The sequence below is a fragment of the Microchirus variegatus genome, assembly GCF_963457635.1.
Source record: "Microchirus variegatus genome assembly, chromosome: 5".
Taxonomy (NCBI): Eukaryota; Metazoa; Chordata; class Actinopteri; order Pleuronectiformes; family Soleidae; genus Microchirus; species Microchirus variegatus.
The window spans coordinates 9,756,396-10,011,806 of record NC_139806.1 but is presented as its reverse complement, the minus strand read 5'-3'; the positions used below and the strand labels follow the sequence as shown (position 1 = coordinate 10,011,806).

General features: G+C 40.9%; 22 protein-coding genes across 23 annotated transcripts in view; 7 read left to right on the top strand and 15 right to left on the bottom strand.

Moving 5' to 3' along the window:
• Window positions 1-36,472: 36,472 nt before the first annotated feature.
• LOC310927838 (uncharacterized protein CXorf38) lies at window positions 36,473-39,598 on the top strand. Its single transcript, XM_083890242.1, has 6 exons — window positions 36,473-36,687; window positions 37,577-37,711; window positions 37,917-38,039; window positions 38,871-39,020; window positions 39,110-39,307; window positions 39,397-39,598. Exons 1-6 carry the CDS (start codon window positions 36,481-36,483, stop codon window positions 39,505-39,507), a joined length of 924 nt encoding a protein of 307 aa, XP_083746368.1. The 5' UTR covers window positions 36,473-36,480; the 3' UTR covers window positions 39,508-39,598.
• Window positions 39,599-45,211: 5,613 nt separating this feature from the next.
• Window positions 45,212-49,118, bottom strand: LOC310926769 (interleukin-5 receptor subunit alpha-like; the record flags this gene model as incomplete). Its single annotated transcript, XM_083888957.1, has 7 exons — window positions 45,212-45,436; window positions 45,558-45,639; window positions 46,743-46,845; window positions 47,647-47,791; window positions 47,902-48,029; window positions 48,737-48,918; window positions 49,006-49,118. The coding sequence occupies 7 exons, from the start codon at window positions 49,116-49,118 to the stop codon at window positions 45,356-45,358; spliced, it is 834 nt and encodes a 277-aa protein (XP_083745083.1). The 3' UTR covers window positions 45,212-45,355.
• Window positions 49,119-52,414: 3,296 nt separating this feature from the next.
• Window positions 52,415-54,450, top strand: LOC310926768 (caspase-8-like; the record flags this gene model as incomplete). Its single annotated transcript, XM_083888956.1, has 5 exons — window positions 52,415-52,745; window positions 52,845-52,879; window positions 53,437-53,542; window positions 53,638-54,181; window positions 54,306-54,450. The coding sequence occupies 5 exons, from the start codon at window positions 52,415-52,417 to the stop codon at window positions 54,448-54,450; spliced, it is 1,161 nt and encodes a 386-aa protein (XP_083745082.1).
• Window positions 54,451-55,770: 1,320 nt separating this feature from the next.
• On the top strand, window positions 55,771-59,093 carry catip (ciliogenesis associated TTC17 interacting protein; the record flags this gene model as incomplete). The annotated part of the gene is made up of 9 exons (XM_083888955.1): window positions 55,771-55,897; window positions 56,743-56,928; window positions 57,035-57,090; window positions 57,212-57,298; window positions 57,440-57,607; window positions 57,699-57,823; window positions 58,021-58,097; window positions 58,171-58,238; window positions 58,319-59,093. The coding sequence occupies 9 exons, from the start codon at window positions 55,771-55,773 to the stop codon at window positions 58,508-58,510; spliced, it is 1,086 nt and encodes a 361-aa protein (XP_083745081.1). The 3' UTR covers window positions 58,511-59,093.
• A 695-nt stretch (window positions 59,094-59,788) lies between these two features.
• casp8 (caspase 8, apoptosis-related cysteine peptidase) lies at window positions 59,789-67,534 on the top strand. Its single transcript, XM_083890305.1, has 12 exons — window positions 59,789-59,920; window positions 61,188-61,369; window positions 62,031-62,206; window positions 62,294-62,399; window positions 63,010-63,139; window positions 63,255-63,310; window positions 63,416-63,479; window positions 64,898-64,998; window positions 65,093-65,216; window positions 65,330-65,457; window positions 66,265-66,656; window positions 66,984-67,534. The coding sequence occupies exons 2-12, from the start codon at window positions 61,262-61,264 to the stop codon at window positions 67,120-67,122; spliced, it is 1,524 nt and encodes a 507-aa protein (XP_083746431.1). The 5' UTR covers window positions 59,789-59,920; window positions 61,188-61,261; the 3' UTR covers window positions 67,123-67,534.
• Window positions 67,535-93,079: 25,545 nt separating this feature from the next.
• LOC310926988 (protein lifeguard 3-like) lies at window positions 93,080-104,556 on the top strand. The gene is made up of 12 exons (XM_083889221.1): window positions 93,080-93,362; window positions 97,545-97,928; window positions 99,670-99,743; window positions 100,726-100,790; window positions 100,893-100,946; window positions 101,046-101,096; window positions 101,215-101,254; window positions 101,653-101,690; window positions 101,790-101,877; window positions 102,257-102,352; window positions 102,432-102,485; window positions 102,760-104,556. Exons 2-12 carry the CDS (start codon window positions 97,550-97,552, stop codon window positions 102,907-102,909), a joined length of 1,089 nt encoding a protein of 362 aa, XP_083745347.1. The 5' UTR covers window positions 93,080-93,362; window positions 97,545-97,549; the 3' UTR covers window positions 102,910-104,556.
• Window positions 104,557-104,590: 34 nt separating this feature from the next.
• Window positions 104,591-106,161, bottom strand: LOC310926989 (uncharacterized protein). Its single transcript, XM_083889222.1, has 3 exons — window positions 106,108-106,161; window positions 105,725-105,935; window positions 104,591-105,244 (listed from the first exon to the last, which is right to left on the bottom strand). Exons 1-3 carry the CDS (start codon window positions 106,148-106,150, stop codon window positions 105,073-105,075), a joined length of 426 nt encoding a protein of 141 aa, XP_083745348.1. The 5' UTR covers window positions 106,151-106,161; the 3' UTR covers window positions 104,591-105,072.
• A 999-nt stretch (window positions 106,162-107,160) lies between these two features.
• On the bottom strand, window positions 107,161-115,632 carry mcm6 (minichromosome maintenance complex component 6; the record flags this gene model as incomplete). Its single annotated transcript, XM_083888800.1, has 18 exons — window positions 107,161-107,297; window positions 107,397-107,536; window positions 107,632-107,838; window positions 108,580-108,703; window positions 108,793-108,957; window positions 109,087-109,215; window positions 109,480-109,635; window positions 110,044-110,151; window positions 110,994-111,135; window positions 111,227-111,368; window positions 111,472-111,622; window positions 112,314-112,462; window positions 112,712-112,877; window positions 113,330-113,491; window positions 113,620-113,707; window positions 114,271-114,381; window positions 115,243-115,389; window positions 115,535-115,632. The coding sequence occupies 18 exons, from the start codon at window positions 115,630-115,632 to the stop codon at window positions 107,187-107,189; spliced, it is 2,496 nt and encodes an 831-aa protein (XP_083744926.1). The 3' UTR covers window positions 107,161-107,186.
• A 6,087-nt stretch (window positions 115,633-121,719) lies between these two features.
• On the bottom strand, window positions 121,720-123,638 carry LOC310927831 (C-X-C chemokine receptor type 4-like; the record flags this gene model as incomplete). The annotated part of the gene is made up of 4 exons (XM_083890234.1): window positions 121,720-122,315; window positions 122,551-122,834; window positions 123,288-123,502; window positions 123,624-123,638. The coding sequence occupies 4 exons, from the start codon at window positions 123,636-123,638 to the stop codon at window positions 121,720-121,722; spliced, it is 1,110 nt and encodes a 369-aa protein (XP_083746360.1).
• A 3,334-nt stretch (window positions 123,639-126,972) lies between these two features.
• LOC310926766 (uncharacterized protein) lies at window positions 126,973-129,133 on the bottom strand (the record flags this gene model as incomplete). Its single annotated transcript, XM_083888954.1, has 4 exons — window positions 126,973-127,342; window positions 127,435-127,557; window positions 128,125-128,200; window positions 128,686-129,133. 4 exons carry the CDS (start codon window positions 129,131-129,133, stop codon window positions 126,973-126,975), a joined length of 1,017 nt encoding a protein of 338 aa, XP_083745080.1.
• Window positions 129,134-131,908: 2,775 nt separating this feature from the next.
• On the top strand, window positions 131,909-138,338 carry LOC310926765 (UDP-glucuronosyltransferase 1A6-like; the record flags this gene model as incomplete). Its single annotated transcript, XM_083888953.1, has 9 exons — window positions 131,909-132,433; window positions 135,068-135,131; window positions 135,212-135,360; window positions 136,926-137,053; window positions 137,159-137,252; window positions 137,333-137,458; window positions 137,552-137,639; window positions 137,724-137,943; window positions 138,068-138,338. The coding sequence occupies 9 exons, from the start codon at window positions 131,909-131,911 to the stop codon at window positions 138,336-138,338; spliced, it is 1,665 nt and encodes a 554-aa protein (XP_083745079.1).
• A 68-nt stretch (window positions 138,339-138,406) lies between these two features.
• On the bottom strand, window positions 138,407-140,093 carry ndufb3 (NADH:ubiquinone oxidoreductase subunit B3). Its single transcript, XM_083889299.1, has 3 exons — window positions 140,035-140,093; window positions 138,746-138,874; window positions 138,407-138,640 (listed from the first exon to the last, which is right to left on the bottom strand). Exons 2-3 carry the CDS (start codon window positions 138,871-138,873, stop codon window positions 138,490-138,492), a joined length of 279 nt encoding a protein of 92 aa, XP_083745425.1. The 5' UTR covers window position 138,874; window positions 140,035-140,093; the 3' UTR covers window positions 138,407-138,489.
• Window positions 140,094-140,731: 638 nt separating this feature from the next.
• pecr (peroxisomal trans-2-enoyl-CoA reductase) lies at window positions 140,732-144,314 on the bottom strand (the record flags this gene model as incomplete). Its single annotated transcript, XM_083889290.1, has 8 exons — window positions 140,732-141,163; window positions 141,498-141,609; window positions 141,948-142,058; window positions 142,144-142,240; window positions 142,340-142,421; window positions 142,598-142,763; window positions 142,851-142,984; window positions 144,203-144,314. 8 exons carry the CDS (start codon window positions 144,312-144,314, stop codon window positions 141,081-141,083), a joined length of 897 nt encoding a protein of 298 aa, XP_083745416.1. The 3' UTR covers window positions 140,732-141,080.
• Window positions 144,315-145,236: 922 nt separating this feature from the next.
• Window positions 145,237-147,789, bottom strand: rpl37a (ribosomal protein L37a). Its single transcript, XM_083889774.1, has 4 exons — window positions 147,759-147,789; window positions 146,541-146,669; window positions 146,376-146,458; window positions 145,237-145,401 (listed from the first exon to the last, which is right to left on the bottom strand). The coding sequence occupies exons 1-4, from the start codon at window positions 147,759-147,761 to the stop codon at window positions 145,338-145,340; spliced, it is 279 nt and encodes a 92-aa protein (XP_083745900.1). The 5' UTR covers window positions 147,762-147,789; the 3' UTR covers window positions 145,237-145,337.
• Window positions 147,790-148,099: 310 nt separating this feature from the next.
• cfap410 (cilia and flagella associated protein 410) lies at window positions 148,100-152,070 on the top strand. Its single transcript, XM_083889866.1, has 7 exons — window positions 148,100-148,274; window positions 148,393-148,411; window positions 149,739-149,785; window positions 149,876-150,105; window positions 150,236-150,386; window positions 151,476-151,575; window positions 151,655-152,070. Exons 1-7 carry the CDS (start codon window positions 148,198-148,200, stop codon window positions 151,811-151,813), a joined length of 783 nt encoding a protein of 260 aa, XP_083745992.1. The 5' UTR covers window positions 148,100-148,197; the 3' UTR covers window positions 151,814-152,070.
• Window positions 152,071-152,459: 389 nt separating this feature from the next.
• Window positions 152,460-158,883, bottom strand: orc2 (origin recognition complex, subunit 2; the record flags this gene model as incomplete). Its single annotated transcript, XM_083888952.1, has 16 exons — window positions 152,460-152,543; window positions 152,624-152,742; window positions 152,823-152,884; window positions 152,960-153,131; window positions 153,241-153,387; window positions 153,792-153,888; window positions 153,994-154,126; window positions 154,217-154,326; window positions 154,423-154,736; window positions 154,828-154,885; window positions 155,079-155,110; window positions 155,205-155,294; window positions 155,412-155,498; window positions 157,031-157,061; window positions 157,164-157,198; window positions 158,814-158,883. The coding sequence occupies 16 exons, from the start codon at window positions 158,881-158,883 to the stop codon at window positions 152,460-152,462; spliced, it is 1,641 nt and encodes a 546-aa protein (XP_083745078.1).
• Window positions 158,884-160,411: 1,528 nt separating this feature from the next.
• Window positions 160,412-161,164, bottom strand: LOC310926762 (4-galactosyl-N-acetylglucosaminide 3-alpha-L-fucosyltransferase 9-like; the record flags this gene model as incomplete). The annotated part of the gene is made up of 1 exon (XM_083888950.1): window positions 160,412-161,164. One exon carries the CDS (start codon window positions 161,162-161,164, stop codon window positions 160,412-160,414), a length of 753 nt encoding a protein of 250 aa, XP_083745076.1.
• A 6,160-nt stretch (window positions 161,165-167,324) lies between these two features.
• On the bottom strand, window positions 167,325-173,664 carry LOC310926825 (D-serine dehydratase). Its single transcript, XM_083889021.1, has 10 exons — window positions 173,460-173,664; window positions 172,336-172,495; window positions 172,106-172,235; window positions 171,286-171,436; window positions 171,020-171,200; window positions 170,495-170,613; window positions 170,168-170,294; window positions 169,113-169,175; window positions 168,932-169,037; window positions 167,325-168,846 (listed from the first exon to the last, which is right to left on the bottom strand). The coding sequence occupies exons 2-10, from the start codon at window positions 172,479-172,481 to the stop codon at window positions 168,757-168,759; spliced, it is 1,113 nt and encodes a 370-aa protein (XP_083745147.1). The 5' UTR covers window positions 172,482-172,495; window positions 173,460-173,664; the 3' UTR covers window positions 167,325-168,756.
• A 757-nt stretch (window positions 173,665-174,421) lies between these two features.
• Window positions 174,422-194,923, bottom strand: col6a2 (collagen, type VI, alpha 2). 2 transcript variants are annotated; one of them, XM_083889434.1, is made up of 32 exons: window positions 194,734-194,923; window positions 192,705-192,817; window positions 192,511-192,611; window positions 192,256-192,399; window positions 190,240-190,602; window positions 190,127-190,147; window positions 189,976-190,041; window positions 185,797-185,895; window positions 185,679-185,705; window positions 185,556-185,582; window positions 185,397-185,441; window positions 185,205-185,258; window positions 185,040-185,102; window positions 184,885-184,947; window positions 184,698-184,751; window positions 184,563-184,598; window positions 184,409-184,471; window positions 184,226-184,288; window positions 184,060-184,122; window positions 183,095-183,157; window positions 182,957-183,007; window positions 182,769-182,867; window positions 182,623-182,685; window positions 182,105-182,140; window positions 181,969-182,014; window positions 181,720-181,872; window positions 180,684-180,778; window positions 180,141-180,322; window positions 179,864-180,042; window positions 179,730-179,768; window positions 176,276-176,610; window positions 174,422-175,297 (listed from the first exon to the last, which is right to left on the bottom strand). In XM_083889434.1, the coding sequence occupies exons 2-32, from the start codon at window positions 192,775-192,777 to the stop codon at window positions 175,028-175,030; spliced, it is 3,036 nt and encodes a 1,011-aa protein (XP_083745560.1). In that variant the 5' UTR covers window positions 192,778-192,817; window positions 194,734-194,923; the 3' UTR covers window positions 174,422-175,027. The 2 variants fall into 2 exon arrangements, with proteins under 2 accessions (XP_083745560.1, XP_083745561.1); XM_083889435.1 differs by lacking the exons at window positions 174,422-175,297; window positions 176,276-176,610 and adding an exon at window positions 176,899-178,492.
• Window positions 194,924-199,579: 4,656 nt separating this feature from the next.
• col6a1 (collagen, type VI, alpha 1) lies at window positions 199,580-225,290 on the bottom strand. The gene is made up of 35 exons (XM_083890093.1): window positions 225,017-225,290; window positions 223,814-223,943; window positions 222,396-222,596; window positions 221,631-221,790; window positions 219,639-219,752; window positions 219,524-219,544; window positions 219,309-219,329; window positions 219,170-219,214; window positions 219,003-219,056; window positions 218,863-218,907; window positions 218,373-218,399; window positions 218,237-218,263; window positions 218,087-218,131; window positions 217,923-217,976; window positions 216,842-216,904; window positions 216,677-216,739; window positions 216,527-216,580; window positions 216,411-216,446; window positions 216,262-216,324; window positions 215,696-215,758; window positions 213,498-213,560; window positions 212,681-212,743; window positions 212,489-212,539; window positions 212,367-212,402; window positions 212,159-212,221; window positions 206,574-206,639; window positions 204,952-204,987; window positions 204,561-204,597; window positions 204,375-204,383; window positions 204,146-204,279; window positions 203,740-203,846; window positions 202,629-202,815; window positions 202,368-202,539; window positions 201,764-201,793; window positions 199,580-201,612 (listed from the first exon to the last, which is right to left on the bottom strand). The coding sequence occupies exons 1-35, from the start codon at window positions 225,099-225,101 to the stop codon at window positions 201,008-201,010; spliced, it is 3,030 nt and encodes a 1,009-aa protein (XP_083746219.1). The 5' UTR covers window positions 225,102-225,290; the 3' UTR covers window positions 199,580-201,007.
• A 2,243-nt stretch (window positions 225,291-227,533) lies between these two features.
• Window positions 227,534-232,201, bottom strand: LOC310927694 (uncharacterized protein). The gene is made up of 7 exons (XM_083890065.1): window positions 232,081-232,201; window positions 230,738-230,940; window positions 230,563-230,655; window positions 230,276-230,371; window positions 230,038-230,148; window positions 229,818-229,950; window positions 227,534-229,711 (listed from the first exon to the last, which is right to left on the bottom strand). Exons 1-7 carry the CDS (start codon window positions 232,091-232,093, stop codon window positions 227,835-227,837), a joined length of 2,526 nt encoding a protein of 841 aa, XP_083746191.1. The 5' UTR covers window positions 232,094-232,201; the 3' UTR covers window positions 227,534-227,834.
• A 7,418-nt stretch (window positions 232,202-239,619) lies between these two features.
• The window catches only part of LOC310926761 (sodium channel protein type 5 subunit alpha-like), a gene marked incomplete at both ends in the record, with an annotated part of 23,823 nt that continues 8,031 nt past the window's right edge, over window positions 239,620-255,411 (bottom strand). The window contains 19 exons of the mRNA XM_083888949.1: window positions 239,620-240,851; window positions 240,990-241,260; window positions 241,369-241,469; window positions 241,592-241,733; window positions 241,817-241,870; window positions 242,056-242,328; window positions 242,823-242,945; window positions 243,199-243,372; window positions 243,493-243,647; window positions 243,720-243,837; window positions 245,595-246,005; window positions 247,922-248,278; window positions 248,402-248,575; window positions 249,382-249,620; window positions 250,329-250,437; window positions 250,517-250,888; window positions 250,965-251,150; window positions 251,243-251,440; window positions 252,564-252,705. Of these exons, the coding sequence (XP_083745075.1) occupies window positions 239,620-240,851; window positions 240,990-241,260; window positions 241,369-241,469; window positions 241,592-241,733; window positions 241,817-241,870; window positions 242,056-242,328; window positions 242,823-242,945; window positions 243,199-243,372; window positions 243,493-243,647; window positions 243,720-243,837; window positions 245,595-246,005; window positions 247,922-248,278; window positions 248,402-248,575; window positions 249,382-249,620; window positions 250,329-250,437; window positions 250,517-250,888; window positions 250,965-251,150; window positions 251,243-251,440; window positions 252,564-252,705 (4,831 nt within the window). The remainder of the gene's footprint in view (window positions 240,852-240,989; window positions 241,261-241,368; window positions 241,470-241,591; window positions 241,734-241,816; window positions 241,871-242,055; window positions 242,329-242,822; window positions 242,946-243,198; window positions 243,373-243,492; window positions 243,648-243,719; window positions 243,838-245,594; window positions 246,006-247,921; window positions 248,279-248,401; window positions 248,576-249,381; window positions 249,621-250,328; window positions 250,438-250,516; window positions 250,889-250,964; window positions 251,151-251,242; window positions 251,441-252,563; window positions 252,706-255,411) is intronic.

The following is a 255,411-nucleotide window of genomic DNA, read 5'->3' as shown; positions in this document are numbered from 1 at the left end:
TGCGTCGTGATTTGCGCCAATAATAACAGTTTAACGACAGCAGAGCTGCGGTGAATGGAGCATCAGGCAGGGACTGGCACCAGGCTGATAACGTCGCCCAGTAACATTAAACACATTCATTCTTTCATTCAGCGTCTCTCTTAGTTAACTTCTGCTCCGATCCATCACCTTCCAGCCCATCTGTCGCTGATTGCTGCAACACTTTGAATAAATTCCTCCCGACGAACAAAACGGTTAACATCTCATGAATACAGCTTTTTTTACACCCTCATACAGATTGTGGGGAAACTTTAGGGCCAGTGGAGTAACAAGTGTAAAGAAATCTGTCCGCGGTCACTCCCTCCGCGCTTCCACTTCATTACCGGTATTGTGCTCGGGAGCGCGCAATCTGTGCGGCCGTCTCCGCCCGGCCCCGCCAGCTTTCTAATGAGTTTCCAATGATGATTTAAAGTGTCGCACGGTCCTTTTCGCCCCCCCCCCCTCCTCCTCCTCCTCCAGCAGAACACAACTCCTCCCTCCTCCCCGTCCCCATTCTCCCTTTCACTGCTTTTGAGTCTCAACAGCTTTTGTCTCGCGCTGTGTCCATCACTGCTTTCTCTGGAGCGCGTTCCAGAGGAGGTCAGCGGGAGGAGCGCACATAAATATTCTCACATCAGGCCCGGATAAAGGAGTAATGTATGGGGGGGGAGTGACATGGGAGCAGGAGGATGCGGAGGGGAGAAATAAAAGATTGTGTTGAGTGTGAACAGGTTTTCTCCAAGTGCCTCATTTCCTCTCAAGACAAACTTTTTTTATAACCCTTTAAGGTACGCACCAAGAAAAAAACAAAATTATTTTTAATTATTTTATTCACTTATGATAACAATAACGTGAAATTAGACCCTACAGTATTTCAGATACAGGCCTCTACCAAACGGTTGAGACGTCTGTTCATAATAAACCTGGTTTGCATAATTCATAAAGTACAACATTCAGAACAAGTAACGTGAAGTGTTAGTGAGTTCAGCTTGATGCATTTTTCAATGGAATATAGTGACTTAAAGTGTGGTCGACCAAATGGTTGAGTAGTACCTTAAAGGGTTAATTCAGGGTCTCTGCAGGTTTCGACTTTTCAAGACTTTTTTTAAAACCATAATGAATACAATTTAAGACCCATTTCAAATCCATACTGGCAAAAAAGTACAAAAGACATGAAGGAAAATTGGAGCCACAAATTGTTGAACTTGCAATTCGGCTTAGCTGTGGGCTTTCATTAAGTTTTCTCGGCTGCTATGCTAAGCTGTAACACACTGTGGCCGTGTTGTAGTTATGTTATCGCAATAAAAACTAAAGACTATTAACCAGCAAAAAATAAAAGCAAAATAATCATTGTTTTAAATGGGCACGACAAAGAGACATAAAGATGTACAAAGATATGAAGAGAAATTGTCTGCATGACAACTTTTGCGTAGAAGTCACACAAAAAGTGACTTCTAAAAATAATCATAAAAAAGGTAAATAGTTCCAGTATCACCACAAAATACACAATTCTTAAGCTCAAAACCAAATCTCTATTTAATAAAGTTAACACATGTTCATTTAATAGGTTTAGGTGCTGTGTGTGTGTGTGTGTGTGTGTGTGTGTGTGTGTGTGTGTGTGCGTGCATACCTGATGGTTGCACTGTGCCAGAATGTGTGTCCTATGGATGAACAGATGGGGTGGATGAGTTTAGAGAAGCATGGAGGGAGGGAGTAAAGCGGCAGACGTGTGGATATCACTCATGTGAAGTTATGTCTCCCCTTTTTCCCCCCCTCCTCCTCCTCCTCCTCCATGTGCATTTAGAAGTAGCTGCACGTGATGTGTTGGTGTCGATGTATCCAGAAGTACGTCGGTAGCCATAAGTGTCTGTGGGTAATCCATCAATCAATGGAGACATTGTCTGAGGCTTATAGGGATCTATAGGGAGGACTTTTTCAGGGCCAAAATGGCTCAGTTAACATCCTCGTGATGAGGAAATTAGGATGGAGAAATAGCAGATGCACAACACAGCATTACTGCACCCAAAAAAAAAAAACAGAAGAAGAAGAGGAATACACAGCTAATCTGTGAGCACTGGGACAGTGTTTATGTAAGAGAATTAAAAGTAACACTCTGTAACTTCTGAACAGCTGCTCCGGAAACTGATCAGCTCCACTGAACACAGTTATTTGGAGCTGACAAGTGTGAGACGGGGCAAGAATCAACACTGAATAAGTTGTGTTCACACGTTTTCTTTAATAGCTGCGTGACTTCTATAGGGCGGCGTCTTCTGTGCTGTAGCGAGAGAAACAAACGACAACAACAACAAAAAACAACAACGTTCTCTCCGTCTCGTAATTATTTCATTTGCAATTCAAACAAAGTCAGGTTTTTACAGTCACTAGTTTGCACGTCAACATCTTAGTCTGACTGAAGTTGTGCTACATTACACAGATATTGTGATTAATTATGTTAAGGGTTATGTGAGTCAGACGTTCGCTGGCTACTCTGTGCATGCAAAATGCCGCCCTGCCGCCTTGCTACTTTGGGAAATCGATGATGTCATATTCATCTCTTGCACTGGCATTCACTGTCGCTGTCTCTTTTTTGTTGACGTCATCATCATCATACTCATTATTCTCATGTTCTTTCAATGAAAAGTGAGCCCGAAAAGACATTCGATATCATTCGAATACGCCGTGTCCTCAACGAGTTCCGACAACACCGTTGTTTTGGTTTGCTTATAGGCCTATCATAGCCGTTTTGTGGGGTTTCGTGTGGACATTTCGTCAAAACAGTGCCGTTTCACAACAAATAATTAAAAAAAAAGATAGTATATGACCTGATACTACCAAGCTGAAAAGGGCCGCGTAGTGTAGCAAGTAGTGAAGTGGAGGCAGACACATTTCTGTAAATAAATAGATTCCTCACTATTGCTTGTGTACTGGGACAGAAGTCCAACTGAATGGTTGTGAACTTAACTGTGCATAAAAAAAACCTAAAAAAAAACTTAGTGTGGGCTCATAACATTTGGGTCTAATGATGCATTTCATTATCGCAGATAAAGATTGCAGTAAATGTCTTTAGTTTGCAATGCTTTCCATCATGAATAAAAACATTTCTCGAGGCTTATTAGCTCTTTAACTTTAAGCAATAACCCACTAACCTACTTTTGTCGACTCTGTGAGTCACACAAGACGATCGCCGAGTGCAGCAGCCAAGGTGGAAACGCTCCTAAAGTTGCCTGTTTGTTAGGCAACAGAACTCCCTCTCTCTCTCTCTCTCTCTTTCTTTCTATCTTACTTTGTAATTCTTCCCTCATCCATTCACCCACTTTTCTTCTCCCCCCCCCCCACACCTCTCTCCATTCCTCTACTTCTACTTCTTGCTGCTTCAAGTCCCTGCAGCGCTATTTGGAGCAGGCGCAGACCTATATTAATGTGACTAAAGAGGATTGTACAGGTAACACAGGTCCAGCTGGCTGTAAGTGCAGCAATGCAGCTCCTCTATCACACCGCATTAAGGCTCCCTGTTTATGGAGTCATTCCCTATAAACAATACTATATAATTCTCTTTGAACATTACAGCACATGCCTCACATAAAACAAGAGCAAAGGGAAAACACACACACACACACTCTCTCAACCACAGCATTATGTGATCAGTGTGTCTTCTCTGCACGTGCCGGCACGACTTTAAAGGGAAGGCTTTGTTTTCCCTTGTGAGTAAACACACCACCGAGGACACATAAACATATTCATCTAAAAAAAAACAAAAACAAAAAGATATATCTCTCCGCTCACTACAGAGCTAATCAATATTTAAGTAACCCAGCCTTGATTGTTCATGCGGGCCAGGAGAAGGCTAATGAGGCAAAGCTGCAAAACAATAATGTGCTCACCAAAGTAGGCAAAGTTCAACAACAAAATGATATTTTCTCATCTCCTGCAGGTTTGGGGATTAGGTAAATTAGACACTCAAAAGTGTGTGAGTGGGTGGTTGTTTGTCTATGTATGCGTCCCTGTGATGGACTGACAAACTGTCCAGGGTGTAACTCGCCCATCGCCCTATGTCAGCTAAGATTGGCACAGCTTCGCGGCCCTCGTGTGGAGGATAAATCGGTACAAAATGGATGAATGGATCTCCTGGATCAGTCCACTCAGCCTACGATGAGATGAGACTTACAGGCATGTGTGATGGCGGTGTGGTTCCCTCTGGTCTGTGCTCACATGCCGTTTGTTGTCATCGCTCTGTAGTTGTAGAACGTAATGTGGGAAAAGTTAAATGGGACATATTATGCAAAATAAACTTTTTAATCATTTTAATACTTACATTTGGGACTCTGGAGGCCCTATGAGTAGGCAAGGTGTGAAAAAAGATGACTCACTCATGTTTTTGTGGTCCTCCTCAGTCTAAGTACAGGAGATAAGACACGTGTTGTTGACTTCTGCACTCATTGCTACGTCACAATGAGACATTCCTGGAAATGTTGTCTCGCGGAGCTCTGCTTTGTCTCTAAAAAACGTGAGAGTGCAGGCGAGGGCAATAGTATCCGGAAGAGTGGAAGTCGGCGAAGTGTTCTATTCTTGTCTGCACAGTGCAGCACAGAGTTCTACACAAACCTCCAGCCTCAGAGGATTTACGTGTCCAGTGGATACATTTTATATATGACGGCAATGTGCCGGCTAGAGTCGGCAAATGACGGCTTTTCCAAATGCTAACTGTTAGCTGCCCGAGCCTCCGTGACGTTGATGTAGTTTCCTGCGTCTCATTTGCATTTAAAGAGACAGACACTCAAAAGCGAGCGTTCTGAAGAGGACTGTTTTGGCAGAGTGATTGAACTGCTGTGGTGCTTCATCCTTAACCAAAGCATGTCTGAGACATGTTCATTAGGACACCAGGAAACTAGGTTAACTTGGAGAAATGGAGTACAATATGAGTCCTTATAGTCATTAAATAATTGACTTAATAAGTGTTTGTGTAGCCGTTTGAGTTTCAATCATGGCTATCACGAGTAAGGAATGTTACTAACAGGACCAGGCCGGAGTGTCCAAGATCTATAAGCTATGTTTTCACCAAGTGGCACAGTTCAGGTCAGATCACATGGTACGCTTTGGACGAGCAAACCCTGATCTGGCTTGTATCGCCACCGCTGAGTGTGTACGCCAGATGGTGAGAGCTACATTGGCTGCGTTAATAGGGTGACATCCTGCCAGTGTGCGACACGGTGCAGGCCGGCCAATGTCACCGATTCAACGTAGAAGTAGAACACAAATGCTGCACGCTGGTGTTGTTCCGTCTCTCGTCGTAAAATATGTAAAGACAGCACATTTTGTGTTTTCTGTAAAACAGTCGACAGACAGAAGTGTGTTCACAGTAACTCCACCGTTTAGGGGAAGGACCGCGGAGCTGGTAGAGCACCAAAGACATAAAGAGTGAACATTCATAGTCTTCTGGTTTGCTGGATAAGGCTTGAAGTAGGCTCATATTCCCATTGACTACTTCTCACTACACGCTCTATTATGTCGGTAAACATTTTTCTGTGGAGTTAATGGTCTGAATCACTGCTTCTTTATTTGCACATGAGGTCATTTTGTAAATGATACAGCACATAATGAGTGGACACTGTTGGGACTGACAGCTGGTGCCGTCCAATAGGAGCCTGGTTGCAGGTGACACATGACGTCACTCAAACCGCAAATGTCTTTCAGTCTGGAGCTACAGGCACGCTTCCACTACAGTTCTATCATGACTCGGCTTGACTCTACTCGTTTTCCGACACAAGAAGCAAACCGAAATTCTGAACTGTAGAGCAGATGACTTAAAGACGACAATAAAATGTCTAAAATCGCAAAAAAAAATGCAGATTCCCTGCTGATTCACAACTCGTTCAGCCATATTTTAGTTCAGTGACTGTCCTGAAGTCCTGATCTAATCTCCTAAACACCTAAAACAACTTTGTTTTTGCCCGTTTGTGTGTTTCTGTCGCGCATAAAACGACGTCACGGCAGTTTTGTGCAGCCATATTATGACAACTCCGCCCACGTTGAGGAGTTGCTAGTTCTAGCATGCTAGAACTGTAAAGTAGAAAAAGTGCCATATGTCTGCACCAATCTCTGATCTTATTGGCCATTATCGAATCCTCAATTCCCCTTTGGTGGGCAGCAGCCAATATTTTGGTGCTGGATGAAGGTTTGAGTGTTGTGTGCACTGTGCACGCTGTCAGACAAAAACACTGGCAGCCTGGAGAAGAGCCATTGTCTGAGTGTGAAGTTTGAGCTTGAAAAAAACGAAATCCGATCGGCCGGTGCCTGTGTTGTAACAGCGGAATGACATGATTTGATTGTGATTTTCATTGATTTGTCGATAAATTCTTGTGCAAGCAAAGCAAAGCTACGCAGTAAGTCCACAGCACAGTTCAGCGACACGTGACGCCCCCCCCCCCCCCCCCCCCCCCCCATTCAAAATGAATGAGCAGCAATTTATTTAAAGCCTCCGTCGTGCACGTGTCAGTGCAGCGTAGCAGTTTTGCTAAGGGACTGCACAAAAGTTAATAATGGATGATAAGCGTATTAAATAGTAACAAATCCATTTTCATGCAAGGTTTATTTTACCATATGCGGAGACGGTCCTTCAGTTTAAAACGTCAACGTGTGTGTATATGTGTAGCATGTGTTGTATTTTTCTTTCATTGGCGGCTTACATTATTTGTTCAGTTTAAAAATACATAGTGGTTTGCACTTTTGCCTTTGCAACAAAAAGAACAACAAGCATTTCTGCATGGTGTTTGCATGTTCTCTCCTTGTGCGCGTGGGTTTTCTCTAGATTCTCCGGTTTCCTCCCACAGTCCAGAAACATGCGATATGGGGATTAGGTAAATTGGACATAGGTGTGATTGTGAGAGCGAACGGTTGTTTGTCTCTATGTGGCCCTGTGATGGTGTCCTGTCCAGGATGTACCTGGCCTTTTGCCCTATAGTGTATGTCAGTATACTGGGCTTGGCACCAGCAAAGTGGAGGATTAAGCAGTAGAAGATGAGCTATGTCGGCTGTACCAACAGAGTATTGTATTGTGACGGTGTTGCTCTCATGAACAAAATGACTTTTGCGCGGTCCCTTAATATGATGTCAAATCTTTGTTCCCAGAACTGTGATCGGCGCAGACACGCCAGACTTTTTTTACTCCACACCAGTGTCATAAAATGCTAAAATAAAAGGTGTTATGCATGTTGGTATGACTGTGGATTCAAGTTATGAAAGGCAGTTAGCGTGATGTGGTTCTCCAGTGCCATCAAAAGTGGTGGTGGGGGCGAGGGGGGGAGACACAAGCGTTGTAAACACAAAGATCCTTGCGAGCAGACAAACACACAGCAGGCAACATCCAATTATCTTCGCCTACAATAAATGAGGAATAGTCAAATTAGTGTTGGCTCCAGAAAACCCTCCACAAAGACAGGAGTATGAAAAGCAGAGGGGAAACATCTTCTCTCGTCATGTCTCGCTAGACCCCAGACGCGGAATCAAATGTAGGCTATTTCATAAAACTACAACCCCGTGTCATCAAAGCTCTCCCCGTGGAGGCGTTATTCTTGATCGCTCCTCCTTTCTAAGCGTCCTATTTCTCAACGCTCGTCTCGCGTCACCAAGAGGAAAAAAAAAAAAAAAAAACCCTGCGCTTGATTCATCTTAACAGTTTGTGTGTCACTGGGAAACAAGAAGGAAAAAAAAAATTGGGTGAAACTTGAAAAAAAAAAAAAAAAAAAATTTGCAGGCTTTGTTGCCAGAGAACAGAAGGCTGACAAAGTTTTATAGAGGCAGCCATGAAGTTCTGCCTCATTAGATAGAATAGCTGTTCTATATTCAGGGTCTCTGTGGGCTAACAAATGCAAAGAGTGGGCCAAACTCGGTTTGTTCCGCCAGAGCCGCGGCCTTTTTGTCTGCGTTTGGTGGGTGGGGTTGGCAGAGCTCTGAGTGGGACCTTCAAAACCTGTATTTCACTGCAGCTGCCCAGGAAGAGACATATGTGATAGACCCCAGCGAGGAACCTTGTGGGATTTCATGTTGCACATCTTATCCTTTAATATTTAATCCTCTCAGTTACATCAGATTGACGTGAAGTGCAGGTGCACATGTCACATTGTTTTCCCACAGAGTAGCACACCAGGAGAAACCAGAATACATCAGCCATCGAAAACAATGACTGAGCCGCTATTTTGTATTTTGTATTTCGCAACACTAGTTGTCATCTTGTTTGTTTGGGGATACTTTGCTTAGGTTGTTTCTACATGTGCTCAAATTACTGCAAGACAAATCCAATTCATGACTTTTTGAAACATTGACATCGGATATTTCCTTCAGGAACTGGTGGAGACCAAAAGCAGAGACGATATTGATTTCTGTACCTCTGTGCATACATGGACGAGGCAAAAACGACACCAAATGAATATTAATGGTGCGTTGTAGTTGCTATAGATGTGGAAATGGTGACCACATCAGCTTTATGAGTTCATAATAGATTGTGTCATTGCTTGAGCACAAAAATGGCAAGAAGAGTTGGTATAGGTTTTTAAAAAAACATGTAAATAAACCAATTTGCAGACAGATTTTAACTTAAAACAGACTGTATTATCTTTGTCATTTACATGCCGGAATTAATTGATTTGCACTTTAATTTTGCCGATTTAGAAAGTGTCGAGCAATTTCCTATACGACGTTGATGATTCCCGTCTTGGTTTTTGTTTGTGTTTGCTCCAAATCTAGAGGACAGCGACTCTTAAGTGTGTCTTTTAAATCTGTCGGCTGACTCTGAGGACACATCACTGAGTTGTCTCTGAAAAAAGAAAAGAAAAAAAGAAAAGAAAAAGAAAAAAAGATTTGAGGATTATAAGAAAACCATCTCGGAGTTGCTGTTGCATGTCTGTGTCCTAGATTTTCAGCTTGATTCTTCTTTGATTACATCCAGAAAGCTCACACACACACACACACACACACACACACACACACACACTGTGGTGCTGTGAGCCAGGATAATGGATGGATGGGGGGGGGGGGGGTTACATTTGCACCATGTCATTATTTTCATCTTATTCTGCAATCATTTATTATCGACAGCATTTCATTGGTTACTTAATAGGCTTACTCTGTATTCACGTTGGCACTCATTAGGGGCTAATAATGCAAATGTTACACAGGCTATTAAGGGTGTTTAGCAGGCGTGTGTGCGTGCGTGCGTGCATGTGTGTAGACGTGCAGGGTATTTGTTGGGCAGATGGACTCAGCAGCTCCGGGGCTGCCCTCACCCCTGACCCGCCCACAGCTGTCCCCCAAAAAAACGCAGCCTGAGCCTCAGCGAGGAGCGGCCGGAAAATCGGTAACACGCCGGAACCGACTTGTCAATGCGCAGGACAATTAGGCGCGTTTTGAGCGCCACTTCTGGCTGCGCAGCGGCGCTCGTTGCTGCGTGAAACGCGCAGCGATTACAGCGCAGATGAAAGAGGAAAGGGGGCCATGCGGTGCCTTTCTGTGAAGCCACGGTTTGACCGATGGTTCTCGCCTGAATGGGGCTCTGGTGGTCATACATAAATTTCGAGGTTAAGTGAGCCATCAGGAACAAATGTTTGCATTTATTAACTAAGGATAATAGCTCCCAGCAGTGAAGCACAGCCTGTGTTTTCTCTTTGGCCCGAATTCTTAAGCGCATTTAGAATTACCTTCACTTTCTGTGTATTAGCTGAAGTCTAAACCGACCTAAATCAAGTCTAAAGAATCCACACACTCACTCTGAATATTCATTTTTAACACACGTTATAAGCAGAGTTTCGCAGCCAAGTGGGCCTGTTAAATACAAATGACAGTGCGCTATTAAAACACACAGATTGCACCAAAATGAATAAAAAAAAAAAAACAATAATAAGCAGAGACTTCATTAAAGACACCAGAGAGTGAAACGTTCTCGAGGCTCGTTAAACTGAACAAACATTCCCATTCACATGTGAGGAGGAGAAGGAGGAGGAGGAGGAGGAGGAGGAGGCTTCCCGCAGGAATGCATGAGGCAGGTGTAAATTTAAACTGTTAATGAGGCGCATCAAAAGCATCAAAGTCGCGCCGTGCTGAGCCATTCTACCATTTAGTCCACATACGAGACAAAAGTCACCAGAGAGTGTTTTCCTCGCTAAACGGTGGAGAATGAGTCCGAGCAGCAGGGGTTTACATTGAGGCCTTTAAAAAAACCCCGTGGACTGCACCAGGTTTGACCGGCCAGAGCTGCAGAGTTCACAGCCTAACGAGACAGATGAGACGGCCTCTGTTGGCTGGAGAGCAGCGTATATGAACTGCACAAACACGTCTGTGAGGGCATTCATTCATTCATTGATTCATTCAGAAGAGAGATAAAATGGTGAAGAAATTCACATCTGATGACTATGCCCTTATATCTCAAAAAAGACTTCTCATACATCACATTTATGGCAATCTGTGCTCTATGAGTAAGAAAAATGTTAGTAATAATGAAATCAGGGGACATTAAAGGTGAGGATGTGTTTAATCAGCATTCATTCCTGGATTAAATTAATCTGTTCGACTGTTTTTATCAGATTCAGCTCTGATTAGAATTGATTGGACCCAGGTGGGTCACACCATTGTTGTTAAGCCCAATTTATACTCCTGCGTAAAGTGCTCTACGCAGGTTACGTAGAGCCCTCTGCGTCGTCTCCGACTGCACAAAATATTTTTTAAGTCTCCGTCACTCCGTCAAGGCACAACGGGGAAAAGCCAAGAGCTGCGATTGGTCCTCAGGACAGGCCGAGCTAAGCTGCTCTGTGCCGGCTCACAGTGTGCACAGAGCGTCCACAGAGACGGAGCTGATCACCGCTGACAACGTCGCTGCCAAACTATAAATACGTCATATCTTAATACACACAGCACATGTTTAGACTCTAAATGGCCAATTTCTCGCCTCAAATTATCATAAAACTGCTTTCCTTGACACAGAAAAGTGAGAAACGGCCACTGTTTCAACAACAACAACAAGTCTTTCTCTCTCGGACACCATTGCTCACTGTAGCCAAAAGCACAACAACCTTGCGTAGCGACCCCGACTAATCGGGCGGGAAATTGCAGTGAGTATCCGTCACCACGACGGAGAAGTATGACGGCTCGAGGCGTCTCCGAGGTTACGCAGTCTGAGAAGTATAATGTGGCCTTTAGTGGTTAGCATTTGCAGCAAGAAAACCCGGAGAAGACCTGGAGTTTGCATGTTCTCCCTATGTGTGCGGGTGTTTTTTTTCTGTGTTCTTCGCTTTCCTACAGTCCAAAAACATGCACATTTTGGGATTATAGGCAAATTGGACATAAAAGTGGATGGTTGTTTGTCTCTATGTGGCCCTGTGATGGACTGGTGATCTGTCTCTTTTCCACTCTCATATAGAAGCTACTACTAAGTTTTCAATAAAAAAAAAAAAAAAAAGTATTTTCAGATTAAACACAGCATGCTAATCACGCACACACGTGCCACATTACTAACGTGCTGATGCGCTAATTATGTGCTCCTCATGTGTCGCGGCCCAAACTTCCAACCAAGAGATAAGGCAAACTGCCTAACTGAATATTTGCTCTTCAGTATTTAACAAACCAAAGATACTAAAGGTTAATTGCTGAACTTTAAAGGTGCTGCAGTGAGAATTTTTTTTTTTTTTTATGCTTGGTTAGAGGTAGACCATCTGTTTCCCTGTTTTCACTCGGTGCGTTTTTCATGCATGTTAAACGTCAGATTTTAGTCAGGCTAAGACAATAATTTGGCTTTCTTAATGTCATGTAAGCATGTTAGTCCAACTAAAATCAAGCGAGTCTTAGTCAGACTAACATACCTGGAAAATGCGATTCATAGTCTATACTACTACTACTACTCTAGTTTACTCCTGCATTTACGTATATGCTTAAGGCCACAGTATACTTCTCCGACGGCGCAATGCGATATCCCGAGACCCCTCAAGACTTCATAATTCTCTGTTGTGGTGCCGTATACGCACTGCAATTTCCCGCCCGATCAGTAGGGGTCGCTACGCAGGGTTGTTGTGCTTTTGGCTACAGTGAGCGAGAGAGAAAGACTTGTTGTTGTTGCAGCGGAATAACATTGAATCAGAGGCCGTTTCTCACCTGAAATAAATATTTTTCAGTTTTAAGATAATTTGATGGGAGAAATTAGCCATTTAGAGTCTAAACATGTGCTGTTTGTATTAAGATATGACGTATTTATAGTTTGGCAGCGACGTTGTCGGCGGTGATCAGCTTCGCCTCTGTGGACGCTGGGTGCGCACAGTGGCCGGCACAGAGCAGCGATATCTCGGCCTAATCGCAGCCCTTGCCTTCTCCGTTGTCCCTTGACGGAGTGACGGACACTTAAAAAATATTTTGTGCAGCCAGAGACGATGCAGAGGCTCTCCGACAGGCTCTGCGTCGACGCAGAGGGCTCTGCGTAACCTACGTAGAGCACTTTACGCAGGAGTATAAATTGGGCTTTAGTCAGACTAACATATCCGGATAATGTGATTCATAGTCTGTTTACTCCTGCATGCTTAGTCGGACTTATAGTTTACTCCCCAGTCTTTGACCCAGCAATTAGAGACAACGTATAAATTGCAGTATTGTTGGCAGAAATCATACATTTCTTCGGACCACACGGCAACAAGTGCTCTAAAAATGATCACGGAAAACAACGGCTACATTTTTTTACCTTAGTTCCAAATTTACATTGACTTTCAATATCAATCAGTATTGAATTTAAACAGCTCTCTCTCTCGTGTCTGTTTTATGATAATAAACTGGTTTAACGCCCGAAGCCTCTGCTTTGATAGAGTGCAAGAGAAACGAACCTTCTGGAATAATTGATTATCTTTCCATCTGAATACAAATTTACATCATCTATCACCTCTGGAGCAGAGAAAATATATGTTGTTATCTTTTCCGATTACTAGAGTGACCTTTTCCCTCTGTTTTCTCGACGTCGGCGATGTGAACTCGCATGAGCAAAAGAACTTCTCTGTCTCTGTTGCTGGCGTTGAATGTTCACTATTTCACTGCACGTTGTCCTAAGGCACAAGAGAAAAAATATGTGAATGATGAAATCCACAACGACTCCCTTTGGCAGACAAATTCCTATAAATCCTTGCACCTCAGCGGGCATGTAGGGGTGGGCTCTGGGAAATTAGATGTTCATGTCTCTGTGCTTGTGTGTGCATATATATATATATCCCCAAGGACTAATGAGAGGCTTTGCATGTGCGTTTGCGTGCCTGCTGTAGGTGGCCACACGTGTGCGTGTCTGTTAAATAAAAGACACGTTATGCAAATGAGCACATGCGACCAACTTGAAAGATAACGGCGCCTCATGCAGTTTTACTGTTCAGTGAGACTAACAAGGCACAGTGCGCCATCGGGGCTGAGCAACAGTGATCGCAGCCCTTAGTCAAGTCAAGTCAAGTCAAGGGGCCCTTATGAGGAAACACAGGGGGCGCTGCTGTGCCTGAAGTGGGTACAGGACTAGCATTGGTCAGTTGTTTAATGTTACATTATGTTTAAAATCACAGAAATCTCTATTTATAAGGGGCCATTTTATTCATTTCTGTCACGTTCTTGCAGCTGCTACTTATTGCGTACAAAAGAGCTTCTAAATGTGCCTACATATACACAACAAAATGTCAGGTCTCTTCAGTATTCGTCTTTTGGTTCAGCGGCTATTTAGCAATAAAAGCCTTGCTGGATAAAAATGAACACAGCGGGAGGAAATGCGGAGGAGTGCTTGTATTTTGAAGTGAAGTGTAAATCACACTCGCTGGTCATCAGCAGAAAGAGAGTTAGCGTTTTGTGGTATTTGCAACTTTGAGAAATGGTCAGGAAGTGAACCAAAGCTCTCCCATTGTGATGTTCCCCATCTTCATCTTTCATTGTTTCGGTCGAGATAAAGACACCAAGCGGCAGAAATTACATACTGTGCCTTTAAGTTGCACATAGATTGCACTGTTCTTGTTCTCATATACAAGCACTAGTCTAACGGGGAATTGGATCTTTGAATTAATTGTCTCTACCTCCAATCCACTAGGTGGCGATATAACTCCTGTGTTGGACATTTTCACTGTGTTGACCCATTAAATCACAGACCAAAACAACTTTTATCTGATAGCTTGTTGTTAGCATTTCATGTCCCTTTCTACCATTTGTTGACTTTGAAATTGATTATTTACAATGCAGTGGTCTGGATTCTACCATGTTTTTCTCATTGTTGTTTTCTTCTTCGTAGTTAGTTAGTTAGTTAGTGGGGGACAATGAAGGACATGAAAAAGAAACAAATCAAAATGTATAACGTACATATAGGGCCAATTCCAATTCCTATCTTAGCCCTCCATCTTAACCCTCAAGCTCAACCCTTAATCTTAACTGGCAATCAAAACCAAGTGTTGAGGGTTATTTTGTCACTTAGAAATGGGACACCCCTTAAATGCAAATGATCGCTTGTCCGCACCGGCCAGCTATTGACAAAAGATCGTAAAATAAAAATAAATGTTACGCAACAATGACGTCAGTAATCCATAATATGAGCCTAAACTAAGATAATACAATGGTTTTCATAATTTTTATATCTCTATTAACAAAGAAAATACTTAATTTGTATCGCTCTCGTTTCGCTGCTTTCGGTGCCATCTTTGTTATGTGAAAACACCCAATGCATTCTGGGTAGCCCTTGCTCCCACGGGTGGTCTCGGAAAATCTCAATATTGAGGGCGATACAGCCCTTAAACTTGCTCCTCAACTTAATTTTTCGGAGAATCGGGACAGCACTTTTTTGAGATTGAGGGTTAAGATTGAGGGTTAAGCAAGGAATTGGAATTCACCCTTGCTTTGTTTTGTTTAAAGTAGAGATAGCTGAAGGTATAAGGCTTCTCCTGAAGTGGGCTTTCGTGCTTTTGAATCTCCTCTCCGTGATGGTAGGATACGACCACAATGCACTGAGTGATCGCAACCGTTAGAGGAATCTGTGTGGGTTTTACGAGGCGACACAGAGGGCGCTGCTGTGCCTCAGGTGGGGGAGTGTTTGAGGATTGGCATCAGTCAAGTCTGTGGCCCATTTCTGGCCTTCAGTGACTTGACAGGTGATTAGATATGTGTGTGTGTGTGTGACACACTGGCATGCATGGCAGCCCGCTGTTCACGTGGATACGGTGAGGAGGAGGCGGATTACAAAACAAGGAGGGGCCGTCCGTCTCAGTCTCCCGTCCTCTCCTCATCTGGCTTGTCACTCATTCCTCATCCACGGGACTGTGAAGGTTGCGCCTCCAAAGTGTGGCCTACTTTTCCCCTGGCGTTCACGCTGAATGGAGATGAGCTCGACTTATTTCTTCGTGAACATCTGTCTGATTTTAATTAACATCACAGTCATTGTGATGCGCTCTCTTCTTATATCTTACAACAGCAAGTTCTCACATTTGCCTTCTCTCTCTCTGTGTGTGTATGTGTGTGTGGTGAGTGTGTGAGTGTGTAGTGAGAGAAGAGACAAAGGGATGGAGTGACAGAGACAGTGAACTGAAATCCATAATTTAACCACATGCCCAAGAGCAGCACAGCAGCACTGATTTCAACACGCTTTCTCTCAGGTCTCACATGAGCAAGCGTTGCTGTGGGTGTAAACACACACACACACACACGCACATTCACACTCTCACAAAGTCACTGTATTTTTAATTGTTGTTCCTGCTGTCTCCACCTCCCAACATATAGCATCATGGCGAGTTGAGTGTTTGTGCGGCGCAGCAGCACTACTCTCCCGTTCTTTCAGCCTGTGTGTTTGTCATACACTGCACACAGATTATATTTATAGCATATACTCTGTCAGACAGTGTAGTGCATTTGTGTGTGTGTGTGTGTGTGTGTGTGTGTGTGTTCATTTGGAAATAATAACATTGACAACTGCTTGAGAGATAGAGGGGCTGAGAGAGGGAGAGGGACTCATTTTAAGCATGTATCCACTAACGAGCTGTATTGTGCTCCAGGCAATGTGTATGATAGCTTGAAGCCGCTCTGTGTGTGTGTGTGTGTGTGTGTGTGTGTGTGTGTGTGTGTGTGTGTGTGTGTGTGTGTGTGTGTGTGTGTGTGTGTGTGTGTGTGTGTGTGTGTGTGTGTGTGTGTGTGTGTGTGTGTGTGTGTGTGTGTGTGTGTGTGTGTGTGTGTGTGTGTGCGCGCGCCTACTTATTGACAGGTGAGAGATATTAACAGTCTCTCTCTTTTTAATTGTTTTATACTCTCTTCTCCCTTCTCTGCTATCAGTTCCTCCACCCTCCCCTCCATCCACTCTTCTCTCCTCCAACATTTTTCACACTTACAGGCTGGGTTTTGTTCTATTACGGCCTAAACTCTCCTCCGCGTCGTTGTTTAGAGTGTAATGCATTATCCATCTCCATTCCACTTTGTTCACTCTCCACTTCACTCGGAGTAGCTCTGCAGCTTGTGAGCAACGCGCCCCTCGCACTAACACACGCCTGCACACACAAACAGACGCGCACACGTGCGACGGGGCACACACACAGCTCCGCCGTTCCCATTAGCTTTAATATTTCAGCAGCATCATAGCATTCGCCAGCGGTCTTGTCACCGGGCTGCTCCCCCAGGGACACAGATCTTAGATCTCAGCACCAGTTGTCTTCACCCTCCAACAACACCACCAGGACGTGGAAAGCACTCAGCTGACCTAAGAGCCGAGGCCTGAACCGTGCCCAACGTTTCCTAGGAGTCCTCCTCCTCACCGCCCCACTCCTCCCTCCTCACCCACTTGTCTTACCCGCCATCTCCTCCGCTGCTGTCATCTCAAGGGAGGAGTAGGAAGGCGGGGTGGATGGAGGGAGGGAGGGATGTGGGGGGGGGGATGAGTGTGGAAGAATGCAGAGGCAAGTCCATGGAGGGAGAGGGAATGAAAATAAGACGAGCAGATGAGGGAGAGACGCAGCGAGAGGTTGTGTGGGTGGGCTATGGGGTGCTGATTAGGCCTTTGGTTTGAAGTGCTCAGCGTCTTATCCTACACACACACACACAGGTTTGTGTAGCTATGCTTTTAAGGACTGCATTGACTTCCATTCATTTGAACAGCCTGAACAAAAGCAGCATCCCTAACTATAACCATAATGACCAAATACTAACCTTAACCTAACCACAATTCAAATTAACCTGAAACTTAAAGGTGCCATATGTAAGAATGTGGCCAAAAACAGTTACTACATTAAAATTCAAAATACCGAGGTCTTTTTTGGTTTCGTTTTCTGACGTAACTGGCAACCCGTGGTTGCTCGGCCGCAGAGACTCTACTGACTGCAATGATTGGTAGACGGCGGTAGGTGACGCCACATTACCAAAACATGATTTCAAAACATAAACATGATTTGCAGTCTGCAAAATATATTTTTTTAATGCAAATATTTTGGCTGTACTGTTGTTGTTGGTGAGTTCAGTTTGTTATATGAACATTATTCCTGAGTCTCTGTGACATATTAGGAGGATTTTATGGCCAGTTGATTTAGATTTATTACATAATGCACATTTAAACGAGGCCCTGCCTCATTAGCAGAGGTGGTACTAAAATATTGTACTCAAGAAAAATACCAATTCTTTGATGAAATATTACTCAAGTAGAAGTAAAAGTAGTCATCTGAAAATGTACTCAAGTAGAAAAAAGTTCATGTACTTTAAGTAGAAGTTACTTAGTTACTTTGGGTGAGGGTTTGTGATGGTAGTAGAACAAGGACTCAGAAATCCAATATTGTGGAGCTCACGCGCCTGGCGCGACACAGGATATTACGTCACTTTTGGCGTGGCCCTCTATGTTGCCCTCTATATCACATCATCATTCGTCTGCTTCTGGGGTATATTTTCCCCCTGTGGGTCTTCATTGTGCTGAATTTTTATTTTTTACTCAGTAACGGATAGGAGTAAACTAAGTACAATACTTGAGTCAATACGTACTCAAGTAAAATACAAAATCCTGATTTTAAATTGTACTTAAAAAATACAAAATACACAAAAAAAAGTAGTCAATACAGTAACTTGAGTAAATGTGTTTCGTTACTTTCCACCTCTGCTCATTAGCACCAGGTTTTGATCTCCGTGAGGACGACAAGGTCAGTTTTTGTGCCGGAAAAGGTCCTTATAAAAGTAGTCCTTGTAACTCATTCACAGTTACAAAGACATTAAAAGTCATCTCGTTTAGGCATTCTGTTAGAAATTGTCTGAGCTTTGAAGGTGGAATATTTCCCGTTTGTTCTGAAATTCATGCCTGTGATAAATTGGATGGAGATAGTATGATGAGTGTGTGTGTGTCGTGTGCCTGTAGCAGTGTTTTATCTGCCTCGCTCTGTCTGTCCATCTGTGTGTGACGAATAAAGGTTGAATGCCAAGAATCAGACACACCTCTCTTATTACCAGGCAGAAATTTGTCTCTCTTCTCACCTGAGGCATTAAAAAAAAAAACTCCTCATCACAGCACATGGGTCTCTATTGTACTTGCCCTACACACAATGGTCCATCTCTGAGCCGTTCATTTCACCAGGGGCCTCACCACTCATAGAGGCTGTGAAAGCGCGAGGACACAAATCCAGACGCGCGAAACACAGACCCAAACAGCATAAGCTACGTCCTGGGAGTTATAACTCATGCATGATCACTAAATGGAAACATTTGTTATCTCCACAACAATACAGCCAGGGGAGCTGAATCTTTTATGGCTCCCTTGGCCCTCCCACCAATGCCCACACACAAAAATGGTTGCCACACGTTTGGAGCTCACAGGTCATCCTCTTGTGAATAAACCGACGCATCGAGGCATAAACAACCACGCCAAGAGCTTCAAATCGCAAAACCTTCATCAAACACTGAAACGGCGGCGGGTTGGTGAGTGCACGACTACATTGCCCACACACACAAATGCATCCCTGTATTGCCTCACTATGAAACATTGAGTTTCTTGCTCAGACTGAGACATGTTCTCCGTGCTCGTCGTCCATTCACACGGACTAAATCCACTTTGTCGCCACCACCTCGACAAATATCTTCCTCGTTTCCCGAGCATAAACTTCTGACCTAGTTAACAGAGCCTGACAAACATGTCCTCTGCCAATACACCAATCCAAACAAAACACTATATCAGTGCGTTTGCATTTTTTTATTGAGTTGTCTCAGACATTAGAAACCTTTTATTACTGCTGACTTAATGTTGCGAGTTATCAGACAAACATTTCAGGCAGCTGCTAAATAACCCACTCATTCCCCTTCAGTGTGAAAATCCACTATACAACTCTAGCACGGCTCGACTCTACTCTACTTTTTTTACTTTTAAATTTGCGATAGTACCTGACACCTGGTGGGGTTTTTTTTAGTATTTGCTCTGGTGAGGTTCCAAGCAAGCCGAACTGATACTAAAACGTGACACCGACAGATTGCCGGTCACTGGAAGCGTCAAACAGAACAATGCCCAACTGTAGCTCTTGAAAATATTGAAAACTTGCGCTACCCTCCAACATTTAGCGAGGAAACGTCTTAAATCTTAATATTTAACAGAGTAGTCTGGTGTAGTTAGCGACAGCAACTGCTGAAAACCAGCAATCGTGAACCCGTTCAGCACCGTATTTCAGTTCAGTGACTGCGTCAGCGGTCGTGCTAGAACTGTATTGTGGAAAAGCGCCATTATACCCCATAGCGTGTTAAACTAGTTGTTATCGGTCATTATCAGTGCTAATGTAAGATCCAGGTGAACACGTTCATTTCTTCTGCTGTGGCAAGCAGATCAGGAGCAGGATCCGATTTATTTCATCAATTGTAACATGTAATTTCAAGAGAGATTAAGGTAAAAAATAAAAAAAAAGAACCAAAAGCTAAATAGTAACTACTGTAAGATTATCACTTGTTTTTGTCTCCAGTACGGCCGTGATGTTACAATTCACGTACAGGTGGAAAAAATAAAACACCACGGGGCAAAATAACCAGTGTGAAAATGGAAATGGTGTTAATCGCCTATTTTAAGTGGACTTTATACCCTTAATCCTAATTTGAAAGAGGCTTTAGGGAGACAGAGCCATTACAATTAACATGTTTCTCCACATTAATTAATAAAGTCATTTATTAAGACGAGGAGCGGAGCCGCCACAAACAAGGCGGGTGATTTCCTAGTTTAGTCCTACATATGATTTAATATGTAAGAGAAAAACTTTCCATCACCAATGTCAATATGCTGGACCTCAGCTGGTGTATGTTGAATTGTAGTTTATTGTATAAATTAATTTAAGTCTAATACTCCTTTAGCACTACAAGTCCTACAACTGATGATGTGATACAACTCGCTGTAGCATTTCTCAGCATGTAGAATATCCCATAGTGATAAAAAATCATGACAAATTGTGTATAAAATCCCCCCAATGAAATGAACGGGGTGTGGTCATAGCATTGATTAAACCTCAGCCCTCTTCAGGGCCACAGGGAGTCGTCATACTTGGTAATGGACCCAGACACCGAGAAGCAAGTGCATTCAAAATGTGCCCACATTTTTAATTTGGAATTATATTTAAAAAGTGAAACACACCGAAGAAAAGAATCACAGAGCAACACTGTGAACAATAACAGGGTGGAGAGTTGGAGGGAGGTTGAATGACCGAGTGTGTACGCACACACACACACACACACACAACTTAAATCATCATTGGAAAATCATTAGAAATCTGGCGAAGTAGAGGGGCACAGATTGAGGGACAAACCCCCCATTCAGGCACACACAAAGACGCTCCTGCACACCCACACCAACACACTCACAGAGAGGCAGCCGGGTGGAAGGGAAGTGGGGCGGTTCCAGCGAATACACTGCTGCACACACACACACACACACACACGCACACACACACAAACAACCTTCCATACTTCCCACCCCGCCTCCCTGCCCACATCCATCTACATTTATTGCTCCTTCTGTGTGAATGTCTTTGAGTTTCATTCACATGTCAGCCGCTGTGTCTCTGTGTGTGTGTGTATGTGTGTGTGTGTGTGTGTGTAGACAGGAGTGTCTATGGGGTTTGTCGCTGTGAATGAGCGCTCCATTAGTGATTCATTTGTGTGTAGTTAACCATTGTGGAGGGAAGGCAACATTTTATTTGTCTGAACCCAACCCTGACCATATGGCAACACCTCCATCGCCTGTTTGTCGCTCGCTCGATCGTCTTCTTCCTCCACTCTCCTCCACTCCCCTCCACTCTCCACTCCACCTTCTCCGATTCTCCCTCTGGACTTAACACCTCCTCTTCTCTGCCTCCTTTCCTTCATACTTTCCCTTTTCACACACAGGCCATTCGTTCATCCCCCCCCCCCTTTCTTCTGCATCTTCCTGGACAAAGTTGCCTGCTTTCTTCGTGCAGCTGACTTTTTAGAACTCTATCATGCCTGTGTGCACATCTTCCTGTCTGTGTGTGTGTGTGTGTGTGTGTGTTCTCTAGGTCGATGAGGACAGACCTCTTTGGCTGTCAGCTGCAATCAGCCCTCACGTGTGCCAGTAATGTTGTGTATTGTCTGAACACATCACTGTGGGGGGGGAAGCATTTGCCATGTCCATTAAAGTTCAAAGCAATTTATCACAATCTCCACCACTTCCTCTCCCATCATCCCTTAACTCCTTCCACCTTCTACTAATTCTGTCACTATTTAACGCGTCTGCTGTCCACTCTAAATCCATGCCTCTCCTGCTTGACTTAAAATTTAATTTTTACCTTAATTGGTACGGCTTTAATTTGTTGCTCAAGATACAAAAAACATACAAAACTATGATAAAAAAAAACTTAATTTTTTTCGGCAGCTGTGTGTGAGTGTGTTTCTGTGATTATGTTTTGTATGCTCCTGTCTCTCTGCCTCTGTCTGTCACACTTGCTAATGCACGATGCCCTTGACATCTTGAGTGTGATTTGTGACAAGCTGAAGCTCCTGAAGGCTTTGAGCACACGCGTCCAAGTGTGTGTGTGTGCCAGTGTCACTGTGTGTCTCTCTGTGTGTCTCTCTGTGTGTGTGTGTGTGTGTGTGACAGGAGCCACCCTGGGGCATGATAACTTTTAGATGGCGAGTTTAAATATTAAACTGTCCTTAACAACTGACAGGTCTCTAGCACCCGTTCAACATGCGTGCGGTGAGCTCTGTTCCGCAAACACTCGCCCACACATGTTCCTGCCTTGACAGTAAGTAGCTTTTCCTCAGCGTGCATGGCTGTGATGTACGCGAGTGCAGATTGTGAACGTGCCTCGGTGTGTCTGATTGTGTAGATTTGTGCGTGTGTGTGTGTGTGTGTGTGTGTGTGTGTGTGTACATATGCAACACAAGGTTGGATTTGGACTTGTTTTTAATCAGTGGGATTTTGCAAATGGCCTCGGGCTTCTCCCTGGGACTAATTAGTGATGTGACTTCAGCATAATAAATAAACATGCGGATGTACACACACACACACACACTCATATGCACTCTAATGCAGCATCAAGACACACACACACAAAAAGAACACAGAGCAGAGAGTTGGAGGAGAGTCTGGATTCACAGATCAGATGAAGAAAGCCGAATTTACACGGCAAGTAAACAAATGTGCTGATGCTGCCTCCACACTGCTTTCTGACTCCAGCCTCATTTTTTCCCCCCCATTTTCTCTTTACGGTGTATTATTGTTGAGTTTTCACTTTCTTTTTCCTCTCCTCCTGTCACACACACACACACACACACACACACAGATAGAGAGAGCGAGAGAGAGAGAGAGAGATTCCACAATTTAATGTGTTGACAGCCTGTGCCCAAGTGAGAGCAGAAGGTTGACGGCCTAAGAGAATTCCTCAGGCTTTTCCAGACTGCACCTTAATGCGCACACACAAACACACACACTCTCTCTCTCTCTCTCTCTCACACACACACACACACTCACACAGACACACACAAGCATTCTGGCTGTGTAAACCAGAGAGATTAGCAGCTCATTACCATACCACAGGGGGCTTACACACAAGGGACTGTGGCATGTGTGTGTGTGTGTGTATGTTTGTGTGAAGGTGTGTGCCTCCGCCTCTGAGCATTGTCTCCTGGTCATAACAACAACTGTTCCATTATGTGCGTGCCATGTGCCATAATGAAAGTACCTTTAATCAGGAGAAAAGATATTTAAAAAAAAAAAAAAAAAAAACTAGACAGAATCACCGAATATGTTTTCGTTGCAGCGACAATTATCAGATTAAACAAATTCTCCTGGTTAAGCAGCTAATCCGTCTATCCAGTGAGCAGCAGGACAGAGGCGCCGACACCTGCTCCCCAGCGGCGACCTCAGACAGATGTGGGGATGATCCACTTTCGGATTCGGAGGCAGGGTTGTTTCAGCCTTTTGAAGTCCTGTGCTTTGGCATGAGATGAGGAACACAACCCAGTTTACAAAATTCCTCTTTAGTTTTGGAAAGTTGATGGAGCTCTTGGCACATTCCAAGCAAATGTTTGATACGCCGTGAAATCAATCTTTGACGCTGTTATGTTGAGCAGGAAAAGTGTTGCTGATCAGATTGATGAAGGCAAACAGTCTGTATTTAGAAATCGCTCTTCTAGTCTTGATCCTTGATCTAATCCCATGCAATTTGGGGTTAAAGGTGCATTATGTAATACATCTAAAACTGGCCTTAAAATCCTCCTAATATGTCACAGAGACTCATATAACAAACTGAACTCACCACCACCAACAACAGTACAGCCAAAATAATTGCATTAAAAAAAATATTTTGCAGACTGCAAATCATGTTTTGGCATGTGGCGCCACCTTCTGCCGTCTACCAATCATTGCAGTCAGTAGCGTCTCAGCTGCCGAGCGACCACGGGTTGCCAGTTACATTAGAAAAACGAAACCTAAAAGACCTTGGTATTTTGAATTTGAATCTAGTAACCGTTTTTGGCCAACTTCTTACATATGGCACCTTTAAGTGTCGGCATGTAGACTTGTGGAGCCGGGAATCAAACCCACAATCTTCAAAGTGAAAAACAAGACTCACTCTACCACTGAGCTACTGTTGCCCTGACTGTATCAGACTGAGCAGGACAGTGGGGTAGAGTAAATCAGCAGATGATTGGATCTCAGCCATCATTATTTGATTATTTCCACCTATTGTGACCTGTCTGCTGGTTTGGTCTAATGAATCAATATTTCCCTTCCACAATGACAGCAAATGATGGAGCAGATGCCACACACGTTTGTGAAGTAATTATCTGGTACAACAGTGTAGTTATGGAGGAGCAGGTCTGCCTTGAAGGCTTACAATTAAAAACAAATATTGCCCTTTTCACTCAGGGACAGTTTATGTTAATGTTAATGTTGAACCTGGCCTGATTAAGAGCTCCTCCACTGCAAGTTCACTTGCAATCGCACAGTGTCAATGCCCTGAAACTAACTAATGATCTTGCTGCAGTGAAGAAGACCCTGAAACTTGGAAGGGTAATTTTCTCATAGACTTGCAAACAGTCTTTCAGTTCTGCAACTATAGTGAAGTCTCCGTCTGGTGGCAAGAATATAAGAGAACACAAGTTTCAGGAACTTCCATGTTGGCTTCCATTTTCAGACTTAGAGACAATCAGTGCATTTGAATGCATGTCAAAAGTCCAATTTTAGTCAGACTAAGACAATCATTTGGTTTTCTTAATGTCATATAAACACCTTAGTCTGACTAAAATTGAGCTAGTTTTATGTAATGTAAAGGTCGACAAGAAACTGCTTTAATACACACTAGCTTATAGGGAGATGCAGCGCCACCTATGGAGGCGGAGTCAGAGACATGACAAAATAAACCGATTTTCTCCTCTGCATGTGGACTCTGCAAGTTGCCTGTTTTAGTCGGACTATGGCCATAGCATGCATTAAATTGTGCATGTAAACTTACTGAGAGTTTATTTCTATACACATTATGTAGAGTAAATTGACTGAAGTTGATCCCCAGCCACGGGGGAACAACATCCAGTGTACTCGTAGTGCCGGTCCCAAGCCCAGATAAATGAGAGGGTTGCATCAGGAAGCAAATCTCTGCCAAATCAAATATGCAGATCATCTGCTGTGGCGAACCCTAGAGAGGGAGAAGTCGGGGGGGAACAAAAACAGAACAAGAACAAAACTGGAGGAAAAATTCTCAGTATCTGACACAAAGCAGCTACATGTTACAGGATGAACAAAAAGTTCACAGTGAAAGTCTTGAAATGACTCTGCTGCATCAACTGTTGCCACAGAAAACATCATCAGCAGAGGAGCTCCTCACCGGTGGCTGTTAGTGATTCAGGGTGAGTTACTTGTTAAAAGCTAATTAAAAGATGGTGACAGCGACATAAACATTCATAATGTAACCGCTCAGTCATAAATAACAGAGGCTTCTGAGCTAATAACCTTGTGCGATGTGCCTGGACTAGCAACAGACCCAATGTGCCACTGACGTGCAGAAGACGGTGAGCCACGAAACACGTTCACTTACACTTAAAGTGCACATGAACTGTGATGAAGGAAAAACAACTGCATGTGAACAAACTACCTTCACTGTGATGGTAAATCCTTGAATAATGAGTTCAGTATCTTTGTGTTCGTGCAGTGAGTCATGTAGTGATTGGTTAAGTAAATCCTAGGTTTTCTGGTGGTTAACACGAGGTTCAGGAACAAGCCGTACTATCTACTGAGGGAGTTCACAGCGACTATTGTTTTTTGCGTTTTTACAGTATGCAGTTCCATCGCTGCAATGTCGTGGTTTAGTACGGTTTTCCGTGACTATAGTACCTCCTCCACGTGGGCGGAGCCATCATAGCACGGCTGCATGAAACTGCCGTGACGTGGTTTTGTACGCGACGCACACAAACTAGTGGCGAGTGACTTGTAAAGCATGTTGTTTTCGGCGTAACTGAATCATGAGAATCAGTTTGTTGTTCACAGAATCATTCAGTGCTCTGCTCGCGAACGCCGCTTTTGGCAGAGGTGTCGCTAAATACACCACACCCCTCTGTTAAATGTTGAGATTTTATAGACATTTCCTTGCTTTAATGTTGGAGATCAACGCGTGTCTTCAGTCTATTTAACTATACTACAGTTCAGTTAAATAGACTGAACTGTCGGACGTCGCTGAACTACTACAGCGACGTCCGCATCGCGCTCATGACTCTACCAGTGACGACACTCTGTGGCTGGCAGTCTGAAGACGTCACGTATAGTATCGGCTCCAAAAAATGTGCCGATCCGTTACATTTTTACACTTTACATTACGCTTTTCGCATCAGCGAAGAGAATTTTCCGCTGTCTTCAAATGTTCTCCCGACAACTGCGAAGTGGTTGCCCGACAACTCAGCGGGTGTCCCCGACAACTTCAAAGTGCGTATAAAGAGTACGCATCGGGCTCGCGAGAGCGTGAGGTCAGGGTTTAGCCGATTAGCATATAGCGCGCGCTAATTAGCATATTCCGTGAGGACTTCTGTTCCAAAAAAAAAATGGCGGGGGTAAAGGAGGGCGCTGGACACTGTATGTGGAGCACCTCAGAAACCAAGTTCCTGATCAGTATCTGGTCGGAGGACGAGATCCAGAAGAAGCTGGAGTCATCCAGGAACAAGATGGCCTACGTAAAAATGCAACAGCGGATGCGGGAGGCCGGTTACGATCGCACAATCCTAATTTACAAAGTAATGAGGAAAGTTGTAAGCGCCGCGGGTGTCTTGCCAGATTTCCGGGCGGTGTGTCTAAAGACGTCGCGACAGCGGGAAATTTAGCCGATGTCACGAAAAGCGTAATGTAAAGTGGGCCTAAGGTTGCCACTGCCACACATTATTTGGTACTATTCCTAATGGAAACGTAACCAAGACAGACCTTACACAACCTTGACTTCAACCAACACAAACTCTCCCTTTACAGCTTATACTCTGCATCGCTATACCTTTTAAGAAAGAGGAAGTGAAATGCGAAGCCTGATCAGGACAAAGCTTAAGCTATTTAGACTTACGAAATGATCACAGTGAGTGAGTAAATGTGTGTCTGAGTGGGTAATGCACACACACGCAAGCACGCACACACACACACACACACACTCACGCACACACCTCTTGACAATCAGAAATCAGTGCCTGGCTACAGAGAGAAAAGAGAATTCATTAAACTCAGCCACCCACGCTGGTCCATGGAACGGGGCGGGGATGGAGCGATGGAGAGGGGGTGAGAACGATGAGAGAGACAAGGAGAGAGCGAAGATGGTGAGAAAAGGAGGAGGATGAAGGAGAGAGAGAGAGAGCGAGGGGTTTGAGTCGTCTTTGCAGGGGCCCGTGAAGTGAAGTGAATAGGAGGTCAGTTGCATGGAAAAAAAGAAGCTCTTGGAGGGATGAGAGTGAAGAAACAACAGAAGTCTGGAGTAGAGAGGGAGAGGGAGAGGCAGTTAGTCGAATTATTGAGATATTCGATTGTAATATACATGTAAACATGTATTGGATGTATATTCACCTGGAGCCCAAGTGTGTGCTCCTCACATGGAGGGAGAAAGAAAAACATGTAGACGGAGAATAGAAAAGAGTCTGAGACACTTAACACTTTAACGGTGTAGCTGTGCATGGCAACGAAGCGAGTGAGCGAGGTGCTGCATACAATGGGCTCTGATGAGCTATTTAAGTAAGAAAAGCAATAAAAGCGTCGCCTCGCACACTCATTTTCTATCACCGCGTGAAATCAAAACCCGTCTTGTCTCCAAAGTGACATCGCTGCTCGCCGTTTCCTGCTCACTCACCAATAGACCGTCGATTAACTTGTCGGCCAAAAACCTGAACCCTTCAACCTCTCTAACCTTCACTGCTCTGTCCTCATCCTGAGCCTGTTCTGCTAATCTGGTTAACTCGAGCTGTCTCTCTCTCTCTCACTCTCTCTGAAATGAACAAAAGCCTCACAATAATCTACTCTTCCCCCACTTAGCACTAATTAAGAGATTATTGACCTCGCGTGCTAATATCATAATCACGGCGAATTATCAAGTGGAAACAACAAAAAAAACATGAGGATGGAAACAGTGGAAAGGATCAGACGAGGGAGAACACTGAGCTCACTCAGGTTAGATGTACAGATACACCACAGGAAGAATCGTGAGGTCTTTCTCTCTCTCTCCTCCACACACACACACACACACACACACACACATGCACTCCACCTAAAGCCTTTTACTGTCCAGAATGTCAGCAGGCATCTCCAACGCCGTGGCCTGTCACACAAAGTGAGAGAGAGAAAGCACAAGTGTGTGTGTGTGTGTGTACATTAGAAGTGGTGTGTGTGTGTGTCTGTCTGTGTGAGAGGCGAGAGAGAGAGAGGGAGGGAGACAGAGGGAAAGAAGCTGAGGGATGGAGACGTGCAGGAGGGAGGGGTGTCCTTGAAAGAGGACAGAGGTGTTCAGCTGAATCTAATGTGACAGAGGAAACAACTGGATCACACACACACACACACACACACTTACAGACAAACACACTCTATACAGTCGCATCGATAACATTCCTCTCTATAGGAAAATAACATTTGTAGAGATGAATTCACATGAATCCACAATCCGGCCGGCTAAATCCGTTTGTCCCGTGGAGCTCTTCACACACACACACACACAGCAGCCTTTTATATCTCCAGTAAAGGAATAAGGGAGTGAAAGCAGGACCAGAGTCCCAGCCCGGGTCTCTGTTCTGGGCCTCAGCATCATTATCATCAACCCTCTCGCATGCACCAGCACACGATCAAAGGAAAGCCTCTCAATCTTCTCCCCTCAGTGAGGCAGCACAGAAGCTGCTCTATAACTGGCATCTTGGTCCTGCGATAATCCTCCCATTGATCTACTTGGTACAGTTCAGTCAGCGCCAAAGCTTCTGGGTCGGGGGGGGGTTAAAGATGCCGAGGAATGTCTGTCAGAGTTTGCAGCACTGGGTGCCAGATTTTATTAAGCCATAATAAGCCGCGAAAGCTGCACTTTACAGTGTCCTTTTTTTTTTATTGGAGCGACTTGTTTTCAAGGTGCTCTGCGCGTGAGGTAATGTTAATGTTTTATGAGGGCTTCTAGCATTTGCATAGATTCCACCCAGATCATCATTTAGGCTTTTATTATGAATACAAAAATAGGCTGTGTGTTTAGCACAAGCAATTAAAAGGCATATCCGCTGCAACATGGAGGCACTGGATCGAGGGGTAAATTAATTCACCTTATTCTCTCGTTCCTTCCTTTGCTTTGAAGTCCGTGAGGGGGAGTTTACACTGGAAGGCATAAGCAGAGGGTGGAGGGTGAGGATGAATACAGGGAACAATAGACCAGAGAGCCATTACCTCAGCTCTGCCAGTGTGGCTCTCCCGCTACTCAACGTCTCCATCTACTGGAGACTTGACCAACGGCAGGTCCGTCCTGCACTTCTGGCTCTGCTGAGCTGACAACACGGGGGAGCAGGGGCGTTTCTTGGGACTTATAGGGCCCCAGGCAAAAGGAACCTGGGGGCCCTTCACTTGAAGTGGGACAGTTGGACACCTGGTTGCAAAAGTAACTCTTTTGTTTTTGCCAGTTGCAGGTCTTGTTCAGTTGAATATTATGTCAAGTTTGTGAATTACAGCATAAAAGATGATGAAGCACAGCATTAACATGTGTAAGTGGACACCAGATTGAGGTTCTGGTTTGTTTTGTAACTGGGAGATTGGATCCATTTTCATATACAGTCGCCGTTGTCGTCTTATCCGGGTCTCAGGGGGTAGAAGCCTTTGCAAGGAAGCCCAGACCACCCCCCTCTCCTCAGCCAGTTCCACCAGCTCCTCTGGGGGGGATGCTAAGGCGTTCCCAGGCTAGTCAAGACATACAGTGCCTCCAGTCTGCATATCTGGGTCTCCTCCAGGAAGTTCATGCCCGAACCACCTCAGATGGGTCAGCGGTTCTAATATGAGCCCCTCCCAGATGTCTGAGTTCACACAGTATGACATTATTCCAACCAAGTTGGCCTAGCAGTTTCATTTAAATACTGTATCTGACAAAATTTAAGGGGGTTCTCACAAAATCAGCCAATCTTGAAAGGAGACGTTCCCAGCTTCAGTTCCCCAAGTAGGTCCTGCCTGTGCGGCTGCCGTGCATCATAATCTGGTGATTATAATCTCTAAATAGTGCTTTAGCAAACACAGTCGGCTCTGGAGTTGCAGAAAAGTGCTATTGTTCTGCCGAAAGAAGGTTGTTGAGATCAACTCACCAGCTGTTGGGCTGAGGCTTCAAATTGTTCTTATACTTGCGTCGTCATTTGTCTTTTCACATGACCCTTTGAAAGGCACACAGTTTCCAAAAAAATGTCAAAGACACAAAGAGTCTCTTAACTTTGGGGACAACCTACCTGAGGAGATAAGGCTATGATAGTTTAAATCCCTTCTTAAAAATCCAGGTAATGGGTTTTAAAATGAGTTAATTTATACTGATGGTTGGTTGCTGATGGTGTTTTGTGGCAGTTGGTGTCTGTAAAGTTGTATAACTTAGTTCCTCTGGATCTTTATTGCTTTTATTAGACCAGGGGTCTCAAACTCAAATGACCTGGGGGCCAATGCGCATCTATTGTGGTCAAGAGGGGGTCAGCTTAGAGAACAAAAAGTGTGGAAAAAAAACACTGTTCACAATATTGCATCATGATATCACACGTATACTTAATAATACTATTTATGATGCAAAATTAATGTATAAATATCAAAAACAGACATTTATTTTGAATTATGACCAAATGTCTTATTATTACTGTTATAAACATTAATATTGCTAGCAAACGTGTGTTTAAAAGAGGGTGGGGTCATGATATTATGTGGGGGGGCCGCATTTGGCCCCCGGGCCGTCAGTTTGAGACCCCTGTATTCAACCACCTTTATTCTTTTACAGACATCGTCTATTTTCTACCAAAGAATCTTGCGAGTTTGTGGTTTTAACACCATTATTGGTTTTTATTTTCTAGAGAAGCTTTCTTTGTGGAGGCGTGTGCTTTGGTCAGCGTTAATGTATTTATGTTATAACTGTGTGGACGTGTAGGACAAGGCCTATTGTGTGTGTGTGTTTTTTTTACTTTGTGGGTTCTATAAACACACACACACACACACACACACATACACACACACAAGCCTCTGCCTTCAGTACACTGTTTTTTTTTCCAAGCTTGGCAAAAAGCATTGATAAGCAAACACACCCGTGCATTCACACACACACACACACACACACACACACACACACACTGCAGTGTGAAATTGGGTCAGCAGTGGCGAGTGGGCTTTAATGCTGCACACATACGCTCTCTAAAGCTGATCTGCATATTCATGTGGGTGGCTATCAAAATTACACACACACACACACACACACAAGTGGTCATGCACTGTTACGTGTGCACACATAAGTAATAGTATGTACACAATTGCCTAAACTTATCGTCCCACACAGACACACAGACACACACACATGCCCACGTGCAGACACGCGGAGCTGCAAGAAAACCCTGGATATTGTTGATATTCTGCGACAGGAGGCTTGATGTTACACATAATAACATCACAATAATGATTGTAATTGTGAGGCTAAAAATGAGCTTCACTGTGTCAGTCATTTTTCTCCCCATCCTTTCACTTCTCTTCCTCCTCTAGCTGCCTCTCTCTCTCTCTCTCTCTCTCCCAGTGACCATCTTTGAGAGCAAAGTGGATGTCGGCCCTCCTCGCAGACCAACCCTCATTACCTCCAAACCTAAGGAGTGATTCCTGACATTGTCAAAATCTTTGCGCGAGTGCTCTCTCGACACACACACACCTCTCCACCGCTCACACGTCTGAAAAATTAGGAGCTCGGAAGAGAGTTAGACAGGCAGACAGACAGACAGGTGGAGTGAAAGACAGATGTTAAAGAGGTAAGGGGGGGAGCAGAGGAAGAAAAGATGGAGAGAGGCTGAGGAAAATGAGTGGTCTCTCCCTGAGGATATACTTGTCAAAAACTCCTACTTTGCGTTTCTGACTTTCTCGGCGCTGAACAACAGTTTCCTCTGACAAAGCATTTTCCTGCTTATTTGCAGACGGAGGAAGGAGACGGGGCTCAAGTTGGAATGTGAGGAAACTGAAAGGATGCAACAAAGGATTCAGAGCCAGTAAGCAGATAGCTGTGAAGCCCGCTAGGGGCCGAGGAGAGGAGAGAGGAGGAGAGGAGAGGAGGGGAAAGGTAGAGGGAAAGGGGTGGAGGAGGAGGAGGAGGAGCAGGAGGAGGAGGATGTGGATGTGTCTTTTGAAGAGAGGGATGGTAGGGGGAAAGAGAAAGGAGGAAACGGAGAGAATGAGACTGGTGTGTGTGTGTGTGTGTGCGTGTGTGTGTGTGTGTGTGTGTGCGTGCGTGTGTGCGTGTGTGCGTGTGTGTGTGTGTGTGTGGGGGGGGGGGTGTGTGTGTGTGTGTGTGTGTGTGTGTGTGTGTGTGTGTGTGTGTGTGTGTGTGTGTGTGTGTGTGTGTGTGTGTGTGTGTGTGTGTGTGTTTGGGGACCCGCACACTGAGGCCTGAGCATATGATTTATTTCAGAATACTAATGTCTCTTTGATCTCCTTTGCTTAAAAAAAAAACACCCTGCTGCGATTGTGGGCACACACACACACACACACACACACACACACACACACACACACACACACACACAAATGCATATTTGTATTTATCTGCATACCTATGAGCACACACATGCGCACACTCACATTAATATGGTTGTTTCCCCGCGACACAACACAGTCATTGGTGAACAAGGCTAATTTTACACACACACACACACACACACACACACACGTTTGTGCTTCATTCACAGTAAGAACACTCATAGACAACCAGCCCCCCCCCCCCCCCCCCCCAAAAAAAACACTTTAAACATATGAGGATCAGCCAAAATGTCCTCACTTCATATGGCTTATATGATTTTTGGTCCTCACAACTAAAAACTAAAAGAACACACACACACACACACACTGCATTGACTTCCATTCATTTGTAAAAGTCTAAACAAAGTGTGACCTCTAACCTTAACCATGACCTCTAATCTTAACCGAACCACAATTCGAGCTTAACATAATCAGTTCCTTGCCTCATTAGAACCAGGTTTTGGTCTCCATGAGGACTACACCGGTCCCGACAAGGTCAGCGTTTACCCCAGAAAAAAGGTCCCAAAGAGGCGACAAATACAGGAACACGCACACTTGCTCACTCACTCCAGGGTGTCTAATCTACTTTAACTATCGTCCTCAGAGATCCAATTACAAAGATAGAGGGATATTTGTTTTTCTCTGTGCATCCTAAAAGACTAATTAAATTTTCATGTGAAGATGGAATTATTTGATACAACATAAATGTCTTTTCATTTTCATAATCTTTTCATTTCACATGTAATGTAATACGTATTTAATGGGAATCCTTTTTTTCTTCGTCTTCTTCGTCTTCTTTTGCATATTTCAGCTGCATTTCTCGTCTTGAACAGCAGATCTTTCGGTCTTATTAAGGAAAAAAAGAGAATGATGACTTAACTCTGCTCACTTTTCAGCAGCAGAATCCTGCACTGGACAGAAGAGAATCAATGAAAGAGGTTAAACACACACAGGCTATTAAATACAGTGACTCTTTTCATTTACATTTTCCTTTTTGTTTGTCTCGCACTTCTTGGACTTAAACAAAAAGACTTAAGTAAAACTATATAAAATACCACGTCATCATCGTTTAAAAGTATGCAGTAAAGGCTTTTAATGAGGAACTGATACATAGTTGGAGTGGATTGCACAGAGGTGAACAGTAAAGGAGTACATTTACTCACATTACTGTAATCGAGGAGGTTTTTTGTTTACTTGTAATTTTGAAAAATGTAATACTTTTACTTATGTATGTTTTTGTTTGTTTGTTTTAATTCTGTTTGGCAGTGAATGATGAGGACAGGTGAATGATGAGGACAGGTGAATGATGAGGACAGGTGAATGATGAGGACAGGTGAAACAATGAGGACAAGTGAATGATGAGGACAGGTGAACAATGAGGACAGGTGAACGATGAGGACAGGTGAACGATGAGGACAGGTGAACGATGAGGACAAGTGAACGATGAGGACATGTGAACGATGATGACATGTGAATGATTAGGACATGTGAATGATGAAGAGAGGTGAACGATGGGGACAGTTGATTGATGAGGACAAGTGAATGATGAGGACATGTGAATGATGAGGACGTGAATGATGAAGAGAGGTGAACGATGGGGACAGTTAAACGATGAGGACAAGTGAATGATGAGGACATATGAATGATGAAGAGAGGTGAACGATGGGGACAGTTGAATGATGAGGACAAGTGAATGATGAGGACAGGTGAAGGATGAGGACGTGTGAATGAGGTTAATGATGAGGACGTGAATGATGAGGACATGTGAACGATGAGGACATGTGAACGATGAGGACATGTGAACGATGAGGACAAGTGAATGATGGGGACAGTTGAATGATGAGGACAAGTGAATGATGAGGACATGTGAATGATGAGGACATGTGAATGATGAAGAGAGGTGAACGATGGGGACAGTTGATTGATGAGGACAAGTGAATGATGAGGACATGTGAATGATGAGGACATGTGAATGATGAAGAGAGGTGAACGATGGGGACGGTTAAACGATGAGGACAAGTGAATGATGAGGAAATATGAATGATGAAGAGAGGTGAACGATGGGGACAAACGAATGATGAGGACAGGTGAATGATGAGGACAGGTGAATTGGCGCTAATTAAGGTCCCTGAGTGAGTGAGGAAGTTAAAGCATTTGTGACCTTTGACCCATGTTTTATTTTGTCAACACATCATTTGTAAAGGTTTGCCTAAAAATAATTCATGTGAGATTTGTGTCCCTTGTCCTTTTTGCAAGTAAGAACCTCAACCTTGTTAAAAAAGTAACTAAGTAACTTTTAGTCGTGGAGTGATTTGAAAATGTTTTATTTATAACGATTATTAATGAGATCTATTATGTTAGAGTGAGCTGCACAAAAAGAAGAACAAGTGGGGAGAGTCTCTGTGGAGGAGGGATTTTTTTATCTCATGCAAGGCTGAAGACTGAGATCTCCCCACTTCAACAGGAGGATCACAAAGAGGATTTCTGCTTTCCTTCTGCAGCACTCTCCACCACAAAGACCCATGCCAGTCTAAAGGCAATACTGATTATAAAAAAGCAGAACATTTAGAACAAGCAGAGAAGATGTGTGTGTGCATGTGTGTGTGTGTGTGCATGTGTGTGTGTGTGTGCATGTGTGTGTGAAGGGAGTTTCTTTCTCACTAAGCAGTGGAAAAAGTTGGCTCTAGATGAGGAATCCCACTCTCCTCCGGCTGTATCCTCCACCACAGAAGACCCTCGTCTGTCTAAAGATAAAACTGATGAGCTGCAAAAACAAGGAGAACAAGCGGAGAGAGAGAGAGAGAGAGAGTAAGAGAGTGCATGGAGGATGTGTTTTTGTTTTTTTTGTGCAAGTTAGACGAACAAGATTCATCAGATCGAGAAAAGGGAATCAAACTCACCTCCAGCACCTTTCACATCCACGACACACATCAGCATTAATGTTGTTGTTTTTTCATCCAGAAACAAATGTTACTTCCAGTTGACTTCTATTTGACCTTGCCACGACCAATACAATATGGCAGAGATGTTGACAGCTGTGTCTGTGTACTGTAGTATATTTATTTATTTATTTGAATTAGGACAATGCATATTCATCATCAACATGTCAGCATAGAGCAACAATGTAAGTATGCCGGAGTTAGCACAATAGCTCCTTTTCATCCATTGTTACATAAATCACCAGACATTACAAAAAAAGTGAATAATCTAACTGTGAGTGCATGTCTGGTTAGTATTCAACCATTGTTTCAGTGCAATTTTAAATGTTGAATAGGTGTCACAGTTTCTGACATGGTCTGGTAGCCTATTCCATGACTGTGTGCCCCTGATGGACCATGTTGGCCAAATATGAGGCCCACGTTCAGTGCTAACCCCAAACCAAACCCATAATCCATAAACCATTAGAGGTTTTGATGCATGAGGGCGAGAGGAGTGAGCAAGAGCACTTGTGGTATTTTTAATTTTTTTTTTAATTCATCACACATCTTCTTAATGTATTCCATTATATCCTGGTCTTTCTTCTTAAAAAAAAAAAATTACTTTAAAGGCATTATTTGTTTGGAATATGTGTCTAAGGTGTTTTTGAAGCGTTATCTCATTGGCAAAATTTCATAAGTGTTAAAAAAAAGAAGTCATTTTATTATAAGCCGACAGCGCCATCATGTGGCCTTTGTTAGTTGCGCTGAGTGGGTGGAGCTGCGTAACAGGATCACGTTGGGACATGCGCGCGCATGCGGCTTAGTAGTTCTCATTGTTATTGTTAACAGGAAGTCAGAGCAGCAGAGATGCCGAGTGAGGAGCTGGTGGCTCGTCTGAACGACAGCGGCTATAAGAACTGGCTGAAAGCTGGACGATGTCTGCTCATCCTGAAGGGAGCTCTGCATCCTGTCACCAGCAAACACATGAGAACTTTCCACAGAGATCTGCTCCTCCACAACCCTGTGCTGCAGAGACAGTGTCACACTGCTGCGTGTAGACCCAGAGGGAATAGGGTGAGAGTCTGGGTTCAACTTTGAAAAATCTGATTTGGATCATTTATACAACCAATATTCGGGTTAATCGTCAACTAAATTGATTTCTGAAGTTTTCTGATTTTTCAGCTTCTTAAATGCGAATGGTTTCTCTGCTCCACGTGACAAAGAAATCATTAAAACTGAGTCATAGAGAGGTAGAGGTGGGAAGAGTACTGTAATACTCAAGTGAAAGTACCACTATTTTGATAACGTATAAGTACTGGTATAAAATGTACTCAAGTTAAAGGGGAAAAAAAGTAGCAAAAGTTACTTTGTTACTTTTTTTTAAACAAGAATTGTTTTTAATTAAAGGTAAACCTTTACAAATTAAAGTGCTGACCAAAGAAAACACGTAAATACAGTTAAAATAGGTCAAAGTACACCTAAAAAAAACCTACTCAATTACAGCAACGCGAGTAAATGTCATTCATGACTTTCCAACCTCTGCATTTTGGTTTGTGGACAAAACAAGAACATTAGAGAACATCATCATTTCCAGGTTTGGTAAACTGTGGTAAATTAAAGGTTAATATTTAAATTGTGGCTAAGGTTTGGGATAGAATAGAACTTTATTGTCCACAAAGGTGAACATTTGCACAGGAAATGACAGAGACGGGGTTAAATTACATTTAAAAACAGCTCTTTACTTCAGCTGTGGATTAAAAACTTAAAGAACACATATTGCTTATTATTTTTTTTGTATACACTTTTGGTTGCCAGGGTAACGCTGTAGCACCTTCCCGAGCTCAAAGGCTCAAACTGACTTTCTGACAGAATACTCCTCACTTTTGTGTGTGTGTGTGTGTGTGTGTGTGTGCGTGCCTGCCTGTGCGTGTGCGTGCGTGTGCGTGCGTGTGTGTGTGTGTAGTTGTCCATGGCATGCAGAGTGTGCACTGAGTGGCAGACGGTCATCCTGAGACATCACAGACAACCAGGGGCGTCTGTCTACTGGGACAACTGTGTCCCTCCACAGTGGACGACAGACTACTGGGAAGTGGCCAAGGTAACTACACACACACACACACACACACACACACACACACGCACACCTTGTGGGAAATCACATGAGGTGTGTGTGAGTGTCACAGTAAGTCAATGATTAACCTAAATCTCACCATAGTTCATAATCGGAGCAATGACACATGCTGTGTTTTGTAGTTTTTGTGTTAATGATTGTAATCATGTCATGATAAAGTGTCTCTCTGTAGGCCTACATGCCTCGAGGTCAGGGGAAAGTGAAGGGAGCGCATCAGTGCGATGCTTCCGCTCTGCTCAACCTCATCAACTTCTGTGACTGTTTCCAGTCTGTGGATACGAAATGTGTGAGAGAGGTAAAAACAATCAAACAAACAAAAACACATTGGTTAAAATGAGAATTCAAATACATATGAGGTGAAGGTTGACACATGTATTAGTTTATGTTTCAGACTATTCTTAGGCTCAGGAGATTAAAATATCACTTGTGTTCCTTTAAGGTGCATTATGTAATAAATCTAAAGCAACTGGCCATAAAATCCTCCTAATATGTCACAGAGACTCATGATTAATGTTCATATAACAAACTGAACTCACCAACAACAACAGTGCAGACAAAATATTTGCATTAAAAAAAATATTTTGCAGACTGCAAATAATTTTTATGTTTTGAAATCATGTTTTGGCATGTGGCGCCACCTACCACTGTCTACCAATCATTGCAGTCAGTAGAGTCTCAGCTGACGAGCAACCACGGGCTGTCAGTTACGTCAGAAAACGAGAACCTAAAAGACCTCTGTATTTTGAATTTGAATGTAGTAACTGTTTTTGGCCACATTCTTACATATGGCACCTTTAATATTTAACTCAACCTGAGATTTTTGAATTCAGGTTTTTCTTTCAAACAATCTCTAATACGGCTGCAACTCATGATTATTGTATTATTGTCATAATCGATTCATCTTTTGATTATGTCATCGGTTAAACGAGTACTTGTTCGCTCCATAAACCAAAAATTATAATAATTTTGAAGGATTTCTTTGTCATGTGGAGCAAAGAAACCAGAAAATATTCACAATTTAAGACGCTGAAAAATCAGAAAAGCCCATTTTAATTATTGAAAACAACAACAACACTCAAACTAATGGAACTGGTGTGCGTGTGTGCATGCGTGCGTGTGTTACCAGGTGATCCGGCACAGGAACGAGTTGATGCATTCATGTGAGCTGCATGTGGAGGATGAATGGATGAAACATTACCAGACGTCTCTGAAACGCTTCATACAGCAGTTCAGTCACATGCCACAGATGGACAGAGTTGGCCGAGACATAGACGAGGTGAGCGGTTCGTTTGTGTGTGTGTGTGTGTGTGATTGTGTGATTGTGTTGGTGTTGTTATGCATCCAATGTGCATATTGTGCGTACAGATGCTGACAGTTGATTTGTCGGTGTGCGTCTCCGGCTTGGACAAAGTGGACTCTGTTAATGCGGACAAAGACGTGGTTCATATCGTCAACGAAATGGCGAGCAGCGGTGATTTAATCGGCCAATGGGAAGCTGAGCTGCTACAAGAAAAGCTGCAGGAGTTGCTGCAAGATGACGATGATGATGATGAGAATATGAAGGTAAAGGTGTGTGTCGAGCAAACAACAGTCCATATACACATATCTGTGTCACTGGATTCAAACTGACTCTCTCTGTGTGTCTCTGTCAGGACTCTGAGCCGCTGAAGAGGCTGAGTGGTTTCTTGCAGGCCAACAGAGATTTGGGTGAAAGGTTTTCTGCAGAGCTTCAGACCATCAACTCCCTGCAGGACAGAGAATAACAAAGACAAGACGAGGTGAAACGAGGAGAACAAGGAGCTTATTGAACACTATCTCAACGTCAACTTTTTTGATAATCGTATTAAAACAGTATTTCAGAGTTTTCCGCGTCGTAAACGTGAATATCTTCCGGTTTACAAACTGAATCTTTTTGGTTTTGTGGATAAAACAAGACTTTTTTCAACATTGTCTGACCAAGTACTCCATTAATCGAGAAAATTATAGCTATATAAATAATTATTAGCTGTGTGTGTGTGTGTGTGGCACATGAAGCCTCACGGCAGCTCCTTCAGATTTTAATTACACCTTTTTCACATTCATGCAGGACTGAGTTTTGATGAAATATTATCGTTTTTTCCTATTTTTCCAATACCAATTCTTGTGAAAAATTCCTCCTTCCTTTCATGTTATGTTGGCATTTACACCAGGCCTGTCTAACCCAATGGTTTCAAATATCCACTGTGATCTGTCAGTTGTTATGCACCTGTGTAAATGGTTAACTTTTACATAATGTTGTTGAAAATTGCACTCATTTTTCTCAAGAAATTTCAAGTTGTTTGTAATACGTTTTGTAAAAAAAAAAAAAAAAGATTCTTAATTAAATGTAAAACAAAAGGGAAACATTTGGAGATATTGCTGTTTATAGGTTCTTATTATATTATTTTACTGGTCCGGCTCAATGGAGATCAAATTAAAAATGTATGCTCCTGATTTACATCCTCCATAAATCCCATGTACCACATTATTACTCAGCTCAGAGCTGGAAAAAATGTGGTATCCTTCCACCAACAGAGGGCAGCAAAACCTCTAGTTTTGTGACTTCCTCAACCAGTGTGAGTTTTGAACCTCATGGCTGGTTTATCCAGGTTAACGTAGTTTTTTTCACTCCAATTTTTCAAATGATCTGTCTTTTCTGGCCAGAACGAGTCCTGTGTCCTTCAGATGATGGTGGACAGCTGGCTCTGCTGTGCTGTGCTGTGCCTCTATTATACCTAAGTCCAAAGACGTTGAAATAATAACATTTATGATGGATGTGTCACAGGATTTCAAAATAAAACTGATTGTTTTGATAGGGACTGATACGTAGTTGTAGTCTTTTTATGTTTTACTGCGTGCGTGTGTGTTCTTGTACTTGTGGCATACTAAGGACCAGTGAGGGTTTTTAACCAACAAAGTGAGGTCATTTTCACGAAGTGAGGCCATTTTTGGCCGGTCCTCACTTTGTTTTCATTGAAATCACTTCCTTAGGTTGTAAACATGCTATACTTTGTTTTTAACAGAGGTCCTCAATTTGGTACAAAAACCCGTTTTCCAACCCTGGTGTTTGACACACTTTTTTTCTCTGGGGCTCCACCTGCAGACATTTTATGGTACTGCAGCCAGTAGTTCTTTATAGATGTCATTCATGAAGTAGATATTTGTCAGCAAAATGATACCTTCACAAGTATGCAGCAAGTACAAGAATGTGTGTGTGTGTGTGTGTGTGTGTGTGTGTGTGTGTGTGTGTGTGTGTGTGTGTGTGTGTGTGTGTGTGTGTGTGTGTGTGTGTGTGTGTGTGTGTGTGTACTAATGTAAGAAAGGACAACAACACAGAACAAATACTATAACTTTTCACCAATCATCATTTAGGTTGCACAGAGTGAGCTGCAGCGGCCTGACAGAAAAGTGTGAAAACCCCAAGAAAGAAAAAACCTTTTCCTGCCACACTGAGCCCTGTTCATGGCCTCGTCTGCTGCTTCAGCCTGCGACATCATCACCTGACTGCACTCACACGGGCAGCTGCCTCAGAGGTGAACATGGAGCGAGAGGGGATGCAGGTCCAGTCTATTTACTACGGGAGAATCGGACATGAGGTCACGGAGAGGCTGCTGGCCAGGTTTGGACATGACGGCAGCTTTTTGCTGAGAGACAGCGAGACCATGCCGGGAGGTTATTGTCTGTGTGTGAGGTGAGCTGGAGAATGTATGTGAAATATGGTTATATAGACACCATTTCTTACTTCTCTGATTATATATTTTGTCATTTTGTTAATTTTTAAGGGCACTGGTGTTGTTTTCTTGTTCTGTGGTTTACTCCTGACACTTTTATTCTTTGTTGACATGACAGAACATATTTATAGAATGAAGTTTAAAACATATCACCATGATAAATATTTTCAAATAATTTACTATCACAATAAATGTCCAATGATAAAATAGTGATTTCAATTAAGGGGAAACCATTTTAAATTATTATTATTATTATTATTAAAAATTATATGACATGATGTCAGCAAATATTGATTTGAACATTTGTCATATTGCTATTGGATTAAAAATACTTAGAGCTGAAACAATTTATCGATTATTAATTGATTACTTAATTAATTGTCAACTTTTTTGATAATCCATAATCGGTTTGAAGATTTTTTCATTATTAAAACGAGATTTCTGATTGTTTTAGCAAAGGAAAAATAATTTATTAGCATTTTTTTTTCTTCTTTTTTTTCTTATGATAACAATAACGACTATATATATATATATATATATATATATATATATATATATATATATATATATATATATATATATATATATATAATTTTTTTAAATAAATAAACCTTGTTTGCATAATTTATAAAGTACAACATTCAGAACAAGTGACATCTATTCAGTGTTAGTGAATTCAGCTTGATGCATTTTTCAATGAGATGTAGTGACTTAAAGTGTGGTCGACCAAATGGTTGAGTAGAACCTTAAAGGGTTAAATGTGAATATTTTCTTCATTTCTTTGCTCCACATAACTAAGAAATCATTAAAAACTGAATCATTTTTGGTTTTGTGGACAAAACAAGACATTCGAGAACATGGTCATTTCCATTTTTGACAAACACTGATCAACGTTTTCCGACATTTTATGGGCCAAACAGTTCATCGATTAATTGAGAACATTTTACGTAATTTTTACGAAAACAGTTGTGCGTTTTTTTTTAAGCTGTGTTATTCTTACAAGATTGTTGCCGGGGGGGAAAAAACAACATAAACATATACAAACAAGTGTCTTCTCTTACACATTAGAGGAACTTCAGACCAACTGAATCAGAATTCTGCATAAAGACGTGTTGTAACTTCATTCACCTCGAGTACGTTGAAAGACAAACTGTAATCACTTAGTCATCCTCTGCTCCAGGCTCACACACTGTCTTCTCCAGATTGAATCACTGGATTGGAACATGTACACACACACACACACACACACACAGTGCAAATCATCACTCTGTTTATTTGCAGGAAAGCACCGTTTGTACTCACCTACAGGCTCATACACGCTGCAGACGGCTGGTTTCTCCAGGTGGGCAAACAACTGCGTTGCATGCTGCAAAAATACGTGCAGTACAAGTAAGGACTTCATGGGGTTTTTTTCTGTGTGTGTGTGTGTATGTGGTTTTAGAACGCAGAGGGGCTGCAGAGGTTCACGACTCTGGAAACACTGATCGAGAGCTACAGAGCGGGTTCTGACGCCAGAATCGTGCCCCTCACAGATCCACTGATCAGAGCACCACAGCTACAGTCCATCAGCTCTGGACGAGGTATCACACACACACACACACACACACACACACACACTGGTCCCATACTTGTGCTAGTAAACCCTCCAAAATGTCACACACTGGTCCTTTAATTACTCTTTTTAAGAGGGCAGTATGCAGTCATTTCACGATGATAAGCAATTTCTTGTTCTTTTAATATGTGTCCTCTTGTTTTTCAAACGTTTTTTTGTGTGTGTGTTATGTGACCTATGACTTGGTGCACAAAGTGGCGCAGGCACACGTCATTGTGTGTCTGTGCACACAGTCATTGTGTGTCTGTACACACAGTGCGGTAGGAAATGTCTGCTTTGGTGACACACGAGCTACTTAGTGAACTCTAACGCAGTCTCGACTGTTTCCTCCAGACTTTGCCTACATGGAAATGAACAGCAGCAGCAGCAGCAACACCTGACCTGTGTGTTCATCAGGTGGACAAACTGAAGACTGACTGAAACATGGAGAACATCACACAAGGATCTGGATAACGTCTGCTGTATTATTATTATTATTATTATTATTATTATTATTATTATTATTATTATTATTAATAATAAAATCAATCAATAGCGTAGTCATCTCATGCATCGGCCTACTTTGAGCTGTTCACCCTGTCGTATCCGCTCCGATTGTTCCCTTTCATCATCATCTTTTTCCTTTCGCACACTCTTTGAACGCACCTTTGAGGGCCTTGTCACCCACAAACACTTGTTTCCAATTTAATTTCACTTTAGGTTGTTGAGGTTTCTTTGTGTGAATCACCCTGCCAGACTCAGGAAACACAGAGTTTCTCAGAGATCCTTCCTCTCAGTTGCGGAATCCCCCCCGAACAACAGTTACCTCACGTCGCATTGGCGGGCACATTTAAATCCCAAGATGTCGTTGTGATTTCAGCTGAATCTGCAGAGAGATTTCATCTCATCTCAATCTCATCACACGCACTCTGAGCAATAATGCTGTTGCTGGACAAATTCAAGTGGTCGCAGCACTTTGTCCATGACTCACATCTGACGCATGTTATGTTAAAGGTGCCATATGTAAGAATGTGGCCAAAAACGGTTACTACATTCAAATTCTTCAAAGTTTAGGTTTCATTTTCTGACATAACTGGTTGCTCGGCAGCTGAGACTCTACTGACTGCAATGATTGGTAGACACATGCCAAAACATGATTCGCAGTCTGCAAAATATTTTCTTTAATGCAAATATTTTGTCTGTACTGTTGTTGCTGGTGAGTTCAGTTTGTTATATGAACATTATTCCTGAGTCTCTGTGACATATTAGGAGGTTTTTATGGCCAGTTGCTTTAGATTTATTACATAATGCACCTTTAACCACAGCTAACTGTGTGCCACAGCTTCACAACACAGGAGAGTTTTTCTTCTCATTAAACTCATGATTTCATCCCATTATATTGTGATCGACTTGTCTGATACTCATGTTTATATATGCAGTTTATGAGTATGCTGTTTGTCTATAAATGCTCTTTTATGTTATCTTGTGTACATTGAGCGGCTCTAACAGAGACTGTAAACTGTGGCCACTCTGACACACTGTACAAATAAAGGATGAATTAATGACTTGTGTTTATTTAAAGGTGAAGTAAGTAGTTTATAGTGCCATCTAGAGGAGAGGCTGAAATTTACAACAAAGAACTGCTGCTCTGCTCACCCCCTCCCTTCCCTGAGCGCTACGGTGTCCTCAGCCAGTCAAATGTCGTCCTCGTCGTCTTTCTCCGTGTCAGCAGATGAGGTTCGTGAGGCGAGAGAGAGGGCGAGCTACCGCGGCCGTAGCAGACGAAGCGGAGAGAGAGGAGGCGGGACTTCCGCTACAAGTAAAGAGACGCTTGATTTGTTCTCTCGCGTTTGTCCTTACAGGCTCCGGTAGAAACATGGCGTCTCGCTGCTAACAGTGGCTATGCAACCACGGCCCACGACCATGTTATTTTACATGACTTTTTGAAACACTACGAAAATGAAACAAAGAATATTATACAGCGACTAGACAACGCAGGAGCACATTATATGTATAAAAAGTGTATTTTGGGTTATATAAACCCATAAATACTACACAGTGTCCCTTTAAAGAGTAAATAACAATATATCACTCCACTTTATTTCACATGCAAGAAACACTCGGTTCACAGTTCAGGCCAAGAGAAGTGCTATTTTTTCTTCTTTTTTTTTTTTTCAATGTTTGAACATTGAAAAAAACATTTCCGACGCACACACACAGAGTCAGAAGTGCTCTCTGCAGAGGTTTTACAGATTTGTCCTCGTCATGCTTTTAAAAGTCTGGGTTCTCCTCTGTGACTTCCACATGTGTGATCTCCTCCTCTATCTTGGATGGCAGGGCCGGGTAAGGGAACTGGAACCACAAGAAAACACACACAGAAGCAAAAACGCTGGCACCTTTTGTTTTTGAGGATTTGATGGCCTTTGTGTGTGCATGTGTGTGTGCGTGTGTGACAGAATGGGTGTGTACTTACACTGAATATGTCATTTTTTTCCAGGAAATACGTGTACTTGGGCGGAGGGCGTGGAATCGGAGGAAACAGAACAGCGGAGAGCCTGAAACAGACACGCAGACGCTTCGTCTTAAGGAAGTCGATGTAGATGTGTCAAATTGCAGGAAGTCTGTGACGAGCTCTGTTTATGAACCGCTGTGAGTGAGTATTATGTGCCACTGTGAACTGGTGATCTAACAATGCAGTTGGAACCTTGCTCCCTGTCTGATTTGACTTCTGTTTCCACTGCAGTGTGTGTGTGAACAAGATTATCTAAATGTTATACAGTATATATGTATATATTTACGCCCCTGCATCACTCAACTTAACATCCTTAGGGCCAAACTGAAAACATTTATACATATATATATATATATATGTATATATATAATGAGAATAAAGTCATAATTATAATGATGATCGGCTGCAACCTGTGTCAAGATGAGGAATGTGGAGAAGTTGCATTTTTGATTTAGAATCTTATAGTTTTTACTCATAATCATGACTTTTTAATATAAAAAAATGTTCTCATAATATTACAACTTTTATCTCATGATATTATGACCTTGCCTTTTACCTCGTAATATTATGACTTTTTAATATTATGACTTTTTCTTATAATATTACGACTTTTATGTCATCATATTATGACTTTTTAATGTGACTTATTTTTCTCATAATATTAAGATTTATTTCTGATATTATGACCTTTTTCTTGTAATATTGCGACTTTTACCTCATAATATGACTTTTTAATATTATGACTTTTTTCTACAAAATTATGACTTTTTACTCTTAATATTATGACTTTTTAAATCACTACTTTTTTCTTATAATATTACAATTTCTTTCTTATAATATTCCAACTTTTTTTCTCACAATATTATGACCTTTTTCTTGTAATATTACAACTTTTTCTCGTAATATTATGACTTCTTAATATTACGACTTTATTCTTGAAAGATTACTTTTGTGGGTTTTTTTTCAGTTTGGCCCCAGTACTCTGTCGAAGTAAACAAAGGGCATTCTGGGTTGTTGTTGATTCTCTGGGCCAGTGGTCATTTTGGTACGTTTCTAAACATTCGACCAATGTAAAACATGAATAATTGTGCGAGTCAAACTGTTCTGTTTGTTGTTTGTTGGTTTGTGGCTAAAACGAAGCCTCACCTCTGATGTCGCGCCAACAACAGCACGGCCAGGAGGATCATGGGTATACCAAACGACAATGTGACCATCAACAGAGTGTTGAGTCTGAGTGGCTGCTCCACCGCTGCAGACACATCGAGTTGGAGAATGAGACTCCGACATTCATCGAATAAGATCAACTTGTGAATATGACAACTTTTTATACTTTCTAAAACTACAGTAACGACTAATATTGTTATTTCACTTGAACATTTATTTAAATAAAGTATATATCATTCAAGTTTGGGGTCACCTAACCAATTTTTTTGTTTTTTCCATTAAAAGTCACACTTTCATTCATCAAAAGAGTTGCAAAATGAATAGAAAATATAGTCAAGACATTGACATGATTGGAAATAATGATTTGCTTTCTTCAAAGAACCAGCAAAACTGTTTTCAGCTGTGCTAACATCATTGCACAAGTGTTTTCTAATCATCCAATAGCCTTCTAACGCGATTAGCAAACACAATGTACCATTAGAACAGTGGAAATGGGCCTCTATACACCTATGTACATATTCCATTAAAAACCAGGCGTTTGCAGCCAGAATAGTCGTTTACCACATTAACAATGTATAGAGTGTATTTCTCATTCATTTAATGTTATATTCATTGAAAAAAAGGACATTTCTAAGTGACCCCAAACTTTTGAACGGTAGTGTAATACTGCCTGAGGGCTCCTTGATCATGCACATTCAGCAGCAGTTTCTGTTTTTGGCTTTTAACCAACAATTTAAAATATTAATAACTTAAGACCTTATTTCTTGCAAACTTGATTCTCTAACTCTTGGAAATAATGTTCAAGTCATTAAACCAGTTACAGATTTTAGAAACTAACTCTAAATCTTCAGGAAAGGGGGTTTTGTACGTTATGATCTGGACTCACTGACAGTGCGACTCCATTCTCCCCACCGAGCCGATCCAATGCATGCATCGCTTTTCCTCGCCCTTATCCTCACTCTGTAGGTGCGAGCGGGATCTGCGCTCAGCTCTGTGTAAGAGAGCTGGTCTCGCAAATGTCGAAGTGCTTCCTGTCATGAAACAATTAAACAGTTCTGCTGCTCACAGACAAACAATTGCAACCATGAAATACTGCATATCCTCCTTCGCGGAAGTAATACAAATCTGGATCGTTGCATACCTGATCACCTAGGTCCAGCTGGTATTCAAAGCACTTGGGGGGTGACTGGCTGCGGGGCAGAGCCCACTTCACCACCAGACTTCCATCTGTGACTGTTGCAGAGACGTTTGTGGGTGGAGGCAGGAACTCTGCAGCAAACACAACATAATTCATTTAACCTGAGAATAATCCGGCAGAATATCACATAGAAGCAAAGTCAAGTGTCGGTCGACACAGAATGGTGTGATTTTTCAGGATGATTTTGGACTTTTAAAAACAAAAATCAAGAGATTCCTTAGTAATACGCAGATACACAAGTTTCTTTGGAGTATTACATTATCTATTCTCCTCCTGTTCATCTGAGACCACGGGGATGAATATGATCACATTTGGGGATCTTATTCGGGGGCACAACAAGCCCTGTAATTTGATATTCAGTCGCTGAATCCCTTATTTTTAACTATCGCTGTCAAACCGCTGCCACACTCGTGACTGAAATATCTCTACAACTGCTAGGTGCACTAGCGTGACCGTGACTTTCTGCAGACACTAATGGTCCCCATGGGATCGGCTCTAATAAAGACTTCGGTAACCCCCTAGCTTTTCTCCTCGTCACCACTGCGAGGGCTCAAATGTGTGGTTTTGGACAAATGTATGTCAAAAACAACTGTCACGACCACAGCTGCAAACAAGTGCACAACCAATTCTGCAGTGTCACATGCTGATTTGTGCAGACAGAGAGGAACTATTTTTGAATATATTTTTTTGCAGAACTAACAGTGAGTGTGTTGCCCTTTTGTGCACTTTATTGCAATGTTATCATTTTGAGTGAAAAATCCTCAAACTGGATTCTTACCCAACATTTGGTTGTTGTATGTGTAGCTGTAGACTTTCCACTGGTCATGCAGGGACATGTTAAACTGAAGCACCACATGCAGATTGTCGAGCTGCTGCAGAGTTAAAGTCCTCCATCCGACTCTCTCCACGGACGAATGAATCGGAGCCTGAACTGTTGCGTCGTCGTCGTCGCCACAAACGCTGCGTGAATTAGACGGAGACGAAGCAGCTTGAAAACTCACTCTTTACTGATTCTTTGTGTTTATGTGTGATGTAATTAAAGTTGACCTGATGGTGACAGAAAGCTGAGCGTCCTCCTCTTCACTGAGGAAGGACCAGGAGCAGTTGAGTAGATTTGTCGGGTAAAGGAGGCAGGTGAAGGTTTCATTTATCGCTGTCATCTCTAAATAGTCGTCCAGGCCTGTAGACGTCTTCACCCAGAGCTACATTTTGTTTCAAGGACAGAATAGGGAAACAGCAAACTTCTGTTATACTTCTGTAATAAACTGTATTTAAAGAGCACTTTTTATTACAAGGCGTTGATGGTTAATGGTACACATTCTTAATGGTTTGGAGCCATCTTACCTCTCTGAACTTCTTCGCACTCCATCCTGAGCTCTGAGGTCTATTAACAAGCTACCTTTAGTTGTGCCAAAATCCAAAGGCTTTTTGTGTAGCTGCCCCTAAACGTTTTACGTGCCACCATTGGCCCCCGGGCCGCACTTTGAGAACCAATGCTTTAGCTTGTGCATGATTACACAGTGAGGCCTTGAGGGTCTGGGCAGCTTTGGAAGAAGTTAGAAAATTGTGATCCTCACCTCATCAAGGTACAGTTCCCCCTGGCAGACATCCTGATTGTTCTCCTCTGTCACTGTGAAAAGAAAACATTCACTATCAGTCATGTATGAAGTACCTAGAAGTATCTTACTTAATTACCAATTACATTGGTAGAATTTGAAGTCACTTTTTATAAGATTGATATACAGTAGTTAGAAGGAATGTAGTGGAGTAAAAGTACAAGTTGCTTGCAATATAAATAACAAAGTACAGATATGGGAATTCTGTATTTAAGTACAGTATTTGTACAACACTGTCCACACTATTTAGCCACAGACCTACAGCAGAACACATGGTTCAGTGTTTAACCCTAGAACACCATTGTCGGGTTTTCACCCAAGAAAAAAAATGTGTGTGATTTTCATGAAAAACAAAGTTTTCATCGTCATTATTATTATTTTTTTTTAGAATTTTTTTGTTCCCAAATTCCTTATTTTCCAGTAATTTTGGAGCATTTTTATATGGTCCCCTCATGATGCTTTTCTTTCATTTTGTTAGGCATGACAGTTTAAAATAAAAGAACACTACTCAAATTTGTCATGTATTGTCATGTTTTGATATATTTTGATGACAAGTACTTTTTATTGGGTGTATTTATTATCTCGGGTAAAAAATCACCTGGCGTTAGTGATAATTTGAGCGATAGTGTTCTAGGTTTAATGTAGAAACAACAAAGAGTAAACATCTGGGTTAGGTGGGAAAAGGAATCCATTACACTGAGATTATGTCGAATTAGTGGTTATCTGTTTTTTTTTTTGTTTTTTTTTTTTAATAAAAATAAAAATAAAATTACCCACCTCCATGTGAAGGCCACAAAACCAGGAAGATGATCCAACATATTGGACTGACCAGACACAGCATAGTAGCCAACCTGAGGTTTACACACACACAGAAAGAGGGAAGAGGAGTGTCAGGTATGAAAAATCCCTCATTCTCTGCCGCGTTTGGCCAGTGAACGCAGACAAGTTGACTTCTTACTAACTAAATAATTTCCTGCCTTTTTATACTTCCCCTTTTCAAACGCTTACATGTAGAAGTGGACAGTCGGAAAGGCATCAAATACACACACAGAGGGTTTCTTCTCCTCTCATTGTGACTTTTAACAACATACAAATTTCTTACAAAACCCTGTTTAAACACAGGGGGGAAAAATAATAATCTAATATCTCATATTTTCTGAATAATTTGTTGGCACACAAATGTTACTCAAAAAAAGTATGGTTATATAACTGTAACAATAATAATATAATTAATAATGATGATAATAATGTGCTGTTACCTTCTGCTGTCCCTCCCTCTGTAGACACCGACTATGGTTCAGTGAGTCCTTTCACTCAGTTTAAAGACAAAGACATTTGTGAAAAAAGAAGAAGAAGCATGATGATGTCACTAGAGTAAAGGACATCAGGAAACTAAGGCTTTCTTACTCATAAATGTAGAGCGTTAACATTTGTCAAACCCTCATTTCAAAACTGTGTCTACCTCCTGGAACAGAAAAACAGCATTGGCTATGTGCTTCTAACAAATTCTTGTTACTTTTTATTCCCTTAGTTTTATTTAAATGTGTTATATATTTTTCTTGTTGTTGTTATTTTTCGGCATATTTCAGTTATGTATATTTAATTTAATTTAAAATGTTCACAAACAACATACGTTGTATGTAAAGAAAAAGCTGTTCCCTGACCGGGAATCGAACCCGGGCCGCGGCGGTGAGAGCGCCGAATCCTAACCACTAGACCACCAGGGAAGTTGCTACATCCATTAAATGGTACTCCTCTCGTATGTACACAGGTGTGAACTCCTGACAGAAAAACAGATATATTTGTACGAGGTTTTGCAGTGTGGTTTATTCAACACAGCGCGGACCTACGTTTTATCTGTGTGTCTGTCAGTAACAGGCCTGCGCTCTTCACAGTGGCTTTTTCTGATTTGTTCACTTTCTTCTTCTCTTTGCCCTTGTGTGTTGCTGCGGTTGAGAGTCGCCACTGCCCCCGTGCGGCTAGTGGTAGGAAAAACAACGCCACAACAGTGTCTTTGGTGGTGGCTTCTTACGTTACCACCAATAGCCACTAGGTGGTGTACACACTGCACGAGGACAATGTGGCGGGAAGACTACTTCCTGATAGTAAGTAAACAAAGCCTCTGTGTTACAGCCGTTGCTACAACTTGTTTCGTAAAGCAGTCATTTTATGTGTTTTTGTCGTAGAAACGTGTTCACATTATCTCTATAGGAGTGTGTTGCCTCTGTCTGTAGAACGTGATGTTACAGTATGTTGTTTACTGTACAGAAACAAGTATCTGCAGTCTTGAATCCCTGCTTATTTTTGCACTGAACGCCTTTATAATGTTAAACTGCACATTTAATGAGCATATTAAAATGTATTTGAAATGAATATCCCTTTCCCTTATGGTTCAAATACGTGGTAATTAACATGTAGTAGCTCTAGTGTCATACAGAATAAATGTAACCAAATATAATGTAAAATAAAGGTAAGTAGTCCGTAACATATTGATAAATAACTTCCTGTAATTATTACTTATTTCACTTGTCGCATGATGCATATACAATGATACGCGATCTAGTGGCGGTGCTGTCACTTTGCTGGTAACACAATCGCCATGCATTGTGGAAAATGTAGTTTATGGTCAACGCACGCCTTAAAGCAGCATAGACCTAATTTAACTCAGATATTTAATCACTCGCGGGCCACATAAAATGACATGACGGGCCACATCTGGCCCCTGGGCCTTGAGTTTGACACATGTGATATAAATAAAGTATCACTGTGGTGTATACTAATAAGGTTTGTCCCGATGTTCTTTCAAGTAATGTTGTTGTTGTTTTCAAATCAGATTCAAAATGTCAGCAAGAGACACTCTGAGGCGAAACAAAACAGCCATCCAGATGACTCTGTGTGGAGACTTCAGACTAATCCTCAACAAGGTCCATGAGAAAAACCTGATAACTGGGCGAGAGTACAACAACCTTAAGAGCATCAACAAAGAAGACACAGAGGGCCACGTCGTCGAGCTCGTGGACAAGATCATGAACAAAGGAGAGACTGTCTGCCAGGATTTCCTTCACCTCCTGCAAACCGACAAAGAAGTTGAGACAACTTACCCAGAGCTGAAGAACATGCGGCTGAAAGACACCTGTCTTCTACCCACGTCTGTCCAAGCGTGTTCACTCGGTATGTCATCGCACAGCACAGAGTTTGGCACAGGCATGACAGATATAACATATTGAGAGTTTTAGGAGATGTAATTCTGTTTCACTCTGATCTGCTCAGATGTTCTGACACCGGAACTCAAGAGGCTAAAGAGGGTGAGGACTATACTTCATATTCAGAGTGGGCCAGGTGACTTTTAGGTTGCAGAGGTCTCAAACCCGCCACTTAATATTGATTTATCAAAAGTTGTTTTCTGTATGGTTTTTGCATCATAAATACATTTATATTGTGGACTATTTATCGTTCCATATCAAAATGAACACTATTATTTTTAAATTATGTGAACTGTCATCATAAATATGATTATTTCAATGTCACAGTAAAAAACAATACTTTTCTAGGGCTGTTATTTGCCCCGAAAAAATTATATGATTAGATGAATAATTAGTCACTTCATCCTGGTGCACTGGGAGTGAGTCACAGAATGCACAATAATGTATGAGTCAGCATATCACAGCTTCATAAATGTAATCTTTATTTAATTATTTTCCTCAAATAATCACAAACAATGTTTTGTTCTCTGCAAACATGATATAATTAAAAAAAAAACTTTTGCTCTGGTAATATTTGTAGAATGATTGTAATTATTCATATTTAAACAAGAAGAGACTTTACTAATGTTCTTTTTAAATATTGTTTCCATCATTTTTAGGAGGAATGTTACCAGCTGAAGAGCCGTCCTGTCGGCCTCTGTGTGATCATAAACAATGAGAATTTCATGGGTGGCAGAGTGAGAAGTGGAACCAACAAAGATGCTGGTATGTCCCCAAACAGACTGCTCTACACCACCATTTACAACACTGTTTTGTTGATTAAAATGTTTGCTTTGTGTTTTTAAATCACTGTCCTGCAGAGTGTTTGGCAGAGGTGTTCAGCTGGCTGCGCTTCAGAGTGCTGATGTGCAAAAACCAAAGCCAGGACCAGATGGAGCGAGCACTGAGGTGCTTTGCTTCTCTGGATGATCTCGCTCAGCTGCAGGAGTTTGATGTGAAGGAGTGGCTCGGCACTGGATTTGCAGAGCCTCAGCAGGCTCCCAAGCACGGAGATGCCTTCATCTGCTGTATTCTTAGCCACGGAGAAAAGGAAGTTGTCTTTGGTGTTGACTGGAAGCCTCTCTCCATTAAGCAAATCACTAGAACCTTCAAGGCGACTGATCAATCAGCCCTCTCTGGCAAGCCTAAAGTGTTCCTGGTCCAAGCCTGCCAGGGAGGTCAGCTACAGCGAGGAGTGTTACTGGGAGATCTGGAGGCTGATGCTGCTTCACCGTTCATCCCACAAGAAGCAGATTTTTTGGTCGCCATTGCAACTGTTGAGGATCATGCATCATTTAGACACAAAGTAGATGGGAGCTGGTTCATCCAGTCTGTGTGTCAACAATTAAAGGAGGGCTGTCTGAGGTGAGTGTTATTTTTTATAATTTTTTTTTTTATATGTAATTTGGTTATATATTTATATATATATATATATATTATAATAATAATAATAATAATAATAATAAAATGCATAATGTGTTTGATTTAGGGGTGAAGATCTCACCACCATCCTCCACCATGTGAACAATGAAGTAAGCCAGAAAGAGGGTTCCAGGGCACCTGGTGCAGCAAAGCAGATGCCTGAGGTTCGGTTCACTCTGAGGAAGACACTTGTGTTCTCACCTGAAGCTTAGTCTCCAAAGATCCCACACAAACTCACTGAATGTGCAGTTAAATCAGGGACAATATTTTTTTAATGTATTTTTATCTTTCTGAATCATTTATTTCATTCATATATCAACAGAAATATTTTTTAGGGATTAACATTTTTTATGAAAATGTTTCTAATCCACAGAGCATTTAAAATACATATTCAGAAAATATGTAACATTCGCTGATACAAACACTGAAAACTTTTTTTTTATTTTTCACACAAGTAGTGAAAAAAAAGAAACCGACAGAAAGAACAGACAAAGTAAAAGACAATGTGTCCATTCAAAATAACTTAAAGCGGACCTAAACCGGAAGTTCCAATTAACGCTGTTTTTTGGTGTGTTTCTGCGACATTACCTCGATTATGAAGCCCTGAAGGTTCGAGACAAACAGTTCAGCCACTGCTGAGAACGCTGTGTTGTATTGTAATCTCGGGCTCAAAGAAATCTCTGAAAAAAAAACCTTCTGGTTACGTAAACAGCATTTCTCCTAAACAGCGGATCCTCCTGGTCCGGGCACTAGTCCTGGCACATCCGGTTGCGTACATTGTACCGCAGAAGAAGAATAACGTGCGTTGTGGAGGTGTTTCACGAGCGACAATGTCTTCTGACTCTGGGTCAGAGTCATAAAAGGGACTGCGGCGGGGAGTCGTGACAAAACTATTTTTAAACATTGTTAAAACAATGTTTTGATAATGGAGAGATTTCTATCGGCTTGTTTCCAGCAACTAGGAGGTTTTGGGCTTTAAATGGAAAATCTGAGCCTTTGTAAACATTCAGTACATATAACTTTTGGTTTTAGTCTTTGTGTATCCAAATAAAGTCTTGTTTGATTTTTAAACATGTGGATGTTTATGCATTGCATTCTAGTGATCATTATATCAGCAGATTTGACAGCATCTCTTTGTTATGGCAATATATTGTAATTATGACTTAGTATATCATAATTATGACTTAATTATATTTCGTAGTATATCATAATTATGACAATATCTCAATACCTCATAATTATGACTTGGGTGTGCGTTCTTTTTTTCCAAACTGACAGAAAACGGGAGTCCGCAATATACGTATATGTTTTTTTTTTTAAAAGATCCGGCTGCGCACACACGACCGTATTTACGGTACTTAACTGTGGCGTCGTTGTCATGACAACTATCACTCGTCCGTCTTCTCTGTATCCGAGGACCCTGTGGTAAGAAAAGTAAGTCCCCGCTGACAAAACTGTCGTGATGACAATAAAATATATATGTATAACATATAACTAATTTTACTTCCGCCAGCACAAAAGCAGCGCGAACAATGGCGAGAGCCCCGCCGATAGGTGAGTTTGGTGCCGGGGCTTCAGTGGAGAGTGAAGGACGCGGCCACGGAGGACAGCTGCTGCTGAAAGCTTCTGATGAAGCCGTCACATTCATGTCCAGTGTCGGTGAGTGAGTTGTCAGTTAATGAGGTGAAGTCTGGAGTTAGTCAACACGTGTGCTTGATCACAATTTTTTTTAGTTTTCTAATTCCTAGTTTTATCCATAATATTGGATTTGTAGTCACGTGACGCTGCATTTAAATGCCCTCCTTACAGCGGACTTTACGGTACGCAAGAAACAAAGAATCAGCATACGGTTTTCAAAATAAAAAAAAAGTGAGCCAACTCTATCTGTACGACGGAGTATTAAGGTCACATTGAGGAAAAATAACACCGACTTTGAGAATAAAGTCGTACTGTGTTGTACTTTTTTACTGTAGTGTACTGCTGGCGTGTGTAACAATGGGAAGTGTTGTCATTGTTTATGTTGTACACGGACGTCTGAGAGTGACGGACAGGAAGTGAAACGTGGAGAGTCCGAGAGTTGATCGTCGTAAATTTACGGCTTTATTCTCGTAAATTTACCAGTTTAATCTCGCAAATTAAGACTTTATTCTCGAAGTCTGTGAAAAATGTTTCTCTCAATGTGGCCCTAATACTGTTCAGGACATCTATGACTACTCGCATACTTAAAATAAGACATTTTTACTGTATAGTGTTTGAGAAATTTCAAATTAAATGTCCTGCATTGACTTTTTTTTTGACAATGTTTTTTTATATATAGCTTTTCAGTTATAGGAGGTAGATATCGATGTATAATAAAGGTCTGCTTCCTTATTGGAAGCACAAAATGAGGGTTTAAATTACTATTCATGTAGCCAAACAATACTTCATCGTTCAAGCAAAACACAAAATCAACAAAGGTGTGAGCCAATGCAAGTTAGCAGACACTAATTTCCCTCTTCCCTCAGAGCCTGCAGAGCTGCTGAAGTGTGTGTTTGCTGACTCTTTGGTGACCGTGTCTGAGAGTGACAGAAGGCTGGGCAGGTTCAGTGTGACGGTAGAGTTTGCCTATAGATTCCAGCAGACCTGTGTGCTGCTGCACGCTCAGAGCCAAGGAGCCATCGACAACTCCCCCTGTGGGACAACAGTGACAGGTGAGAGGGAAGGGCGAGAGGGACTGTCTTGATCGGTTAATCTGCACTGTTTTATCTGCGACTTTGTGCCTACCTTTCATATCCTTCGCCTTGTCTGTAATTAAAGCCTATCTGACCACAAACCTGGAGTTGCTGGAGGAAGATTACTATGAGTATGTCAAGGTGAGTCACTGTCAGCTTTCCACATACACTGACACCAGATCTTACATTAAGTAAAAACTAAGGTTCCACTTCTGTTTTGCATGGTCTTGCACCACTTTCTGATTCAAATGCATTTCTTCAGCTTGAAGGTCGCAGTTTGGAGAAGAGGTGTCACATGGTGCAGTGTGATGGGCAGATGGTGCTCGATAAAGTTGTTACCGTTGGAGAGGTGAGAGAAGGAACACGAATGTATTATTATTACAGTATCATGTGGACTACAGACACTTGATTCCCCCACACGATTGTATCTATTGGTGGCTATGTGAAGATAATTTAAACAAATAAGATAAATGTGAATATGTGCTCACAGGAGGTGACGAAGGAGAGGGTTTCCTATCCCATGTCTGCCCTCGAAGGCCTTGTCACTGAGGGTTCCCTCCTGGTGCTCATGCGCCTCATTGCTCTGAGGAAGAAGGTGCCAGGAAACATGACCTTCATCTCCTTCGACCAGGGATTAGACATGTTCCACTCCACCTTTGTAAGTATGCACTGTAAGTAAGTAAGACGTCTTGGTTTGTCTGTGACTTTTTTGAAGAGTAAATCTGGATGATATTTCTATCTGTGTTCAGAGTGAGCTGGGTCTGAGACAGATGGACGTGGGGGGTGAGACTGTCGAGGTGTATGGGATAGAGAGGGCTGTTCCCTCTGTGGAGGACAGATCCACTGTCTGGCACTTCTACTTCCTAGATGATGGGTACGCTCTTACGGTTCTTGTCGACCCACTATCTCACTGTACACCATTATGGTCATGGGGCTGCATGACATATAATTGACAATTTAGTTACCTACATTTATTTATCATAAGTGTGAAGGACAAATTAAGATCCTTGCACTTAAAACAAAATGCTCTAAAATCATTTTTGCAAGAATATTATTAATATTTATGTTCAGGCACTTGGCCAGCCGACAACAAGTGGCATCACCAGTTACCATGAGGCTACTGCAGCTGCCTACACAGCAAGAAAAGGGTAATCGTGCACACGCTCATACACAAATTTGGACATTATGTTATGAAACAGATTCTGTAATTCTGTACATTAGGTTTTGAGAAGATCCCCCTGGATTGGGAAACAGACATGCAGATGCGTTCCAAGTTCCTGGACAGAAAGGTGAAATAAATGTTTTTCCATTAATTAATTCAGACTGTTTGTACCACAACAATCATATGTCTACTCACACACTGTGACAGGAGGAGCTGAAGGCTGACAACGCCTCGTACCTGAGACAGCATCCAGAGGTCCGTGCCCTCATATCCGACTTCCTGCAGTTCTTGTTGCTAAGAAAACCAGATGATGTCTTCCAGTTTGCCCGAGATTACTTCCTCCCGTTCACCTCGCGCCGTCCTCCAGAATCAAACCTGAAAGCATCATCATCACTCTGAAGAACCACGTAGTTGCACGTCTCCCAAGCGCAATACAGTCCGTCACAACCGGTTGATGATTCATCACTTTAACTCACGCTGAAGTTTAGAAACTGCTCTTTTACTCTGAATAAAACATGGCTAATGGTATTAAAGAAAATTTGGTGGCAATGAAGAACAACATGAGACCTGACCTGAGCTGTAGGATCTTGTAATGAAACTTAAAGGTCCAGTGTGTAAAAGTGACATCTAGTGGTAACACTGCAGACTGTGATCTTGTCCCTCTCTTAGCAAAAGGAACTACAGTGGTCTCATCATACCAGAATGGATGTTATTCTTCTTCCATTGTGTAGTAAGCTTCCATTTGGGCAGTCAACATGGCAGCTCAAGATGGTGGTGTCTGTAAAACAAGTCCCCTGCATAAAATGCTTAAAAACAAATATACTAAGGTTACAAAAAACATACAAGCTTTATTTTTAATCCATCATGCTAAACCAGACTTTTCAAACTCACGTTCCATTTCCACACAAATGCTTTTATCTTGAAATACTGTGAAATATCATCACAAATACTGCTATATCATAATGGAAAAAAACCCACTCATTTTGCCAATCCCTACTGAACAGGAGATTCTACAAAAAAAATCAGACTTTTTTTTTTTCAGCTGACCACACAAGATGCTCAGTGTCCCCCAGGAAGTTTGACTTTGAGGCCCCTGCAGTGAACTAACAGCTTCCTGAATGTTACACACTAGACATTTATAGTGAGTTCGGAATTTTGGACATAAGACTCAGCCGGTGTGATGGAGACGTCTGGAGACGTTTTCAAGAAATTTCAGAACTGAATGAAAATTCTTATGTCCACAATTTCCGAACTATCCCTTTAAGGTAAATATGATGAAGGTGAAGGATAGACCTTACCTGTAAAATGTAAATCTGAAAAAAGTGGTTTGTTTGGAACAGTGTCTGTTGTTTGGTTTTGGTTTAGTACTTGTCTGGGCAAGTTATATCTGGATTTATTAGGTCAAATTGTCTTTAAAAAATAAAAGTCTACAATGTAGCAAAAATAATAGCAAAAACGCTTGTTGTATCATGAAAGCTGTAGGAGCCTTCTCCAAAAAGGTAAGACTTGAGCTTCAGATCAGTCTCCGAGACTGGTCCACTCATAATAAAAACTAATGTAAGTATTTATTGTCCATACACGAAATGTTTCCATTTTATTTTGAAGGAAAGCGGAAAACCACGCCTCTCCATGATAAAAACACCATCTTTCCGCTGAAAATGAAAGTAAAGTTACAATTGACTGGGAGACGCACGGAAGACTACCTTCAAGAAAAACACCGCTCCAAAACAGTGTAAAAGTTTGCTCGTTTTTCAGAATAAAAAAAGAAGAGTCGCTCTCTGGACGTGAACTAACGGACGAGTCCATTTTGTAAGTGTAAAGTTTACTCTGTCAGCTCATAACTTTGTGTTGTGTGACGTTCAGTCGCTGCAGTGTTACGTACTTGAGTAAACTTTGTTTGTTTTATTTAAGAAACTAAGTGAGTTTTTGTCTTTTTGAAAACATTTGAAGTTCTTCCTGTTAAACACGGCTGACTCAGTCAGTGCCAAGCGTGTGTTTTCCCGTGTAAGTGTAAAGGAATGTGTACGTGATGACGTCACTTAAATGAACATGACTACGTTGAACGTGAACTGTTTTGATACAAAAACATTAAAAAAAATTGTATTTGTCGTTTGGAAATGTTATTTGTTCGCTGTTAAGCGGTCAAGAGAATATATATGGATTGCGGAAAAGAAGTTGATGACGTAAGCTGGGAAAACACCGACCTAATCACTTTTTTTACAACTGGGTCTAAGTCATCAGAAGAATGTGATGATAAAAATCACATCGGATAGAAAAACAACCAGGAACTTCAAACATTAAATAAAATTAAAAACAAACAAAAACATACACTGCTTCAAACATTTTTTAGACCATATACCTGTATAAGGCTTAAGCCACATCTGTCCTAAATTAACAGCAATTATTAATGGTCAAAATGTGTTGTTTTATGTTTGTGTAATGGTTAATACACAAGTATGTAGAAGCTCTTCAACCAAAATGATATTTTAATATTCCCAAACTTTGACATGACGATGTTCTTAAATGTCTTGTTTTGTCCACAAACCAAAATTATTCAGTTTTAATGATTTATTTGTTATTTGGAGCAAAGTGATCAGACCATTTTTACATTTAAGAAGCTGAAAAACTTGTTTTAATAATAAATTAAACGACCTTCAAACTGAATATTTGATTATCAAAATAGTTGACAATTAATTGATTAATATTGTTTTTAATTTGTTTGTTTTTTACTTATACACTTGTAAGATTGTTCCACAATAAGATATTTTAACTCAAGCATTTAATGCAATTGAGTGTTTTGTAATGCTAATAAATATGGTATGTTGCTATGTAAATAATCTAATTTATATAAAATAGTAAAACAACAAACTAAGATATAACTTTCTTTTTTTAGAATAAATGTAGTATTTTTAAGTATATTGTCTTGTTTCTTTTTTTTTTTTTTTACCAAAGCTATTTCATTATTTTCCTTTACTCCATTTGTTGCCTTTATGTGAGGAGTGGATTTTTAAAATCTTTTATTTTGCCGTTTCCAGAACATTCTCTCAGATGTATTTTTGATATCCGTTTCCCTCAGTTCTCTGAAAACATCAGCCTGTAGGACACCCCGACCACAGCATCAGAGCTGTGCCGGTGGAGGCGGGGTCAGCGATGGACAGACGCACGCTGTCCCGTATTGACAATGAGCTGGGATCCTCGGACGTGGCGGCGCTTTGCTTCTTGTGTCACGATTTTGTCAACAAAAAACGTCTGGAGGGGGTGAGCTCCATGTATTGCATATGATATACTGTATACTGTCTGTATGCCATCCCAAAGTGTGGGCCATGGCCCCCTGGTGGACACATAAATATTGAAATTGGTTCATAACATTAAGTTACCGTCCTTACATTTGTGTGTAGTCGTTAATGTGGATGGTATCTTATGGGCTAACGCCCCATCTTGTTTTAAATATACAACATATTAAAGGTGCCCTATGTAAGAATGTGGCCAAAAACAGTTACTACATTCATATTCAAAATACCAAGGTCTTTTAGGTTTCGTTTTCTGACGCAACTGGCCACCCGTGGTTGCTCGGCAGCTGAGACTCTACTGAGTGCAATGATTGGTAGATCATTTCAAAACATAGACATGATTTGCAGTCTGCAAAATATTTTTTTAATGCAAATATTTTAGCCGTACTGTTGTTGTTGAGTTCAGTTTGTTATATGAACATTATTACTGAGTCTCTGTGACATACTAGGAGGATTTTATGGCCAGTTGCTTTAGATTTATTATTTATAGATTGACTTAAATGCCTATATCACCCAAATCAATCAGCCCTATTCAGTCCTACTCTCCAGTGTGTTGTTTTCCATTCTTTCTTTTTTTTTACGTCTCACACAAGTTTGTAAACCGCTGTTTCTTGTCTGTTCTGTTCCAGGTCAGAGATGCCAAAGACCTGTTCTTAATACTAGAGGAAAAGTGTCTGCTGGAAAATAGTTTCTTCCTTCATCAGCTGCTCAACACGATCCATCGAGTGGATCTCCTCAACCTCCTAGAGACCGACAGCAGGCAACCAGAAGAAACAGATTCAAGTCCTACACTGTCACCATACAGGTAGGAGCAGTACGAAATGTAATGAAAGGGTGTGGCACTGGTTACACTACACTCATTTGTTGTCTTGTCCTCTGTTCTTTCTTTCAGGGTGATGCTGTACAACTTATATGAGGAATTTAGTCGGAATAATCTGAAAGACTTTAAGTTTTTGTTGAGCGACAAGCTGAACAAGAGAGAAACGGAGGACAGCGATGTGAGAACACACACCCACACTGACCTCATGCTTCTGAATGAAAAAAGCTTCCACGCAAGATTCTAAACTAAACGTAGAGTTCAGTCATCTTCACTGGAATCAGCATTAAGTACAGTTTTAGTGACAACAATTTGACACAAGGTTAAGGTCCAGTATGTAAAATTTATTTTCATTTGGCAGAAACGTAAGACAAGATATTTTTTCATATTATTTTTTATATATATTTGCATCAGGAGCTGGGTTCTCCAACACACTTGAGGTCAGGGATATTCAATGTTACACACTGTACCCTCAATATTATTTAAAAAAACGAAATGCATGCTACAACAATGCATCACTTAACTTGTCATTCTTGCTAATATTTGGCTGATGTCATGTGGTAATGCGTCACCATGTTTGAAAAAAAATAAAATATATATATCACACAGCGAATGTTAACACAATTTTAAAAATAAAATCAAGTCGCACTATCTTTCGGAAAAGTCCCAATTTGTTCAGTTGTTCAGCTCTAATCTTACTAATAAAGTGCATGCTGTATTTTTAGTCGTGAGTTGCCAAGGAGTGATCTTGAAGTGATTACTAGATCTAAGTGTTCTCTCTGAATTTGCAGACAGCGCTGGATGTATTTGTTAACTTGGAAAAGGCTGGTTTCCTGGCCAACAATAATCTTTATCATCTGCTGGAAGCACTACAACAGGTGGATCAAAACCTGGTGATGATTGTCCGGCGCCACATAGATGGTAAGAGACCAACACACACACACACACACATACATTTAAATGTATTATTTATTACATTATTATTATTATTATTATTATTATTATGAATTCCGTCTTGCATCTGTACTTTTTGCAGAAATAAATCGACAGGGTCAGATGAGATCACCTCCTCATGTCAGCATGGATTACCAGGTGAGGCTGTATTTATTTTTAAATTTCTTTATTTTTTCTTCTACAGTTGAACCTCCGTGATTTGCTTTATTGTGACTCTGTATGTTTGTCTTTTTGTTTTCAAAGAGCGCCGACAACAACTCTCGGGCCATGCAGCCTGTTTTGCCCATATCTGAGACTCAGATCAGTGGTAAGTATTTGTAATTAAACTTTCACCATTCGTTCACACTCACACACAGCCATTAACTAGGTTTTCATTAAAATGTATTGCAACTTTTTGAACACATTTTTAAAGACCCAGATTCGCAGTATCCACCATTTACGCTTTTCAGCACAGCAGGAAGCGAGAGGGACGTTTTAGTCACATGATTTTTTATTTTTTTTGTCCTCTATACTCTCAAAATCTGTTTCCACTGCACTCAATCGGAACTACTTTTTATCGATACTACTTTTTTGTGTGCACGCGTCGAAAATGCACATAAAAACTGGTTGATCAAAAACAGCGCAAAACGAGTTAAACACGAAAAAAAAAATCAAAAATGAGGGATTTTCATTTTTTTCAAAATTATGCAAGTTGAAGTTTCAAAGAAGCCACTGCATGCTTCAAAACACAGTATTGTGGGTCTTAAGACCATAAACTTTGTATTTTAATTAAGGTTGTTTGATCCCTGTGAATCGATTTCTAGTTAGGGTGTGGTGATCTCGGATTCCAGAGCTTTTGTTGTTTTTTCGGCCAATCGGCTGCTCCACACGGAGAAAGCACATGGCTAATTAATATGCACGTGAGGCTGCTGCTGCAGTGTGTGTCTTTTCACCGTTGAATGAAGATGGACAAGGAAAAACCGCAGAAGAACTAAACTTTGGCTGTACTTCTTAAAGCGGACCTAGAACGGAAGTTCCAATTAACGCTGTGTTTTGGTGTGTATCTGCGCCATTACCTTGTTTATGAAGCTCTGAAGGTTCGAAACAAACAGTTCAGCCACTGCTGAGAATGCTGTGATGTATTGTAATCTCGGGCTCAGCGAGATTTCTGAATAAACCTGGTCCGGTTACAGCAGCATTTCTCCTGAACCAAGGATCCTCCTGGTCTGGGCAATAGTCCGGGCACATCCGGTTGCGTACATTGTACCACAGAAGAAGAAGAATGTCTTGTGTATGAAGTATTGACTGTGATGCGAATGATTTAGCAACTACCTGAGAGTTAGCACATCATCAGCTCATTCAGGAACAGACTGATCCATTCACACTACACCACAAAGCCACACTATTTCTTTAGTGCCTCTGGCAGCGAGGCAAGTTTGATTTGATATTAGAAATATGTGTCTATGTTTGATCCTTCTCTCTTAAGTATATATAGTAAATTACTGTGGAAATTTGACTACTCGAGTGTAAGGACAAGAAATGATAGCAGAATAGACATTCTTGGAAAGCTTAGAAATCACACTTTCAGAATCTGTAAATAACTCAAAATGTCCCTCAGCAGAGTTGTTCCCAGTTTTGCCATGGCTGGCCACAAAAGTATCAGAACCCTACGCGTCTTTGTCTCTACTATATAGATACTGGCGTATCCATATAAGAGGTTTAATTCCCCACTGTTTTTAATGTAAGCTGTAGGGTTTGGAGACAACATTTCCTCGGATGCAGAACCAACTCGGGAGCCATCGCCGGTTGCAGAACCAACTTGCGAGGCCAGTTCTCTTCCTGACGAGGTAACCGCTCAACACAAGGCCAAGCAAGGCCTCATACGTTTGTTCACTCATTTAGCAAAATACAACGGTGTTTGATTTGTCTGTGTGATTGTAGACGGAGTATTATCGTCTGGATCATAACCCTCGTGGTCTGTGTGTTGTCATCAACAATGAGATATTCAATCATCCAGATCCAAAAAAACAGCTAAAAAAACGAGACGGAACTCAGGAGGATGCAAGTACGTGAAGATTTAATTTGAACGTCCATGTCAGCAGCAGTCCACCACCACTTGTTGATGGTTTACATGTATAATATATAAAAATAACCTGGTTTCCCTTTCATGTGATACAGAGGCTCTGCACTCTGTGTTCAAGCGCCTTGGCTTCAACGTGGTGATTCATGACAACCTGACTGCTGACGCCATACGACATCGACTAAGAGAGCTGGGCGAAACTAATTTTTTGGATCAAGATGCCTTGGTGAGTGATAGCACACACTGTCAGAGGATTGCGATCAGTTATTCCTTGCATATAAGATGTTTCATATGGTCGTTCGTGGGCAAATGAGATGAAGCCTTAACTATTTTTGAACAAATTATCTTGTATTTTGTTTGGTTTAGAAGAGCTTATTTTGTGATCTTCAGTAACAATGTTTGTCACATATAAAATAAAAATAAATGGTCAATTCATGACATGGTGGAAACCAAAATTATCCATCCATCCATTCATCTATTATCTACTGCTTTATCCTCCACATGAGGGTCGCGGGTCACCGGAGACACTCTGGACAGGTCACCAGTCCATCACAGAACCAGCACACAGAGACAAACCAACCATTCACTCTCACATTCACACCTGAGAGAAAACCCTTGCAGACACAGGGATATGTCAAATGAAAATTAAAAATACTGCCTCATTCATACCGTCGAACCTTATGTCGCATATAATTTGAACACAACACAATAATCCCTGTGTGCCCAGTTTTGTTCAGTAGCTCCACCACTGACTGGCAGGTTTAATATTTCTGTTTGATGTGTGAGCTCAGAGTTATTTTTTTATATTGATTTCTAGATTTTGCACTGATTTCTTTATGATGGATGATCATGGAAAAACTTGTGTGGAGTTGTGTTCCTTGAAAAGAAACTTTGCTTTACTACATTTTGTATGCTAAGCCTGGGAGAGAAGTCCGAATATTTAAATCGACCATGACCGTGAAAAAAATATCTTACTTTTTTAAAGTTAAATGGAGCTGTGCTGCAAACTTAAAATCCATGTTTGATCTTGTAGGTGGTGTGCGCGCTGTCCCATGGAGAACAGGGATGCATCTTTGGGACTGATCAGAAGCAAGTTTACCTGCGTGAACTGACGGAGCCTTTTACCAGCAGGAACGCTTCCACCCTGGCAGGGAAACCCAAGCTGTTCTTTATCCAGGCGTGTCAGGGAAGTGACTACCAGCTAGGAGCCCTGCCGTGCCCCCCAAAGCCAAGAGAGGAGGAGCCGGTGGTCAAACAGAGCCTGGAGGAAGACGCAGGGTGTGTGGAGTGTGAGACAGTCCCCTGGGATGCTGATTTCCTGCTGGGCATGGCCACTGTATCCGAGTGCAGATCATTCAGACACCCCACCACAGGCTCCATCTACATCCAGGAGCTATGTAGCCAACTGCGGCGTTCAGCAGAAAGGTGAGACACGTACCCACACAGAGTTAAAAACCAAGGGTTTAGACTGCATTAGGTTCATTTGTTCTCAGCTATGAGAATATGGACGTCATACACCACATTTTTATACCGTAAATTATTATACTGTAAAATGTGCAACAACTATGATATTTTCACAGCTGTTTTGCCTTGTTGTGCTGGAAACAAATTAGTAATCATTCTAAAATGTCACCTTTAATAATAAAATATAAGAAGAGGCTTGATGAGTCGGAGGATATGGTGTGTTTTAATATACCTGCCGCTCTTGAAAGGTGTGTATACATATTTATAATGTGTTTCTGATCTTTGTAGCAAGGAGATGGACGACATCCTCACTGTTTTGACTCGTGTGAACAGGAACGTCAGCAAAAGACAGTATAATTTCAACTACAAACAAATGCCGGAGCCCAAATACACTCTGACCAAGAAGCTTGTGCTGAAATTTGTGTGAGCTGACTGCGATCTGGTGGAAACACTGCAAATGTGCCAGATTCCCTAAGGCATGTGTGGGTTATACGTGTGCTATATGTTATATGTATGATGGTTGTATTTAAAACGTTATGAGTGTCATTGTCTTCAAAAAAAAGCTGACTTTTGTTGACTATGAGAACAAATCATTGTGGCAAATAAGAAACATTTTTACCCCAGTATCAGTTCACAAAATGCCCTTTGTCAAGTATTAGGATGTAACTAAATGATTTTACTGTGCACATGTTTAATTGCTGTGAAGTCAGAAGTGGAAAAATTATCCCCCCATGTTACATGTGCAACACATTTGTAGAAAAATACCTATGGACTGATTGTATGGCTTTAGTTTTAGAAACTTCACAGGTCCATGTCATAGCTTACAGCCCTAAAGAAAAGCAATACCACACAGAGTATGAGTCTAAAGATATTGGTTCTCAGGAGTGTCCATATGCTGTGTATAGATCAGGAGTCTCAAACTCAAATGTCTTGGTGCAATTGTGCATCTTAATAATAATTGACATTAATAATGTGATAATTGTAAACACATATTATTATTATAATAAAAGTATGTTGTACTCTGTCTTGATGTGATCAAAATGTCATATGTCCAAAATGTGAAAAAAAGTAATACTTTAGTACAGGTGCATGGATTTATGTTTTTCCTGACGGGTGCTCATCATCGTGCTTGTCACATGCACATTCGTGTCATAGTAAAACACATTAGATCAATTAACGCCACGGTTGCAATGAACACGCACGCACACGCCACGCTCTCTTTCACAAACAGTCTACACACTGGTGATGCATACAAGGATTTTAATGTCAATTATGCAACCCTAACGCAAAAGGCTCCGATGAAGAAAAAAGGAAAAACTAAATCCACAAACCAACACCGCAGCCTGGATTGAACAGCATACCGTAACCGCCTATAAGTTTATAGGTTAACAATAACATAGCCTACCAACGCAACAGCAACTTCACTTGTAAATTAATCAAAACCTGAAAGTAATTATACTGTAAATGATCACAACTGGCTTTAATGAGACAAATGTAGTTTAAATCAAAAGTGTTACTAACAACACACACCAGGAAAGAAATAATCCTAACCACCAAAACATTGTACCACAGGAGGCTATAACACATATTTAATTTGTTGTTTTGTCACTCACCATTCTTTTAATTCTTGGTGAGGAATGTGTTGCCTCTGGTAGCAGTGTGTTTCATACAAAAAACTTTGTTAATGGACGGTATGACTGTTTTGTAAAGTTTTGGACAATTTGGACAATTTGGACAAATGGTTAAAAATGGTCAAAAACGTCATAGAATAGTATGTTGTACAAAAATGGTCCAAAACGTCACAGTATAGTATGTCGTCCAAAATTGGTCAAAAACGTCATAGGTATGTCGTCCAAAATGCTAAAAATTGGTCAAAAACGTCATAGTATAGTATGACGTTTTTGTCAAATTTTGGACCAATTTTTTTTTCAAAAAATTGTCACATTATGGACGACATAGTATAGTAGGACGTACTACATAGTATAGTATGACGTTTTTGTCACGTTTTGGACCAAAAAAACGTTTTTCTAAAATATGGTCAGATTTTGGACGACATAGTATAGTATGTCGTTTTTGTCAAATTTTGGACCAATTTTTTTTTCAAAAAATGGTCACATTATGGACGACATAGTCTAGTAGGACGTACTACATAGTATATAGTGTGACGTTTTTGTCAAGTTTTGGACCAAAAAACGTTTTTCTAAAATATGGTCACATGTTGGACGACATAGTATATAGTATGTCGTTTTTGTCAAATTTTGGACCACTTTTTTTCGCAAAAGATTTTCACATTATGGACGACATAGTATAGTTGGACGTACTACATAGTATAGTATGACGTTTTTGTCAAGTTTTGGACCAAAAAAACGTTTTGCTAAAATATGGTCACATGTTGGACGACATAGTATATAGTATGTCGTTTTTGTCAAATTTTGGACCACTTTTTTTCGCAAAAAATTTTCACATTATGGACGACATAGTATAGTAGGACGTACTACATAGTATAGTATGACGTTTTTGTCAAGTTTTGGACCAAAAAAACGTTTTCCTAAAATATGGTCACATTTTGGACGACATAGTATAGTAGGACGTACTACATAGTATGGTATGTCGTTTTCGTCAAATTTTGGACCAATTCTTTTTTTTCAAAAAATGGCCACATTATGGACGACATAGTATAGTAGGACGTACTACATAGTATGGTATGACGTTTTTGTCAAGTTTTGGACCATAAAACGTTTTTCAAAAATATGGTCACATGTTGGACGACATAGTAAAGTAGGACGTACTACATAGTATAGTATGACGTTTTTGTCAAGTTTTGGACCAAAAAAACGTTTTCCTAAAATATGGTCACATTTTGGACGACATAGTATAGTATGTCGTTTTCGTCAAATTTTGGACCAATTCTTTTTTTTCAAAAAATGGCCACATTATGGACGACATAGTATAGTAGGACGTACTACATAGTATGGTATGACGTTTTTGTCAAGTTTTGGACCATAAAACGTTTTTCAAAAATATGGTCAGATTTTGGACGACATAGTATAGTAGGACGTACTACATAGTATAGTATGACGTTTTTGTCAAGTTTTGAACCAAAAAAACGTTTTTCTAAAATATGGTCAGATTTTGAACGACATAGTATAGTATGTCGTTTTTGTCAAATTTTGGACCAATTTTTTTTTCAAAAAATGGTCACACTATGGACAACATAGTCTAGTAGGACGTACTACATAGTATAGTATGACGTTTATGTCAAGTTTTGGACCATAAAACGTTTTTCAAAAATATGGTCAGATTTTGGACGACATAGTATGATATGTTGTTTTTGTCAAATTTTGGACCAATTTTTTTTTTAAAAATGGTCACATTATGGACGACATAGTATAGTAGGACGTACTACATAGTATAGTATGACGTTTTTGTCAAGTTTTGGACCAAAAAAACGTTTTTCTAAAATATGGTCAGATTTTGGACGACATAGTATAGTATGTCGTTTTTGTCAAATTTTGGACCAATCTTTTTTTTTCAAAAAATGGTCACATTATGGACGACATAGTCTAGTAGGACGTACTACATAGTATAGTATGACGTTTTTGTCAAGTTTTGGACCATAAAACGTTTTTCAAAAATATGGTCAGATTTTGGACGACATAGTATAGTATGTCGTTTTTGTCAAATTTTGGACCAATTTTTTTTTTCAAAAAATGGTCACATTATGGACGACATAGTCTAGTAGGACGTACTACATAGTAAAGTATGACGTTTTTGTCAAGTTTTGGACCATAAAACGTTTTTCAAAAATATGGTCAGATTTTGGACGACATAGTATGATATGTTGTTTTTGTCAAATTTTGGACCAACTTTTTTTTTTAAAAATGGTCACATTATGGACGACATAGTATAGTAGGACGTACTACATAGTATAGTATAACGTTTTTGTCAAGTTTTGAACCAAAAAAACGTTTTTCTAAAATATGGTCGAATTTTGGACGACATAGTATAGTATGTCGTTTTTGTCAAACTTTGGACCTTTTTTTTTTTTTTTTTTTTTAAATGGTCACATTATGGGCGACATAGTATAGTAGGACGTACTACATAGTATAGTATGACGTTTTTGTCAAGTTTTGGACCAACAAAACGTTTTTCTAAAATATGGTCGCATTTTGGACGACATAGTATAGTATGTCGTTTTTGTAAAATTTTGGACCAATTCTTTTTTTTCAAAAAATGGCCACATTATGGACGACATAGTATAGTAGGACGTACTACATAGTATGGTATGACGTTTTTGTCAAGTTTTGGACCATAAAACGTTTTTCAAAAATATGGTCAGATTTTGGACGACATAGTATAGTAGGACGTACTACATAGTATAGTATGACGTTTTTGTCAAGTTTTGGACCAAAAAAACGTTTTTCTAAAATATGGTCAGATTTTGGACGACATAGTATAGTATGTCGTTTTTGTCAAATTTTGGACCAATTGTTTTTTTTCAAAAAATTGTCACATTATGGACGACATAGTCTAGAAAGGACGTACTACATAGTATAGTATGACGTTTTTGTCAAGTTTTGGACCATAAAACGTTTTTCAAAAATATGGTCAGATTTTGGACGACATAGTATAGTATGTCGTTTTTGTCAAATTTTGGACCAATTTTTTTTTTCAAAAAATGGTCACATTATGGACGACATAGTATAGTAGGACGTACTACATAGTATAGTATGACGTTTTTGTCAAGTTTTGGACCATAAAACGTTTTTCAAAAATATGGTCAGATTTTGGACGACATAGTATGATATGTTGTTTTTGTCAAATTTTGGACCAACTTTTTTTTTTAAAAATGGTCACATTATGGACGACATAGTATAGTAGGACGTACTACATAGTATAGTATAACGTTTTTGTCAAGTTTTGAACCAAAAAAACGTTTTTCTAAAATATGGTCGAATTTTGGACGACATAGTATAGTATGTCGTTTTTGTCAAACTTTGGACCTTTTTTTTTTTTTTTTTTTTAAATGGTCACATTATGGGCGACATAGTATAGTAGGACGTACTACATAGTATAGTATGACGTTTTTGTCAAGTTTTGGACCAACAAAACGTTTTTCTAAAATATGGTCGCATTTTGGACGACATAGTATAGTATGTCGTTTTTGTCAAATTTTGGGCCAATTTTTTTATTCAAAAAATTGTCACATTATGGACGACATAGTATAGTAGGACGTACTACATAGTATAGTATGACGTTTTTATCACGTTTTGAACCAAAAAAACGTTTTTCTAAAATATGGTCACATGTTGGACGACATAGTATAGTATGTCGTTTTTGTCAAACTTTGGACCAATTTTTTTTTTTTTAAATGGTCACATTATGGACGACATAGTATAGTAGGACGTACTACATAGTATAGTATGACGTTTTTGTCAAGTTTTGGACCATAAAACGTTTTTCTAAAATATGGTCAGATTTTGGACGACAGTATAGTATGTCGTTTTTGTCAAACTTTGGACCAATTTTTTATTTTTTAAAAATGGTCACATTATAGACGACATAGTATAGTAGGACGTACTACATAGTATAGTATGACGTTTTTGTCAAGTTTTGGACCAAAAAACGTTTTTCTAAAATAGGGTCACATGTTGGACGACATAGTATAGTATGTCGTTTTTGTCAAATTTTGGACCATTTTTTTTCTCAAAAAATGGTCACATTATGGACAACATAGTATAGTAGGACGTACTACATAGTATAGTATGACGTTTTTGTCAAGTTTTGGACCATAAAACGTTTTTCAAAAATATGGTCAGATTTTGGACGACATAGTATAGTATGTCGTTTTTGTAAAATTTTGGACCAATTCTTTCTTTTTTTTTAAATGGTCACATAATGGACGACATAGTATAGTAGGACGTACTACATAGTATAGTATGACGTTTTTGTCAAGTTTTGGACCAAAAAAACGTTTTTCAAAAATATGGTCAGATTTTGGACGACATAGTATAGTAGGACGTACTACATAGTATAGTATGACGTTTTTGTCAAACTTTGGACCAATTTTTTATTTTTTAAAAATGGTCACATTATGGACGACATAGTATAGTAGGACGTACTACATAGTATAGTATGACGTTTTTGTCAAGTTTTGGACCAAAAAACGTTTTTCTAAAACAGGGTCACATGTTGGACGACATAGTATAGTATGTCGTTTTTGTCAAATTTTGGACCAATTTTTTTCTCAAAAAATGGTCACATTATGGACAACATAGTATAGTAGGACGTACTACATAGTATAGTATGAGTTTTTGTCAAGTTTTGGACCAAAATTAAGTTTCTCGAAAATATGGTCAGATTTTGGACGACATAGTATAGTATGTCGTTTTTGTCAAATTTTGGACCACTTTTTTCTCAAAAAATGGTCACATTATGGACAACATAGTATAGTTGGACGTACTACATAGTATAGTATGACGTTTTTGTCAAGTTTTGGACCAAAAAACCGTTTCTCGAAAATATGGTCAGATTTTGGACGACATAGTATAGTATGACGTTTTTGTCAAGTTTTGGACCAAAAAAACGTTTTTCTAAAATATGGTCACATGTTGGACGACATAGTATAGTATGTCGTTTTTGTCAAATATTGGACCAATTTTTTTCTCAAAAAATGGTCACATAATGGACGAAATAGTATAGTAGGACGTACTACATAGTATAGTATGACGTTTTTTTCACGTTTTGAACCAAAAAAACGTTTTTCTAAAATATGGTCGCATTTTGGACGACATAGTATAGTATGTCCTTTTCGTCAAATTTTGGACCAATTCTTTTTTTTCAAAAAATGGCCACATTATGGACGACATAGTATAGTAGGACGTACTACATAGTATGGTATGACGTTTTTGTCAAGTTTTGGACCATAAAACGTTTTTCTAAAATATGGTCAGATTTTGGACGACATAGTATAGTATGTCGTTTTTGTCAAATTTTGGACCAATTTTTTTTTCAAAAAATGGTCACATTATGGACGACATAGTCTAGTAGGACGTACTACATAGTATAGTATGACGTTTTTGTCAAGTTTTGGACCAAAAAACGTTTTTCTAAAATATGGTCACATGTTGGACGACATAGTATATAGTATGTCGTTTTTGTCAAATTTTGGACCACTTTTTTTCGCAAAAAATTTTCACATTATGGACGACATAGTATAGTTGGACGTACTACATAGTATAGTATGACGTTTTTGTCAAGTTTTGGACCAAAAAAACGTTTTCCTAAAATATGGTCACATGTTGGATGACATAGTATAGTATGTCGTTTTTGTCAAATTTTGGGCCAATTCTTTTTTTTCAAAAAATGGTCACATTATGGACGACATAGTATAGTAGGACGTACTACATAGTATGGTATGACGTTTTTGTCAAGTTTTGGACCAAAAAAACGTTTTTCTAAAATATGGTCAGATTTTGGACGACATAGTATAGTATGTCGTTTTTGTCAAATTTTGGACCAATTTCTTTTTTTCAAAAAATGGTCACATTATGGACGACATAGTATAGTAGGACGTACTACATAGTATAGTATGACGTTTTTGTCAAGTTTTGGACCAAAAAAACGTTTTTCTAAAATATGGTCACATGTTGGATTACATAGTATAGTATGTCGTTTTTGTCAAATTTTGGGCCAATTTTTTTATTCAAAAAATGGTCACATTATGGACGACATAGTCTAGTAGGACGTACTACATAGTATAGTATGACATTTTTGTCAAGTTTTGGACCAAAAATACGTTTTTCTAAAATATGGTCACATGTTGGATGACATAGTATAGTATGTCGTTTTTGTAAAATTTTGGGCCAATTTTTTTTTTCAAAAAATGGTCACATTATGGACGACATAGTATAGTAGGACGTACTACATAGTATGGTATGACGTTTTTGTCAAGTTTTGGACCAAAAAAACGTTTTTCTAAAATATGGTCAGATTTTGGACGACATAGTATAGTATGTCGTTTTTGTCAAATTTTGGACCAATTTCTTTTTTTCAAAAAATGGTCACATTATGGACGACATAGTATAGTAGGACGTACTACATAGTATAGTATGACGTTTTTGTCACGTTTTGAACCAAAAAAACGTTTTTCTAAAATATGGTCACATTTTGGACGACATAGTATAGTATGTCGTTTTTGTCAAATTTTGGACAAATTTCTTTCTTTTTTTAAATGGTCACATAATGGACAACATAGTATAGTAGGACGTACTACATAGTATAGTATGACGTTTTTGTCAAGTTTTGGACCAAAAAAACGTTTTTCTAAAATATGGTCGCATTTTGGACGACATAGTATAGTATGTTGTTTTTGTCAAATTTTGGGCCAATTTTTTTATTCAAAAAATGGTCACATTATGGACGACATAGTATAGTAGGACATACTACATAGTATAGTATGACATTTTTGTCAAGTTTTGGACCAAAAATACGTTTTTCTAAAATATGGTCACATGTTGGATGACATAGTATAGTATGTCGTTTTTGTCAAATTTTGGGCCAATTTTTTTTTTCAAAAAATGGTCACATTATGGACGACATAGTATAGTAGGACGTACTACATAGTATGGTATGACGTTTTTGTCAAGTTTTGGACCAAAAAAACGTTTTTCTAAAATATGGTCAGATTTTGGACGACATAGTATAGTATGTCGTTTTTGTCAAATTTTGGATCAATTTCTTTTTTTTTTAAATGGTCACATAATGGACGACATAGTATAGTAGGATGTACTACATAGTATAGTATGACGTTTTTGTCAAGTTTTGGACCAAAAAAACGTTTTTCTAAAATATGGTCGCATTTTGGACGACACAGTATAGTATGTCGTTTTTGTCAAATTTTGGGCCAATTTTTTTATTCAAAAAATGGTCACATTATGGACGACATAGTATAGTAGGACGTTCCACATAGTATAGTATGACGTTTTTGTCACGTTTTGAACCAAAAAAACGTTTTTCTAAAATATGGTCGCATTTTGGACGACATAGTATAGTATGTCGTTTTTTTCAAACTTTGGACCAATTTTTTTTTTTTTAAATGGTCACATTATGGCCGACTTAGTATAGTAGGACGTACTACATAGTATAGTATGACGTTTTTGTCAAGTTTTGGAACAAAAAAACGTTTTTCTAAAATATGGTCACATGTTGGACGACATAGTATAGTATGTTGTTTTTGTCAAATTTTGGACCAATTTCTTTTTTTTTTTAAATGGTCACATTATGGACGACATAGTATAGTATGTCGTTTTTGTCAAATTTTGGGCCAATTTTTTTTTTTCAAAAAATGGTCACATTATGGACGACATAGTATAGTAGGACGTACTACATAGTATGGTATGACGTTTTTGTCAAGTTTTGGACCAAAAAAACGTTTTTCTAAAATATGGTCAGATTTTGGACGACATAGTATAGTATGTCGTTTTTGTCAAATTTTGGACCAATTTCTTTTTTTCAAAAAATGGTCACATTATGGACGACATAGTATAGTAGGACGTACTACATAGTATAGTATGACGTTTTTGTCAAGTTTTGGACCAAAAAAACGTTTTTCTAAAATATGGTCACATGTTGGATTACATAGTATAGTATGTCGTTTTTGTCAAATTTTGGGCCAATTTTTTTATTCAAAAAATGGTCACATTATGGACGACATAGTCTAGTAGGACGTACTACATAGTATAGTATGACATTTTTGTCAAGTTTTGGACCAAAAATACGTTTTTCTAAAATATGGTCACATGTTGGATGACATAGTATAGTATGTCGTTTTTGTAAAATTTTGGGCCAATTTTTTTTTTCAAAAAATGGTCACATTATGGACGACATAGTATAGTAGGACGTACTACATAGTATGGTATGACGTTTTTGTCAAGTTTTGGACCAAAAAAACGTTTTTCTAAAATATGGTCAGATTTTGGACGACATAGTATAGTATGTCGTTTTTGTCAAATTTTGGACCAATTTCTTTTTTTCAAAAAATGGTCACATTATGGACGACATAGTATAGTAGGACGTACTACATAGTATAGTATGACGTTTTTGTCACGTTTTGAACCAAAAAAACGTTTTTCTAAAATATGGTCACATTTTGGACGACATAGTATAGTATGTCGTTTTTGTCAAATTTTGGACAAATTTCTTTCTTTTTTTAAATGGTCACATAATGGACAACATAGTATAGTAGGACGTACTACATAGTATAGTATGACGTTTTTGTCAAGTTTTGGACCAAAAAAACGTTTTTCTAAAATATGGTCGCATTTTGGACGACATAGTATAGTATGTTGTTTTTGTCAAATTTTGGGCCAATTTTTTTATTCAAAAAATGGTCACATTATGGACGACATAGTATAGTAGGACATACTACATAGTATAGTATGACATTTTTGTCAAGTTTTGGACCAAAAATACGTTTTTCTAAAATATGGTCACATGTTGGATGACATAGTATAGTATGTCGTTTTTGTCAAATTTTGGGCCAATTTTTTTTTTCAAAAAATGGTCACATTATGGACGACATAGTATAGTAGGACGTACTACATAGTATGGTATGACGTTTTTGTCAAGTTTTGGACCAAAAAAACGTTTTTCTAAAATATGGTCAGATTTTGGACGACATAGTATAGTATGTCGTTTTTGTCAAATTTTGGATCAATTTCTTTTTTTTTTAAATGGTCACATAATGGACGACATAGTATAGTAGGATGTACTACATAGTATAGTATGACGTTTTTGTCAAGTTTTGGACCAAAAAAACGTTTTTCTAAAATATGGTCGCATTTTGGACGACACAGTATAGTATGTCGTTTTTGTCAAATTTTGGGCCAATTTTTTTATTCAAAAAATGGTCACATTATGGACGACATAGTATAGTAGGACGTTCCACATAGTATAGTATGACGTTTTTGTCACGTTTTGAACCAAAAAAACGTTTTTCTAAAATATGGTCGCATTTTGGACGACATAGTATAGTATGTCGTTTTTTTCAAACTTTGGACCAATTTTTTTTTTTTTAAATGGTCACATTATGGCCGACTTAGTATAGTAGGACGTACTACATAGTATAGTATGACGTTTTTGTCAAGTTTTGGAACAAAAAAACGTTTTTCTAAAATATGGTCACATGTTGGACGACATAGTATAGTATGTTGTTTTTGTCAAATTTTGGACCAATTTCTTTTTTTTTTTAAATGGTCACATTATGGACGACATAGTATAGTAGGACGTTTTTGTCAAGTTTTGGACCAAAAAAACGTTTTTCTAAAATATGGTCGCATTTTGGACGACATAGTATAGTATGTTGTTTTTGTCAAATTTTGGGCCAATTTTTTTATTCAAAAAATGGTCACATTATGGACGACATAGTATAGTAGGACATACTACATAGTATAGTATGACATTTTTGTCAAGTTTTGGACCAAAAATACGTTTTTCTAAAATATGGTCACATGTTGGATGACATAGTATAGTATGTCGTTTTTGTCAAATTTTGGACCAATTTTTTTTTTCAAAAAATGGTCACATTATGGACGACATAGTATAGTAGGACGTACTACATAGTATGGTATGACGTTTTTGTCAAGTTTTGGACCAAAAAAACGTTTTTCTAAAATATGGTCAGATTTTGGACGACATAGTATAGTATGTCGTTTTTGTCAAATTTTGGATCAATTTCTTTTTTTTTTAAATGGTCACATAATGGACGACATAGTATAGTAGGATGTACTACATAGTATAGTATGACGTTTTTGTCAAGTTTTGGACCAAAAAAACGTTTTTCTAAAATATGGTCGCATTTTGGACGACACAGTATAGTATGTCGTTTTTGTCAAATTTTGGGCCAATTTTTTTATTCAAAAAATGGTCACATTATGGACGACATAGTATAGTAGGACGTTCCACATAGTATAGTATGACGTTTTTGTCACGTTTTGAACCAAAAAAACGTTTTTCTAAAATATGGTCGCATTTTGGACGACATAGTATAGTATGTCGTTTTTTTCAAACTTTGGACCAATTTTTTTTTTTTTAAATGGTCACATTATGGCCGACATAGTATAGTAGGACGTACTACATAGTATAGTATGACGTTTTTGTCAAGTTTTGGAACAAAAAAACGTTTTTCTAAAATATGGTCACATGTTGGACGACATAGTATAGTATGTTGTTTTTGTCAAATTTTGGACCAATTTCTTTTTTTTTTTAAATGGTCACATTATGGACGACATAGTATAGTAGGACGTTTTTGTCAAGTTTTGGACCAAAAAAACGTTTTTCTAAAATATGGTCACATGTTGGATTACATTGTATAGTATGTCGTTTTTGTCAAATTTTGGGCCAATTTTTTTTTTCAAAAAATGGTCACATTATGGACGACATAGTATAGTAGGACGTACTACATAGTATGGTATGACGTTTTTGTCAAGTTTTGGAACAAAAAAACGTTTTTCTAAAATATGGTCACATGTTGGACGACATAGTATAGTATGTCGTTTCTGTCAAATTTTGGACCAATTCTTTTTTTTTAAAAATGGTCACATTATGGATGACATAGTATAGTAGGACGTACTACATAGTATAGTATGACGTTTTTGTCACGTTTTGAACCAAAAAAACGTTTTTCTAAAATATGGTCACATTTTGGACCACATAGTATAGTATGTCGTTTTTGTCAAACTTTGGACCAACTTTTTTTATTTTTAAATGGTCACATTATGGACGACATAGTATAGTAGGACGTACTACATAGTATAGTATGACGTTTTTGTCAAGTTTTGAACCAAAAAAACGTTTTTCTAAAATATGGTCGCATTTTGGACGACATAGTATAGTATGTCGTTTTTGTCAAATTTTGGACCAATTTCTTTTATTCAAAAAATGGTCACATTATGGACGACATAGTATAGTAGGACGTTCCACATAGTATAGTATGACGTTTTTGTCACGTTTTGAACCAAAAAAACGTTTTTCTAAAATATGGTCGCATTTTGGACGACATAGTATAGTATGTCGTTTTTTTCAAACTTTGGACCAATTTTTTTTTTTTTAAATGGTCACATTATGGCCGACATAGTATAGTAGGACGTACTACATAGTATAGTATGACGTTTTTGTCAAGTTTTGGAACAAAAAAACGTTTTTCTAAAATATGGTCACATGTCGGACGACATAGTATAGTATTGTTGTTTTTGTCAAATTTTGGACCAATTTCTTTTTTTTTTTAAATGGTCACATTATGGACGACATAGTATAGTAGGACGTTTTTGTCAAGTTTTGGACCAAAAAAACGATTTTCTAAAATATGGTCACATGTTGGATTACATTGTATAGTATGTCGTTTTTGTCAAATTTTGGGCCAATTTTTTTTTTCAAAAAATGGTCACATTATGGACGACATAGTATAGTAGGACGTACTACATAGTATGGTATGACGTTTTTGTCAAGTTTTGGAACAAAAAAACGTTTTTCTAAAATATGGTCACATGTTGGACGACATAGTATAGTATGTCGTTTCTGTCAAATTTTGGACCAATTCTTTTTTTTAAAAAATGGTCACATTATGGATGACATAGTATAGTAGGACGTACTACATAGTATAGTATGACGTTTTTGTCACGTTTTGAACCAAAAAAACGTTTTTCTAAAATATGGTCACATTTTGGACCACATAGTATAGTATGTCGTTTTTGTCAAACTTTGGACCAACTTTTTTTATTTTTAAATGGTCACATTATGGACGACATAGTATAGTAGGACGTACTACATAGTATAGTATGACGTTTTTGTCAAGTTTTGAACCAAAAAAACGTTTTTCTAAAATATGGTCGCATTTTGGACGACATAGTATAGTATGTCGTTTTTGTCAAATTTTGGACCAATTTCTTTTTTCAAAAAATGGTCACATTATGGACGACATAGTATAGTAGGACGTACTACATAGTATAGTATGACGTTTTTGTCAAGTTTTGGAACAAAAAAACGTTTTTCTAAAATATGGTCACATGTTGGACGACATAGTATAGTATGTCGTTTCTGTCAAATTTTGGACCAATTCTTTTTTTTTAAAAATGGTCACATTATGGATGACATAGTATAGTAGGACGTACTACATAGTATAGTATGACGTTTTTGTCACGTTTTGAACCAAAAAAACGTTTTTCTAAAATATGGTCACATTTTGGACCACATAGTATAGTATGTCGTTTTTGTCAAACTTTGGACCAACTTTTTTTATTTTTAAATGGTCACATTATGGACGACATAGTATAGTAGGACGTACTACATAGTATAGTATGACGTTTTTGTCAAGTTTTGAACCAAAAAAACGTTTTTCTAAAATATGGTCGCATTTTGGACGACATAGTATAGTATGTTGTTTTTGTCAAATTTTGGACCAATTTTTTTTTTTTTTAAATGGTCACATTATGGACGACATAGTATAGTAGGACGTTTTTGTCAAGTTTTGGACCAAAAAAACGATTTTCTAAAATATGGTGACATGTTGGATTACATTGTATAGTATGTCGTTTTTGTCAAATTTTGGGCCAATTTTTTTTTTCAAAAAATGGTCACATTATGGACGACATAGTATAGTAGGACGTACTACATAGTATGGTATGACGTTTTTGTCAAGTTTTGGAACAAAAAAACGTTTTTCTAAAATATGGTCACATGTTGGACGACATAGTATAGTATGTCGTTTCTGTCAAATTTTGGACCAATTCTTTTTTTTTAAAAATGGTCACATTATGGATGACATAGTATAGTAGGACGTACTACATAGTATAGTATGACGTTTTTGTCACGTTTTGAACCAAAAAAACGTTTTTCTAAAATATGGTCACATTTTGGACGACATAGTATAGTATGTCGTTTTTGTCAAACTTTGGACCAACTTTTTTTTTTTTTAAATGGTCACATTATGGACGACATAGTATAGTAGGACGTACTACATAGTATAGTATGACGTTTTTGTCAAGTTTTGAACCAAAAAAACGTTTTTCTAAAATATGGTCGCATTTTGGACGACATAGTATCGTATGTCGTTTTTGTCAAATTTTGGACCAATTTCTTTTTTTCAAAAAATGGTCACATTATGGACGACATAGTATAGTAGGACGTACTACATAGTATAGTATGACGTTTTTGTCAAGTTTTGGAACAAAAAAACGTTTTTCTAAAATATGGTCACATGTTGGACGACATAGTATAGTAGGACGTACTACATAGTATAGTATGACGTTTTTGTCAAGTTTTTGAACAAAAAAACGTTTTTCTAAAATATGGTCACATGTTGGACGACATAGTATAGTATGTTGTTTTTGTCAAATTTTGGACCAATTTCTTTTTTTTTTTAAATGGTCACATTATGGACGACATAGTATAGTAGGACGTTTTTGTCAAGTTTTGGACCAAAAAAACGTTTTTCTAAAATATGGTCACATTTTGGACGACATAGTATAGTATGTCGTTTTTGTCAAATTTTGGGCCAATTTTTTTATTCAAAAAATGGTCACATTATGGACGACATAGTATAGTAGGACGTACTACATAGTATAGTATGACGTTTTTGTCACGTTTTGAACCAAAAAAAGTTTTTCTAAAATATGGTCACATGTTGGACGACATAGTATAGTATGTCGTTTTTGTCAAACTTTGGACCAATTTTTTTTTTTTTAAATGGTCACATTATGGACGACATAGTATAGTAGGACGTTTTTGTCAAGTTTTGGACCAAAAAAAAAGATTTTCTAAAATATGGTCACATGTTGGATTACATTGTATAGTATGTCGTTTTTGTCAAATTTTGGGCCAATTGTTTTTTTTCAAAAGATGGTCACATTATGGACGACATAGTATAGTAGGACGTACTACATAGTATGGTATGACGTTTTTGTCAAGTTTTGGACCATAAAACCTTTTTTCAAAAATATGGTCAGATTTTGGACGACATAGTATAGTATGTCGTTTCTGTCAAATTTTGGACCAATTCTTTTTTTTAAAAATGGTCACATTATGGATGACATAGTATAGTTGGACGTACTACACAGTATAGTATGACGTTTTTGTCACGTTTTGAACCAAAAAAACGTTTTTCTAAAATATGGTCACATTTTGGACGACATAGTATAGTATGTCGTTTTTGTCAAACTTTGGACCAACTTTTTTTTTTTAAAAATGGTCACATTATGGACGACATAGTATAGTAGGACGAAATACATAGTATAGTATGACGTTTTTGTCAAGTTTTGGACCAAAAAAACGTTTTTCTAAAATATGGTCAGATTTTGGACGACATAGTATAGTATGTCGTTTTTGTCAAATTTTGGACCAATTTCTTTTTTTCAAAAAATGGTCACATTATGGACGACATAGTATAGTAGGACGTACTACATAGTATAGTATGACGTTTTTGTCAAGTTTTGGAACAAAAAAACGTTTTTCTAAAATATGGTCACATGTTGGACGACATAGTATAGTAGGACGTACTACATAGTATAGTATGACGTTTTTGTCAAGTTTTGGAACAAAAAAACGTTTTTCTAAAATATGGTCACATGTTGGACGACATAGTATAGTATGTTGTTTTTGTCAAATTTTGGACCAACTTTTTTTTTTTTTTAAATGGTCACATTATGGACGACATAGTATAGTAGGACGTTTTTGTCAAGTTTTGGACCAAAAAAACGATTTTCTAAAATATGGTCACATGTTGGATTACATTGTATAGTATGTCGTTTTTGTCAAATTTTGGGCCAATTTTTTTTTTCAAAAAATGGTCACATTATGGACGACATAGTATAGTAGGACGTACTACATAGTATGGTATGACGTTTTTGTCAAGTTTTGGACCATAAAACGTTTTTCAAAAATATGGTCAGATTTTGGACGACATAGTATAGTATGTCGTTTCTGTCAAATTTTGGACCAATTCTTTTTTTTTTTAAATGGTCACATTATGGATGACATAGTATAGTAGGACGTACTACATAGTATAGTATGACGTTTTTGTCACGTTTTGAACCAAAAAAACGTTTTTCTAAAATATGGTCACATTTTGGACGACATAGTATAGTATGTCGTTTTTGTCAAATTTTGGATCAATTTCTTTTTTTTTTAAATGGTCACATAATGGACGACATAGTATAGTAGGATGTACTACATAGTATAGTATGACGTTTTTGTCAAGTTTTGGACCAAAAATACGTTTTTCTAAAATATGGTCACATGTTGGATGACATAGTATAGTATGTCGTTTTTGTCAAATTTTGGGCCAATTTTTTTTTTCAAAAAATGGTCACATTATGGACGACATAGTATAGTAGGACGTACTACATAGTATGGTATGACGTTTTTGTCAAGTTTTGGACCAAAAAAACGTTTTTCTAAAATATGGTCAGATTTTGGACGACATAGTATAGTATGTCGTTTTTGTCAAATTTTGGATCAATTTCTTTTTTTTTTAAATGGTCACATAATGGACGACATAGTATAGTAGGATGTACTACATAGTATAGTATGACGTTTTTGTCAAGTTTTGGACCAAAAAAACGTTTTTCTAAAATATGGTCGCATTTTGGACGACACAGTATAGTATGTCGTTTTTGTCAAATTTTGGGCCAATTTTTTTATTCAAAAAATGGTCACATTATGGATGACATAGTATAGTAGGACGTACTACATAGTATAGTATGACGTTTTTGTCACGTTTTGAACCAAAAAAACGTTTTTCTAAAATATGGTCACATTTTGGACGACATAGTATAGTATGTCCTTTTTGTCAAACTTTGGACCAACTTTTTTTATTTAAAAATGGTCACATTATGGACGACATAGTATAGTAGGACGTACTACATAGTATAGTATGACGTTTTTGTCAAGTTTTGAACCAAAAAAACGTTTTTCTAAAATATGGTCGCATTTTGGACGACATAGTATAGTATGTCGTTTTTGTCAAATTTTGGACCAATTTCTTTTATTCAAAAAATGGTCACATTATGGACGACATAGTATAGTAGGACGTTCCACATAGTATAGTATGACGTTTTTGTCACGTTTTGAACCAAAAAAACGTTTTTCTAAAATATGGTCGCATTTTGGACGACATAGTATAGTATGTCGTTTTTTTCAAACTTTGGACCAATTTTTTTTTTTTTAAATGGTCACATTATGGCCGACATAGTATAGTAGGACGTACTACATAGTATAGTATGACGTTTTTGTCAAGTTTTGGAACAAAAAAACGTTTTTCTAAAATATGGTCACATGTTGGACGACATAGTATAGTATGTTGTTTTTGTCAAATTTTGGACCAATTTCTTTTTTTTTTTAAATGGTCACATTATGGACGACATAGTATAGTAGGACGTTTTTGTCAAGTTTTGGACCAAAAAAACGATTTTCTAAAATATGGTCACATGTTGGATTACATTGTATAGTATGTCGTTTTTGTCAAATTTTGGGCCAATTTTTTTTTTCAAAAAATGGTCACATTATGGACGACATAGTATAGTAGGACGTACTACATAGTATGGTATGACGTTTTTGTCAAGTTTTGGAACAAAAAAACGTTTTTCTAAAATATGGTCACATGTTGGACGACATAGTATAGTATGTCGTTTCTGTCAAATTTTGGACCAATTCTTTTTTTTTAAAAATGGTCACATTATGGATGACATAGTATAGTAGGACGTACTACATAGTATAGTATGACGTTTTTGTCACGTTTTGAACCAAAAAAACGTTTTTCTAAAATATGGTCACATTTTGGACCACATAGTATAGTATGTCGTTTTTGTCAAACTTTGGACCAACTTTTTTTATTTTTAAATGGTCACATTATGGACGACATAGTATAGTAGGACGTACTACATAGTATAGTATGACGTTTTTGTCAAGTTTTGAACCAAAAAAACGTTTTTCTAAAATATGGTCGCATTTTGGACGACATAGTATAGTATGTCGTTTTTGTCAAATTTTGGACCAATTTCTTTTTTTCAAAAAATGGTCACATTATGGACGACATAGTATAGTAGGACGTACTACATAGTATAGTATGACGTTTTTGTCAAGTTTTGGAACAAAAAAACGTTTTTCTAAAATATGGTCACATGTTGGACGACATAGTATAGTATGTTGTTTTTGTCAAATTTTGGACCAATTTTTTTTTTTTTTAAATGGTCACATTATGGACGACATAGTATAGTAGGACGTTTTTGTCAAGTTTTGGACCAAAAAACGATTTTCTAAAATATGGTCACATGTTGGATTACATTGTATAGTATGTCGTTTTTGTCAAATTTTGGGCCAATTTTTTTTTTCAAAAAATGGTCACATTATGGACGACATAGTATAGTAGGACGTACTACATAGTATGGTATGACGTTTTTGTCAAGTTTTGGAACAAAAAAACGTTTTTCTAAAATATGGTCACATGTTGGACGACATAGTATAGTATGTCGTTTCTGTCAAATTTTGGACCAATTCTTTTTTTTTAAAAATGGTCACATTATGGATGACATAGTATAGTAGGACGTACTACATAGTATAGTATGACGTTTTTGTCACGTTTTGAACCAAAAAAACGTTTTTCTAAAATATGGTCACATTTTGGACGACATAGTATAGTATGTCGTTTTTGTCAAACTTTGGACCAACTTTTTTTTTTTTTAAATGGTCACATTATGGACGACATAGTATAGTAGGACGTACTACATAGTATAGTATGACGTTTTTGTCAAGTTTTGAACCAAAAAAACCTTTTTCTAAAATATGGTCGCATTTTGGACGACATAGTATAGTATGTCGTTTTTGTCAAATTTTGGACCAATTTCTTTTTTCAAAAAATGGTCACATTATGGACGACATAGTATAGTAGGACGTACTACATAGTATAGTATGACGTTTTTGTCAAGTTTTTGAACAAAAAAACGTTTTTCTAAAATATGGTCACATGTTGGACGACATAGTATAGTATGTTGTTTTTGTCAAATTTTGGACCAATTTCTTTTTTTTTTAAATGGTCACATTAAGGACGACATAGTATAGTAGGACGTTTTTGTCAAGTTTTGGACCAAAAAAACGATTTTCTAAAATATGGTCACATGTTGGATTACATTGTATAGTATGTCGTTTTTGTCAAATTTTGGGCCAATTTTTTTTTTTTAAAAATGGTCACATTATGGACGACATAGTATAGTAGGACGTACTACATAGTATGGTATGACGTTTTTGTCAAGTTTTGGACCATAAAACGTTTTTCAAAAATATGGTCAGATTTTGGACGACATAGTATAGTATGTCGTTTCTGTCAAATTTTGGACCAATTCTTTTTTTTTTTAAATGGTCACATTATGGATGACATAGTATAGTAGGACGTACTACATAGTATAGTATGACGTTTTTGTCACGTTTTGAACCAAAAAAACGTTTTTCTAAAATATGGTCACATTTTGGACGACATAGTATAGTATGTCGTTTTTGTCAAATTTTGGGCCAATTTTTTTATTCAAAAAATGGTCACATTATGGACGACATAGTATAGTAGGACGTACTACATAGTATAGTATGACGTTTTTGTCACGTTTTGAACCAAAAAAAGTTTTTCTAAAATATGGTCACATGTTGGACGACATAGTATAGTATGTCGTTTTTGTCAAACTTTGGACCAATTTTTTTTTTTTTAAATGGTCACATTATGGACGACATAGTATAGTAGGACGTTTTTGTCAAGTTTTGGACCAAAAAAAAAGATTTTCTAAAATATGGTCACATGTTGGATTACATTGTATAGTATGTCGTTTTTGTCAAATTTTGGGCCAATTGTTTTTTTTCAAAAAATGGTCACATTATGGACGACATAGTATAGTAGGACGTACTACATAGTATGGTATGACGTTTTTGTCAAGTTTTGGACCATAAAACCTTTTTTCAAAAATATGGTCAGATTTTGGACGACATAGTATAGTATGTCGTTTTTGTCAAACTTTGGACCAACTTTTTTTTTTTAAAAATGGTCACATTATGGACGACATAGTATAGTAGGACGTACTACATAGTATAGTATGACGTTTTTGTCAAGTTTTGGACCAAAAAAACGTTTTTCTAAAATATGGTCGCATTTTGGACGACATAGTATAGTATGTCGTTTTTGTCAAATTTTGGACCAATTTCTTTTTTTCAAAAAATGGTCACATTATGGACGACATAGTATAGTAGGACGTACTACATAGTATAGTATGACGTTTTTGTCAAGTTTTGGAACAAAAAAACGTTTTTCTAAAATATGGTCACATGTTGGACGACATAGTATAGTAGGACGTACTACATAGTATAGTATGACGTTTTTGTCAAGTTTTGGACCAAAAAAACGTTTTTCTAAAATATGGTCACATGTTGGACGACATAGTATAGTATGTCGTTTTTGTAAAATTTTGGACCAATTTTTTTCTCAAAAAATGGTCACATTATGGAAGACATAGTATAGTAGGATGTACTACATAGTATAGTATGACGTTTTGTCAAGTTTTGGACCAAAAAAACGTTTTTCAAAAAAATGGTCAGATTATTGACGACATAGTATAGTATGTCGTTTTTGTCAAATTTTGCAGGTATAGGTCGTGGGTTCAAATCCTTGCTTGGTCAAAGCTTTTCATGTTGTTTAAAAAAGCATAGTATGACTTTTTTTTTAACATCACACAAAGATTTGACAAAGCTGGGAATTGAACCCACAGCCTCAGGCTTTGAACACCAATGTTTTGCCAAATGAGCCACTCGTCACCTTAACTGTAGAGGTGTTGTCTATTTGTGACAATGTGGACAGCGTGGTATAGTATGACGTTTTTGTCAAATTTTGGACCAAAATATTTTTTCTTTAAAAATGGTCAGATTTTTGACGAAATAGTGTAGTATGACATTTTGGTCGATGACATGGTATAGTATGACGTTTTTGTCAAGTTTTGGACCAAAAAAACGTTTTTCTAAAATATGGTCACATTTTGGACAACATAGTAAAGTATGTCGTTTTTGTCAAATTTTGGACCAATTTTTTTTCAAAAAATGGTCACATTATAAAAACGTCATACTGTACTGTGTACTTTTGGGCCAAAATTCTACAATTGTTTTTACAATTTTTTTGGGGGGCAAAATTTGACAAAAAAAACATACTTTAGAATATCATCCAAAATTTGACCAAAACATAGTATGTCGTCAAAATTGGTCAAAAACGTCATGGTATAGTATGTTGACCAAAATGGTCAAAAACGTCATAGTATAGTATGTCATCCAAAATTGGTCAAAAACGTCATAGTATAGCATGTCGTCCAAAAATTGTCAAAATTGGTCAAAAATGTCATAGTATAGTATGTCGTCCAAAAATTGGTCAAAAACGTCAGTGTATCGTCCAAAAATAGTCCAAAACGTCATAGTATAGTATGCCGTCCAAAAATGGTCAAAATTTGTCAAAAACGTCATATTATAGTATGTCGTCCAAAACGTCATAGTATAGTACGTCGTCCAAAAATGGTAAAAAAAATTGTCAAAAACGTCATAGTATAGTATGTTGTGAAAAATTGTAAAAACGTCATAGTATATGTCGTCCAAAACGTCATAGTGTAGTATGTCGTCCAGAAATGGTCAAAATTCGTCAAAAACGTCATAGTGTAGTATGTCGTCCAAAATTGGTCAAAATTGGTCAAAAACGTCATAGTATAGTATATTGTGAAAAATGGTTAAAACGTCATAGTATATGTCGTCCAAAACGTCATAGTGTAGTATGTCATCCAAAAATGGTCAAAATTGGTCAAAAACGTCATAGTATAGTATGTCGTCCAAAAATGGTCCAAAACATGACAGTTAAGTATGTTGTCCAAAAATGGTCAAAAATGGTCACGAACGTCATAGTATAGCATATCGTCCAAAATTTGACAAAAACGTCATACTGTACTGTGTCGTCCAAAATGTGACAATTTTTTGACATTTTTTTGGGCCAAAATTTGACAATCGTTTTTACAAAAAAGTTTTGGGCCAAAATTTGACAAAAAAGTCATACTTAAGTATATCAGCCAAAAAAGTTCAAAAAAATTGTCCAAAACTTTTACCAAAAAGTCATACGTTAGTTTGTCGTCCACAATTTGACAAAAACTGTCACGTCATACTTACCTAGAAAATGGTCCGGGTACTAAAGTATAATCCGTTTCTTTCACAATACCAACAAACGAGAGAACGGAAATTTCCTTGTTTCGTATTGAACCAAAATACGAAAAAACGGAAACAGCGCCCCTATTTCCTTGTTTCGTATTCAACCCAAATATGAACAAACGGAAACAGTGCTCCTTTTTCCTTTTTTCGTATTTAACCAAAATACGGAAAAACGAAAGAAACAAAACAAAATAACGGCCCAAATTTGTTTTTTGCAAATTCCTTCTTTTGATTTTTGTTCCTTAATTCTCGAGACGGCGGCTGACAGACCGGAAGCGGAAGTGAAGTTTAAAAACTTCAAAATAAAAGCGTGCTAATTTATTTTCATACAGATTATATACCATTCTCTTTATACACTGTAATGTAGTACATGTATTTTCGTGAAAAGTGAAACTATAACAGCTGGTTGTTTGGGAGAAGGACATGTAGGCTATAATTATTATTTTAGCTGAGTGTGTGAATGGATATTGTAGAAAACGTTTACCCTGCCGTGATAAGCTAGCATCTAATGTCACCAGCAGAGGTCGCCATCACCCGCAGCAAGACAGACATGGCCAACAATAGTGTTAATAATTATTTTAAAATCAAAACTTGTGATTAAGTTATGATGACTTCAGCGTCGATGTTTAGCCACAAGGTGGCGCCCGCATCCACCCAGGGATTTATTATGTTTTGTTTTATAGCCTATAACCCTGTATGATTTGGAATACAAATATGCTGAGATGGAGCTATAGTATGTAAACTGGTTCATGACAGGTCATCTGGAATACAAAGCAAACATACCTGTCTCAAATGGATCAACATCTATGGAAGTGTTGTATTGTCGTCCCAGGGCAAAATACAGTAATGTAATAATATATATATTTAAATGCATAGTAATTATTGAATGTTTTTATTATTTAATTAAGGGTTTTCTTATTCACGCTCAAGTTCAGTTTTGTTCCCTCTGTTATAAACTCTTCCAATTGGTAATATTGTGTTGTGATCAGTTCAGTAATTAAGTAAGTAAGTCAGTTGCATTTGACAAATGCACTTTTAGACAGAAGTCCAGTGGAAAAGGTCCCGTGCTCCTCACTGTTGGGTCCATGTCTGGATCGCTGGAGATTACAGTAAAATACACCTGACATACAGTTAAGGGTGAACATAACATGTTTTCATGACAGGACAATAACAGGGATTGAGGAGACCATAGGAATCCTGTAAGACACTATTTGTGAAAATTCACTGAAAATATTAATTTGATTTTTTTATAATTGTTTGTTTATTTACTTGTAGTTTTTGTTAGTTATAGTTCAAAACAGGAAAGTTCATGTATGTGCTATATACAGTAGTTCAGTTGAGATTATGGATTAGATTAATGACAATTTGTTTGTAGTCTTTTGTTGACTGAGTACTTATTTGTTTCCTGGGTTGTGCGTTGGGGTTCAAGTGCTAGTTCTATTAGTTAATCACATAACACACAGATATGAATAGCCTAAAATTGCTTTGTTTTCACACATTCAAACCATTGAAATTATACTCCACTTTGTCAGTACACCTGCAACCTTTAAGCTGTTTTCAAATGAGCAAAATGTACGGTCACATTACAGGCTCTGACATGTTCACTCTTAACTGTATATCAGGTGTATTTTACTGTAACAGGCTCTCAATACCATCATGTGTTGAGAGCCCCTTGGCATTCTGTATCACAGTACGGTATTGGACCTGAGACCAACAGGAAGGAGGCTTCAGGGTGTAATCAAAGCAACACTGAAGATTGTTGGGTTCCCTCTCACCTTGTGTCACACTCCAGTGACACAAGGTGACCTTTTCCACTTGACTTCTGTCTAAAAGCCCATTTGTCAAATGAAAATGACTTACTTAATTACTGAACTGATCACAACACAATATTACCAATTGGAAGAGTTTATAACAGAGGGAACAAAACTGAACTTGAGCGTGAATAAGAAAACCCTTAATTAAATAATAAAAACATTCAATAATTACTATGCATTTAAATATATATATTATTACATTACTGTATTTTGCCCTGGGACGACAATACACGACTTCCATAGATGTTGATCCATTTGAGACAGGTACGTTTGATTTGTATTCCAGATGACCTGTCATGAGCCAGTTTACATACTATAGCTCCATCTCAGCATATTTGTATTCCAAATCATACAGGGTTATAGGCTATAAGACCAAACATAATAAATCCCTGGGTGGATGCGGGCGCCACCTTGTGGCTAAACATCGACGCTGAAGTCATCATAACTTAATCACAAGTTTTGATTTTCAAATAATTATTAACACTATTATTGGCCATGTCTGTCTTGACTGCGGCTGATGGCGACCTCTGCTGGTGACATTAGATGCTAGCTTATTTCGGCAGGGTAAACGTTTTCTACAATATCCATTCACACACTCAGCTAAAATAATAATTATAGCCTACATGTCCTTCTCCCAAACAACCAGCTGTTATAGTTTCACTTTTCACGAAAATACATGTACTACATTACAGTGTATAAAGAGAATGGTATATAATCTGTATGACAATAAATTAGCACGCTTTTATTTTGAAGTTTTTACACTTCACTTCCGCTTCCGGTCTGTCAGCCGCCGTCTCGAGAATTAAGAAACGAAAAACAAAAGAAGGAATTTGCAAAAAACAAATTTGGGCCGTTATTTTGTTTTGTGTCTTTCGTTTTTCCGTATTTTGGTTAAATACGGAAAAAGGAAAAAGGAGCGCTGTTTCCGTTTGTTCATATTTGGGTTGAATACGAAACAAGGAAATAGGGGCGCTGTTTCCGTTTTTTCGTATTTTGGTTCAATACGAAACAAGGAAATTTCCGTGCTCTCGTTTGTTGGTATTGTGAAAAAAACGGATTATACTTTAGTACCCGGACCGAAAGTCCCATATCCAACGACTTCTAATTACTTCGACCAACCGAGTGGGAGTGAAGTATTGTTTTTGGTGTTTTGGTATGTTTGTCCGTTTTTCTCTCTGGCACTTGCCACTATGACCAGCAGGCGGCGCCGTAGGCTTGTTGCGTGAATGGGGTGAAGTCTGCCAGTGGAATGGGGCGTGTCTGTTGACAACGAGTCACACACACACACACACACACACACACGTGTGACGAATGGACTCCACCCTGGTTTCCAGTTTTTCCAGGAAATGTCCTGTTCGGCTGCTGCTGTTCATCACATACCAGGAGTGCAGTAAGACAACAGGTCCGTGTGGAAACACCAAGAAACTCTTCTGTTTTGCTTGTTTTTGGCTCGTTTTTGTGCAGCAGCAGAAAGGGCGTGGCTGAAGTCTGAAGGATACCTACATTATCTTCTGTGTTTTTTTGTCGCTGGGAATCGTGAGGAGAGGGTGGGAATAAACACGGAATTTCCTCTCGCGTCCAAACGTCTTATTTGGTAAGTGGAGACGTCACTTTTAGGATTTTACAGCCATGTTCTTGAATGTTCTACGAGTGTTCCTGAATGAGGCTCATTTATTTATAGACGTGTGTGTTGCCTACGTGTGACTTCGGTTGGGGGAACCTGAAAAGGCTTTTTGTGAGTGACTGAGTGGGCTCAGTGTCCACGGTGTGTGGGGGGGGGGGGGTATACTCACAGCGCGGCCCTGTCAGTCTGCTTGCCATCTCTGTGACGTGAACGTGGAACGTCTGTGAACGGTGGGTTTGATTTAACCTTACATTTGAACCCAAATATGACTCTAGCAACTGCAAATGTTCTATAAAAGTATAGAAAAATTAAGGTTAAAGGGACACTGTGTAGTATTTATGGGTTAATATGACCCAAAATCCACTCTTTTATACATATTATGTGCTCCTGCATTGTCTAGTCGCTGTATAATAGTTTTTGGTTCATTTTCGTAGTGTTTCAAAAAGTCATAAAAGAACATGGTCGCGGGCCGCGGTTGCATAGCCACTGTTAGCAGCGAGACGCCATGTTTCTACCGGAGCCTGTAAGGACAAACGCGAGAGAACAAATCAAGCGTCTCTTTACTTGTAGCGGAAGTCCCGCCTCCTCTCTCTCCGCTTCGTCTGCTACGGCCGCGGTAGCTCGCCCTCTCCCTCGCCTCACGAACCTCATCTGCTGACACGGAGAAAGACGATGAGGTCGACATTTGACCGGCTGAGGGGATACCGTAGCGCTCAGGGAAGGGAGGGGGTGAGCAGAGGAGCAGTTCCTTGTTGTAAATTTCAGCCTCTCCTCTAGATGGCACTATTAACTACTTACTTCACCTTTAAAATCCAAACATACAAAGTTGTAATTGTAAAAAAAAAAAATACATATATATCACAGGAGAACGTTTCAGTTTCTAGGTTGACTCAACTTTTTAGGGAACGTTAGGCTCCTCCTACCTAACCCTGAGGGAACGTTCTGGAAACGTTCTCACTTGGTTTAGTTGTAACTAACCTTAGGTACAGGGGTGTCAAACTTTTCTGTCATTTTCACTGAGGGCCACATTAGCATAATGGTTCCCCTCAAAGGGCCAGATGTAACTGTCAAACAGAATAAATGTAACTAAATGTAACCAAATATAATGTAAAATAAAGGTAACTACTGTAACATAATGCTAAATAACTTTCTCTATTTATTACTTATTCAATTTCACTCGTCATATGATGCATATACTATGATACACTGCGATCTAGTGGCAGGATACCGTCACTTTGCGGGTAACGCAATCACCATGCATTGTGGGAAATGTAGTTTATGGTCAACACACGCCTTAAAGCAGCATAGACCTATTTTAACGCAGATTTTTAAGACCAATTAATCAATCGCGGGCCACATAAAATGATGTGGCGGGCCACATCTGGCCACCAGGCCCTGAGTTTGACACATGTGCCTTAGGAGAACCATAGGGTTAGTCCTTGCATTTCGCGATTATTACCAAATGATCACGACATTTAAGCCACAATAAGATATAGATGAGTTTATTTCAAGAAAAATATTCAACATTTACAATGACAACATTTCCACCTCGTCACATATCTGAAAAGAAGTAGGCTGAAGTATGAATGTTGAAGTTCCTACCCCTATTATACACACTAATATTTACACAATACTTTATACAATGTTCTTAATCTCCAACACAACAATATGTCTGGCTTTAAACCCCACCAATGCCATTACTGTTTGTCCCTATATTTATTTAAATATATTATCACGATGTTGATTGGTGCTATCATTTGAGTAATCGATTAATAATCAGCACTTGGCACCATCTATTGGACTGAAACGCCAATTAAGTTTTTTTTTATGCTAATCCACACAATATTTTTATTTGTAAAAACAAAAATATATATATATTCAAAAAAATGGATACTTGGTGTCTCAAAAGTAATATATTGCGATATTTGACTGTATCAACCCAACAACACATTTATACAAAAAGTATACAGTATTTGTTTTTTTGAAGTGTGGCTATAGGAGTTACTGACATTTAATGTGTGAACAGCATTGGTGGGAACATAAAACCCTGGTGAAAACACTCATTAATTTTTACAATTCGTTTTTACAAAAAAGTCTATCAGCAACATTTTCAAATCACATGATCGAACAAAACCTAGGGCAAAAGACACATCTGAGGCAACCCATTTCAAATGATGCTGTTGAAGACGTTATGCCACGTAATCACTATATTGTTGTAATATTGCACAGCCCTTATTTTGTTTTTGTTTAAAAAATGTACGTAATTATGCTCCGGAAATGCTGCTCCATCTTCATGGGAAGCTGAGACCTTTGGAAAATTATGAAGCATTTGCCAGCATTAAAAATTTATAATAAAATCATAATAATAAGAGTCAGCTTATCTCTCACTCCATCTTAATCTAATTTCACCATACCAGTGTCTGAAGTATAGGTGAGGAAGAGGAGGATGATGAGTGAGTGAGAGAGACATGTTGAGAACCACTGGTTTGTACAACAACCTTTACTGTCTGTAAACCGCAACTAATTGATTATTTACATTCTCCATCAACCTGCTTCGTCTACATCAGGGGTGTCAAACTCATTTTCACTGAGGGCCACATCAGCATAATGGTTGCCCTCAAAGGGCCAGATGTACCTGTCATACAGAATTAATGTAACTAAATATAACCAAATGTAATGCTTTTGTGAACACATTCTGCTGCGATCGCAGTCTCAATCTCAATTTCACTCGTCGCGTGATGCATATACAATGATACACTGCAATCTAGTGGCAGGATGCCGTCACTTTGCAGGTAACACAATCGCCGTGCATTGTGGGAAATGTAGTTCATGGTCAACGCACGCCTTAAAGCAGCATAGACCTACTTTAAAACAGAATTTTAAGACTAATTAATCACTCGCGGGCCACATAAAATGACGTGGCGGCCCACATCTGGCCCCCAGGCCTTGAGTTTGACACGTGGTCTACACAGAGATGTCTTCATTCAAAACCCACACGTATTCACGGTATAGTTAGTTTCAAAACTCAGAAACTGTCGGAGACCTTTGAGAACAGCAAATGAAGAAGTCAACAGAGGAACCCCGTAAAAACAGCACAGGCGTTTCAGAGTTACACGACATGCAGAAAAAAGGTCACGATGACTCAGGATCGACACAGGGAGACTGTGGTCGGAGCTGAGCTCAGGTTATCCACTGTCATCAAAACATAACAATTGTATTGTTTGACAAACCGGTTCCTAACATTGTCTGACGAGGTGTTTGTGTTGCATTATAATTATTATTCAACTTTGTACAACTCTGCAAATATTAAGTTGCTTAGAGCAGAGTTACACCCTTCCAAAGAAAAAAAGCACTTTTATTTTTCACTGCAGATCCTCTGAAACACTTTTTCCACTTTAGTGTTGTCTATTCCCGTTGCTTGGTGCTCGGGATGTGACGCAATTGCAGCGTGAGGTGGAGTCAGCTTTTGGATTCCTTTACTGTGTGCAGTCCCTGAACGCCTCATGGAACTGGAGCTTGGACAACGTTTGTTTTTTGGGGGCGTTGTCCCAAAGTTACCAAACAAATAAGAACACGGTTCAGTGTCTCATGAGTAGTGTATAGTTGTGTACAGTGAAGAGCAATCTGACGCAGTGAAAAGCATTCTGTCAAAGTGCCACACATTTGTATTTATCCCCGTTGCTGCTGTTACGTAAACAACACCCATTGTATGACTAAGCGTGTAGTTTATTATTAGGCATTTCCTGAGCATGTGGTCGATTTGTGAACTGCAATGTAAAACAGAACCATTATGCTTAGAAACCCACATTTTTTAAGATTAGCATAAAAATGGTGGTTAAGTAACATATTTTCCTGTGGGGTGATGGAGCAGAAGAGATGTGATCTTCACAAAATGTTATTATCTATTTCACGTGTCTTCCTCATATCTTGGAGCCCTAAATTAGCATTATATTAGCGTTCCTTTTTGTTCTCCATCATCTTCAGAACTTGGGAGACTCTGTTCTGTATCTGAAAAATCACCTGTGTCGCTACTACTCATGTCAAATTCCCAACTAAACTGACTGATTATTATATAAGAATAAAAGGTCCTCATTTATATTGATATTTGTTCAAGTTTAATCAGTGTATTTTGTCCTGTGTCTTTCTTCATAGGAATCATGTCCAGGTCAGACTACCCTCCAGGGTATGATGACTGTCATGGCCCGTTGTACACACCACAGGGTGGAGGATATGCACCACAGGGTGGGGGATATGCACCACAGGGTGGGGGATATGCACCACAGGGTGGGGGTTACCCACCACCCCCTGCCTATGGATTTCCCGGGTATGGTGGACCTCAGCCAGGCCAGCCCTCAGCTCCCTACCCCACTGGTCCGAACACTCCTTTGTTCCCAGGTCAACCTGGAGGGGGCTACCCTTCTGGTGCGTACTCAGGACAACCCCACCCTGGTGGTCCCCCAGGTTCAGGCTTCCCCGGTCATCTTCCTATGCCTCCTGTTATTCCACCTACGATTCCATCAGATATCCTGACCTCTGGTAAGTCAAAGACCGCGCATATTTTTACGTAGCTGTTTTCAGTCATGTACTGAACTTGCCGAGTTTGTCCTGCGGGGCTGTATGAGGGAATGTTCACAGATGTTTCTCTGGGCATTGTTCAGAGATTCTCCCGCCAGCTACTTGAGTAGATTCTACCGGATCTTGTCCAAGAAAACTGAGACTCTGAATGAAGCATGTGCAGCATGTGTCCCCCTCGCCTGAATCCTCCAGAGATTCTCCTGCGTTCTTCATGTGTTAGGTCTGTCACTTTAAAAAAAAAAAAAGAAAGGAAATCAAATTCAAAATAATGACCCATAATTTGAACAAATTCAAAACACTCATGTCGCTGTCACCATTCCCACAATACTCTTCAAACGTCACAGTTTCCATTGTTATTAACAATTGTAATAATTGTTACTTTATAAACTGTGCCGCTCGCGTTAAAAGTGCATTATGTAATAAATCCATAGCAACTGGCCATAAAATCCTCCTAATATGTCACAGAGACTCAGGAATAATGTTCATATAACAAACTGAACTCACCAACAACAACAGTACAGCCAAAATATTTGCATTAAAAAATATATTTTGCAGACTGCAAATCATGTTTATGTTTTGAAATCATGTTTTGGCATGTGGCGCCACCTACTGCCGTCTACCAATCATTGCGGTCAGTAGAGTCTCAGCTGCCAAGCAACCACGGGTTGCCAGTTACGTCAGAAAACGAACCCTAAAAGACCTTGGTATTTTGAATTTGAATGTAGTAACTGTTTTTGGCCACATTCTTACATATGGCACCTTTAAGAGTATTTATAACATACTGTGCTCAGTACAAAGGATGGAATAAACACATGGTCTATGAAAGAGCAGCACGAATATGGAACAAGTCACTCCAGCACGAACATAAACATTGTAAAGATCAAATGTACAGGGCTAACTAAGGAGAATGTCCAGACCCAAATCTCCAGACATTACCCAAAGTACATGTCTGGACACTTTTTCATTCAATGTGTTTAGCGTCTGTCAAACAATAGAACAAGTATGAAATAGTGGCTGAAACACACAGATCAGTAAATGTTAACTAGTGTGGTCATCTTTTCCAACCTGCTCCTTTTCACAGCTTAAATCCTGTTTTTACAACACTACGGCTGTGCTGTGATTTAGGCTAAAATGTAACATGAAAGTTAACCAGTTCAGGTCCCTGAGACATAGAAAACCTGACCCAGTCTTGTCGTGGAAACACAGGTGACTCTGGTTTAGTTATTCTGGTTTGGTTTTTACAAACAGTTATTATCTTCACACCCACTTAGACTCTGAGCTCAACACATATACTGTAAGTAGCACTTATGGCTGTGGAGGCTTGTGATGCTTTAAAGGTAATAATTCCTTAATAACCTGTTACTATAATGTAAAGCTGCAACTAACGATTATTTTCACGATTAATCGTTTGGTCCATAAAATGTCAGAAAATACTAACAAAAAATGTTGATCAGTGTTTGTCAAACCTGGAAATGATGATGTTCTCGATTGTCTTGTTTTGTCCACAAACGGTCGCCACAGCAGATCATCTGTCTCTATCTTGTCTCTTCGTTTGTGTCTCATGTCCAGTCTCTGTGGTGGACACATCATAATTAATAATACATTGAACATTATGAGTTTGATTTCAGTATGGTGTTTCTTCTCTGGTGGTGGGGGCAGGAGCTCATAGTTATCCGTCATGTCTGTTCTGCTGATGTCACAGGTGACGAGGACGGGTTTGCAGCGAGCGGCAGCGGTTGGGACAGTCTGAGTATTCGACACGCCTTCATCAGAAAGGTAAAGCATACGTACACAAACACCGTACTGGATCAGGCACATAATTTTTTTGGGTGGTTGTCTTTGGAAAAACCTCAAAGTTGTCACACACTTAAGCAGCTTAGCAGGTGTTTTCAAAAGCATCGTCTCATATTACCACCTGGATAAGTCTCGTCTTGGTAAACATGTTAAAAATAGTTTATTTGTTTTAAATATTACAGCCAAGTTACAACTGCTTAAGCAATTTGAAAGATAGACAGTGGTCTGAAGTAATAAATGACAGTAGATATTTAAGGCTGCAGTGCGTAACTTTTGGTGATTTTTGTTATTATTTTGCCTCCCATTTCTTTGGAGGCTTCTTAGTCTGATTACATACACGTTAAAAGTCTGATTTTAGTCAGACTAAGACAATTATCTTTCTTAGTGTCATGTAAACACATCAGTCCGACTAAAATTGAGCTAGTCTTAGTTGGACTAACATACCTGCAAAATGTGATTCATAGTCCAATTACTCCTACATGTACTGTATATGCTTAGTCGGACTGGAGTCGGACTTGGTGTTCTGTGCATCCATACCAGTATTCGCTATTTGTTTTTCTGTGTCGTAAAGGTCAACAGGAAACTGATTCAATACGCTCTAGCTTATAGAGTGGTACAGCGCCACCTATGGAGGCGGAGTCAGACGTTCACTGCCAAATAAATCGATGTAGTCGGACTCTGCAAGTTGTCCAATTGCTCCGACTCAGTCGGACTATGGCATTAGCTTGATTAAACTGTGCATGTAAATGTACTGAGTGTGTTGCAGTTACCTCTGTCTGTCTTGATGTAAGACACCTCACTTCCCGTGTGTAGAGTGGTAACATCTCCTGGATCTTAACACCTCTGTACAGAGAAACAGAAAGAGTTGCATTCGTGAAAAGTTGCGTGCTACAGTTTTACGACAAACCGATGCCCCCGCTCCGCTCAGCGTTGCGCTGTAACGTTCTTTTCTTGTGTTTTTCAGGTGTATTTGATTTTGGCCTGTCAGCTCCTCATCACCACAGCCATTGTGGGTGTATTCACATTCGTGTGAGTATATTGAATGTATACGTCTTGTGTTGTTGTTGTTTTTATACGCATCTGTGTGCGTGTGTGTGTCACGGCACCTAACAGCACCTCTGTTTCTCACAGTGAACCCGTCAAATATTTCATTCAGAGAAACCAAGCTTTATACTGGGCATCCTAGTAAGTCACTGTAGTAGCACGTGCACCATTTGAAGTGATGTCGTGTCAAAAAGCTTGTGAAAATTCATATTATTGTCTATGTGTTTTTGTTTTATTTAGTGCTGTGTACATTGTCACCCACATGGTGCTGGTCTGCTGTAAAGGCCCACGGTGAGTGTGATTGCTCAGAGTTACAAAAGTTTAGAAGGAACATTTTTTTTTACAGTATATTAATAAAAAAACAAAAAAAGAAACTGCTGTGGATTTTCTAATACCCTTCTCTTTGTAGGAGGAAGTTTCCTTGGAACATCATTCTGCTGCTCATATTTGTAGGTTCAATGAGGAAATGAAGACACATAACAGATAGTTTCCTGGACGTGGATCAAATCTATTCTTAGGTTTTATTACACTTTCCTCCCGAGGAAAATGTCTCTGTATGCGTAATGCTTCCGATATCAGCTCTGAGAGCAATATTGCTCAGTGTGTTACTTAATTTGATAGTTTAATGAGTGGAGGTATAGGTTACTCATACTACTTTTTCATGTGTTGAATGTTCTATTTTCTAGTAGCACTTTTAGTAGCAAGAGCAGGTTTTCTTTTAAATAATAAGTGCATTACATTATATTCTTATTTCAATCTAAGTTGCATGACATTAATGTATTTTTGCACATATTCTCTTTTTAAAAGGTACATGAAGTGTAACTGTTTTTGTGCTTCTTTTCTATAGACTCTGGCTTTTTCCTACATGACTGGAACCATATCCAGGTAAGATCAATTATTCTGTACAGCTCATATGAAAACTTTGGGCTGTTTCTATCCGTCACAAATATGTGTCGCTCTTTTTTTTTTTTTTTTTTTTTTTAGCAACTACGACACAAAATCAGTGTTCCTGGCTGTGGGTATTACTGCTGTCGTCTGCATCGCCGTGACCGTCTTCTGCTTCCAGACAAAGGTAGGACGTTTGTGTGCGTCGCAGTGGAATGCAAGGGGAACCCACTTTTGGTAATGTGGGCATATTTGGGCTGCTCCGTACAACTTTAAAGCACCTTTTCAGGGTTAAAGACCTGATTTTCAGGTTTTTAAATGATGTTTATGTTCGGGTTAGGGAATGTCTATTAGTGTCCTCTCTAAGATTGTCGTACAAGATGATGTGTTTGTTGCCTTTTCAGGACCAGTGGAGACCAAAACGTGGCAGAACCTCATTTCGGGGGAAACTGTTTAAGTTTAGGGCTAATTTAATTGTGGTTAGGGTGAAGTGTGGGAACTATAATAGGATGCAGTGTGAAGGGACGTGTATTAACTTTGCTGCCGATGTTTCACTTTCTAAAAAGGTTGACTTTACAAAGTGTCAGGGATTATTCTGTGTCCTGGGGATCGTCGTGTTTGTGACCGGCATCATTACAACCATCGTGCTCTCCTTCAAATACGTGAGTACAAGCCGACACGGGCAACGCGACACTGTACGCTTTTGACACGCCTTCATTGTTGTCATGTCTCTCGACGCAGATGCCGTGGCTTCACATGCTTTACGCCGCCGTTGGAGCCATAGCCTTCACTTTGGTGAGTGTTTAACAAGGGTCAGATTGTCTGATTCAAATGCATCTACACTCTCTGATCATATGAGAAAGAGAAAATAGTGAGACTGAAAACATGGCAAGCTTTAAGGCAAACTGCAAAGTCTATCAGAATTGGTACCGTAACTGAAATATCCTGAAATTAATCTATCAAATCAAAAGGAGACTTTGTGAATCGGAGTCAAGTTAATCCAGCAAATGAGTGGCATATTATTCTTATAAACCATGCATTACCGAGTTTTGTGTCCCTCTGTTTGCAGTTCCTGGCGTACCACACGCAGCTGCTGATCGGGAACAGAAAACATTCCATCGGTCCAGAAGACTACGTGTTCGCCGCGCTCTCCATCTACGTCGACATCATCCAGATTTTCCTTTTCCTCCTGCAAATTATCGGCGTTGCCCGCAGATAAATGCACAAATGTACGTCTGTGAAAAGACAGTTTGCAGACAAGAGCCGGGCTGCAGAACCGCTCAGTGCTTTATAAAAGCTTTGCTTGTTCATCGTCGGAATCGTATTACATTTATATAAAATAATCATGATGCACTCCAGGGAACAGGATAAAGGGCTGAAATTGACATTTTGTGGGTTAATCGTTTGCACAATAACGCACTTTTATGCCAACAAATCCAATCTGGTATCGATTCATTCATTTTATTGATAGCTACTACTTTAAGTGGCTAATCTCAGGACAGAATTGAGTTGAGTTATAAAATGAATGGATTAATATTTAGTTAAAAAAAAGTCTTTGAATCTCAAGAGATCAACATAATGGGAGGATTGATACTACTCTTACGCCTGTACCTTAAAATAATAAAAGACAGCAAGTGTAGCTACGTGGCTATGTCCAGAAATAAGAAAGAAATCCTGCCCTTACTGTATGTACATATCACAATTAGCAAACCACAAAGGCATTGATTGTTCAATGTTCTAAGCCAATTTAAACCGTTCATATCTTTAAGTCGTCATCCTTGCATTGGAGAACAGAAGATTCACAATGCTGTATATGTTGAAAATAGATATTTTCCCCCAAATCTTTCATCCCCAAGTGTCTATACTGGACCATGAACATTATTTTTACCTCACTAATTTTTAAAAATCAGAAACATCAGTTGAGTGTATCTCATGAGACTCATTATTCTTACACTTTGTTATTATATAATTGCCTTCATTACCTTCGCCAAGGAGGTAATGTTTTCGCCGGAGTTTGTCTGTCTGTCCGTTAGCAACATCATTCAAAAAGTTACGGATTTGGATTAAATTTTCAGGAAATCAACACTCACTTTCTGACCGTAACGATATCACTGATTACAACACTCACTGTCTGACCCAGGCTCGCCGACAGGGTGTATTTTGTAGGCACTGAGTTGCCTTGGCGGAGGTCTCCGCTCTCCGAGTGCTTTTCTATTTAAACATGTTGAAAGAAAAAAAGGGGCTTGATGGTACATAAATGCCAAGCATGAAGTATTTGAACACACACACAGCAGCTGAAAGAGCCGTCAGTGCTACATAAAAGTACTGCTTAATGTAACCACAACCAAAAACACTTCCTGTTTATGCTATCAACATTTTTTTCAAAAATGACATCCTCCGATCTGCAGTCACGTCTCTGTCCGCCATCTGTTCTGAAATCGCATCAAGTGTTGCTCCATTGTAATTATTTAAAAACATTAGTGTTGTGCCTTCACAATATTCACTTTTATAAATGCAGTGTATACTCTATAAGCTTTTTATAGTATTGTTACAGACTGTGTTTATATATTATAGTGTTACAGTCAGATTTGGATTTCTTACTGAGAGGTAGCAGCTGGGAGAAGTCAATCAGTGTTGGAAAGATGGTGCTTCCAAGATAATTTGGCACATTGTCCAAAATCTCCTGACATGATCAGGCTTGTCCAGCTCGTTCTCCTCACACCTCTGTTTATAGACACAAAGCTCAAGTTCAAATATAACCTCTTATTCCAAACAAATGTGGCACAGGCTGTGTGTGTTACTGTAAATAAACATTAGGGCTCAAGACGATCTGCTTTTTATATCAAATAAAATATGTTTATTTGGATTACAATGTGGTTTATTTTCAGTTGTGCCCATTACAACTGATGTTTCATACGGTTTTTTTTTTTTCAATAAATACACATTTTCATGTCTTTGAGCTACACTGCTCCAAATAAGGGAACGCGACATCATAATCCTCATCAGTGTCTGATCTTCTGTGTAATGTTGAATCCAGTCCGATTTCTACTGATGGATGTCAGATTATATTGTTCTTAAAGACATCTAAAAAGTATATTACTTCAGATTTTAAGCTGAAATCTAATCAAAATTAACAACACGGTCAGACTGAAAAAGGAAAAACAAATGTTTCCAGATTTAAGGCTTCATTACAGACTTGAACAAATGTCCTGCATCAGTGTATGAAGAAGAAACAGCCAGTTCTCAGAGTCTTGTGTTGAGCTTCTGGGTGATTTATAGTTGCTCTCAAACAGCCGGCATCTCTTGTGTGGTCAGAGCAGTGCAGAATCATATTCCCAGTAGTGACTTTCAGGAAGCAGTACACATCAACCCACCATGATTGTTATGGGTCAAGGCCTGCGTTCTCTCTGTGGTGGAGGTACCGACTGCCTTGATAGTCTCCATCGTTTGAATTTTTCATCCTTTGTCGAACCTTCAGCTGCTTTAGTCGGTTTTTATCCACTTGTCTCCTGGCGAGGAAGAAGCTGAGGATTCCTGTGGGGAGGCCGATAATCCTGGACAGAAGCAGGAGGCGTGTAAATGTTTCACTCAATGATGAACTCAAAACCACAAGTGTGAACTGTCAACATCATGTGGTGGGAATACAAATTAGTGTTTAGGCAACAGGGATTAAACTTTAACGATTTGCAGTGCGTCTACAACAAGTTGTCTTAGAGCAGCAGAACTCAAAATGTAAAGGACAGGTTTTAATGATATTTTCTGGGCGATGTATTTCATAGCAAAAGGAGAAAATTATTAGATTTTGGCGGTGATCTGGATTTTAGTTCTAAAACATCAGTTAACTTTGCAGGATGGAAGAGTTATTGGGAGTTTGGCATCAGCACAGAAGATTTGGCACGTTTTTCATGGGCTTAACTAAACAGGCTTTCCAACTGAGAAATAATCAACCAAACATAAATGACATTACTTTTTGTACTAAGATTATACATCCCCATCAGTACAAAAAGTAATGTCGTTGGACAGCTGAGACTCACCAGGCATAGCCAACTATTGTCATGGGGTTCTTCGCCTTCCTCGGGATGTACTCCGGCCCTTCGTCCTCTTCCTCCCCTCCGCCTGACCGGCTCCGCTGCTCCGTCCTGGAGCTGCACATGGAGGCGGCAGGAGAGACGTGCACTAGCCGGGAACAGTGGCATGATGCCGGGGTCTGTCTGAGGAGCCACCGGCCGGGAACAAGCTCTGCACCTTGGGAGAGGGAAACACTTGACGTCTCAGTGATATGACATTGGAGCTTCACGAGAGTCGCGTGCGCTCCAGCATTACAACGAAATGACATTATCTGCGTTAACTATTCTGTGAAAGGCAACGTAACCGTATTACAACTAAACTGAGATAATGGTTAAATGCGACTGTTTACCTTTGAACGCCGTCCTCACTGCTCTCACGTAAGCCGCCGCCATGTTTGGTGAACTTCCTGGACACACGCGCAGTCACACTCTTTAAGGACGAGACTACCGCCATCTAGTGGACGTTATTAACTCATCATACACAAAAGCACAAACACACAACTTTTACTCAACCAAGGAGCTTTACAGCGTCTCCCAGACTTTTTATACGGGGACCCACCAAACTGTTTAACTTATATTATAATTTACAATGTACATTTCGACATTTGTGCACAATAATAAAAAAAAATCTGAGGAAATGTTGCTGCAGTATTTGGCAACAACACAAAACATCCCATGGCTCCTGATAATCTGTGCTGTAATCGCTCTAAACGATGAAAAATATTCCCCTTTTTACATTTCCCTTTCAGTAATTTCAATTTCAAATTACAAAATTAATTCTACATTGAGGAAAAAAAAAAAAAAAAAATTTTAAAAAAGAGGAAAAATTAATCTATCAGGGCCGCTCAGTCCTCCAGTGTCAACACGATCAGGATTTTTTCCAAAACTCGCAGTAACAGACCGACTGTACTGGTTCCATGAGCTGTCCAAAAAAAACAAAGAAACATGATTACTCCCATTTGGTGACCCCGCCAAACCCTCAATTTAAGAACCACTGTATACAAACTCAAGAGCAGATTTGTGTGAACTCAACATTCTATTTATTTAAACATTTTTTTATTCAACCCATTTCACAATTTAATAAAAAAAAGAAAAAAAAAAAGACATGAAACCACAGAGTTGCATTTTGACTGTTATATACAGTTATGACAAACAATAACAATTCCGAGCAGGTCCCTCCACTCAAAGTCAAACAGAAGCCAGCGTACAAACTGGAAGAGCAGCATATTTACAACAGTCTGTTTGACAAAGAAAGACAGATTAACAGAGCCCCAGAATAACATTTTACGTCAGAGACGATCAACTCCAAAAACAAGTCTAATGGCATCTCCAGTGCTTCTTTTATGTATGTATTACATAAGAGCATCCTTATTCAACAGCTGGGGCATCAGTTTAATTGCCGAGGCTTAAGCAATGGCAGCAGAGTTTTTTAATCTTCCAGGATGTAGTTGGGGTTGACGACCAGAACGGCCTCTTCTTCCGAGCTCTCAGACTCCGAGCCCTTCAGTCCCGCCTGCGACAGCTCGATCAGGATGTGATCCTACGGGAGAAAAAAACCAACACAAACGCCATCAATTTAAGGCAACACGTGGCTTTAAACTCCAACTTCACGACCGTCTTTTGGAGAAGGCGGACTCACGTAGTGCACCAGCCTGTGGATGACCTTCTCGATCAGCCCCTTCTTGTTGACCAGGTCCTCCTCGGAGTCGATCTCCGTCTCGATCTCTTTCAGATACCAGTTCACCACCGCGCTTTTCTTCAGCTCCTCCTCGTCCTCAGCTGCAGAGAACAGCAAAATTGTGACATTTAAAAAATAATAATTGCAGATATACTATATAAAAAATGTATGAGTAAGGAGGGAGAACACTTCTTACCCTCCTCTGCTCTGCGCAGATGTAGGACGAGCAGGTTGGAGAGGCGCCTGTACTCGGTGAAAGACAGGCGGAGAGACGGTTTGGCCTGGCTGCTGGGTTCAGCGTGGCCGTTCGCGCCGTCGGCGTGGCCATTGATTCCGTTGACGTGCCCGTTCATACCGTCCACGTGGCCGTTTGCGTCATTCACACCATTCGGGACGTTGTTTCCTGTAAAGACAAGTTTGCATTAGCTCAAAGTCTCCAATACATCTACTCCCCCTTTCATGTGAGACCTATCCTGGTTAGTCTGCAAAAGTTGAACGCCCAAAACAGGAAGTAGAACGTAACTTCGCCGTACATTGCCCGATCTCCACAAAATATGATATGCGAGTCAAGGGAACTTCCCTGAACATGGTAATGGACACGCCTTTGACCCAACAGGAAGTCAGCCATTTTAAACAGGAAGTTCCCTCTAACTTTACCGTACATTGATCGATCTGCACGGAACTTGATATGTGAGACCAGGAACCTATCCTGGAAATGTCTGCAAAAGCTAAACTCCAAACAGGAAGTAGAATGTAACTTTGCCGTACATTGCCCGATCTCCACGCAACATGATATGCGAGTCAAGGGAACTTCCCTGAACACATTAATGGACACACCTTTGACCCAACAGGAAGTCAGCCATTTTAAACAACAGGAAGTGCCCTCTAACTTCACCGTACATCGTCTCCTGCAAAGACGAGTTTGCATTGGCTCAAGGTCTCCAATACATCTACTCCCCCTTTTATCCGTTAGTGCCATTATTTTAGACATCATGGCTTTTACAATGCTTTTTACAGCTGAAAGGTACCTCTGGGTAGTTAACTTCTAATTTAAAAAGGTTCAGATCCACAGCATTTGATTACAGACAAAAAAAACTACTGGTCAGACACAGAGATATTCACATCAGTGTGTGTGTGACTGCACCTTCTTCACGCTGCTCCTCTTCCTCCAGCTCCTCCTCCTGCTCCAGGTTGATGTCAGGCGTCTCCACTCTAATGATGGACTTGTTCAGGAGACGGAAGGCCTCCTTCACGTGTTTGGGTTGCACCTGTGGTGAAGTGAAAAACCGTGAAGATTATAAGTCTGCGATCCTTCACGCGGTCGTACGCGTCTGCGTTGCTTGAATCTCGCACGCACCTCGTCACAGCAGTGCATACGCGCCATGGACTCGGAGAGGCGGATCATGCTCTCCAGCTGCCGCACCGTTATCCTCCACGCAGACTTGGACACGCCGCCGGAAGTGTCGCGCTGTCGGAGGCGCTTGTACTGCTCGACGATGAACTCCTCCGACTCGCTTGAGATCTGCAGACGTGAAAACATGGACTTAAATTGACTGAAATGAAGCACAACTGAGCCTCATCTCTACAAGGTACCTTCACCAACAGATTTTGCTAAATCCTGAACACACACCAAAAAAAAAAAATTACACACCTTAGGTTTGAACTGCCTGGCAAAGAGAAGATATCTGCGGATCTCGTCCAGAGAATACAGCCGGTCTACCGACTCCTCCACGCGAGAGTGCAAGTCCACAATACGTCGGGCAATAGCATAGTCCGTCACCTGGGATACACAGAGATATAGAGACGAGTTTAGACAGGGTTGACATTACAAAACTGGACAAAAGCATAAATAAAATGACTGAACAGAAGGAAAATAAGCACATAAATGATTAACTCTTAAATCCAAACGATATGCACTTGTTCTGTCATAATCTGCCTGTTAATTTAATCCGTTTTCTTCTTCCATTTGTCTTTCGTCGTGTTTCAACTAAACGTGTAACTGTGTCGAGTCTTAATCTGAATGAATAAATGCTATTGCCCACACCTCGTTACAGTCATCCACCAGGATGAAGAAGAGGTCGAAGCGGCTCATGATGGGAGCCGACAGGTTGACGTTCTGTTTCAGACTCTTGCTGCGTTCGTATCGTCCGCCCACAGGGTTGGCAGCGGCCAGGATGGACGTGCGAGCGTTCAGCGTGGCCTGAGGGAGACGAGGAGGAGGAGGAGGAGGTTAGGTCACTGTACGTCTGATTTATACAAGGCCCCCAAAAAAAATGCAAAAATGAGTTCCCTCCACAGTAATGACTCACCAGGATTTTGTATTTATGATACATATTAGAGATTGTAAATAGGATAACGATCTGCGGTGGCTAATCCAGGTGATGCTCTCTGAAATGCTGTCATCGGAATACATCCAAAAATCATGGACCTTCAGCTACATTTAGGTCGATCCCAGATCGTAACACTGCCCCGCAGACTTTTACGGTCAACACCAATTGAAAGATATGTCACTTTTTTTTTAAATCAAATGCTTCAAAGACACAACCAGTGGTTTTCATATTCGTAGCAGCAGTGAAAAAATTCAGGACCATGTTCCGTTGACCCTTACCTTGACTCCAGCTTTTGTGATGCTGATGGTCTGCTGCTCCATGGCTTCATGGATGGCAACCTGGTCCTTGAGGTCCATCTTGTCAAACTCATCGATGCAACACACACCCTAAAAAAAAAAAAAAAAAAGACATGAAAACATGGCTTTTATCGTCCACATGAGGGTTGCAAATTGCTGTGCCAATCTCAACTGACAAACTGAATAAGAAAAAACCTGCCTGGCATAAGGACATAGATCTAAAAATGGACAGGACTCCAAACGTGTACTTCTTCACGCACACATTACTTTAATTTACGTTCATTTTAGTGCTGGGCACGGCAACGTTAATGCACATCAACGCATGAAGCGTTTGCATGACGACTGACCGGAAAAAGACTCGTGTGACATCATGTTCACGTGCCGCGGCACCAGGCACCATTTACCAGTTAGCTCCGTTAGTAGTGTGTTAGCTCCTTTAGCTACGGTCTAACTAGAGCGGTTTGTTTATTAAACTAAAAGAGCAGCGCTACAAATAACCAGCATACCTGTGTACTGCGTATGTGTGCCTCTGTTTTTAAAGTTTAGCGTTTAAATTTAATTTAGAGACTAATTTTAACAATCGGGAGTCACGTAAACATGACGTCACACGCATCTTTTCCCGGTCAATCGTCATGGAAACGCGTCATGCTTTAACGTTGATGTGCCCAGCACTAATTAATTTGTTTAAGACGTGAAGCACAAAGTTTTCTTTTATTTACGCCTTCATATCTACAAAAAAAGTTCGAAAAACGTGGAAAAATTAACGCACTGTTGATTCTTCAAAGCTACAAGGAGCCACTGCAGAGGGGCCAAAGAGCCACAGGTTGCAGAACCCTGGTCTAGGAGTTACGGTAACGAGACGCGTGCATAATAACAGGTGTTGGTAACAGAAATGTTAAACTTCCCAACATCCATTTCCTGCCCACACTCACATTGTCAGCCAGCATCAGAGCTCCAGCCTCGATGACGAACTCGTTGGACTCCTCATCTCGAACTACGGCGGCCGTCAGACCCGCTGCACTGCTGGCTTTGCCGCTGGTGTACACGGCTCTGGGACTGAACTCCTCCACGTGCCTGAAAAACACAAGTTTATTTATTTATTTATTTATTTTTTACAATGCTACTACACCGAAGTAACTAAATACACGACCAGAGCGTCACATACTTGAGGAACTGGCTCTTGGCTGTACTTGGGTCTCCGACGATGCAGACGTTGATGTCTCCTCTCAGCGAGGTTCCCTCCATGGTCGTCTTGGGGACGCCTCCAAACAGCATGAGCAGGATGCCGCGTTTGACTTCGTCGTTGCCTGTCACAATCGAGACATCGCCATTTTAAAATGAGAATCTATGCTTTTTTTTTTTTTTTTAAAACACATTTTCTTTGGCGGTAGATCTGCTCGCAGCACTGACCGTGGATGGTGGGGAAAAGGCTGGTGCACAGGTTGTGGTAGAGGTTTTTATCCTGGCTCATCTCAAACACTTTCTCCCACTCTCTCTCCGTCATCTGGCTCTTGATGCTCTCTGCAGTCTGTTCCTCCTCGCGCAGCTCCTTCCCGCCAAACTACAGCCGAGAAATCAGCGTTAAATCAAATACGTTTTCGAGGATAACTTGACCTGCACACTGCAAACGCCTCCATTTAGAGGATTTGGAGCAAAACCGGCTCACGTTTGTCAGAATATTGATTCATACACTCGACATCTTTGGGTAACCGCAATCCAAAACACCAATAATGACAATTTTATATTTTTCTTGATATATTTCATGGATATCAATTTTGAATAAATATCTAATCTGCGACTATTTTGACTGAGATTACAATACGATTCCAGATATTAGAGGGAATGGTAATTTCTACATTTTCACAGAAACACACGTTTAAAATAATTATTCTGTGTGCAGATCAGTGCAAAACAAAGTGTGTAGAATATGATGTATAGTTCAAGGAAATATGTTGTCTAAAAAGGTATTCCAAGAGACTTTTTGGCTTTAATTCTATACATTTTCTTCATATATTGACATTATTGGTAATTGTTATGATGCATCATGAGTTGATCAACATTGATTGTGGGTAATTAAGACTACAGTCCTGTAGGTATCCATATGAATATAAAGAGAACGTTGTGCTCGAAAAATCCTTCAAAATAAAAGCCTGTGAATCTTCACTCTCTTCACATTTCCGATTGACTCTTTCTCAATGTTTTCATGTTTCTCAATGTGTATTTATATCTATTTTTCTGTGTGTGTCTCTTACTCGTGGGTTAGTTGGGGCCACGTTACAGGCCAGGAAGGCGAGTCTGTACGACAGCTCTCTGACTCCCAGAGCCTTGAGTCCTCTCAAACCCTCAGACTCAAAGCCCTGTGGTCCACCTGCGACTCGGGTGCTGGTCTCCGCTCGCACACCTGGAGGCAAACAAGGATACGGTCAGAAATTTAAAAAAGGGGACGAAAACTAACCAGGTGTTAGTGTTTAACCCTTTTTTTTTTGTCTTGTGGAGTAGGGTGCTTGACCTTTCCCCAAATAAAAAGTGCCTACTTTCTTGTTAAGATCACACCTATTGTTGTGTTTAGTAGATTCACACAAACGTGTTTCACCAAGAGCTGGTTAAGACATCCATACGCTTTTTTTAAGACCTGTGGTCAGAGTCGTACCGGGAGTGGTGAGCTGCGACACGTCCGGCACGACGATGAGGGTGCCGGTGAAGTCGCAGCGGTCTCCGGCCTGAGCCATTTCCACAGCCTCGGCCCGCAGGACGATCTCCAGGGAGCGTGGGATGGAACCGCGAGGCAGCTCCGCCTGCGTCTCCTGGATACGCACCTGAGCGAAGAGTCACAACCGTCACAGTTTGTTATTTCCCCATCTACTGCCATTGATTTAGTTGAGGGGCAAGTTTAAGGGCTGTATCGCCCCCTCAATATTGAGATTTTCCGAGACCACCCTTGGGAGCAAGGGCTTCCCAGAATGCATTGCATGTTTTGCCATAACAAAGATGGCGCCGAAAGCAGCGAAACAAGTATGCTACAAATTAAGTATTTTCTTTGTTAATAGAGAATGGACACAGCTTTCACGTTATTCTGCCCCCCACAGTCTGAAGACATATCTGCATTTAAGGGATGTCCCATTTCTAAGTGACAAAATAACCCTCAGCACTTGGTTTTGAGGGCCAGTTAAGATTAAGGGTTGAGATTGAGCTTGAGGGTTAAGATAGTAATTGGCCCTTTGTGTCCCAATAAATCCATTAACCGCCACCGTCGTTGCGTCACAGATACCTTCTGGAAGTCGATGAACTTGGATTTGTGCGTGTCCAGGTGGAAGCGGGCGCGGTTGTTGCACACAGGGTTTCTGCAGATGGTCGGCGGGGAGTATTTGAACTGCTGAGGGACATCTTTGATCACCGCCTGACAGTCCATGCACAGGAAGGTGCCGCTCACCTGAAAACCACAAGCAGAAGTCAGCACAAACACCAATTTTCCGTCCGTCACAGCTCTTTTTGGACATTTGCCGCGGGGCCTCGCGTCGTCTCGGCTTCATCTACGCCTGCACCTGCAGAGAATCTTACCAGCTCGGGGTGCACTGGGTGCGTCCTCACCACCTGACCGCTGATCCTCACCAGGGAGCCGATACGCATGGACGACAACTCACGGATCCTAGGTTTGACAAGATTGAGAAAACGGTCATTAGATATTTCACCACATGTGAAAAAACCCACCCATATACCAACTTTATTGTCCTGTCATGTCTACTGGAGCTACTATGAAGTGTAAATTCAGGTTTGAATAATATAGAATTTTTTTAAAGACCTTTTAAGATCGGTTTCCTGGCAGTTCATTAAAAGGTGCCATATGTAAGAATGTGGCCAAAAACGGTTACTACATTCAAATTCAAAATACAGAGCTCTTTTAGGTTTCGTTTTCTGACGTAACTGGCAACCCGTGGTCACTCGGCAGCTAAGACTCTACCGACTGCAATGATTGGTCTATGTCGGTAGGTGGCGCCACATGCCAAAACGCGATTTCAAAACATAAACATGATTTGCAGTCTGCTAAATATTTTTAAGCAAATGTTTTGTCTGTACTGTTGTTGTTGGTGAGTTCAGTTTGTTATATGAACATTATTCCTGAGTCTCTGTGACATATTAGGAGGATTTTACGGCCAGTTGCTTTAGATTTATTACATAATGCACCTTTAAGTCCGAGTGTGTTCATCTTACTTGTGTCTGGTGGGAAGATCCTCGATGGCAACGTAGAACTCTTTGTTCGGAGGAACATTCCCATGATCCCGAGCGAAGTTGCGCACCGCCCGACAGAGGAAGGGATACACTCTGAAAACAGATACATCCGCGTTAATCCACAGCACCTGACATAAGATGATTATATTTTGGTGGGGTTGTGGCTACTTTTACAGGTCTAAGTCTCAGAGGACACAGCTTTTTAATTAAAAAAGGTCAAGACCGTGAACTAATATTGTGATAGGATTAAAAAAAAAAAAAAAAAAACTTCAATTGCAACCAAAATCATGAGCAGATACAATATGCTGTACATACACACAACAGTCAAAACTTACTGCAACTCCTACACACGTAACACCATCTGGTGTGATCCTCGTAGACTCAAGACATTATAAATCGGGACAGCAGCTTTATTTTTTGAGGCTGTGTACTGTTAGTAATCTGTAAGTATGATGCATACGTCATATTATAATTTAGCTAAAAGCCTTGCACCTTATTCTAATGCATTTAATGATTACATTATTATTTTTTGTCTAATTCCGTTTTCCTATCTTATACATCCTGTATTAAGAGTTGCAAAGTGCTGCTTTAATAGAACTATTTCCCAGCTTTGGGATCAATAAAGCACATCTATGCAACTCATCATTCGGGGTGAATTGTGATTATTTTCCCGCTCCAAAATAGTCCATATCTAGAAAAAAAACTCTCTCATAGTCAAAGTAACAATGTCACAGGAATAAACATGTCGTGTTTGTAGTCTAGTAAGAGAAGTGGAAGAAGGAAAATGGAGGAAAATGTGCTGTTGACCAGCAGTAACAAAACATTTCCTGTACATGCATCAACACAGTATTTCAAAGACTATACAGTACTGTATACCCTGTTGGGATGAGGAGGGGGGGCTGGGCCTATTTATTATTGGGACCAAATGACACAAACTTTGACTTGTGGACTGACCTGTAGTACTCCTCCTGGATGGTGGTGGCCAGCTCCTGGTTGAATCCCTCCACGTCAGTGAAGGTGACGAGCAGAGTGTTTCTCTCGGGCCTGATCAGCTCCTCGGCCTCACGGACATACTTCACCTCACCATCCCCGCTCTGGAACCTGCACACACACAAACACAAACACTGAGCTGTGGATCCTCACAGTTAGCGGGAAATAAATCAGATTTCACGCCATCGCCTCGTGAGCAGCTCGTCTCTGTTTGTTAGAAGACAATGAGAGCTGCAGCAGAGTCTGACTCGCTTACTCTTCTAAGAAAGCCTGGAATAACTTCTGACATTTCTCAGCCAACTCGTCTTTCACCATCTCTCCGGCATTTTCCGCGGTCGCTGTGGCAACGTCCATGTTTGAAACCCCGTCAAAGTGCGATGTAAGGTCCGAAAAAAAGCGTGGAGATGAAGACAAGAGACGCTCGAGACCTCGCAGCAGAGCAGACGGACTGTTTCGCGCGAAAAGGGAGACCACGTGACGTTTGGCGCGCCGCTGCCGTCCAACCGGCGCTGAGATGTAAATATTGCGTGACTCGCGTCCAATCACAGCCTGGCAGTGCGAAATGACGCAGAGTCTCCCCCCTCTTTTCCCGCGAAACGCTTCCTGTTTAAAAAAAAACAAAAAAAAACACACTCAATAAAGGTATTAAAAAAAAACTCTAAGATATATTTTTTTTAAAAACTCAGTAAATGTATATAAAAACCTTACATAAAGATTAAACAACTTTAAAAAAAAATTTTTTAAATTATTATTATTTTTTTTTTATTTTTTTTTAATATCTTTTTATTTCTCAAAAGAAAATAATTCGGATAACATATGAAGATACTAATCCTCGATCTTACAGTTTACAATTTTCTTTTGGGTATTATTCCCACCCCCCACCCTTAGAGATATAAACCATCAAAAAAAGAAGAAAGAAATAATAATAATAATAATAATAATTATTATTATTATTATTATTATTATTATTATTATTATAATATTAATAAAAATAATAAGAATAAAAATTAAATAAGAATAAATAAAAAAAATAAAAAAAGGGAGGAAATAAATAGTAAAAAGAAAAATATATAAGAAAAAAAAATAGATAAAAAATAATTAAAGAAAAAAAAAGTGCATAAAGATTTTTTAATAGAACCTCAATAAACTAAAATTTAAAAACTTCAATATAGATATACAAATAAACACAAAGATTTAAGCACACAAAGTTGATCACACTGTGGGACTTCACATGTGGTGTAATGACTTTGAATGACCACTGGGGGGCGACTGTAGTCAGGGGAAGAAACAGCTGCACTTCTAGTGGTTTTATTTAATTAATTAATTTAATTAAGAAGACAACAATTCCCATGATTCCACACTGCTTTTCCCAGCGTCATCACACATGGACTTTTGTTATTGTGTTGATCGAAGGTAGAAATGACTTAATGTGCTTTTAGTTGTTTGACCAGTTGGGCACAGACATGGTGCAGACTGGGGAGGGGACGATACCACTTTTTTATCATTATATCACAAACTCGAGTATCTACCGATACCAGTTACATCTTTACAGCCTGTGCATAGAGAAGCATGCACCATATAGGATGTTTGGATTCAATCTGGATTTTAAATTTTTTATCTGTCCCATATCCGATCCAGTGATTTTGACCAGTATCGGACCGATACTGACCCGGGTGCAGACCACACAGATGTCGCTGCCTTGCTGGAGGGCAACAGCAGGGACAGAAAAAGAAGTGCCAGAACCATCCGCAGGGCTGAACTCCCACAACCCATTATCCCATTAAAAAGCTTGTTTGCGTTTCCCCACATCATTGTCACGTCTCCACCTGCTGATGTAAACACAAACATGCTCAGCAGGCGATTGGTTTCACCTGTCACACTGTATGAATCCACCAGGAACACGGCAGGAAGTCATCTCGGGCCATTTGGACACAGACCAGCCTTTTTCTCCCTTTTTGTTTCTCCTTTTGTCTTGACCTCTGCTTTTCCCACGATTGTTCACTCTGCAGGAAGCAGAGCCTGTCTGAGTGTGACGGGGAGCCTGAGCAGCTGTTGGTAAACACACACACACACTTATTACGTATGTATTTATATGAATAATTTGGAGGGATTTTGCCTTAAAGGTGCATTATGTAATAAATCTAAATCAACTGGCCATAAAACCCTCCTAATATGTCACAGAGACTCAGGAATAATGTTCATATAACAAACTGAACTCACCAACAACAACAGTACAGCCAAAATATTTCCATTAAAAAATATATTTTGCAGACTGCAAATCATGTTTATGTTTTGAAATCATGTTTTGGCATGTGGCGCCACCTCCCGCCGACTACCAGTCACTGCGGTCAGTAGAGTCTCAGCTGCCAAACAACCACGGGTTGCCAGTTACGTCAGAAAAAGAAACCTAAAAGACCTCGATATTTTGAATTTGAATGTAGTAACTGTTTTTGGCCACATTCTTACATATGGCATCTTTAATGGTAACAACATGCAAGGCTTGTTTAGTTTAAATATAGTCATGTGTTTTAGTTTAATCCGTCTTAGTATGAAGTACCTTAATAAAGAGATACTTGAGTACAAGTATCTTAGCAGACAATGACTTTGGTAGTCACTTTTTTAAAATATCACTTAAGTAAAAGTCTATGTTTATGTAAGTATATGACATACTTAAAGTATACTTAGTATACTGTACTTAATTATCAAAATTAATTATATGATACAAAATGTACTTAAGTTTTAGAAGTAAAAGTATTTTAAAAGTGAGGAGTAAGGATAGCGCCATGGTGGCTCAGTGGTCGGACGAGTTGTCTTTCAACTGGAAGGTTCCATTCCTGGCTCTACTCGTCTATGTGTCTTTGAGCAAGACACTTAACCCCATGTTGCAGCATGTGAATGGGTGAAAACTATAGTGTAAATCTCTTTTTCTTCTTCTGATTTCATTTGGTAGTGACGAGTAACAAAGATAGTTAGAGGAAATGCAGTGGACTATTTGACATAACAACACTGACTTTAATGATGTTGCCTTCACTGCTGCTACGTGAAGTCATAAAAACAGCTATAACCTGCAGTTCCACCTCTGACTGTGCTGTTGCAGACGTTCTCAGAGAGTTTGACGGTGGCAGGTTTGTGAGAAACAACACACAGTGGAACCGAACAGCTGTAAGAGCAACAGGATACGAAAGAGAGGAGGACGAGAAACGACGTTTCCTGGTGTATTTGTGTTCGGACGTGTGACGTGTCGGTACGTTCATTGTTTCTGTCGTTCACTTCCACACTGTGGGACTGAAATGAAAGGTCATAAAGAGGGAATGGTCATTTTTACATCATTAATTTAATTTTCATTTGACATAACATATGTTAAGCTCTCTCATCATCCTCACATTATACTTCACACACTGGTGTAGTGAAATCAGATTCAGATGGAGCGACAGATACGGTTACTATAATACGGAAGCACATTGCATTCACTTTATTTTTTGGTTTGTTTTTCAGAGTAATTTTTTTTCATGGCTGGTTTTTCGGTGTAATTTCTTTCTGAGTTTAGAGAGCATTTGAAACAATAAAGGAATTCATTCCTTTATTGCAGGGGTCACATCAGCACAGGGGTTACCCTCAAAGGGCCAGATGTAACTGTCATACACAATAAATGTAACTAAATGTAACCAAATATAATGTAAAATAAAGCTAACATATTGCTAAATAACTTTCTGTATTTATGACTTATTCAAGTTACAAATATGTTGCATTATAGATGTAACCCAGTGTGCACTGCTTCAAAAACGGACAAAAAAGACTTTGAAGCACGGGTGATTTCTTCAGCCACAATAAAGTTAGCTTTCACTGCCTCGTTGTTTTTTGTTGTTGTGGCTTTTGTGAACACATTCTGCTGCGATCACAGTCTCAATCTGAATTTTTGTCTTCACATGATGCATATACAATGATACACTTCGATCTAGTGGTGGGATGCCGTCACTTTGCGGGTAACGCAATCGCCATGCATTGTGGGAAATATAGTTTGTGGTCAACGCACGCCTTATAGCAGCATAGACCTATTTTAACACAGATTTTTAAGACCAATGAATCATTCGCGGGCCACATGTGGCCCCCGGGCCTCGAGTTTGACACATGCTTTATTGAGAGCTCGTTTAAAGGTGCATTATGTAATAAATCTAAAGCAACTGGCCATAAAATCCTCCTAATATGTCACAGAGACTCAGGAATAATGTTCATATAACAAACTGAACTTACCAACAACAACAGTACAGACAAAATATTTGCATCAAAAAATATATTTTGCAGACCGCAAATCATGTTTTGGCATGTGGCGCCACCTACTGCCGTCTACCAATCGTTGCAGTCACTAGAGTCTCAGCCTCCGAGTAACCACGGGTTGCCAGTTACGTCAGAAAACGAAACCTAAAATACCTCGGTATTTTGAATTTGAATGTAGTAACAGTTTTTGGCCACATTCTTACATATGGCACCTTTAATGGTAACAACATGCAAGGCTTGTTTAGTTTAATCAGGTTTTACCACAACAAACAGAAACACGTACCACAGGTTGAGAACCACGGGTTTAGCCTATTGCACAAACATGCTAATGGAAATTGTCTACCGGTGCTTTATCCTCCACAGGAGAGCAGAGCGGGGAGCTGCAGGTGCTCTGGACAGGTGCTAATGGGATTTAAAAAACAAAACATAAAAACCCATAAATATTTGCAACTTGAAAAAACTAGAAAACAAAATTCAATGAAATGATTTTTGATCATTCTGATAAAAGAACAGCAGTGACACATTAACTCAGTTTATGATTGCTGAAAATCAAGCCTTCTTGCACTCGTGTCCTGAACGAATTAAAGTTGAAGGAGGAGGAAATACTTAATGTGACACATCACCATTGTACCTCCATCGTGATGGAGGAGGATAAGAGTGTTGATAGTGGCCTTCAATGTCGTCCTCACCGTGTTGCTGAAGTGATTTAGCTCACGGCAGCTCGCTGTTGGTGAGTGAGTGCTGAGCTGCTCGCGGCTGTTTGATTGTTTCACTGCTTGTTTTTCCTAAAATGAGCTGCAGCAGGAAGTCTTTCCTGTTTTGAATATACTATGAATAGAAGAGAATTGTGTATGTGAGTGTGTGTGTGTGTGTGTGTGTGTGTGTGTGTGTGTGTGTGTGTGTGTGTGTGTGTGTGTGTGTGTGTGTGTGTGTGTGTGTGTGTGTGTGTGTGTATGTATGGAGAGAGAGAGAGCTTAAAAGCCTCAGGTAAGTTTTTTTTTTTTCCCATACATATTCTCCTCTAAATGTATAAAGCCACGTCATGGTGATGCACACAACAGAGTCCACTATCACTGTGACTCTGAATCACTTCTTCCTTTTCGTCTCTCTCACAACTCTCCTCTTCATCATCATCCTCCTCCTCCTCCTACTCCTTTCTGCCTCAGGAAATGCGACACAGTAAACTTCCGACTTCTGTTTCTCCCACTTCCATGTGGAAGTAGGTATGTGGGAAGCACTTTGTGTGTGTGTTTGTGGAAAAAATGGACCTGTTGACCCTCTTATGCTCCCTTCTTTCCCACGTAGAGGCAAACTGTTAATATCATTAAACCTGCAAACACTAACACACGTGCACCCTCACACACACACATGAATGTGTGTGATTCAGACGCACCTGGTTGCCAAGTTTCACGTCTCGGACAAACTCCAGCTCGCTCGTGCTCCGGATCAGTGGATCCAGACGTGGACGGCTGAGGAATTACAAATGGGAGACGATTGTCAAGACAACGTTTTTCCCTCCACACACACACAAACACACACACACACACACCTTAAACTGTCAACTTTCCAACCGTTGACTGATAACAATAACGTGCGAGACTCAAAGATTCCTTATTCGAGGGGGACAATAGTGTTTTGAAGATATTGCATTAATCTAGTTTGGCAATCTTGGTGTGAGGCTGTAAATATGTACTCAGTGGTGGGCGCTCCAATATGAATTTATTTGTATTTGTATGTCATATTTTTTTCCTTTTATTTCATCTGTCTTCACCCAAACCTGGAAAGATAAATACTTTTTACTGTTCCCCATGGGATAAATTAGGGACCTATATAGGTTGATTGACAATTTGCTTTTTATTGTTGTTTTGCTCCTTGTTTACGATAGAGAACGTACTTTCTTTTTTAAAATGTTGATATTATTCATATCTGATGCATCTGGCGATAAGAGCAACAAAAGGCACGTGGGTGTTTCTGAGCGGTCAGACCAGAAATGAAGTGTCACGAAGGAAGAGAAAGGCAGATTTGTTTGTTTTTTCATTTTATTATAAACATGAGAACCTTTCAAAAAAACATTATGTACAATGAAGAAGACAAGTCATGAGCCAGCAGACTGCTCCTTACTTTCTCACACACACACAAATACACACATACTCTAATAAGTCAACACTAACTGGAATGTAAACTGGAAGACTCGGACTCTGTGGTCGTGGAAGCTCCAGCTCGCCTCCGCGGTAAAATCTTCAAACTGGACGCCCGACTCAGAGTGAGCGCTCTGCGGGCTGAACTCTTGAACCCAGCTCCCAGGAAGGCGTACAGCAGCGGGTTCAGGCAGCAGTGTGCGAACGCCATGGGCTCGGCCACCGCCAGCCACACGCCCAGAACCGCCTCCAGTCTGCAGGTGCGGGGCAGGACCTCCAAGCGCAGCAGCGTGTCCACGGAGATGCCCGCTCCGTAGGGCAGCCAGCACACGAAGAAGCAGAGCACCAGCGCGATGGTGGTCCTGACCGCTCGCCGCTTCTGCCTCTGGCCGCCCAGCGGGCCCCGGGTCAGCCGGGTGACAATGACACAGTAGCACACCAGCAGCACCAAGCCGGGGATCACCAGGCCCACGAGGACCAGCTGGAGGTGAAAGACAGCGACCCAGAGAGGAGCGTTGGCCGCCGGGTAGAAACGCTGGCACAGAGTGGCCCCCTCTCCTCCTTCCTGAGTCCTGGCAAATATCAAGTCCGGCACTGCCAGCAGCGCTGCAGGAAGCCATGCTCCTGAGAGAGGAAGACAATACACAAAATAAAACATAAAGGAACTGTGGGAGGAGAGGAGAGCTTTGACCTTTGACCGTTCCTTTAAACACAGGAAAAACTAGAGCTAAACGGGAGAAGAGACATTTGACCTTTAACTATTCCTTAAATTAGGGATACTGGACTGCCACTTAAACTCTCCACTAAGATTGACAGGACAGTCATTATTGTGATTTTGATCAGACAGTCCAACACTCACCTACATACACCAGTCTGTGTGCCAGCAGCTGCCTCAGCCCACCAGTGTTGGTATCCGTGGCTCGGACCACTGCCAGGTAGCGGTCCAGGCTGATGAAGGCCAGGATGAGGACGCTGCCGTACAGGTTGACCGTGTAAATAACATGGACGCCGATGCAGGTGGCCTCACCGAAGCGCCAGTCAGCCAGGGCCGCGTCCACGGCCCAGAACGGGAGCGCCACAACAAAGAGGAGGTCGGCAGCAGAGAGATGGAGGCGATAGCGGTCTGTGAGGCTGCACTTTGACCTGTGTGTGTAATAAAAAACACATGAGCACAGATCCATTAATGCAGCACTATATAACACATTTGACTGTACTTTCCGAGCTTCACAGAAAGAAGTGAACAACATTTTTGGTTTATTGTCCAGCTGATCATAAATACAGACTTAATACAGACTAATAAATATTGCTGTGTTTGTGTCCATGTGTCTTTTAAGTCCATAATAATGGCATAATAAAAATAAAATCAATCATGGTTTCCATTTTATAGAAAAACTGTGTACTGTATCTTCAATTATATACAAAAATTGCTGTGATTGAGTGGTGTTTCCCTCTATAAATGTTATATTTATGTAAAAATAACCATTTTAAAAATCACTCAAATGGCAACACCTGTACAACTTTCACAATAAAACACAAAAATGCAGTATTATATTATGACTTACTTGAATAAAGCAAGTGAAAATCTAAAGCTCTCACCTGCGCTGGCAGCCCAGCACGACGACAACCAGGCCGTTTCCCGTGATGCCCAGGATGAAAATGAGAGAGTAGACCACCGGCAAGAAGACCCGCTGAAGCTCGGTGGTCATGACATGCTCCACCTCGCAGGGCTCATCCAGGTCCACTCCAAACTCTCCAGAACCAGAACCAGAACCTGAACCCGTGTCATTTAGGTCATAGTCGAAGACGATGTGCTGGCGACAGAATGGTGGACAACGATGATTAAAGTGAGGAACATGCAAACAAATTCCATCCTTTAAACATAGATTTGTGAATTTACATGACAGTTTCCACACTTGGCATCGCTGACATTACCTCATAGTATGACATGGCGGGGACCGTGGCTCTCCTTTCTCCGCAGAGTTAAGTGGAGGCAGATTTTTGTCCAGGGGGTTTTTATAGCTGCGTTCACGCTCCTCCCTAAACACTGCAGTACATCTGTGCCCCTGCTGAAATGTTTTTCCTGTTTTCGAGGTGTCAGGTGCTGATAGTGCTTCTATCACAGGATACTCTGGTGTGTGTGTGTGTGTGTGTGTGTTGCTTGAATTGTTTTGGCCCTGGGACCTTTGGTTGGTGATAAGCAGGGTCTATTGGCAAAAGAAAAGAAGGATGAACAATGTGTCACTGTATGTGTGTGTGTGTGTGTTCACGGTCCGATTAAAGAGGACAAGCAGCATTAGTTGCAGCTCACAGAGGAGTTTGAGCAGAACTCGTTCCGTTAACCGTCACCGTCTTACACGTTTCACGCGAACAAGCAGTGTCTGAACCTGCAGGGGAGAATGGAGTGTGATGACGATGGTGATGATGATTATCAGCCTTCCTCTGCACAGTCACTGAACCATTAGTGTGTGTTTGTGAGTGTTTCTCTGTTGCGTCACTGGTCTTTAAAGTTTTAGTTTGTGGTCACCGACTGCTGCATGGTGCACCGGCTGTGAAAGTCAGGGGTGCGGTGTGTCAGTAAATGGTAAATTGTTTTGTATTCATATAGTGCTTTTCCAGTCTTGATGACCACTTAAAAATGCTGTACACTAGTTTCCATTCATACCCATTCACTCATTTTATCTATCTATCTATCTCATCTTTCCTTCCATCACACATCTTTCATACCCACTCAAACACCATCAAAAGCAATTTAAGTGTCTTGCCCAAGGACACATCGGCTTGTAGACTAGCGGAGCCGGAAATCGAACCCACAACCTTCAAGTTGAAAGACAACTCTCACTGAGCCACCGTCGCCCATGTCTTAAACAAATATCACTTGTAACCAAGTTGGGACGAAAGACACGGAAGTATGAAAGCAGTTAAATTAGGTCATAAATTGCATTTAATTACAAAAACTACAAGTGGAACACAGCTTCTGGAAGGTTATAACATGGAGGAAAGACGCAAAGATTTTGGGTTTGTTTGCCTGGAATCCAGGGGGTTTACGCCTAAGGGTTTGGGCAACAGGCAAATAAAGGAACGATGTAATCTACAGAGATTTGAACAATTAAATTTGGATGAGATGATCATGAACGATATTGGTGCCTAGAAATAAGGGATTATTTTGAGAAGGAGATAAAAAACTAATACAACTTCTTGCCACTTGCTCCAGGATTTGGAGAGGATTCAACTGGAAAAATGTGACCATACCTCCAAAGACTAGGAAGGAATTAGTATCATATTACATACTACAAAAAGAGGACACGTATCTTCTTAAAAATACGACTAACAGCAAGCAAAAATCAATCGAGAGATCAATACGGCATAGAACAGAACCTCCGACCGAAGGTCTGTCAACACCATCCATGCCCGAACTAATTCATTGGATCTTGATCATCAATCATCAATCGACTGAATGTCTCATCTGCTGATACATAGACAACAAGGTGCATATCAGCTGAAGTTCCATGAGAAAACTTTAAAGTTTCCACCTCACATTAAAGCAACTAATAATTTAACTGTGAGACAAATGCGAGACAATGTATTCATTCATTCCAAATGATCTCCATATCATATGTCGTCCTCAGTGCCGAGTCAGAGACGCATTTCCTCGTTTGACCTAAGCATTTGTGACTGTAAACCCCCCCCATCATCCTCTCCCGATGCACTAATCCCATAAGTAAACAGCAGGACCACAGTGCCTTATCTCCTCCTCGTTTTCCACACTCTTCCTCCTCATTCACTGCCATCACCACACAAATCTCTAAAATAGCATTGCCGGTAAAAAACTACTCCAATTCCAAACACCACTGAGAATAATAGATAGAAATAATTATTTGACATATTTTACATTTAAGTTCCAGATGCAGAGACAACAAAGGATAATAATGTTACCGAAGGGTTTGCATATATTATGGTAAATGTTTGTATTTATATACATATATTTATATATTTATATATATATATATATATATATATATATATATATATATATAAAAGAAAATGTTTTATATGCCGTTAACGTCTTTCTGCATTAAATACATTATTTTCATTCTTTCCAACAGCATGCTTTTATTCAAAAACAATATCCCTTACAAATTGGAATGTTGAATAAACTAATCTTTATAAAAGCAAACAAAAACAAATGTGAATTAAATGTGAATATCACATATTTATATCTTCTCGTTTGCAGATAGGTAAGATTTAAGTGAAGTAAACACTTGTTGCAGGTCCAGTTGTTTGTTTTTTTTAGATATCACATCTCTTGTGATGCAGAGTTATTACTAATGACAAGTCTGCAGGTCAAAAACACAGGTCGATTCATGTACTCTCTCCTTCTACGCTTTAATACACTACTGAGTATGAAGACAGGTGGTGCCACCTTGTGAGCAGTAAAGTCATCAGAAGTCTATTCTCAATAGCTAAAATGCTTTTGCTGATTTTTATTTACATTTTTACAGTCTGCACATGTGTGATATATATGGGATTTTTTGGGGGCTGTAATGGGTTTTTAAATTTTCATCTGTCTGATATCTGATCCAGTGATTTCGCCCAGTATCGGACCGATACTGACTGATACCGACTTCCATCCCTACAAACTGGTGCTTCTTTATATTATTTTCATTTACTGCAGAATGTACAAGAATAATCCCAACCTGGCAGCATTTTAACATCTATTAATTTAGGAAAAAAAGATGTCCCTTAACAATACGATAAAGAATTTAAATAATTACAAAAAATAATAATCTGAACATTTGTTTGCTTTTTAAATAAAAATACGATCTCTCAGGCTTTTTCAAATTTGAAATCCTTGGCTCCTCTTTGACGGTAAACTATATTTTTGGTAAAAGGACAGAACTAAACATTTGAAAACGTCATCATTTTGAGGTTTGGGGGACACCATTTAACATTTTAATAATTTTCTTTATTCAACCAAATTATTTATTTATTTAAACTATCGGGGAAATAATCGATAGATTAATGAAAACAATTAAAAAACAACCATTGGTAGCAGAAAATTGTTCTAGTAGGAAGACAGTCTAACCCTAAACCTGCTCAGTATCAGTCAGCTGTGATGTCAATGGATCTTGTTCTGTGTTCTCATATCTGGGTACTAAACTGCAGGTATTTGACTTATTGATGTATTTTGACAAATGTTTTTAGGAGAGTTAAGCCAGTGAAAATCAAATAAAAGTAAAAAGCTCCATCAGTGGATTAATATTGGTGGGTAAAAGTCACCTCGTCAACGTGTCTCTCTGACAATTATGCTGCTGCTTCCACGCAGCTGGGCCAGCAAGTCTCTGAATCCACTCGTCTTCTTCTCTGGTGTTTTCCGTCTTTCATTGGTGGTTTCCAGAGCGACTGTGCAGGGATTCATCTCGACAGTCAGACCTGTGTCTGTTTGATAGTTCGCTTCTTCATGGCTACTGCGACTGCAGCTCGTATTAAGGCTGCTGTCACCTGTAGAGCTGTTAGTGAGGGACCCGCGTCGACCTTTGTTGCCATGCAGACGCGGCTGCTTAGCAACACGAGAACCCTGAGAGCCATCTCTCTGTCTCTTCCTCCTCTTCCTCCCCTTCTTCACTGGCTCTCTGATACAACGCCGGAGGTTCCTGACACAGTGGAACCACATGAAGGTCATTTACGGTGTTAAGTGTGTTTGCGAGTGTTTGCGAGACACGTGTCATTTTTACAGGAGCGTTACCTTTGGAGGAAAGTGTGCGACCTCAAGCACACTGATGACTTCTCCTCCTGCTGCTCACTTTGTTTCACACCTTTCTTGAGCCCAAGTCTTTCCTTCACCAGCTGTACGTGGGTCAAAGGTGTCCTGAAAAATGGAGAAGCATTAGGAGAATAAACTTGTCCAGAGGTTGTCAAAGCCATTTTTTTGGCTGCGGCGCAGATTATGAACTCCCCGAGACAGAACTCTCTTCTCTCTCTCTCTTTGAGCAGTTAACTGAAGAGATCAGCTCATCTGATGCATCTGTTATTCTCTTAATTACAGCCGTAAAGCCGTTTTCTATACAAAAGGGATCCAGATGATGAGGTGGCAGCCAGTTTGAGCATGCAGGCAGCAGCACAGACATATGAGCTGTGTCTCTGGTTTCCCTCCCACAGTTCACATGTAGATTTGGGGATAAGGCAAATTGGACACTCTAATTTGACCGTATGTGTGAGTGGATGGTTGGAACCAGGGTCTTATGTGAACCTCGTGTGGAGGATAAAGCAGTAGAAGATGGATGGATGGATGGACAGACATAGATGTTTGTTGTTAGTGTTTGTTTGGCTAGCTTTTGCAGGGAGATCAGTGATGTTGAACATGAGCCACTGACTTTAACATGCGGTGTAAAGTTTTCTGCCCTCATGCATCACTCATACACACAGAAAGTCTCACCCTCTTGTTCTAGACATTCTTCTGGGTCTCCACTTTTTGATCAGCACCCACTGGTCACATGTCAGGGACATGGGATCTGAGGAACAAAAGAGCATGTTAGGATCCATGTGTGCACTGAATACAGAAACACTGATGTTATTGCTTTCAATGAAAGACCTGAGTGGATACAATATTTGTCCATTTTCTGTCCAAATAGAAAAAGTTTGAAACCCACAATGAAATGGTTTCTTTAGGTTGGACTCAAGAACAAATATCAATATTTAATTTTATTAAGCATTTTTCACAATAACAATCGCTATTGACTGATTTATAACATTTTATCATGACTACATTTTTTGACCCTATTTGACCACCGCATACACCACCATGACCAAATACTTTTAAAAAGAAGCAATTATATAATTTATATAGAACAGATATAGATAAGATATTGCGAGGACATTTGCAAAGTATCTGCAGCACAGACAGTAAACAAGAAAGGTAATAAATAGTAAGCATGCACTATTAACACCAGGATGTGTAGAAATTATAGAGACATTAGTGAGAAATGAGTGCACTCACCATTGTCTAAGAGTTTGTCTTTCATTGGGGCCTTCATCTTCTCTGCTTTGTGGTAGAGCTTCAGACAGGATGAGCACATGTGCAGTGACGTCTCCCTCTTCTTGGGAGTGGCGTCGTATAAGTAAGACGGACCAGAAACTATGCTGCTGTTGACAGAGCCACAGTCTTCATCCGACTGGATTCCATAATCAGCCACCACTACGACTGATCCCTCATCTTCCTCAGCTTCGCGCGTTCCACTACCCGCGTCGTCGATGATGTCAATGATGTCTCGGTGGCTCCACTCATCTACAGTGACTGCACCATCACCAACTTTGTTCCTTCTCCGCCCCCTCTTTGGTCTCTTACCCCTCAACTTGTGCTGGGTAACGTCTTCATCAAGTCTAGGACTTCTCCGAGGGCTCTTCTGAACGGGCCTCTTCAGTCTGGTGGAGCGTTGGGGAGTCATGAGCCGTTTCCAATTCACACTATATTCAAAAGTCCTAAAAGAGAGAAACAGAGACAACCTGTGATACAGCACCTGCAAGATCCAATACATTATAATAGGGATGGGCATTTCAAGCAATTATTTACAGATTTATTGGGATTAAACCTTAAATACTGGATTATTATTTACTTGAAAAGTCAAGTAAGCTTTAGCGCACCGGCCAAACCTTTGAGACTGACTTAAAATCATGTTTCTACATGAGAGCTAGAGAAACTAATGCAGGGTTCAACTGCATATTGAGGTAAGATACATTCAAAGAAACCTTGTGAATGTTATCACTCCTGCAAACACAACAGCGGTCCACTACCTAGCTACTGCTGCCACCTGGAGGTGATAGATGTACCAGGAATTAGGTAGTTAGTGGAGTAGAAAGATTTTTGTATTATTTCATTATTGCAGTAATTGTTTGTTTTTTTCAGTTTGGTAGCCATTCAATAAAATCATACAAGCTTGCACTAAATGATGTTATTGTTTTGATAGAATTGAATATTCATGCCCATCCCTACAACATGGATATGTAAAACTTTCAGGCTGGATTTTTATTTTATACAGCCTACCTGAATACTATAGACAGTGAATAAGTGACTGAATCCAAGCCATCGGCCTCAGCTGCAAGCTCCACCATCTTTAATGACAGAATAAACAAATACATTGGTTGAGAAATATCTAGTTTGTGCTTCAGTCTGGTGTCACTTGTATCGGATTTTAAATTTTTATCTGATCCAGCGATTATGACCAGTATTGGACCAATACCAATACTGAACGATACTAGGTCTGAAACAATTACTTAATGAATCGATTATTAATTGATTACTAAATGAATCGTCAATTATTTGGTTCGATTATTCAGATTGAGTATGTTCTATTATTGTGAATATTGTCTGGTATCTTTGCTCCATATAACTAAGAAATCCTTAAAACTGAATCATCTCAGTTTATGTGGACAAAGTTAGACATTTTAGAGAACATCGTCATTTCCTGGTTTGACAAATCAACGATCAATATGTTTCAGATTACGGATTATGAAAATAATCGTTGCAGCCCTAACCGAAACGGATTCCCTATGCCTAGTTTTTACTCATGACCTTTGCTATTTGTGTGTATGGGGTACAATGTTCGAAATAATTCAAGATATCTAAAAAGGGCAATTTAGACATCTTTAATTGAGTTTAACTAAATATATCTTGCACTTTAATGCATAATAATGACGTTGTAGATATCTGAAATTGCAGATCTCTATAACGACAAAGCCCAAACACATCAATGACAAATGTGACGCCATTTTGACAAAAGAAAAGAAAACAAAATAGAAGATATCTGTCATTTATGACGTCACAGATATCAGATATTACCATAGCAGCTCCAAACAATCCAACACTGTTTACTGGTTATAATGATTCGTATTCTAATAAACTAAGTATTGTGTGTTAGCAGAACTCACGACCACCATTGTTGTTTAGCACAAGTTAGCATCCAGGCTAAAGTTATATAAATACATACAAAGGGACGCTGTGTTCGTCACGCCGCGAGAGAAACTTCAACACTGACTGCGTCTCGGGTGGTTCACAGTGATTCATGTGACGCGGCGCGCGCAGTTATTATTACTCAAAACTGAACAAGAGGTACAAACTTTACAAAAAACAACGTGCTTACTTGTTGACTTTCTGTCTCGCGCCGTGGTGTTGACGAGGCGGTGGAGGTGCAGTGCACGCGCGCAGATTCAAGATTCTTCTTCCTCTCGCATAGCAACAGAAAACGGCGCGTTACCGCCATCTACTGGTCGTACGACTGAATAGCACACTGCCTGCTTTGGCCTGTTTGAAAACAGAATTCCTATTGTCATATTAGATATAGCCTTATCAGGACCTTTATCTGATGAATTCACATTTTGAGTGTTTTTATCTTAATGCTGAAACAGTTCCTATTGTCTTGTTTTGTTGCAGACTCCTAGTCTAATCTAGATTACTATCAATTACATCTGTAATGACAATAGGAGGAGGTCATGCACATTGTTTACATTTCTGTGGAAATCTCACTTTTTGATGCTGTTCTGACTGAGCTCCTGCAGGAGCTTTGTCTGAGCCATAGTCTCAGTCATAGTTTACAGTTTCATAGTCATTTTCTGGTCTATTTTACCAGAAAATGACAATGGTAGAAGTTGAAGTCAATTTTTAATAAAAATCTGATGAAGTTAAAGTCTGTGTAGGTGTATGACATTTACTACTTTACTAATATACATGTACTTTTTTTTTTTTTTTAAGTAAGGAATTAGGATTAAGCCATGATAGATCAGTAGTAGGGCAAGTTGTCTTTCAACAGGAAGGTTGTGTGTTCAGTTCCCTGGCTCTGCTTGTCTATGAAAGATGTGAGAAAGGCAGCACTGTTGTTATATATATATTAACACATTATATATTTTGCACTACTGTTTATAATATAGTATAGTGCATGACGACATGAATGTATAATAATACATAGAAACATTGCAGCACCTGCAATGTCAATAAGATTCAAAATATTTGCTCAGCCCTATTGTTTCCTCCTTTGAAAAACACAGGTCATCCACTCAGAACCTGGAGAGGAGGAGGAGGAGGAGGAGGAGGAGGAGGAGGAGGAGCCTGGGGGTGGGTAATGATTCCTAATGATTTACAAAGTGCATTCTCTTCTCACCCATGTGCCCACACACATTTCTCTGTGCTGATACAGTGAGGTTTGCACCAGCAGGAGGAAAAGAGAACAATGTGGAAAGCAGCAGTGTTTGTGTTGTTGCTGTTGAACCCGGCCGACACCAGGCAGGAGAACGGTGCTGCAGGTGAGACGAAGGACTCTGTGAAAGAAAAGCCCAAACCTCAGCCGCAGGTGAAGACAAGCGAGGAATTTCATGCAAGACAAGATGCCTCTCCAGCATTCCTGGGTAACTTGCTTGTGATACCCATGGATGGGAGTCACTGGATGACCACGAAGGCCGTTGCCCAACAAATGGGTCGCCGTGGACACCGGGTCACCGTTGTGATACCAGAGGTCAGCATGCGCATGGGCCCGGGGAAGCACTACGACACCGTGAGCCACCCGGTTCCCTATGACATGGCTTTTATAGAGTCTGTGCTGGCCTCGCAGAAGGCGAGCATGCAAAACTCTGGACTCTCTTTCGTGGAGAAGACTAAGAAAAAAATTGCACATTTCCAGAAAATTATAGGATTACTGCACACAACTGCAGAGAGTCTACTGTTCAACGACAGCCTCATCTCACACCTGGCGCAGCAGGTGAGTGAAAGAAACGAAGAAGCAAGAGTGAAATGGAACACGGTTGAACTTTATACACAAACCTGTGTGTCATTGAAGCCTTATCAACTACTCTTGGCTCAAGGTTATATTTATTTATTAGTTGATTAGACTTTAGAGCAAGTTTTATTAGTTTTAGAGTTTTTTTTTGTAATGTGGAGTATTTGCCAAGTGCAAGATTCAAAAAGGTGATAATAAGAATTGTGACCCAGCATTTACCAGATGACATCCCTGAATCAAATATAACGAAAGTAACCTGTAGTGCAAAAGTTAATAAACATAACAACATGAATAAGACCTAAATATTCAGGATTCAGGAGTCTCAGGAGCTCAATCTGAAGAAAAACATGAGCAAAAATCAGAAGAAGAAAAAAACAATTCATTTATTAATTAAACCAAAATGAAGAAAAATGATGCCGGCTAACACTCTCAAAAAATACAGTAACTACAAGATTGTTACACTAATTGTTTTTGCATGTGGGATGTTTTGTTGTTTTTTCTTGCCGTTTTAGTTGTATAGAAGACTTTCAGTGTTCAACAGTCAATAAATCAATCAAACTTTATTTTAGATTGAAGATTCAAGAATTTTTTATTGTCATTATGGGGACATAACGAAATTTTGCAGTGACTCCCGGCTTAAAAGCACACGATAAAATAACAAGATTGACGAAAGACTTAACACTTAAAGGACACAACAAAATGTAAACGCAACAGAAGACTTAAACACTTGAATCAGACACAACAATGTAAACACAACAAAATATATGACTAACAACAACATATAACAAAATATAAGATATAAGACTGGAGTATGTGCAAAGAGGTATAAATATAGATAAAACTACAAAACTACAAAGTGCAGCTTAGTGCAAGTCCAGTCATTTGTGTAGATGGTGTGTGTGTGTGTGTGTGTGTGTGTGTGTGTGTGTGTGTGTGTGTGTGTGTGTGTGTGTCCTGCATGTGGGGGGCTTAGTTTGGGTGGGGGGTTGGTCAGCATGGGTCTGTGAGAAGGTGTGAGAATGAGCGAGAGGGTGCGTGTGGGTGTAGGGTGGAGTCGTTTTCACTGCAGGAGGGTGATTGCTTTCACAGCTCTGGGGAAGAAGCTGTCCCGGAGTCTATTGTTTTTGGCTTTCATATTTCTGTACCGCTTCCCTGATGGGAGCGGAACAAACAGTGCGTAGCAAAACAAAAACCAACCAAAAACAGTTACTACATTCACATAATAAAAATGTTCTGACAGAACTGGCAACCCGTGGTTGCTCGGCAGCTGAGACTCTACTGACTGCAATGATTGGTAGACAGCGGTAGGTGGCGCCACATGCCAAAATATGATTTCAAAACACAAATTTGCAGTCTGCAAAATATTTTTTTTGAATGCAAATATTTTGTCTGTGCTGTTGTTGTTGGTGAGTTCAGTTTGTTATATGAACATTATTCCTGAGTCTCTGTGACATATTAGGAGGATTTTATGGCCAGTTGCTTTAGATTTATTACATAATGCACCTTTAAATAGTACTTTACCCACAAAGCAATGCAACTCAAAGTGCTTCACAAGATAAAAACATTTAAAAAAAAAAGCTTTTACATATTAAAAACAGCAATGGAGAAGTGAGGAAGTTATCACGAAATACTCATGTGTGATCTAAACAGGAAATAAAAGAAGATAACAGAGGAAACGTAATGACATAGATAAGTGAAACAGTACTTGCGAGTAAACAAAAGAAGCAAAGGAAGACGAGATAAACTGGAACGTGATCAAAGATTAATAGGTGCGGTAACATTACCATTCCCAGGTCTTTGTGGAGGCTTCTCCAAAGACGAGGACCATAATAACAGAACAGAGGCCTCACCCAACGTTTTTTGGCTCTAACGTCAGGAATCAAAATACGTGCAGCTGAGAGAGAGAAACAATCTTACTTTGACAATGTTCGGTTAGATGATAAAAAGGAGTTTTGGTGAAAAAAAAAAAACATTATCTGAATCTAAAACTGCAAGAACTCGATATTTACACACATTCCGCAGTGGTTTCTTTCTATCCTTTGTCTCGATTTCACCCCCCTGACTCGCTGAACCTTTTCACAGAATTGTGTCATGCAGATGGTCAGTGACCTAAATCCGTTGCAATGTTGAAACAGTATCTTTGAACCGACACATAATTCTCTGGCAAAGCGGCATGAGCCGTTGTTTGTTTGCAAAGGATTAAACCTTTGGTACGATACTAATACCGTCACCTCACCTTACCTGTTAAACGGCTGTACTTGTCAAAACTTGTGTGACCTTTTCAGCGCTTCATGATCAGATTTGGAAAAAATGTACACATCACAGCAGCAATGAAATGTAGTAAAGTAGAGATCTTGACTAAATGGACTTAAACGCATCCCTTCTGTATTGGATAATAAAACAAGGATGACAGAAATCTCTGACAGAGCCAGACTCAAAGATGTGCAGCCATCTGCCTCGACCGGTTGTGGTGAAAGGGAAAATGGGGGACAGAGGAGAGGTAGGAGACAGAAAGGACAAGAGGGAGATGAGGCAGAGATTGTTGATGAAAATTATACTGATATCAACTTTAATTATAGCATAATATTCATCTATGTGCACCCTTTCACTCTGCAGGGCTTTGATGCAGTGCTGACGGACCCCGCCGTACCCACAGGTGTGCTGATTGCTCGGAAATTAGGTGAGTTTCTGACACACTGGGATCGTCTCTGTGTACTTTTTGTGCACTTTCCTCGTCAGTCATTACTCACTGGATTTCAGGCATCCCCGTGGTTAATCTACTGAGAGGAATCCCGTGCTCCCTGGAAATGAAGGCCGCAGGCTGCCCTTCTCCACCTTCATACGTGCCTCGCTTTTTCACGCGGTACACCGACAGAATGAGCTTCAAGGAGAGAACCGTCAACACCTTGGTGAGTGATTGACCACGTGACCATGAAATGAAAAAGGGAAAATCTGTGTTGCTCAAACTGGGGCCTCGCACGAATCTTCATCCTCGTAGACTAGGGCAGTGTTTCCCAACCCTGGTCCTTAGAGAACGCTGTCCTGCCATGTTTTATATGTTGCCCTACTCCAAAAACACCTGATTCAGATGAAATATTACATTTTTGATTTTTTTTAATGTTTCAACTTCAGTGGATTTTTTATGTTTTTTTCATGTTTCATCTGAATCATGTGTTTTTTGGAGCAGGGCAACATGTAAAACATGGCAGGGCAGTGTTCCCTGAGGACCAGAGTTGGGAAACACTGGACTAGGGGACGGCAAACTGTGGCTGTTCAGCCCCTCTGCAGTGGCTCCTTGTACCTGCTAATGAAAAGAATATGCCATTACTTTCAAAGTGCACACCTTAGTTAGAGATTGAGGCAAGAAATTAAAAGTGTTTTTATATTTCATCAACTAAAAATAGAGAGATATGAACAGGTAACGAGTTAAAAAAAGTTTTTTTCTTCCAATTTCATAAATGCAACAAATTCTAGTTCTTTTACATGAAACATATTATTTTAATTTCTCCTGCAGTCAGACCCCTGTCCTATAGCAGACACTCTTACCATTTGTCTCTCTTCTTCTTTTGTTTTATTCATGTTCCCTCGTTACCACCTTAGGTTTGATCGCTTGTGTATGAGATCTGTGGAAAGAGAACTCTTCCCAGGACAGGACGCGATTTGATCAACTGGTCCTTACTTGCAATTAAATACAGTAACCACTGCCAGTACATACAAAGGGAGGCAGCACAACATCAGAGGTGTTTGGATAAGATTGATGACGTTTTTTTCGGCCCCTCAAATAAACCTAGGCTCTTGTTTGTCTCGATAAATAGTGGTTTTATTGTCCTTAATCAATCAATGAATCATTTTTCTAACACGTCATATTCTGTCAGTAATTTTGTGTACCATACATACAGCTCACATTCTCATTAATGACATTTAAAAATCCGATTATTAGAAGTCGTGTTACAGTGATTATAAATGATCACGGAAGTTGTACAAACAGGTTAAAATGTCTTAAACGCCCAAAAGACTCTAACTTAAGATGCCAAGAAAAATAATCCCATTACAAGTGTTGCACTTCGGTCTCAACTTTGACTCTCTACAAGTACTTGAAAATAATCAGTGCCGGCTCCAAAGTTCATAGGGGGAAACCAGCAGTTATACATGACAGCACACAGGATGTGTTGATGCAGTGCTGCTGCTGCCATTGTTAAGCCCATTTGTGACTTCAGTGTTTGCTCCTTTGTTCAGATTAACCTACCTGACACAAACTTAACAAATGAGGCCGTAGTAAACCAGCAGCTCCTCACAGATTGTTGAGGAGATTAACCTAACTCACAAACAGACTTCCATACATACTGTATGTTAAGAGAATATAACAAGAAAATATAAAACAGAAAGACTATTATCTTCATCTGCATTACCACCATTATTTAAATGCAACAAAAAATGTTTTTAAAGACCTTCTCCTTATGCCTCTGACGTGCAGATATCTTTACTGGAGCCACTGCTTTGCAAAGTGATTTTCTGGCATTTTGACAATGTCGCCCAACAATTCCTGGGAGAGCAGGTGGGCGTAGCGGAGGTGCTGTCAAACTCGGATATCTGGCTGCTCAGGTAATGTGTATTAAGGCTACAACAAAACACAAACAACAAATGACTGAAATGTTTTAAAGTCTGTCTCATATTCAGAATAATAATTGTGATACTGTGATAAAATAGGATTGATTTCACACTGGAGTTCCCACGTCCTCTCATGCCAAACGTAGTACTCGTTGGCGGCATCAACTGCAACGTGAGAGCTCCTCTACCCGAGGTACGACTGCTGAGCATTTCTCATTTGGACAAATGTGTCACCATGCAGGGTTTTATTTCGATGGTTTTTACGTTCTGCAGGATTTGGAGAGCTGGGTGTCAGGAGAGCACGGGTTCATAGTGTTCACTTTGGGCACCATGGTGTCAGATCTGCCAGAAGAAACCACCTCCATCTTCCTGGAGGCCTTCAGACAGATTCCACAGAAAGTAAAAGATTAAATGTTGCAAACATATACAGGTCTGGGATAAAAAAAAAATGTATAAAGACACCATAACTACAAAATCCACCTTGTTTGACAGGTGATATGGAGATACACTGGTCACATTCCTGACAATGTCCCTGAAAACGTGAAGATCATGAAATGGGTCCCTCAGAATGACCTCCTAGGTCAGTGAACACATCATACACTGTATAGTTATATTTGCTTAATTCTTCCCAGTTTCAATAACGTAGCGCTTGTTTACACGTTAGCGCATTCTGGAGCCCGAGCTTTCATCACTCACGCTGGCTCCAATGGACTTTTCGAGGGACTCTGCCATGGCGTTCCCATGGTGATGCTGCCATTATTTGGGGACCAGCCGGATAACGCGGAGAAGCTGGCGAAAAGGGGAGCAGGAGTTGTGTTGGATATTACTTGTATCACTACAGAAAGCCTTCTTCAAGGATTGAATGAGGTCATAAATGATGTCAGGTAAAACGCTCACTCACAATATGGCTGTCAGATGAGTTTTGGAATCCTTTCTTTTTTTTTTTAATACTGATTTTTAATTTCCGTGTTGCATTATTAAACTCTGCTGGTTCGTTTGTGTGTGCAGGTATAAAGAAAACATGCAGAAGCTGTCGGCTCTGCATAAAGACCAGCCAATTCAGCCACTGGACCTTGCAGTGTACTGGACAGAATATGTGATGCGGCACAAAGGGGCTAAACATCTCAAGCCGGCTGTCCATGACCTTAACTGGATCCAGTATTTCTGCCTGGATGTGATAGCGATACTCGCAACCATAGTTTTAGTTTTTGGAATACTTACAGCAAAATGCATGAAAATGTGTTTCTGGACACTAAGCAGGAAAAGCAAACAGGATTAGCAGGGTTCTACAAGTTTGTTGTTGAATGTCTGATGAGACTTAAGAAGAATAACTGAACAACATTCAGTGGCCAAAAAGACATTTAATAAAGAAATATACATAATATTAGCACACTACATTACGGCCTGGCTTTGTGGGAGAACTGTAAGAATTAATGGCCACCCTTCTTTGGTGGGAACAGGGTGTATTCTACAGCCAGAGCGACAGCAAAGGCAGCAAATCCCCACTTGAATCCTCTGAGCAGCACATCTGAAAAAGTCACAGCACGAGCAAACCCGCCCGCGTATCTCCATGCCTCATTACTGCAGAGAGAGGGAGAGGAGACAGAAGGACAGGGAGCAGCGTCAAGAGCCAGACTGGAGACACAACAATCACGACTGCACCTCATGGGGGTAAAAAATACTCACCGTAACCACGGGTCCTTGATGCCCCTGTTTGCAAGTCTCTGCTTGGTGAATTCCAGCGGTGTTCCCTCCACTTTCCACTGACGCCAGTCTGGCAACGGCACCTTGTTGTGGCCGTGGTCACCTCCCATACTGTAAAAAAGATACATATCCAACTGGTTAATAGCTTTTAGTGTAAGCAGTCAATCTGAAAATCAGTCAATAAAAACAGATCTGATTTATAAAATGTCTTGGAATTTTCTTTAGCCCTTTATCAAAACATTTTCAGAGATCAAAATATGAAAAATACTGTTATGTTAAACTGTCAAAAATGACCCCTGATTATACAGGTCTGATCTCCAGCTACACTGTGTGTGCTATTAGCTTGCATGCGTTGAAAGTCTAAAGTCTATAATTATGGAGATCACAACACATCTCGACCATTAATCAAATCATAAAAGCCGGTCAGTCAAACAACCATCTTATCATTGTGTCTGACCTTAATTCACTATATTTTTTCCCAATTAATTCACTATATTTTTTTTTCAGCCTAAAAATCAAAAACATACAATAATATAATATGGAAATGTTATATCATGAAGTGACACTGAATGGTCTCCATCTGGATGTGAAGAAAACCTTTAGTGGATGCTAAAAGCCTCAATGTTTATGTGATGATTTAGGTTTAGTTTGCATGTGCCTCAAGTTTTACCTCAATTTCACTTATGTTTCTACATAGAACAGGTAAGTAATATTTCAGAATTACAAAACACAAATTATCACCAAGTCTTGAGAATATTTCGGTTTTTACATTGCTCTGTAGCCATTACTGTAAAGGTCTGTAAATCTGTAGGTCTGTAATCCAGACACGGATTAAGACATTTGAATGACAGTGTTGTTGATACTAATTGACGATAAATCAGTCTATAATGATCAATTATTAATAACATGATATAAACGTTGCAGGCAAAGTTCACTCATAACGTCACCACAGCATCATAACACGCTCTGCTATTGAGTTTAAATACTTGACACACTTTCAAACCCAAAATAGAAGATCCCTCAAATGATCCTAAAAATCAAATAAGATAATTTAAATCAAAATGCAGACACACAACTGTTTGTAGAGACAGAAGTCGCTTCTTCTGTTAGCATCGCGCTAGCTAGCTACGTGTTTCGATCAACAAATACAACGAAGGCGATAGTTTTGTGACATATCACTCACTGATTTAATCACAACGTGTCATTAGGTCTTGCGAACTGACGAATATGCATCCAAAAACACAAGCATTTTTCAAAGAAACACACTTTACCTGAGTGTTCTGTTGTGACAGTGACCTCTGCTGCCGGACTTAAAGTTGCGACAGATATCGACGTAATACGGCAAAAGTACGGCAACTCACGCGGACCAAATCTCGAAGCGTTGGTTATGGTTTATGACGGTTTGTGGAAACGACAGAGCAGAGGCAAATAGATGTAAATGTCATATTCAAAGTCATTAAATATAATGGATAAAGACAATAAGATATGACAGAAAGACTGAAAACATTTCTGTCACGTTCTCTGCTCATAGAATACTAGCCTTGCTCCTGTTGACTTTAATTTGTTTCATGTTCATGGGATGACCATCTTCATCCCCACTGCAGTTGTTTTACATGTACCTATTTATTGATTTCCCTGTCTTGCCTGTATTTTCAATATATATTTTTTTTAAATGAAGAGAGACCATATTAGTGTTACAAAATAAAACACAATACAACCTTCAATAATGTAAACAACACTATCTACTACCTACCTTGTGGTAGAGTATTTTATGATCGAAGACAGTGAATGCGCAAAAACATTGTATTTATTATGCAAATTATGTTTTTATTAAACAAAGAGAATTTAATGTTTGTGAAACCCCACTACCATTAAATATAAAGACAGTTGTCCCCCCACATTTCACAATATACTAGACACACAGTGGAATAGTGGCTAGCACCAAAATTGAGAGAGAGAGAAAGAGAATATTGCATTGGGGAAAAAAAAGTTCTTAATAATTAAAATTTCTTATTTTCTGTCTATTCTTCTGTATCCTTTGTACAGAACTTTGTGGTTATCATGTTTGAAGACCTCCACGAAGCATGAAGCAGCATGTTTACTTACCAAAGACTCTTAAGTTAAGTTACATTTCAGTATTTCATGGTACATCGCACTATCCAGGAAAGTGATCATCACTCTGCTGCTGTTATCAACAACAAACAATCATGTATATGATTTAATATGTCAGTTATAAGTGTCTAAAAATCAGCAGTCCACCACCATGTTTCAGTAATGTGACTTCTGGGTTTTGAACAAATGTTAATATTGGGCTGTGTTACAGTTTGCTTTTAGGATGAAGCAGCTCCTTCAGAGACTCCAGGTTCTCGCCCTCTGGAGCTTCAGGCCATGCACTGTGGTCTGGAAAAACAAGGAAATACAAGAGGAAATGTTCAAACACAGAATCTGGAAATTATATTTTAGGTCCAGTTGTCCAGGCCCATAAAAATAATGATTTGAGTGTAAAATTAGTTATTTATGTATGTGTGGTCTGATACATGTATGCTCAGTAGATGCATATCTCACACACATTCTGTACATGCATTTATTTTAAATGACTTGACCACCAACAAATGAAGTGGCACAATATGAGCTCACTGTTAAGTCATCTGCATAGAAATCCAGACGATAAATAGGAAGGCGTGAATGAGCGAAAACATGTATTCATGTATTATTATAATAGGACTGCACTTACCAGGTATCTCCCACAGAGAGTGGTACAGGCTCTGTCCTGCATCAACCTTCAACGTGGCTCCAGAGACGAAGGAGGCAGCAGGAGAGAGCAGGAAACACACTGCTGAGGAAACCTGACAAAAGAAAGTATTAAAAAAAAAGAGAGCTACACACATACAACACTGTACATCCTCGACTGAATGTATCTGTGGCTCAGATCTATTGTCACACTGAACAACCATTACTCCTTTGCTGAATACATGACTAAAAGACATTTAAGACAGATGTGGCGTGTCGTGAACAGGCATCATGAAAGCCCCTTGTTTTTATGGTGTAGTGATGTCATAGTGAACGATACTCAAGGTTGAATCTGGTGATATGTCACGGCTTCTCTGCAGAAAGTCTGGAGTCATGGATTTAACAGACCAAGCATTACACATAGCAAAGCTGCAGTTCACATTTTAGGCATTACCTCTTCTGGTAATCCCAGCCTCTTTGCAGGAATGGACGGAATAGACATCTTGAAAAGTGTTGGTCCAAGATCCTTGTAGTTCGTCATTGCAGTTTTGGAAAATATTGTTCCCTGTATCCAGACAAACACACAAGCTTTAAAATGCCACGTGTTAAGAAGAAGTCCAAAACTGATTCTGCTTTGAGTCTGAACGCACAGGTGCCACAGCGTTAACCCTGACTCCGGTGTGTGCCCACTCGATGGCCAGGCTCTTGGTTAAGTTGTCCACCGCTGCCCTCGCTGCCCCAGTGTGCCTGTCAGGATGGACACACAGTGTTTCAGCGGACAGGAAAAGTGTGTATGAGAGAGTATATTATGGTTAGTGTGTGGAATTGGAGGGAGACGTTGCTTACGCCATGCCTGGGAAACCCTTCCACATGTCAGCAATGATGTTGACGATTGCACCGCCATGCTGTTTCATCCATGCAGTGTAGACTGTGAGGCAGGGACAGTAAAACAGTCATGCATCATATGAAATACAGAATCAAGCATTTTCAGGCATAGCCTTGTATTTATTTTTACAGTCAGAAAATAACACTTCAGCCCACCAGGGGGCCTCAGCACTTTGGGAATCACAGCTCTGGGCCTGGTATTATCTGCCTGCAGCTTACCTTCTCTGCAGCAGTGAAATGTTCCAGTCAGGTTGGTGTCAATCACAGCCTTCCAGCCTTTGTAGGACATGTGCTCTGTTGGGCTGCTGAACTGTCCTCCTCCATTGTTCACCAAGAAGTCTATTCGGCCAAACTCCTTGAGCACCGAGGACACAAGAGCTTTCACCTGCAACAAAGACATAAAATGACCAGGACATAATATATGTCGTGTGATAAACAAATATAAATGTCTTATTTTTTTGTGGGGGATCACCTCATCTTCATTGCGGATGTTGCAGGTTAGAGGAGTGACACGAGCAGGGCTGGAGGGAGGGATTTTTTGTCTCATCTCCTGAGCTGCTTCCTCCAGCCTCTCTGCCTTTCTACTGGAGATCACCACACTGCAGCCTGGAGACAAGAGACACAGTCATGGCCAGTTCAGTTCACTCACATCAAGTCACAATATGGATATGTGTATTAGTGACTATTGAAATTCCAGTGATAGGAATAATGAACACATTATCTTATTATTATCCGGATCTTCAGGAGAGAAATACATTAGAGGTCGACGGTATGTTTTTCTCTGGCTGATGCTGATATTTATAAATCAGTGCAACCTAGTGGCAGATGTATGATACAAATGTATTTGGGCTAGTCTATATATATATATATATATATATATATATATATATATATATATATATATATATTTTAGTGCTGTCAAACGATTAAAATATTTAATCACGATTAATCCCAATGAATCGCACATTTTTATCTATTCTAAATGTCCCTTGATTTCTGTAGCATAATTTTTCCTGTTTTTTATACTCTTATCCACATAGAAAAGTGGATCAGCGTGCTTTATGTAAATGTAATTTGCATCTTTTGGCATATACTGCAGTGTAGGGCTGAACAATTAATCTAAATGTATCTAAATCGCAATACAGCTTACTGCAATTTCAAGACGCAATATTTGTTCAAACCAAATTATAGTTTTAGATGAATTATTATTACACATTCTACAGACTGAACCATCCTGGCAGACACAAACTAATCTATGTTACAGGCTAAACCTGGTGTGTGCGTGAGGAGCTATGTATGTGTGTGTGCTGTGGGAGTTATGAGACGTTTGTGTACAGAGTATTGCGTGTGACGTCAGAGAGATACACATATTCATATATATATATATATATATATATTATTAAATAAACAATAGAAAAACCTTAACTTTCCCGAAGTGACTCGGGGATGGAAAAAAGTCTTAGTGAGTATTTTGAGTATTAATGGGTTTTTGAAAGAACACAAAAAAAGGAGTATTGTAGTGTGGTCTACTGTGGGTATCACGTAGAACACACCACTGTGTATGGAATACAAGTGGTCTCTGTCCCCTAAAGTAGTCTCTTTTTCTCCGTACACTCTCGTCTCTGCTTGGTGTTGGTCCCTAAAACCACTCAACTTATTGAAATAGTTCACAATTTCTTCAGTTTGTGTCTTGAAAAAGTATTTTTATCTTTCGCCTGTCTTTTTGTCCGTGTCAAAGTTCACCTGACTGGCAGCGGCTGTCAGTCACATCGAAGCCTCTGCTCCGTGAGAAGAAATAACACAAACACGGACAGAATCACTCACCGAGCTCCAGCAGCTCTTTAGAAATAGCTTTCCCGATGCCGGTGCCTCCTCCCGTCACCACTGCGACTCTGTGGTTGAACAAGCCCGGTCTGAAAACACTGGACGTCGCCATACTTGGTTTCGACTGCTTCAGTGTGGTAGAACAATAAGGCATTTTGAGACACTACGCCCCCTAACGGGCGTTTTAGAACAATTCATGCCTGTGGTGCAACTACACTGCTTCAAATTTCTTGTATAAAAGGTACCCAGTGGTAGAAGTTACTTTTTTTTATAATATTACTCATGTCTTATGACATATACTGAACTCAAGTATCAAAAGTCATTTTCTGATATAAAACATTGCCTGCAAATAAACGTTTTCCAGTAAAACCCACTGCTGTTAAATACAGATATTAAATATTAAGACATGTAAAGTAGATTGTCAAGTGTGCCAGAGTGTCACTTTAAGAAATAGGCAAGTATATCATGAAGCTTTCCAACCTACACATTTGGTTTTTCTTAATTTCTCAACCATTTCACTGTAGTCTTTATTTGTGGGAGGTTTTTGGATTAAAATAAATAGAAAATGAGCAGAGACAAGTCCAAAGTATGAAGATTTGGAGCTGTCCCAGATTAATGAAATAATCAGAGCAATTTCTTCGTTTGTGGCTGTCAAATGGGGGCTTCAAGTTGTACTGATAGAGGCAATTGTCACCATGAAACCAAAGTTTGCTGTACACTTACAAAGCATCAGGAATTGTACATGAACTTATGATTGATTCCTGTCGCACATTAAGTTTTTTTATTTTATTTTCAGTACCAAATGCAGAAGCCCAATCTGTAGTTATTGATCTCATTGGCTATGAGAAAGCAGTGCTGCATTCAAAAAACCAGGGAAAACTCTTATGTAAATGTACTGGGCAGTAGCCCTGATGTGACAATTTCACTGGCAGCCTGAGCTTCCATCATGTGGGGAGCAATGAGAGTGAGAATGTAGTGTTTAACTTCTGATACAACTGCATAGGAGATGTATAAAAGAGACAAACAAAAAGGAATCCACTCCAGATCGCTTTATTCTTTTTAGACGTTGGTCATGTCCAGCTCAGTTGTTAATTATACAAAACTAAGTCCCAAAACCGCCGATCATAGCAGCGGTTTACTGGTCCTTCAACTCCTTCAGTCTCCTGATCGCAGACTTTACTGTGACAGCGGAAGTCGTGCTGGGGGGAAAACAAAGAGAAAAAATTACTTACAACGTCAATTTTGATTAAAACCAGAATAGGACACACCCCAATTCCACAACTAGAACACACATTTCTTTTTCTTGGAAAAGAGCGATGCTTTATTTACAAGTATGCAAACATTAATTCATGCACATAGTTTTGTAATTTGGGGGCCTGTTACAAACACGATTTATACCAAACTTGTAGTGTTAACGTTTTCAGGGGCATGCAAAGCTTAAGAAACGATAAGCACTACAACGCCAACTGTAGCAGTCACTGTAAAAATGAAATACAATAGCCAACTGCAGAGGACAGCAAGCAGCCATGCCTGATCAACATCAACAGTGTTGGCCTAGAGTAGCTACAACTTCAGCCCATGTGCTCCTTGACCATTCAGGTGTAAACAATTCATGCTGGAGCTGACGGACAGTTAAATATCAGTGAGTACAATTACATTTTACGTTTATACAATGAGATTTTGAGTTAAAAACAAAACATGAATTAAATCGAGTTGGACCAACACCAATATAATATGATTGGGAGTACAACTCGTCTAGAATCTCCGAGAATGCTCTGCATTTACCAGCATTGGCTTCGACCCAGAAAGATAAAGTGCCATTGGACAAAAGACAGTGAGAACACAGTGCCATTTTGGACCGACAAGGACAGTAATTTTATGCTTCACCAGCTTAAAGAATGGAGGATATTCAACTTAATTAACGAAGACACAATGGCACATAACTAGCCACCACGTAAACCAGAATACGCCCAATACAAGCAAGGTGAATGGCTAACGTAGGAAAGGACGCAAATCATTGTATTCATGAAATACATTTGAATCTCTGGCATTTGAAATGGAACAAAAACAGTAAACCAGATTAGCAGCATAACATGTGAAGCCAAACACAACTGAATGTAGCTAATGTCATCTTCAAATCTAATCATCTTTGAACAAATCAAAAGAAACCTACTTGTATGTCCAGGCACCTCCAGCTACAGTCTTCCTGCAGGACCCACAATGCCAGATACCAACAGCCCTCCTCTTCATCTTGGTCTGTCATTAATCGAAAAATATTTTGTTATCAGTGTACAATATACAAACGTGAGTGCATCTTGAACCATAAAATTGTGCTTACCTTGCCACAGAAAGAGCAGGTGTATTTTGAATGCTGGGAGATTTCAATTTTCTTCACCATCTTCCTCAGCGACGCGCCATAACGCGTACCATATTTACCAACGATCCCCACCTTCTTGGTGCGCTTGGCCTGTGGAGAACATCATAAAGAAGTCAATGACGACATGTTACAATAGGGATGGAAATGGCAGGGTACCTCATGATACATGCGGCCAATAATAGTATGACACAACGATGCTGTGATTATCAATGAGCGATACGTCACACGATATCAGTCTAACTAAAACAAAAACAAAAAACATGTTCCTGTATGACTTCTCCACTTATTCACAATATGGAGAACAATGTGCATGAAGTCCATGTAGTGAATGTGGATGGGGCATCTCTTAATGCAAGGAAACATGAAGTAACAACTCCCAGTGACAGAAACAGGCATGAACTGTTTACTTAAGGGTGCCTTAATTTGGTAATTAAAATATCGATATTTGACCTGGCGTAACGATTATCGGACAAGCATGGGGGAGGACGACACTACATCACCAAATATATTTTTATTACTCACTCTTATGTTAAAGTTATTCCAGTAAACGGACAGTGACAAGCACTGGGATATAGTGGGGTGTACACTTCAGTCACACACATATATCTGAACCAGATGAGAACATAAGCCTTTACATGACGCAAGTGTGGTTTTGAAGATAAGTTTGACAGTACTGGAGTATTAAGTCCGTCACATCACTACGGAGTTTAGCACATTTTGAGCCTGACAGCAGCAAACACAGCAGAACCACTTAGCGTTAGCTTCTGTCACATATAGCTAGCTACCGAGCTAGCCTAATTTTTACCAATTCATTACCCTGCAGTAATAAAGATACGCCCAGGTACATTCAACATTAACAATCATAATATTACTTCTTTTATAACGGAGCTGGTTCTCCAACAATAGCGAAATTCGGGCTTTTGCTGCCGACATCATGCTAACCTGACTAGCTTGCCCGGCATCTATAACCGTTTGAGTGGCGCAATGGCGGCACTCATTTCTGTGTTAGCAGGACATGAAAACATCGTTTAATCTGTCGTTACAATCACTAAAGCAACACAAAAATCAGTCGGGTTTGACCAGAGGTAGTGTCGCTACGTTTCTGAATGTGGTATAATGTCACTTATAGCACAAACACATTAGATTGATGCGGATTATGTAGAGACATTCTTCGCTCACCATCGTTTCAGTGGAGACGGAGGTCCAAAGAGAGAGAGTTTACGGCGCAGGCGCGATTTACTTACTCGGTTACGGTGCATTATGGGACATTGAGTTTTCAGATAAAGTAGACAAAGGGACATCAAAATGAAACTTTCATTTAAAAAATAGTTTGGCTAATGTTTTTATGCTTCATGTTTAACACGCTCTATAGTCATAATTATCAAAAATTATGTATTCATGAAAATGTAAAGAAAATTAATAAAACCGTAACTAGGGACGCGTTGGTAGATACGCGCATGCGTGTTCATGCGTTGGATGACAACATCCTTGTTGCTGCTGCTGCGGAGTTGGTTCAGTTGTTTGCCCGCATGTCATAATGCGTCTTTATTTTGTTTGTTTGTGAATTTACAATGGATTAAATACAACGTCTTCTTACCAGTTGACGGGGCTCGGTGCTATGAAGCTAACACGGAAACTGGTTCTCGCTAAGGCTAAGGCCTCGGACCTGGAGAGCGTGAAGAAGCTCAACTGCTGGTGAGTATTTATCATCGTCCACTACCAGTCAACTCTCTGTTTACATGCTGATGATAGTTTCTACAAATAGTTTTCTATGTACATACAGTAATGTTACATTTCATTCTTTTTTCCCTAGGGGATGCAGCCTAACAGATGTGAGTAATATAAAAATAATATTTGTTATTTTAGACAGACAGATGGATGGACTAAGGCTGAATCCCAATACCACCCCTTAGCCCTCCCCCTTCCCCCTACCCCTTTGTCAGAGTTCCCCTTGGCCCTCAAAACAGAGTTGAGGGAGCGAGGGGTACGAACGTTCCCCTAAGAAATGAGACACACCTCCATTACGTCATCACGTCGTCCGGACTTGACGCTCGCAGACTGCTACATCAACAAGCCGATGCGATGCTTGTTGATGTAACAATCCAAAAATGCCGTCCTCACAAGTAATGTCTGTTGCCTGGGCTATTTTTCTGTTTTTACGACTGTCAGCTGCTAACAAAGACATCGGCGGCGACGCTGTGAGGAGTGTTCACACACACAGTTACAGCGACTGCAGACCCGCTGCATTACCATAGCCACACACACACACACACACACGGTACAGAGGGAGAAAGCTGCTCGCAGACAGAGTGGAGTAGAGCGGGGACAGAATCTCCTGTTCTGTCCTGAAGACGTAACTGTGCACTCCGGCACAATTTGTTAATGTTAAAAAAAAATAGCGATAGCAGCTAGCTAACCACTTACGAAAGGAACGCCGGGATAGCATCGGCTACGACTAGCTAGTAATTCAAAACAAACTTGACGAGTGATTCAGAAACACCGTTGACAATTGAAGAAGACCACAATACAATCATTACACATGACTGTCGTGATTAAAATACATTGTGCGAGTCTTTAACGGCCAGCTTTCAAACTTCGCTGACAGGTGACGCGGCGGAAGCTGCGAAATTCCTCGAAGCCCTCCGTTTCAAGTGTGGTCCTGAGGAAGCTTCGTTTCGAGGGCTACGTAGCCCTACGGCTTGGCCCTACCCCTTAACCCTTATGAGAAATGAGACAGCACTACCCCTCACATGAACGCGCAAAAACAAGGGGTAGGGGGAAGGGGGAGGGCTAAGGGGTGGTATTGGGATTCAGCCTTACTGTGATACAATAAAATTATATAATATCAGTATAAAAGAATACACATGTAAGAATGCAATACTCAAGCTATAATTAAAAGGATTCAAATATCAGTATGTAGGTGAAGACGCAATGTAATCAGATTATTAATTCATATATACAAAGAGCATGTGTGCAGTGACATGTTATTTCTATACTGCCAAATACTGTACCTACCTGAAAATGCAATAAACGTGCAAGTATTTGTTATATTCAGTTATTCAACTGAGATCCCAGAATGCTCTTGGTTAGACGAGTGGTGTTTTGTAAATCTTACTGCTTGTGGTGTGAAATCTATTCCCTTACACTCTGTTTCCCCAGATTTCAATCTTATCTCAAATGCCTAACATTAAGGTGCTGACACTGAGGTTGGTTTTCTCACACCTGCTTGAATACTGTAATATATTGTCATTTTTGGATGGAGCCCAGACAGTGATCTCCTTTCTTCTGCTGCACAGCGTCAACAGCATCTCGTCCCTCGCTCCTCTGTCTGGCTGCACGTCTCTGTGTGAGCTCTACCTGAGGAGGAACATGATCCCTTCGCTCGCTGAGCTCTCACATCTGCGGCTGCTGACGCATCTCAGAGTTCTCTGGTTGGCTGAGAATCCCTGTTGTGGAACGGAGTCCGCCAAGTATCGGCTGACTGTGCTGCGCTGCCTGCCTCGTCTGCAGAGGCTGGACAATCAGGGTGAGTGCTGGGCATCAGTTATGTGGGAGCCAATGGCCGCTGAGAGGCGGGTTGAGCTCCTATGATGTTGACTTTGAAAACAGCAGCTGACAAAACACACTCTCACCTGTACAATGTTTTGCGTGTGCAGTGGTGACAGAGGACGAGATTGCTCTGGCTATGACGGAGGGTGAAGTGGTCACCACGCCCCCGGGCAGTGTCCAGACCACGTTGTCCACCAACGGACTTCCAGAAGCAGAGACGGAGAATGACCCGCTCAACTACAACATGGAGGAGACAAAGTAAACCTTAGTGATTAACACAAACTCACAGAAACGTAGACAGAGACTGCAGAAAGTGACATATTAAGGTCTCACCCCTCCCTTCCCTTAGCGCAAGGCTATTCAACTTAAGGCCCGGGGGCCAGATCAGGCCCTTCAAGCAATCTGGACTGGCCCGCTGCCCATTAACTCATAAATAATGAATGTATTATTAAAAAGCCAATAAAACCATAGCTTCGCTTATTTCTGGCACTTTGTGTCACTTTTTGGCAAATGCTAGTACAGCTGTAATTGTAGGCACACGTGTCTTGTTGGTACTGTAACTTTTATGTTTTGCACTAAGGGCCAATTGTAGCAGTTGTACCGGAATATTATTGGTACTGTTGCTTATATTTCTGCAAAAATAGCCTTTTGTGGCCATTTCACCTTAATGTTGTTTATATTTTTACCTCTAATTATGTAAGAGCCTTATCCAAATGTAGGTGGTACTGTAACTGTAGCCTTTTAGCACTATACGCAAATTGCATTGTACCTGAATGTTGGTGGTTTTGTTCCTTACATTTTTAGCACAAAACTGGCAGCTATTTCAATAAATAAGTGCTAAATAATTTACTGTACCGTTTACTGTACATGCAACACAAAATAGTAGTATAGGGGTTGACCGGCCCACTGGCTAGACAGCCTTCCGAAATGCTGGCCCCCTGGAAATTTTAGTTGAATAGCCCTGCCTTAGCACATCAGCAAACTCTGGTGGCCTTACCAAAAAATAACGTAATTCTATGCAACTAAATAGATAACTTAAGCACACATTCAAGGCTTATTTTAATACTGCATTGTACAACTTTTCTTGTTGATATTATTATTCTGCCTCTGTTTGAGCTTTGTGAACACAAATACTGTACTGTGTCGCTCATCCGGAAACAGGATCTGTCGTGCGTGTGTGCGTGCGTGCATGCGTGCGTGCGTACAGTAGCACACAGGGGCATGTGTTCGTCTTATGAAAATGCTGAACTGGGTGTTTTAACCAGTAGAATTTACCTCTGAAACTTGTTGCATCTTTTTGTCTTCATCTATACCATGGTCCCCTTTTTCTTGATTGCTTATTTTTAGTAAAATCAGGGAAGAGTTGGGGATGAAGCCCCTGTCCAGAGACAAGTTCCCCTCCCTTTCCTCTCCGTCGACCAGAGAAACCAGATCACTGATGAAAAAGGTAAGCCTCCCGCCATCTCAAGAAAATCTGAATCTCGTTTGTGTCGGCCACTCACCGATCGCTTGGGTTGAATTTTCAGACGCACACTCTGGACGCCGTTCTGCTGCTGCTGAACGATTTGAACGAAGAGGAGCTCCGCGTCGTGCATACGGCCGCGCAGAACAGACTCCAGACTTACACACCGGAGACTCTCACAGAGTCACTGCAGATACAGAAAACTGTAGACATCCAGCACTGATGTCCCGGCACATGCTCTCTCTTCTGTGACCTACTGAACTCAATACGCATGTGTTGATGTGTTTTCAATCACTACGGTTACATGGACAACAATATTCCAGCCTTGCCACAAATAAGAAAATAGTCTGAGTAACGCACGGCCATGTAATCAGAACAAGGTCCTATGCAAATAAAAGCAATAATCAGATTGACATGTGACATATTCCAGTTTTAGTGTAGTAGTATATTCCATAACCAACTCATCCACATCTGGATAATTGGTGTCCATGTAATGATTCTCTTGTGGAGAAATCGCGTCGTTTCCTTGGCGTTGTTTTTTCAGAGCAGCATGCCCCACTTGCCTTGTAAGAACAAATGAATGTACGTGTTGTTCAATGTAAATCTATTTCTGTAACTAGTGAGAATAAATTGCAATACATTAACTTTCCACGTGGAATTTAATTGCTCTAATAGCGTTGAAAGAAACACAGCGTGACGAGCACAGCTACAAAAGAAGCACTGGGGACACAAATTGTAGCATTTCAACCCTTTATTTAAAGAGTTCTCTGGGTACATGTCTCGCAGCAAATGTGCACATCAGTGACTGATTCAGCCAAACATTTTCCTCGCAGGGAAAGCCAGTTCATGAATTATATTTATCCTCTTTTTTAGTTGCCCTCCTCTTTCTCCAAGAAATCCATCAAGGTGCTGGAGTCCACAGCAACGATCAGGTACTCCACTCCGTCTGCGCCCTGGAAAAATTGAGGTCATGGTGAGATTTACGGCACAGAGTTTATGAGCCGTGACCTCTGAAATTAGACCAGAGCTCCACCTTGCGCGTTCGTATCAACTTGTGGTCTCTGAACTCCGTCAGCTGAGTCCTCAGCGTGAGGTCAGAGTTGACCAAGAACGCCTCTCGACAACGCTGGTAGAAATCTTGGAATGACAATCCTGCAAAGAAAACATTACGACAATATATCAATAAAGCCACCTTGTGCTAAAAACAACAACACACTTTAAAAAAAATGCACCTGTGTATGAAGGATTGTCTTTGTTTTCCAACTGAAACTTCACCAGCAGCTCGAAGATTCCTCTGCGAAAGGAAGACACGCAGTCAAGCCAACCATCAGCCGATTAACAGCTCTCTATATTGACCGGCATGCATCACCTTGCGTTGGGCGTCAAGCTGCGGAGCACGTGCGTGAGGGAGGACAGCGCGAGCGCGCCAGTCTGCTGCACCAGGAGCGAGTTCTCGTACGACGTCTCTTCTGCGTAGTGCTGGAACGTCACGCACTCCCACCACAACCAGTTAAACTGACTCTGCTGAAACTGGTCCCACACTGGGGAGAACACAGGAGAGACTCAGCTGCAAAGGTACATCTTAAAATAATTAACTCAGCTTTACACACACACACACACACACACACACACACACTTATGACCACCTACCCAGTGGAGCATTGATGTGGTCTAGAGAAGCCACCAAGTGCAGGTTGGGGAGGGATGCCAGCTGCCCCAGTGCACTCTGGGTCTTCTCTCCTCGCAACATGGGTCCATCGATGTTATGGATGAGCAAGTACACGTGTAGATCTGGGCCTGTGAGGAACACGTTAGGTTGTAAAATAGAATACGCAGGGGCAAATATCGTAATATTTCAATAAGGAAATTAAGGTAAAAAAAACCCAGTTCCTGCCAGTTTCCCTCACCAGGTGTCACTACTTCATGTCTTCTCAAGGTGGCACTGCTCAAATTAATCAGGGAAACTTGGGTGGTGTTTACATTGGGATAATGGCGGAGAAAGCTACGTTAAAAGATGCCCCTCCCACGTTCAATACGTAGACTTTATGCACTTCTTTCTCTACTTTAAAAGAGAAATGCTGCACTTTAACTTTCCACAGACCGATATCACGACATATTGCTACACCGTCGCTGTGTGGCGAGGTACGCTGTGATTCCCAGCCCTGACTTCAACACAATTAATCCAACAGGGATGGACTCACTGTCTTTAAGAGTCTGAGCGATGAACATGATCTGGTCCGAGGGTGTTCGGAAACTCCCTTGATGGTCAAGGATCTCGCCTGTCAGAGCATTCAAGATCTGCAATCAAAATAAATTATGCATGATACATGATTTAGACAGGACTAATGATATTTTGGGGATCTCAAACTCATGCTCCTACATCTGGTTCGTTAGGATACTGACCGATTTCAGAGTAATGGATGGGAAGAAACCATTGACCACAAGGTGGATTTCTTGAGCCAAGTTAGACACACGGAAGTCCTCCAGCAGTGCTTTTTTGCTTCCCAGACCGTAGACCAGAACACTGAAGCCCAACCTACAGGTAAACACATAACCCTCCTGTAGCCAATTTTAACAAGCAAAAGCAACACAGAAAGCTGAGAGAAAGTTCAAAAAACACACTCACTGTAACTGTAACATCCATTTACTAAAGTGCTTTTTGTGTTTGCTGTGAAGCTGCTGAATGTCTTTTGTATAGCAGGACTGTTTTCCCTCTAAAAGCCTCACCAACGTCTCCTGCAGACACAAAATAAAGACAAATATTCCACCTCAAAAACCCATGAAACGAGCAGATGCAGCACATTGAGGCTTGCGGGGGGTTTATGCACCGACCCTGCCGAGTTTGGGGGTGTGTAGGCGCTCGAGGGTGCGGTCTGACGTCAAAACTTTTGATGTGCCATGGGCCTCAAAATATTCTTCAACCATAGTGGGCTGGTTGGGGGCTTCAGAAGTGTTGCTCTTGCTCTTCTTGGCAGGAGTCTTGTAGAGAGCTGCAGATGAACCTTTACTCGGTGTTCTCAGAGTCTTCGCGTTCTCCTTATCCTGTTTTTTTGTTTTCTGCTCTTCCTCTATCCCGTCTTCATCCTCCTCCTCTCCAGAGTCTGAGGGCGACAGCTCACTGTCACTGTCTGACCGAAGGCTCGGAGCTGGAATCATAAAAAACAGCTTTAGATGAATACCGACGTCTCAATTAAGTAGAGAAACTTTATTATCATCATTATAGCACATCAAACTCACTTGTAATTCTCTTCCTGAGCCTGTGGGGTGTTGTGGACACAAACTGGACCTTCTTGTTCTGTTTGGAAATGAAGCAAAGATTAGAGCTTGAAAACATCCTCTGCTCACAGGGTTATTTCTGCTGGGGTTTCTCAATCTAAATAATAACAAAAGACCTAATTTGATGGCATTGTGAAACAGCATGAGAACAATATATAACACTGGTCTTGCCCTTTTTAGAAATTTCAAAGCAGTAAAGTTTCCCGTCTCACCCTCTGTGGTGTCCGACTTTCCCCTTTGGGGTCTGGTTAGCGAGGAGGAGAGAGACATTATATTAATAAGATATATATACGTAAAACAGGAAAGACACGTATTGTATGAAAATTCACTGGACTCACTATGGCCTTTTCGAGTCGGAGTGGAGGGTTCAATATTCGGGGTCTTGCTGAACGTCACGCTTTTCCCAGGAGTCCGTGCCAACTCACTTGCTAAGAGCGCAAAACACAACATGCAAGAAGACGGATTATAATCTCTAGAATTTGCCAATGATGAGCGTAACTCAAAAAGTGAAGGACAGATGTGGATTAAACTTCATGGACTCTCACCAGTCTGGGCCATGCTGTGGCCTCGTTTAGCCTTCTGAAAGGTGAAAATGGAGGATCCAGCCACTCTGGACACGCCATCCTCATCTTCTGTGAAACCAAGAAAAGGCACCACGTGCACGTCACGCTGAAATCTTTTCGTCCCCATTCACACGTCTACAAAACAATCTCAAACAACATCATCAAAAATAAGAATCTCTCGCGATGAATTAACCCATTGACGCCGGGAGAGCGGCTGCGCATTTTATTCTACCATAGCCGCCAATAAAGCAGATACGTCAATTTTCAGGGGGGGGATTAGGGTTCCTCGCGACATTGTTTTGAAATTACTTTGCGCAAACATGGAGGAGTTTGACAGCGGAGAGATTTCTGAAGGCAGTGATTTTGAGGAGTTCCGTCTTCGATGACGTCAACGCTGATAACTTCGAACGCGCATACTTATAATTAATTAATTATCATTATTATATTATATTATTATTATAATTATGTTTGAAGACGACGAGGTCGGCGTTAATGACAATAAATACCACCGCCATCGACGGAGTGTTCATCAACCGCGCACCAGGGGCGACGGTGGATTTACCTGCAGATGCCACAGCGCTGTAACAGGGTCTCTGCAGGTTTCAACAAGTCAAATTTAAGACTTTTAAAGACTTTTTAAGACCATATTGAATACAATTTAAGACCCATTTCAAATCCATACTTGTAAAAAATTACAAAAGACATGAAGGAAAATTGGAGCCACAAATTATTGAACTTGCAATTCAGCTTAGCTGTGGGCTTTCATTAAGTTTTCTCCGCTGCTATGCTAAGCTGTAACACACCGCGGCGCGCGTACAGCACACTAGCTAGTGGTGCTCGATAAATTCTCACCTGGCAGCAACTTTAGTTCCGTTCTGTAGTTATGTTATCGCATCATCAAAATTAGAAACATTTCAAAGCGAGACTGAAGTTTATGCATGTTTTAAATAAAAGTAAAGTTAATAGATTTTTTTCAAAACTGTATTTAAGACCTTTTATGAGATTTTAGGAGAATTTAAGATATTTTAAGGCCTTAAATCCAAATTATTGTATTTAAGACTTTTTAAGACCCCGCGGATACCCTGTGTAAACACTATCACCGTCACATGTGAATCAGACTGTTACAGTCATTACATGCTGTTCTTGTTCTTCACGCTCCATCAGGACTAAATCAAGGTACTGACACAAGTTGATATTACTTTATTTTCTCACTGTTTTTTAATTGAAAATAGTTATTCTCTTTAATTTTACATTTTTGTATCTAAATAGACTAAATTTCACAGCAAAGCCACAGGTGTAAGCTCTCAAATGCTTTTTGAATTGTGTTCCTATATCTGCTACAGAGGCTGAGAAATCAGTCATTTAGTAGCCATTGAAGCTCAGGTTTTAGAGACATTTTTTCCAGGCGCTTCAGGCCTTAATGGGTTAAACACCTCTACTGATAGCAGTATCTGCAGATACTGCAGTTTGAGATGTCGGATGTCAAGATAGACGTCAACATAAGACACGTCAGTATAAAGAGTTTGTTTAGGCTGATAATAAGCACAAATTGTGGCACCACAAAAAAACGGCAGTGAGTCCTCTTCAGTTATCTCACTCACCTTCTGTTCCTAAAGCTTGGACATAATTCTTCTCATCGTAGGAACAATGTGTATCATCACCACCACCATCATCATCATCATCTGCTGCTGCAGCTTCTCTGCGCCGCCGTCTGGCCGGACTCTTCAATGTCACCAACTTGTGGACAGACGCACCGCTGCTCTGCACACCTACACACACACACACACACACATAAACTTGCGTTTATATCTTAGTCAGGACACATTATAGACGTAATGTATTCCTTAGCCCAAGGGTCTGCAACCTTTAGGATGAAAAGAGCCATTTTGTCCCCTCTCCACTTGAAAAAAAATTAATCCCGAGGTGCAAAACCTATTTGACCCATTAAAATGTATACTTTTGATGTTTTGCATGCCTTCATTTTGTCACAACAAAACACTTATTAATGTAATGTAAACATATTCCCATACGGATATTATAAGCCCTTTGAAATTGAAATTTGGAACAGAGACAGAGAGCGACAGAGAGAGACAGAGAGAGACATATAGAGACAGGCAGAGACATATGGAGACAGGCAGAGACATATAGAGACAGGCAGAGACATATGGAGACAGGCAGAGACATATAGAGACAGGCAGAGACGTATGGAGACAGGCAGAGAGAGACACATAGAGACAAGGCAGAGACAGGCAGAGAGAGAGAGAGAGACCGACAGACAGACAGACACAGAGACAGACAGAGAGAGAGACAGACAGACAGACAGACAGACAGACAGACAGACAGACAGACAGACAGACAGGCAAACAGGCAGAGAGAGAGACAGACAGACAGACACATAGAGACAGGCAGAGAGAGAGACAGACAGACAGAGACATATGGAGACAGGCAGAGAGAGAGACAGACAGAGACATGTAGAGACAGGCAGAGACATATGGAGACAGGTAGAGAGAGAGACAGAGACATGTAGAGAGAGAGACAGGCAGAGACATATAGAGACAGACACACATAGAGACAGGCGGAGAGAGAGACAGGCAGACAGAAACATATAGAGACAGGCAGAGAGAGAGACAGACAGACAGAGACATATAGAGACAGGCAGAGAGAGAGACAGACAGACAGAGACATATAGAGACAGGCAGAGAGAGAGACAGAGACATGTAGAGAGAGAGACAGGCAGACAGAGACATGTAGAGACAGGCAGAGAGAGAGACAGACAGACAGAGACATATAGAGACAGGCAGAGAGAGAGACAGACAGACAGAGACATATAGAGACAGGCAGAGATAGAGACAGACAGACAGAGACCGGCAGAGAGAGAGAGACAGACAGACAGAGACATATAGAGACAGGCAGAGAGAGAGACAGACAGACAGAGACATATAGAGACAGGCAGAGAGAGAGACAGAGACATGTAGAGAGAGAGACAGGCAGACAGAGACATGTAGAGACAGGCAGAGAGAGAGACAGACAGACAGACAGAGACATATAGAGACAGGCAGAGAGAGAGACAGACAGACAGAGACATATAGAGACAGGCAGAGATAGAGACAGACAGACAGAGACCGGCAGAGAGAGAGAGACAGACAGATAGAGACATATAGAGACAGACACATAGAGACAGGCAGAGAGAGAGACAGACAGAAGAACAGAGACATATGTAGACAGGCAGAGAGAGAGACGGGGACACATAGAGACAGGCAGAGAGACATATTGTGACAGACAGAGACATATGTAGACAGGCAGAGAGAGAGACACGGCAGAGGAGGCACACACGTCCTCACGATAAATCCACTTCATTGACACGACTCTGTGGTTCCTTCTCACCCTCCTGTTTGTCCACGATGTGTTCCACGACGTCCGCATCTCCGACGAACTTCACTCTCAGCACGCTCATGGCTGAGGAGTGACGTCACTCACCTCAGACTGTGTGTTTTTAGCAGCCGGTGTTTTGAGAAGAACCGCGGCCAAGCGGCTGCAGCGCGCAGAATATCACCAACAAACGCAGAGGGACGATATAACTGAACGAAACTTACGCGAGTCGCTCGCTAATGCTATCGTTTGTCCGGTGAGACGTCAACGCGAAACTCCTGAGCAGCGACAGAAGACAGCGACACCATTTCCCGCGCCATCCTCCTGAAGTTTTTAAACCACGTGACCAGTGATCACACGGTGGCCAATCAGAACAGCCGCTTCAGTGAAAACACTATTTCCCAGAATGCCGTTCGGGCCTATTACCCAAAAATGATAATACAATAATCTGAAGTGGAAAGTAACGAAATACATTTACTCAAGTTACTGTATTGAATACTTTTGTTTGTGTATTTTGTATTTTTTAAGTACAATTTCAAATCAGGATTTTGTACTCAAATATTGTACTTAGTTACTTACTCTCACACTCCACACTTAAAGTACCTTTCAAATGAACTACGTTTTACTTGAGTAATATTTCATCAAAGTATTGGTAGTTTTACTTGAGTACAATATTTTAGTACTTTTTCCACCTCTGACAATAATATAAAACATACAAGATTTCAAAAGTACAGAGTAGATAACATGCACGACATGGAGGCAGATTATCAGCTGTAGCGACCCCTAAAAGAAGAAACCAAAAGAAGATGTTATGTTTTTTTATACTTTATTGCAGGTATTACCATGTTTTCTTGTTATTTTATCCATCCTGCCACATTTGAATTTTTTTTTTTTTAAATTCACAGCTATTTTGATTCATGCAAAGTGTCAGTGTTCATGGAAAAACCTGCCAGATTTTAAAACACGAGTATGCAACTTATTTGATTTGATTCATATAACAATAAAATTAAACAACCGTCAAGAACAGAACCAATCCACTTAACATGGCGGTCGTTTTCTATCACAACCTCTCAAATGGGATTAAGAAATTCCCAGGGGGATTAATTATACAAACACCTGATTCTGTTTTATTTCAGAGAATAGAATACCCAAAGAAACACTGGAATGTGCCTCAAAACCAAAATGATTTCGTCCATTTTCTACCTCCACAGTAGGGTCTAAGGGGGTGCTGTGTCAATCTCAGCTGATAAAGAGCGATAGGCGAGGTACACCCTGGACAGTTCACCGGTCCATTACAAGGCTACAGATATAGAGACAGAACATCAGTTGAACCATTTATTGTCCAATTTACCCTAATCCCCATATTGCATGTTTTTGGACTGTGGTAGGAAACCGGAGAACCTGAAGAAAACACAAGCACATACATGCAAACTCCATGCAGAAAGGCCCTTGTTCCAACCGGGTCATGAACCCAGGTTTTCTTGCTGCAATGGCAAGAGTGCTAACCACTACAACCAACCGTGTGGCCCATGAAATTAAATTAAATATCTATGTCCAATTAACAGCCCTCACACCAGACCAAAACAAAACGATGACCCCGTCACTGTAATTTTTCACGAAAAGTACCACTGATAAAGGTCATTAACAACATTGTACTCCTTGTGCTTGGCTATGTAGTCACAGGTGATGCAGACGTGATGATAGAATCTATCGTACATTGTCAGATAATGAGGAGAAACTTTGTAGTACTTCTTCCACTCAAAGTAAGCCATGTACTCGTCGTTATTCTGGTCCAGATACTTCAGAAACTCTGCCAGTGACTTTGGATCAGGGAAATCGTTGACGTGAATGAAGGAGCCATTGGGAAGGAACTGCTCGTAGTTTTCTCTCGGTGGACCCAGAACGACAGGGACCGTCCCTGATACGAGGGGTCCATTTACCTTTTCTACAAAGTAGTCTTTGTGGAGTGAGTTTTCAAAGGAGAGATAAAACTTACAAGATGCAACTGTTGGGTAATATTCTTCATGGGCCAAATGACGGCCTGTATGTGCACCACCAAAGAGGTCAATCTTGATGTGTTTGGACAGTTCACGGTAATATCGCTCTCTTGTTCCAGTTCCAGATGATGGGTTGGTGTTACTGACAATCCAACACACGACTCTCTTCTTCTTGGGCAGAACAAAGTCCTGCTTCACCTCTTCGTCCCTGATCGACACTTCATTCCTCAACACAATGTCAGAATCGCGCCGATAGTTCAACGTCAAGTTGAATATGTTTTCCAAACCCGGTTTCCTCCACGTGTTCAGTGGAGATTCGACGTTGAGCCAGATCCACCTCTGAAAACTTGGACGTGGCTCCTGAGGCATGTTTCTACCTACATCTATAGCTTTGTGGAAGAAAATGACTCCCTCTGCTTGGCTGTACAGGGATCTGTTGGCAGTCAGTATGCAGCTGTTAATGTTAAAGTAGAGTGGGCATTTTGTTAAATCAAACATATAATTATTAGGCCAGAACCACAGCAAGACTATGGGCTTTTCGGTGGCAACAGTTTCTTCAGAACGTTCTTCTTCAGGTACTGTCGGCATCGTTGGTGCACCTGGACACATATGAAGAGATGGTGGCATGAAGTACTGCAATAATAAATGGCATGGCATGCTAAGCAGCACAACCATCGCCAGGAGCTTTTTAGTGCAAGAGGCAAACATCTGTGAAAACAAAAAGAAAAATGATGTCGATGAGTATCCAACTTTTCATTTAGCGGTGGTGGTGGTGGTGGTGCATGTTACTGGATTCATTCTTAAAGGGACAATGTGTAGTATTTATGGGTTTATATGACCCAAAATCCACTTTTTTATACATATAATGTGCTCCTGCATTGTCTAGTCGCTGTATAATAGTTTTTGTTTCATTTTCGTAGTGTTTCAAAAAATCATGTAAAATAACATGGTCGCTGTTGGTTTGTTGTAAATTTCAGCCTCTCCTCTAGATGGCACTATAAACTACTTACTTCACCTTTAAAGGTGCCATATGTAAGAATGGAGCCAAAAACGGTTACTACACTCAAATTCAAAATTCCGAGGGAAATACTTTTAGGTTTCGTTTTCTCAGCCAATGTAGCTCAGACGGCAGCTGAGACTCTACTGACTGCCATGATTGGTAGACGGCAGTAGGTGGCGCCACATGCCAAAACGTGATTTCAAAACATAAACATGATTTGCAGTCTGCAAAAGATTATTTTAATGCGAATATTTTGGCTGTACTGTTGTTGTTGGTGAGTTCCATATGTTATATGAACATTATTCCTGAGTCTCTGTGACATATTAGGAGGATTTTACGGCCAGTTGCTTTAGATTTATTACACAATGCACCTTTAGCCCATTGATGCACGCAGAGACATCTTTGTGTTTTTGGCTTTTGATTTCTGTATTAAATCCTTCTCCACAAAAGAGATCATTTCTGTCACGTCACAGACGTGACAGAAATGATCTCTTTTGTGGAGAAGAGGTCTGATTCGTTCCCCCGAAACAGACTCAGTTTCTTTCACAATCTTTTAAAAGTGATAATGTGGTTGTGCCTATGAGACAAAAGGGTTACATATTTGCGACGCCCAAATCAAAATGTAACTTTACGAAAAATGCTACGAGCTCCTCATCTTGATGCAGGATGCACTTGAGATTTTGCCAGGATAATAACGATGACTTTATGCTCAAGTAGGCAGCCGTTGAAAAAGAAAGCCAGGAAAGAGCAGGGCAGGTCATGAGCATCATTTGTATAAATGGAAAACGTGTTTGCCTCTTGTCTATTTTCATTTATTTTTTTCATATATATATATATATATATATATATATATATATATATATATATATATATATATATATATATATATGTATATATATACATATATACATAGCTTTTTTTTTTTAACCCTGTGTATTTCTGAATCAACACTCAATTGGGTCAATGAGTTTGGGTTCCACTGATGGACGTCACATAATTTGCATATAATGATATAGTTTAAAATCAAGGCCACCCATGACACTCTGTGCTCACTAGAGGGAGCTATCACACTCCAAAATCAAACAATCAAATAGAGGGAAGTTCATATCTATGGGGAAGTTTACCTGCCAAGAAGGAAGTCCATGCGATACGTTTTTTTAAATACATATATTTATATTAGATCTGTCAAAAGATTAACATTTTTAATCAGATTAATCACAGGGTGGCTGTGGAATGATCACGATTAATCAGGATTAATTACCATTCGTAAATATGCCAGAAAAAAATTCTAATTTCCTCTTTATATTGTTGTAGGAACGGAGAGATAAATAAAGTATGTGAAAATATAAATGTGAAGAACAAAAGAATAAAATACTCTAAATAACTTTTTTTTTTTACTTTACAAACAGAGACAAAAAAGAAACATTACATTGCAAAGGGTCCGGGTACTAAAGTATAATCCGTTTTTTTCACAATACCAACAAACGAGAGAACGGAAATTTCCTTGTTTCGTATTGAACCAAAATACGAAAAAACGGAAACAGCGCCCCTATTTCCTTGTTTCGTATTCAACCCAAATATGAACAAACGGAAACAGTGCTCCTTTTTCCTTTTTTCGTATTTAACCAAAATACGGAAAAACGAAAGAAACAAAACAAAATAACGGCCCAAATTTGTTTTTTGCAAATTCCTTCTTTTGTTTTTCGTTTCTTAATTCTCGAGACGGCGGCTGACAGACCGGAAGCGGAAGTGAAGTGTAAAAACTTCAAAATAAAAGCGTGCTAATTTATTTTCATACAGATTATATTATATTCTCTTTATACACTGTAATGTAGTACATGTATTTTTGTGAAAAGTGAAACTATAACAGCTGGTTGTTTGGGAGAAGGACATGTAGGCTATAATTATTATTTTAGCTGAGTGTGTGAATGGATATTGTAGAAAACGTTTACCCTGCCGAAATAAACTAGCATCTAATGTCACCAGCAGAGGTCGCCATCAGCCGCAGTCAAGACAGACATGGCCAATAATAGTGTTAATAATTATTTGAAAATCAAAACTTGTGATTAAGTTCTAATGACTTTAGCGTCGATGTTTAGCCACAAGGTGGCGCCCGCATCCACCCAGGGATTTATTATGTTTTGTCTTATAGCCTATAACCCTGTAGGATTTGGTATACAAATATGCTGAGATGGAGCTATAGTATGTAAACTGGCTGGAATACAAATCAAACGTACCTGTCTCAAATGGATCAACATCTATGGAAGTCTTGTATTGTCGTCCCAGGGCAAAATACAGTAATGTAATAATATATATCTTTAGATGCATATTAATTATTGAATGTTTTTATTATTTAATTAAGGTTTTCTTATTCACGCTCAAGTTCAGTTTTGTTCCTTCTGTTATAAACTCTTCCAATTGGTAATATTGTGTTGTGATCAGTTCAGTAATTAAGTAAGTAAGTCATTTTCATTTGACAAATGCGCTTTTAGACAGAAGTCAAGTGGAAAAGGTCACCTTGTGTCACACTCCAGTGACACAAGGTGACCTTTTCCACCAGAATTAAGAGGGAACCCAACAATCTTCAGTGTTGCTTTGATTACACCCTGAAGCCTCTTCCTGTTGGTCTCAGGTCCAATACCATACTGTGATACAGAATGCCAAGGAGCTCTCAACACATGATGGTATTGAGAGCCTGTTACAGTAAAATACACCTGACATACTGTAAGAGACATACAGGCTGAAGATGAGCAGCACGGTGTGTTAGAGTGTGTGTGTGTTGCAGAGGGGGTGGTTCACCTGGGAGTGGGCGTGTGTGCGTGCGGAAGTGTGTGTGCGTAAAGGTGGGCACTCACCGGTGACGCGGATGAGGGGGAGAGAGAGAGAGAGAGAGAGTCAGGGTTGGGAGTAGCCGTAATTTTTGTTGACCGCTACCGCTACTCATTCATTCATTTATCACCCTTTTTTCCTGTTTAATCCGCCAGTCTCATTTTCACGTTTATCCATCCTTGCTGCGCTGTGATAGCTCTGTGCTGTTTGGTTACAATAAATGCACCTAAGCATATTTGGATCTCAGCGTATCTTTATCATAATCTACTATAGCGCGTCACAAATCTACGTACCTGAGTACCCAAACCTCATAAACTCTCAGCGGCTAAAAGGTTTGTGTTTGGAAGCCGCAACACATACAGTTAAGAGTGAACATGTCAGAGCCTGTAATGTGACCGTACATTTTGCTCATTTGAAAACAGCTTAAAGGTTGCAGGTGTACTGACAAAGGGGAGTATCATTTCAATGGTTTGAATGTGTGAAAACAAAGCAATTTTAGGCTATTCATATCTGTGTGTTATGTGATTAACTAATAGAACTGGCACTTGAACCCCAACGCACAACCCAGGAAACAAATAAGTACTCAGTCAACAAAAGACTACAAACAAATTGTCATTAATCTAATCCATAATCTCAACTGAACTACTGTATATAGCACTGTTTTGAACTATAACTAACAAAAACTACAAGTAAAAAAACAAACAATTATAAAAAAATCAAATTAATATTTTCAGTGAATTAATCACAAATAGTGTCTTACACTATTCTCCTCAATCCCTGTTATTGTCCTGTCATGAAAACATGTTATGTTCACCCTTAACTGTATGTCAGGTGTATTTTACTGTAATCTCCAGCGATCCAGACATGGACCCAACAGTGAGGAGCACGGGACCTTTTTCACTGGACTTCTGTCTAAAAGCGCATTTGTCAAATGAAAATTTTCACTTACTTAATTACTGAACTGATCACAACACAATATTACCAATTGGAAGAGTTTATAACAGAGGGAACAAAACTGAACTTGAGCGTGAATAAGAAAACCCTTAATTAAATAATAAAAACATTCAATAATTACTATGCATTTAAATATATATATATTATTACATTACTGTATTTTGCCCTGGGATGACAATACAAGACTTCCATAGATGTTGATCCATTTGAGACAGGTATGTTTGCTTTGTATTCCAGATGATCTGTCATGAGCCAGTTTACATACTTTCGCTCCATCTCAGCATATTTGTATTCCAAATCATACAGGGTTATAGGCTATAAGACAAAACATAATAAATCCCTGGGTGGATGCGGGCGCCACCTTGTGGCTAAACATCGACACTGAAGTCATCATAACTTAATCACAAGTTTTGATTTTCAAATAATTATTAACACTATTATTGGCCATGTCTGTCTTGACTGCGGGTGATGGCGACCTCTGCTGGTGATATTAGATGCTAGCTTATTTCGGCAGGGTAAACGTTTTCTACAATATCCATTCACACACTCAGCTAAAATAATAATTACAGCCTACATGTCCTTCTCCCAAACAACCAGCTGTTATAGTTTCACTTTTCACGAAAATACATGTACTACATTACAGTGTATAAAGAGAATGGTATATAATCTGTATGAAAATAAATCAGCACGCTTTTATTTTGAAGTTTTTACACTTCACTTCCGCTTCCGGTCTGTCAGCCGCCGTCTCGAGAATTAAGAAACGAAAAACAAAAAAAGGAATTTGCAAAAAACAAATTTGGGCCGTTATTTTGTTTTGTGTCTTTCGTTTTTCCGTATTTTGGTTGAATACGAAAAAAGGAAAAAGGAGCATTGTTTCCGTTTGTTCATATTTGGGTTGAATACGAAACAAGGAAATAGGGGCGCTGTTTCCGTTTTTTCGTATTTTGGTTCAATACCAAACAAGGAAATTTCCGTGCTCTCGTTTGTTGGTATTGTGAAAAAAACGGATTATACTTTAGTAAACTAAACTTACGTTAACGCGTTGATTTTTGACAGCCCTTATATATATATATATATACATATATTCAGACTTTCTGCACACACACACACACACACACGTGAAGGGTGACCAGAACAAGTACGGCGGACAACTCTTGTGTCTTGAAGAGTTTTTATTCTACACACTACTTAATACATAAGACCTGAGCACTACATGTCGGTTTTTCTTCTTCCTGTTTTTACATGCCAGGATGACAATAAAGCATTCAAAAAGTTCACCTTTAAAAAAAACGAAGTGCCGAACTAATGCAGAGAGAAGAGAGTGAACGAAAAAGAATAAAAACGGTGTTGTTTTCATGATCTTATTCGGAATTAAAACAACACCCGTCGTTCATTCTCACCTCTTTCCTCTATCCCTGTATCGATACACGTATTCAAAACAGTTGGCGTAATTGATGTTAATGTCAGAATGATTCGTAATTAAAATAATAATAATACATCTATTAAAGCACCATTTAACAGAACACTTATCAGAATTTCAATAAGATCGATACTGACCTTGTCAATTGTGATGGCTGATTTATTTCTTCTTCTTCAGTATTTTCACAGGCTGTAGTGCAAGAAAAGTTTGTACTACAAAGATTCTCGACCGCTTCCCTAAATGCTCAGAGTGATACTGCACGAGCAAGACAGTCCAGCTGTCAGTGACATCTGATGTCTGTTAACCCACAGGACAGAAACAGTGTAGCAGTTTGAAGATTTACTTTATTGATCCCCAGAGGGAAATTCTTCTGTTACAAAAAGCACTTGAATAAAAATGAGAAACAAGAAAGGTGAAAGATAGATACATACTTCAAATTAAAAATAAAATATATCTAAGTGTGTGAAGGAGATATTTTCCAGACCATGGACTATATTATCATCTTCAATACCAGTTCCTCCCCCACAATGTGGCTGTACCCACTCTGTCCATCACAGTTGATATGCGGACTAAATGATGACATCACAAACACACCCTCTTCTGCTTACTCTTCTGTGCTGTAACCTTTGGTGCTGGGCATGTGAAGTCTTTTGCCTCATCAGAACAGATAGGCCTGAATACATTTTATACCCACTTGCCGGACATCAAAGTTATATTCTTGTTCACATGTATCCAAGCTCTGTCACCGATGCTTCCAACCAGTGTTCATCACCATTATGTTACAAATAATCTGACACCAACGGTCAAAAAACCTTAGCAAGCTAAAACAGACACATGAAGCCCTGACCTCAAGACATCAAGGTGCCCATGGTGCCCTTTAGCCAAAGGACAAAATTAGCAACATTAGCATGAAGATATGTAGGGCTACGGTAAAAGTAAACTCATGACGTTACATGTATCGCTTTTACATACAAGGCTCGCTTGTTTATGTAAGTAGACTGAATTGCAGACAGTCAAAATGCCTCTTCAAACATAAATCTAAAGCGTCGTGATCATCCATGTTTTCTAACATTCGACTTCAATTTGCTGGAGCGCTTTGAAGTAGGAGCTAGTACAATTCAGGTAGGATAAGTCCCACATTTAGCTTCAAACAATGTTGTGAATTTTTTAAAGTCACTTTTTAAGCACATTTACAACAATATTTGTTAACTTAGAAATGGATTATAAACAGTTAAACCTAAGTATTAAATGTTACACCTAAATGCTAAATCAAATAACAAATTAAAACCACCTCAGCGGTTTTAGCAAATAGCAAAAAAACATGTTTACTTTGGCTGAGCTGTCACAAACTAATAGCCAAACTATTATTTATTTATTGACAAATATTCTGCAAAACACCAGCATAGGGACACAAACAACCACTCCTATGGTCAATCTAGTGTGCCCAATAATGTCAAGAATTCCCTTTACTATAATTCCTATACTATATTTACAGTATTTCATTAACAATTATCATATTGTTGTATCGAAGAAGCAGGTATTTTTCATTGTGCTCCAACAACAAAAGCACTTCAACATAACGCACTCCTCATTCCATCATCTTTTCTGACAGCACAGTACACTCCCACAGATAATCCAACACAGGTAAAACAAACAGGATCTTGGCTGAACAGCTTTGGATGACATGTCCTAGGGACGCAGGTTATGACCCAGGATGTTGTCTTATCCTTGAGTTAGAAGAAGAGTTTGGACAGCTGATCACCACCCACGAGTGGGTATCCACCTCCCCAGCAGACGGCCCTCAGAGTGCACGTGGTACGCAGGGTGCATGGACGCCGTTGCACACGACTATCAGAAATCAAAAGACACACGGTCAGACAAGAGAAGAATGACAACGCAGCGTGTGTTTGCATGAACCTACAACAGTACTAACATGGTAAGGGATCAGTGTGAGCAGAAAGCCAAGGGGGTATTTGCTGTAGTCCAGCTGACCGGAGATGGGCTCCACTCTACCATGCTCCTGGGTCATAGACAACAACCTGGAGGAGGAAACAGCCTCATCAGCACATCGGTTGATTTAGCACCATGATGAGATGCAAGTGTAACAGCATTACTTGAGATTTGGATGCCCTTCAATCATAGCATATCCAGTGGGAAGTTTTCCAGCTCCATCCAGACTGAGTGGTAGATTAAAAAAAAGTTACATAAATCACATGCTGATCAATAGAAAGTAAAGACACACGTTAACTTATGTTACTCTAACAGAGTTACTTTACTTTTACGTAAAAACGATCTTTCATGGGTGTGATTGGCAAAGGACAAAAAAAAAGGAAAATATATACGCTGCACCTACCATGACGCGACGGCATTGTATTGTTTCACAAATTAAAATAAAGTGCAGTAGCCTACATGGAAGAGAGCTAAACCATGTTAAGCTCTACTCACAGAGACTTTCATCTTGGCAGAGATTTCAATTTTCATCTTGAAGTGGAAGTGGATTTCAAAGACACACTGCTAGAGATGTCTTTTCAGTGTTTAATGAAATATACTGTTTAGTTTTAGAATCAATCTGTCAATTATTTTCTCGATTAATCGAATATTTTTTTGTCCATAAAATATAGTTAAATGTTGATCAGTGTTGGAACCTGGAACCTAGTGGAACCTGGACTTTAATGATTTTTTTTGTCAAATGGAGCAAAGAAACCAGACAATATTCACATTAAGAAGCTAAAAAAAAAAATCACAAAGCTTGTATTAATTGTTGAAAAAAACAAACAAAAAAACTCTCTAAAATCGATTAATTCATAATTGCAGCCCTACTGGTTAGCTAAATGAAAAAAATCATAAAAAAATATTTAAAATATATAGTGCTGGGCACTATACGGCGTTAACGTTAACGCATGAAAAAGACGCACGTGATGTCATGTTTACGTAACTCCCGATTGTTAAAATGATAATAATAATTAACCCACCCCCACAGGAAGTGATTTGTGTAATGTGATGACAGACACAGGCAACAACAAAACTCATTTCTTTTAGTGGGGTAGGTGTTAAGACTGGAATTTCTTTTACCTGTGCTTTCTTTTCCTTTTACTCGAGTGGAATATTTTAGTCTCCTTATTATTATTATTATTGTTCACTTTCAAAAACAGGGTAAACATAGAAACACCTGAGTCCACTCCATCCACAGTCGATCAGAAGCTGGTTCCTGTGAGGACAGTGTCCAATGACCCGGGTCAGAACCCTCACAGCCACATCATCCAGACTGCATGCGCCAATCACAGACTGCTGCACATCTACAACCCAATGAAAAAATGACAGACGTCAGATGTGGTGCAGAATGACAGTCCAGATAGCCTGAATATCTTAACACAAAGTGTGGGCCACTTCTGGTAAAGATGTGGTGAGAGGTGGTCACGTCATCTTGTATCAGGGAGATTTTCTACAAACGGTTACGCTGACACAACCGCAACTTACAGTACAGCCGTGCACTCACCGTAAAACACGTAGTTTCCGGGGTGCACCTCGCAGAGCTGCGCCATGTCTTCGACTGGGTGACTGCAGGACGGGGTGGAGCCGACGCTGGACTTACAGGTGATGCCAACCGCCTTCAGTCTGCCAGAGACAAACCCATGCACAGACAAGTAAACTCCATGCCAAGTATTTCCTGACGATACGGCAGCGCACACAGGATCAGACGGCCAGGCAACTTTATGGCGATATGGTGATAAAGCGATAAAGTGAAGATGGTGCATAGATGGCACAAAGTGCAGAGCATAGAAGATAAGAGGAATGACGAACCCACTGGCAACACATTCCACTTGTGTAGAGATCATTTCCAACCAGGTTGAATGTTGTGGAAACATGTTGTGAATGTGTAGTGCAAAGCAGCTTTCAGTGCTCATCAAGACCATTTCTGTTGCGTTATTATTTTCCTTTACAATCACAGCAATGACAAAACAAGTCAGTTGTGTTGCAAAGAAAGTTGGAACACGCCAATATCAGCTAACTACAGTCTTACTTCTCCATGAACTGCAGAACCAAGCTTGTGGTCTCCTGGGCGACGGTGTGTATTTGCTCCACTCCTCTGCAGTCGTAGGTGTTCCCGCAGTGAGCGTACACTCCTGTCAGCTGCACCCCCTCCGCCTCAGCGACGGCCTGAGCCAGTCGGAGCGCTGCAGGGTCCGAATGCAGCACACCGGCTACGGCAAAGAGCAAACATCGGCGATCAACCAGGAACTCAGTTGCTGGTAACCTGTTGCGTTGTGGTTTCCCCCGTGCGTTTACCTCTCCCGTTGCCACAGTCGAGCTTCAGCCAGACGTGCCACTGTCGACCGTCTCTCAGTGGTCTCTTTTTGAGCTGTTCCAGAGCATCAGGGTGATCCAGTAAAACTTGGAAGAGTTCTAGTCTCTCAGAGAGAGCTGCACAGTGCTCCACCTAAGACAAACAACACACTGAGATAAAGGAAAACCTTGATCTACACAAATGTGTGACGTAAAATGGCTGGACCTCTCTCAAGAGTCACATTGGGATTCAAAATAAATTCTGAAACCATAGAGATAAAAACATGCATTAAGTCACACATTTCCCAAACACATACAGTAATGTGCAAAAGTATAATATATGGAATTAGATTTTTGTCAATATTTTAACAACACTTTTTATAGTTAAAGGTGCATTATGTAATAAATCTAAAGCAAATCATGTTTTGGCATGTGGCGCCACCTACCGCCGTCTACCAATCATTGCAGTCAGTAGAGTCTCAGCTGTCGAGCAACCACGGGTTGCCAGTTACGTCAGAAAATGAAACCTAAAAGACCTCTGTATTTTGAATTTGAATGTAGTAACCGTTTTTGGCCACATTCTTACATATGGCACCTTTAAAAACACTTTTTAGAGTTATACAACTATTCTGCAGTCACTTCAAGTTAGCTTTTTTTACTCTCCCGGCTCCACAAACGCAGGATTATATGAAAACCTTTCATTTTTGAACTTATCGCTTGAAAATGTCCATATCGTGCATCGTGTGACACAAAATGTTATCATAAAGTAAAGTAGAGTTAGCATAAAGGAGCAGGGGCGCAGGTATATGTGAGTTGAGAGAACCTTGTCAAAGGGAACAGAGTAGGCATATAGGATGTCATCATATCCACGGTCAGCATAGAAAGTGGCCTCTGCCAGTGTGGACACCACGATGCACCTCCGCGATCCAGCCGTCATTATATCGGCACATTCGCTAAAATATTAACACAAACACACACACACACACACACAGTCAGTAGCCACCAATTACACGAGCGAGCCTCACGACTGTGTGACGGTGCATCCGTTCATACAGGGTCTTGTGCGTCTTCATGTGTGGCCGAAGCTGGACTCCGAGCTTCTGGAAGCGTTCAGTCATCCTTTGGGCATTTCTCTTCACTTTGTCAACATCCACCACCAGAGCAGGCGTACACAGGGCTGAGAGGGGCTCCCCGTCCATACCGCCGGGCAGCACTGGAACACACAACACTTCAATTAGTCTCATGCAATTAAATATTTCTGCACGACTTGTTTCAAATCCAACCTCACCAAACACTTAAGCGACTTCTAACGCAAACATTGAATCACGCTTGTACAAACCTGACCTGACAAGTCCAACAGTTGAGTTTAAAACCTACTGAGTTTTTGTCAAAAATAATGTTTGTAGCTCAGAGGGGAATAAGCTTTCTCCATTGCCGGTCCCAAACTTTGGAACGCCCCCTCCCGCTCCATATTAGACAGGCCCCCTCACTGTCCATTTTTAAAACTCATCTTAAACCCATTTTTATTCTTCTGCGTTCAACTCGCAACGCATGAGACTTTGCTCTTGTTTTAGTGTTTTATTGTCTTCATTGTTTAAACATTTTTATTGTTGTATAGTTTTAATGTTTTTTATTGTTTAAACATTGCTATTGTTTTATAGTTTTATTGTTTTTATATATTTTTTATTTTGTCTCCTATGTTTTATGTATCGTTAAGCACTTTGTACCAGCTATAGCTGCCTAAAGCGCTCTATAAATAAAGTTGAGTTGAGTTGAGTGTCTCAGTCTAAATCTCTAATATTTACTATGACGTGTGCTGCTGACCTCTTGGCAAGATCAAGATCTGAGAAAATAGATTTGAATCTCAATGGGTTCTATGTGGTTAAATTAATGTTAAGAAATAAAATAAATAAAAAAAGGGTAAAGAGAAGATCATCTGTGGTGTACAACAGCAGGAAAAACCATGCCACACTCTCTTCTTCCTGTACCTAATAAAGTGACCAAGATGTAAAATAATCAACATGGCAGCGAATCATCGTAAACAGTGTTGCGCAATGAGCTTTTTTTCCCCCAACACACTAGGAAAACAATGACCTGATAAATAATCGGTGAGTTACTTTATACGATTTTAACTTTTCGCAGCAAACTGTTGGAGGGTCAGTAAAAGTAAAACTCACCCGAAAACAAAATGGTCGAGAGCGACCCCACTGGTTCTTTTTCCAGACACAGCGATATACACTTCAGCTCTCTTCGGCCTCTTCGTCGGTAATGTGGACAGAAAAAAAGGCGTTTTAACTCTTTTTGAAAGTGAAAGCTGCGAGTTCTGTGTTTTTACCGCAGACTCTGTGGAGACACTGGACTCCGCTCTGGTCACTCAGTCACGTGTGGTCACGTTGCTCCTACGGTGTCCCTGAGGGGTCAAACTTCCTCGAGAGATGCAGGTAATTTGCTGAGGTCAAACTAAACGTACTGAGGCCCTGAGTAGAAAACAAGGTTGGAAAACAAATAATAGTTACAACAACAACAACAACAACAACAACAACCCCAGCCTGATTTCTGAGATTAAAGTCATAATTCTGAAAAATTAGAATTCAGATTTTAATCTCAGAATTCAGATTCCCCCCCCCCCCCCCTCAAAATTCTTACAGTAAAGTCTGAATTCTGTGAAAAAAGAGTCAGAATTCTAAGAGTAGTCAGAATTCCAAGGTTAAACGCACAATTCTTAAATCAGAAGTCAGAATTTTGACTTTAATCCCAGAATTCCGACTTTCTGACTCTAAATATTCTTATTTTTTCTACACTCTCTTCTAATCTTCCCACAGTTTGAGAAACCATGGCGCGAATGCTTTGAATGTAGGGGCGTTTGTATTCGTTTATACTTGTAACTTGTAACTTGTACTTGTAATATACTAGTTCGACCACAACCATGTTAGAAGCATTAAGGGAATTCCTCTCTGGGGATCAGAGTGCAAAACAAATCCATTTAGTTCATGTTTATTAATGTTATGGAACATTCCACCAGAGGGGCACATCTTTCCTTACCTTTCTTTGACTGAAATCATTGTTCACATTAACAAAGTGATTGAAAACACACACACGTGCATTATATCTTGTAAACACAAAAGACAGTCTTGGGGTGACCACACTAGGCTTTATTTGGACTTCATGTTTACAGCTTGGTTTTTATTCTGTGTCATTAACTACAGTACACATGTTTCCTGTGTGGTGTGAATGTGGGGCATTTCGTGTGTGAAAATATGTCTGCACAGGTTTGTTTGTTTTCATTTAAATCCCCTGAACAAACAACAGTAAAAACAGCATAATATGATGTAAAAAGACGTCTCAGAACCAATCAGATGGTTTTGTCATTTTTTCTATCAGCACCTTTAATGTAAATACTGTGACTTTTCAAAGAGAGAAAGAGTTCTGCAAATTAAAAAAAGAAAAACAACAACAATAGAAAATAATCAAACAAATGTTTCGTACACATTCAATCATCATACGCCTCTCCACTGGGATCCTGATGAGTGTCTTTGGCTGGGAGAGCTGACCATGGATTTAGAAGAACTAGAACAACTGTGATATTTCAGATGATAGTGCCATGTCTGTGCCATACATTCATCATTCATACTCATAATGATCTCAGAGGTGTGGTGATGCCTCTGTGTACACCGTACACCGAAGGAAGGCCGTTATTTCTTTCTATAGATTCTAATTCTATTGTGTAGAGCTTTGCAGTTCCTCACTAGCATATCCAGCGGATAAAGCGGTCAAAGAACGACGGTTTGTTCAGTATGGTGTAGTCGTCTCCTCTAAAGATGGCGGACATGTCCCCAAGTGACACCTTTTGCAGCACCTCTTCGTCTGTGTCGGTTCCCATGGCGATCACTGTGGGAACCCCTTCTTCTCGTCTCATGGCACTCACACCTTCATCCAGCTGCTCGCTGGCCGTGATGCCATCAGTGATGAACACGAAGGCCACCTCAGCGTTGCGGCGAGTCTTGCGCTGTCCGCCCTACAAATACAGCAACGCACGTCAAATACAAGTAATACGAGTCAAAATCCTAGGAATCTCTTTCCTCCAACAGAACGACACGCCGGAAGTCTGTCAACGTCATATTTAGGCTACGTTTACACTAGCTGGATATTTTTAAAAACGGATATTCTCGTCCCTCCGTTTTCCAAGATAATGTCGCGCACACATCGTAGTTTCCATTCCAGTTTCCATTTATATTAACCTGTCGAGAGCCATCATAACTACGCCAAGCCTGTGGGCGGCAGTGTAGGAAGAAGGAGAAAGCCATACGAGTCAATCAGAATCCTCATCGACAACAACAACGACTGACCTCTCACCCTCCATGTATGGACGTAACTATACAAGTGACAGAGCGACAGCAGCGATGATAGCGACATCCCAAAATTCTCACGCCACTCCTCCGAGACAATAACCTCATTCTCAAAGTTCTCCCACCTGACAGCAGTCCGCCCAGGTGTGACCCAATGCTGACGGCTGGGCGGTCTGGCTCACCTCAGAGCCCTAACACGTCTCTGCTCCTCTACGTAATATAGGAGCTGTGTTTGCAAATGCAAACATGTAAAAATGGTAAAAAGGTCGCATTTTTGGAGCATAGATTGCCTAAAACTGTTTTTCTCCGTTTCAAGTTTTCCAAAATCTCCCCTTTTCCGGGGTTTTTAGAAAGAATCGCTTTCAGAGGCGAAATCGCCGTTTTTGTGTAAACGAAAGGCACAAACACATGGGAAAGTCTCAGTTTTTTAAAAATACCCGTGCTAGTGTAGCCTTAGTATCGCCTCAGCAAGCTTTGAACCTCGCTAGGGCTGGTACATAAAAAACACCAGGTACTAAAAGCAAAATAAACTGAGTTGAGTCAAGCCTTCCCTTTTGGGTGTGGCACGCAAAGTCTGTTGAAACATCCCTGCTGGTGTTTAGCTTATGCAAACTACTCTCAGACTAATGTGTGTGTGTTTGTCATACCGGTAAAATCAAAACATTGTTGACAGCATGGATGATGCCGCTGCCCAGAGCAGAGGAGGAGTCCATGTAGTTGACACCTGCCAGTGCGTCTGAGATCACTGTGAGATTGTGCGTGAGAGGGAATTCCACCCTCTGTTCTGTAGGGCTGCCGTACTGCACCAGAGCCAAGCGGGCATTCCTGTCATCAGACGGGCCGTTGGCCAGGGTGAGGCGGCGGGCCACGTTCTCGATCAACTCTTTGGCCCTGCGGTGGTTCTCCAGTCCCATCCTCTCAGAACCGTCCAACATGAACACCACGTCCACGGGCCGCTGAACGCAGTTAGCCACGGCCGGCTCTGGAACAAGACACACACACATACACTGAGTTTTAAAGGACACAGGTGCAGTTGAAACACGGCGAGAGCCGGTTAAAGTATGATGTTGTATCTGGTTGTACACATGCTACTTCCAGTCCAGCTGTATACTCTTAGAAATAAAAGTGCTAAGTAGAACCACATAAGGTTCTTCAGTCCTCATAGGAGAACCCTTTATAGCTCCAGGTAGAAGCTTTTTTTTTTAATAAAGGTTCCACTAAGAACCCTTTTAAAACCCTTTATTCAGGAAAGGGGTTTTAAAAGGTTCTCTGGATCAAAATGGTTCTTACTGGAACCATTAGTGTTACCAAGAACCCTTGAAAAACCCTTTCTTCGGAAAAGGGTTTTTCGGAAGCAAATGGTTCCAGGTAGAACCTCAGGCCTTTTGGAACCCTTATTTCTAAGAGTGTATGATGTAGCCCGAATGTTCTCAAATCACTAGTGATCTCACTAGAAATGTTCGTTCAGTTTGCTCTGCCATTTTTTTTTATTATTATTAAACTTGAAAAAACATCACAAGCTACATTTCATTTTATACCAAACAATGGTGCAGCAGTCAAATAACTAATGTAATGCCCTAACACTTGGCTATAATTGCTCTGTAGTGATTTTTTTCCATAAGTCATTCGACTTTACCAGCCAAGCCACATGCAAAAGAAAAAAAAAAAATCATGCACCAATCAAAGCTCACAGAATAGCTCCTTCATTGTCAGAGCAAAGTCAAAGTAACCATCGCTTTATCCTCCACATGAGGGTCACGGGGGGTACACCCTGGACAGGTCATCAGACCATCACAGGGACACATAGAGACAAACAACCATCCACACTCAACACTCACACCTACAATTTAGTGTGCCTAATCTCAAATTAACCAATCCTTCATTTATACCAGCTTCTGATTCATTTTACTGTATACTGTCACAAAACCACACATGTAATCACCTTTTGAGTCACTACATATGGAAGTCATTCACAGAAAAATGTGAGTAAAAGGCCCTAACCATGGATAAGTGCAAAAGAGCAAAAAAAAACAAAAAACGACAACAAAACAACAACATCCCCGAAAAACAAAACAAAACAAAAAGTGTGTAATTCAGCTAGCTTATGATTCACAGTGGAATAAGTCTTCATCAAACAACCACTGTACATTATACAGGAGCAACATGAATGGCTCTGCAGTGGAATCTGTCCAACAAAATGGAAGACATCCACTGTGAAAGAAGTGTGTTTCTCCACTGACGTGGAAGAAATGATATGTAGCATATTCACATCCCTTTTTTCTGAGAGACAGCGCACCACTTTCTTACAGCATGTTAATCGGAAACACTTGACGAGGAGTCATGAATCCACCTTTTGCTTTGTTGGCGCGTCATATACAGCAACTACAGAGAAGGCTGCTCTGAAATGTTAGGAATAGGCCCCACTTCAAACAATCATGCATCAGCCCAGGTGTTAACTGCACCAACAGAGTTACATCAAACGCCCACTGCTTTAATAGGATCTATCTTATGTCGCGCGCTAAGCTTATTAATCATTGGCATCCATATTGGCGAGGTAGCATTGTTAGCATATCAGCATTAGCAAAGTCCTATGGCTTTCTCTGGGTCTCCCATAATGTCCCCATAGACATATTTGAAGGAGTCGATGAACAGCTGGGTCCACTGCTGCCTGTCCGCTCCCCCGGCGAGTTTGGCTCTCTGGGCTGTGTATGCCATGGTTGCCACGCCAACCCCATACTGCTGCTCACTCAGGCCGTTCAGCAGGCTGGCCACACTCGCCAAAGAGGTGGGGACCAATGAGGGGCTGCCTTCTTCAGCCAGGGGCTTCCAGGGGGAAGGGGTTTGCCCCACAGTGATGCCCCCTCCTGCAACAAGTGGGCGGAATGACATTGTGGGCGGGGTCCCACAAACACGAACGCATCAACACAGCCAAATAAGATGCTGAACGAACTTTGCACTTTGCACATCGGAGGCAAGACTGGTCTTGCTTGTTTTAGAACCACACAATTGAATTTCATACTTTAAGCCACAATGGAGCTAATCCTATCACAGTTACAATCAGTAGGGGCAGTCATGCAGACATGACTTCACCTACCATCAGGGAGTGGTTAAAGGCATGAATCCAATCCAAAATACAATCCAGCAGAGAAATCTTCATCTCAACAGTACTCACGCATCTTGTTACGCTGAGCAAACAGACCTACTGCATACAGTATGTACCTGTCACTCTGTCTTACCTCCACATCAGTGGCGATTGCTCCAAAACAAAGGGAAGCTCAGCTTCCTCAAAAATGCAAAGTCAAATATGTTCTGTGTTGTATTTGCATGTCACTACTAAACGTGTGCTACAACGTGACTAGTTTGTGACACGTTTATCAGCTGTTTATCACGGATGACGGTTTGTCTAACGTGATTTTTCGTATTCCCGTAGCAGCTTAAAACCACTCGAAGCTCAGCTTCAACTGTTCTCTGTGGGACGACACGGAATAGTTTTTTCCCCACTGCAGTGAGCTCCACAGTGATCGGACAAATGTGCCCAAAAAAATGTCACTTCTGGGGAAGCTCAGCTTCTCTGGGGGGGGGGTCAATGGAGCAGTGGGTGGGCTCTGACGCTGGGCTTCTGCATGATGATTGGAGGAACTGTCTGAAAGGCGGAACCAGTTTTTGATAGACATCGTTGTAGAAACCTACATGACAGCGGAGTGTGGATTTTGCGAGGGATATCTGTAGACAAACAGTTGGTCGTTGTGTGCTATTTGCTCGGCGATATAGACCATTTTCATTTGTGCATATACACTGTAAATAAAAACACTATTATAGCATTTCAGTTATACATAATTATCATCCTTGTTCTAGTTGGTGAGTTGCAGGATTTATGAAATAATTTATGGATAAATAACTGAGCCTGAAATGAGCTTCCCCTGTTTCCAAGACCAGCAACCACCACTGCGCCACATACCTTATTGACAAGGATTTTGTTTAAATGATACTGAAACCCTGATAATGCTGGCTATCCATGCCTATATGTTGATGCAACATGTGTGACCTCTGTTGAAGACACAAAGCGAAAACAAATTTGATGCCCGTTTCAAAAAGTCTTACCTGATTTACATGGCAAATCTGGACATATGACGACAGGATCTGAAACAACAGACAATGACAATGTCAGAGGATGGGGCCAAAAAGTGAAACAGCGTCTCATAATGTGAATGAATGTGTTCCAATGAAGCCTATACCTGGGCAGAGCACATTCTCAATCTTGTCAATGAATTCCTCTGCCACCAGGTCTGCAAAGCGTCTCATGCCCAGCACGTTGCCATCCTTCTGGCAGGCGATGCTCTTCAGACTCTCATTCTCCTCAATCTGGTCAAACATGTCCCCGATGCCAATCGCACTTACCTCAACACTGGGATCACTGGGTCCACATGCGGCGCATAAATACAAGAGCTTCGGTTAGGACGTGTTCGACAAAGTATCTTTGGAAACTCAAAACAGCGCAGGGATTGCAAGCACCTGCAGAGGTAGGTGAGCAGCGAGTCGTCGTCTCGGGGATCAAAGCGTCCATCTGTGATGACGACGACGGTGACATTGGCTTTTGCTCTGCGGCTGTCTCGGATGAGGTTGTCGTAGGCATACTTCAGGGCCGACGGGGTCCACGTTCCTCCAGCGATCCACTCCAAACGCTTCACTGCATCCTGCGTGGTGGAGAAGGCTGCATGAGAGCGATGTGCACAACGCAGAACACAGGAGAAACTGACAAAAATTCTATAAAAAAAGTCAATCTGGGATCAGTCAGTATTAACATGCCTTTGATGCCCTACTCAATAGACATTTAAACTACAGTGCACAAATTGAACATCCAGTGCAACAATGCATGACACTACAACAGTACACCATGAAGACATTTATATCTACTATATATAACTATGTAAACATGTGACTGTGATGATGAGGATGACTTCCATCTGGGTGCAAAGTTGCCAAAACATTCAAATCTCATCTAATGTTGACATATAAAATTAAATAAAACGACTGTATGTGCGTGTCGCACGAGACCTTGAAAGCCGTCAAAGAGTCAATCTTGGGATCGTTGAGCCTGATGGCCTGAAATGTCCCATTGTGACTGTACTGCACCACTCCCACTCTTGTTCCTGATAACAAAACAAACACGATTTCAATTAGATGATTTTTGTGGGTTCCAGGCTACTGTCTCGTTGTTTGTTTAACAGCAGGTTAGGCACCTGGTTTAACAGGTTAGGCACCTGTGCATTTATGCTAGTACAAATACCTGCTTTACCATGTTAGTAAGCACCTAGTTAGTGTGTTCCCTTATCCTAATCCTATTTTGAACATACAGTATATACAGAGGCTATAAAAATATGCAATATAGAGTGACTTCTATCCTTTTTTTTAAGCACAACTTAGACAATATGATTTAAAAAAAAACATTTTCAACAACTATATGAACACACCTGAGCAAAAAGTACACATGTTTAAAATTGGATTGAATTTGCGAAATTTGGAAATATGTCACAGTTTTAAAGGTGCATTATGTCATGAATCTAAATCAACTGGCCATAAAATCCTCCTAATATGTCACAGAGACTCAGGAATAATGTTCATATAACAAACTGAACTCACCAACAACAACAGTACAGCCAAAATATTTGCATTAAAAAAAATATTTTGCAGACTGCAAATCACGTTTATGTTTTGAAATCATGTTTTGGCATGTGGCGCCACCTACCGCCGTCTAACAATCACTGCAGTCAGTCCCAGCTGCCGAGCTACCGCGGGTTGCCAGTTAAGTCAGAAAACGAAACCTTAAAGACCTCTGTATTTTGAATTGGAATGTAGTAACCGTTTTTGGCCACATTCTTACATATGGCACTTTTAAGAACAAAAAGAAAAGATAAAAGGTCTATTTTTGTGACTTCTGCACAATTATTGCTACCTATGTTAAAAATCGCCTCTGGGAGATGTTCCAAAATCAAAATTTCCTGTCCTTTACACACACTTTAAAGAAACAAAAACATTGTGACAATAGCACAGGATTTGCTACGTTCCTATACCATTATATTTGTATTTTCACCTGTGTCTGACTGGGGGTCTTTGGAAAAAGATCCCAGTCTGTTGATGGTGTTGATGACAAAGTTCTTCTCCAGGGTGAAGTTGGTGAATCCCACCGACTCTGAGCTGTCGATCACAAACACGATGTCCAGGGCTCCGCAGCGTTTCTCGCAGTCTGCAGACACAACACACAGCCAGCGATGAACCCACACAGCCTCTCAGAAAGGGTTTTTGAGACAGGATTGGCAGAGCCATGCTCGGACGAACTCACCGCAACAACCGCACGTCTCCCTGATGTAGTTCATGACGTCACATTCCTGCAGGACAAAACGCACCATAATGTTTCTCTATGTCTTTCAGATGATGTGCCAGAGATCAAACAAAATCGTGAGAAAAAATGTTCTTACAGTGAGGCCGGGATCTCCCTCGGGACCTGGATCTCCCTATAGGGGAAGGAAAAACGCACACAACGACTAGTTTGGGATTACAAGCATTTAACTATGAGTAAACAAGTAAAACCATAAACACATTGGCTGTGTTTGGCCTTTTTTTTGCTTCCTCTGCATTGTTTTTTAACTGGTCTGTTATGTTTATTGTTTACAGTTCAGTTTCTTGTATTTAACTGGTCTGTTAAGTTATTGTTTACAGTTTTTGTTCCTTGTCTTTAGCTGGTCTGTTTAGTTATTGTTTACAGTTGTTGTCCTGTTTGTCTTGTTTGCCTAGATTTGTCTTATTTTTACCTGAACCAAATACGCACCTTATTTACATTCACTCTTATCTTATTTCTTTCTATGTACAGTTTTTATAACATTGTGTAATTGTTAATCTGTATACGGAGCTGCTGAAACCCTGTTCTTTCCCCACTGTGGGATAAATAAAGCTATCTTATCTTATCTTATCTTATGACATCATGTACAGCACTTACGTCACGCCCAAAGTCTCCTCTTGATCCTCTTGGGCCAGGTTCACCCTGAGGCCCTGGCTCACCCTATTGAGATTAACAACATGATTACACAGTAAACAATGCACACACTGCAGGCGAAAAATGTCTAATGACAATGAGGTACATACAGATTCTCCTGGGGTTCCTTTATTCCCAGGCCCGCCTTTTTGACCACAGTCTCCCCTGCCGCCACGAGGTCCACGATTGCCATTCTCGCCTCTCTCACCCTGCAGGAGAACACTTTGTCAGCCCAAAATGTGTCACCGCAGCTCGCTATTTACTGCTAAGGTGCAGTATAAGTGTGTGTGGACGTTACCGGTGAGCCTCTTGGTCCAGGATAGCTGAAGCCAGGTCTTCCAGTGTCCCCCTAAAATATGGACAAAATTAAGACCAATAAAAAAAAAATGCAGCAGCAAGGAAAAAAAAGCAGCCACACTGACACTCAGATGCTCACCTTTGGTCCGGCCTGTCCAGGTTCTCCTCTGGGGCCAGCATCACCAGGATCACCCCTGGTACCCTACAATACAGCGTTGAAGAGGCACTTTAATTAACTTCCGCCAATACAGGTCTCTCAGGCAATACAATGACAGATGACCTAGTTGGATGCACGACATAAAACAGCCAAAACAGCGATGAGTCGTCGCGATCCATGAGTGACGTATACAATGGTAAACAAACATAGTTTAGCTGGAAGTCATGCAGCTAGCGCCAGTTGACGCACAGGCGAGTCGCAAATGAGTATGCAGTGTCTGCAGGGGCGCAGCTTGTGAACAGGCAAGGCAGGCAACTGCATTGGGGCCCCGAGCTGATAGGAGGCCCCCGACACTCGGAGCCTGAGGGCTGTTTTTACTGAAATGTGCAGTGACCAGCAACATCTCAGTCCCCCTTAAAAAACAATGGGACATTTGCAATGACATCTCAGTAGGAAACCTCCCTAAAGAGGCCCCACCTCACTTTAACCTGTGTGAATTTATTGTTTTGCAAGTTGGAAAATGAAGAGGATTATTTACAGTGTAATGCATATCTTTTTTACTCAGTTTATATGTTTTTTTCCAGTTATTTACAGTAGTTTATTGTTCTATATATTTATATTGTTTTTTTACAGTATTTTATTGTTCTTTACATTTATATTTTCACATACCTTTTAATTACAAGGTTTTTCCATGTTATTTCATTCATTTTGAAAAAAAATTATATTTTGAACTCATACATTTTTCGTTATTTGTAACATAATGGTGATGAACACTGGTTGTAAGGAAGGGCCCCCTGGGAATTTTTGCTTAGGCCCCTACATATTCTAGAATCGCCTCTGAGTCTCTGTCTGCTGTAAACGTCACCGATTTACATGGATTGTGTTGGGAAACATTTGCGCTAATACAAGTACACCATACAACAATGTTACAAATATGTTGCACCTACAATTTTTCCAGCCTCTCCTGGGCCCCCTGGTGCTCCTCTGGGACCTGGCAGACCATTGTCCCCCTGTTCAGAGGAGAGAGCGTCAACAGTCAAGAGAGTAGGGTGTCATATTGTAGAATATATATTCAGTATATATACGTTATAAAGACAATACAGTTCTTCCTACCTTTGTACCTTTGCTTCCTGATTCACCTGGAAGCCCTCTCACGCCCTCGGGCCCCATTTCACCCTGAAACAACAGTAGGCAAAATAAATGACGGAAAACACATCTGAATAGAAGCGACCAAAGCAATAAGTCAATCATGCAGAAATATTTCACTCTTGTGCATTTGTGTTGGTGTAACTATACCTTTTCTCCCTTTCCTCCATCTGGCCCTTGACCACCCTTTGTTCCATAGTCCCCTCGTCTTCCCTAAAAACACAACAAACATATGAAAACAATCGGGAACACGGGGACAGAGAAAGACAGGGGGTCGCGTCGTTGATGGGTTAGGTGTTCTTACAGGCTCTCCTCTGGCTCCTGGAAGTCCAGCTGTTCCCTGTGAAGCACAACACACATGTGAGCCACTTAATGCACATACAGTACTGTGTTTGGATGTGTTTTTCTGCCTGTAGTGATGAACTGTAGTGAGTCTTACTGGGCTTCCTTTCTGTCCGGGGGCGCCAGGTGTTCCAGGACCTCCACTCTCTCCCTGCAGAGGAAACACCAGTCTTTAGCCTTTTTACCACCAACATCCATCCATCCATCATCTACTGCTAAAGCACCTATCTCAGCTGACACATGTCCTGGCCTATTAAAGCATCTAAACAAAGGGACAGGCTTACTTTTGGCCCAGCATCTCCAGCTGGGCCAAGGGGACCAGCTCTACCAGGACGTCCAGGATCTCCCTGAAGACAGAAATCATACAAAATTATATGATATAATATAATAAGTCGGACGAAGGATTGTTTCTGCACTGAGTAGAGACGCGACTGCTTACCTTCTCGCCATCAGTTCCAGCGGGACCACGTTCGCCGACATCTCCTGGGTGACCATCAGGACCCTGTCAAACATTGTACAGACACCATAAATGGATCAAAACAATGTTTGTGCACCAACAACGCTGCACTTTTTTTTCTTTTCTTTTTTTTTTTCAAATTCTCACTCTGTCGCCTGGGTCTCCTTTGCAGCCAGGAGCACCAATACGTCCAATTTTGCCCTAAAGTCAAAAAGAGAGGGAAGAAAAGGTTCACGTTAGAAAAACAAAAACGAGACCAGAGAGCCACTATTTCAGCAAATCAGAATCGCTAAACACTATGTGCAGCTGGTTTAAAATGCAGATTTGTGCTGCTCTCACCTTCTGACCGTCAGTCCCATCACGTCCTGGGATGCCACCCACACCCTAAAAAAAAAAAGAAAGACAAGGAACAATTAAAGGAGAAAAGGCAATCACGCCACATTCACTGACAGGTTTAGGAGAAAATTAGAAAACAAAAAACAAAAAAAGAAGTCCCACCTTCTTCCCCTGAGATCCTAGCTCTCCCTGTGGGCAGACAGAAGGTCATAGTCATTTCATGTACAATGCATAAGTACATATTAATACTTACTCATTAGTACTCAACAATCAGCGCCTCCTCACCTTCTCGCCTTTGAAACCTCTTTCTCCCTATAATGAGTAAAAAAAAACAAACATTAATAAAGCCACAAACAAAATGAATGTCTCATACTCTGCAGTGAATATCGTGTACGTGTCTTACTTTGATACCGGGCTGACCGATGGGACCCTCAATACCGGGGTCTCCTGGGCGACCTCTTTCTCCTTTCAGACCGGGGTCACCGTTGTCACCTTTAGCTCCCTGGAATTCAATGGAGAGACCGTCACTGAGAATGAACGTGACTGACGGTGGTTTGTTACATCTACAGTATATTAGTGAATGTTTTTTTCCCTGAACGTGAATTACAGAGGATGTGACTGTCGTAAACCGAAGTAAAAACAAATGACAACGCAGATACTGTACAGAATAATAGACACGAATGCATTGATATGAGCACACGTGCATAGCAGGAAAATATAGTACACATTAGGGGTGGGATATTGTTGATATCTGAAAATAGCAGTTACTGATTTACCCCCCAAAAAAGCATTGGCAGTTCTATTATCAGTATTATCGTTTCATTTAATTATTCTTACAGCACATGCTTAGGGAATACTGAGTAAGCGAAGCCAAACACACTTTATCTTCTATTTGGCCTGATTTAATTTGTTTTATTCTTTTTTTTTTTAATTCTCGGCTAAATGTAGCAATTTTTGTGTGTATCTATGAATATACATTTCCATCTAAAGCTATTCTTTCCTCCACCCACTCCCTGTTAACCGTCCCTACAACCTCCACCTGAGAGCTGAATTACATTAAAGCCCAATTTATACTTCTGCGTAAAGTGCTCTGCGTAGGGTAGAGACTGTCGAAGAGCCTCTGCGTCGTCTCCGTCTGCACGAAATATTTTTGGTTTGAGCGGCCCACAGCTGAAAGGCCCTTTGGGCAGGGGAGTCGGGGTGTCAGCCGGTTCCTGCATGCCCTGTCCACGCACAACCAACTCTGGGTGTGGTTCCAAAATCTGGGCTGCATGCGTTGTGTGTGGAAATATACCAGGGCCTTTATAGACCCAGACATGGTAGCTTATATTAGTGGAAGTGGTGGCTGATACGATTTAAATCAACCAATCAATTAAAGAACCAGCAGTTCAACTTGAAGACAAGATAAATAAATAGAACATTTAGGCAGTAACAGTTTATCTGAGTGCGTACAAAAGTAAATTTGCATATGGACAGGCAACATTATCTCCTAGAAGTTGAATCCCTGCACAACTAAACCGAATTCAATGACATTTAGTCAGGAAATCATTTTCTTTCTTTGTTATCTTACATGTCTACAGACCTAACCTTTGGATAGATGGAAATCCCATCACAGATTTTATTAGTTTGATCTTGAAATACTAACGTATTGAAACTATAAAATAATAGTTTGGGTGTGTGTGCATATTTGCACTGATTAAAGATTCTGTGACCTTTCATGAGTAGTTTTGGAGTTGGAAACACGACTTAACTTATCTGTCCGATTGCTAACTGAGACGAGGAGCACGCTGCCATTTGTTTCAGCCTCATACCTTCATTCTTCAAATTCTGAACTACTTGCAGTGAGAGACAACAACATCTCCTGCGACCTTAGCCGATGACTTATCATTCCACCTTGGGGGCTGAGTAATGTGCTTTTGGCGAGAATAGCTACAACGCTGTCCGTTCGGGTTGAAGTCGGGAGCCGCCCGGGTGTTGCAGTGCGCAGTATTACTTTATAATTTCAATTTAGAGCTGCAACTAACAATTACTTTCGGAATTGATTAATCTGTGGATTATTTTCTCGATGAATCGATGAATCGTTTGGTCCATAAAACGTTGATCAGTGTTTGTCAAACCCGGAAATGGCGATGTTCTCGAATGTCTTGTTTTGTCCACAAACCAACATTTAAGAAGCTGAAACATTCCAAAATCTTGTTTTAATAATGAAAAAATGCTTCCAACCGAATAATCAATTCTCAAAATAGTTGACGATCATTTTAGTAATGGATTAATCGTTTCAGCTCTATTACAGTTATTAAATAAATATGCTAGTTAGATGAATATGGACAATGTACAATGATTGTGAAGTGATTCTGAAAGAGAGTTGATATAAATGCACAAAATTGAGAGGATTTTAACAGATCAATAATATGTTTTAGCTTCAGTAGATCGTAGATAGTCTTCTTACGACTGCAACAGCACTGAATGTCATGAGGGCTGAGATTTGAACAAAGTTCACACGACGTTATCTGACAATCTGCTCGCCGACCAGTTCTGCAAGTCTCAGCCAAGTCGGCATTCGTTTCATGTAAAATACTGTCGCCTTCCAGACGTGTCACAGACTCCGATCTCATTTTCAGCATGCTGGAAATTTGATCTGAGTCTGTGATGACTCCAGCCAATCACAGACAAGGACACGCTTCATCAGAGGGGGAAGGAAAAAAAATGAGAAATGCAACATCAAAACACACACAGCACTGCAACAATAATAGTTCTGCAGTCAAACTTTTAGACGTGAAACAAAGACCATGAGACAACACGTGGTCTACAGGAAGATGCCAAAGCGGAAGTAAAAATATATTGTATAGCCACCAGGGGGCATTTCAAAAAGAAGTTTTGTTTGAATGTCTGTCTATCTTAATTTATAGCGTGACTAAACATTTTCCTGATTGTTAATAGTCTCAATCACTAGTTTCAGGTCTGCTTCAATAGAACATGATGTCAAGTCTGTAAATTATGTTTCCATTTAGAGGAAAATAAACAATAAACACAGCACATATGGACACCAGTGGGGTTTACGGTTGTTGACTAAATCTTAAAGCGAAGTTGAAAACCTAAACCTAAAGCTCAACATCACAGTGAGTTGCAAAGGTATCCTCTGACTCTTAAGTTGTGTATTGTGAACTTGGCTTTACCAAAACGACACCGTATTCATGTGGGCTAATTATAAATATATAATATAATTCACACAAGAGACTCACTAAATGTATTAACAAACAATCTTAAGAAATGGCACAAAGTCAAAAGTACAACGACGCGATTTTTACGAGACAATATATGCTCTTCATACGTTAACATTTAATGGGTAGATGTGGGTAATAAAGTTTAATAATTGAAGGAACAACATCAGCGTTAACATATGGCGACTGAACATGCTAGCATTTACAGCCACATGTGCTTTTGGAACTCGTTTGGGTGGCGTCCTGAAATCATAAATCCGTCGCCGGAGTTTGATTTCAACTGAAAACCAATACAGGTTCGTTTCACAGCTATAGCGAAACACACGGGCCGCTAAATCCAAGCTAAATGTATAAGGCAATGTAATGTTTTCACTCTAAATGCACTTTTAGTCTTTAAAAAAACCATCTCTTGGAGGAAAACAGCCATATTAAGTGTGTTTTTCCTTGCTTTCTGTCTTTCTTTTTTGCGTTATTTTCTCAAAGATTCAGCACCCTGCCACTGGCTCCAGCTAGCATTAGTGAACACACACATACACACACACACACACACACACAACACACACACACACACACACACACACACACACACACTCAGCGGTAGCCGGCCGTGACATTCCTGCAGCTGCAGAGCTCTCTCTCCCTCGCACACGCCCCCCCAGCGATCTCCCTGGGGGACGAATGCCTAATGAGTCACGCGCCTGTCTGCCGTTACCTCGCAGCATGTATTGTGTGTGTGTGTGTGTGTGTGTGTGTGTGTGTGTGTGTGTGTGTGTGTGTGTAGGCGGGATGGAGGGCCGATTTGGCGCGAGCGGTGGGGGAAAAGGAGGAGGGGGATTGAGGAGACGACGCGTAAGTGGCAACCTCTTGAAACCAACTGTCAACCACATACATATTGAATTAAACAAATCCATGTTTACAATGATAAAACATGTTTAGTCTTGTGTGTGTGTGTGTGTGTGTGTGTGTGTGTGTGTGTGTGTGTGTGTGTGTGTGTGTGTTCTTGTGGCATACTGAGGACCAGTGAGGGTTTTTAACCAACAGAGTGAGGACATTTTCACGAAGTGAGGACATTTTCAAAGTGAGGTCCTCACTTTGTTGTCATTGAAATCACTTCTTTAGGTTGTAAACATGCTATACCGGTACTCTGGTTTTAACAGAGGTCCTCAATTTGGTACAAATACCGGTTTTCCAGCTCTGGTGTTTCACACACTTTTTGCTCTGGGGCTCCACCTGCAGACATTGTATGGTACTGCACCCAGTAGTTCTTTATAGATGTCATTCAAGGAGTAGGTATTTGTAATTGTGTGTGTGTGTGTGTGTGTGTGTGTGTGTGTGTGTGTGTGTGTGTGTGTCTAACTCACTTTTTGTCCTCTGTGGCCTTTTGGCCCTGGAGGCCCTGGTGTCTCCAGACAGGACACTTTGTAGCACTGTGAAATAAGTAAAGAGGATATATCAATATGGCCATATAAAACATTTGACATTTGGGATGGTTTGGTCTCTGTCTCGTCTTACCTCTACATACGCCAGATGTTTCTGTGAAGACAAAACAAAAAGACAACGTGAAAACACGATCATGGTATTTTCCACGTATCCCCTTGTGTCTCTGTGTCTCGGCTGTGTCTTACCATTGTACTAATGATGCGGTCGATGGTGTCGGTGTGTATGACGGCTCTGCCCTGGCTCAGGTCCACCGCCATGAAGTCACTCCTGTAGACCATCGCTGGAGAGTTGGCGATCTCCCGCAGACCCGTCTCGTCGACGTTCTTGGACGCCGCGACCACGAATACGCGGATGCCCTCGTCCCGAGCTTTCTCCGCTGCCACCTTGATGCCCCCGCACGGGTTTCCAGTCACGTGACCGTCGGTGATGACCACAGCAAACCGCAGGGCCCCGGGGGCCGAGGGTGAACGCAGCATCTCATGGGTCATGTTGGCGAGAGCGCAGTCGATGAAGGTGCCTTTGCCCAGGTATCGGATTCCTCTAACACGCTGCAAACAGTGGGATAGTTTGAGATGTCATCAAGGCCAAAAAAGGTAAAATGGTAAATGTGCACATTTGTTTTAATGGTGCTGTATGTAAGAAATGCACCGTATTAAGTCAGAAGATAACAACGATATGTCAGTACTGATGAAGAAAAATTAAATTAACAGCCTTCTGTGTATGTTTATGTAATGTACTTTATTTTTTTATCGCCCTTTATAACAACCCACAGCTGACCACAGTGCTTTACAAAATAAAAGCATTACAGACACACAGCATTAAGAGCAGACGGTAGAAACAAATTCATGAAACACAAGAAAAGAATAGAATAGAAAGAATTTTTAAAAAAGTATAAAAACTATCACAGCACAAATTTCTGTTAAATAGGCTGGGGCGAGGCCATTAAGGGCTTTAAAAACATTCAAAGACTATGATGTACAAGTGTAGCAAACTACCTGGTAACTTTGAGGAGGGAGGAGAATGACCTGACATGACCGGTGGAACCATATCAGTATTGTTTTGCAAACGTGTAGTAGATTTTGTACAGGTGTCGTTTGAATTATTGCTTTCAACGACTAAGGAACTCTTAGTGCTGCCATTGCGAAATGTGTGGTTTTTTTCATCTAACGATTCATTTTTTAATCGTAAACATTTTTTTAGTAGCGATATAACGTTTTGTGTACTTCTAAAAAAAAAGTTCTAGGTTTCATCTGGCCAAAGGTACGTATAAAATAAGAATAAAGAGGGGGAAAAGTTGGGTGGGTGGGTAATATGAGGTATTAAAATTAGAACACAATATTATGATATCGCAATAAAGATATTCATGATGATATTTCACGGAATTTCAAAGTAAAAGTGCTTGTTTTTATATGGAAGGATGTATACTTCCATATACTTTGAATGTCCAAAACTAAATTAAGTGAATAATAACATTGACTTTAATTAAATAAGCTTATATATACAGTATTTATACATACATACATAATATACAGCACATAATATGTGTGTGTGGGGTTTAATGTTGAATGTAATACATTTCAAAATGTAATAATTAAAACCGAATGTCTTATCATTACTAGAAGAAGAAAGTGTTATTTTCCATTACAATTCGAAAACATAGTATATTTTTTACACAAATTCCTAATTGAAAAGGTCCAGAGTTACATGAAGGAGAGTTTGAATAAGCGCACAACTGCTTCCAAATAAAAACATTTGTTTGAGTAGAACACAGGGTTTGCTTTGTGGAGACGACCATCTTGGGTTGAACAGTTTCTACAGCAGCATGTTTGGAATTGTGTTGGTCTGCTAAAAGGGCGAGGTGAGCAGAGGGGTCCTCCATTTGTTGTACTCTGAATTCTCACCACTAGGTGTCACTGACTCTCACTAGTTCTTACACACTGGCCCTGACAGAAGAAGCTGCATGCACACAGTTAGAGCTGAAACGATTAATCGATTATTAATCTCTTTTGATAATCGATGAATCGTTTTTGAAGCTTTTTTTTTTCTTTATTAAAACAAGATTTCTGATTGTTTTAGCTTCTTAAATGTGTTTCTTTGTGGACAAAACGAGACATTGGAGAACGTCATCATTTCCAGGTTTGACTAACACCGATCAATGTTTACATTCGTGTGACGTGCATGCGTTGGCGTGCGTCACTCACTGTGATGAAGTCGCTCTTGGAGCCGATGCGACTGAACACTTCCTGTTTCATGGAGAAGTGCAGTCCACCGATGTTCCAGTTGATCCGCACCGCATCTCTGAGTTCAGCATCATCCAAACGCTGCACAAACTGCTCAGTGAATGTCTGCAGGAACAAAAAAATAAAGATGAAAGTGCGCAACGCGGGCAAACATGTGCCAATGGTTCAGATACAACATAGACACCATGGGAATGGGAGCGCAGATATACAAGGAACCTTGATGCTCTCCACCAGGGATCCAGGGGGCGGCTCCTGCAGGGCGATCGTCTCAGATGTGTCGATGGTGAAGTACACGTCGATGGGACATTCGTTCTTCTCTGCGAAGCACACAGAATGCATGTAAAGCCTTCCACAAAATGAGAACAAGACAATGCTGCGTCGTTGAAGCTGTGCTAACACGTGGACTCAACTGTTGCACTGTGCCGTCTCTCCGTGAGTCAGGGCTCCAAAAAGAAGACAGAGCCAGATGACCTCTAGACCCATCTTCTTCTTCTTCTTCGTCTTCTTCTTCTTCTTCTCCTGTCTGACATATGAGGGAACAGGTCACACGTCTCAGCCAACAAGTCATGGAATTAAGAATGTATATGAAAAAAAAGAATGCAAAAAACATTACGACATACAACATCCAAACGCTATGTAGTAGTGTTTTACAATTTCCACATCAACTCACGGACAACATGACAAATTATCGGCACAATTGATGATCAACAGTCTTTTATAGTATTATATACTATCCAACGTTTCGGTTTGTGCAGGATTGGATCATCAAACTACCTCAGTAACCTTCAGTCTCTAGGGACGGAACTCTCAAATATTGTTTTATTTATCTGCATACTCAAACTGTAGCTACAATGGATTTTCTTAATAGTATTGTGGTATTATTGTTCCTATATGGCACTATTACAGTCACATAGACAACAACAATAAAGAACAATTGATGTTTTTTTCCCCCTTTCCTTCCTCCTCTCCAAATCCTTAAAACTTGCGCACGCTGAGTGGAGAAACCGAGCAGAAAAAGCAAAAAAAAAAGGAGGGGAAAAAAACGGAATAATGTGACTGAAAACAACTAATTCATTCATCCGGATTCAGTCTCATGAACAAATGATGTCAACTGACTGTTGCCAAGAGAACAAAATGGCCGCCACAATTACGTAACAGGTTCGAAGCCATCACGAGTCAACGATACTCATAATGTTAACATTCATGTCATTATTTATACATTACATTCAACCAGGACACAACCTGTGCATGTTCAACCAGATCCACGTCATCTATACAGGCTCTATTACTCTTAACTCATCATCAGGAAGTGCTTCAAGCCATGGAAAAGGGTTTGACATATTTCCTTCATTGAGGAAGCCACAACACAGAAGACACTCCGCTGCCCCCTAGAGGATTTACTCTACGACCTCACTGTACGACCAGGATAGGGTTAAAACACGGATACTTGTAAAGTTTGACCTGGACTACTTATCACTTCAGATCACATGTGTCAAATTCAAGGCCTGGGGGCCCAGATGTGGCCCGCCATGTCATTTTATGTGGCCCGCGAGTGATTAATTGGTCTTAAAAATCTGTGTTAAAATAGGTCAATGCTGCTTTAAGGCTTGCGTTGACCATAAACTACATTTCCCACAATGCATGGCGATTGTGTTACCCGCATCCAGTCACGAGTGTATCATTGTATACACATCATGCGACGAGTGAAATTGAATAAGTAATAAATACAGAAAGTTACTTAGCAATATGTTACATCTGGTCCTTTGAGGGTAACCATTATGCTGATGTGGCCCTCAGTGAAAATTAGTTTGGCACGCCTGCTTTAGATGCACACATTCCAAAAATGATTAACAACAAAAATAAGAATAAAAATACAATCAACAACAAACAAGTGTGGAGCTCGACTGACTGTGAGGGAACTGAAGGACTTGTATGACTTTCCTCACACCAAAATGACACCGATGCCCAAAACCCAAACTGTTGCCCGTTACAGCACAGTGTTCTCTCTGCTGTGGCTCCCTCTAGCGGACAGACACCTGAGGACCGCGGAGGAGTCGCTCTTGCAGATGCCCACTTCTCTGAGACTGAGAGGTACAGTTTACAACGCATGAAAAAAACGCAAGAATAATATATAAAATATATATATAAAAAAATTAACAATAATAATACTAATACAGGGGGGAAAAAATCACTGCACCAGTAAATACCAAGGATAGATAAAAGCACCAGTAAAAGTGCGCACAACCTCAGCTTTGCCTCAAAAGCAAGTCGTTGGATACGAAGTCAAAGGCGTCAATACAGTGAATGAGAATAAAATCTCGGTCACGCAAAAAAAAAAAGAAAGAAAGAAAGAGAGACAGATGAGAGCGGACGGAGATGTGCAGAGAAACAGAGAGGACGGGAAACCCAATGCTGTGCGTAAAAAGTGCTCCAACATACCCAAACTCTTTCCAACTGCTTCAAAAACGTCGCGGGTGCCTGTTGTTCTGCCGATTATCTCATCTCAGCAGGCGGGGAAACCGATGAAGAAGTGAAGGGACACTGGAAGAGAGAATGGGGGCGATAAAGCCGTGGATGGTGCTGCGTTCACTTCACGCAGAGGAGCCGATCGTTCGCTCTCCTGTCCCGGTCCAGCCTCAGCAGCTCTGATCCCTCCTCCTCCTCCTCATGTGCGCGCACGACGCACCCCACGAGTGTCCACGAGTGGCCGCTTGGAGGCGCCGTGGCTCCGCAGGAACCCGTGTGTGCGCGCGCGCGTGTGCGTAAAGACCGCTGAGTTGCAGCCATGCATCAGTAAAAGAGTGATGCCAAAGCGGAGCTGGAGGTTTTTTTTTTTTTGTTTGAGTTAGACAATCCCCCCCCACCCCCACCCCCCCTTTCAAACTCAGAGACGCCTGAAACTCCAGCAATAGATTGGTAGTGTCTGTTCATCATCAGGGGAATGTGACAATGTATGGATCACGTGGCTCCTCAGGGGCAAAACACGTGACGCAGCGGAGTCACTCTGAGCTTTCATGTTCTCGAGAAAGAGGTTTGGAGGTTAGTGTCCTTCGTCAGGTGAGTAAAACAGAACAGGATGAAGAGCAGACACACACACGCACACGCACACGCACACACGCACACACACACACACACACACACACACACACACACACACACACACACACACACACACACACACACACACACACTCAAAAGACCCTTGCTTGTATCTGGTGGTCTGGTTGTAATTAGTTTGTCAGTGAGGGTTTACTCTGGGTGTAAACACTGACAGTGTGTCCATGAGTCTTCTCTCACCATGTTTACATGCATGTATGTGCCTCAGCTGCACCTCTGCCCATTTGTATGTGTTCAACTCTTCATGGACGCAGTGGGAGGTCTCCCTATTTTTTTAACGAGGATTTTACCATGCCTGTGCACATCTGCCCTTATATCTACACTTCAGGGTGGAAAGTTTATGTTGTTTGTGTGTCGCTGTTGCTGCTGCTCCAGGTGCCTGATGTGGCCCACAGACAAGACAGACAAGAGCAGCCGGTGCATCCACCAGTAGACACTGCCACTAATGAGTTGTCCAGCCCAGAAACACAGGAGGCAAATGTCAGGCAACTGGCAAGTCTTACATCCTGTATACGCGATAAGGCTGGAGATTATCGAGGTCTTTGAGGGTCAAAACCCGTGTGTGTGTGACAGATGCTGACACGCGCAACCGAACGTTTACCGGAGATGAAAGTTTCCAATAAAAGTTGATGAACTTCACATTCGTTAGAGAGACACACATTTGCAGGAACCAGATTAAAAATGTCTCTGCTTTGTGACTTAACTTTGTATGAAGAAGAAGAAGAAAAAAAGCATCTAAATGTAGTTGGAGATGAAACAGGAGTCAGTTTTGTGCCAAGGGAACCAAGTTTGAGAAGGGGGGGGGGGGGGTGAGAAAGAAAAGAAGAGGAGGCCAGCTGTTGGCCAGAATTATTACTGTGCATCTCTCCTCTCTGTTCATCCTGGCTCCTGATGGCTTTTTCCTTAAAAAGAGAGGAGTGGAACAGTGTGTGTGTGTGTGTGTGTGATGTGGAGGTGGAGGGAGCAAGTGGAGGGGTTCTGGTCTCTCTTAAACTGTGACTCATATAATAAGAATTACCTCCCTCCCAAATAGGAGTAAGGCAGTCTCTCTCTCCCTTCTGTGTTTCACACGCACGCACGCACGCACACTTTCTCTCACTCTTTAAGTTTTTCCCCTCGCTTTTTTCACATGGACTGAAAAGAGTGTTTCACTCGGCAGGGATTTCTCCATAATCAGTTCCAGAGTCGTCTCTCTCTCTCTCTCTCTGGATTATGCCAACATCGCTGCAACTTCTCCTCCCAGCCTTCCACAGACAATGCACAATGCAAAACTTTCCGGTCAATTTCACGAGCAAAAAGACACACACAAAGACGCGGCCTGTGCTCTGTGCTCCGTCGACTGCAGAAACATGAACGCAAATGCAAATGGCCACATCGGCTTTTGTCAGAGAGGCAGATACACGTTTCACTGCTTCTCTGCAAAGACGTGTTACCTCCAGATGTTCTCGTCACAATTCTGCACCTGAGAACAAATGAGCAGGATGTTGCATTCAACTTATGATAAGCTAACCATTAACCCACCGTTTCCCAGCTTCCTTTTGGAGTCAATATTTTCTTTCTCCCCTCCTTTCTGTGCCAGATGTGCTCTGTGTTCAGTCAAAGCAGCTGGGAGTCATTACCGTCATGCATACAACACAGGGCCGAGCGCACAAATGGTCAATCCCAGTGCGCCAAACATACAGCAATGTGCTAACCAGTGAATTTCGGTGGAAGTGTTTGTGCTGAGCTCTTCAGTCACAGGTCTGAACTCTGGAGCTTCAGAAAACACGAGGAAGGAGGAAGCCGCGTCAGGAGCCAAGATACATTTCTGAGGAACAGTCTCCTCTTAAAAAAACACACACTCACACACACACACACAGACACAGACACACAAAGCCTTGCATGCACACAAATCCCATAGATGTGCAGATACACCCCTGTATGTCATCCAAGGAAAAATGCATCATCATGCAAGTGGGCACACTTAAACACACAAACCTCAAAATGGAAGAAACGGATCAAGAAGCTGCAGCAACACAAACAGACATGCAAGTGGCTCCAAATCTGGACAACTGGGAAAAAAAATAAAAAAATAACTGCCATCAGGGAAAAGATTCAAACTGAGATAGTTCCTCCAAAATTCAAAAGAAATTCAGTCAGAGTGTGAAGATTTAATATAAAACATCTGTCTCTCACTGAGCCATTGGATTTAACAATTGCATGTCTGTGAACTGTTTAGAATTCTCACACCTCCATCAGTGCGGAGAACAAAAAAAGCAGTAGAAAGATGTTTGTAGTGATAAACGTTTAACCCCAAAGGTGGAATTCTTCCTCTCTTCTCTCCGCTATCTTCAACCGCGAGGTCAAAGATCAGACTCGGGTAAAGGTTGACAGTTGCTAAAAGGCACTTTAGCAGGCAGAGACTTGCTTTCACTCGGCACAACCTTCACTTTTCACAGAATTAGCCGTCGTCCACAGTCAAACACGGCTTCTTCTGAACAGCCAGAGATTCACGCTGAACAGAATCGCGTTTAAGAAAAAGAAAGAAAGAGGATTTGGTAACAAATTTTACAGCTAATGTGACTAAAACACCCCCCAAAGGGCAAGACAACAAGGGCTGGAAACAATGATGCCAAATGTTTAAAGGTGCAATTATATTGGCGTGTAAACACTAAACCATGTCATAAAGGACAACGTTTCCAGGTTAAATATGACCTACAGCAGTGTGCGGGACATGAAATGAAAAGGCAGATTGACTCAGTTGAACTACTGAGCTCTTTCATGACAATAATGTGTACAAGACTCACCAGTCGCAAATGACAAAGCACGATATGACATCAACGCTTTGTAATACTGATAAAAGGGTAAATACATACAAACATTTACATTCAACATAATATATAAAGTCTCTTACATTTTCACTCCCTGTGACTGCGCACAGGTTAGAGTTTGACTGAAAACACAGAGAAGTCAACCCTACCGCTGACAGGGATACATCTTTGTGTCTCCGCCCGCCTGGTCTCTGCTGCTGTATACACACGAATGCACCCACAGTCAGGTCTGATAGTATTGCTTGACAAGAGGCCGCTTTCAGGCGAAAGACGCATCGCACGCATAACGCTTTACCGCAATGATCGATACACCGCAGGTTTAGCTCGATGAATTAGTCTCCGAGGTGACACACGGTGATGCCATGAAACGTCAACAGGAGAGAAAAATCAGCAGAGCAGGTACGCTAACGTTTTTTTGATGATTGTGCTGAAGATGAAAAGTCAGTAGAGGTTGTAGAGAGAGACTATTTGGCTCCAATTATCCTTTTTTTTTTGTAAAATCTTATTGGGTTACACCTCTTTGTGCGCTATGGTCAGAAGACTACGCCGGAGCTTATGCTAGCTTGCTAAATCCGACGAGGCAGTTGCAGCAACGTCATGGCAGAAAAGGTTAACAACAAACGAAAAACATTTTTTGGGAGAAAGCTGCTGCCAAGAAAAAGGCTGATGCAGAGCGATCCAAGAACTTAGTGAACATCGGTGCTGCTGTGTTTGGACGGTGGCGACAACTAAAAGCGCAAAAAGGCCTGCAAAGTGACTTCATGGTGGCTCTGTTTCTACTGAACAGGTAGGTTCCCTTTATGTCTTTGGGAACCTTTGAGAGGATTTGTTGTTTTTCGTATTCCAAAAACGTTACAGATGCTGCGCAGCGCTCTTGAAACTGTGTTCGCTGTGCGTTCTTGTGCTCGGGAGGCGACACTTTGGAGGAGTGTGTAATGGTAAATTCAATTTGTCTGTCTCAGAGCTACATTTGCCCATCACCCATACCTGCCGCACACAGAATACCAGGTCCGTTGTGTATAGTGTATTATATATTGTGTATTGTGTCTAGCCTGAACTTGCACCTTCCTGCAGCACCCGCAGGGAGTCGGCTCCTCGATGCCTACAGTGGACAAAGTGGTGTGAAAGCACCGTCTGGAAAGCTAGAGTCTTTGTCTATTGGAGGAATGTGAAAGGGATGCAGCCTAGCTATGGCCTGGAAAGACAAACTCCTTGTCTATTGAAGGAATGCAAAAGGGGAGTTGCTCAGGTATAAAGACTGAGATAAAGATTGACCTTTTCCTTGCAACGAAAATAAACCCAAGCTCGCCGTCGTATGTGCTGATGCGTGGACAAAAAGTGAGCGGAGACAGTTTTGTGTAGCAACCTTTATTGAAGGAGCTCTTACAACAGTACTGAGGCTGTGTTTCCTCAGGAAAAATATCTTCTTGGACAACATGGGCAGAGGCTGATACACTGAGACTAATAGCACCACAGATAATAAAAACAACAGTACATTGGCTCTAAGCCACTGATGGCAACAAAATGTAAGGTCTATAATTTACAGTTGTGGGGATCTAAAGTGTGTGTGTGGGGAGTGGGAGGGGCTCTCAGCACGAGTCCCATTAGGTTTGTTTTCCAGACGTAAACCATGACAGATGTTTTCCTACCTTACTAATGACTTTTAAAGTTGCTTGATAGTGTGTGTGTGTGTGTGTGTGTGTGTGTGATGGAGGCCTCAGTGCTGAACCTAACAACAGGTTTCTGTCTTTCTGTCATCTGAACCACTGACCCCCCCCGAACAACTGTTTAGAGAACAATCGCCCGAGGCCACACATAAAAAAAAAAAAAAAAAAGTTACCTCACCACAAGACACACTATATGTCATGCCATGTATGTCATGGACACACACAGATGTGTGGACGCATGCACACACCGAGACAGAAATCACACACATGTTGAATCCAGCTGTTGTGTCCGTCGTCATAACCAGGTTGGAATTTTTGTTAGCGAATACATCTGAATCTCCTATTAAGAGCTTTCAAGTGATGCCAGATGTAGGTTTTCACCAAGTCCTGTGTATGCTACGACGTTTCCAATTAATTACTCGCATAGCTTCATTAGGATGAAACACAGGTCTGCCGTGTTGAAAAGATAAACAAGTGACTCACACATCTGGCACCACTTGAAAGAGTGGTAAGAAACAAAAAAAAAAAACATCAACCAACAACTCCACATTTGATCCTAAACACAAATCTCTCAAATGTCAGGAGCTGGAGCAGTGGCCTAGAAAATCAATTTTTATCTCACATCAGATAAAGCTGAAGATGATACAGGGATGAAGTAGATACCTGAGTAGAGATAATGCTAATGCTAATGAAAGCTAAAAAAATCATTTTAGATACAGCCTCTCCAGCAACTGAAGCAATCAATTTTTTAAATGGGGACATTTTGACCCTGGTCTTTGCCTCCCAGCAATTCCTTCCAGTTGTTTACTTTTGAAACAACCTCTAATACTCTGAAATGGTGCCGTGAACTGGGTTATGGGTGAGGGAATCAAGACAGAAGGTGGAATTTTGTGCGCAGCCTGGGATGGTCTTTATTGGAGGCTCGGCTCAGGATGAAAAAAAAAGTCCCATGGACATTTCATGAAGACATTTCCATTTGTCTGCCACACAATCATTTGTCGTTTTGTGACATTTCTTTAAAGTACTCGAACACAGTGTTTGGTAAATGAGTGAGACTGAGTAATCATAATGGGACTAAAGATCTAAATTAAGTTGGTCCTGTTTTGTGGGGCCCAGCATTTAGCGCATGGACACTCTGCGGGAGACGGTCTGGGAGAAGACCCCGCGGAGCAAAGACGGGTAATCTGAAACACGGATGAGGTGGCGCTGGGCGTAGCTGATGTCATCCGGCCGTCCCCTGCTCACCAGTGTGCGCAGGTTGGCCTCATTGACCTGGCTGCCAACGGCTATGACAAAGAGCTCCACTCCACCCTCCGCGACCTCGCGGACACGCTTCTCCAGCACGGGCTCAGTGACGGCCTGAGACCTGCCGTCAGAGAAGAGCACCACCTTCTTGATGCCACCTGACGCATCCCCGCGGCCGCCTAAACTTCGAACTGCGAATTCCATGGCCTCTAACACGTTGGTGCCGTCGTTTTGGAAGGCTGCCTCCTCAACTCGACTGGACAGCAGAGTAAAATTGGTCGTCGGCGCCTGCTCCATGCGGGCACTTCGGCTGTACTGGGCCACGCCCACTTTGACGTTCGCACCCGCGCTCCTCTTAGCAGTCAGGAAACGGTCGGCTAAGCGGCTGACAAAGGTCTTGCTAGTCTGGAAGTTCTTCTGGCCCACGCTGGCTGAACTGTCCATCATCACCAAAATGTCAGCACTTTCGCCGAAACTGACTGCAAAACACAAACACAGGCACAACAGGAGTAGAGCAGGTAAACGGCTGTTTGTGGTGGTTCTGTAAATGTCAACGAGAGAGCTAGCAAGGTGCAACACAGCCTATATAGCATTTGAAAATTTGATTTGTACAAAAAAAAGGAGACTTACTGGGACATTTGTAGTCTGGGCATCTCTTATCTGGAAGAGAGGAGAGAAGAGTTATTTATTATTGGTTATAATACACTGCTCAGCCTTATATCTTTGCTTAGAGTCTACCATTAAAAGCCTGCGGGGGCAGTGTTGTGATTTGTTGGTTTGGGGAGGTCTGATGCGCACCAAAGAAGGGAACTCTGGTCCGCCTAAAAACGTCTTGGTTCGCTTCAAGTGAACCAAATACAGGAAACGCAGGGCATTGTGGGTAAACACACCCAACGATGTAGAACGATAGCCGGGAGAAAAGGCTGAGCTCGTTGCTCTTATGTGGCAGAAAAAGAAGTTTCCCTGCATTAACCTTTTCTTGTACGTTGTTTGTCTTGTCTTCTCCTTCAGTAATTCTTGCTGCAGCGCCGCCTCAGGCGAGGAGGGGAATACGTGAAAGCAGTTGAAGCGAGTCATCCCAAATCGTACGGAGTCTATTTGACTATTAGGCGTGAAAACGCCCTAAATATAATTGGGCATCACAGAGTCAACACCTTCATCCCAACTCCATCATACATACATAGATCTTGACTTCAACTGTGGATTGAAATCGTAATCAAAGACAAGCGTTTACCTTGACAGATTCTTGATGTTAGGTTCTGCAGGAAAGTGTCCTCCAGCAGCTCAGCAAAGTTGTCCAGGACGAAGGAAAAGCCTGGTTTTGGGTCACTCTTACAGACCACATCTCCAAGCTGCTCCTGGTTGGGCTGACGGCCCGAGTAATCCTTCACTCCTAATCCACCCACCTGCAGATGACACAAGACGACCGTTTATGGTTAATTAAAGGTCTGAGTGGTGCAGCAGGGACAGTGACAGCGCCTCTGGAGGTACTCACCCGGACGTTTTTGCCGCAGAGGACGTTGAGGGGAACCTTGTCCCTGCTAATATCGGAGCGGCCGTCGGTGAGAACGAGAACCACTCTGTTCTCTTGTCTCATCAGTTTGATTGTGTTGTTCAGGGCGAAATCAAGGGCCTCGCCTGTGTAGGTGGCCTCTGCAATCCAGCGCAAGTCTCTCACCGCCCTGGACGCAAGACACAAGGACGTCAGAAGATTTAAAAAGGTCAGTGGCTTTTTAGGAAAAGCATCCATTTCTGTTGTCTGTTGCATTACATCATCGCAGGATAGTCTTGAAGCATCATTACTATGCCAAATGTAACATGTAAGCGACGTTTCAGGTTTAGAATTTGGATTATTATTATAGTATATTGTTATTTCAGGATTGAGTAGCAGGATGCATCGTGTAGTCCCTGTGGATCAGGCCAAGCCAGGTGAGCAGATTTTTGCAAATTTCTTTCCTATGGTTACTAGAAATGCTTTGAAAAAGCTACAGTTTACGACTTAAGCCAAACCACCCGTATGGTGCAAGTTTGAACTCTTTACAAACGTCCGTAAGCCGGAGAAGGAGCTCACCTGTCTCATTTCATGGTACCAGCATCCATAAAGCTCACTAACTGACATGTTTGACCTGATTGGTTGAAGCAGTAGTACATACACATACTTTAACATTTTAAAACCACTCTCTGTAAACAGAGAATTTAAGATAAAGAAGCATCAGAGAACTACGGTGGCCTTAAAAGAAGCGGCTTACATTTGTTTTTTGTCTTGCTGTTTTGCGCTAATTGTCCAACTCTGTACTGATGGTACCGATGAGTTTGACGATGACATTTCACTGCCAGCAGCTTTAAGATAACTTCAGGTTAGTCTTAAAAAAACTGCAGCTGCCCTGCTTGGCCCCTGAAGAGGACTCGGAGCTCCTTGCGGTGCTAAAACTACTTGCTGATTTATGTTTGGTGAGTCATTTAGCGCACACTGGATTGTGGCAGATGTAAAATGTAACTGAAAGTCTGAACCTCAGCAACAGTGGTGACTCTGAATCACGATGAAAAACCATTACGCTAGACACGGCCCACAGAAGAGGGCGTTAAGACACGCCATGGGAACTCACTGTTTAAATTCAGTGAGGCTCACGGTGTTGCTGCCCAGTTGGACGACTTCCTGGGCTCGTGCTCCGCTGTACTGGACGACGCTCACTCTGGACTCATTACCTGCGAACTAGGAAAGAAAAACATTGCATGGTGACCAGTTTGTTTTGTGTTTTCCTCTTGTCAACAGTTTTGGGCGCCCCACCCATCCTGACTAATTATATCCCCACTGGAAGAGGAGAGTCATTGGAGAGAGTTCCAAACCCAGAGACGTTCTTTCATTCACACTTTCTATTTTGAGGTCTGTTCCCGGGACAAGTAGTAAGGTAACATCCAAAGCATTCTTGGAATAATTTTTTGAAAAACACGAGTTCTGGTGCAGAGGTGGCGATTAAAAAAAAAAACACAATAAGTTCAGTTTGAACCTACCTTGACTTGTTGGTCTTTGATCAGTCTGTCTATGACCGTGATGATGAAGTCTTTGGCGAGAGCAAAGTTTGTAGCCCCGATACTCTCTGAGCTGTCAACGATGAAGGCCAGGTCCAGAGGTGCACACTTACACTCTGAAGACAGAGAGAGAGTTAAAAAAAATAAAGCAAAATCACAAAGAATGATCGCACACGTCATGACGTCGGTAATCGACTGCGTACAAACGTACCACAACAGGCTGCCAGGTGATCCGAAAGAAGGTGGAGAAACAAGAAACACAAACACGGAGTTAATCAACTGTGCGACCTCGACATTCTTCAGGGTTCAATTACATGTTTGCCTAATCAGGCTCTGAACGTAGAGTTCACATGTCTTCATTTCCCCATGTGTGTGTGTTTAGAGCGTATAAACTTACAGCAGAGCTTCATGATGATATCCAGAATTTCACATTCCTGCCGGAGAGAGGTGGAGCACATTGGACTATTGCAATACGCTGTTAAATCATATTATGTAACTTTTGTTTTTTTTAAACTCAGAACATCACCAGACTGTTTGAAGCTGCGCCAAATGCAGAAGGAAAATATAACCGTGGAGATATTTGACTTAAAAGAGCGGCCAGTGAACGGCGTTCAGGAAATTGGGACGTGTGGATTTTCAACTGAACACACAGTATCACTTTCAAGCTCAAAACTAGTGCAATCTGAAGGGGAAATTAAATGTTTGGTGCTTAATCTGGTGCTGCTCCATGGCTAAAAAGAGCATAGAGGTTCAGATTAAATGGGCTAATTCATTTTTTTAATACTCACATCAGTTCCTTGTGGTCCAGGAGGCCCAGGAGGTCCCTGAATGGAAAGATGGTAGAAAACCGAATCATGATAGAAGTGTATATTTATCTTATTAAAAAAATGGCTGGATCAAAGTTTATCTGGTCAAACTTCAAGATGAACAACTCCTGGAGGAGTTTTTTTTTTACTTCAACTGGGGGAAAAAAATTGTGACTCTTCGGAAAACCAGAATCCCTCAGTCACAGAACCCACATCCACACCCACACAGTTTGTGAGCACAACTGTGTTTCTGCAACAACATATGAATCTTCCAAAAGTTCATTGCCACAGCATTTTGTTGTTTTTTTTCCCTCTCTCTGGCTTGGCTGCAGAAAACCATCTGTTTTGGTTTAACAGACACTAAACTTGGTTTAACAGCATTCTTTTCTTTGACAAAGCTAAGCTTGCAAAAGACGATAAAGAAAGAAAAAAAAAGAAGGGGAGGTAGAGACAGACGGAGAGAGGGATTAACTGGAGATGAGACGTTTTTACGGAGAATCTGATGCAAGTGTTCGCGAAGAAATATGCAGCACAGACGCAAGGCAGAGGAGGAATGAAAGGTAGAAGGAGGGGGAGACGGGAGAAGAAAAAGAGTTTGAGCACACACAGTTTGTCCCAGAGAACATGCTTTAAAACACTGTTATATTTAGATTTTTCTTTTTTGTTTCACACGATCCACAAAAACCACAAGCTTTACTTGCGATGTAGTGGGAAGAGAGGAATTATGCAATTTTTCCTACTTACAGTGAGTCAAACTATGGGATCGTCTTTTACTCTTTAGCTTGTGGTTAGGTGTGATGAAGACCTAAATCTGCAGTGCATAACTTTCTTACTCACAAATGTCCATTAAATGGACAAACGGGCTCACACACAGGGAGTGATTTGTTTTATGTGAGGCGGCGGGTAACAGTTGAGCGTTTGAGTGAAAACACAGAGGGGAAAAAAAGCTTCAGAAAGGAATTCTACGGCTCCCAAAAAAATCCAATCATTCAGCGGTTTGACAGGATAAATGCTTCCTGTCGCAAGTCAGGTCTGATAGTATTGCTTGACAGAAGTGGATTTCGGATACTAAACGAGTTTTCACTTGTTTACATGCACAGTTTAACTCAGGCCATAGTCTGACTAAGACAGGCAATCGGACAACTTCCTGGAGGAGAAAATCGCGCTATTGGCCGCGTACGTCTGACTCCGCCTCCGTGGGTGGCGCTGCATCTCTCTATAAGCGGGAGGTAATCTTAATGCATGTGCAAAACGCCAAGTCCTACTCCAGTCTGACTAAGCATATACATGCATTATCCAGGTATGTTAGTCTGACTAAGACTAGCTCGATTTTAGTCGGACAAATGTCTTTACATGACATTAAGAAAATAATTATTGTCTTAGTCGGACTAAAATCGGACTTTTAACATGCATGAGTGTTTCTTTTCAGTAAGACGAACAAGGCAGAATAATAACATTAACAGCAAAAATCACTGTACGTTACGCACTGCAGCTTTACATTACAGTACGTGAACAGCAGCACCTTTAGTGTCCTGACTTGCTTGTATTTGGAGATAAAGTCAACAACACACACACACACGCATGCGGCTCCATGGTATTCTTACCGCTTTGCCCTCAGGTCCTCTGTGACCTTTGGCTCCTTTAAGTCCTGGAGGTCCTGGCTGGTTGTTCTGTGAAAATGACAAAATGAGATGAAGATTAAGAAAGAGAGTGAGAGAGAGAGAGACGCCCATATCTGGGAACAAATCTGTGTCATTCCTGCAACAGAAATTGGAAAAATCCATGTTGAATGTGCAAATAAAACATGCACCTTACAGCTTTGTGTTCTTTGTGTATAGTTTACACATTAGAGAATGGTGCAGCAATAACAATTTACATGATAGTCACAATATAGTATGATTAGGGAAGAAATACTGACATATATTGACAACAATTACCAAACTTATTCAACATTTTCATGTGAAAGTGTGACCGATGGTGGCCGATATTAATGCTCATTACAAAGCTAGTACTGGAAAAAAATACCACAGTATTACTGTAATATTATCTCCTTATTACTACACTATTACATTGTTATTGCCACTATGAAATACGATAATAGTTAATCCCCGTTACAAACTTATTACCATACTGTTATCAATCTTCTCACTGACATTAGAGCATTTTCAGCTCTAATGTCATGTCTCAAAGTAAATATGACTCGTTGCATAAAAATGATGAATGGATAAATGGAACAACACTAATAATAATGATAATAACACGAGAAAGTATCATTTTAGAGGTGCAGCAAACATCACTGGAATAAAACACCGTTATAACAGTAACTTTCACAGAACATGCAGTTTCTTTTCCTCACCATTGAAACGTTAACGTTTACCTTTAAACCTCATCGAAAATACAATCATTTAAGAAGAGGTCTCACAAAACTGCAAACACTGAAGGTCATGAAGTTGAGAGCAGATCTGACCACATCAGTGCAGCTGCAGGGAGGGAGAGCAGCTGCTTCACTCTGATGCTCATCACTGAGATTACAGCTCAGAATAAAGAGCTCAACACTGTGAATCAATTTATGGGAAAATGATGTAATCTCTAAAGGGCCCTTGTTACCAGAGACACTGTTTCTCACACTTAAAAGTGGGCGGTTTGGTTTGAGGTCGACTGCAAACAGGATTTAGAGAAGTTTGAAATCGATGCTTGCTTATTTTATGCTTCATGAATGACTTTCAGAGCGGCTTGCAAATGCATGCACATTCACTCGTGGGAGCTGGAAAACTTCATGTATTTTATTGGTTCTGCATTTCACTGCACTGGAAAAAATTTAAATAAAGCGTGTAGACTAATGAGGAAACCACAATGTCCCTCAACTTAGCGAAAGAAGCAAATCAAAAAACAGTAAAATAGTCGGAAGCAGGAAGACACCCCAAATTAAAGGTGCATTATGTAATAAATCATGATTGATGAATGAATCATGTTCATATAACAAACTGAACTCACCAACAACAACAGTACAGCAAAAATATTTGGATTAAAAAAAACTTTTTGCAGACTGTAAATCATGTTTATGTTTTGAAATCATGTTTCGGCATGTGGCGCCACCTACCGCCGTCTACCAATCATTGCATTGCAGGTAGAGACTACGTAGAGGCTACCGCGCAACCACAGGTTGCCAGTTACGTCTGAGCTACAATGGCGGAGAAATCGAAACCTAAAAGACCTCGGTATTTTTTAATTTGAGTGTAGTAACCGTTTTTGGCCACATTCTTACATATGGCGCCTTTAAAATTGATAATCTCAGTGAACTAACTCTCAACACTTGCTTGACAGCAGAAGATGAAAACACACATGAACGTGCATTTACTTTGACCAAATACGTTAAAAATGTGTGATACATTTTACGTTGAGACGTGTCCTGGTGCATTGTTTCATACTTTGATGACAATTAAAGTGCAGAAAATCTCTTTTAACAGCAGTTTCCTGAGGTGCAAGCTCAGTCAGATGATGTTCTGATTGCTTTATTGAATCTTACAACAACAATAAAATTAAGAGGCAAAGTAAAATGCTTCTGTTCCATGCATCTGGTGCACAGACTCTTTTTTATTTTCTCTTCTAACAATCCATCTGATGGAAAGTATTCAGAGAACTCTTCCAAACACATCTATCCAAATACACACTAACTTCTACCTGTTTATCACTCTCTTCATCTGCATGATGATCTTTGCGTTCATAATCTCCTTCATCAGATCAGCTTTAAACTGTTCTGGCTCCTTCCGTAGGTCACGCCCTCACCCCTCCACAAAACTTTGTTTCAAAGGTTTTGGCACAGTCCAGTGTACAGACAGACAGACAGACTGACTCAGAGAACATGACCTATTATTAGCTAACCTCTGACCCTAAATTCTGTGCTCTGAATTCATGGTTTGGGAGACACATAAACACTAATACACAGCCTGTGACGCCGGACAGAAAAATGAGACGCAGTGAGGACAAAAGGATGATTTAAAAATCGCTTCTGGTCTTGGAAGCCAAAGTAACAAAAGCACATCAGTCCTTCTGCTGCACAACCATCTGTCTATAGTACAGAACAACAGGTAGAGAACAAGACACACACACACACTGAGCCATAAATAAGAGCATACAGGTGGTGTATGCATATGCGGCTGTTTCCAATTTCTGCACATTCTCAACTTCAAACGCTGATCTACATAGGTCATACCATCCACATGCACACATTTGGACTTCATTCATAGTGAGGACCCTCATGGACATAATGCTTTTCCCTACACTCTTAGAAATAAGGGTTCCAAAAGGTTCATTCTACAAGGGCTGAGGTTCTTCCTGGAACCATTTGCTTCTGAAAAAACCTTGAAAGGGTTTTTCAAGGGTTCTTGGTAACACTAATGGTTCCAGTAAGAACCATTTTGATCCAGAGAAACCTATAAAACCCCTTTCCTGAATAAAGGGTTTTAAAAGGGTTCTTGGTGGACAAGCGGAAGAACCTTATATGGTTCTGCTGAGCACTTTTTTTCTAAGAGTGTAGCCCCTTACCCTAACCATCACCACTAAGTGGCTAACCTTAACCCAACCCCAATTCTAACCCTAAAACCAGGTCTTAACCCCCAAAAAGCCCTTTAAAGAAGTGAGGACCAGCCAAAATGTCCTCACTCTGGATTTTCGGTCCTAAAGAACACACACACACAAACTGGTTTCCTTGACTTCAGAGGACATTGCATTGACTTCCTTGAGACCATAATTACTACTGGCCTAATCCTAACCCGGACCCAATCCTCAACCTAACCTTAAAACATGTCTTCACTTTTGTCCCCCATAATGTGGCTGTGTGAACAGATTTAGGTCCCCGCAACACACACACACACACACAAACACACAAACACACACACACAATTCATGCAAGCAATGATCCTGTTGGACCTGAACTACATCATTAACGTAATACATGCTATTCATCGAACCCCGCCTACTTTATTTGACCTGTCATACCAAAGCATGACAGGTCAAAAACCTTTATCTTCTCTGTCCCCACCCCTCATGTGTCCTGTCCTGTCCAGCCCCTCTGGCCAGAGAGGAAATGCAGGCACCGACGTGCACGTCTGTGTGGTGTGAAAATAATTCAACCATTTACATTACTTATCCTCTCGGTCAAAACCCCCAACTATTTCAAGTCAAACTGATTCCACTGCTCTATCCAACACCGTGAGCAACAGAGAAAGAAACAAGGGACTCTTTAGAAGAAACAAAGAGACCAATGAGCGCCTCTGGGGACACATGGAACGTAATGGATTAACTTTTCCATAGATGCATTAAACACAGCGCTGTGTATTTATGTAAAGGGTTTGGTCGTGGACTGAGCAGCAGAGGAGAAACAATATTTTGTTTTTGTTTAAGGCAGCAGTTTTACTTTAATAGATATTTTTGATATTTTCTTTTCTGATCAAGTTTTCAACGTAAACATTGACACCAGTCCAGAAGTGAAGAAGTTGTTTTGAATGGAAGTCTATGGGAAAACCTTTATATGACAATAAAGTACGGCACATAACGAGTGGACATCACTGTGACTGCCTGAGTTGGTGGAAAATCTGTTTGGTAAGCGTCGACATGAGATCGGCCAAATCGTGAATCTTGAGGCTTCAAAAATGGCAGTTCACATTCCAGATGTCACGACTGGTCGCCACTTGGTTAAATCCCAGGCTACAGCCAGCAGCAGGTTAGCTTAGCATAGCACAAAACCATGGGAACGGGGAGCTACAGCTCACATAACTCGTATTAAAAAAAAACTAAAAAAAAACTGCTGCTTGTCATTTAAACATATTAAATAATTATAGTGAGCTTTGACTGCTGGGAAAAGCAGGATATTTTTGGTGTGATGATTCAGTTTAGTCAATAATGACATAATAATATTTCATCATAATGTAAAACAGGTGATCGTACCAGATCTAGAACTAGAACTGGAAGTCTGAATCTTATCTGGGTTTAGAGTGCTGGAGAAATCTAGGACCAGAGAGGAGACTTTCACCAATCACAGGGGGTCCTGTTGGCTCCTCCCCCCTTTAACAAATATACAGTATGTATTTTTTCAGTTTGATGCTTATAAGAAAAAAAAAATGCAATGTTAAAAAGGCAATGAAATGGCATCTGATGCTGATTATTTATTAAAAAAAACTTTTGCTATCTTTGTGCTATGCTAAGCTAAGCTAACTGGCTGCTGCGGCTGTTAATCCAATCTCATCCATAATGCACCCCGAAAAAGTTGAACTATCCCTTTAGGGCATTCTTTATTCTTCATCCCTCTCACATTACATTTCACTGTCAGCACTGTACGTACATGACTATTAAAGTGAACCATATGGCGGATTTTCTTTATATTCCTGCCAAACTTTAGTGACTGACAGATTGAGTCATGCTGTTATTTTGTACTTTGCTCAAAGACCCAGTCAGTGTTTGGAGACAAACAAGGGGCTCTTACAAGTTTGAACTCCAGACGATTTTTTTTTGTTTTGTTTAAAAAGTGACTGAACGCGTTCGGAGCCGGCGATGTGGCGACACGGCTGCAGAATCGGCTTCGGTTTCAAGTTTCAGCCAAGAAATGTGTGTAATTTCAACTTAAACACGACCAAGTTGAACCGGGGGTTAAAGCATTACAACTGGCACAGATGATCTCACTCACACACACACACACTCACACACACAGTTGCCACACAAACACACACACACATAACGAAAGAGTAATGCAGTCCCTTCATCGTCTGCACTAATTTCCTGGTAACCTTGACAACGACATATACACAGCTGCATCAGATCACATCCTCCTTCCCCAGCGACACACGCACACATAAACGCACACACACACACAAATGCACAAAATGTGTTCAGATCAAGCATTTCCAGCTGCAGAACAGAGGGAGTGTGAGAGCACAGGGGGGGGAAAAAACGAGCACTAAAGAATGAAAATGGCTACAAAGACAAAACAAAATGAGTGACGGAAACATGGAATAAACAAATGATTAGATATATTACTATAAGTGCTAAAAGAGACCACAAAAAAAAAAGAAAGCGCCACTAAAACCAGACATGTGATTCACATCCTGTCAGCATTCGCTGCCAAGAAGGGATTGGGGAAAGATAAAATGAGATCAAGAGCGTGGAGCAACTGCAAAATTGGAGGCAGACTCACATCGGGGCCTGGATCTCCAGGCTCGCCGTCATCTCCTTTAGGTCCAGGGGTTCCCTTGCCACCCTTAAATTCACAAAAGCAAATTGTGTTAGTTAGATGGGACTTTTGATTTTGATTAGACAGAATAGAATAGTCAAATTGTGAATCTGTGTCAACACTGATGGAACTTTGATTCACAAGGTGAGATTAATATTTACAGACGACCTACCGGCTCACCGGCAACTCCACGGGACCCAGGATAACCCTGAAAGGGACGAGGATGATCAAAATCAAACAAGGTAAATATGGGAAAAATCACATACACATAATAATCTACTAATTACCACTCACCTGGAAACCAGGACAACCTGCAGTGCCATTTCCTGGGACGCCGTCCGTTCCCTTCAATGAAGAAAAAAAAGAGAGAGACTCACTGGTCCATCCACTCACACACATTCATAAACGTCATGACATGGTTTTAAGATGGATGGCAAACATCTGTCTCTCTCTTTCCCCATCTCTGTCTCTCCCCCCCTCACACACCCTCTCCCCCATCACGCCTCTGTCTCCTGGAGCTCCTTTGATTCCTCTCGGTCCTTTAGGTCCCTGGAAGACAAAAGGGAAAAAAAATGAGAAACATATGAAATGTTACATGACATACAGTTTGCTGTCAAGGCACTGTGTGTGTGTGTGTGTGTGTGTGTGTGTGTGTGTGTGTGTGTGTGTGTGTGTGTGTGTGTGTGTGTGTGTGTGTGTGTGTGTGTGTGTGTGTGTGTGTGTGTGTGCATGTGTTTTAGTGGGCTGCGTGGACCTCGTAAGGACACACAACTTTTTGAGGATTAAGACCTGGTTTTAGGGTTAGAGTTACGTTAAGGGTAAGGCTTAGGGAACGCATTCATGTCAATGAAAACTAGCGTGCGTGTGTGTGTGTGTGTCAGACTGACTTGACTGCTCATGCAACAATCAGTGACACGTCCCAGCTAAGCGACTTACGTTATGTGACGGGCCAGTGTCACCTTTAAGGTCCAGATGAAAGGATTGTTCGTAATTTTTACGATGCGTGACTTTAGCTTAAGGTTAAAGTTAGGATTAGGCACAAATGAGGAATAACACTTAACACATAACACAGGCCAGAGGCCACATGCCGGCCCCCCCAAATCAGTGTCGCGTCACTTAAGTTTTAACACTTTTTTTTTACTATTACTGCGATGTCTTTTTCCCAAAAAGTTGGACTTTGGGGTAACTTTTTATTTCACTTGACTGGCCCCCTACAGGCCCAACGCCCCCAGGTCATTTGAGATTGTCAATGCAGTGTGCCACAAAAACGTGTGTACGTGCGTGTGCGTGTCATTGGACTCACCTCTCCTCCAGGAGGTCCTTCATCTCCTCTGTAGCCAGGAGGCCCTGATTTGCCAGCCTCACCCTGCAAAACAGCAATATTGTCAGGTATTTTTTTACGTTTCCTCCATTGATTGCATTCACCTCAGTCATCATTGTGAAGGCTAATGCTAGCGCTTGAATAAGAGCATAACGGTCTCAAAACTAAAATTGCTTTGTTTTACCTGAAAAGTTCCCTGTCACACATAAATTTCTTAACATCATGTCATTTCAAGATCTGCAAATGTGGCAAACTTAAAGGTCCCATGTGTAACTTTTTGAATACGCAATTCATAAGTTCGCGTTTTAAATAAAGACTGTTTGGTTTTGATTGTGTACTTTAGGAAAAGATGCTGCTTTACAGAATAAACGATTGTTTGCGTGCTTTCTTATATGCAAAGACCACCATGGGTGAGCGCAGGAGTGTTGCATTCTGCAGTCTCACCATTAGATGTCACTAATTCTTACACACTGGACCTTTAAGTGCTACACCTAATCAGTCTGTAAAAGTATAGTTATATATATATGTAAATCAATCTTCCAGCTATAGTTCCATAATACGTCAGTATGTAAGAGTGTCCAGCACCTCTACTCTACTTCTGCTGCCACAGAACAGAACTCTTAAATGTACCGATGGCTGCGGACAGAGGGAATTTACATTGCTCACTTTTGTTTCAGTTTTGATCTTCCTCCATTTCCTGTCTCTGAGCACAACCACACTAAACCCTGGCTGGATGTACAAAACTGTACGTCCCCCTTTGGCTCCATGAATTAACGTTTGCACGAGCACACTTGTAAATTACAATTAAGCACTTCTCGTATGTAATACCGTAAAATACTCCTTGGCAGATTTTAAGGAGTGCAAAGCACTTAACTGCATGTGGAGATACAGTTTTTCCTGAGCGTGTGAGGTTCGGGCGAATTAACATTAAGTCAGTTATTCCGTGTTTTCTCTACTCTGGTCATTCTGCTCTGATTAAAAAACGGAGGCTCAGACGGATCGCACAAAAGAGCCATTGAAGCGTCTGACATCATGGAAGCTACCGCAGCTAACGCTTGTAACGTATTATTATTATTACAGTGCCTGGTGCCTTATTAAGACGGCCAAAACTGAGGCTTTGGCTCGAGCGCACGGGGAGAAGAACTGAGTCAGAGGGGAAAGAGTGAGTTCCCAGTAAAGAGTAAGAGGACTGAGAATGAGTGAGGGGAGCAGGAGTGGGCAGCAGTCTGGGGCAGCAGCCAGGTTCGTCTCAGCTCCATGTACTACACCTCAACATGAAATATGGACGCGAGTCCTCGCACATGAAGAACTGGAAAAAAGAAACCGCCCGTAAGAGAAGTGGGTGGGTTTTTTTTTTTTTAAACTCGACACAACCGGCCAACAAACGGAGCATGTAGCTTCCGCTTGCGCTAGTTTCATTATCAGGATTTACGTGTGCCTAATAAAGTGTGCGGTGTGGTCGTCTGCCGCTTCAAGGTTTGCCATGTTGTGTGTGTGTGTTCACGGATGGTTCTTCATATACCTCGGTTACTGTTAACACTAGAGATGGAGCGTGTGCGTGTGTGTGTGTGTGTGTGTGTGTGTGTGTGTGTGTGTGTGTGTGTGTGTGTGTGTGTGTGTGTGTGTGTGTGTGTGTGTGTGTGTGTGTGTGTGTGTGTGTGAAAATCCCAGAAGATCAGCAGTTTCTGGAAAAACCTAAACCAGCCCACCTGGCACCAACAGCCATGCCACCATGTTCTAGTCTTAAAATGACCATGACATGTCATCAGAGATTAAGGAAATTGAAAGAAATTGAAACAACGGCTTCACTTAAAACAATGGTGTGGTGAACTCACAATTTTAAATTTCATTTGCGGGGCTGCAAATTGTGTTTAAGTTTTGGTCGCCAACAGAGAGTGGGTCGAAGTAACGCCGAGTGTAAGTGGAGCTATGGCAACTGCATTTTCACTGTTTTCAACTGGGCTTGCAATAAGTGTTAAATGTTGCTGTTGTACATATGTTACAGTATATCCCCTTTAAATCACCATTCTGTTGCTTGGCTTGAACCTCAGCAGGTCAACTTTATCTCGTCTACGTGCCCTAAATGCAGTGCGATGCAGCCATGTGATTGGCTGATTGGATTTTGGCGTTAACGAGACATTGAACAGGTGAGTGTATTTGAAAGTGTGTGTGTGTCTTACTGGATCTCCGTTGGGGCCAGTTGAGCCCTCCCTCCCCTGCTCTCCACGGGGACCTGGATCGCCCTGGAAAGAAGAAGAAGAACACATTTTACAGATGACCTTCACTCTTAGAAATAAAAGTGCTAAGCAGAACCATATAAGGTTCTTTGGCTTGTCCTCATAGGAGAACCCCATTTGGCTCCAGGTTTTTATAAAGGTTCCACCTGGAACCCTTTTAGAGGGTTCCACCAAGAACCCTTTTGAAACCCTTTATTCAGGAAAGGGGTTTTAAAGGGTTCTCTGGATCAAAACGGTTCTTACTGGAACCATTAGTGTTACAAAGAACCCTTGAAAAACCCTTTCTTCTGGAAATGAAGAAGCAAATGGTTCCAGGTAGAACCTCAGCCCTTGTAGAAGGACCCTTTTGGAACCCTTATTTCTAAGAGTGTAGAGGCTTTCAAGAGAGTAACAACAGGTACATGGGGAATCACACAATGAGAACACGTCCCATGAATTTCAAGGGAGGAGATGCAAAAATCTAACTGAGGTCACACACTTCCTCCCTTCTCATCGTTTTCAGCACTTACAGGTTCTCCTCTTGGACCCCTGTTTCCACGGGAACCTTGCTCTCCCCTCTCTCCGCCTAGTCCCTACAAGAGATTTGAAAGACATTAGTGCATATACTTTGCCAGTTAACACACACCAACACACTCTGTAATTGATCCCGTTAACATACTTTTTCACCACGAGTTCCATCTGGTCCAGGTGCGCCCTGAAACACACACAGCAGCGTATTAGGTGAGACATTAAAGATCTCAAACGAAACAAAGCTCTTGCAGAGTCAATGCTTACATCATCACCGCGCTCTCCTTTGTCCCCATCAGCTCCACGTGAGCCGCGCTCCCCCTGTCACAGCACAAACAACATATCAACACATCACATATTTTTTTGCTCTGCTCTGCGATTCTATCATCACCATCGTGATGTTTTGACTTTATTTACCCTTGGACCCAGAGATCCATAGTTTCCAGGCCGTCCTTTTTCTCCATCTCTTCCTGAATCTCCCTGGAAAAAAAAAAAGAAGCACAAATTTTCTCGTCACAGACCACCTGACACTGTCCACTTAAACAATCTCTGACAGCAAAAGGGATTTTCTTCAAATCTTACTTTGCCTCCTTTCTGACCATATGGACCAGGATCTCCCTTTGGTCCGGAATCTCCCTGCAAACCCTGGAAAGCGTACAACACCGAGACAAGTTTCAGTCCATAATCGCAACCAGCTGAAGCCACAACGCGGTGTCAGGGGTCACGGCGCATTGTACGCTCATGTATGCGAGTGTGTTGTTTGTTTACAGTAAGACTCTATAGCTCCATTTAAACAACGTGACAGCAGAGAATGTAAACCGAGTGGTGATTAAAGAGCCAGTGGCCTCGGTCTGACTGCCTCGAGGCCCTCCAGACGCAGGGTGTGATGTTGGTCAGGGCATCGCTCTTAAACATGCACCTTCAGCTAATGGCTAATCTGTAAACAGTGGAGCTGAGCCTCAGGCAGACTCTGCAGTGACTTGTCGAGTGTGTCAGTGTGTTTGAGAGAAAACCGGAGGCACAAATCAAGAGAGACGCAGCGTGTGTTTGTGTCCTCACACCTGTCGCTATCGTCCACTGTATATTATGTGCAGTCCTTGAGCCTCGTGTTAATGTCTGAGTGTCTTAACATTTCATGGCTGGTTTCCATCGAGCTGTGATTCATACTGTTTGGGTGAATTCCAATTCCTTGCTTAACCCTCACTCTTAACCCTCAATCTTAACCCTCAATCTCAAAAATGTGCGCTCCCTCTAGTGCAAGTGCTGTCCTGATTCTCAGAAAAATTAAGTTCAGGGGCAAGTCTAAGGGCTGTATCGTGGTATTTGAATGAGTATCATCTTATAACTAACTGACAACCTAATAACTTGACTGACAAACGGATCGTAATAAATAATCGTGACGTAAATGTGTTCTTCTTCTTCTTCTTTTTTGGAGTTGACAGACTGGACGCAGCTTTCACATTATTCTGCCCCCTACAGTCTGAAGACGTATCTGCATTTAAGGGGTGTCCCATTTCTAAGTGACAAAATAACCCTCAACACTTGGTTTTGAGGGCCAGTTCAGATTAAGGGTTGAGCTTGAGGGTCAAGATTTAAGGGTTAAGATAGGAATTGGAATTGGCCCTTTGACAACGTGCGACAGCGAGAGCATTCTGGGACTCACGTCTGCTCCGGGAGATCCTTTACAGCCAGGAAGACCAGGGTAACCAGCTTCACCCTGGAGGTGAGAAGTCACAGAACTCGATTAGACTTGAAAAGGACAGACAGACAGACAGATCTGTGACAAGCCTGAGCTTCACTGATTGGACGCTGGGGTCTGAATCTCACCTTGCGTCCGTCAATTCCATCTTTTCCCCCTTGACCTTTGTCGCCCTAAACACAGGAAAAATTAAATAGAAAGAGAACAAAACGAATCGTTATATTTCTGAGCAAACATTAGATTAAACGTGGCTCGTGTTGAGATCAAGAAGAGCTCACCTTGTAGCCTTTGGATCCTCTATCACCCTGCACAACACACACACAAAATCCATGAGCCATGATTTAAAACAGCACAGAACATGAAAAAATATATATATATATTTTTAATGTAGTTTATTGTGTGATGTGATCGTACCTTTCCTCCCTTGACACCTTGGTCTCCCTGGAAACAGAAATAAACACGTGATTATTCAAATCAGGATATGCAGCACAGTGTTTACTGATAAAGTGAGTCAAGTCTGACCTGCACGTAAATAATCAGACATAAATCCAGAGTGTAACAAGCTCATAAATATTTACACAAAGCTGAAAAAATGTGGGTTAAACACAGGATGAAAGGAAATACTTCAGCCAAACAAATGACTGCTGCTGCTGAGACTCTGACCTTTACTGTATGAGAACTACATCAATGACATTCATTAATTTAGCTATATAAACTCATGCCATCTTTGCTTTAAGTCATTTTTTTAAACACAAGATGCAATTCTATGCTATAATATTAATGTATATTATTTACTACTTTGATGGTATTTCATGTAGCAATGCTCAATCTTTAAAACTACAACAGAGTCGATCTTTAATTGAAGCTCAAATCACAGTCAGAACATGGACAAATTGCACTTTACCTTCATTCCGCTGTAACCAACGGGACCGGGATCTCCAATGCTGCCCTGTAAACACAACGGAATAACCCATTATTTTTCAGTACAGGTGATTATTAGGTACAAAATGTGGTGGTGGTGTACGATTGCAATGAAGCACCTACCATGTCACCAACATCTCCTTTCTCTCCTGGCATTCCTGGTCTTCCTCTTTCTCCCTTTATAGAGTAAAAAAAAAAAAGTTCATTATTTTTCCAATATTTAAAAAAAATCTAATATTTCAGAGTAACTGCGCTGGGTTTTGTGATATACGACGCATTCGGATGATCACCTTTCCGCCAGAGTCTCCATCTGGTCCCTTGGGGCCACCTGAAGCCTGCACACGAGGTAAAATACAACCGATGAGACAATCGCTCAAAAATACAATTGTTTTAATTTGAACGGAAGGACTTAATAAATGTCATACTTACATTGCAGTCGAAAGAGCAACACTAGAAAAAAAAAGGAAAGACAGATTTAAGGTAGGAAAAATGTCACTTGACACAATTATACAAGGAAACATGTTTTGTATCTGCACTGATTTTAACTCTCTGACTGTGATCCTTCCATGTATGAGAGGGTTTAGTAGAGTTTAACTGGTATGAATACACGTACAAGGGATTTGATGAATCTGAAAATCACATACCACATCCTTTGTCTCGTTTGTCTGAAAGAAAGAAAGGAAAGAAAAGAACAGGTTAATTCAAAGTCTTCTGTTAAAAACAAGGAGAGAATAGAAGAGGAGAGAAGAGGATACATACGATAATATCAATGATGCTTCTGATGGTTCCCATCTTGGTGGATCTGGTGTCATCAGCAGCAGTGAAGTTCTGTCTGTAGTGATGGTCTGTGGCAATGACTGACAGCCTGGTGTCCTGGTGAGACACACACACACACACACACCTTCACCTACTGAACAATGGCACCTACGCCTCAAACCTCAAGTTATAATGTGTTATTTCTGCTGGTTTCATCATATCGCTAAATCAGACACTTTTATTTTGAAATATTGTCACAAATATTGTTATTGCAATATCACGATGGAATATTGGGATATTATCTTGAGAAAAATAATATGAAAAGTTGCTTTTTTTCACTTGACCGCCCCCTATTTATTTGTGTTTGAGATCCCTGCCTTAAGAGATTTAAATGTAAAAATAAATCGTCTAATTCATGGGTGTCAAACTCTGGCCCGCGGGCCAAATTTGGCCCGCCGTGTAATTTCATTTGGCCCTTGAGGCAATATCAAATTAACATTAGAGCTGGCCCCCCATGTATTATTATACACTTATCTATGTGAGCAACTTTTCTCCTCAATGAAGATGACGAAAACGTCTCACAGGATACGTCTGACTGATGAAAACCTTCGTTCGATAATGAAGGTTGCCTCAGCTCAAAGCCTGAACCCCGACATTTATGAACTAACATCCAAGAAAAGATGCCAGGTATCTGTCTTGGGCACATCAGATTAGATCAGTGTGTCGCAAACTGAGCAGTAAAAAGGCCTGAATGGTTGATTTATTCATTGTTATTTTATTTTCAAATTTATTAGCTTGTGGAAAAAGTTAATGTTGATATTTACCTCAGAAGGCTGCAAATAGAAAAGATGCATTAAATGTTTTATTTAAATTTTATTTAATATGCCATTGATGTTTTTTCGTTTGTTTTTTGAAAGTTGATTTTGCACTTTTAAGTTATATAAGCGTTGCTTGTTCCATATTCAGTGTTAAAGCAAATCAGTGTAGCAAACTGAGCAATAATTAACATTTTATTCATGCACTTTCTCTTGCTACTTCAAGGCTTGAATGTTTGATTCATTCATTATTGTTATTTTATTTTCAAATTTATTATTAGCCTGTGGAAAAAGTTTATTTTGATATTTACGTCAGAAGGCTGCAAATAGAAAAGAGGCATTACATTTTTATCCATCCATTATCTACCACTTATCCTGTATTTAGGGTGCATTCAATTTTTATTTAAATCTTATTTGCTATGCCATTGATATTTTTTTATTATTATTATTATTTGAAACTCGATTTTGCATGTCACTATAAAGTTATATAAGCGTTGCTTGTTCAATATTCAATGCAAAACTTGTTTGGGTCCCTATTAAAAGGTTAATTTGTTCAACCTTGGCCCGCAGCTTTGTTCAGTTTTAAATTTTGGCCCACGCTGTATTTGAGTTTGACACCCCTGGTCTAATTAAAAGACACCAACCTCACACTTGAGGTCACATGTACCTTTCAGATCGTGTTAAAAATAACTGTAAATACTGTTTGAGAAGCAAAATATTTCAATTAATTTTTTACTCCCATTGACTTTGAGGGACTTAACTCAACATGACATGTAAGATAACTTAACCGTGCTTCGCTTGACTTCATTTATTCCCTATTTCCGAGGTATGTAATGTTGCAGCAGAATATCCCTCAGCTCATCCTTCCCTTCCAAGTGTTTGTTGAAGAATGCGTCAGTTTGCATCAAAACTCCAAAAACAATCATTTCTACAATAAGCGGAACACTAGACCTAAACCATCCCTGGAGGTTCTGTCCCCTATCTTTGACATTCTACAGTCAGCATGGACAAAAAGTGACATACTCGCATGTCGTGTGTCTACATTTGAGAGTAATTGAGCTGATAACAACATTAAAAACATCTGAGGGCTTTAAATATGAACATGGAGAAAACATCATTTGCTTGTGGGTCGTGGTTGTGAATTTAGTTGTGGTCAGTGTGTGTGTGTGTGTGTGTGTACCTCCTGGTCAGGTGAGATGGCCACGGCAAACACTTTGACTCCATGTTGTTTGGCTTCATTGGCTGCCTCCTGCACTCCACCACATGGCTCTTTGTAACCGGTGATGGGGTGACCGTCTGTCACCACCACGATGTACTTGTTCTCATGGTAGTGGGAACCCCTGCAAACACACACACACACACACACACAGTTATTGAACTGCTCTTTTTACCATGTATTCCTCACAGTTAGATTCTGGTTAAAGTTAGCACTTTGTTTTCAATGTCCAAATGCATGGAAATCAATGTCAGTGTCCTCAGAAGAATATCTGTGCAAATTTGTGTATGTGTGCATGACTGTTGTAGGCTGTGAGAACACATTTAGATTCAAACCTCCTTGTGAGGACATTTGACTGGTCCTCACCACTTTAAAGAGCATTTTGAGGGTTAAGACTTAGATTTAAGGTTAGATAAAGATAATGTGTTAGTGAGGTGTCCAGTTTAGACAGTTAATGTTAGGGTAACAGGCTGGGGAATGCATTACGTTTGGTATTTGTGTGTTCTTGTATGGGTATCTTTGTGAGGACCAAACAAACTTATAAACCTAAGGAAGTGAGGACATTTTGGCTGGTCCTCACATTTCTGTCACCTTTTTGAGGGTTAATACCTGGTTAGGTTAGGGTTGGGCACTTAGTCGTGATAGTTAATGTTAGGCTAAGGGGCTAGGTAACCCATTATGTCAATCAATGTCCTCACTATGAATGCTATGCAAATGTGCATGTATTACCCAACGAGCAGCTCAGCAAGACCCCTCTTGATGGCACAGTCGGTGTACGTGCCCTTGCCGATGTATTTGATGGTGTCGATGTTATCCTTCAGCGCCTGACGGTCGGTGCTCAAATCGCTGAGCTCTCGCACGATGATGATGTCGTCAGAGTAGTGCAGCGCTCCCGAGTTCCACGTCAGGATGCGGTCACACTTGTGGCGCCTGGACACACAGAGGGGTGACGTACAGTGAGAGTTATCACAGCGTATAACAGCGTTTTATGGTTTAATCCCGAGGTTTGTCTTATTTAATGTGCATTTTCTTTTATGCTGCTGCTGTAGTTACTGGTAACTGAGCACGTCATGGTTCTTTCTATACTTAAAACCCGAGAGGACAGGATAAAATGTTAGTAACATGACAATAATGCTGATTTTAAGACAACATTGCAGCCCATGGTTGTATATGATGCTGCTTTTCCCTCCTTTAACTGACGAACTACAGATGAAAAACCACAAACCTGCTTAACTTAAATACATATTTAATGAACAACAAACTGCTTCTGCCACTTATATATTTTGTATATAAAAATGACTGATAAACTATATTATATTAAACAAACAAATAAACTTTAAGAAAAATGTACAGTTTCAAAAATTACAACTATGTAAATTTACTGATGCTGAAAAATTGGTAATAATCAGCCTGATACAGCTGTGCAATAGTTTAAAGGTGCCATATGTGAGAATGTGGCCAAAAACAGTTACTACATTCAAATTTAAAATACCAAGGTCTTTTAGGTTTCGTTTTCTGACATAACTTGCAACCCGTGGTTGCTCGGCAGCTGAGACTCTACTTACTGCAATGATTGGTAGACAGCGGTAGGTGGCGCCACATGCCAAAACATGATTTCAAAACATAAACATGATTTGCAGTCTGCAAAACATTTTTTATAATCCAAATATTTTGTCTGTACTGTTGTTGTTGGTGAGTTCAGTTTGTTATATGAACATTATTCCTGAGTCTCTGTGACATATTAGGAGGATTTTATGCCCAGTTGCTTTAGATTTATTACATAATGCACCTTTAACAAGAATTTAAATTACACTATGTATATTTTCTGCTCAGGGATATAATATTTTTTTTTATAAACATGCATAAAATATCAAACATATCTCTTGGAAAAAAGTGGTTAACCTATTCAAGAAGAAATGTGTGTTACAGAAATGTAAAAAGTAACCACAAATGATCTCAGAAAATCACAGAATATTTAGTGCATTGGGTCATGATAGTTTGTAATCTGTGTGGGAAACACTGCTGTGTTAGACATGTAGCCACGCCCACCAATGATGTCACAGCACCCCAGCAGAAAAGTAAGAGTCACTAATCTGGATGGTTAGACAATTTGTGAAAGTTAAGTAATATGTGTGTGTGTATCTTACATGTCCTGGAGTTCGTCGATGAAGCGCTTGGTGAATTCTTTGATCTGGTCGATATAAAAGTTGGGTGGTTTCTGTCTGAGGGCGACACTCTCAGATGTATCCAGGACGAAATAAAGGTCAACCGGACATTCTGCTCACAAAGATAAACAAACAAAGATGGCCGTCAGCAAGCGTGTCAGAAGTATGATTTCTGTGTGATATGGAGCAAAGGAACCACAAAATAGTCGCATTTAAGAAGCTGGAAAAATTAGAAAACGTGTTTTAATCTGCTCTGTCAGAGCTGGTGGAGCTTTGTGTGTGTATACAGCAGCAGAGCAGGAGTGGGCGGAGACAAAGAATGTTTATCCTGTCGAAACTGCTGAACCACTGGGGGTTTTGGCACAATATCGTTCATTTCTTTGTGTTTTCAGTGATACAGTTTTGTTTTACTAGCACAATGTTATCCATTTTGACGTGAAACAAATCACTTCCTGTGTGCGGTGTGTAAATATAGGCATGTGTGTGACATGACATACTGATAATAATGACATAATCAGGATTGATTAAAAATCATTTGGCAACCACTTAGCGATGGACATTTGTTAATATTTAAAAGTTCAATAAGGCATCTCCATCCATCATGATGGCCTCTGTGGCTCTGGAGGCCTGGGGGTCAAACCTGCATCACAGAGGTCAGGAGGTGGCTCTACCTGATCCGTCTCTACACAGGTAGATTCATGACATTTGCATGAATTAATATTCTGTATTTGTGTCAGTACACTGACTGTGTGTATGTGGCCTACATTGGTGCTGCAGTACATCTTTGCCATGCCAGGGGGACACGACTGCAAGACAATCACCTGCTTTGGTTCTTGTCCACATTTACCATTTTGTCTTCCATGGCACAGATAGTTCTTATTCTTCTAAGTCACTAAGAACCTACATTAAGGCCCAACAATGAGACATTCGTGGAATCAAAAGTGTCCAGGGCCTACTCACACAGAGGGTTTAACTCCTGTCATGCTCTGATCTGACTTCACCAGACAGAATTCACACATACGCAACGCAAAGACAACCAACATCTGGACCAACTCTTGCAGCAAACATCACTTCAGTTCACTCAAGCACATAAAGACAATTTGCATGTAACATGATAGCATGAACAACAGATGGTTAAAATGTTTTTCTTTCAGAGGAAATAAGAAACATTTTCAGCAAACTTACCCGCAAACTTGTTTCTTTGGTTCTGCGATTGCGCCCCAGTCAGGAAAACGCACAGCAGCGCAAGGAGCCCCCCGAACGTCCCCATGATTAAACTGCGAATAAAACTAAAAAACTCAACAATTCAAACACCCGCGTCTCCCACACACACACACAAAGTCCGAACCTCTCCGGTCCTCAGAAACCGGCACTGTTCAACCCGATTCGGTGGACTTTTTGGTGATCCAGTGCTTCTGCCGCAGTTTGTCCGAGGCGAGACCCAGAGCGCGCAGAGGAGGACCAGAGCGCACGGTGGTGAGGGAGGAGGGGAGGGATGAGGAGGAGAAGGAAGAGGAGGAGGAGGAGGAAGAAGAAGAAGAAAAGTTCACGCGCTTTCTCTGGGATGGTGAGTTAAACCTCTAAACCAGAGCGCGCGCGCGCGCGGATTTACAGTTTACACAAAATCGCAGATATGGATGTTTCCTTAAAAGGGCTGCACAGGGAGTGGGGGAGAGATTCACAGGAATAAACAAATGTGACTGTGCGAGAGTCTCCAATGTGCACAGATGTTTTGTTTCCCCCTTCTCTGCAGGGACAGAAAAGTGCATGTAGGGACTGATCCTTATTCCAGATCATGTAGAAATGTTTGTTTTTGACTCAACTTTGCGTCTTACATGTGAAAAATTAAACCATGAAACTCTGAATTTCATGAAGCTTAATGAAAAGCAGCTGACGCACATCGTGGAAACATTTTGTATACTCTATTTTTTTTTTTCCTTTTCCTTTTTAAGTCTCTCTTTGCTGTGGAGGATGGGGGAGTGGGAGGAATTCCAATACATCTGGATCACTTCTGCGTCCAGACCTGGACATAAAAGCTGGTTGAAGGAGAGGGTGAGAGTGGGAAGTGTGGAGGAGGGGGTTTCTTCACTCCTTTCTCCTCAGAGGCAGGAAGAGACACAGTGCCATCTACTGATTCTTGTGTGCACATTTTGGACGAGACTCTGGAAACAGTTTTGCGGGGCCCTGTGAGGCGCTGCCATGGACGGAGACGGGGGGGGGGGGGAGAGGGGGGTGTGGGTGTGGGGGGGCACCATGGAGTGCTCATTTGGCAAGGTGTCGATGGGGGTGGATGTTAGTGGGTTGCTGTGGATATATGTGTGTTTGGGCCAGTTGGGAAGTCCTGGCCTGCACTCAGATTTTCCACTGAGATCACTCCGAGGGAAAGGTTTTGTGGAGAAAGGGAGGGATGAGGGACGAGGAGGACGACAACATCTGGTTGTGATCGGTGTTTATTAGCAAACTCTCATAGTAAATCTGCTGGGTTATTGGCAGCTGTGTGGCTTTGTAAAAGTTATGTTACATACATGTAATGATGTCTCAATAGAAGGGTTTCGTCATAAAGACATTACTCCATCGAATCGTCGAGGAATGCAATGGCAACACAGTGGGGAGTGTTCTCGGGTTTCACAGCGATAATGGAAGTGTAAGCAGTCCTGATGAGATGGCTCCTACAGTAGAGCGCTTGTGGACATAACCTGACAAAAGACAGGTCACAGCCAGAGCTTCCGCAGGATTGGGCTGTCCACTGGAGAAGATTAGTAGTAGTTATGAGTCAGAGTAAGAAGGAATCCTGTCGAATTAGTGGTTATTTTCTTTTTACACACCACCACCATCATCATATTCCTTGTTGGCACTGTGCTCTCCTGTGACTGGCAAAGTTTTTTTTTTGGGTGGGAAATGTGATTCAAAAGTCACAAAGCATGCAACTGTGGATGAGAGGAAACATGAGCATGAAACAAGGGAGAGACTGTAAATAATAAAAATGCAGCTTCTCTGTTCCAGTGAAAACATCAAAAGTCTGCACGGCACATGTGGAACAGATAAATCCCAACGTGCCTGATCCAATGTGACCCCATTTAGCCAAGGTCAAAGCCAACATTAAGGGTTTCTGCTCCGAATCTAACTGTACTGTTACTCGAGCTCTCCACTGGCATCGTGCAAACAGAAACCCGAGAGCGACTTTTGATCACTTTCAGATACTGATGGCCGCTGGGCAAAACATGAGGAAATTGCAGCCTAATCAAGATTCCCAAACCACACCAAATATAGTTAATTACAGGAAATGAGTCAGATTCACTTCCGCAGCATTAGTCCCCCATCTGTCTCTGTTGTCCTCAGTACTGTGCAAAGCTCCAGTCTGCAGAACACATCATTCCTTCCTTCAAAAATAAACACAAACATGCACTCAGAACATACAGCTCTAAATATGGGAAACTACTTTTCTTACTCTTTAAAATTAAAAAAAAAGTGCAAAGAAGTTGAAAGGATAGTTGATGGTCATCTACTGCCATCTAGTGATAGCTTCTTTCATGACAGCAACTCAGCCCACTCCTCCCACAGCAGGAGGATTCTTCTTCACCACAGTGTTTTGTGTTAGTGAATTAAAGTCAAATCAACATGTGCAAGTTGTAACAAGGTCATTTAATCTGAAATTCACAAAACCTTGTAAACCACAGTAGGAATACAAAAGGCCTAGAGGAATAAAGTCACGTCATGTTGAAATGAACAGCATCATATTTTTTTTTTACTCACAGTATTTGTCTTTCCGCTTATTTACACAGATGTTCTCTTGTTACGTTTCCCATGATGAATGGCAAAGTTATGACTATGCTTATTTTACAATGAAGAGCAAATCAAACTTTTTCAGTAACCGTACAGCATTATTCGATATTCCTTCATACGTTGCTTGCAAAGTCAGCAGCCACTTGCTTTAAAAGGCAGTGTCAAAGTCAGTGTATTTGTAAAATGAGAGATTGTGCTCCATGTTGCCGTCATGTCTGCTTTAGTTCATGTTAGAATGGCTTTTCAGGTGCCGCCTCAGGTGGTTCAGACAGGTGTAGGTCTTGGGACAGATCTGGCAATGGTAAGGTCTCACTCCTGAGTGGTTCAGCATGTGCTGCTTCAGAACACTACCATCCGAGAAGGCTTTCCCACACTGAGAGCACACGTATGGCCGCTCTCCTGTATGAACGCGCATGTGAACCGTGACCTTGTGTGCCATTGTGAAACCTTTGCCACACACTGTGCACTTGAAGGGCCTTTCTCCCGTGTGAGTGAGCCTGTGCGTGCGCATAGCACCTATTTGGGAGAAGCCCTTCCCACAATCTGGGCAAACGTGAGGCTTCTCGCCTGTGTGAACCCTGGTGTGGCTCCTCAGTCCTCCTGCAGTGGAGAAACACTGTGAACAGTGAGTGCACTGATAAGGTCGCTCTCCCGTGTGAGTGCGCATGTGCTGCTTCAAGTCGTAGCGGTTCCTGAAGCCACGGCTACACACCAAGCAGCTTTCTGGTCTTTCGTCGTTGTGGCGCTGCTCGTGATTGGTTAGGCATTTTTCAGACAAGAAACATTTGCCACATTCCTGACACTGAAAGGGTTTCTCGTGATCCACCCGCTGATGGTACTTCAACTCGCTGATCCCTGGGAAAGTCTCATCACAGTACCTACACCTGAAGCGGTGGTTGGGACTGTAGGGGAGCTGATGCTCATTCAGCTGATGGTTCCTGAGCAGGTGAGCCATCTTGAAGGTCTTTCCGCAATGAGAGCACTCGTATTTCGTCAGCAGCTGCACACACTGGTGTCTGACACGTTCCTGTAGAGACCTGAACTGACACCCACACTTGTTGCAAACGTGGGCAGCATTTTTGCACTTTCTCCTCCTGTGCCCCGACAGGTGAACCTCGGTGCGAAAGGCTTTCCCACACTGAGAGCACTTGTATGGCTTCACCGCAGTGTGGAACCTCTGGTGTTCAAGAAATTCAAAGCGATACTTAAAGCTCCTTCCACACAGCGGACAGTTATGGATGACTCGACCACGAGGGTAGATGGCTTTGGATGACGTCTTTCTAGATGAAAAAGATGCGGAAGAACTCCGATGAGCGGAGCTACTTTTCCTATGTTTACCTCCACTTATTAATTTGGCCGGTTCCATTTCACCAGCCTCTTGATGCCGCTGTTGATGTTTGGTCAGGCACTTGGAGGAGATGAAACTTTTCCCACATTGCTTACACTGGTACGGCTTATCATGATCTACCTGCTGATGATACTTCAGATCACCAATTCCTGAGAAACCCGCGCCACAATGACTGCACTTGAAGAGGCGGCTCTGGACATGAGTTCGCAGGTGCTCCTTCAGGCTGCTGGACTTCTGAAAATTCTTTCCACAGTGGCCACAATCGTAAGTACGGCCCCGCTTTGGACAGTGGTGTCTGAATTTGTCCAATGAGGTTGGGAAACTGTTCCCGCATTTAATGCAAAGGTATGCAGCATTTTTGCATTTGCGTAGCCTGTGACCGGCCAGCAGAGTGGCTGTTCTGAAGGCTCGACCACACTCAGAGCAGGTGAAAGGCTGCAGCCCGGTGTGAACTCTCTGGTGTTCAATGAGGACAGAGTGATGCTTGAAACACTTGTTGCACTGAGGGCATTTATGTATTCCCGACTGCTGTCTACTGTGAGGAGACATTGTGATTTCAGTCCTTTTTGGGGATTCAGGAAAGTCAGTAGCGGTGGAAGGGTTTGTTGATAATTCTTCATCAAACATAACAATCTGAGGAACGTCATTGTTTTCATCGTCACAAGCATTCGGGTGGGAAGCAATGGCTACTTCGAGCGATGGAGGGAGCGACAGAGAGGGAATAAGAAGATCGTCTGACTGAAAAGGAGCTTGAAGGAAAGCAGAAAAAAAATATTTGTCATATTGAAATGTCACTTAATTTGTCTTCAGCTAATGCACTGTTTGTTAGGTAGTTTATAGTAGAGGAGAACATACCGACGTTACTCTTTGCCAGTTTTCCATGACACTGTTTGCTCTGAAGAAGAAACTTGAGGTCATCTCCATTTGAACATACACACTGCATATACTCCTCTAAGACAGAGGGGGCAGCACTGATCCAGGAGGCAGTCTGAAGAGAGGAGGGAAAAAAGGACAATTTGAGCACTACTTTTTTTTAAATACTTTTTTCACTTCCTTTTCTGAATCTTCTCTGTACCTGTTTGAAATCTGGAATTGGTAGCAGCTCCTCGAGTCTTGTGAAGAATTCACAAACCAATGTCTCCAGTGCTGTGTCAAAATCAGGACCATACTCCACAGGAAACACATTCTGTCAGATGAAAGAAAAGACCGCTTGACATCATCTGAAAAAGACCCTTTACTAATGATCAGACAGGTACCATCTACGTTACTTTTTGATGCGAAATCATAATTTGTGAAACCATTATGAACCTTACCTTGAGGAAATGCTCTCTGCCATCCGTATCCTCAATGAGGCCTTGTACCAGCTTCATAAAGTTTGCCTCTGGAGCTTCGATAATTGGATCATTTGTCTGGAAAACGAGACATGAATCAGAGAACAATAATGAATTAAATCAATGATGTGCTGTTTGTTTTTTTCTAAAATAAGTGGAATATGACCTGGTATCAAATCTTGAAATCTTAAATACATATTAATGAATAATGAATATCAAAATTGTTTTGATAATATTTGTTAACCAATAACTTAACATCCATCACTCACCTCCTCTATGCAAGAAGATCGGATTCGGTTAAGATGGGACTCAACAGCCTTGAGATCTTCGGGGTGTTCAGAACGCAATAGCTCAAGAGTCGTCTATGAAAAAGTGAATTTCTATTTTTAACACCAATGTTGAAAATACACAACCTACAAAACACACACAAAACAAACCACTTACTCTTGCTCTCAGGCCCAGTGAAAGTAGCCTCCCTTCTCTTTTACTCATTAGTTCAGGGACTGCATCGGTTACCATGGACACAAACTCCTCCAATTTCCCATAGTGCTTTATGTTCCGCTGGCGCACAACCTCCCACATCACTGCCGACATCAGCCGTAGCGGTGGGACCAGGAGTGCCAGTGAGGACAGGGGGACGCTGAATTCTGCAGAGGATTGAATATGGATCAAACAAGAAAAGCTCACACATTGCTGCTGTTACAGAGCTAAATCATTTGAGTCGTTTGGAAGATTGGGTTCATTTGCATAGGTGATTAGTGCTCAGCTTAACAACTTATAACTTAATTGCTGAAAAGTAATAAAATAAAGCAATGCATTAGCTAGTACAGCAAGTGTCACACACGCTGTGGTTTTAGACTCACCAGGAGCTCTGTCAATAACAACTGTAAAATATCCCACAACAGGACCACATTTCAAACAATCGGGTTTCTCCATCACAGTCACATCTGGAATTCAATGCCTCATGAAATAAAAACGACAAAAGATTTCAAAAACTTTCACTGTAAAAGGTCAAGAAGTTACCTAAAACAAAACAAGATTGTAACCACTCTTGATAAATGGTTCTCAATACGATTGGACTGTTATGAAGTGTATGTGTGCACATGTTTACATTGTATTAGGTAGATGAGAGATAGGTCTTATATTATTGTCATTTTTACTGTACTTGTGATACTCTCTATTTCTGAAAAGCCCAGCCAGGGACAGGAAACTGCAAACTAGCAAATTGATATATACTCTATCTGCAATGCATCCCTGACAAATAAAGATGAATCGAATTGAATTGATAGTGAAGCAGGAAGCTTCCCACACTGAGGGAACACAGCCAGCCACCACCACCAAGCCACACAATTAACGTTTCCAGTAGAACATATTTTTTACCGAACAATACACAGATTAAAACACATAATGACGTTTACCCAGAATACCGAACCGTGTTAAACGGGACATGGACGAACCTTTGCAGAAAGCAAGCTGTTAGCATAACAACAGACCTTTTTTTTCCTTCAAATTAGCTGCGGTCACAAGCACAAACTCTGTTTTAATTACGGGATATCATCACACCATGTTTGCCTGAAGCAAAGCGTTTGCTCGTGTATGGAGATCAGCTTCGGTGTCGTTGAAGTTGGCGAGTAAACCCAGCTGAAAACTCGGCTAAACAAGTCTTGTTTCAGGAATTAGACGGGGCCCGTTTAGCTACGGCTAATCTGTAGCTTTCGCTATAATTCGACTTGACACACAAGAAACGAAAAACACATCGGTGCGTGGAGCTTCAATGTGATACGTACCCATCTCGTTCATCTTGAAAACCACGGAAAAACGGCGGCGAGGACAACAATTACACTGGCATGTAGCTCATAGTTCCAGTTAGCGTGGAAGCTAACTGCATACGGGTCTTCAAGCGCCAACTTCTTCCTGAAACACGTTATTCACAATTTCACGCTCAGCGTCAGTTTGTGACGCGGGCGCTCGTTTTGTTGTACGGGGCAGCCCGGGATCATTCTACTCCGGTTCACATTGCTGCCAAAATAAGATGCACCGCCTCTCCGAAAAACCAAAAAACACAAAATCTTGTAGCTTGACATGTATACTTCCCTTACAAGTCATATGACTTTAATGTCAAATACAGGTGTTTAGGAAATGTTTATGGAAAAGAACAAGTTAGAGAAACAATAATATATTTATTTTTCAAGAAAGCTTTCTTTCAGCCAGTGTATTATTTAACACCTATCAAAATATAGGATCCTGGGGTAGAAATTCTGATGTGGTTGCAACAAATGGGTTGCTGTGAAAAAGTGATTATATATATAAATGATATTAATCAACAGAAAATGAAGTGCTGAATAACAATACAAACAGGCACCCAATACAGAAGGACAATATAGTTGTGAGGTATATTTTTTGACAACTAGAGTGATCCTTTAGGCAACACAAAGAAGCATTTCTGTGGTACAAGCAACTGAGCGTGAAATCAACGCTGCAGTCGGTACAGGTCATGTGACAATAGTGTCGCTATCAATGGAATCAGACAGACTGGCTCTTTATGACACTGTGAGTTTTTAAGTGTGTCTTCAGGTGATTAGAACGCGTGTAAGTCTTTGCACAGAACCGACAGGCGTACGGTCGAACCCCTGTGTGCTTCATGGCGTGTTTATTCAGCTCACTGCCACGTGAAAAACCTTTCCCACATTCAGTGCAGACATACGGGCGCTCCCCAGTGTGAACTCGCATATGAACTGTCACTTTACTCGCCTTGATGAATCTTCGGTCACATATTGTGCATTTGTAGGGCTTCTCCCCCGTGTGGCTGCGCCTGTGTATCTGCAACTCGCCCGCTGAAACAAACCCCTTTCCACAGTCAGCGCACAGATACGGTTTCTCTCCAGTGTGAAGTCGAATATGCACAGTCAGGTTTCCTGCCATAGAGAAAAGTTTCCCACAGTGTGTGCACTCAAAAGGCCTCTCGCCTGTGTGGCTGCGCCTGTGTACCTGCAACCTGCTTTCTGAAATAAACACCTTTCCACAGTCAGTGCACATATACGATTTTATCTTTCTAGTGTGAATTTGAATATGCATATTCAGGTTTCCTGAATTAGAGAAACGTTTCCCACAGTGCGTGCAATGAAAGGGCTTCTCGTCTGTGTGCCTACGCACGTGCATATTTAGGTCAGTTTTGCTCCTAAAAGCTTTGCCACAGTGCACACAAACCTTGGTTTGCTGTTGCTTGTGCTGCAGCTTGTGAGCTGCCAAAAATGCAACACAGCTGAAAGATTCCCCACAGTGCCTGCATCTGAAAATGCTGTCCTGGGTGTGAGTCTGCTCGTGCTTTACCAGCAAATAGTTCTGTTTAAAGCTTTTTCCACAGTGAGAACAGACAAACTCCTGCACACACTTGTGTCTATGTCTGTCCTGTATCGACTGAAAGCTGCCTCTACATTTGATGCAAATATAAGCTGCGTTTTTGCACCGTGTTCGCCTGTGATGGCACAGGCCACTTGTTCTCCTGAAGACCTTTCCACACTGAGAGCACGTGTAAGGGGTTTCTCCCGTGTGAAGTCTCTGATGTACCAGGAGCTCCCAACGGTAAATGAAGCACTTTCCACAATGAGTGCATTTGTGAGCAACTCTCTGCCGAGGATGCCATGTCGCAGAGCTCGACATTAAAGGTGTCACAGCAGATTTAGAAGAAGCTCTTTCATTATTCTCCTCCATAGTGGGAACATCAGGAGCAACATCATTGCACATCTCTTCTGTTGTCTGGTCTGCATCGCTGCTGTTAAGACTTTGCTGTGAGTCATTATCCTCCCGGTCACTCGTGTCCTGAAAACCATTTGCCCCAGGTTGGTTTTGTGCATTAGATTCTAAATCTTTGGTGTTGGTTGCACTCAATGGAGTGCGGAGCAATAATGATGAGAAGAGCTGCTGCTCTGAGGGAGAGGGAGCTTTGAAAAAGAAAATAGGAAGAGAAGACGTCAGTTTACATTTTGTCATTTGTCCTATATTTTTTAACGAATCAATGCATTTTTTTATTTATAATCAATCGTGAGCAATGTCAATAAGGAGAATTAAAACTGTTGTAGCACATAAATACTAGGCTGGTATACCAGCTAGAAACGCATACCACTGGAATCCATCTTAGCCACGTTCCCATGATGCTCCTTGCTTCTGAGCAAAACGCTGAGATCTTGTGTGCTGGTTAGACACTCTATGTATTCATCGAGCACAGAAGACGCATCGCCGATCCACGCTGCGATCTATAAAAACAAGACTAACACTTAAGAGGGACAGGGACCCGGACATTTAGAGATGTATTGTAAACGGTAGTTTTTAAGGCATAAATTACTCACCTGTTTAAAGTTTGGTATGAGCACCAGCTCCTCCAGCCGAGCGAAGAAGAGATAAACTAGAGACTCCAGTGCCGTGTCAAAGTTGGGGCCATACTCGACAGGAAACACATTCTGTCTGGCAGAAATTTTAACCAAAATGTAAGAAAATGGAGACAAAGAAATATCCAACATCTTTTATGCTGCAGTAAACAATGAGTCCCACCTCGAGGAAGTGCTCCCTCTCCTTTGGGTCCTTCAGGAGTCCCTCAACAAGTCTGACAAAGTTTACTTCAAGGGCCCCCTGTTCTGGAAGAGTCTGTCAAGTAAAATATGCACATTTTAAATAATTGCAATTCAAAAACACATGAAGAGGATTTTCAAAAATATCTGGTTTTGGTAGCAGATGATTGAAAATGACTCCATTAACATGTTCTTCTGATTGTGAGAATAGGGAAATATGAATATATTATTGAAATGATCACACACCTGTTTTGTGCAGGTTAAGAGGAGGCCATCTAAGTGCGTTTGAACGAGATCCTTTGACTGCTCAGAACAGACTGTGTGTAAAATCATCTGGAAAAGACAGAGATAATGTCAATGAAGAAACTGTAGAATTCCTCTGTAAACATAGTTACTGCAGAGATGCTTTGCTAAATTATGTAGGAATAATCTTACATTCAAGGACATGTTATCATATATATATATATTTATATGTTAAAGGTTTTAAGTTTAAAGATATAAAAGGACAAAATTTAAAAGCGTAATTTACTCGACAACAACAACAACAACTCTCTTGGAAATGGGTGGTTTACCTCTTCAAAATAATAATGTGACAGAAATGGCAGGGAAAAAATGCCCATACATGTTATGGTCCATGAATTTACATTGCAATTTGAGTCACAAAATAGGATCCCCATTAAAAGAAATGGGGATCACTGCTCTACAGTACATGCACAAGTTTACCTTCGCTCTTAAGCCAAGCGTGAGCAGTCGGATCTGTCGATCTGTCAAGATGTCAGGGATAGCTTCAGTCACCAACGACACAAACCTCTCCACTTTCCCATAATGCTTTGTGTTCCTCTGGTGAACCACCTTCCACATCACAGCCTGCATCACTCGCAGGGATGGAGCCAGGAGCCTCAGTGAGGACAGAGGCATGACCTTCTCTGCAAGGAGAGAGAGAAAGTGCAATGTTCTCCAAGGCCTTATAGGGTAAGATTTATAACATTAAAATATACAGTCTGAAATCTGGATGTGGATCACATTTTCATACACTGTCACAAACTGCAAAGACAGTTTATTTTTTTTAAGTTAAGCTTCAGTTCAATATTTACCATATTATAGCTATTAAAGCATCTGGAGCATTTTCACATGAGAAACAACATATTAACTTCTATGCTTTACTCTAACGCCATAGTTCTCAGACCGTAGTATGTGTGGTACCACTCAATGAATCACAGCGACGGGGTTAGCGTTAGCAGACATGCTAACACCAAAACAAACGGACGACGACACCAAAGCAGAAGAGTAAAAAGTTACCCATGTTATTCCTGTAGAGCTGTGACTGCTGCACGGAAACACAGAGTTCGGCTTCTTTGTTTAAATGACTCTTCTGCTGCAGTAAGTGGAAGAGAAAACACAAGTTTGTATCTGTCACCTCTTCCAACGGCAGCTTCGCCCTCTTAACGTCACACTACTGCCACCTACTGGGAGAAGGTGACTCCTACAATGTGCTGTCTCCCGATTTCCTGTTTGGATTTTTTTTGTTATGTTTTTTTTATTACCAGAAACCTAATTTGACTGCAATAATTTTTAAAAAGCCATGTTCAACTTTGATTTGTCATAAAACAATGTAAATAATGTTTAAAGCTAATAATAAGTCACAGGCAGTTAACTTTGTGTTCTTGATCAATCAATCAATCAATCTTTATTTATATAGCCCACAGTTTACAAAACATAGTTTGTCTCACGGGACTTCACAGGGTTGGTAACATCCTCTGTCCTTAGACCTTCGACCAGGGTAAGGAAAAACTACCAGGGAAAAAAACCCTTGTAAAAGGGAAAAAGGGTAGAAACCTTAGGGAGAACCACAGGTGAGGGATCCACTCCCTGGACGGACAGACGTGCAGTAGATGTTATCCAAAACATACAATACACAATGACAAGAATAAAAAGTGAAAAAAAAAGTCTTTAAATGCCAGGATCATCTGGATCACTGGGTTTATCACAGCCTGTAGTGAAGACTGTTGTGGTCAGAGACTTGAGGATGACGGAGTCTTCTTTCCTGTCCTGACCTCATGTCGTTCACTGGTGTCAGCAGAACTGTAAGAGATTAAAATCAGTTAGAGATGTGCTATATGTAGATTTATGTGCTACATCTCATGGGGGTACATCGGGTAAGTGGTGAGGGATGAAAAATCGAGGACGGGGTAGAGAAAGTGCGGCTCGTGCAAAGGACATGTTATCAAATATATATATATTTATATGTTAAAGGTTGAGCAACATGATTCTAAAGTATGTACATCGGAGGAGAGACAACCATGTATATTATTACACTGATCACTTTGATGATGACAAAGCTTGATATGACTCATGACCTTAAATGTTATTTCTGCAAATGACACATGTAAAACAGGCAATTCAACAAATATCATGTCCACTCACATGCATTATGTTGACATGCTGCACTTTGCAATTAGACATAGTGCCATTTTAATCTTTTTAAAATAGTTTTTTCCTCTTGATGAAGCTTAAATCTCCACCATACTTACAAACACACTTACAAATCTGAAAGTCACTTCACGCACAAAGCTGTCTTTTATGCAAAGTCATGTAGTCATATAGTGTTGTATTGTTCATGTACTATATGTCTGCATGTGTGTGTGTCCTCTGGTATGCACATGAGTGAGAGAGAATGAGGGTGCATTTGTGCATCTGTGAGTGTGTGTGTAATTAATACAAGTGATTTTTTACACAAAGATTATCCCTCTATCCCATCTGGTCAGAGTTGGCTTTGACCACCCAGACAACCAGAGAGAGGAAATCTCTTTGGGGATAAATCCAAATTGGCACCCTTTGCCACATATTTTTTTTTTCCCCTTCTTCCCTAAACTGAAAATGTGGCCACATTCAACTCACATAACACAACAATTATTCTAATATAAGTTAGGACTATATCATTTTAGAATGTGGCTCCATTTGAGCTGGAAATCCAAATAAAAAATGATGCATCTTTTCTGAATTACTTTTATTAATATGATTTGATCAATTTCAGTGACTCGCTGCTGCGAGTCACTGAAATTGCCTCTTGATATATAAATATATAGGTTACAAAAACAGGTAGAAATGAGCTTTATATACATTACCCAGCCTCGAAGCTCTTTACACGGTTGATTACAAAACTTCCAGTGCATTCACGCTGCTTCAATCCACAACCATCACATCAAATACAATTGTTTAGAGAGTTAAAATCAGGCACATCCTTTAGGGACTATTCATACACACACACACACACACATACATTTACTCTGTGATCATCTCACATTTGTGCTTTATTGCAATCATAAATAGTGCTTTTTCAAGTTAAAACACATTTTAAATCATGATTGTTTTGACAGTTTCTGCACGGTGAAAAGAATATACTCAGTGTCTCTATCATTACTTACAGTATAAAGTATATTTTTCATATTAATTAAGTTTTAAAATGTTGATAATTAGAATACACAATGTCCATTTGAGATAAATAACACCTGAATAAGAGCTTATTTGCTGCTACAGTCACAAATGCAAATTCATTTCTTATGTCAACGTGAAGTGGCAGCACCGAGCGCTGAGACTTGCTGGGATTTATTTCGTACGAGTCGCAAGTTGCTTCTCGTCTCGTCAAGCCTTTTTTTTTTTTTATTAGAAAAAGTTCAGTTTTATCGACTACGCTTTGGTGGAAAGATGGATCGCCTGCAAAGACAGAAACAGAAAAAAGGTCATCTATCCAATAGTATGAGACCCCAAAATGTCAGGTGTTTTTAATTATCCAGCTGATATTAATAAAAAATATATTATAATTTAAGTATTTCTACTGCAGCTTTATGTATTTCTTTAGGGGGCTTTTATTTGTGTTACTTTTCTACTTCCTGTTTGCATTTCATTCACATATTTATCCCATGACACCAACTGTAATGTAAAACATGAGAAAAGCACTCACAGAGTGCAAACCTACACCAGACCTGTGTCCAGATCAACAGCAATGACAAACACGGCTGAAAACATTGTGCTCTAAATGATAAATAAATCTCTCCTACAGTCAAGTGAATATAAAATAAAGATTGTGTGACGTTAAAACAAACTCATTAAACAGCATTTGTAATTATCAAACACATTTCTTATGTTCCTGTCATGGTTAAGAAGCTCTTCAACCGTAATTAGACTTTAAAATTATTATTGTTATCCATGCATTTTCAGAAACAGAAAGAAATAGTAAAGCACACTATTATTCCTTGATTAAAATGTCAAATTATAGCTATTTACTTGCATTCCTGAACAGTTGTTTTACTGGTTGAATTTTATGCTTGATTGATTTCTGACTCGGATCAAATTTGGGTATTTAAAAAAAGTAAAAAATAAAAGGTGAATTCAGTTTATTTGCCAAATAAATAACAATAACAATGATGATAATGATAATATCTGAAAAAAATTCTGATATTATTGTGCTTTAAATTATTAAATCGAACATTTCTATAGTCATCAGGTGATGTTAAAACAATACCACATTCAAGCCTGTGGTATATAGGTAAACAATTGTCTGCTTCCAAATGTTGAACATCTTGTCCACACAGTTACAAAAGTGACTTCTGTTCCTCTCTGGTTAAGATAATTACTGGTTTGTTCAGTTTAAACTGTGACTTACTTAGAAATGTTGCTCATTTCCGCAGCATGTTCGCCTCTTTGACCGCGGGTTATTCTTAAGCTATAATCTTTGCTGTCGACAAAACGGACACAAGAGTCTCAAAGAAAACTCTCCTCGCGCTTTTCACCAGACTCCCCGACGACACAGTCTCTGGATATTGACCTGAGAAGCGGCGAGGAATCGCTATCTGTCCGCGTCGCGCTGTTATACGATGGCGGCGAGGACGTTAGACTGTCCTCGACGGTCTGTGTAATCTCCGCACGCACAGGCCTGTAATGCTGCATCATGGAGGAGATCAGCCCCTCTGTTTCTGGAGCACTCTCCACGTCCGTCACAGTCTTGTAGTTGATTTGTCTGTAGAGGTAGGACGCATGTTTCACCTGCCGCCGCATTAGATGCCTCCGATAACACCTCTGGATAATGACCGCAGACACTTCCTCCAGTTTGTGGCGGAACGTGGAGGTGATCGGCTCGTGGGAGATCTTGGAGGGGTTCGTCGTCGTGAACTTCTCCTCCATTTGCTGCTTGAGCGCGTCCATCTCGCCCGACTCTCCGAGCACGCGCTTCGTGAAGGCAAACAGGATGTCCAGGCAGTGGATCCTATCCCCGCTGACCATGGGAAGGTCCATGGAGATCAGCTTGATCATGTTGGGCTTGGCGATGCGCAGCGGCTCCGACAAGGTGTCGGCAAAGCTCGGCAACATGGAGAACTCGATGAACTGCGTGGCCTCAGAGTCGAACTTCTCCCAGACCTCGTAGAACATCTCAAAGTCGTCCTCGCTCAGCGGCTCCGTGCTTTCCTCCGTGGCCACGCTGAAGTTCTCCAAAATGATAGCAATGTACATGTTCACCACAATGAGGAAGGAAATGATAATGTAACTGACAAAGAAAGCTACGCCCACGGACGGGCTGCCACAGTTTCCCCGGGTGTTGGTGCCAGTGTTGACGAAGTTTACGTCACACTCGTCGGGGGAGTTGGACATGATCGGACTCAGGAGGTTGTCCCAGCCTGCGGAGGTGCTGATCTGAAAAAGGCAGATCATACTGTTTCCAAAAGTCTCAAAGTTAAACATGTCGTCGATCCCGTCTTGCTTCTTCACGTAGGCGAAGTTTGCCATTCCGAAGATGGCGTAGATGAACATGACAAGGAAGAGCAGGAGGCCGATGTTGAACAGCGCTGGCATGGACATCATTAAGGCAAACAATAACGTTCTTATTCCTTTGGCGGCGCGTATAAGTCGGAGCACACGTCCTATCCTCGCTAGTCTGATGACTCGAAACAGGGTCGGAGACACAAAGTAGGACTCAATGATGTCAGCGAGAACAATGCCTGAAACGAGAGAGGAAAGACTTTAGGTTTGCTTTGCCCCCTAAAACCCACTTCCATACACAGTTTTTAGGGCATAATATTCTGAAACTAATCCATTAGATCTGGTTCCTTGGTAGGAAAACACAACTACTTACTTACCCACGATAGAGAGAATTATCACCACAAAGTCAAAGATGTTCCATGCAACTGTGAAAAAATAGCAACGCAAGGCAAAAATCTTGATCAGGCATTCGGTGGTGAAGAACACGATGAAGACCAGGTTGATCTTGTTGAGGACGGACTCCATGCGCTCCGACTGCTCGTCCGTCTCCACCATCATGGTCACCATGTTGATGATGATGAGCATCATGATCATGATGTCAAAGGCTTGTTTGGACACGAGGTCGAAGAAGAACGCTTGGAGAACGTTCTGGATGTTCGGAAAACAAACAAGGATTCAGGCAGCAAACAGAAAACGTATGAATATGAAGAGGAATACACACGTATTAATATGTTTATAATATTGTATTTTTTTTACCGCAGGCCTTGGTATAGGCTTTTGTGGCGTTTTAGATCCTAACTTCTTCATAGCGTTGTAGTACTTCTTCTGTTCTTCTGTCATGAAGATATCCTGTCCACCTAAGTAAAGCAAAAATGACCACGTTACTTGTGTTTTTCTCCAGTCTCTCTCCAGTGGAGGAGATCTTAATCTCAAGGAATACATGAAGAACGAAAGCTGTAAAATCCGAGGTTGTTAATACTCATCTTTCTTTTCTGCTGATTGAAATTGTCAATGATGACGCCGATGAAGAGATTGAGGGTGAAGAAGGAGCCGAATATGATGAAGATGACAAAGTAAAGGTACATGTAGAGGTTGATTTCTTTAACGGGCTGTTCCTCCACCTGGAAACAAACACTTTCTGTAAGTCCTGACTTCAACATGTTTGTAATAAAACAGTGAGCTACGCGAGTGAAAACATACTTACTCCTCTCGAGTCAACCGCTGCGTACATTATCTCCATCCATCCTTTAAATGTAGCCTGAAACACAACACATCCTTACACTTAATTAGAGACTGTGCACTGCATTTTACAAGGAAACACTGATTTAATCGATTGAAAAACAAATACAATCCATACATAGTGCATTTGGGAGTGGTTAAATTGACTATTTTGGCCTGGACATACTAATTCCTCACATGACGGAAGCACATGAAGAAACCCACCACCTGCAGAAGGGAGAGGTACCCGGTTCCCACATTGTCGAAGTTGACCTTCACTTTGGTCCAGTAGAACTGGGTGCTGTTCATGGCGAGGCACTCGGACTTATTGTTGACCACAGCGACGCTGTGGATGAAGCCGGTTCTGTTCACACACTTGCCGAACTTGCCGGCAAACAGGTTGACTCCCATGATGCTGAAGATGAGCCAGAAGATGAGGCACACGAGCAGCACGTTCATGATGGAGGGGATCGCTCCTATAAGAGCGTTCACGACCACCTGATGGCAAATGAACAATTGAAAATATTTGGAAACCTCTTAAGGAATAATTTTAATGAATTTTTGAAATTCAGGAAATGATCCATTTGCCCTGATGCACTTTGACATTCAGCTGACTTTCTTCTCAAAAACAAAAAGTTTCTCGGAATGACTTGAAATTCACCATCATAATAGTCGGCGTCGCCCTGAACAAGGATCCGTTGAAAATATTTGGAAACCTCTTAAGGAATAGTTTTAATGAATTTTTGAATTTCAGGAAATTATCCATTTGCCTGATGCACTTTGACAGCGAGCTGACTTTCTTCTCAAAAACAAAAAGTATCTCGGAATGACTTTCTTAATTTTGTCCAAATCAGGCTCGACGATCAAGTACTATCCTGTCTTCAGATATAAAAGACGAACAAACTCGAAAGAAAACAAAACCCCTTTGCTGGATAAAATCATGCTAATATTAAAGAATAATAATGGAGAATATGAGAAATGTGATTTCTTACCCTCATGCCTTCAAATCTGGACAAAGCTCTGAGAGGCCTCAGAGCGCGGAGCGTCCTCAGGGATTTGATGGCAGCAAAGTCTGAATATCCAAGTGAATTTGCCACCAGGCTTATCAAGGACACCTGACAAGAGAATTAATATAATGAGGATTATGAAAGGAGTACCACTTTAATTAACATCTGTGTTTAAACCTTTGGGTGGAAAGACAGATTATTCTAATTATGTAAAAGGAAATACATAAATATTGTGGAAAACAGTGGAAAAGCAACATCTCATTCATTAAGCTATGAATTAGTATTTTGTTTTTGCCACATTACTCAAGGAACTGGAAATGCTACAAGGAGGCGAGTCACGGCTCGAGCTGAATTCACTTACGTCCACGATGAGAAAGTCGAGCCAGCACCAGTAGTTGGTGAAATATTTCTTGAAGCCATATGCGGTCCACTTGAGGAGCATCTCCAGCACGAAGATGTAAGAGAAGACTTTGTCGGCGTATTCCAGCACCACCTTCACCACTTTCCTCTTCTCAATGTAGATGTCCTCAAACGCCTGCATGAGTGCAAGACGACACAACGCAAACATCACTGGGACATTTCGACATTGTCTATTTAACCCGCATGAAAACCGTCTGATTAGAAAGCACACCACACTGACGGCAGACTGCCTCACCAGGGCTCCACTGCTGAGTAGGATCATGAAGATGATGAAGGTCTCAAACCAGCTGTGCTCTACGATCTGGTAGCAGGTCTTTCTCAGCCGCCACCAGACTTCGCCCGAACCACGGCTGGAGTCGATGTTGCAACACCGACAGTGGCTCACGCAAACTGAGATAAAGTGAAAAGGAACAGCTTAAAACATACAGGACAGTAACTTAAGTAAAAAAAATGTTGTATTACCTTCTGGGAAGCAGTCCTCCGGCTCCGTGCTCTCCTCAGCCAGCTCTGATGTGTCGTCGAGCTCATCTCCAAGCTTTCTCAGGTCCACCGTGCTTCCGTCGGAGAGGCTGATCTTCTCCTGAGAGATGACAAACATCACTGTTGGTGGCTAACTTACACGATACTCTGCAGCTGTCATCAAAAATAACACAGCTCTGTATTGTGACAGCTCTCACCAAAGTACAATGTTTGGTTAGTGACTCATAGTTAGTGAGTACTGGGTTTAACACATTTAAACGTATTTAACGTTTACCTGCGCCCGTCTGCAAAGGCCGTTTAGTCTCTTCTTTCGTGAAATTAACAATGTTATTAATGTTATGTTGTAAATAAAGGATTTACAAGGATTTTTTCCACCAGTTGTTATATGATATTGTATAACAACTGATGGAAAAAATCCTTCATTTATGCTGGGTTCCATCTGCAACAGTGGCATCTACAGTGAAACCTGCAAATCTCACAAGTGTTATCTTCATTTTGGTACCAAGATAATTGACATAGAGCTTGTCATTTCAGATATATACTCCATTTCGTTTGGGCGTGTCATTTTCGAGCAGGGACTCCAAAAAGAGGGTCAGAGAAGAAGAGGTTAAGTTTTTTTTTTTTTTTTTTTTTCATTTCCATTTGCCCGATGCCTAATTCTGGGATGGTGTGGAGCAAAGCATGGCAGGCAAAGAAGCAGAGAGCGTGCCAGACTGCAGCCTGATCAGCTCAGCTCAGCCCGGCCCTGCCTGACTCTGCCTGATTCAGCTGTTTCAGTTTAATCTCCTCTGCAGGACCCACCTCCACATCTGGCCTGCTGTCCTTTCAAAATAAAGGTGATTCACAATATATAAAAAAAAACATATTTATGATGCAAAATGAGACCACTGGTCTAAATCATATAGTCAGGTGCTAAATGAGCAAAGCATCACCCAATGATGGCATGCAGCCTAATCAGCATTCGCATAGTAAAATGATGAAAACTGACCAGTTAAAGATAATATGTGTCTTCATCAGGCTTTCTAAAAAAAAAAAAAAGGACTATTAATAACTTAGAAATAAAAAAAACATCTGGATTCCCAAGTTAATTTTTTCGACCCAGGGCACTCGTCTCAATCAGAGTTCACCTTGTCTGCTTGACAGATTAACAGCTTATGCATCTGGAAAGTCTCCACATCTGCGTCCACTTCCCAGGCCCACGGCCACCACTGCCTCACCCTGTGTCCCTGCTCTAACATCAAATCACACGGAGCACAGATTCTTGGTGGTTATGTTATTTCACTTAAACCTGTGAGCCAAACAGATGAATCCTTTGACTGAACATTTTCTGGCAACAACGTTTACAAGAGGAAAGAAGGAAACATCGCAAAATGATAATATGGCAAACAACCTTAAAAAGTGAGTGTTCTCCATTGTAAAGTAAAATATAAATTTTTTCTTGAGCAGAGGCAAAAGAACAGACCGATGATGCATATCAATACTGAGTCTGATGGAGACTTAAAAGTCAATATATTGTGTCAGGTGTTAAAATGTGGATTTCTCTTGCCGTGACGTTGTTGAAATGTCTGGTTAAAGAGAGTAAATTAGCGTTTGTAGTATTTGTAATGTAGCCTCTAAAGTAGGGTTCAAGTCAAATGACCTGGGGGTCACATGAGCTTCAAGTTTGGTCAGTAGGGGGCGTTCAAGTAAGTAAAAGTTTAACTGTGTCGGGGAAATCACCTATTCATTTGGGGTGGGCGATCTTAGCTGATATTAGGGGTGGGTGATACTGGAAATTTTGGTATCAATACCGATCCAATACTGAATGACCACAAGGTTTGGCGTCAGTCATCATGTTTCCACACACGACAAACTCACTGGCTTGTTGTCCTCATCCTCGGACGACTCCGAAATCTCCTCCTCTTCGAGGAACTCCACATCTGACTCCCCGGGCGCGATGGGAACGATGACCGTCAGGTTTGGGTTGGTCATGTAGCTGTCCTCCTCTGGGACGACGTACGTCTGTCCATAGCAAACAAAGATCCCGCCGTTGCTTTCCACGTGGTTGCCAATGAGCTTGAGGGCCTGACCGCCGTCTTTGGCTTTCTGCCTTTGGCGCTCGGAGCTGTGGTGACGGAGGTCGGCGACGCTCGCGACGAGCCAGGAGACACCGGCGTGTATGCGGGCGATGGCGATCTGGATGTTATTCAGGTCGCAGTCTTCGTCCGGAGCAGAGAGGTTGTCGGAGCTGAAGGAGCTGAGCAGCAGGGCCAGAAAAAGATTCAGCACCTGTGGACAGACAAATATTACGTTAAACAGTAGGTCTTACGAATAAAGTTTGGCCAGTAAAGTGCTATGAAAACAACCGCTTTGCTCGACACTAGTTTGCGTCACGTATAAAACACGGCAGTTTCTTGCAGTTGAGTAGGTACAACATTAACGGAAAACGACGTGCCCGATAGCAAACCGAGTAGAGTCAAGCCATGCCGAGTCACAGAAGTGTCAAAACAGACAACTTTATTAGAAACAGCTGCATATACTGTACATTCATGTTTCAATCTCCTGAATTCAACTTTAGAACTACGGAAAGGTTCGTCAGCCCTGCTCAGCGTGAGGCTGCCGCCGCCGTCGCCGCTGCTGCTGTAGAGATGTTGTGTATGTTGTGGCTGCAGTTTGCACGAGAGCAAGTACAGATGACAGATGGTTTACATGTCGTCCAGACTTGATCTGTGTCGAAGTCTGTTAATGCTAATCTAAAGGACAGTTAGCATGACGCTGTGACATAACCGTTATGTCAGAGCTTAGTGTGTGTACACTGCTAAGATTAAAGCTGGAAATATTCAACCCTAACGCTGAAACACCAACGTTGTTGTTATAGTAAATAAATCCAACAAAAAAGACCAATAACATCTGGTTTTACAGCAGCAGGACTGTGCATGTGTGCATTTGAAGGTGACATTTCACCTGTTGAAATCCTTCTTTCAACATTCAAACCAAGCTCCTCCACACTTACACACCGTTATCTGTTCCTCCTCAGCCTCTCTCCTCTCCGTATCACCTGCCACCATCCAATATAGGACTCAATACAACACATTTAAAATAACATAATTTGTTTGAGTCCTTGGGTGAATTCCAATTCCTTGCTTAACCCTCAATCTCAAAAATGCGCGCTCCCTCTAGTGCAAGTGCTGTCCCGATTCTCAGGAAAATTAAGTTGAGGGGCAAGCTTAAGGGCTGTATCGCCCTCAATATTGAGATTTTTAGAGACCACCCTTGGGAGCAAGGGCTACCCAGAATGCGTTGCGTGTTTTCACATAACAAAGATGGCGCCGAAAGCAGCGAAACGAGTACGCTACAAATTAAGTATTTTCTTTGTTAATAGAGATATAAAAAATATGAAAACCATTGTATTATCTTAGTTTAGGCCCATATTATGGATTACTGACGTCATTGTTGCATAACATTTATTTTTATTTTACGATCTTTTGTCAATAGCCGGCCGGTGCGGACAAGCGATCGTTCGCTATCGTTTACTTTTCAATAAGCCGTGGTGTGTGGTAACTGTCAGCTGAATATGTCCGTGGTTGTGGTATTTGTATGAGTATCATCTTATAACTAACTGACAACCTAATAACTTGACTGACAAACGGATCATAATAAATAATCGTGACGTAAATGCGTTCTTCTTCTTCTTCTTCTTTTTTTGGAGTTGACAGACTGGACACAGCTTTCGCGTTATTCTGCCCCCTACAGTCTGAAGACGTATCTGCATTTAAGGGGTGTCCCATTTCTAAGTGACAAAATAACCCTCAACACTTGGTTTTGAGGGCCAGTTAAGATTAAGGGTTGAGCTTGAGGGTTAAGATAGGAATTGGCCCTTAGTCTCAATGTCCAAAACAGGCCAAAAAATGGAAACTTCAGTATGTAGTCTCTCCTCTCCGGTGCCAAAAACGCTGATTCTCCAGCTTCCTGCAACAGCGCGAGTGAAATTACCGTAATAACCACATGTTGGTTTTGTCTTGCAAATATCAGCTTTCAGAAACCGCTGGAATTGCCGTAATGCAAAGTGCGCTCAGTGTTAAAGGGTTAACGTTTGTCTGTTTGATTTATTGATTTATTATGACGTGTTGTTCACGTTTGTAGTTCTTATAGCTGGTCATAAATAACACTGACAATATTTAAACATAAACATAAAAAGCACTCACCACCAGGTTCCCTATAACCATGACCAGCATGAAGACCAGGATGCAGAGGGGCTGCCCTGCCACTTCCATGCAGTCCCACATGGTCTCGATCCACTCGCCGCACAGGACCCGGAAGACGATGAGGAAAGAGTGGAAGAAGTCCTTCATGTGCCAGCGAGGCAGCTGACAGTCAACGGCGATCTTACACACACAGTCCTGATAGTTTTTGCCAAACAGCTGCATTCCCACCACGGCAAAAATAAAGACGATGATGGCCAGCACCAGCGTCAGATTTCCCAGGGCCCCCACGGAGTTACCAATGATCTTGATGAGAGTGTTGAGAGTCGGCCAGGACTTTGCCAGTTTGAACACACGCAGCTGATGAAAAGAAGAAGAATTTGCATGTCGCAGATGGTTCACTGTACATCATTTTTGGGAAACACTGGTAAAAAAGACTATAACGTTTACAAAAAGTAAATCTAGTTGGTAGATTTCATTTACCAGTCTAAAGGACCGCAGAACAGACAGACCGTCCACATTAGAAAGACCCAACTCCATCAAACTGAGGCAAACGATGATGCCGTCAAAGATGTTCCAGCCCTGCTGGAAGTAGTAGTAAGGATCCAGAGCAATCAGCTTCAGCACCATCTCCGCTGTGAATATCCCCGTGAACACCTGAAAATAAAACAGAAGCAGAAACAATCGCGGTCTATACTTGCAATGCAAGCGTTCTGCACTGTTGTGAGCATTTATACTCGTGTGCTGATGTGTCTATGTTGCCATAGAAGTTGTCCTGTGTGTGCTTTAAATAACTGGACGGAAAGCAAATTATTTATGTCAAACATCACACATACAGGATTGGTAAAAGTCAAAACAAGACCAAAATAGTTGCAAAAGTTGATCCCTTGTTCAATGCCTGAAAACAGAGACTCATTTGCATCTTAAAGGTGCATTATGGCCATAACATCCTCCTAATATGTCACAGAGACTCAGTAATAATGTTCATATAACAAACTGAACTCACCAACAACAACAGTACAGACAAAATATTTACATAAAAAAATGTATTTTGCAGACTGCAAATCATGTTTATGTTTTGAAATCATGTTTTGGCGTGTGGCGCCACCTACCACCGTCTACCAATCATTGCAGTCAGTAGAGTCTCAGCTGCCGAGCAACCACGGGTTGCCAGCTACGTCAGAAAACAAAACCTAAAAGACCTCGGTATTTTGAATTTGAATGTAGTAACTGTTTTTGGCCACATTCTTAGATATGGCACCAAAATAAAGCAGAACCAGAAGTATTATCACAGAAGAGCCTCAGCATCACTGGCTATAAAAACAAAGAAATCTTTATCTGAATGAGAGTCGTTTCCTCTTGACTTGGTCTCCACTGCTCGTCTACCACCTACCAGCACTTAGTGTGAGTGTGATAACTGCTCAATATCTGCCTTTTCCCTGTCATTAAAACCCCCCTCTTACCAGATTGCCCACTGAGAGCATGGTGTCGAACTCCTCGGTCATGGGATAGTGCTCCAAAGCCATGAAGAGGGTGTTCAGCACAATGCATATAGTGATGCCTAGATCCAGGAAAGGATCCATCACCATGATCTTCACCCACGCCTTCATCGTCCGCCACCAGGGGCAGCACTCCCATATCAGGTACTTCTTGGCAAATGTGTACCAGCAGGGATGGCACTTCTGCCTCGACTCCTGCAGCTCTACAAAGACACACCAAGGTCAGACTGTCTGTCTGTCTGTTTGTTTGTTGATTTATCTTGCCATTAGACAACCCTAAATCCTTTGCTCACGATTAATAAACTAAATTAAACCGATTTTCTCTATGTGCACTACCGTTTAAAAGTTTGGGGTCACTTAGAAATGTCCTTATTTTTTGAAGGAAAAGCACTTCTTTCCAATGAATATAACATTAAATTAATCAGAAATACACCCTATACATAGCTGCAAACGTCTGATTTTTAATGGAATATGTACATAAGTGTATAGAGGCCCATTTCCAGCAATCATCTCTCCAGTGTTCTAATGGTACATTGTGTTTTCTAATCGTGTTAGAAGGCTATTGGATGATTAGAAAACCCTTGTGCAATGATGTTAGCACAGCTGAAAACAGTTTTGCTGGTTCTTTGACGAGAATAAAAATCATTATTTCTCATCTTGTCAATGTCTTGACTCTGTTTTCTATTCATTCTGCAACTCTTTTGATGAATAAAAGTGTGACTTGCACTGGAAAAAGCAAAAATATTGTATAGGTGACCCCAAACGGGTGGTAGGGATGCTGCTAGGGTGGATTTGGAACCTGAAACCATCAGTTTGTGGTTCATATTTAATACACAGATATTGGAGTTTGAGAAAGTAAAGTACACCTTTTCCTATACCTGTTTATTTCTTAAATAATGAGGAGAACTCACCGTCCATGGCATCACTGAAGAAACTGACAGAGCTCAGTCCTCTCCTCCTGTGCAGGGGAGAAGACTGTGGGAGAGGTCTGGGAACTGAGTCCTCTGCATTGATGGACTTCTGGTAGACAGACGACATCGAGGGATTTTAGTGACGTTGTTAAAGTAAATAGAATGCAGGATTATGCAGTTACACTCACTGTGTCCTCTCTGATCCTCTCCATGCTGTGAGCAGGCATGGAGGTGGCAGCATGAAGGCCGACAGAGGTGACACCGTTCTGGTCTAGGGAACTGTTGAGACGGCCGTTGACGGCGAGGCTGGGTGGGAAGATTTGAGAACAGTGACTCATCATGCTGCCCGTCCTCCTCTTCCAGTGTGTTGCTGTCGAACTGGCTCGACTCCTGAAGGCGTCTCCGTGGACGCTGCACTCGTCGTCGCCGAACTCGGCCTCCGAGTTGCGTCGCGTCCGGAGAGAGCTGAAGATGCTGATCTGGCTTCCTCGCCTGGTGCTGAGCGGGTGAGACGAGAGCGTGGCCAGCAGAGGGTGGACAGGCAGTGGAGAGAGAGGAGGCTGGAAAGACACAAGAGGATGGATGAGCTCCAAAGACCTAGAACATCAGAACACCAGTCCATTGGCTACGACATACCAGCGGCTCGTCCATTTGGTCAAACTTCTCGTCTGCAGCTTCCTCTTCCATCTCCTCCGACAACATCCTGTGAGATCTTCTCCTCCCAAAGCTGTTTCGATGTGTACTTCCCGTCCTCACACAGAGTGGAGACAGCTCTGGGGATAACACAGAGTCTTTCTCCTGGACTTGTCTCTTCGCCGCGAGCTATAAACAGAAAATAAATAGATATTTGTTTCATTTGTCCCAAGTTTAAAGCACACATGTTGATACCTGTGGTCGGCGTGCTCTGCACCTACTCGTTGCTCCTGTCGAAGGTGCTCCATAGCCAGCTGGAACTCTTTCTCTTTCTGCCAGGCCTCGGCTATGGTGGCCTGGTTCTGCTCCTCATAGGCCATTGCCACTACAGCCAGAATGAGGTTGACCAGGTAGAAGGAGCCCAGGAAGATGACCAGCACAAAGAAAACCATGTAGGTTTTCCCAGCCGAGCGCAGAGTCTGAGGAAGCAGATATGAAGTCAGCGAAGTCAACTGGTCAGGTTTGAGGACAGACGGTCTAAAATTCTAAGCTTCAAGTTTTGCTCTGTTAAAGGTGCAGTGTGGAGGACTTGGTAACATCTAATGGTAAAGGATTCTTCTGCTCATTCCTCCCTTTCCCAAGCATGTTAGGAAACCTCTGTGGCCTTAAAATACCAGAGAGGATGTTTTTCTTCATTTGCATCACGGCAATAAATGAAAGTGGTTTAATATTTCGTCCAACTTAAATTAAGTAATTTGTAGATGAAGAATTCTATCCTATCCTATGAAGTCTATCTTTGGATCCACATAATTGCAGCAGGTAAAACAGCAGGTAACTACTGTATATAAAATCCTTAAAGGTGCCATATGTAAGAATGTGGCCAAAAACGGTAACTACATTCAAATTCAAAATACCGAGGTCTTTAAGGTTTCGTTTTCTGACATAACTGGCAACCCGTGGTTGCTTGGCAGCTGAGACTCTACTGACTGCAATGATTGGTAGACAGCGGTAGGTGGCGCCACATGCCAAATCATGATTTCAAAACATAAACATGATTTGCAGTCTGCAAAATATTTTTTTAAATGCAAATATTTTGTCTGTACTGTTGTTGTTGGTGAGTTCAGTTTGTTATATAAACATTATTCCTGAGTCTCTGTGACATATTAGGAGGATTTTATGGCCAGTTGCTTTAGATTTATTACATACTGTACCTTTAAAAATTTTCAATATTTATTTCAAAGGGATAAAAACAGTAATGAAATGTCAACAGTTTTCTTTTTCTACTTTTTAGATTTCATAATTGCAGCAAACGGTCAAATTACAGGATTACGTTATTTGGGTGGAGAAAGGACAAAAGTGTCTCTTTTAATACTAAAGGTTGCAGACCCCTGGCCTATATAAACACTTAACCCTAACCCTATGGTGAGTATATTCAATTTCCGCCACTAAACCATCCTTAATATTACACACTGGACCTTTGTTTAAACCCATCTTCACGCTGAAATACATGATAGTGCCTTAAAATGTACAATTTAGTGGCTACATATCAAAGCGAAAGCATCAGAGATACAGCAGATTAAAACACAGATTCAGATTTTGCACCTGATGGAACAGTTTTTCCCAGTAGTCTTGTGTCATGAGTCGGAAAAGGCCCAAAAAGGCCCAGCCAAAGGAATCAAAACTGGTGTAGCCATAGTTTGGGTTTCTTCCTATTTTTAGGCAGTCAAATCCATCTGGACACTTCCTGTAATGTACAAAGAATAATAATTTTTAAAAAAGCAGGTGACGGATAAGTGAAAGTGAGGACTGGTCAACAAAGTTTGTGCACAAGTGAGTCAAAAGCAGGGGGGGGGGGGGGAAACAGATATAGTGGAGCTGTGGTATCTACATGGAGCACCGTTGGCTTTGACTCCACAGAGGAGGGAAGTGGATGAGTCAGTAAGTACCGACGATGCTGCTATCATCACCATTATTTCAACTGAAGAGGGCACTTAACATTCATTCCAGGCAGGAGCACTGAAACGCACCAGAGCAAAAAGGGATTACACTGAGAGCCAGATGAATATCAAACTGCAGTTTTCCAGCGCTCTGGTCTTCATTGTCGACATAGTGGCATTACTGCGAATATTTAAGTCCAGCAGCTGAGAACACGTGGGCTGCCATGTCAGTGTGTGTGTGTGTGCAGAATAATTTCATAATGGCTAGGAAACAGCTGGGTGTGGGTGAACGCCGCAGCGAGAACAGCTGCAGAACTCGCCGGACGGCCAGCTGAGCGGTAATGCTCGGTAATAATATCCAGCAGTGAGGACGGAGGAGGAGGAGGAGGAGGCTGCGTGAGGCTGTGTCTGCCTTCCCCTCCATCACACACACACACACACCAGAGCCTTCTGTTAATCAGACTCAACACGACACAACAGACAAACATAGTAGCTGCAGATAGAGAGAAAGTGCCGTCCTGAAGGACCACACAGTGCTCTGTCCCTGGTATCTGTCACTGCACAAAATGATACGTCGACTAATTTTAACTTAGTCCAGTCATCGTGCTACTTTGAATGGATTAAGTTAAGTGCAAAAATCATTAAATTGAAATAAATTGCACTAATATACACCAAATTAGTGTTAAATCATACCTCTTTGCATTGGGTTTTAGCACTTTGTATCTTTATATCAATATGATTTATGGGTTGTTTTATGATTCTGTTTATGATTAAAATTGTGATGTTTTTGTATCGCATGTATGGCTGCTGATTGTCTGTTTTGTCCAGGACAAACTTGAAAAAGAGATTTTTAATCTAAATTTTTCCTGGTTTAAATGAATAAATTAATGAACTCAATGTTAAAGGTGCAATACGTAAGAATGTGGCCAAAAACGGTTACTAAATTCAAATTCAAAATACCGAGGTCTTTTAGGTTTCGTTTTCTGATGTAACTGGCAACCCGTGGTTGCTCGGCAGCTGAGACTCTACTGACTGCAATGATTGGTAGACGGCGGTAGGTGGCGCCACATGCCAAAACATGATTTGCAGTCTGTAAAAATTTTTTGTTAATACAAATATTTTGGCTGTACTGTTGTTGTTGGTGGGTTCAGTTTGTTATATGAATATTATTCCTGAGTCTCTGTGACATGTTAGGAGCATTTATGGCCAGTTGCTTTAGATTTATTACATAACGCACCTTTACTTTTCATGCCACAATCTGATGGAAAGTAAAAATCATTTGCCAAAGCATTCAATTAAAGAAAACTACAACTTTATCAATGATTCCTCCGTTGAACTTTTTTTTTTTTTTTCACAGCTGTGAAACGCTGTTGTAAAAACAAACTACCTGTTGGGCTAATGCCACACAGGTTTCCATGGTAACTGCCCTGGAGACTGCACTTGCATGGATTTACCCCGAGTTAAGAGTCCTCAAGGAGAGCTGCTGTGCCATATGTACTCGCCCTGGGATTTGCTCTGCCTCCACGGAGCTGAGACAACATCCACAGACAACATCGAGCGCCGACGACCCGGGGGCAGAGCGACGGCCACAATATGTGGTCAAACAAGTGCTTTCGTTTCGTTTATGCTTCGCTGTGTCAGGAGCTCGGGATTAGTGTTAATTCAGTTACTCCACATACTTAAAAAATTGTCTCATAACAATTAATGTAACTGACAACAATGAGTGCGCATCAAGCAAAAAGGCAATATGTAGTCAGTGGGTGAATACACTGTAATTAAAAAACAAAGGGTATGACGTTTGATTTAAGATTAAAGGAAAATTAATGATGAAAAATGTTGATTCTCTCTGGGGAAAAAATGTGACTCCAAACACAAAGATGTGAGCCAGGCAAACCCAGAAGGCCTCTCACTCTCAGGAGATGTGACCAACGGACGTAGATTTAAACACCTCTGTACGCAATTGGACAACCCTACAACCAACCAATCACCCCAATGATCCGAATGACAGATGCAGAGTGACGGTAAAAAAAAAAACGTGTCAACAGACGTGTTTGTTTGTAGTTTTCTATATAGGAGCGATGTATCTAGTAACGGCGTCTAACGACTTTTCCCCCGGGGGAACTCTAGGAGCAAGTCACTTAAAATGAAAGCAACGTTAGAATCGACAGACGTACACGAAAGCCGCTCAACGTCGCCAAATCCAAATAAAAGTGTTTGTTTGGATATCTATCTATCTATCTATCTATCTATCTATCTATCTATCTATCTGTCTATCTGTCTGTCTGTCTGTCTGTCTGTCTGTCTGTCTGTCTGTCTGTCTGTCTGTCTGTCTGTCTGTCTGTCTGTCTGTCTATCTATCTATCTATCTATCTATCTATCTATCTATCTATCTATCTATCTATCTATCTATCTATAGTTGTGTCTGTGTGTCTGTGACGGGCATATCTCGCTGACCGCTAGTCAGATCGCGGTAAGATTTTGGATATGGGTTAAGCGCGGCCCGATGGTGCGCA

What these genes read in the sequence shown, in the direction of transcription:
- LOC310927838 (XM_083890242.1), top strand. Translation starts at nt 36,481, where the DNA reads ATGCCGAGTGAGGAGCTGGTGGCTCGTCTGAACGACAGCGGCTATAAG. An exon ending in ACTACTGGGAAGTGGCCAAG is followed by an intron (nt 37,712 to 37,916) that starts GTAACTACACAC and finishes GTCTCTCTGTAG; the next exon opens with GCCTACATGCCTCGAGGTCA. An exon ending in ATACGAAATGTGTGAGAGAG is followed by an intron (nt 38,040 to 38,870) that starts GTAAAAACAATC and finishes GTGTGTTACCAG; the next exon opens with GTGATCCGGCACAGGAACGA.
- casp8 (XM_083890305.1), top strand. Translation starts at nt 61,262, where the DNA reads ATGGACAGACGCACGCTGTCCCGTATTGACAATGAGCTGGGATCCTCG. An exon ending in GAGAAACGGAGGACAGCGAT is followed by an intron (nt 62,400 to 63,009) that starts GTGAGAACACAC and finishes CTGAATTTGCAG; the next exon opens with ACAGCGCTGGATGTATTTGT. An exon ending in TGTCCGGCGCCACATAGATG is followed by an intron (nt 63,140 to 63,254) that starts GTAAGAGACCAA and finishes TACTTTTTGCAG; the next exon opens with AAATAAATCGACAGGGTCAG.
- LOC310926988 (XM_083889221.1), top strand. Translation starts at nt 97,550, where the DNA reads ATGTCCAGGTCAGACTACCCTCCAGGGTATGATGACTGTCATGGCCCG. An exon ending in ATCAGATATCCTGACCTCTG is followed by an intron (nt 97,929 to 99,669) that starts GTAAGTCAAAGA and finishes CTGATGTCACAG; the next exon opens with GTGACGAGGACGGGTTTGCA. An exon ending in TCTTCTGCTTCCAGACAAAG is followed by an intron (nt 101,878 to 102,256) that starts GTAGGACGTTTG and finishes CTTTCTAAAAAG; the next exon opens with GTTGACTTTACAAAGTGTCA.
- LOC310926989 (XM_083889222.1), bottom strand. Translation starts at nt 106,150, where the DNA reads ATGGCGGCGGCTTACGTGAGAGCAGTGAGGACGGCGTTCAAAG. An exon ending in AGTGAGGACGGCGTTCAAAG is followed by an intron (nt 105,936 to 106,107) that starts GTAAACAGTCGC and finishes CCCTCTCCCAAG; the next exon opens with GTGCAGAGCTTGTTCCCGGC. An exon ending in ACAATAGTTGGCTATGCCTG is followed by an intron (nt 105,245 to 105,724) that starts GTGAGTCTCAGC and finishes GCTTCTGTCCAG; the next exon opens with GATTATCGGCCTCCCCACAG.
- ndufb3 (XM_083889299.1), bottom strand. Translation starts at nt 138,873, where the DNA reads ATGGGAGGTGACCACGGCCACAACAAGGTGCCGTTGCCAGACTGGCGT. An exon ending in ATCAAGGACCCGTGGTTACG is followed by an intron (nt 138,641 to 138,745) that starts GTGAGTATTTTT and finishes CTCTCTCTGCAG; the next exon opens with TAATGAGGCATGGAGATACG.
- rpl37a (XM_083889774.1), bottom strand. An exon ending in CCTGCTCTTTCTGTGGCAAG is followed by an intron (nt 146,459 to 146,540) that starts GTAAGCACAATT and finishes GATTAATGACAG; the next exon opens with ACCAAGATGAAGAGGAGGGC. An exon ending in GGAGGTGCCTGGACATACAA is followed by an intron (nt 145,402 to 146,375) that starts GTAGGTTTCTTT and finishes TTTTCCCCCCAG; the next exon opens with CACGACTTCCGCTGTCACAG.
- cfap410 (XM_083889866.1), top strand. Translation starts at nt 148,198, where the DNA reads ATGAAGCTAACACGGAAACTGGTTCTCGCTAAGGCTAAGGCCTCGGAC. An exon ending in TACAACATGGAGGAGACAAA is followed by an intron (nt 150,387 to 151,475) that starts GTAAACCTTAGT and finishes GCTTATTTTTAG; the next exon opens with TAAAATCAGGGAAGAGTTGG. An exon ending in CCAGATCACTGATGAAAAAG is followed by an intron (nt 151,576 to 151,654) that starts GTAAGCCTCCCG and finishes TTGAATTTTCAG; the next exon opens with ACGCACACTCTGGACGCCGT.
- LOC310926825 (XM_083889021.1), bottom strand. Translation starts at nt 172,481, where the DNA reads ATGGACGGGGAGCCCCTCTCAGCCCTGTGTACGCCTGCTCTGGTGGTG. An exon ending in TGTGGATGGAGTGGACTCAG is followed by an intron (nt 169,176 to 170,167) that starts GTGTTTCTATGT and finishes TCTACCACTCAG; the next exon opens with TCTGGATGGAGCTGGAAAAC. An exon ending in GAAGGGCATCCAAATCTCAA is followed by an intron (nt 169,038 to 169,112) that starts GTAATGCTGTTA and finishes TTCCTCCTCCAG; the next exon opens with GTTGTTGTCTATGACCCAGG.
- col6a2 (XM_083889434.1), bottom strand. Translation starts at nt 192,777, where the DNA reads ATGGGTCTAGAGGTCATCTGGCTCTGTCTTCTTTTTGGAGCCCTGACT. An exon ending in CAGGAGCCAGAGGAGAGCCT is followed by an intron (nt 184,472 to 184,562) that starts GTAAGAACACCT and finishes TTGTGTTTTTAG; the next exon opens with GGAAGACGAGGGGACTATGG. An exon ending in ATGGAGGAAAGGGAGAAAAG is followed by an intron (nt 184,289 to 184,408) that starts GTATAGTTACAC and finishes CTGTTGTTTCAG; the next exon opens with GGTGAAATGGGGCCCGAGGG.
- col6a1 (XM_083890093.1), bottom strand. Translation starts at nt 225,101, where the DNA reads ATGGGGACGTTCGGGGGGCTCCTTGCGCTGCTGTGCGTTTTCCTGACT. An exon ending in AAGGATCTCCCGGAGCAGAC is followed by an intron (nt 216,905 to 217,922) that starts GTGAGTCCCAGA and finishes TACGCTTTCCAG; the next exon opens with GGTTTGCAGGGAGATTCCGG. An exon ending in CTGGCCCCAACGGAGATCCA is followed by an intron (nt 213,561 to 215,695) that starts GTAAGACACACA and finishes GCTGTTTTGCAG; the next exon opens with GGTGAGGCTGGCAAATCAGG.
- LOC310927694 (XM_083890065.1), bottom strand. An exon ending in CACTGGGCCTGAGAGCAAGA is followed by an intron (nt 230,656 to 230,737) that starts GTAAGTGGTTTG and finishes ACTTTTTCATAG; the next exon opens with ACGACTCTTGAGCTATTGCG. An exon ending in CAATTCCAGATTTCAAACAG is followed by an intron (nt 229,951 to 230,037) that starts GTACAGAGAAGA and finishes TCCTCTCTTCAG; the next exon opens with ACTGCCTCCTGGATCAGTGC.